The 288,358-nt window shown below is 44.6% G+C and overlaps 1 long non-coding RNA gene and 1 other non-coding gene across 2 annotated transcripts; one reads left to right on the forward strand and one right to left on the reverse strand.

The window, feature by feature from the left end:
- Positions 1–27,360: 27,360 nt before the first annotated feature.
- On the forward strand, positions 27,361–27,435 carry Trnat-ugu. Its single transcript has one exon. It is a non-coding gene; the product is annotated as a tRNA-Thr (tRNA).
- Positions 27,436–45,073: 17,638 nt separating this feature from the next.
- LOC124615556 lies at positions 45,074–185,622 on the reverse strand. The gene is made up of 3 exons (XR_006979800.1): positions 185,511–185,622; positions 121,886–121,947; positions 45,074–45,190 (listed from the first exon to the last, which is right to left on the reverse strand). It is a non-coding gene; the product is annotated as an uncharacterized LOC124615556 (long non-coding RNA).
- Between the last annotated feature and the right edge of the window lie 102,736 nt (positions 185,623–288,358).

Genomic DNA, 288,358 nt, shown 5'->3' on the forward strand with positions numbered 1-288,358 from the left:
AAGTAGTTGTAAGTTCTAGGGGACTGATGACCTCAGATGTTAAGTCCCATAGTGCTCTGAGCCTTTTTCTTTATGGTGAAGTAAACATATTACATGACAAGATGTACCCTCCCCTACATACTTAACAATCATTCCGAAAGTACACATGTAAACTTACATTGGTACGTTTATTTCAAGATGTACCCTCCCCTACATACTTAACAATCATTCCGAAAGTACACATGTAAACTTACATTGGTACGTTTATTTTTTATTTAACCCACCACTACATCCTACAGATTTAGTGATTCTCCGTGCAACGGATGTTGAAGGTCTGTTTACATGTTTTAAAGTGCAGAAAATGCCTTGGTGGTGGCTATCTCTGCCATATGCTACGAATAAATGTTGGAAGGTTCTCCACTGATTATCTTTTCCGAACCGGGAGAGTTACGTATAATACGAATATCAAAAAAGCTTTGCATCACCTCAGTTCCGAGAGTTCCGGAATCTGTACAAAAAATTGGAATAGAGATTAACATAAACATCATATCCGCCCTTTTTATTGCTCATGAAAACCACACATTGCATGTTGTACCACCGAACAGCGAGACCTTCAGAAGTGGTGGTCCAGATTGCTGTACAATACCCAGTAGCACATCCTCTTGCATCGATGCATGCCTGTATCCAACGTGGCATACTATCCACAAGTTCATCAAGGCACTGTTGGTCCAGATTGTCCCACTCCTCAATGGCGATTCGGCGTAGATCCCTCAGAGTGATTGGTGGGGCACGTCATCCATACACAGCCCTTTTCTATCTATCCCAGGCATCTTCGATAGCGTTCATCTCTGGAGAACATGCTAACCACTCTAGTCGAGCGATGTCGTTATCCTGAAGGAAGTCATTCACAAGATGTGCATGATGGGAGCGCGAACTGTCGTCCATGAAGACGAACGCCTCGCTAATATGCAGCCGATATGGTTGCACTATCGATCGGAGGATGGCGCCTTCTATGACCACCAGCAGCGTACGTCGGCCCCACATAATGCCACCCCAAAGCAGCAGGGAACCTCCACCTTGATGCACTCGCTGGATAGTGTGTCTAAGGCGTTCAGCCTGATCGGGTTGCCTCCAAACACCTCTCCCACGACTGTCTGTTTGAAGGCATATGCGACAATCATCAGTGAAGAGAACGAGATGCCAGTCCAGAGCGGTCCATTCGGCATGTTGTTGGGCCCATCTGTACCACGCTGCATGGTGTCATGGTTGCAAAGATGGACCTCGCCATGGACGTCGTGAGTGAAGTTGCGCATCATGCAACCTACTCCACACAGTTTGAGTCGTAACACAAAATCCTGTGGCTGCACGAAAATCATTATTCAACATGTCGACCGAGCGAGGTGGCGCAGTGGTTAGACACTGGACTCGCATTCGGGAGGACGACGGTTCAATCTCACGTCCGGCCATCCTGATTTAGGTTTTCCGTGATTTCCCTAAATCACTCCAGGCAAATGCCGGGATGGTTCCTCTGATAGGGCACGGCTGACTTCCTTCCACATCCTTCCCTAAACCGATGAGACCGATGACCTCACTGTCTGGTCTCCTTCCCCAAACAACCAACCAACCAACCAACATGTCGCGTTGCTGTCAGTGTTCCGTCGAGCCATAATCCGTAGATCCTGGTCACCCACTGCAGTAGCAGCACTTGGCCGGCCTGCGCGAGGCACGTAATCGACAGTTCCTGTCTCTCTGTATCTCCATGCCCGAACAACATCGCTTTGTTTCACTCCGAGACGCCTGCACAATTCCCTTGTTTAGAACTCTCCCAGGCGCAAAGTAGCAACGTGGACGCGATCCATCCGCAGCCGTCTAGACATGGTTGAACTACAGACAACACGAGCCGTGTACCTCCTTCCTGGTGGAATGATTGGAACTTATCGGCTGTCGGACCCCCTCCGTCTAACAGGCCCTGTTCATGCTTGGTTGTTTACGTCTTTGGGCGGGTTTAGTGACATCTCTGGACAGTCAAAAGGACTGTGTCTGTGATGCAATATTCACAGTCAACGTCTGTCTCCAAGAGTTCTGGGAACCGGGGTGTTGCAAAACTTTTTTGATGTGTGTAAATAACAGTCTTCAAGACAACTTTTTAATGTAAATCATGTCACGATCAGCAAAACCATTATAGCAGATTTGAATTCTCGAGCAACTAAATGCAACGCATACAAAAATACAGTGCTCTAGAAAAGGAATAATGCAACTGCCATGCAAAATCTACGACGCAAAATGTACTTACCGTTACAATTGTTGGAAATGCTTCCTGTGAACCTGCAGTGACGATTTGACGAGGTAACTCTTATTCTCGAAAATTGTTCACAAATTTATCATTCAGGATGATCCTTGTGAAACTAGAATTAGCGTTCTGAAGTTAGTACAGCGTCAGGGTATCAGTTCTGTAGAAAGCACTTTTCTTCAAATACGCTAACGTTTTGTCGCGTGAAGTCCAGAAGCATTTATAAATACCGCGATTTTCATTAAACACCTCTTACTGTCTAGTTCTTAACTTGCTGAATTAAAATCTTTCTCAAATTTTCAACTGGGCTCTATGTTGACATGCATTTACAGACACCATTCTGCCAGAAATCAGATGGGGCTTGAAATCCTTACGTAGTCGTTCAGATACAAACTTTCAGTTAACCGAAGTTATTCGATCTCTCTCTCTCTCTCTCTGGAACAGTCAACAAAAGTTGATTGCTGCAAAAGCCCTATTGCGATATTACTTTGGCCTTGCTAAACTTAGCACACGGTTGCAGAAGACCCGAGTATGAAACATTAAAAATGAAACATTAAAGATGATTGGTTACAGAATTCACTCTTTACTGTAACAGTGCCTTTAAAGTTCTATACTTACCGTTACCATTCGAAGCTGGCAGTGGGAAAGTAGAGGAAATAAAATGGAGGAGGAATTGTCTATTTTTGTTTTATTTACATTAGTGTGTACAAAATTGTTAACAACTGATTATATGTTTTTATTCGTTTAAAAATGTATGTGAACTTGTAACGACAGTATAAAACTATGAAAATTGTTCTCAACAAATACGTTTGCACTTTTGGTTCGGTACAGTGTTAACATACATTCAGTAGGAAATAAAGTGACAACGTAAAACATTCATGCGACTTATTACACTGCTACATACCAGAGTAATTGAGAAATATTTACAAAACAAAATAAATGTAGAAGTAGGATTAAGTTTATTATAATTATGCCATATCTTCATAACCTCTAAAAACTCAAAACATTTTACCCTGAAATAGGTCTATAACGACTACTTCAATTTGGCGAAGTAGATTACAGGTACTGCAGATAAGAAATTTTAACGTACAATGGCAGAAAAGAAACAAATGGGCTGAGGTCTGGCGATAGTGATAGACATGATATATATTCGTTGTCAGGTAATGTTTCGCAAAGAAACGGGCTTTCAGTGTTTGCGTAGTGTGTAGAACTCGAGAAATTACGTCACCAACGGCTGTGAAACAGTGGAAGCTGTAATTCAAACTTCTATGAGACGTTGAAATCTCCCATAACAACTGTTGCCGAGAGCGATGCTTTGTCTCTTTTCTTGAATTTGCTTGTTTAAATCCTCGTTTTAGGAAGTGCGCTGTAGCCATCTACAGGACAATTACGAAAGGAGATGACTAAAGAAAACAAACAGAAGAAAGTGACTCTGGAAGCACAGATGGAATGTCGTAAAGTCCGTAAATTAAAATCTGCAGCGTGTACAGGTACGTACTTCAGATCACTGTGGTCTCTGGGGAAGAGGTATGTTAAGAGTGCCGCCAGTCTTCATCGTAGCACTAAGCTTCACATGCAACTGGTGACGCATTAACGGTCGTTTGATGAATGTAATGACTGCTTCTAACACAAAGCTGGTCCACATTGCACAAAATGGAAGGGGACTCTGCAGGCCAGTGAGAGGCACGCTTTTCTCTTCTTTGTTAACTATTTTTTTGTCACTGATTTGTTAGTTAAGAAACAAAAATGTTAGCAACAGCACAGGAGTCGCGGACGCAGCTTCCCTGAGGTAATGTGTGGCCTAGATTGAAAGCAGGCGCCGCTGGTCTCAAGGCATTGCATCAGTCAGTCACTGCGAGAAAAAAAAGTGTCCTCGACACGGAAGCCTGGGTCCTGCGAGACTTCCAGGGCCAGAAGTTTGGGCTGGCCCGCTGGAGCGCCGTTTAGAGCTTGTCCCGGACGGCGATGCGCAGCTCCTCGGTGGCGCGCGCCAGGTCCCTGGCGGCGTCCCTGCGCTGCTGGTCGGCGTCGGGACGCCCGGCGTCGCCGGCCGAAGCGGCGCCGCCCCCGCAGTAGTCCTTGGGCGGCTCCCGAGGGTAGCGCGCGCTCGCGAACTTGGGCCTCGGGATGCGAACCCGCTTCACGTCCGTCAGCCACGACTCCATGGCGATACCTGCGACAACAGTCCTCCCATCAAAAAAATGTTCTGATTATACACTGTTTGACAACTCCCAATGAACAGACACACTGCTGGATAGGAATAATCACAGGACGACACGAAACAGTAAATGCGTAATAGAGGTGGAGTGATTTATCTATAAACAAAAATGGTAGAGATTTCACCACACTGGAAAAAGAGATAACTGACACAAACAACGTTCATGTCTGATACAGTTATCTACATCTACGTGGTTACTCTGCTATTCACAATAAAGTGCCTGGCAGAGGGTTCAATGAACCACTTTCATGCTGTCTCTCTACCGTTCCACTCTCGAACGGCACGCGGGAAAAACGAGCACTTAAATTTTTCTGTGCCAGCCCTGATTTCTCTTATTTTATCGTGATGATCATTTCTCCCTATGTAGGTGCGTGCCAACAGAATCTTTTCGCAATCGGAGGAGAAAACTGCTGATTGAAATTTCGTGAGAAGATCCCGTCGCAACGAAAATCGCCTTTGTTTTCATGATTGCCACTCCAATTCATGTATCATGTCTGTGACACTATCTCCCCTATTTCGCGATAATACAAAACGAGCTGCCGTTCTTTGTACTTTTTCCATGTCATCCGTCAGTCCCACCTGATGCCGATCCCACACCGCACAGCAATACACCAGAATAGGGCGGACAAGCGTGGTGTAAGCAGTCTCTTTAGTAGACCTGTTGCACCTTCTAAGTGTTCTGCCAACGAATCGCAGTCTTTGGTTTGCTCTACCCGCAGTATTTAGGTTATTTGTAATTGCAATCTCTAAGTATTTAGTTGAATTTACAGCCCTCAGATTTGTGTGACTTTTCGCGTAATCGAAATTTAGCTGATTTCTTTTAGTGCTCATGTGAATAATTTCACACTTTTCTTTATTCAGGGTCAATTGCCACTTTTCGCACCATACAGGTATCTTATCTAAACCATTTTGCAAGTCGTTCTGATCATCTGATGACTGTACAAAACGGTAAATGACAGCATCATCTGCAAACAATCTAAGACGGCTACTCAGATTGTCTCCTATGTCGTTAATACAGTTCAGGAACAATAGAGGGCCTATAACACTACCTAGGTGAACACCGGATATTACTTCTTTTATACTCGATGTCTTTCCGTCTATTACTACGAACTGTGACCTTTCTGACAGGAAATCACGAATCCAGTCGCACAACTGAGGCGATACTCCTTAGACACGCAGGTCGGTTAGAAGACACTTGTGAGGAACGGTGTCGAAAGCCTTCTGGATATCTAAAAATATGGAATCACTGTGACATACCCTGTCGTTAGCACTTATTACTTCATGAGTATAAAGAGCTAGTTGTGTTTCACAAGAACGATATTTTCTGAATCCGTGCTGACTATATGTCAATGAATCGTTTTCTTCGAGGTGCTTCATAATGTTCGAATAAGTATATGTTCTAAAGCCCTACTGCAAATCGACGTTAGTGATATAGGCCTGTAATTCGGCGGATTACTCCTACTTCCCTTTTTGGGGTATTGGTGGGACTTGAGCAATTTTCCAGACTTTAGGTACGGATCTTTCTGTGAGCGAATGGTTGTATATAATTGCTAAATATGGAGCTATTTTATCAGCATACTCTGAGAGTAACCTGACTGATAGCCTTTATTAAGACCCATCATAAAGGTCGATATCGGACTTCCAGTGATGTACTTTTTGCACCTGTTACTCATTCTGGCTACCAGACTGTTGATGAGTTCTTGGGAGATATTGCACCAGTCCCCCCTCAACGCGGTTTTCAGTTCTTGCACGGTTCGGAGAGAGGGGTGTTCGTTGAAAAACACGTCTGCCAAGAGCATCCCACGCCTGCTTTATAAGGTTTAGATCTGAGGAGTGAGCAGGCTACTTCATACATTCAGTCCTTCACTTTCCAATGTGTCCTGTGTGGGAGGACACTGTCGTCCATAAACAGCAAGTCGGGACCTATCGTAGCCCTGAACCGACGCACATGATCCAGAATTATCTACTTGCAATACCGCTGCACCTGCGGCGTGTAATGTGTCCCCCTCTCATTGGTGGCCACAATCACTTGCCACAGTGAAGCGGGATTCGTCGCAAAATATCACTCTGGACCATTGTTTCTGACCCAAACTAACATGCTGCCTACACCAACGGACTCCTTCTCGATGGCATGGTTGAAGTGGGATGCAATTGATCGGCTTGATAACATAAAAACCAGCCTGATTTAATCGCCGCGACATTCGTCTGACATGACTCCTTTACTGTAAATTTTCGCATCTGACAAAGCATGTCATGTACTCGATGTTGTACCCAACTGCTTCATTCAAAGTACAACCCTGTACCCAGTCACACAAAGAAACAGAGAGAAGCAAGGCGGGGTTTCAGGAATACAGAAGACATTGTTACGTAATGAATCCCGTGTGAGAAAATATTCTAACACGCGCCCTGCTTTAAAAAGAGCCGCTACTGTACCCTTGGCCAAAAATATTGAGCGCCCTAGAAATGTCGCATATGTCAGACGCATGTAATAGTAAATAAACCCTCTGGTGTAAAAAGTAGTTTGTCAACATCGGAAAAGGTCAAAAACAATGATCCAACTCAAATCCATTAATAAGACATCTAGTGTACTAAAATTTGTCAGTTGAGCGTTTTTCTGTGTACCAATCAGTTCACTACATTGGCTCTTTGTAGACACATGTCAGAAATCTGGTGCTACTTTCCTGTTTACATCTGTGACATCTCTGGCACTGCTGCATTATGCCTAAAAGAAACGAACTTAGTTTAGAACAAAACGATTGCAGACAAAGCTTTTATATGAGCAAGGGAAATCGCCGGTGGAGATTTCGAAAACTGTAAAATGTTCACGCCGATCTGTTCAATATGAGATTGAGCGATGAGCCATGACCGGGTCGCGTGTTAACAGGCCCAAAATCGGGAGCAAGCAAACCACAACACACCATTGGACCGAATGATATTAAGAGAGTCGTTAAGAAGAAAGGAAGAAAACCTGCTGCTGAATTGTTTGCAAGTTTTAACAAAACAATATCTGCTAGCACCACTCGTAGACGACTTCATGAAGCTGGTCTAGAAAGCTGTAAAGCCAGGAAGAAGCTATGGTTCTCTGTCAAGAATAGAGTAGCAAGATATGAGTGGACTCTAAACACCAAACGTTCTCCGAACAAAATTGGTCAAACATCGTGTGATCTGATGAAGCAAACATTCAGGCAGGTTTATCAAGTTGATGCTCTGACAGTACATACCAGTCTGGGCAGAAAACAAAATGTATTAATTTAAAAACTGGTGAAAGAATTCTCTACAATATTTATTCACATTTCAGAGTTTTGGTACACCGTGTGTGACCTATGTCCGTCGCCGGATGAGCGAGGGATACAACCCAGAGTGTGTGGTGCCTATCGTAAATCACTGTGGAGGGAGCATCATGATTTGGGGCTGCATCAGCGCTGCAGCAGTGGGACAAATGGTCGTTTGTGAAGACCGCACGGATTGCACGAAGTACGTAGATGTCGTAGAATCTGTTTTACTACCCTCTTTTTACGATCCTTTTTCGAGATGCAGACATGGACGCCGCTAACTTCCAGCACGATAACGCAACCTGCCATAAACCTGACCGGACAGTGACTTGGCTTCGGGAAAATATCATCGAGCTTCTGGACTAGCTCGTCCAGTCACCAGACTTGAACCCCATAGAGCATTTATGGGGTTTATTGAAGCGCAAGTCAGGCACCACGCAATTAAGTCAAAAGAAGAATTCGCCTGCGCCTTGAATGGAACGCCATAACTTCATAAGATTGTAAAAAGCTAGCGTACTCTCTGCATAAAAGAATTTCTTCTATAATAAGGGCAAAAGGTGGGCCCGCGAAATTTTGATTTTGTGTTACTAATAAATATTATAAACTCGAAAATATTATTTCTGTTTATTTCATTTTCTTATTTTTCACAACACTCAAAGTTACCTAGGATACTCAGTACTTTTGGCCAACCGTGTAGCAAACTTTATTGTCATGTGACAGACGAAAGGCGCGTCGATTGCAGGTAGAGGTATCAAAGAAAGTATTTCTAAATCAAAACGTTAATTTCTTAAAATACTCCACTAAAATCATAACTGTTAGATTTTTCTAAAGCGCGAGCGATCGCGAGTTAAAAAAATTTTTCATCACTGTAGAATTCTCGCAGTTGCGCTCACTCTAAATCTAAATGTGTTCTTCGATGGCCATTACAATAGTTAATAACCGTATTTCCGCAGTCCCGGCGGCAGGAAGGGGGCCTTCAACACAATCGTCTAAGCAGCCACGTGTAGAGCGTTATCATAATGACCACGCTCGTGCACCACGAACAACCTGTCCGTTATTTGGCCATGAAAGCATTAATTTCTGCGTCAAAAGTGCCACAAAATGTAGGGCTATTTCCGAAAACTGTCACTGCCAAGGGGCAGCGTAGTGGTTTACTCGGAAGGATGGGCCTCAATGTCGCTTGGGGATCCATCTGCACAATGCTTCCACTGACAGACAATAAGGCTAATACTACAACTATAATTTTTTTGTAGAAAGGAGAAAAAGGGAGATTAGGGTTTAACATCCCGTCGACTTCCTTAGTGACGCAGCACAAGCTCTGAATGGGAGAAGGAAATCGCCCGTGCTCTTTTCTTAGCTACCATCCCGGCAATTTCCTTCAGGGATTAAAGGAAATCAGGGAACCGTTATCCTTCCGATACGCGTCCACTGTCTTATGAGACGCTACGACGTTCGATATGATTTTGATGCAAACATTCTCATTCTGTTCTTCAGCGGTTCGGCAGTTTATCCATAATAATCGTACATAACTACATACGGCGGTTGACCCCTACACTGGTTGCATAACGCTAACTAGCAAGGAAACTGTTATAAAGTGACGGCAGAGAAACGTACATCTGTGAGCGCTACTCAGTCACCAGATCACTGCAGCACATGAAAGTGAATTATCACGGACTGGTAATAAAAAAGTCTGATTATCGCTAGTAACAACAAAAATTGAAACACATGAAAATTGTATTTACTTCCTCCTCTTTTCGCCCATTTACATTTTTTATTAAGTTTAACGTAAGGTTTAAGAATCTTAAATCAGTGCCAAACTTTAAATTTGTTTAACTCGAAAACAGAATTCTACAGTGTAGCGTTTAAAATTCTCATATACTCATTGCACGATCAAAGGATTACGGGCACATTACAAACCTTTCCATCTGCGTTCCAAAAATAAATATAACATTAAACTGGAATGCGATGTTCCGTAACATCTAAGCATCAATGAACTGAAGTCCTTCAGGCTGATTCTGGACGTTAATAAGTGGCGAAAGGAGCCTTTTGTCCGCGCTGACTAAGAAATAACTCCATATCCAGAAAACACATTTCGCGACAACTTACATTCATTAGTGCTCTGAAAATAGCAGTGCAACCGCGAGCTACACCAAACGATACTTAGAGTTTATTCCTAAGCAATGTGCACTGAGAAATCTTACATCTCTTCTGAAGTATCCCAGAACTTCGGAAAGACCTTTCGAAATTTAGATTACGCAACATTACAGTCGTTAGCGAATTGCGCAGTACTTTGTATTTTGTGGTCATTTTAAACAGTTTTTACACATATTTGTTCTGACTCAGGCATCGCGTTTGATGGGTCACTTTCTGTCTCTCTATTGCTAAGTCATTATTGCATTATAGCAATATAGCGATGATACGTTACTCGGGGGTGGGGGGGGGGGGTGGGGGGGGAGGGGGTTACTTCAAAAATTGTAACAGGACTTTTACATTGAGACAGTAACGTTAGGGGCTCTAATTCCGTCACTGATGCTAATATGTTCCACTTGCAAATTTCCAATTTCCAGAGAGTGTTAATATTAATTAACTGCGTGTCCTTGCTGACCTCATTCTGCAGTCTTACTGAGGGAGTCCATTGTGTGCAGCACTTTTAGCTTCAGAATACAAGCAAAGTTTTTTTTTCTTTTTTTACCTTGATGTGACTTAGTACAGCAGTCTGAATAATAGCCTGCTCTTCCTATGTGAACACTGATTTGTGCTCAAATATTGGGCTGTATGTTGTAGTTTCTGGTGTGTTATTAGCATAGTAAGGGGACGAAATGTGGAGCTGTTATTAAAATTTAATTTTATTTCCTATTTGTAAAGATTGTTGTACTCTTTTCATATGACGCCAGTGGAGAGAAAAGGATTAATTGTACGAAATACTTGGAATGGTATGACGAAACATCGTCCTCCACACATACATCCCAATTCATATGTGACACACTTTTGAAGGCTGACATTAACTTGAAAACATAGCCATTCGAGGTCCTTAAGTGATCTGTAATAGTGAAAAGGTTTCGTAGTGTTAGAAGGGAAAAAAAACATTTAAACTGATTGCACTTTGACAACGTTTCTTGAAGGACGAAATTAAGAACACTTTCCTTGTATTTCTGTTTTTGCGGTGTTAATGTTTATGTCAAATAGTGAAAATTTAAGTGTAGATTGCCTGCAAGTGGAGACTACATTCAGGAATTTATACATCAATTCAAACCTTTTCCGTAACCTTCGAGGGCTTTCTACCGGTCCTAACATACTAAGGGACGAAATTTGGGCACATTACCTTGCCTGTTTTTTTACCAAAGTAAAAATAGAAAATACTAAAATTTATCTTTGTGAGAAATTTAGAACTATAAATGTTGTCTCGGGAACATCTTCCTTGCATCAAAACGCAAAGGAATTATGTATACACAGCAAAGATGATATTAACATGGCTGTCTTCAAAGGACTTCAGGATGAAATGGCGGCAGCTCGGAGGGCTCAGCAGAGAATGCCGTGCTACGAACAGCAAAGTAAGTGGGTACTCACCAGAAAGAGGAGCAGGGCAAGAACGATGCAACACAGGAGCAGTCAATGCATGCAAGAGAACATCTCAAGTGCCACTCGTAGCAGAGAAGGGGCGTTCTTACGAAAATGTAGTCTTCACAGGGATTTAGCAAAAACTTTATTCTCTTCATTACGGTGAGGAAGACGTTCGAGACTGCTTCACTTTGACAGAGTGGTATATTAATGCACGAACCGCTTGTTATTCACTGGAAGTCCATACAGACGCACGCCGAAGGACGATGACAAAGAAACCAGACAGCGAGACATGCAAACCGAAGCGGTGGTGATGATTAGAAACTTCTTGGAGTCTCATGTAGTTCGTTAGCATTTACTGTCTGTGTTAATAAATGGATAAAACGGTCAGTCGCTCTCTGTCTAAAGGCTTCCAGGGACAACAGTAATTTGGTTTGTTATTTATTAATTAAAGCTTGCACCAGAGTTCCATACAATACTTTCATGAGTGACAAGTTTCGAACATATTCGTTCATTCGCAAGCCATTACTTACATCAGAAGATGCAATGTTATTAACAAAACATGAAATACAAGATGTTTAGTTACACAAATAATCATCAAACATTTGAGAGTGAATGAAAAATGATCAAAACTACCCAATCATAAAACTGCTATACGCAACTCGACGGAAACTAAATTAATACATCAGAAATGTATTGAGTTTCGGTTCCTGATACCAGTACAATGTTGAAATTACAAATAATAATTTGATTTTCATTATTTCAATTTTCCGTCCCCGGTAGCTGAGTGGTCAGCGCGACAGAATGTCAATCCTAAGGGCCCGGGTTCGATACCCGGTCGCTCGAAGATTTTCTCCGCTCAGGGACTGGGTGCTGTGTTGTGCTAATCATCATCATTTCGTCCCCATCGACGGGCAAGGCGCCGCAGTGGCGTCAAATCGGAAGACTTGCACCAGGCGAACGGTCTACCCGACGGGAGGCCCTAGCCACACATTTACGTTTTTTTAGTATTTCAAGTAGGCCTAGTTATTGACGGAATTAAAAATTTAAGATGATGTCATAATCCACGCATAAAGACGAATACTCTTACGTTAAAGCTTTAACAAAGTTAGACAGATATCACACTTGTGTGTGTGTGTGTGTGTGTGTGTGTGTGTGTGTGTGTGTGTGTGTGTGGTGTGTGCGCGCGTGTGTGTGAGGTGTGTACAGAGGCAGTGTAACTCACGCAGCGCAAATTACCCAGACTTCACTCCACCAATAATCAAGAGTCCGAGTACTTACTGGCTTCCAATATACTTTAAACATTTAACTCACTTTAGAAAAACTTTCTCGCTGACACCTCGCCCAAAATACTGAAAAATTTTCACTGTTCACTCAGTAAAATTTCAGCGTCAGGCATAGCGTTTTAATTTAACAATTCTCCCATGTTGGATATACCGTCAACACATTTTGCAGACAGTGTCCATATTCTGACTGAATGTACTTACAAAATCATATCATTGTACGACACACAGTTCAGGAGATACGGCGCTAGGAACAGTGAGATGCGTGGGAAACTAGCTTTCCCTGAAACAAAGATGTTTTATACATGAGAGTTCGACTCTTTTAGGACTTAGAGGTGCAGGTTACTGGCCATTACTTGTTCTGACATATATCAAGGTTTATTTTCGTTCCCGTGGGAAAGACTGTGACTAAACACCCCTGTACAAGCAGTTAATAGACAAATGTTATTTGTGCGTGTGGAATGGATATGTAGGGGCTAAAAATATTCTATACCCCGTTCTGAGAATAGTTTCTTGAAATTTTATAAGTTGCTAATTTTTTTCTTTCATACTCTGCCGCATTTATAATAGTTTTACGTATTGTACTCATTTCTGCGCAGTGCGTCTGCGTACTGTGGGGTTTCCCTTTTGCAGGTACTGTGAGAGAAATATTTATCGCTTTCCTAAATTTGTTCTGTCTAGTCGGAGAAAACGAGCAGTCAAAATGTCACGTCCTCCTGCACCCTTCGTAATGTATCACGAAAACAAAGCAAACAAAATAATGATGAAGGAAAAACAAACATAGGGAATCCATCAGTGTAGTGTAAGTGGGGCGAGAACTGGTTAATTTCCAATGATAGCAGGCAGATTTACCGCCACTCACAATCAGCACACACTGTTCAGCATGCTCGATGCCAGACTAAGCGGAAGGAGTCTGGTCGCTGGAAGTTTCCGAGAGTGGGGCAAGATAGTCGCACTCTGCGAGTTTAGACCTCTCGTTTAGACGGCAACGTCCATCTCTCGACATATGTTCGCCCGAGCTTTCAGACAAGATACGTTGGAAACTTCCCTGATGTCAGCACGTTGTAGGTGTCGCCACCTTCGCCAACCTTGTGTGAATGCTCTGAAAAGGTAATCATTTGCATATCACAGCATGTTCTTCCTGTCGGCTAAATTTAAGCGTCTGTAGAACGTCATCTTCGTGGTGTAGCAATTTCAATGGCCAGTAGTGTATTTAAAGCTCTGTGTAAACGCTTTCGACATCTTGTGTCGCAAAATTCTCAGACACGTAGAGGAAGTTCTCGCAAGTCATTAGCATGCAGCAATTATCGGCAAAAATTCCTGTTTGCTAGTAGTACACAGTGTGCACCCCATTCCTTACACGCTGACATGTGTCGCGGGCCCATTCCCAGACGTCTATTTGGACATGAAAGCCGCTAGTGCAACACGGGCTTTAAACCCGCGTTCTGCGGCAGACGCGGCTGCACGACCGCTCCCGGCGAGTTTCCCACGCTCCTGCGGAGATTTACGCCGGCAGCGCGGCCGCCACCAGATAGTGTTTCCCCGTCTTTCGGAGAGGAGGAGGAGAGCGCACAGGTGGTCCCCGCGGCAGCCGCAGACGCCGTGGAAAAAGGAAGGCCTCGGAACCGGTTGCTATGGTAATGGCGCTTTGCCGAGTAATGTCTCTGTTTACGGACGCCCTCCGCCGCGTTTTTTGTGCGTCGTGGGCAGAGCGCCGTTCCCATGGTGCCTCTCCTCGCAGCGTCGGCCTCGGCATCAAGTTCAAGGCGAGGAGAGGCGAGAGAAGATCCTGCAAAAAGCTGGACACACGCTCCTGCTCTAGTGTACACCTTTATAGCCGCTTCTTGGGACTGTGGTGTCACCGCCAGACACCACACTTGCTAGGTGGTAGCCTTTAAATCGGCCGCGGTCCGTTAGTATACGTCGGACCCGCTATCAGTGATTGTAGACCGAGCGCCGCCACACGGCAGGTCTAGTCTAGAGAGACTCCCTAGCACTCGCCCCAGTTGTACAGCCGACTTTGCTAGCGATGGTTCACTGTCTACAAACCCTCTCATTTGCCGAGACGGCAGTTTAGCATAGCCTTCATCTACGTCATTTGCTACGACCTAGCAAGGCGCCATATTCAGTTACTATGTATCCTGAACAGAAAATATTGTGAATCATGTACCGTCAAGAGCGACGTTCATCATTAATGGATTAAAGTTAAGTATCAAACTAATTACGTCCGCTTTCTGAATTCTCATTCCTTGTCATGTTCCAGACCTCACGTCAGTATAATTCTTCCCTCTTCACGCCAGCCTGCGTGAGCTAAAACGCGTGCATTTCGGCCTCCTCTACTAACACGGTGTTGGCTCTTCAGTCAACACAACAGGGACTATAATAAACTTCACCTTTACAGCGTACCTAAGACGGGCTATCAATTAATCCTTTACATGATCATCGATTGATTTTTGTGTTTTTGAAGTAATCGTATTTACAGATATAATGCTAGCATGGAAGTAGAGTTCCACTAATATACGAGTAATACAGTGGTTGAAATACGAGGCGTGGTTTTTTAAGTAAGTACCGTTTTGAAATTAAAAAAAGACGTGCTATGATATCTCAATAATTTTATTTTTACATGAAAGCCTGTACCGTAATCTACTTTTCTATGTAATATCCGTCAATACTGAGGCACTTGTCATAACGTTGTACCAGTTTTTCGATACCTTCCTCATAGAAGTCTGCTGCCTGAATTGTTAACCACTGCATCACCATTTTCTCAAATAAACTAATGATATTGCATTTTATTAATAATCTTTTCTTATTAGATGTTTCTTTTGTCGTGTGCCGAGTTAAACTTGCGTTAATGTCATTGACTGATCTATGCACACTGAATATAAGCCGGCCGAAGTGGCCGTGCGGTTAAAGGCGCTGCAGTCTGGAACCGCAAGACCGCTACGGTCGCAGGTTCGAATCCTGCCTCGGCCATGGATGTTTGTGATGTCCTTAGGTTTAACTAGTTCTAAGTTCTAGGGGACTAATGACCTCAGCAGTTGAGTCCCATAGTGCTCAGAGCCACACTGAATATGACTGGAATAAATTTTGGGTGCACTTGGGACAAGATTTTAATTTAGTAGTTAATGAATGCCTTTTCTGTGCAGTATACTCTTATTGATTTTGTGAAGGCCAACACTAGTATATCGGTTACCAGGGCCACCACTTTCATATTATTAAATCCGCTGCGTGACAGTTATTAATTAGCAGCCAAGTTCATTGGGAATACTCTGTTGGATCTGCATTAGTTGTCCACATTTAGACAGTTTTCCGGAAAGAATGAGTCCGGCTCGGTTATCACTTTGCAGGTGGACTGATAAGATAGAGGATAAGGAGGTCCCCTGCAGGATCGAAGGTGATAGACATGTCAAAAACACTTACAAAAAGAAGAAGCAGGGCAGGTAATAACGTCCATGGCACTAGAGGAAGCTGGAGAGAGAAAAATCTGTGTAGAATGACAAACTAGGATACATGCAAAAAATAAAAGTAAAACTGTTGTGTACATAGTTCCGCGTAGTCAGCGCGTGCACAACTTTCCCACTAGAGTGCGCCCCGCTAAGCACAACAGCGCAGGCGCAGCGCTCGTCCATCTGCGCACTACGAGATGGCGCTGTGTTAGAAACGGACCAAATTCTGCTTCCGCCGATCCGCGTATTAATATGTCACGCAGCCAATGAGATTGCTGCTAACGTAGAACCTTTTCTCCTCGCGGATCACACTCGCGCAGTGATATCTGAACGCTCGAGGTATTATAACGAGTGTACAGACCTCCGATTAGGCAGTCTGCATCAGTCTGCACAAGTCTGCATTAGTCTATAGTCAAGTTTCAGTATGCGCCTAATAAGATTATCATATTCCTGTACATGGCCATGACGATGAATGAATAGACACTTTGTCAAGTATCAGAGATATGTAAGAGTAAGATTAACGTACCAAGACCAAAGGAACTTCATATTGTCAATTGTAAACAGCATCCAGAATCAAGTTAAGTAATTTTTATGCTTTTTATTATTTTAATAAATGTGTGTGAAAATTAATCAAGTTCTGTTTAAAGTTGGTCACCGTCAATCTGCTACTCTAAGCGTGCAAGTGGCATTTCTATCGTCTGACCTAACGGCAGAAGATAAACACGCCACGATAAGACTACGAGACATATTGCTGACACTCGCCTACTTCGTTAGAGCGACAAGTCAAATAATCTGATGGTGTGTGTACCGAAGGTCTTAGAGTACGCACACCACAAAAACCAAGGTTCCATTAAATCAAGAAATCCTGAGGGAATTAAATTTTGAAATACGGCAATAAAAGGATGCGGTGAGTTTTGCTATTTGGCAACCAAAGTAAGTGACTACGGCCAAAGTGAACCAGATACAGCATAAAATGATTTCTAGCAAGAAAAGCATTTCTGAAAAAGCAGATTTTGTCAACATTTAATATTAATTTCAGCGTTACGAAGTCTTTATTTGTCTTAAGTGTAGTATTGCACGCAAGTGAAACTTGGACGATAAGCAGTTCAGACGAGAATTGAATAGGAGGTGTTGAAATGTCATACTACTGAAGAAATTTACAGCACAAGTTGACCAGAAGAAGAGATTAGTCGATTGGCCACATCCCGAGGCATCAAGGAATTACCAGTTCACTAATGGAATTAAGTGTGGAGGGTAAAAATTGTAGATGGAGACCAAGGCTTGAGCGTAGTAGACGTAGGTAGCACTAGTTTTGCAGAGAAGAGGATTACACACGACAGATTAACGTACACAGCCGCACCGAACCAGACTTAGGACTGAAGACAATGCAAGCAGTGTCATTTAAACAGTCATTCTATCCGTGCTCCATATGTGTGTGAGATACAGGCAGAAATCACAGTGTGTGGTAAAACGTTAGGTACCCTCTGCGGCATGTACTTCACAGTGATTTGTAGAATATTTAAGTTCATGTAGATGAAACATGGCAGCGCGGGGTAGCCGCGCCGTTGAGGCGTCTTATCACGGTCTGCGCATCTCCTCCCGTCGGAGGTTCGAGTCCTCCCTCGGGCATGGGTGTGTGTGTCGTCCTTAGCGTAAGTTACTTTAAGTTAGATTACGTAGTGTGTAAGCTTAAGGACCGATGACCTCAGCAGTTTGGTCCCATAAGGCCTTATCACAAATTTCCAAATGTTTCCAGATGAAACAAACATTTCAGCTTGTCGTATAGCGAGTAGCTTCATAAAGCTGAGGGCCAGTAACAGAAAGGTGTGAACAATAATTGTACCATTCCATTTTCTTCAGGAAAACGTTCATTTGTGAGGGGAGAGGTGAGTGGGGGAGGAGGGAGGGGTGGGAGGTGAGATCTGAGGTCAGACATCAGCACAAGCTGAGAAAATTACCGCACAATACCCACAATTTTCAGGCCAGTTGTCTTAAACACATACGTTGTTGCAAACGACGGTTTATCAAAATTAAGAGAATAAATGTACAAAGCAGTGACTAAGGTTGTGGTGTCACCGCCAGACACCACACTTGCTAGGTGGTAGCTTTTAAATCGGCCGCGGTCCGCTAGTATACGACGGACCCGCATGTCGCCACTATCAGTGATAGCAGACCGAGCGCCGCCACACGGCAGGTCTAGAGAGACTCACTAGCACTCGCCCCAGTTGACGGACGACTTAGCTAGCGATGCAACACTGACGAAGCCTCGTTTATTTGCAGAGAAGATAGTTAGAATTGCCTTCAGCTAAGTCAATGGCTACGACCTAGCAAGGCGCCATAGCAATTGATAGTTATCGTATGAAGCATGTGTCATCAAGAACGATGTATACAAATGATGGATTAAAGTTAAGTATTCCAGAAGCTACGTACTTTTCTTTATAGCATTCATTACGTATCCTGTTTCAGACCTCACGCCATCCTGCGTGAGCTTATAGCGTGCATTTCGGCCTTCTCTAGCTATACAACAAAGGTAATAAACAAATTCTCAAGAGTAACAGTAATGTGTGGCCTTCAATTTTCATAATTACGTCTGTGATTTAAACACGCTTACAAAACGTCGAGTATCATGCAAAGTGACGACACCTTTGATAATGGCACATAGATACTGTTTGAGTAAAACAGCCGAGAAAAATTTACAAATTGCCTGTAACGGTTGAGATAAAGTCGAGAATGTATTCCCTGCAGCATAACTGCAAAAGTCTGCCATCTGCGCATGTCCTAGTCCTTGGCAGAGCCGCTTGTTAGAAAATGTTGCCTCACCCTGTGAGTAACAGGACGCACATTTAAGTGCGTAGCTGTCTCTTTCTCACTGGGTCTACATTACATACCTTCTCGGTGGAATACGCGCTAGCGCGGTCGTATCAGCTTTTCTACGCCAGTACCTGTCTGCTGTCGCTGTCAGCTGCTGTCACGGTATCGAACACGCTGTTGACACGTTCGTACGAATGAGATTGCAGCGCCAGAGCATTGAATATGGATGCATCACGACGCACTAACGCCGTAATAACACTGAACTTTCACGTTTCTTCAAAGTCTGTTTCATGTCCGTAATTCAAGAAAATGATGTGGAATCGTAAAAATTCGCAGGAGAGCTTCTGTAAAGTTTGCGACGTAGGAGACGAGGTACTGGCGGAAGTAAAGCTGTGAGGACGGGGCGTGAGTCGTGCTTGGGTAGCTCAGTTGGTAGAGCACATGCCAGCGAAAGGCAAAGGTCCCGAGTTCGAGTTTCGATCCGGCACACAGTTTTAATCTGCCATGAAGTTTCAACTCAATGTCTGTCCACGTGGAACATGCGTGCTCAAGTCTTACAAGCAGAGCCCAGACCCTAGGAAACACAGGTTTCGATGAAGTTCGACGTACACATAGGGGCCCACTTGGAATAAACTACTGTGAAGAAAGGTTTTACGTCGCTACGTTTCCGTTTTAGAAAAAAAAAATGGAGGTCATAGCTCATGCTGCAGAATCGTTTACAAAAGAAGTGGAATCGTTAGTACACTCTACAATGCGGAAATCCAGCAAAGATCTTGCGTTAATTTTTTCTATAGCTATGAGAAAGAAAATGAGTTTGCAACAATAATTTCGACTTGAGACGAAGCCGCGTCAAGCTGCACTCACTTTCCCCGTCAGCGCCAGGTGAGTGCTCGCACATTACGGTCGACTTTCCGTTTTAATGTTACTTTAAGCTTACGACTTACTGCGGCCGCAATACGACGTAATAAGCGGGTAGAGAAACTCATCTGATGTAAATAAATGTCACGTACATGAAGGACACAGAGCAACGCGGTCACATTATCAACTCGGTCAAACCACAAACCCTCCTCTCCCAACAACACAAAAATGTACCTATGTTCAAATGGTTCAAATGGCTCTGAGCACTATGCGACTTAACTTCTGAGGTCATCAGTCGCCTAGAACTTAGAACTAATTAAACCTAACTAACCTAAGGACGTCACACACATCCATGCCCGAGGCAGGATTCGAACCTGCGACCGTAGCGGTCGCTCGGCTCCAGACTGTAGCGCCTAGAACCGCACGGCCACTCCGGCCGGCTGTACCTATGTCTTTGTGTGTACTGGTCACCAGTTTCACATGTAATTTTGGGAGGTTGAATTTACAGTTCCATTCGCATTCCTTCCATTTTCACACACAAATAAATTCTGATAGTTCTCATTTTTGTTTGGGCCAACATACAGATGATGCTTCACAAGAAATAAGAAACTTGTTCGTTTCTTATCTACATTTTATCTGCATTTATACATATCAGTGAAGTTATCTACTTCCACTCAGTTTGTCCCGTTTCGCAAGCATTTCATGGTCTATATGCTAAAAATACAACTGACTTCATCTTAGATACGTAACTTCACCTCTTTATCTCGGATCCTTGTGCACTGAATCTGGCTGCATGCATGTATCTATATATGAATTTATTTGTTTCTTTAAGAGAAACTAATATGCCTTTAAAATAAGGTTTTTTGAAGCGTCCCACAACCTTCCTTCGAGTACATCCTATTGTCTCCATATCTGGTGAGACTGCCACCGGAGTATGAGCTGTTCCGGAACCGTGTCCTATTTTTGGTTAAATTGAAATATTACGGAATAAGATGGAAAGCAGTGGTTTATTTCATATAAAACAGGAGTCAAAATGTTGTCATCCAGCGTTATCTAACAGGGAATTTATTTCAATGTCATTAGGGAGTTGTGAAGTGGGTTCTTTTCCGAAGCTTGTTGACTTATACGGCGTGGCATCATACTTCGGTACAGCTCTGTGCATTCACAAAAAAATATGCTCAGCCCGAGAAAAGTATTCAGAACGAATATGAGGTGGGGAAATGGCGTTGCGGACTGTTGTTGAAGTGCCTCGGGAATCAAACACTGATATTCCCGTATACAGGGCGTTTCACAGTTCCTATTACAGGCTTCTAGGAGCTGTAAAAAAGACTTAGTAAATAAAGCTTTGATAGGGAATCCATCTCCTGAAATGCACTGTTTGGATGCAATATAAGTTCGAATATGGGATCGCTTTCGTATCTCCACTTCACGGTATGTACACAGCTGAGACAATGAGTTCTGACTTGTGTGCTGTAGGAGCACATGGCATGGGTAATGTTTGGAGTATTCATCGTGGGGTCTCTTCTACGCGACGATGGACGGCTTCTTGGAAGTGCGACGCGTCCATATAGCATCGCAGTTAACCCTCCCAGTTGTTAACGTGCCAGTTTCTCGCAGCCGCTGTTGCAATCCGACGAAAGTTGTATGTGACGTCATAATGACAACAGGAATTGATGACGGCGCCCACTTCTCAGTTTGTGTATGCGCACCATAAAGGGAGAGGCCCTAAAGGGATACCATCTTGAGACATTTTATATCCAAACAAAATGTTACCTACCAAGTCCTCTTTACAACTCATACAAGGCTGTAATAGGAATTGTGAAACAGCCTGTACATACTTCCTCGTGGTGTTTGTGGTTAATAATCTGCACTCACTCATAATGAACTGTTACATTCATTTAGCGAACAGTAAATGGAAAAAAATTGCTCTTGGATAACACTTGTTTAAACAATCTTCAGAATAGTGTGCACTCTTCCGTACAGGCTCCAAGAAGAAATAAAAAATGTGATGACAAACCCCTGATTTTAAAATTTGTATTGGAAGGTTTCCTACCACCACACTTCTTCAATTCAGCACAAGAGTTATTCGCAGTAGTTTAGAGTCTTGCATTGTGACATTTTATGTAGTCTGTACACTGCTCTAAGAACTTCATTGTTTACTGTTAAAATTTATAGAGCTCTCTCGTTGTATCTTAAATTTTCTTTCCACCTTTCTGCGAATTACACAGGGTGAGTCATCTAAGGTTACCGCTGGATATATTTCGTAAACCACATCAAATACTGACGAACCGATTCCACAGACCGAACGTGAGGAGAGGGGCTAGTGTAATTGGTTAATACAAACCATACAAAAATGCACGGAAGTATGTTTTTTAACACAAACCTACGTTTTTTTAAATGGAACCACGTTAGTTTTGTTAGCATATCTGAACATATAAACAAATACGTAATCAGTGCCGTTTGTTGCATTGTAAAATGTTAATTACATCCGGAGATATTGTAACCTAAAGTTGACGCTTGAAACCTCCGACGTTCAGTTGCGTGTTGTAACAAACACGGGCCACGGACGGCGAGCAGCATCTGCAGGGACATGTTTACGATGACGACCGTGTTTACGAGTGTGGCTGTAGTGCACTGTTGTGGTTTGGTCTAGCTGTCGCAGTGTCCGCATGTGGCGCTTGCTGCTATTGTTATTCTGCATTCGTCTCCGCACGCAGACCAACTGTAGTACACCGTGTTACCAGACGTCTGAGATAGTGTAGTGTTGTAAGAACTGTGACCATGGTGTATTCGAACTCTGAAAAGGCGGAGATGATATTCATATATGGCGAGTGTCGACGAAATGCAGCTGAAGCCTGCAGGGTGTATGCAGAACGGTACCCGGACAGAGAGCATCCAACGTGCCGCACATTGCAAAACATCTACCGCCAACTGTATGCAACAGGTATGGTCGTAGCACGCAAACGGGCCCGTAACAGGCCCGTCACAGGAGAAGCGGGTGCAGTTGGTGTGTTAGCTGCTGTTGCCATGAACCCACACATGAGTACACGGGACATTGCGAGAGCCGGTGGACTGAGTCAAAGTAGTGTCATGCGCATACTGCATCGTCACCGCTTTCACCCGTTTCATGTGTCGCTACATCAGCAATTACATGGTGATGACTTTAATCATCGAGTGCAATTCTGTCAATGGGCACTAACAGAGAATGCGTTGCAGTTCTACCTGTTTACCGATGAAGCGGGTTTCACAAACCACGGGGCAGTTAATCTACGAAACATGTATTACTGGTCCGTGGACAATCCTCGCTGGCTCAGACAGGTAGAGCGACAGCGTCCGTGGACTGTAAATGTATGATGCGGAATCAATGGCGACCACCTCATTGGTCCTCACTTCATTGCAGGGGCCCAAACAGCTGCAACATACATCGCGTTTCTACAGAATGATCTGCCAACGTTGCTCGAAAATGTCCCACTGGAAACGCGTCGACGTATGTGGTATCAGCATGATGGTGCACCTGCACATTCCGCAATTAACACTAGGCTGACCCTTCACAGGATGTTCGACGGGCGTTTCATAGGACGTGGAGGACGCATAAATTGGCCAGCCCGTTCTGATCTTACACCTCTGGACTTCTTTCTGTGGGATACGTTAAAGGAGAATGTGTACCGTGATGTGCCTACAACCCCAGACGATATGAAACAACATATTGTGGCAGCCTGCGGCGACATTACACCAGATGTACTGCGGCGTGTACGACATTCATTACGCCAGAGATTGCAATTGTGTGCAGCAGATGATGGCCACCACATTGAACATCTATTGGCCTGACATCTCGGGACACACTCTATTCCACCCCGTAATTGAAAACGGAAACCACGTGTGTACGTGTACCTCACCCCTCATGATAATGTACATGTGCGTCAGTGAAAAAGACCAATAAAAAGGTGTTAGCATGTGGACGTAATGTGCTGTTCCAGTCTCTTCTGTATCTAAGGTCCATCACCGTTCCCTTTGGATCCCTACGTAGTTCGGTGCTCTCCGATACACACGATCGGTGCTCAAGCGTCAACTTTAGGTTACAATATCTCCGGATGTAATTAACATTTTACAATGCAACAAACGGCACTGATTACGTATTTGTTTATATGTTCAGATGTGCTAACAAAACTAACGGGGTTCCATTTAAAAAAAGTAGGTTTGTGTTAAAAAACATACTTCCGTGCATTTTTTAATGGTTTGTATTACCCAATTACACTAGCCCCTCTCCTCACGTTCGGTCTGTGGAATCGATTCGTCAGTATTTGATGTGGTTTACGAAATATATCCAGCGGTAATGTTAGGTGACTCATCCTGTATACTAATGCTGGTGTATTAAAATAAGGCGTCCGTGCAACCTATTCCGTAACAAGGTCAGAATAGTGTGTGTGTCATTTTGTGAACTTCACTGACAAGGAACCCGTTGAGTACGAGGTCGCAAAAGGCCAGTGATGTTTGCGGCATTCGACGCTCCACATATTGTCTACCACGAAAGCACAGTATTAGCTGGTAATGGCAACACGAGGCAGGGCTTGCGCTACTCAGCAGTGAGCGTAGCGCGAGGCTACTTAGCGCAGCTAAACTGCTTAGTCGACGAGAAACTCACAAGCGTGCTAGTAGTTTTGATGCGAAGCAGAGCAGTTGCAAACGATAAATAAAGCGCACATTTCATTATGTCTACAACAGTTGCCGAAGCTGAAATTTTGTCAGAAAGGAACCCAAGGAATTTCGGGAGTGAGAAAGAAGTGACAGATGAAATTTCGGGGAGTGAGAAAGAAGTGGCAGGTGAAATATTAGCACTTCTGCAAGATGAGTCAGTGGGATGTGTCGTATACGCTCGACAGTGCGGACGATGTATATGAGGAGCACAATTATTACGGTACGTGCTTAACTGTGAAAGTGATACTGAAACAGGTCTCGCGACTTGTATTTCATCATCCTTCTCGGACAGGGAGCCACAAATATCGTCTGCAGTGAAACGTAGTGACGGGCAATCGTTGTCCAAGGAGTGGGTATTAAACGTAATTACGTATACGGAAGATCATCCGCAGCATTGTAAAAAAATAACTATGAACAGATTTCGAAATAGTCCACAACAATATGACCGTGTAGTGCATAAGAAAAACTACGGATATTCGAGGAAAGAAAAGGCGCACTTGCTACAAAAACTGGTGTTTGCGCGTTTCAAGGATGCTCGATACAATTTACAGGATGTGCATTGTGGTGACCTACTACGTTATGCATATTAAATTGCACGCGACGTAGCTGACGTGATTTTAAGACTAGCAATGGATATTTCCATAACTTTAAACAGTGTTACTCAATTGCAAGAAGTAAGATAACGAAATATCAAACAAATTATCAACCTGACGAAGTACAGCAAACTGCAGAATCGACTATAAAATTTACACACGAGATAAACAAACTTAAGCCTGCCGCTGTGTCCAAGTGGTTCTAGGCGCTTTAGTCCGGAACCGCGCGAGTGCTACGGTCGCAGGTTCGAATCCTGCCTCGGGCATGAATGTGTGTGAAGTCCTTAGGTTAGTTAGGTTTAAGTTCGAAGTTCTAGGGGACTGATGACCTCAGATGTTAAGTCCCGTAGTACTCAAGGCCATTTGAACCATTTTTATAAACAAACTTATCCCATCGTTCAGTAAGGACTTTGTTTTCAACTGCTATCAATCGTGATTTGAAGAGGAAACGCATATAAAAGGAACCCTGGAAATTAGAGGTACGAAGAAAGTTGTATCGTGATTAACAAACATTCGAATACAAGTATGCTGACTGTTGTGGATGGTAAATTGGCTGGAAGGTTATTTATGCTGCGAGAAGTTGGTGCTCTGCCCCCTACGATTATTTCTTGTGTGCGTGCTTTTGCAAGAGCAGTAGAAAATATTCATGTCGCAGCAAGCAAGTGTGGGAAAATGAGCCTATGAGAACTACAACTATGGTATGACTACCGCTTCGCCGGCCGAAGTGGCCGTGCGGTTAAAGGCGCTGCAGTCTGGAACCGCAAGACCGCTACGGTCGCAGGTTCGAATCCTGCCTCGGGCCTCAATGGGTTCCTTGTAAGAGACTGTACCTTACACGCAACGGAAATGCTTGTAAGAGTGAGACAATGTTGTAACACATTACTTATCGCTATCAATGAATTGCGCACATATTCGAAGTAGGAGACACTCTTTTCCTAAGTAGATTGCATAGTCACTAACCGTGGGGACCGGCCGCTGTGGCCGAGCGCTTCTAGGCGCTTCAGTCCGGAACCTCGCTTCTGCTACGGTCGCAGGTTCGAATCCTGCCTCGGGCATGGATGTGTGTGATGTCCTTAGTTTAGTCAGGTTTAAATAGTTCTAAGTTCTAGGGGACTGATGACCTCAGAAGTTTGTTCCATAGTGCTTAGAGCCATTTTGAACCGTGGGGAAATCTTGACACCCATTCCCAGCTCCCGTCCAAATTTTGTATTTGTGGTGTTTTTCTTGGTTTTGCTTAACTTTGTGGACTCATGGTTGATTTTATCTTCGTTCCTCGTCATACTATCTCACGAGCCTCGACGATAAATCTGCCGAAGGAATGGTAAGTCTGTACGAAGTTTATGAAGTCAATACTTTTTCGCATCGGTACGGAGACTATGCTTATACACTGTGGGGGCAGATAGCCGAATGAGCACACTCACACTCATAGCCGCATAACCCCCAGTCGTCACGTGGTGTCGGCCCCCGGGCCCTGAGCAAACGACCTCTCCCGCCGGCCTCGACACGGAAAAGCTCGTTTCTCCGCCTCTGCTGCAGCGTTAGCGGCGTTACCCTGCTGGATAACTCCATTTCTTGGAGCCTCGTATTTCCTCAATTACGCGACGCAGACGAGCGAGAATCTAATTTCACGGAAAATTGCCAGTATCGAAAGATGGAACGCCGGTGCTGCCCGCCGTAAATGGTGTAGTGGATGAGCGCGCTGGATGCGCCCCTCCGTAATTTTCCGGCGAAAGCATAATCCGCCGCTCCTGGGCTTCGCGCCTCGCGGCTATACAGCTCTGTACGCACGGCCAGCACTTTTGACAACTGTCCCTCAAAACGGTCTACTGGCCACCAGTGTCTCTACAGCAAGAGCTACTTCCGCGCGCTCAACAAGGCACCTATATACTTATATGGATATGGTGTCCGTTCTTTCGAACATGTCCGAAAGAACAGACACCATTGATGACCTGCAGCCGTCTAGAACGAAATTAGAATTATATTAATACCTTCAGCTGCTGACGGGTGTTGATATATATCAACGAAGACAGGTGAAAATGTGTGCCCTGACCGGGATTCGAGCCCGGGTTCTCCTCCTTACATGGCAGACGCTCTATCCATCTGAGGCAACGAGGGCATAGAGGATATTGTGACTGCAGGGAATATCTCGCGCGCGCCTCCCGCGAGACTCACACTCGCATTTTCACCTTGTATACCCACACACTACATTCGCAGTGTTCCACCCCAACACACTCATTATTCGTGGAAGACATTCTTACCAAGACCCGTAGTGTTCAGAGAATATGTGTGAAAAGGTCATGGCCGGTGATGCCAGAACTGTATACTTATATGGATATGGTGTCTGTTCTTTCGGACATGCCCTCGGTGGCTCAGATGGATAGAGCGTCTGCCATGTAAGCAGAAGATCCCGGGTTCGAGTCCTGGTCAGGGCACACATTTTCACCTGTCCCCGTTGATATATATCAACGCCCATCAGCATCTGAAGGTATTAATATAATTCTAAGAAGGCACCTATGCTGTCTCAGTTCTCAATAAAAGATCTTAGCCCTCTATCGCTAACACGAAAACAGTGTAGGAGTTATAGACTCTTAATGGTAGCAAGCGAATCCACCATCAACGATGTACGACATGCAGATATATACTGTTCAAATGGTTCAAATGGCTCTGTGCACTATGGGACTTAACATCTATGGTCATCAGTCCCCTAGAACTTAGAACTACTTAAACCTAACTAACCTAAGGACATCACACAACACCCAGTCATCATGAGGCAGAGAAAATCCCTGACCCCGCCGGGAATCGAACCCGGGAACCCGGGCGCGGGAAGCGAGAACGCTACCGCACGACCACGAGCTGCGGACTATAGACTGTAATATGGCTACCCTACCTATGTGTTTTATGCAACCCGCAACGCCTTCAAAAACCACGTGCTATATTTTCATACTCTCTCGCTCATTACGTACAAACTATTAGTTCCACAGGAAATATGAGCTAGACCTTTTCGAACGAAATTTAATGCTCTTAAATTTTTTTACTGGGATACGTTTTCGCTGCAGGCGGCAGTTTTCGAATTATTCAAGAAAAACGTACAAAAATTATCTTCAATCGCGGTTTTCTTCAATAACTCGAAAACTGTGGCCTCCAGCGAAAACGTATCCCAGGACAAGGCCCTGTCCATTTTTTTCTCTAGGACTATGTAGTTTGCATGTAGCGACGGAGAGAACATGAACATCTTGCTCGTGATATTTGAAGGTGGTGTGGGTTTCATAAAAACCAGAGGTAGGGGACAGTTGAATCACCCTGTGTTCAAATTCAAATGTGTTTGAAATCTTATTGGACTTAACTGCTAAGGTCATCAGTCCCTAAGCTTACACACTATTTAACCTAAATTATCCTAAGGACAAACACACACACCCATGCCCCAGCGAGGACTCGAACCTCCGCCGGGATCAGTCGCACAGTCCATGATCGCAGCGCCTTCGACAGCACGGCTAATCCCGCGCGGCACACCCTGTGTACTATACAGATTTGATTTAACACCAGAATATTTATAGACCCGATTAGGGTCTGGCCACTCCAAATGGTCTAGGACCACAGTTACGGGGTGCTCCATAGATATCCTATTTTAGAGGCTGTTTCTTTCACATGAATGAAGATAGAGACTTCGGTCAAAATATAACTTATACATAGTACTACTAAGTTTTTAATTTCAACAGAAATACCAGGGTGTATCTTTTACTTGCCTCAACATTCCGACTGGGACACGTTTTACAACTACCTTTAAGATCAAAGTTTTAATTTTCCTTTCACAAATGTTAAATGTACCCTCCACAGGACATACAACACAGCAGTTTCACAATTTGAAGAACGAAGCGGTAAAAGATATACGTAATCCATTGCAGGCGAGATTTCAGCAGATATAACACATTTTGCAAAATACCGATTTTGACGTCTAGTGAATGTAATTTAAGTAACAGTAACAAACTTAGAATACGTTATTGAAAACCGATCTGAAAATTAGTTTCATGTGACATGTTACGATTGTGTGCTGGGCCCTGCCTCAAACTCCGGTCTTACTTTTAGCAGGCAGTACCTCAAAGATCTCCACAGGTACTTCGAGTCCGCATGTTGTGGTCTCGCGGCCGCGTTCTCGCTTCCCTAGCATGGGGTCCCGGGTTAGATTCCCGGCATGGTCAGGGATTTTCGCCTGCCTCGTGATGACTTGGTGTTTGTGTTTACCTCATCATTTCATCATCATTCATGAAAGTGGCGAGAGTGGGCTGGGCAAAGGTTGGGAATTGGTACGAGCGCTGATCACCGCGCAGTTGAGTGCCACACAAACCAAACATCATCATCATCATCATCATCATGTACTTGGAGTGCACACACGCTTATTCCCATCACTTGCTTCACACGCCAACTCTTTCCATACAATAAGGTCGGCTTTGCAGCAAGATAAGTGTCTAATGTGGTACCAACTGAATTAATTCGTGCAGGTGTCTATGTGGTAGCGCTAAGTACAGCTCCAGAGCTTGGAGAACTGTAGAAAAAGAGGAAACTGACCAACTAATGGTAAGTACGGAACTGTACTTCTCCTAGTGATCAGTGTGAGGCAATGAATACATCTAAAAGAATTAACTACCGATGAGCAAGTCTCATTTTCAAGTCACTTTAAAAATACAGAAAAATAATTTTGAATACCTTTTAGTTTCTTTGTGTGTGAGTAAAATAAGGATTTATCATTCGAGTAGAAAACACTTTAAGATCGCCGCTTAGCCCACAGATTAATTTTATATTTTTCGCTCATTGAAAAAGCAATATTTTTCTTGTTTTTGAGTAAGACGAAATTACGGATAAGTGTGTTCGTGTAATAGGCCGCAAACCTTCAGACAGCAAAAACTCATTCTTCTCCGAATTTATCTTCCTCTCACTCAAGAACAAGAAAAGCAAAATGTAAGAACGAAATTACACCTGATATTACACCGCAGAGCACGACAAGAAAAGAGAAGACAGCAAGCTGCAAAATAACGGGAGATGGCTGAAGTAGAGAGGATATTAGGTGCTAATAGCTTTTCATAAAAAAAAAAGAAACCTATTACGTCGAATGTACACTACTGGCCATTAAAATTGCTACACCAAGAAGAAATGCAGATGATAAACAGGTATTCATTGGACAAATGTATTATACTAGAACTGACATGTGATTACATTTTCATGCAATTTGGGTGCATAGATCCTGAGAAATCAGTACTCAAGACAACCACTTCTGGCCGTAATAACGGCCTTGATACGCCTGGGCATTGAGTCAAACAGAGCTTTGATGACGTGTACAGGTACAGCTGCACATGCAGCTTCAACACGATACTACAGTTCACGAAGAGTAGTGACTGGCGTATTGTGACGAGCCCGTTACTCGGCCACCATTGACCAGACGTTTTCAGTTGGTGAGAGATCCGAAGAATGTGCTGGCCAGGGCAGCAGTCGAACATTTTCTGTATCCAGAAAGGCCCGTACAGGACCTGCAACATGCGGTCGTGCATTATCGTGCTGAAATGTAGGATTTCGCAGGGATCGAATGAAGGGAAGAGCCACTGGTCGTAACAAATCTGAAATGTAACGTCCATTGTTCAAAGTGCCGTCAGTGCGAACAAGAGGTGACCGAGACGTGTAACCAATGGCACCCCATACAATCACGCCAGGTGATATGCCAGTATGGCGAAGACGAATACACGCTTCCAATGTGCGTTCACCGCGATGTCGCCAAACACGGATGCGACCATCACGATGCTGTAAACAGAACCTGGATTCATCCGAAAAACGACGTTTTGCCATTCGTCCACCCAGGATCTTCGTTGAGTACACCATCGCAGGCGCTCCTGTCTGTGATGCAGTGTCAAGGGTAACCGCAGCCATGGTCTCCGAGCTGATAGTCCATGCTGCGGCAAACGTCGTCGAACTGTTCGTGCAGATGGTTGTTGTCTTGCAAACGTCCCCATTTGTTGACTCAGGGATCGAGACGTGGCTGCACGATCCGTTACAGCCATGCTGATAAGATTCCTGATCTCTAGTGCTAGTGATACGAGGCCGTTGGTATCCAGCAGGGAGTTCCGTATTACCCTCCTGAACCCACCGATTCCATATTGTGCTAACAGTCATTGGATCTCGACCAACGAGAGCAGCAATGTCGCGGTACGATAAACCGCAATCGCGATAGCCTACAATCCGACCTTTATCAATGTCGGAAAAGTGATGGTACGCATTTCTCTTCCTTACACGAGGCATCACAACAACGTTTCACCAGGCAACGCCGGCCAACTCCTGTTTATGAGAAATCGGTTGGAAACTTTCCTCATGTCAGCAAGTTGTAGGTGTCGCCACCGGCGCCAACCTTTTGTGAATGCTCTGAAAAGCTAATCATTTGCATATCACAGCATCTTCATCCTGTAGGTTAAATTTCGCGTCTATAGCACGTCATCTTCGTGGTGTAGCGATTTTAATGGCCAGTAGTGTAATTTTGTCTCTTAGTAAATTTGTTCAGGATATGTTTGGACTGTAGCCTTGTTCGGAAGTGAAAACAGACGATAAACAGTTCATTGAAAACATAACACACTGAGGTGACAAAAAACCATGGGATAGCGATGTGCACATATTCAGATGGTGGTTGTATCGCGTACACAAGGTGTAAAAGAACAGTGCATTGGAGGAGCTGTCGTTTGTACTCAAGTAATTCAAGTGAAACAGTTTCCGACGTGATTATGGTCGCAGGACGAGAATTAGCAGACTTTGAACGCCGAATGGCAGTTGGAACTAGACACATGGGGCATTCAGTTTCGGAAATCGTTAGGGAATTCAGTATTCCGAGATCCACAGTGTCAAGTGTGTGCCGAGAATACCAAATTTCCTGCGTTACCTCTCGCCACGAACAACGCAGCTCCCGTTGGCATCTCTAACGACCGAGGGTAGTGGCGTTTTCGATCAGTTGTCAATGCTACCAGACAAGCAACAACATGAAATAATCGCAGAAATCAATGTGAGACGTACTGCGAACGTTTCCGTTGGGACAATACGGCGAAATCTGGCGTTAATGAGCTATGGCAGCAGATTATCGCTGAGAGTGCCTTTGCTAACAGCACATCTCCTCGGTTCATAACAATAACGGCTGGACCATAGACGACTGGAAATCAGTGGTCTGGTCAGATAAACCCCGATTTCGGTTGGCAAGAGCGCATGGTAGGGTTCGAGTGTTGCACAGACTCCACGAAGCCAAGGACGGAAGTTGTCCACAAGGAACTGTGAAAGCTGGTGGTGGCTCCATAATGGTGTGGGCTGTGTTTACACGGAATGGACTGGGTCTCTGATCCAGCTGAACCGATCATTAACTGGAAATATTTTCGGCTACTCGGAGATAATTTTCAGCCATTCATGAACACTAGTGTCCCCAATCAACGATGGAATAGCGACTGCTTTGAAGAACATTTTGGACCGTTCGAGGGAATGATGTGGCCAAGCAGGTAGCTTGACATGAATCATATCGAACTGTTATGGGACATTACTGAGAGCTCAGGTCGTGCACAACATTCTGTGCCGGTCATACTTTTGCAATTATGGACGACTGTAGAGGCAGCATGGTTCATGTTTCTGCAGAGGACCTCCAGCGACCTGTTAAGTCCATCCCACGTCGAGCTGCTGCACTACACCGTTAAAAGGAGATCGGACACAATAATAGATCTCATGACCTTTACCACCTCACTGTAAAAGCTTCTGAAATGTGGCGCTATAGAAGACATAATGAATCTATTTGAGCAGGAAAGAAATGCACACCAGAATATGACTAAAAGAAGTAAGACAAATTCTGTGGCATCAATGAATAGTTGATTTGGTAACAGTGCGCAGTGTGGAACGAGGTGGGGGAGAATAAGAATTGTAGAGGGAGACCAAGAGTTTCTTATAGCAAGCATGTTTAAATGGATGTAGGTTATGGTAATAATCAGTGATGAAGAGGCTTGATTAGCATGGAGAACTGCCTCAAACCAGTCTTGGTATTGAAGGAAACTACAACAGTAAAGCATAAAAATTTATCGCTGGAGGTCGTATTTGTTAAATTTTAGTTTTGAGTACATAAGCGCGGTATAGTTTCAGGAAGGATTTAGGAAACACGAGAGTAACTGATCGCGAAAAAGGAACTGATGCTTTGGTGGTACGCCTGTTAGCACTTGCCTTCTTCAGCAATCGGGAAACGATAGGCGGTTAGTACACACTGAAGAGCCAAAGAAACTAGTACGACTGCCCAACATCGTGTAGCGCCCCCACGGGCACGCAGAAGTGCCGCAACACGACGTGGCATAGATTGAACTAATGTTTGAAAAACTGCTGGAGGGAATGGACATCATGAATCCTGCAAGGCTGCCCATAAATCCGTAAGAGTACTAGGGGTTGGAGATCTCCTCAACTGGATGTGACGAGGCATCCCAGATATCCTCAATAATGTTCATGTCTGGGGAGTTTGGTTGCCATCTGAAGTGTTAAAACTCAGAAAAGTGTTCCTGGAGGCACACTGTAGCAATTCTGGACGTGTGGGGTGTCTTCTCCTGCTGTAATCGCCCAAGTCCGTCGGAATGTACAGTGGACATGAATAGATGCAGGTGATAAGACAGGATTCTTACCTAAGTGCCACCAGCCAGAGTCGTATTTAGACGTATGAAGGGGTGCCACATTACTCCAACTGCACACGCCCCACACCATTACAGAGCCTTCACAAGTTTGAACAGTCCCCTGCTGACATGCAGGGCCCATGGCTTTACGAGGTTGTCCCCACACCGCTGGCCGCTGGTGGCCGAGAGGTTCTAGGCGCTTCAGTCTGGAACGGCGAGATCGCTACGGTCGCAGGTTCGAATCCTGCCTCGGGCATGGATGTGTGTGATGTCCTTAGGTTAGTTAGATTTAAGTAGTTCTAAGTTCTAGGGGACTGATGACCTCAGATGATAAGTCCCATAGTGCTCAGAGCCATTTTAACCATTTTTGTCCCGACACCAGTAGACGTCCATTACGTTTTCGTGTTAGTTTCAGGATGGTTCAAATGGTTCTGAGCACTATGGGACTTAACATCTGAGGTCATCAGTCCCCTAGACTTAGAACTACTTCAACCAAACTAACCTAAGGACATCACACACATCCATGCCCGGGGCAGGATTCGAACCTGCGACCGTAGCAGAAGCGCGGTTCCGGACTGAAGCGCCTAGAACCTACACGTCCATTCGCTCGATACAATCTGAAAAGAAACTCCTCCGACCTTGCAACATATTTCCAGTCACCAACAGTCCAACGTCGATGTTGACGGGCCCAAGCGAGGAGTGAAGCTTTGTGTCGTCCAGTCATCAAGGGTACGCGAGGGTGCCTTCGACTCCGAAAGCCCATATCGATGATGTTTCATTGAATGGTTCGCACGCTGACACTTGTTGATGACCCAGCACTTAAATCTGCAGCAATTTGCCGAAGGGTTGTACCTCTGTCACGATGAACGATTGTCATCAGTCGTCGTTGGTCCCGTCGTTGCAGGATCTTTTCCCGGCCACAGCGATGGCCCAGATTTGATGTCTTACCGAATTTCTGATATTCACGATACACTCGTGAATTGGTCGTACAGGAATATCCCCACTTCATCAGTGCTCGGAGATACTGCGTCCCACCGCTCGTGCGCCGACTATAACACCACGTTCTGGCAGTAACCGATCTAACAACTACGCCAGACACCTGCTGTCTTATATAGGCGTTGCCGACCACAGCGCCGTATTCTGCCTGTTTATATGTCCCCGGCAAAAGTGTTTACTTCCTGCCTGCACTATGCTTCAATCCCACTATCGTGGAACAAGGCTAAGATTATTTTGATACACAAGAAAGGAAGTATTGACGATATTAAAAACTACCGTCCTATCAGCTTGCTCTCAATTTTGTACAAAATTTCCACAAAGATCATGTTAAACTGAATTAGTTCCACCCTAGACTCAGCCCACACAACCTATAGAACAAGCAGGATTCCGAAGCAATTTTAGCACCATTGACGACATTCTGACCGTAGTGAAGTGATAAGCAGAGCGAATGAATACCAACTGCCTCTTGCATTGCCTTTGTTGACTTCGAAAAGGCATTTGACTCCGTTAGCCACGTAGCTGTCCTCCAAGCTTTGAGTGAGCAAGGAGTGGGAGCAGCATACATTGAAGTGCTCAGGAAAATCTACAAGAATTCTTCAGCTTATGTTAACATCGGCGAATCAACTCAAGAATTCCGCATCATGAGGGGTGTCAAGCAAGGCGATCCCATCTCCCCAAACTGTTCTCTGCTATATTGGAAATGGCTATGTCAAAGCTGAGCTGGGAAGGTAAGGGAATTAGAATTAATGGAAGAAGGCTTACCAACTTGAGATTTGCTGATGATATTGCCCTACTGGCCAAAGACTTCGCAGAGCTCCAAAACTTAGTTACAGATCTTGCATCGGAATGTCAGCTGGTTGGCTTGAACATGAACCTTTCCAAAATAAAAGTAATGTCCAACAAATGGGTCCTAGCTGGAGATGTGAAAGTCAAGGACAGTCTACTAGAAGCGGTCAATGAATATGTCAACCTTGGCCAGATTATAAATATGAAGGGAGACATAAGGCCAGAAATATATCGACGCATCAAGCTTGGCTGGCAAGCATTTGGGAAGGATTCAACAGTATTCAGATCAAAAATGCCAGTAAATCTGAAGAAAGCAGTATTTGATCAATGAATTCTTCCTGTGATAACGTATGGCTGCGAGACATGGACACTGAACTCATTTACAAAAGGGAAACTTTTGTGGACTGGCAAGACAGCCAATCCACGAGGACGGGAGGCCGAAGGGCACGCGTTTAAGCTCACGCAGGATGGCGTGAGGTCTGGAAAATGACAAGGTATTTATAGTAGCAAAAATAGTACGTAGCTGCTGGAATACTTAACTTTAATCCATAATTGGTGAACATCGGTCTGACGGTACATGCATCACAAGATAAATAGCAATTGATAATGGCGCCTTGCTAGGTCGTAGCAAATGACGTAGCTGAAGGCTATGTTAACTATCGTCTCGGCAAATGAGAGCGTAATTTGTCAGTGAACCATCGCTAGCAAAGTCGGCTGTACAACTGGGGCGAGTGCTAGGAAGTCTCTCTAGACCTGCCGTGTGGCGGCGCTCGGTCTGCAATCACTGATAGTGGCGACACGCGGGTCCGACGTATACTAACGGGCCGCGGCCGATTTAAAGGCTACCACATAGCAAGTGTGGTGTCTGGCGGTGTCACCACAGAAACTTAGGACAGCACAGAGAGCCATGGATAGGAAAAGGGCAGATGACATCCGGTCTGTGACGAAGGTTAATGACATGTTAGAGGCAGTAGGTTCCTTGAAATGGCAGTGGGCTGGCCACATCGCAAGAAGAAAAGACAACAGATGGACGAAGCAAGTACTGGAGTGGAGTCCGAGAGAGCACCGGAGGCCTAGAGGAAGACCACCAGACAGATGGGACAAAGACATCAAAAAGAGCACTGGTAACACCCACCCTGCAGAGAGCTGCCCAAGACCGTCCCACTTGGAGAAGACTGCTGAAAGCCTACCTGAATCCACGACTCGAAGAGGCCACATCATTTAATGATTGAATTGGCTGCTGCTGCTGATGATGATGATGATATGTCTCTGTATAATACGCATGCCAGTACCACTTTCTTTGGCGCTTCAGTCTGTTATTCGCTGGAGGTTCTATTTGTTAAATTTTAGTTTTGCGTACATAAGCGCGATGTGGTTCCAGGAAGGATTTAGAGAACCACAGTACAAATGCCTATAGAGTAACCGATCGGAGAAAAAGAAACTAATGCTTACACCTGTTAGCTCTTGTGTCGATCAACATTGGAGAAGCGATACGTGGTTAGCGTACTACACAGAGCAGGCAGCGCATTGACGTCAGGTTCCGCGCTGCTGTAAACAGACCGTTCCTTTCGTGGCCCCGCCAGTAGTGAAGCGTCCCCAGCGGCCGCTATCGCTATGGCGCGGTGACCCAGCTCACCGGCCGTCTGAAGCCGCTCTCCGCCTGTTCTCAGGCTGCCGGCGGGGGAGTGTCGGCGGCGGTCGGCGGCGCGTGCTGTCTCGCTGAGCGGTGGGATAAACAAGAGCCCATCTCCCTCCTGGGCCGTTGTTGCAGCGTCTAGCGCCTAGCTATATAGCCAGCCGCGACACGCCGGAGGCACGTGCGCCTCCCATTATTACCGCGCCGTAACGGGTTTCCGGCGCTCCGCTCCGTAGACGTAAAAGGACGTTAAACAGCTCCGGCCGGTCCCGCTAGCCGGCTTGGCTGTGTGGGAGCGGCGAGACCGGAGCCCGCACCGCTGCCTCGCGTCACACCTCCCTCTGCTGTCACTGCCCGGCGTCTACTGGCGGGGTAGCACCGTTCTCTGTCAGCCAGGAAGGCACGAGGTTACTTTACCACCGTATTGCTAATGACTGCGGCCATTCTTCCTCAGATGCTCTCATATTTCACTGATGTAGGCGTATATCTTCCAGATAAGAAACATTTGCTGCACTTTCACGAATTTACGAGGTCTGCTCAAAAAACTCCGGAACACTGTCCGCAAAATTTTTCTATGCTAACCTCTTACGTATTGTGCATAGCCTCCTACAAAATACTCTCATCACAATTGATTCACCGCTCCCAACGCCGTTTCCACTTCCGGAAGCAGTCTCTGTACGCCTCTTGCCGGATCGCGCGAAGCGCCTTTCGTCCTTTCAACGAGGTTTTCAATTTTGGAAATAAAAAAAAAAAAGCCCGCAGGAGACACTATGGGACTTAACAGCCATGGTCATCAGTCCCCTAGAACTTAGAACTACTTAAACCTAACTAACCTAAGGACACCACACAACACCCAGTCATCACGAGGCAGAGAAAATCGCTGACCCCGCCGGGAATCGAACCCGGGAACCCGGGCGCGGGAAGCGAGAACGCTACCGCACGACCACGAGCTGCGGACGGTGCGTTATCGTGGTGCAAGTGCCATCAATTATCTCCCCACATTTCAAGCCGTTTCCTTCTCACATTTTCTCGCAGGCGTTGCAACAAGTCAGGTCCATTATAATTATCCAGGCTGTTCTGCCGTGATCGGTTGGCAAGTTTTATGTCAATTCAAAACGTTTCGTCCGCGTCTGTGGGAGACATCTTCAAGCGGGTCCGTAGCTCGATGAAAGGTCCCATACACCCACTGGCTCGCCACTCACTGCCGCTAAATCCCATGTCAGCGCTCCCGCGCCGCGGCGTGACGTCACGTGTTTTGAAAACGTCAGTGCAATTGGCCGCTGTCCGTTGCCGTCGATCGCCGTTGCCATCACCCAGTAGTGGACGGGTGGTACCCATCTTCTTCAACACCGGCATCTATACACCGTTTAATTTCACGCCTTCCGATTGAAATTATTAGAGTGTTTAGCGATTTCGATTGCCTCCCTGTAGAGCCTTTCGTAATATCCAAAAATTCCATGCAGCTGTGGAGATGTTTATGTGGGTACCACTAAAAGAACTGTTTCAAAACGTTTAGAAGAGCAGGCTGAAGCGCCTAGAACCGCTCGGCCACACCGGCCGGCGCATTTACTGGACCCTGTTGATTTTGTTTTCAGAATCGCGATTTCTGTCTTTTAACATACGAATTCAGTTTTCTTGCTAATTTGGGTTCTGTTTGAATTTCTGCTTTATTCAGGTGACAAGATTTTCATTATTATTATCATCATTATTATTCTAATAATAAAACTATAAAGCATCGTATTTGTACCATCAAAATATTGGCAAAAATTGATTGTAGGTGAAATTTTTGGAAATTTGTGGTAAAGTCCTATGGGACCAAACTACTGAGGTCATTGGTCCCTAGGCTTACACACTACTTAATCTAACTTAAACTAACTTACGCTAAGGACAACACAAACACCCACGCCTGTGGGAGGACTCGAACCCCGACGGGGGGAGCCGCGCGAACCGTGGTAAGATTGCTCATAACAACTGCTTGTATACGGCGATCTCCAAAACCACCAGACGAATTTTCATGGGATGTTCACAGGTAACTTGAGCGTAGCTCGAGGCAACACGCAGGTTTTATTTCATCAAAATCGGATCACGGAAAAGAAAGATATCTCGATTTAATGTTTCAGGAGTCACCTCAGCTTAGCAGTTCGGATGTCAAAATCATTATGGCGTAGTACATCAAAAAATCAGTACATGGGTCTGTTAGTTCTTTTACGTCAGTGAAGGAGTATTTTCGAAAGTACGTCAGTGGCAAAATTAAGCACCGCAATCAGATCTTTACGAGTACAAACTACCGTAGAATTTACTTGGCTAAAAAATACTACTCAACCACGATAATATAGCTCTTGGCCGTTATCGAAAACATGTGTTGACGTCACAGTAAATAAGTACAGTGGCGACAAAGGAAAAGGCGTCGCACTGTCAATGTTTTCAAGTCATTTGTGCCGAACGAAGCGTCCTCACTACTAGCTGCAATAGTATTGTGATCGACTAATATGGATTTACCCATATCGCTTTGTGTATTAATAATTTAACGAAATCTTTTTTTCTTCTTTTGACAGGTATTATTTATATTTCTTCGCTAGGAAAAACGAGTTTTATTAAGTTTGCTTTGCGATTTTAGAGCGTACTGTTACATTTGAATTTCCTTTTCTTTACGAATAAAAATACCTAGAAAACGGTCAAGCTCTTCTCCACACACTAGAAGGGCTAAAAGACAGAGGACTGTGCGGTATCAAGAATCCAATGAGGACTGTGAGCCGGCCGCGATGGCCGTGCGGTTCTGGCGCTGCAGTCCGGAACCGCGGGACTGCTACGGTCGCAGGTTCGAATCCTGCCTCGGGCATGGGTGTGTGTGATGTCCTTAGGTTAATTAGGTTTAAGTAGTTCTAAGTTCTAGGGGACTTATGACCTAAGATGTTGAGTCCCATAGTGCTCAGAGCCATTTGAACCATTTGAGGACTGTGAGGCGAGACTCTCTGCAGATCGACAACATCAGGCTTTAACGCGCTCTTCGGAAAATCTCGAAAACGAGATGCGAAGTGACTCAAGAGAGTCATGGATTACTCCGTTCCTCACTACATGTTGTAAATAAATCGTCCGGCGACAGATACTAATACACATGCAAAGCCAGGGTGGGCCACTAATAATAATAATAAAACAATAACAATTATTATTATTATTATTACAATTATTGTTTCTTCACGTTTGGGCCCTAATGAACCACGCTAATTAAAACAAAGAGCATTTTTCAGTTTTATTTTTGCTTTTGTTTGCGTCCACGTTATTGTCATTCTCTCAGAATGGTCTTTTCTCCTATCGTCACCCCAAGTTGTTCTAATCTTCCTGTTTTTCTGCCAGGCCAACTGTCCACTAGCGAATTATCTGCCAAGCTTTTATTTCTGAGCTATGCATCCTTCACTTCCTTTTTTACTGAACCAATCTATTTTGTTGGTTCAAAATTAGCTTTAATGAGACTTTCATATAATTGCACATCTTGTCTTGTTAGTCTCATTGGTTACTGAATTTCAGTGCGCCTTTAGGTGAATTTTTATTACTATTCTAACCACAAAAACTTCACATAATTGTTTTGTTCACATTCAGTTATCTACACAAAATGAAAGAAATAACTTATTGCTAGCTTAACTATAATTATTTTGTTCCAAGATACGTGTTGTTTCGTTGTAGTATTTACTTTTATGCCTCCTACGTTTCATGCACGTCCATGGATGCTGTGTAGTCGCTTACGGACTGACTTCTACGATAATAATTTTTACTTCACCGCAGGCAACAACTCCTCAGAATGACACTGACATGCCCGCATCTCGTGGTCGTGCGGTAGCGTTCTCGCTTCCCACGCCCGGGTTCCCGGGTTCGATTCCCGGCAGGGTCAGGGATTTTCTCTGCCTCGTGATGGCTGGGTGTTGTGTGATGTCCTTAGGTTAGTTAGGTTTAAGTAGTTCTGAGTTCTAGGGGACTGATGACCATAGATGTTACGTCCCATAGTGCTCAGAGCCATTTGAACCATTTGACACTGACAAACAAAAGAGAACTCCGTAAAGATCTTTGAGCATTATATACGTAATGCACTGACCGAGATGAAATCGAATACCAGAAGAATACAATTAGAATCACCAATTTTTCCAATAATCTGTTTCACGATTTTAAAAAAGAATAGTAGTTTTTGATCTGATACAAGAGCAAGGAATCTGGAAGAAGAGACCAACATCGGAATTATATAAATACACAGACAATATTACGGATACAACAAGGAAAAGAAGAATGTAGTTCTACGAACGTATCTACAGGGTGAATGGAAACAGAATTTCGGAGCTAATTCTTAAAGTCATCAACTCAGGCAGGGGAAAGGAAAAATGGATAAAAAAAGTTGAAGAGGACCTCAGACAAGCACACGTAACAGTAAACGATGTAGAAAATAGAACTGACTTCAGGAACATCATCAAAAAACATAAATTTGACACCCCAACACAGAAGAGACCAGGATGCAAATGGACAGCGGAGCGAAAGTAACAACACAGTGAACACATGAAGAAAATCGTCATAATGGAATTCAAGTTCAAACGTTCTCTTTAAATGGGAATAATCGAAAATAATAATAATAATAATAATAATTTTTGATCTGTAGTTATCTTTCGCCAGTTTGAAAAACATTCGCTTCCCTATATTTAGCCTAAGTTTTAATTAACAACTGGAGATTTTTTTTGATGGAGGAAGGGCATTGTCTAACAGGCATTCTCGATAAGGCTCAAAATGGCTCTGAGCACTATGGGACTTAACTTCTGAGGTCATCAGGCCCCTAGAACTTAGAACTACTTAAACATAACTAACCTAAGAACATCACACACACCCATGCCCGAGGCAGGATTCGAACCTGCGACCGTAGCGGTCGCGCGGTTCCAGACTGTAGCGCCTAGAACTGCTCGGCCACAACGGCCGGCTCTCGATAAGGGATAATAGTTTAAGTAGTGTGCCGAACGACTCAGTGCCATCACTAGGGTAATTGGCGCGTCAGCCGAGCTTCACCTTTGTATACAGAGAAGTCACAACGCAAAATGTTCAAATGAGTGTGAATTTTTAAGAGACCCTAGACTTACACACCACCTAAACTAACTTATGCTAAGAACAAAACACATACAGTGTGTAAACTTTTAGATGGCAGACCTCTCCCTAGTCCTGAATCGCTAGAAGTCGGTAAACGTCGGGAGGCTTCGGTAGGCACGCAGTTTCTACTGCTGCCAACATTACGTAGCTGACTGTGTTGTACAAGGTAGTCATTGTCGTCTGCTTCGTTAATGTTTTGCGCTGTACTGCTCTACGTGTTTTTATTTTGCAGTTGTGCTAAAGATTATCAAAATGAGTGAAGAGGCAGTTGCTTTTTTTTTAACACGTTTGCGAAACGTGTTGCGAATAGTGTTAGTAGTGACGAAATAATAGAACAAAACGTCATGCCTGACGCGGCACTTTTTCACGCATCTCGATGTTTACCACGTCATATCTCCTGAATTATATGTCGTAAAGAGACATAAATTTGCCGGCGCATTTACTGATATATGTGGATACTGTATGCGAAATATATTGCGATTAGAGTTAATAGTAACGAAATAATACATTAAAACGTCATGCCTACTGCGGTAGATTTACGGTATGTACTGAGAAAATGTAATAAGCGACAACCTTTTTCCCCTTTCATTATTTTGTGGGGGTTGTCAGCGAGAAAAATTTTCGTAAAGGTTTGAAATTGTATGTAACGTTTGTTGCTAGTCGCTAAGTGCTCTCATTCTCAAATAGTGGATGCATAAATCTGGGTATTTTCCTGCGGTGGCATCTTATTGTTCATGACGTCATATCTCCTCAAGAATGTGTCTTATTTCTTTTTTTTCGGCTAGGAACCTTCGTGGGCGTACGGAGAACAAATCACCAAAATTTCATCGCAATCGGATGAATGGTTTGGGAATGCACAGAGGGCAGACATACATACATTCATGTTTGTATATAGAGATTGACAGTTACGTTATACTATATCACCTGTTTAAGTTTATTTAAATTTTATAATTAATAGTTTAACATTGCGGGGAATGAAATAAAATGGAAAAAAAATGCGAGCAATGGGAATCAATCCCGAATCCGCTGCATGACAATCCTTTACTTAATCAATTGCGCTACGCATGCTACAGTGACCTAACCCTTGAAACATTGTCCATTACTCTTTTCGGGCGTTCGGAGAACAACACACCAAAGTTTCATTGCAATCGGATGAATGGTTTGTGAGCGCATAGTAGACAAACATACATACATTCATTTTTATATATATATAGATTTTAATGTACATGACGATTTCAGTTTCGTTTATGAACAACATTTAAAGCGAGTTTTACTTCCAAGCCTTTCGTCTGCTTTCGTGTGAGCATGACGCGCAATTTGTAGTGGCAGCACTGCAACTGATAGGCGTGCCTTGTCCCCCCCAACGGCTCATCTCCCCTCGCCTGCCAATGCTTGCTTCCTCCTCTCCCCGCACTCCCCTCACAACTCTGCCGTCAGTGACATTGCACCTCTAACCGCGCGGCCACTCCGCGCGACAGTCACAACCCGAGAAAAATGCAGGATAAACGGTTGGTGGAGGGACTGGCGAACGGCAGTTGACCCTCAACATAAACAAGTTACTGAGCATATATACGTGGAATGACCCGTTACTGTAACACGATTGCCGAAGAAACACTGGAAGCAGTTATATCCATTAATTTATGTGCACGGGGTTATTTAAAATGGTACGACCACATAAAATCAGTGGTAGGAAAGATGCCAGGTTCTTTCATTGGAAGGTTCCTAAGGGAATACAGTCCAATCATGACAGAGGTAACACAGTAAGTAGGCTGTTTAGGTTTTTATGTTGGTAACGCCACGTAGCGCTCTATATGAAAATCACTGGCTGTGCTGTGTGCAGTCCGTGGCTGGTTTGCATTGGTGGAATATTTGCTACTGTAGTGTTGGGCAGTTGGGTGTGAACAGCGCGTAGCGTTTCGCAGTTGGAGGTGAGCCGCCAGCAGTGGTGGATGTGGGGAGAGAGATGACGGGAGTTTTGAGAGCGGATGATCTGGACGTGTATCAATCAGAAAGAGCAAATTTGTAAGACTGGATGTCATGAACTAATATATATATATATATTGCTTTTGAACACTATTAAGGTAAATACATTGTTTGTTCTCTATCATTTAATCTTTCATTTGCTAACTATGCCTATCAGTAGTTAGTCCCTTCAGTAGTTGGAATCTTTTATTTAGTTGGCAGTAGTGGCGCTCGCTGTATTGCAGTAGTTCGAGTAACGAAGATTTTTGTGAGGTAAGTGATTAATGAAAGGTATAGGTTATTGTAAGTCAGGGCCATTCTTTTGTAGGGATTATTAAAAGTCAGACTGCGTTGCGCTAAAAATATTGTGTGTCAATTTAGTGACGATCGGAATAAGTAAAGTGAGAAATGTCTGAGTACTTTCAGTTCTGCTCAGCTGTTTGAAAATCAAATAACGTAAGGGGTTTACCAGCACCGTAATTCAATAATTTTTCTAATGGTAAGGGGACGTTTCATCACATAAAACCCTCGATTTAATATTGCTCCTCACTCTGGCACACTTAGCATGTAGATAGATAGGGGTATTGGGAAGAGCAGCGATTTTCATCGCAAGTAAGCGCGAAGGCGTGACGGCAATTCTTATCGAACTCCAGTGCCAGACGCTAAAACAGAAGAGTTGTGCATGACGGAAGGGCTTACCGTAAAAATTGCGAGGACGTGCTATCCTAGAAGGTTCAACCTGTATATTGCCTAGTTCCACGTATCTCTCGTGAAAAGATATGCAGAATCACAGGTAGGCTTGCCAACAACAGTTATTCCCGCGCGCGGTTCGCGAAAGGGGCCAGAGACAGTGCACACGAAGCGCTCTCTGCCACACACTTATCAAGCTGGTTTGTGGAGTGTATGTTGATAGTTAGATGTACAGATACCTGCAGAAGTCGGCTGTTGGGGATTGCTGTGCGCAGCACGTCGCTGGTCGCACCTGGAGCTGGACGCCGGTGGCGGCGCGGTCTGCGACTAGGAGGCGCTCCTCGTCTCCACCTGCAACAACAGCTCGGCTTATCTGAGGCTCCTGACAGGTGCGCGATACGACACAGCTTGCAGATATCACAACCAAACAAAACCTCGTCATGCCGTGTCACGTTCTCTCGTTGTACTCGACTACGACAACATGCTAGAACTGTACCAGCTGTGCAGTCTAATTAAAACAAGAATTGTGTGTAGTAAGTTCACTGAACACTATACAATAACAATAAAAGATAGTGTTTCTTCCTCATTCCTTGTGGATTGACAGCAAGTCTCGGTGCTATTCGATTAGAATACGGGGTGACAATTATTGAACTATACGATAAAAAATCGTTAACTTCTGAACGGTTTGCGTTAGTTCGTCCAAACCGCACAGTTGGCCGCGGGGCACGATGGGAATTAGTATGCGCATGTACGGTTCTGGCAACGGCCTTGCCGCAGTGGCTACACCGGTTCCCGTGACGTCACCGAAGTTAAGCGCTGTCGGACGTGATCGGCACTTGGATGGGTGACCATCCAGGCCGCCATGCGCTGTTGCCATTTTTAGGGGTGCACTCAGCCTCGTGATGCGAACTGAGGAACTACTCGACCGAATAGTAGCGGCTTCGGTCAAGAATACAATCATAACGACCGGGTGAGCGGTGTGCTGACCCCACGCCCTTCCTATCCGCGTCCCCCCCTCCCCCCGAGGATGACACGGCGGTCGGATGGTCCCGGTAGGCCACTAGTGGCCTTTAGAGAGAGTGCATGTACCGTTCTATTTAGCGACGAAGCACAACAAGCGAAATGGGAGCATTTGTGGGACTGAGAATGCACATTTCGCGATCGAGAAGTCTCTCCACTCTCAACGGGTGACTGTGTGGTGTGAAATTTCCAGTCACGGAATAGTCGGTGCAATATTCCTTGATGGCACGGTGACTTCCGAAAGGTACGTGAAGGATATGGAAGAGGATTTCATCCCCACTGCCCAAAGTGATCCTGATTTCGACAAGGTGAAGTTAGTGCAAGACGGAGCTCGACCCTATCGAAGCAGGAGAGTGATGTTCTCAAATGGTTCAAATGGCTCTGAGCACTATGCGACTTAACTTCTGAGGTCATCAGTCGCCTAGAACTTAGAACTAATTAAACCTAACTAACCTAAGGACATCACACACATCCATGCCCGAGGCAGGATTCGAACCTGCGGTCGCTCGGCTCCAGACTGTATCGTCTAGAACCGCACGGCCACTCCGGCCGGCGTTTGATGTTCTGAAGAAGCACTTCGGGGACCGCATTCTGGCTCTGGGGTACCCAGAGGCCACTGGCATGGATCTCGATTGGCCCCATATTCTCCGGATCCGAACACATTCCACTCCTTTTTGTGGAGCTGTATTAAAGAAAAGGTGTACAGCAATGACCCCAAAACCATATTCGAGCTGTAAACAGCCATTCAGGAGGTCATCGACAGCATCGGCGCTCCGACACTTTGGCGGGTTATGCAGAATTTCGCTATTGATCTGCACCACATCATCGCCAGTGATGACAGGCTTATTGAACGTGTTAATACGTAAATCCGAGTGTCTGTAGTGACGTTTACATTTGAATAAAATGTGTGCACGCCGCGGTCTGTAATTAATTTACGTTTTTTTTCATATAGTTCAATAATTGTCACCATGTAAGTACTTCGTACAGCCCTACTTACCAATATCGTGCTTTGCCTAAAAGTTCAACTACCACGACACGCACCAATACAGAACGGTAGTCATAAATAAAGAAGAGTATGTAGCGTTTTACCAAATACATAGTGAGCCTAGTACAGGTGGATGTGGCCCGGTCCTCTTGGCGAACTCAAAACTTGGTCAGGGTCGTAGCAGTATCGTGTTCACTCTGAAGAAACAGGGGCGGTAGTAACGGCTCACACTCCGGTATTCTAGCAAGCGGAGCGCTGTCGCATGTTTTTTTTTTCTTTATTCTTTTTTGGTTCCTCAGTCTTCTAACTGGTTTGATGCGGCCGGTCATGAATCCCTCTCTTCTGCCAATTTCTTGATCTGAGAGTAAAACTTGCACTCTGTGTGCTCAATCATTTGTTGAGTGTATTCCAATCTCTTTCTTCCCCTGCAGTTTTTATCCGTTAAGCAGCCTATTGTCCCACGGAAGCTATTCCCTGATGTATGAAGACATGTCATATCAATCTGTCTCGTCGTCTTGTGTTTTCCTCATGTCCCTTTCTTCGCGGATTCTGCTGAGCACCTACTTAGTCAACCTAATTTCCAACATCTTTCCAGAGAACCACATTTCAAATGTTTCGATTATCTTCGTTTCTGGTGCTCCACAGTCCGTCCACAGGATGTGTTCCAAACGGACATTCTCCGAAATTTCTTCTTCAGATGATAGTCCACGCTTAACTCTTAGCAAAATACCTTACCCGTATCTTAGTCCCCAATTTTGATATATTTATCGCTTAACTCATTTCTGCTGCTTCTCATTACTCTCGTCTTTCTTCAGTTTCCTCAAGTCCATAGCCCGTTCTCATTAGACTATTTATTTATTTTTTTTATTTTTCGTATGGCAATACAGCGACAATATTTTATATAAGTACAACAATATGTAAACGAAATGTATAAAACAAAACAATGTGTAAATAGTACATGTGTAAAAAACAAGCAATAGCACAAAAGGATAAAGTGCAAACACTCAAGACAAAATAACTACACGTTAAAAGCGTGTAGACAACCTCCAAGATGGTGCACCACGGGCAACGGACTGCGATAGCAGGACGTCAGAAAGTCAACACAAATGCCGGCCTAACTAGATCATTGATCTCTCACGGCCACACACAGCGACAAAGCAAGAAAAAGAAGAATGCTATCACCGAGAAACGCTCCTCTGAGAGCCAACAGACTAAAGATATAGGACCCATCGTCCATGTTCTGCAAATTAATGTAGACGGCCTGACAAGGGATAAATGTGAATACATAAGCAAGCTGGCTATTGATCATTATTCATTCCATGCAACACGTCATGGAATTATTCTTCACTTTCACTGATGATAGCAATGGCGTCAGCATATCTTACCATTGTTATCCTTTTTCTCTGAATTTTGATCCCACTCTTGAACCTAATACTTTCACTCTGAGTTTTGATTCCGCTCTTGAACCTATCTTTTATTTCAGTAATTACTTCTTGGATGTTCAGATTGAACATTAGGAGCGAAAGACTTCGGCTCTCAATCAGAATCGATGGGCCGACTCACTTTACAAACGGGGTACTACAGAGTCTTTGGTTAGTGACTTTGGGTCTCCAAACCACACAATCAAGCACATTAGAGACGAGTGCCCAGGGGAGTTGGAGCGACGTCATGAAAGTTGACGACACAGCTCCTACACTACTGGCCATTAAAATTGCTACACCAGGAAGATGACGTGCTACAGACGCGTAATTTAACCGACAGGAAGAAGATGCTGTGATATGCAAATGATTATCTTTTCAGAGCATTCACACAAGGTTGGCGCCGGTGGCAACACCTACAACGTGCTGACATGAGGAAAGTTTCCAACCGATTTCACGTACACAAACAGCAGTTGACCGGCGTTGCCTCGTGTAAGAAGAAGAAATGCGTACCATCACGTTTTCGACTTTGATAAAGGTCGGATTGTAGCCTATCGCGATTTCGGTTTATCGTATCGCGACATTGCTGCTCGCGTTGATCGAGATCCGATGACTGTTGGCAGAATACGGAATCGGTGGGTTCAGGAGGGGAATACGGAACGCCGTGCTGGATCCCAACGGCCTCGTATCACTAGCAGTCGAGATAACAGGCATCTTATCCGCATGGCTGTAACGGTTCGTGCAGCCACCTCTCGATCCCTGAGTCACCATATGGGGAAGTTTGAAAGACAACAACCATCTGCACGAACAGTTCGACGACGTTTGCAGCAGCATGGGCTACCAGCTCGGAGACCATGGCTGCGGTTACCCTTGACACTGCATCACAGACAGGAGCGCCCGCAATGGTGTACTCAACGACGAACCTGGGTACACGAATGGCAAAACGTCATTTTTTCGGATGAATCCAGGTTCTGTTTACAGCATCATGATGGTCGCATCCGTGTTTGGCGACATCGCGGTGAACGCACATTGGAAACGTGTATTCGTCATCGCCATACTGGCGTATCATAAGGCGTGATGGTATGGAGTCCCATTGGTTACACGTCTTGGCCACCTCTTGTTCGCATTGACAGCACTGTGAACAGTGGACGTTACACATCAGATGTGTTACAGCCCGTGGATCTACCCTTCATTCGATCCCTGCTAAATCCTACATTTCAGCAGGATAATGCACGACCGCATGTTGCAGGTCCTGTCGGGCCTTTTTGGATACAGAAAATGTTCGACTGCTGCCCTGGCCAGCACATTCTCCAGATCGCTCACCAATTGAAAACGTCTGGTCAATGGTGGCTGAGCAACTGGCTTGTCACAATACGCCAGTCACTACTCTTGATGAACTGTGGCATCGTGTTGAAGCTGCATGGGCAGCTGTACCTGTACACGCCATCCAAGCTCTATTTGATTCAATGCCCAGGCGTATCAAGGCCGTTATTACGGCCAGAGGTGGCTGTTCTGGGTACTGACTTCTCAGGATCTATGCATCCAAATCGCGTGAAAATGTAATCACATGTCAGTTCTAGTATAATATATTTGTCAAATGAATACCCGTTTATCATCTGCATTTCTTCTTAGTGTGGCAATTTTAATGGCCAGTAGTGTATATGAATTAGGAACTTAGGTATTGACGGTTTAGTATTATATGTAATTTTGTCTTTCTGTATTCATATCGGGCGGGTATCCGCGTCGGCACAGCCATTTATCATTTCTAGTGCTGGCTGTTCAGCGGCGGTTACGGCGGCGTGAGCCGTTCGGTGAGGCAGGGCCAGGGCAGGGCAGGGCAGGGCGGTGTCAGCGACCTGGAGGCGAGACGTGGCCCTCCCGGCAGGGGCCTCCGTGTGGAAGCGAAGGGCAGGCCAGCCGCGGCCACGGCGGGTCCAGACACGTCTCAGCCGGCGCACACCTGAAACGACGCTCCTCTACGGGTGGTCCAACCCGACCGCTCGCTGCCGCCACGCGTTGCCACGGAGCGAGTCCGCTACGCGGCGTAATTATTACGCGCTCCGAGGACGAAACGTATCCCGTCCACCTGTAATGTTTCTGGCTTTACAGCCATCATATTCTGGTACAAGTGGCTCTTCTTAGAGCAGTTGAGAAGGCAGCAGTGGCAAGATGACGTAATATGGTGTGAGGTACCGATGACAAATGATTTGTTAGGTACTGGTATCGTCAGAAAGACCGTCTAAATTGTGATCCTTCCCCGCGATTGGTTGCTGCATTAGGAAGTTGCGCGCCAAAATAATAATCTCCTGTTATTAATATTAAACAAACTAAATAGCCGCACTTCAAATTAAAGCATCTCTCAAAAGCATGCTATCATTCCATTATTTCGCAAGCATTAATAACCAGCAGAATAATAAACAACTGCCACACGAAATGGCAGACGGGACACTTCGGTCACCTTCGGATCTCGCCTGACTTGGATGGCGGCGAAGTGGTTCGGCTGTAAGATAGGAGCTGGTTCGGAAGTATCGGAGGACAGACACGTTGTCTGCCGCGGTATCAGTTAAGACTTAATTTGCAATGTCTAGTTCGTAAATATGAGAGCTGTAATTGTAGAAATGTGCAGCTCATTAATTTGTTGAAGAACAGGAATTATTTGTGACTCTAAAGTATAATGTAATTATGCAGTTTCTCGTGTTCTGCCACTACAAATGCGAATGGCATCCCGTATAAACAAACTGATTGTTAAACTTCTTGGCAGATTAAAACTGTGTGCCGGACCGAGACTCGAACTCAGGACCTTTGCCTTTCGCGGGCAAGTGCTCTACCATCTGAGCTACCGAAGCACGACTCACGCCCCGTCCTCATAGCTTTACTTATGCCAGTACCTCATCTCCTACCTTCCAAACTTTACAGGAGGTTCGCAGGAGAGCTTCTGTGAAGTTTGGAAGGTAGGAGACGATGTACTGGCAGAAGTAAAGCTGCGAGGACGGGGCGTGAGTCGTGCTTCGGTAGCTCAGTTGGTAGAGCACTTTCCCGCGAAAGACAAAGGTCCTGAGTTCCAGTCTCGGTTCGACACACAGTTTTAATCTGCCAGGAAGTTTAATATCAGTGCACACTCCACTGCTGAGTGAAAATTTCATTCTGGAGCTAATTGTTATATTCCTGATAGGAAATTTAATTATTTCTAAAATAACAGTTCCTCGCTAAGAGTTTCTTGCAGCCTCAATATAACGGATTGAAGATCTACGGTGCTGTTTACTGCGCAAGGGACAACAACTGTAGAAGACTGCAGATTGTTGAACGTTTATTAGAAATTATGCATTCCACTCAGGGTGGGTCGAAGGAAACAGGCACCTCGTGTGTACTGCAGTCTTAGTACAAATGATATCAGCGACACGTCGTCTGTGGTAACGCAGAGGATGTATAAAGGAGGGAAATAATGTCGAGGGAAGGCGTTTATCATACGCACACGTATATATATTACCCTCTCTCTCTCACCCACTCTCTATGTTTTCAAACTTGCCGTAAGCCTTATATACGAGTAGCAAGCTAACCACTTTTGTTTAGATCCACGACGTCGGGTGAATTGGTTAGTAACTACAAGTAACACCCACCCCCGATTCTTTACCTTTTCATCGATCTCAGTGTTCATATCTCTTGACCTATGTGTTGTACACTGATAAAATTTTGTGGGCACATTCGATGGTTTATGTCGATACTGTCTGGCAAATGGGTTGCGATTAGAGTTAGTAATAACGTAGAAATGCAGTAAAAGTTCAAGCCTGATGCTCAAGTTTTACTCCATTAAAAGCGAAAATGTAGAAAGTGAAAAAAGTTTCCTATCATTATTCTGTGGAGTGTGTCAGCGAGGAAAAGTTTCGAAATGGTTTAAAATTATGAGCAGAGTTCGTTGGAAGACGCAAAGCGCTTTCATTCTCAAATCCTGGACGGATATAGTCTGGGTGGTTTGCGCGCCGTGGGCTACACTCCCTGAAAGATATGTATACCGTTTCACTTATTGCGTAAAACCGTTAATATAAGATTATACCGTTTAACGAGTAGATTATGAAAGCATTTTTAAATTCGGTCAATAATTGCGTGAGATACCGAAAATAAAATTTGTATGGCCCCTGGACGGTATTTATAGACCACCTGCATCTGGAACGGGTGCCCGTTTTCAACATTTAGTGACGTAGGTTCTTTGTTGCACTTCTCATTTGGATCTTGGTTGTGTGGCTTAGTATCTGTGGGAAAGTAGCTAATTACAAGTTCAAGTGTCTCCAGCAAGAACCTCAGTCGGTGCTCTTCGTTCGTCTGTTCCCTCATCAGTATCTCTGGAAATGATTTGCTAACGAGAAATCGTCCAGTCGCACTGTGGTTCGGTGCCCAAGTTACTCTGGCTAAGTCGGCTGAGAGATCAGAGACGGGTATTGCAATACCACCTCCAGTATGACCATGCGTACAGGTTGATGAAAGCTTTACTATATGATTGTATTTAAAAAATTCTTGAAGTCTGACCACTGTACTGGTATATCTCCAGCTTTCCACCCGTTCGAGTAAATCGATAGCTATCTTTGGATGTCTGGATAGTAATTGAAAACACGGGCGTTCACTGACACCCAAATGTAAACAAGATTCCATTACTCGGTGTAGAAATACTTAGAGGCAGGCGACCATTCAAACTTGGTAGAACTTTGAAATATAGAGATGTATTGATCGAACATTTCTTTATTAAGTGTTAAGCGTTTCGAAATTTCATCGTCAGACTGAAGATGAAATTTCGAAACTTGTAACGCTTAATAAAGTATCATGCGATCAAGACTTTTCTATATTTCAAAACCGTGTAATCAAGATGGCTTTAAAAAAAATTTTCTTCGCTATAATTGAGTCTAATCAGCACCATTGATTCCACTGAATGTTTCTCCAGCAGGCACCTATGACCTCTACCAACCATCAGAAAGTAACCAGAAAATGTTCCGTCTACTTTAAAAACAAAACTCTAGTGAATCCTTCCACTTTCCACCCACGTAAGGAATTACTCCCACTTGCTCTGCGCACTTGAGTTATAAGTCAGCTGGAGCCTAGGACGCACAATTCTAAACCATGCAAGAAAACAGAAGTTGCTTAACATCTAGCATCCCAGCCACGCAGCGTCCTCTGCCTCGGAAGTGACACAGACCTACGTGGGGCAATGTGAACACACTAACACACTGTACTCGTATCTGGGAGAACAGAGGTTCAAATCACCGTCCGTATTTAGGTTTTAAGTAATTCCTCTATCACTTAAGGCCAGTGCCGAAATGGTTGCTTCCAATCCGAGCTCCTGTTCCGTCTGTAATGGCTCTTTTGTCGACGGGACGTCAAGCCCTAATCGAGAACCAAGTACACAGATCAACAGTGCACGAGCAAAAAAAAAAAAAAAAAAAAAAAATCGTGTTTTCAAATTTTTTCGCTGTGGAATTTTTGTATAAATTATTCACGGTGTTCAGACCGCTTCTGATCGGAGTTTAAAATCTGACTTTTCTTAAAATTACCACCCGCTTCGTCAGATGACTTCCGGGAAAGAAGTCTACTTCCAAGCGATGTCACCCGATCACTGACAAGCTTCAGCGCCTGTGTGAAGGAAGAAAACTTCGCTCCCAGCAGACAGACATATCCCGACGAAGAAGTTGGTGGTAATTTTGAAAAGCTCGAGTTTTAACTCTGATCTGTTGTTTTCTGAACACCGAGAACATTTCATGTAATCACCTCTTTTCCTAAAAAACAATCCCACCATCAAGCGAAATCACTGAACATTAGTGGCTGAGATTTGAGTGATAATCTTTGCTCACAGACCTGATTTGCTGTGGAGACACAATTTGTAATGAAACGGTGCGTAGACGGTGAAATCTTTGGTTTTATAAAGAAGTAATGCAACAGTAAATCGCCATATGTGATTTATTTTTACATGATCCGGTTAGTGTTGCAAAAAAGAAGTTTGTTTCATGCACGTAGGACTCACTTGACGTATAGGATACCAGCATGTCCTTTTGGGCGCCCAGCAAGAACTGGTCGTCTTCCAGATACCGCACGTCAGTATTTAGGAGTAGTATTAAGAAGCGATGTAGAATATCACTGCCACGTAAAATCAATATTAGGGAAAGCGAATAGAAACGTTCTGCCAAAATAAGATGTATCTTTGAAGGAAATCACGTAGAAGATGATAGTGCAACCAATTATGAAATATCGTCCTCCCCGATAACTGAGTGGATGACTCGACAGTTATCGGCCGATCACGTTACTCAATTCGGACTTCAAGATTTTCACACGCCTTCTGGCAGTGCGACTCAAACATGTATTACGGGACATTGTTTCCCACGAACAAACATCCTTAGGCGGCGATCATAATATACAGACGGCCCTCAGTGAATATCGAGATGTGATCGCTGTGGCAACACACTCGCGACTGCCAGGCGCTTTAATCTCCATCGACTTCAAACAAGCGTTTGACCGCGTCAATCATGCATTCCTCAACGCAGTGATGGACCGAATGGCAATTCCCCCGACGTTCACGCAAGTGATTATGCGGCTCCTTCGTGGAGCAACGTCCAGACTTCTCGTCAACGGCAGACTTACAGAACCTATACGGGTTGGATTGAACGCTCAGTACAGCAGGGTTGCCCTTTGTCGACGGTACTTTATGCCATTTCGATGGAACCACTCATTTGCGGATTACGGCGACGTTTGACAGGTATTCCACTCCGGGATCATATGTTCCGCTGCCGAGCTTTCGCGGACGACTTGGCCCTCGTCGTACGTTCAGCGGCTGAAGTACAAGCTGCGATGCAGTGGATTACCCGTTACGGTGCAGGGGCAGGGAGCGCTATGAACGTGGCAAAATCATGCGCCATGAAGATCTGCCGCGGCCTTCCCGCAGACAGCGTAGTTCCATTTCAACTGGTAGACACCATTCGTTGTCTCGGATTGGTGTACACGCGAGACATTCGCCGCACCTCGGCGATCAATTTTCGTGCGCTGCTGCAACGCATCCGGGCCAACATACAAAATCACATACTACGCCCGCTGAATATGTGCCAGAGAGTCACCTTCGTCAATACCCATCTGGCAGCTCGGATACCCCATATAGCACAGATTCTGCCCATCACTGCGACAATGGCGGCCAGGTTACAGGCGGCATTCGGCTATTTCATTTGTTCTGGACACATCTTCAAAGTCCAGTACGAAGCTCTCACCTTACCGAAGCGGGACGGTGGCCTCGATCTGGTTAATGTGAGAGCCAGGACAACGGCACTTTACACCAATACTATGCTCCGGTTATGGAAAAGCCAAAATGCTAGTTTTACTGGAATGTTGACCACCGAGCTCGCGCCTGTTTCGAGACGCCCACCGACGTCTTTGGCACACATCCCACCTCCGATGTCACATATCGGCCGTTTCTTTTTGGAGTACAGCTACATATGCACCGAGCTCCCCAGGACCAGGAAGACGACCACCCGCGACATCTACCGCCTTCTCCGAAAGTCTCCACCCCGCAATCCCGTCGAAACACGTCACCCCCAGGTTTCATGGCCTACAGTTTGGATAACGATCCACCAACCATTTCACACCACTGACACCACCTCTATGTGGTACCTTCTCGTCAACGGCAAGTATACTACAAGACAGAAACTGCATCGCATCGCACTGGTGGACTCACCCCTGTGCCTCAAGTGCAATGTCGAAGATACAGATTTACATCGTTTTGAGTGTGGGCCAGCAGCAGCTGTCTGGACCCTCGTACAGAAGATTGTGGCTATCTACCTCCGAGTACCACCACATCACGTTTCTCCCACTATGATGATATATCCCGACACGACCTACTTTCCATCGGCTAAGTGGCACGCCATCACATGGATCAGTGGCATGGCTGTCGACTACCTCTTCCGAGACGACATCGTCGATCCGGCGGACTTTTGGACACGCCTCCAAGTGTATCACCACACTCTTCGCCGGCATCGACACTATCGGGCCACTTTCGCGAACTATTTACAGAGCATTTTCACCAACCCGCCTCAAAGCTGGAATCTCAACGAACCGTGCCAGCCAAGGCTGGACGATCCCACGTTCCCCTTCAATGGTCAATGATAGAATGCATTTTTGTCTGCTGGCGCGCCAAAGTGGAGCATGACGCGGAAAGTATTCCTATTTTATTTCAGTTCTCTTTTCCCCTCCTCTTCTAAGTTTTTTTTTTCTTCTTACACATGTTTATCCCTTTCACACATAGCTCTCTATCTGCAGCCTATTTGTTTTCTTTCTCTTGTGCTCCAAAAAAAAAAAAAAAAAAAAAAAGGAATAAATAAAAAAAGAAATGCTGCTGATGGTGAGACTGTACACTCATTTATGTTACCAAAAAACATACAAATACAAAAGAAGGCCGTTGCGGAAATATAGCTACCTTTTATGTTTTTACGTTTTCAAAGGATATTGTGTTATTTATGAAGAACGTCGTCTTTTATTTTCATACCCAAGAGGTTTTTATTTGTTTTCTTAAAAAAATTAGTAGAGCACTTAAAAAAAAAAAAGTGGTCAGGGTGACAGATGCCGTCCTACGGACCCGGGTTCGATACCCGGCTGAGTCGGAGATTTTCTCTGCTCAGGGACTGGGTGTTGTGTTGTCTTCATAATCATTCCAACCCCATCCGGCGCGCAGGTCGCCCAATGTCGAGTCGAATGTAACAAAACCTGTACCAAGGCTGCCGGACCTGCCCCGTAAGGGGCCTACCGGCCAATGACGCCAAACGCTCATTTCCATTTATGAAGTATCGCCCAATGTTTGCTTCTTTATCAAACCGGCATCACAATAGACATCGATCAGATTCAGTGACGCGCTGCTAATCATAATCGGTAAAGGCCGTACGAAAGTGTAAAGGATATACTCGGGGAACTTGAATGGGAATCCTTTGAGGAAAGTCGACACAGTTCTCCCGGAATGCTATCGGGTAAATTTACAAACGTGTATTCTATATAAACCATCACGCTGCTACCACCATGTAACTCGGGTACGAGTCATGAGATCAAGGTAAGGTAAGAGATAATTCGACAAGTACAAAGGCATATAGATCGATAGTCCCAGACTCAAGGAATCAGCGTAGATGGAGTTGATGCGGGAATCCTGTACCGCAGCTCATGGCAAGGTCCTAGTGCAGGTGGTTAACCGTTGACTTCCTGCAACCTGTTACAAAGTGTCGAGTGTGTATCTGCGTCGTGTGAATGACTGTGATGAGTGTGTGTAATGTTGGGTTTGTGTTGTGATGGATGAAGGGGTGTGAGAGAGTGAAACCCGGTGTTGGCACATAGCCTGTTCGTCTCTAAAAGCACCAAGGGTGCCACCGGCCTTAACGTCCTCATCCCACTGACGGATCACTATCAATCTAGGACATGGGCGGAAAGACTGCTGATCAGAAACTTTCGCCACTGCCTCTTCTCCCACTGCTGGCCAAATACTGGCAATGAAAATTTTATTGACCACCAGAATTCCGACCAGCTTACCTCCAAGTCGAACGCCACCGTACAAGTACGCGTTAGCAACTAGGAATTGATAGTTTTAAAAATATCGGTAATACAATATATCAATATTTTAAAAGATATCATTATCGGTTCTCGATACACCGAAAACAATTATTGATATGCAGCCATAAATAGTATCGACGCAACGGCCAAAAAAGTGTCGGCTGAACATTGAAAATATACTGCCAGTTTTAGAGCTGTATGTTTAAGTATCGATTTATTATTAGATAATCTGTACGTCAACAAGCTGGCAGCCTGCTTATCCCCCTTAGAGCAAGATCTGAAAGGAAAACGGTGCACGTTCACGCCTGGCGATAAACACTTTGCTAACAATGGTAACTGCATGTAAGTGGCAAGTAAAAAATGTCCGGTAGGTCCGACGTTCGGTTTCGTCACATATCGTCTTTGTCTGGAACACATCATGTCGAGTTCCCTGCTGTTTCATTTCTGCAATCGCCAACAACCTAGCAGTCGTAGTGTCAAAATTGCGTGGTGGAGTTAAACGTTGCAGTTTCTGTCGGTAGCGCCTAGCGCCAATTACTTTATGATAATGTTGATGCTTGGCTTGTGGGGCGCTCAACTGCGCGGTTACCAGAGCCCGTACAAATTCCCAACGTTTGCTCAGCCCAAACTTGCCCAATTCACGAATGACGATGAAGTGATTAGGACAACAGAAACACCCAGTCATCTCGAGGCAGGTAAAAATCCCCGACCCCGCCGGGAATCGAACCCGGGGACCCCGTGCTCGGGAAGCGAGAACGCGACCGCGAGATCACGAGCTGCGGACCCCAATTACTTGAGCATTTTTCCTCACAAGTCTCCACCCACGACAAGGGCCAACCTTGTCATTTCGATTTTTGTTCATCGGTTTCAACAACTGTTTGTGAAGAACGTCTATGTGAAGAAATAGCACACTAGTTGCTTTAAAAATCGCTGTTTCCTCAGATCTGACGTCTTGTTATTCCCTTCACACCGCCACTCTCCAGTGCAATCCTACTTCTTCTTTGTGCCACCTATACATGTTTCACACAGTCAAAGAGAGTGGACGTGGTGAAAGCTCAAAAAGAAGGAAGACTGAATGAGATTTTCACTCTGCATCCGAGTGTGCGCTGATATGAAACTTCCTGGCAGATTAAAACTGTGTGGTAGAGCACTTGCCCGCGAAGGGCGAGTCTCAGTCCGGCACATAGTTTTAATCTGCCAGGAAGTTTCAGAAGGAAGACTCCTTCACACAGTGAAAGTAAAATTATGTTCTAGGGCAATTAAAAAAAACAAACAAAAAAAGGCTTTAAATGTTTATCGAAAATTGCGAAAAAATATAAAATGAAAAATATCGATATTTTATAAACTGCCCTATTTGTGACCTCGGTTACGGAAGCTGGTTAGGAGGCGTTGATATTTTTCCCCCTCTGTCAATACGTTAACGGAATAGGAAAGAAAACAGATAATGCTGACACGATGAGCCCTCCACCATGCACTGTACAGTGGCTTGTAGAGTACATCTATACAGGGTGTTACAAGAAGGTACGGCCAAACTTTCAGGAAACATTCCTCACACACAAATAAAGAAAAGATCCAGAATGAGATTTTCACTCTGCAGCGGAGTGTGCGCTGATATGAAACTTCCTGGCAGATTAAAACTGTGTGCCCGACCGAGACTCGAACTCGAGACCTTTGCCTTTCGCGGGCAAGTGCTCTACCAACTGAGCTACCGAAGCACGACTCACGTCCGGTACTCACAGCTCTACTTCTGCCAGTACCTCGTCTCCTACCTTCCAAACTTTACAGAAGCTCTCCTGCGAACCTTGCAGAACTAGCTCAGTTGGTAGAGCACTTGCCCGCGGAAGGCAAAGGTCCCGAGTTCGAGTCTCGGTCGGGCACACAGTTTTAATCTGCCAGGAAGTTTCATATCAGCGCACACTCCGCTGCAGAGTGAAAATCTCATTCTGGAAACATCCCCCAGGCTGTGGCTAAGCCATGTCTCCGCAATATCCTTTCTTTCAGGAGTGCTAGTTCTGCAAGGTTCGCAGGAGAGCTTCTGTAAAGTTTGGAAGGTAGGAGACGAGGTACTGCCAGAAGTAGAGCTGTGAGTACCGGACGTGAGTCGTGCTTCGGTAGCTCAGTTGGTAGAGCACTTGCCCGCGAAAGGCAAAGGTCCCGAGTTCGAGTCTCGGTCGGGCACACGGTTTTAATCTGCCAGGAAGTTTCATATCAGCGCACACTCCGCTGCAGAGTGAAAATCTCATTCTGGAAACATCCCCCAGGCTGTGGCTAAGCCATGTCTCCGCTATATCCTTTCTTTCAGGAGTGCTAGTTCTGCAAGGTTCGCAGGAGAGCTTCTGTAAAGTTTGGAAGGTAGGAGACGAGGTATTGGCAGAAGTAGAGCTGTGAGTACCGGACGTGAGTCGTGCTTCGGTAGCTCAGTTGGTAGAGCACTTGCCCGCGAAAGGCAAAGGTCCCGAGTTCGAGTCTCGGTCGGGCACACAGTTTTAATCTGCCAGGAAGTTTCATATCAGCGCACACTCCGCTGCAGAGTGAAAATCTCATTCTGTAAACATCCCCCAGGCTGTGGCTAAGCCATGTCTCCGCAATATCCTTTCTTTCAGGAGTGCTAGTTCTGCAAGGTTCGCAGGAGAGCTTCTGTAAAGTTTGGAAGGTAGGAGACGAGGTACTGGCAGAAGTAGAGCTGTGAGTACCGGACGTGAGTCGTGCTTCGGTAGCTCAGTTGGTAGAGCACTTGCCCGCGAAAGGCAAAGGTCCCGAGTTCGAGTCTCGGTCGGGCACACAGTTTTAATCTGCCAGGAAGTTTCAAAGAAAAGATGTTATGTGGACATGTATCCGGAAACGCTTAATTTCCACGTTATAGCTCATTTTAATTTCGTCCACCTACGCTCAATGGAGCACGTTATCATGATTTCACACGGGATACTCTACCTGTGCTGCTAGAACATGTGCCTTTACAAGTACGCCACAACATGTGGTTCATGCGCGTTGGAGCTCCTGCACATTTCAGTGGAGTACGCTCTCAACCGATGGATTGGTAGAGGCGGACCAATTCCATGGCCTCCACGCTCTCCTGACCTCAACCCTCTTGACTTTCATTTATGGGGGCATTTGAAAGCTCTTGTCTACGCAACCCCGGTACCAAATGTAGGGACTCTTCGTGCTCCTATTGTGGACGGCTGTGATACAATACGCCATTCTCCAGGGCTGCATCAGCGCATCAGGGATTCCATGTGACGGAGGGTGGATGCATGTATCCTCGCTAACGGAGGACATTTTGAACATTTCCTGTAACAAAGTGTTTGAAGTCACGCTGGTACGTTCTGTTGCTGTGTGTTTCCATTCCATGATTAATGTGATTTGAAGAGAAGTAATAAAATGAGCTCTAACATGGAAAGTAAGCGTTTCCGGGCACATGTCCACACAACATATTTTCTTTCTTTGTGTGTGAGGAATGTTTCCTGAAAGTTTGGCCGTACCTTTTTGTAACACCCTGTAGATATAGATGCGGCGAGACAGCCCACTCCATCTGGTCTGTAATCTGAGAATGTTGTCGCTGCTCACGTGCGGCGGTCGCGGCAATCAGAGGCACTCTAGAGGAATCGAGGGCGAAGAAAGCTTTCCTTTTGGCGTGGCAGAAGAGCCACTGGCCCGGCTGCTCTTCTGTCTGGCGGCTGTGGCTGCAGCTGCGGTCACGGAGCCAGACGCGTGTAACGGGACGCGTAGCCTGAGTCACGCCAGCCAGCCTCTCTCCACACAACACTCCACTCCCATTCACAACGGGGCTCGCCTCCCAGACACTACGCCAGAGCTGTGCTGGTCTGTTTGGGTGTCCTTACAACAGTCAGTACGGGCACCGCCAACAAGTGGCGGGATGGAAACTCATTGTAGAATGATGCAAGATCAGGGTTTAACGTCCCGTCGACGATGGGTTCATTAGAGACTCGCGGGAAAAATATTAAGAAAACTGATGTATAAATCTCGAAGAAACCATGTTGGTATTTGCCGTTAGCGATTTAGGGAATTCTTTGGAAAGTTAAATCAGCGTGGCCGCGTGCGCATTAGAATCGCCGTCCAGTCGACGAAGTCCAGTGTGTCAAATATGGCACTTTTCGACCGACAACTCGGCTAAAAGGCATGCGAAGTCGCAGACCATGTATGTTCACTAAAATGCATGTTCGGGCAACCACTAAGTACGCTAAGAAACGAGAACATGTAGATGTCCGATCACCTCATGATAACCCACCTATTATTGTCCTAGCCCCTGTCTCAGGGTTTTGGAACTTTTATAATTCCTTGTGAGTGCTACAGCTGTTATATGCTCCATACATACCGTGTCAGCATGTTTTGCGGAGTATCGACACTGTGGTATGGACAAATCAGCAGAGGCCAAACACTGCCTCACAAGCAAACATAGAATTTTTTTGACCAAACGAAATTCTTGTCCGATTTACGAGACGAGATTATGCAACAATTAGTTCCTCCGCGACAACAGCTGGTACGTTAGGAGATGGGCCTTCCTTACTGAGTAGCTACAAAGAAATACAGACACGTAAAAAGGATCAGTAGACCGTTGTTAATTAGAAGTAAAGATACAAATGAGACGTTATTTGGTAAACTAACGGTATGGTATTTCTTTCCTAATCTACATATGTGATAAGATAACGAAATTGCCGGCCGGAGTGGCCGAGCGGTTCTAGGCGCTACAGTCGGGAACCGCACGACCGCTACGGTCGCAGGTTCGAATCCTGCCTCCAGCATGGATGGTGTGATGACCTTAGGTCAGTTAGGTTTAAGTAGTTCTAAGTTCTAGGGGACTGATGTGGCCTCAGCTGTTAAGTGCCGTAGTGCTCAGAGCCATTTGAACCATTAACGAAATTAGCTTTTTTACAAAAAGTAAACAAAAATTCTGTACGACCTGGTTTCACACAGTGGGGAAAAAAGTATTCATAGAAACAAAGAAAATTACAATGTACATGCATATAACGACAATGCCGCCACTTTGAAGGCATTCCTCTTTGTGTATCACTTCTGTTAACCTCTTTGGCATGGAATGAACCAGCATTTGAGTAGTCCCTGACGTAATATTTTCCATTCTTATTGTAGACATTCTTTTAGAGTAGTCTTACTGCTTATTTCTTTTTGTCTGGCCATAGTTTCAAGCGTACTCCAAACGAGTTCAGTTGGATTAAGGTCTTCGCTCTTGAAACTTGAGGATGGTGCAACAACTACAGACGAACAATTTCCGCTGTATGTTGTTGGAAGTGGTAATTTGTGCCTAAGCCCAATCTATCAACATGTTATTGCATTTTTTTCCTTTAGAATATTTAAATTCTAAAATCGAAGCAGGTTACCGTCAGCAAAACAACTTGCCCAGCGCTAGATGTAGCTTTACTGTGTGGTTGTCTTCACAGAAAAATTCCGCCATCATTTACAAATATGTTAAAATTACTTTCACCTCTGTGAACAGAACCTTTTTCCGAAACTTGTGTTCTTGCTTATATGATCTTGAAACTCTCAATTTCTTGTTCTTCTCGCTGGTGGATGGTTTCCTTCTAGATGCACTAGTTCCTTAACATGCAATACTTTAGCGAACAGTCCTCAGTATGATTTCCTTTCAGAACTGATCATTAACATGCGCAGACAATGTAGGCGCTGTCAAATTATGAATTTTTGACCATCCCTATTAACATACACTCCTGGAAATTGAAATAAGAACACCGTGAATTCATTGTCCCAGGAAGGGGAACCTTTATTGACACATTCCTGGGGTCAGATACATCACATGATCACACTGACAGAACCACAGGCACATAGACACAGGCAACAGAGCATGCACAATGTCGGCACTAGTACAGTGTATATCCACCTTTCGCAGCAATGCAGACTGCTATTCTCCCATGGAGACGATCGTAGAGATGCTGGATGTAGTCCTGTGGAACGGCTTGCCATGCCATTTCCACCTGGCGCCTCAGTTGGACCAGCGTTCGTGCTGGACGTGCAGACCGCGTGAGACGACGCTTCATCCAGTCCCAAACATGCTCAATGGGGGACAGATCCGGAGATCTTGCTGGCCAGGGTAGTTGACTTACACCTTCTAGAGCACGTTGGGTGGCACAGGATACATGCGGACGTGCATTGTCCTGTTGGAACAGCAAGTTCCCTTGCCGGTCTAGGAATGGTAGAACGATGGGTTCGATGACGGTTTGGATGTACCGTGCACTATTCAGTGTCCCCTCGACGATCACCAGTGGTGTACGGCCAGTGTAGGAGATCGCTCCCCACACCATGATGCCGGGTGTTGGCCCTGTGTGCCTCGGTCGTATGCAGTCCTGATTGTGGCGCTCACCTGCACGGCGCCAAACACGCATACGACCATCATTGGCACCAAGGCAGAAGCGACTCTCATCGCTGAAGACGACACGTCTCCATTCGTCCCTCCATTCACGCCTGTCGCGACACCACTGGAGGCGGGCTGCACGATGTTGGGGCGTGAGCGGAAGACGGCCTAACGGTGTGCGGGACCGTAGCCCAGCTTCATGGAGACGGTTACGAATGGTCCTCGCCGATACCCCAGGAGCAACAGTGTCCCTAATTTGCTGGGAAGTGGCGGTTCGGTCCCCTACGGCGCTGCGTAGGATCCTACGGTCTTGGCGTGCATCCGTGCGTCGCTGCGGTCCGGTCCCAGGTCGACGGGCACGTGCACCTTCCGCCGACCACTGGCGACAACATCGATGTACTGTGGAGACCTCACGCCCCACGTGTTGAGCAATTCGGCGGTACGTCCACCCGGCCTCCCGCATGCCCACTATACGCCCTCGCTCAAAGTCCGTCAATTGCACATACGGTTCACGTCCACGCTGTCGCGGCATGCTGCCAGTGTTAAAGACTGCGATGGAGCTCCGTATGCCACGGCAAACTGGCTGACACTGACGGCGGCGGTGCACAAATGCTGCGCAGCTAGCGCCATTCGACGGCCAACACCGCGGTTCCTGGTGTGTCCGCTGTGCCGTGCGTGTGATCATTGCTTGTACAGCCCTCTCGCAGTGTCCGGAGCAAGTATGGTGGGTCTGACACACCGGTGTCAATGTGTTCTTTTTTCCATTTCCAGGAGTGTATTTCATTCTCTTTGCGTTTACTTCGCCCTCAACTTTCTCTGTTAAGGAAGAGTATGTGTTTCTCTATGAATAAATCTCGTTATTATGGACTGAGAAGCTGCCTGGCTTCTTCCAATAAAATCAGCTACAGTATGAGATCAAAAGTATCCGGACACCCTCAGAAACATACGTTTCCCATATTAGGTGCATTGAGCTGCCACCTACTGCCAGGTACTCCATGTCAGCGACGTCAGTAGTTATTAGAAATCGTGAGAGAGCAGAGTAGGGCGATCCGTGGAACTCACGGACTTCAAACGTGGTCAGATGATTGGGTGTCACTTGTGTCATACATCTGTACGCGAGAAGTCCACACTCCTAAACATCCCTAGGTCCGCTGTTTCCGATGTGATAGTGAAATGGAAACTTGAAGGGCCACGTACAGCACAAAAGTGTACAAGCGGACCTCGACTGCTACTGACAGAGACCGCCGACAGTTGAAGAGGGTCGTAATGTGTAATAGGCAGACATCTATACAGACCATCACACAGGAATTCCAAACTGCATCGGGATCCACTGCAAGTACTATGAAAGTTAGGCGGGAGGTGAGAAAACTTGGATTCCATGGTCGAGGGGCTGCTCATAAGCCACACATCACGCCGGTAAATGCCAAACGACGCCTCGCTCGATGTAACGAGCGTAAATATTGGACGATTGAACAGTGGAAAAACATTGTGTGGAGTGACGAATCACGGTACACAACGTGGCGATCCGATGGCAGGGTGTGGGTACGGCGAATGCCTGGTGAACGTCATCTGCCAGCGTGTGTAGCGCCAACAGTAAAATTCGGGAGCGGTGGTGTTATGGTGTGGTCGTGTTTTTCATGGAGGGGGCTTGCACCCCTGGTTGTTTTGTGCGGCACTATCACAGCACAGACCTACATTGATGTTTTAAGTACCTTCTTGCTTCCCACTGTTGAAGAGCAATTCGAAGACAACGATTGCATTTTTCAACACGATCGAGCACCTGTTCATAACGTACGGCCTGTGGCGTGGTTGAACGACAATAACATCCCTGTAATGGCCTGCACAGAGTCCTGATCTGAATCCTATAGAACACTTTTCGGATGTTTTGGAACGCAAACTTCGTACCAGGCCTCACTGACCGACATCGATACATCTCCTCAGTGCAGCACTCCGTGAAGTATCGGCTGCCATTCCCCAAGAAACCTTCCAGCACCTGATTGAACGTGTGACTGCGAGAGTGGAAGCTGTAATCAAGGCTAAGGGCGGGCCAGCACCATATTGAATTCCAGTATTACCGATGGAGGGCGCCACGAACTTTCAAGTCATTTTCAGTCAGGTGACCTGATACTTTTGATCACATAGTGTGTTTCTGAAAACGATTTTCCCTTTGCATTTTGGGAGATAACTGTTTGCCTTTCCTCTACAATCGTTTCCTTTGCTTTGCGGCCTCTTTTGCTGTTGCTCGTCATGTATCGCGTAGGAGAACGAACATGCACGAGGTGTACTCGTAGTTTACCACTAAAGGCGTTCTTTGCTGCAAGCGGCTCGTTAGTCGTTTCTACGTTTACATTTCTAATAGTGTACGTATACTTTTTTCTCCACTGTGTCAAGTCAGCTGGCATTGAATTTTTATTTACTTTCTGCAGAAGGCTAATGTACTTCACTCTTTTATATGTACGTATTAGGAAGGAAACTCCATACTGTTAGTTAAGCATTCAATTCGCTGTAAACACAGAGAAATCTTTATATATTATTTTCCTTATATTATTTATAAAAGAAAGCATTAACAACTGTAGGCCAATAAGACTGTAGAATAAGAAGTCTTTGGTGTAGATTCAGAAGCATCTAAGCCAACTTACATTTCAAGGCGGTGGGTTCCCCTGTACTGTTAATAAAATGAAATGAAATAATGTTAGTTTACCAAATAATATCTCTAGTTGCGATCTTAGTTTTTGTAAATGAAAAACACTGTGTGAACTTTTCCCCATGACTGTATGTCGGCTCTTTTTCACTTTGCAACGACAATGGTGACTCACTAGTAACTCTTCACGTAGACATCCTCACAGTCCTTGTACGAACATCTGAATTCTTTCGTATTCTTATCGCGTCATAATGGCGGTCATGGCTGCTTATTACGTACAAAACTCCGGCACCGCTTCATTTGAAATACCAATACAGCATCAGTTACAATAATCGAGCCCAGACGAAGGAGGAAGAAGACATCGAAAGCTCCGCACATCTTTGAGACCCGACGAGGCAAGGAAATTTTATCCAATAACGTCGTTTGCAAGAAACTACATTCCCACCAAAAGGAACAAGACTGTCCGTTGCGTGGCGTACACGGCATTAACCTTCGCTTCCGAACTGCCTACCAAACACGGACTCGTGGGATTTTCCGCTAGCCGTTACCTTCGCGGTTCTTCAGCTTACCAAGGGAGCAGAATAAAAGAAGTATGTTCTTCACACAAGGTAAAATTTAACAGCCCACAGATGCGGAGAATGTGCAACACTGGACGGTCTCGCATTGTGCAACCAACGTCAGAAATTGTTACTGTGATCATAGCGTCATGTACTGTAACTAGGACGATTGGGAAGGTGAGAATGTTATGCAGCAACGTATACGAAAACACATAATGCAGCGTGAACTGTGTTGCAGCCTTCAGAAAACATTCTGTTCAAATGGTTCAAATGGCTCTGAGCACTATGGGACTCAACTGCTGAGGTCATTAGTCCCCTAGAACTTAGAACTAGTTAAACCTAACTAACCTAAGGACATCACACACATCCATGCCCGAGGCAGGATTCGAACCTGCGACCGTAGCGGTCTCGCGGTTCCAGACTGCAGCGCCAGAACCGCGCGGCCACTTCGGCCGGCCATTCTGTTCAATGTCTGGCTTAGTCGCCGACCATACCTATCTATAGTCGACTCACTGCCACTATGCAGTGCACACCATTGCACAGACGTTCTGAGAAGCATCTTGAACTTTACCTCAACAGACCGGCTTATCATGTTTGTCATGTAGACACACATACGAATGCACACACACACACACACACACACACACACACACACACACACACACACACCTCAAGCTACAGTTCAGTGCTCGCCGGAGGATACTTCGTACCAAAATTTGGCGACTTTCTATTTTATTCCATTCTCATTCTTAGCCACAGTAATATTTCTCTATATATGCTCCGTTATGCGCCCCAATCTCTCATTCTCATTACTGTGAGATACACGATGGAGACATCACAATAAACCAGCTCTTTGAATTTAGTCCGGAGGCGTGCTTCGTAGGCTTTACTCGTGCGTTTAAATTCGCTGAGCATATCGTTAACATGGCATTGTGGTTTATACCAACCGAGCAGCGTCTCTGGTACAAATTCTGTTGCCATGCCCATCTGACAAGGATTTCAAACGTTGAAACGATACAGTAGAATTGGCAGGGCAGAATCAGCTAAGCGGTTCTATCTATAGCTGCAACACAATTTCTGAGAAGCATTCTAACCAACTTCAGTCTGGCATCCGCCTTTGCTTCTCCTAACATCACGTGCTCTTATTTAGAATTGTTTTCCATTGTTAACTCAAAATTTATTAAACGATGCGACACATTCTAGATGTTTTAGGGGATAAAATTGTTATCCGATATTACCCAGCTCTCCTTTTTTTATGGGTATTACCCTGTATTTCTCCACATTTAGAGCGAGCTACCATTCACTGCACTAAGTAGTAATGCTGTTTAATAGTTCTGCGTTCTCTTACGGTCATTTAGCAATAGTCCGCCCCCGGTAGCTGAGTGGTCAGTCTGCCGCCGGCAGTGCTGCGAGGCGGTCACGCGCCAGAGCGCTGCGGGCGAGGCGCGCACGGTGTGTTTGTGTTTACTTCGGCCACTGTAAGTGCCGTTTTCCTTCTAGACCACCATGGCGCACAACTATCGGAAGAAGACATTACGTTTCAACTTTTGTTCCGACTTCGCCCGACCCAAGGCCCTGGAGGTAGAACGATTTATACGCGATGAAGTTAAAATACCACCAACGGATCTAATTGGCATCCACTTGTCCATAGTTAGCAGTACCGTCTACGTCAAAATGATCAACGATGCGGCGTGCGACAAGGTGCTTCAAGAGGCAAAACGTGGACTGCGCTTCTGTCATTCCGACGGCAACGTCGGACCCGTTACCGTCGATCACGCAGGTCTCGGCACACGGACGATAAGGATCTTCGAACTGCCGTTCGAACTACCTGCTGACGTCGTCATCGAGGCGCTCCGTCCCTATGGCAACGTTCTGGAACATGTTGCCGAACGATGGGTCCAATTTCAGACCTATCCAGTTTTAAACGGTGTTAGACAGGTCCGCATCGAGTTGCAGAAACACGTGCCTTCCTATCTACGTATCGGAGGCTGCCGTGCCATTATAATGTACGACGGCCAACCTCGGACCTGTTCCGGTTGCGGGAAAGAAGGTCACCTACGGTCTGAATGCATTCAACGACGTGTCGCGCAGCTCCCGTTGTCGGAAGCGTCCGTCACACCCACGATGACCGCCCTACCGGTCACTTACGCAGCGGCTCTTGCCACGTCTACAGTTTCGTCCAGTCCGTCGCCCGGTCCTTCTGGTCGGCACGTCCCACCGTCCCAGTCACCAACGGACGGTACAGACGTCCCACCTGACAATCTTGCCGCCGAACAGGCTCCCGCACCGGACGCTGAGGAGACCAGTACATCTTCACAACACCTGTTTGACAATCTCATTGTACCCACCGACGCCTTCGAACCAGGTCGACGCTCCTCCTTGCCGTCGTCCGACACTGAGGAACACGTGCGCAAACAACGCTCGCCACGTAGGCGCAAACACCGTCGCCGTTCCCCCACGGGCTCTCAGAGCGTTGCCACCCGCGACGACGAAGACGACACCCAAGCAGCCGACATTTCCACGCAGAGGTCGGCGGACAACTTTCACGATGAACAAGACGTTTCGCAGGACGGGACCACTATGGAGGTCGCCACGCACAATGTAACGATCGGTGCGCCGGTTGAGACGCCTGTCTCTTAGCCGACAACTCCAGATCTCTCTCACCACGACGCAATTCCCATGGACATTGGACAGACCCACGGCACAGGAGCATGGGCCGACGACATTGAGGAAGGTACGCCCCCTCCTCCGGATGAGTTACCTCTGCCGGACGAGGCTGCCTGTTAACATCAAAAGCGAGGCATTGCAGCTGATGGGACGGGACTTCCTGTCGGTGCCCTCCTCTTACTTCCCTTGGTGATGGTAGATGCGCGTCCACCACCACTGAAACAAACATACCTGTTTGCCACACTGAACATCAACATGATCGGCACTGCACCCAAGCTGCAACTCCTATGTGACATGCTTCGGGCCTCTGACGTCGACGTCGCCCTTCTTCAGGAAGTACGCGTTGCCACACTACCACCAGTCTACGGCTACGACTCATACACGTCCACATGTGATGAATCAGGGCGTGGAGTGGCTTTCTACATACGCGAAGGAATCCCACTCACGGATACGACAATCCTTCCCTGTGGAAGAGGCATGGCTGTTACCATCTTCGACACGCGCGTCATCAATATCTACGCTCCGTCTGGCTCCACGAACCGTCGGCAGCGGTCCACTTTCTTCGGACATGACGTGGCGCCCCTGTTTTCTGGACGCTATGATCGCCTTATCATGGGAGGCGATTTCAACTGTGTCCTCCATCCGCAGGACCAAGTACCTGGTTATTCGCCATGCCCGGCGCTGCTCACCTTAATCGAAGATTTTCATCTAGTGGACGTTTGGGAGAAAATTCATGGCAATACCCCCGGTTTTACCCATTATACAGCACATTCTGCGAGCAGACTGGACCGGTTTTATGTCTCTGCTCACCTCGGCAATGAAGTCGCCCAAGCTGAACGATGGCCCCTTGCATTTTCGGACCATTGCGCCGTCATTTGCTCCCTGGCTCTGCCACCTCAGTCAGTGTGGCGCAGCAGAGGTTACTGGAAGCTTAATACCTCCCTCCTTAATGATCCACACTGCCGACAATGTATTGTCGCTACATGGGCGTCTTGCGAAAGACGCCTTCCGCAGTACACATCCACGATCCATTGGTGGCTCAAATGTGCCAAACCTGCGATCAGAAAGGCCTTCATACAATGTGGCAAGGAAGCAGCAGCATGGCATCGAGACACCACAAATTTTCACTACACCGTCCTCCGTGAGCTCGATGCGCTCCCTCCATCACCTGACACCCACAGGGAACGACAACGTACTAAAGCTCGTCTCCTCTCTCTTCAACGTGCACGACTGCATGGTGTCGTGGTGCGTTCCCGACGACAAGACCTCCTCCACGACGAAACCCCATCCACAATCCATGCCGCATCCGACCATAGTCGTCGACGTCGGCTTTTCGTCCCCAACATCACGACCTCCGATGGTGTTCACCACACAACACAGGCGGCGGTCGTGTCCGCCTTTGCTGAACATTATCGCCAATTTTATGATGATGAAGCGATGGCGACGCCCATTCCTGATGATCTCCGTCCTTCCCCTGAACGGACCCTCACCGTAGCGGAGTCAACGTCCATGATGTCTGCAATCACCGCAGAAGAGGTGGTAGAAGCGATCAACAAAGGGGCCAAGAACAAATCACCCGGACCAGATGGTCTCCCAGTGGAGTTTTACCGGGCGTTCACCACGTTAATGCTTCCTCGCTGGACGGAAATGATTCAGGAACTCTTTACTCCGTCCTTCCCAATTCCATCTGAATTCGTCACTGGCATTCTTCTACCTGTGCCTAAACCGAAGGGAGGGTCTCATGTCTCTGCGTATCGCCCCCTTACACTACTGAATGCAGACTATAAAATCTATGCACGCCTCTTAGCAGCGCGCATACGCACCGTCTTACCTACGGTCCTTTCTCCTGAGCAGACTGCACGTGGTTGTGGGGCCACCTTACAAACAGCCCTGGGAGAATGCCGTGACCTCATTGCACTGGCGTCGGTTTGTCGCCTTCGTGCAGCACTGGTATCCGTCGATTTCACGAGTGCCTTTGATCGCGTTCGACACCCTTTCCTCCTCATGGTGGCCACACGTATGGGGTTCCCATTGCTTTTTGTCGATGCCATTCGCCGGTTACTCCTTCCCGCGGTCTCGATGGTACAAGTCAATGGGAGGCTTGTAGGACCGATTCCTATACGCCGCTCTGTGCGTCAAGGATGCCCTATGTCTACTTTACTGTATGCCATTGCACTTGAGCCCCTCATCACTGGACTTACCTCTAGACTGCAGGGCCTCACTTTGCGTGACCACACCTTTCACTGTAGGGCTTATGCGGACGATCTCCTCTTTCTCACCTGCTCCTCCACGGAACTCAATGACGCCATCCAATGGATCCAGCAGTATGGACGTCTTTCTGGTAGCATTCTTAATGTCCGTAAATCGACTATGATGCACATTGGGCGCGGCCTCCCGGCTATGGTGCCGACCCCACTCCCAGTTAGTGCCACCCTTCGTTACTTGGGTATCGAATTTACGAGCTCCACACACCGCACAGTGGCCCTGGCTTACCGGCGGCTTTTGCAGTCGATTCGGCACCATGTCCGCGGTCAAGTGCACCGTAACTTAAACCAACTCCAACGTGTGTCCTATGTAAACATTTATGTCGCCCCTAAACTGGTACACGTCGCCCAGATCCTCCCACTGCCGTTACTCCTTGGCCGCCGCATCCAATCAGCCTTTGGATATTTCGTGTCAGCAGGGGCACTTTTCAAAGTCCGCTACAACACTCTAACACTGCCTCCTGCAAAAGGTGGCCTCGGACTCATCAACGTGCGGGCACGCTCTTCTGCACTCTTTGTCCACACTCTGTTGCGGCACTGGCAGGGGCCGGTCCCGTCTTTAACACGCTGTCTCTTAGATATCCTCCGACCAGCTTCTCTCGATCCACCGATCAATGTGGCACCTATTTCTCCATTATTGTACTACGTCGCCAATTGTTTCATAGAACTCAGCTACGTTCGGGCCGATCTTCCAGTCACCCGTCCTCCCCGTACAAAAGATTATTATCGTTTGTTTATGCTGTCCAACCCTTGCGACCCCATGGTGCTACAGCATCCTGACATTAACTGGCGCACGGTTTGGGGGTGTGTGCATGCACCCTTTTTACCGTCGTCTGTGTCTGCACTCTGGTATGTTTTAGTCTATGGGAAATTCCCGACTAATAGTCGACTTTACCGCATAGGACTGGCCACCTCCCCACTCTGCCCTGACTGTCAGCTCGAAGACACCGACGAGCACCGTCTTACGTGCCCCCTGAAACAAAACGTATGGCTCCTCATCCAACGAATCGTGGGCTTTTACCTCCGTGCCCCGCCAACGACGGTAACCCCGGATTTCCTGTTGTTGCCCCAGACATTTCACTACCCTCTTGCTAAGCACCATACCCTAATCTGGTTTCGAGGACAGGCTTTAGAATATCTCTTTCGGAGTGGTCCGCATACAGTCCTTGACTTCTGGTACAAAGTTGTGACCGCGCATAGCACCCTCACCCGAAAACCATCTTACCGACAAACTTTTGCCGGTTATCTCCGCAGCGTCTTTCTTGACCCCCCTCAAAGTTGGGGTGTACCATGCCTACCTGTCACATGATGCAACACCCTTATCCACGTTCTCATGCATCGACGAAAAACAAACACAATTTTATTTATTTATTTATTTTTTTACAAAAAGGAAGAAGACAGAATATGTTATATTTTGTTGTATTTAATGTTTTTCTTTTTTAATATTTTTTTTTTGTTTAACTAACAGTCATTTGTATATTTTTAAATGGTACCTTGAAGAACTCTTGCATAGTGAATATATATGTACCTTTAGTTTGTTCAATACAAATTTTTAAACAAAAAAAAAATGAAAACAGGATATGTTCTAATTTGTTGTATTTCATGTTATTCTAATAATTTGTTTACCTAACACTCCTTTGTATATGTTTAACTGGTACCTTGAAGAACTTTTGCTTTGTAAAAAAAAAAAAAAGTGGTCAGGGCGACAGAATGTCTCTCCTAAGGGCCCGGGTTCGATTCCCGGGTGGGTCGGAAATTTTTCTCCGCTCAGGGACTGGGTGTTGTGTTGTCATAATCATCATAATTTCATCCGCATCGACGACTAAGTCGCCGAAGTGGCGTCAAATCGAAAGACTCGCACCTGGCGAACCGTCTACCCGACGGGAGGCCCTAGTCACACGACATTTACATCTAGCAATAATATTTTCTGGAGACGACAGCAAAGTCCATTCAAAGTACGGTCGTAGCTGAGACATCAACTACGCGTTTTGTCAAAACTAATGGTCGTGCTGTGCTGCCTTTGGGCACACACTATGATTCCCTGGTTAGTACCACACATCGAAAACGCTACAGAGAGACCATCAGGTGAGCTGCGACGCAGATAATGCGTGTGGGGCTGGGTGACGGGCGTAGGTAAACGAATGATCAGCCGCCTGAACAGCGCGCTTCTTCGCTAAGCAACAGGCCAGGAGGTTCGACGAGGCTTGAGATAAGATCGTAGCGGTCTGTTTATGAAATGGCTTACAGAACGATGATAAGCTAACAATGGTGCAATTTGATGCGGATCTTAATGCGGTGATATGACGAAAAGAGACACTCAAGGAAGTGCGTGTGGTGAGACTTATTTTCCACGATCTTTGTTAAGCAAGTAGCTACGAAAGACAGGAAGATTTTGTAGCAGGGAAGACTGGCACTATACCTTCATCGTAAATAAAAGTAATACTATACCTGCAATTGGACGAAAAGCTCCGATATTGTGTGATCACACTACTACTAACCATGAACAATGATAGCAGGCAAGTATCCAGCAAGAAATTTCCGGTACAATTTAAGATGGAGCAAACACACTAATGTTATTGTCGTGTAACCACTCCGCCACAGGCCGTGTATTATGAACAGGTGCTCGCTCGACCGTATTGAAAGATGCCATCGCCATCCCCGAATTGCTCTTCAACTGTGGGAAGCAAGAAGGTACTTAAAACTTCAGTGTAGCCCTGCGCTGTGATAGTGCCACGCAAAAGAACTCCATGAGAAACACGACCATACCATAACACCACCGCCTCCGAATTTTACTGTTGGTACTACAACCGCTGGTGGATGACGTTCACCGGGCATTCGCAGTACCCACACTCTGCCATCCGATCGCCACATTCCGTACCGTGATCGTCACTGCTCAATCGTCCAATGTTTTCGCTCCTTACACCAAGCGAGGTGCCGTTCGGCATTTACTGCCGTGATGTGTGGCTTATGAGCAGCCGCTAGACCATGAAATCCAAGTTTTGTCACCTTCCACCTAACTGACATAGTACTTGAAGTGGATCGTGATGCAGTTTGCAATTCCTGTGTGATGATCTGGATAGATGTCTGCCTATTACACATTACGACCCTCTTCAACTGTAGGCTGTCTCTGTCAATCAACAGACGAGGTCGGCCTGTACGCTGTTGTGCTGTACGTGTCCCTTCACTTTTCCACTTCACTAGCACATCGGAAACAGTGGAGCAAGGGATGTTTAGGAGTGTGGAAATCTCGCGTACAGACGTATTACACAAGTGACACCCAATCACCTGACCCCGTTCGAAGTCCGTGAGTTCCACGGAGCGTCCCATTCTGCTCTTTCACGATGTCTAATGCCTTTTTCGTCGCTGACATGGAGTACCTGGCAGTAGGTCGCAGCACTATGCGCCTAATATAAAAACGTGTGTTTTTGGGGGTCTCCGGGCAGTTTTGATCATGTAGAGTATCAAGGGACTCGTGCGTCCCAATGGTAGAGAGGTTAAATCTGTGACGAAGCAGTATGTAGGTAACGCTGTGTTCCCGGCGTACGGTGGACCCTGGGTACGCTCGCTGTGCTGTGCCGTGTCGTGCCGGCAGTCGGAATCAGATAACGCAGCTCTGGTAGGCGTTCACGTGCTGTGGCTGTGGAGTCGCACGCCGCAGCCGTGGCGCCCACTGCCTGCCTCCCTGGGAGGGCCCTGGAAACGGAACAGGAGGGATCTGATAGCGGCCGGGTCGCTTCTTTCATCGCCGCTCCCCCCCCCCCACCCCCACCCCCCACCCCCCCACCCAGCTCTGCCAGAGCGCCGTAGCCGGACAATGGCCGAGCCCTGTTTGCGCAGGTGGGCGCACAATAGACGGCGGGAATATTCGCCGGGACTGCGATAGCGAGTGAATTGTCGCCGCTGCCTCAGGAGCAACTGCAGAGCAGCAAAAATAGCGCAGCGAAGCTGTAAGCGACAGTGTCTCGGTGATAAGGACATTTTATTCATCAGAAACGCTCCGTTTATTGACAAAAACTTCTCCGAAATACAAGGAAAAAGTATGCGAAGGACACACTACCAATACAAGCTTCTCCTCTAATTGATGCACTGAACACCTGCGACAGATCTCATGGCATATCTCCTAATATCTTTTCGGACCTCCTATCGTAGGGCACAGTGCAGAAGCTCGACTAGGTACGCACTCAACAAGTCGTTGGAACCCCCTGCAGAAATATTGACCCATACTGCCTCTATAGCCGTCAATAATTGCGAAAATGTTGCCTGTGCAGTATTTTGTGCGAGAACTGACGCCTCAATTATGTCCCACTCCCACGGGTTTCATGTCGCGCGATGTGGTGGCCAAATCATTCGCTCGGATTGTCCACAACGTTTTTCAAACCAATAAGGAACAGTTGTGGCCAGGTGACATGGCGCGCTGTCATCTATAAAAGTTCCAGCGTAGTTTGGGAACATAAGGTCCATGAATGGCTGCAGATGGTCTACAAGTAGCTAACATAAGCCTGATCGGGTCAGCGGGACGATAAGACCCAGTCCATTCCATGCAAATACAGCCCACAGTATTATGGAGCCACCACCAGCTTGCATAGTATCTCGTTTCCAATTGAGTCAATGGCTTCGTGGGATCGGCGTCACATCCGAACCCCATCATCAGCTCTTACCAACTAATATTGGAACGCATCTGACGAGGCGACGGTTTTCAATTCGTCCATGCTTCAATCGATATAGTCACGAGCCCAGGGGAGGCTCTGCAGGCAATGTCGTCCCGTTTGCAAAGGCTCTCGCGTCGGTCGGCCGCAGCCATAGCCAATTAACGTCATACTTCTCCTGACTGTCCCCACGGATACGTTCGCCGTGCGTCCCACATTGATTTCTGCGGTTATTACACGCAGTGTTGCTTGTCTGTTAGCAAAGTTCTACGCAAACACCGCTGCACTCGGCCGTCCCCCACTGCGTTATTCGTTGTGAGAGATAAGGCCTGAAATTTAATTCTTGAAACAGTGGAAACCCGAATTTCCTAACAATTTCAGAAAGAACACAGTTACACGTTTCGAGGTCATAAGGGGCGGAGCAGGAGCACGAATTACGGAAGGCATGGGAACGAAATCATTCGTGCCCTTTCGAAAGCAACCACCCCAGCATTTGTCTAGAGTAATTCAGGGCGATTATGTAAACATAAATGTGTATGGGGCCGGATAGGAGTCTGAACATTCGTCCTCACAAATGCGAGGCCAGCGTGCCAACCACTGAGCCCATTTAGAAACTGAAAATTTCTTACTTGATCTGGTACAGTATTTTGATTCTGTGGGCTACCGCAGGCTAGCACGGTCCTTCTGGGGGCGGAATGGTGTTGCCTTCCACTGACCTTTTAACTGACTGGGCTAGCTAGTTAAAGCGGGACCTATAGCTGAACGTGCTTATAACAGCAAAAGAAATATGCCCTTGTTCACAGACGAAGAATATCGTTTCCGACAGGTGGTTCAACCCACCTCGCGGGATATGCCAGTTAGCAACGCGGTAAAATACTTACACGGAAAAAAATACATGTTCATGGGATTTGAGATCCCAGAAAAAGCATTTGAGAATGTAAGATGGTGTAAGTACTATGAAGTTCTGACAAAAGTAGATAAGCTCTGTAGGGAAAGACTGCAAACATTCATTATGTACAACAACCAAGAGGTAACAACGAGAATCTAAGACCAAGAACGAGGTACTCTGATTCAAAAGGATGTAAGAGAGGGATGCAGCCTTAGGCCCCTACTGTTTAATCTGCACATCGAAGAAGCAATGACGCAAATGAAAAAAAAGTTCGAGAGTAAGATTAAAATTCATACTGAAAGGATATCAGTTATAAGATTCGCTGCTAAATTGCTGTCTTCAGTGAGAAACAATTACAAGATCTGTTGAATGGGATGGATTGTCGGATATGAACAGAATATGAAATAAGGATAAACCAAAGAGACAAATCTATAGAGAGGTTGTTGTTGTTGTGGTCTTCAGTCCTGAGACTGGTTTGATGCAGCTCTCCATGCTACTCTATCCTGTGCAAGCTTCTTCATCTCCCAGTACTTACTGAGGTAACAGAAATAAAATGAGAGATAATTTTATCAAAATGGGGAACCACAAAGTGGACGAAGTTAAGAAATTTTGCTACCTTGGAAGCAAAATAATATATGATAGTCGAAGAAAGAAGACAAAAAGCACAGGCAAAGAAGACATGTCTGTCAAAAAAGTCTACTAGTGTTAAACATCAGTCTTAATTGTAGGAATAGATTTCCGAGTATGCCCGTTTGGCACACAGCATTGTATGGTAGTGACTGTGGACTTCGGAAACACCGGAGAAGAAAAGAATAGAAGCATTTTAGATGTGATGCTATAGAATAATACTGAAAATTTGGTGGACTGATAAGATGAGGAATGCGGAGGTTCTCTACAGAATCGACTAATAAAACCACATACGGAATACAATGACAGTAAGAAGGGACAGGATGATAGGACATCTATTAAGACAGCAGGGAGTAACTTCCGTGGTACCAGAGCGAGCTGCAGAGCGTAAAAACTCTAGGCGAAGACAGAGGTTGGAAACCATTCAGCAAATAATTGAGGACGTAGAATACAACTGCTGCTCTGAAATGCAAAGGTTGGAACACTAGAGGAATTCGTGATGTGCAGCATCAAACCAGTCAGAAGACAGATGATTCAAGACCAGTGGCTGATTGGACCTGTGCTAAGATCTAAGAGATCTCAGGCGTGATGTTAGGTTATAAACATTTTGGCATCAATGAAAATAGCTAACTATTCACGGCCAATAGCTCAACAGTCATAAAATTATATCGATCTCCATAGCAGACTTTCGCTGCTTTTCGCGGATGATGCTGTAGTATACAGAGAAGTTGCAGCATTAGAAAATTGCAGCGAAATGCAGGAAGATCAGCAGGGGATAGGCACATGGTTCAGGGAGTGGCAACTGACACTTAACATAGACAAATGTAATGTATTGCGAATACATAGAAAGAAGGATCCTTTATTGTATGATTGTATGATAGCGGAACAAACAATGGTAGCAGTTACTTCTGTAAAATATCTGGGAGTATGCGTATGGAACGATTTGAAGTGGAATGATCATATAAAATTAATTGTTGGTAAGGCGGGTGCCAGGTTGAGATTCATTGGGAGAGTCCTTAGAAAACGTAGTCCAGCAACAAAGGAGGTGGCTTACAAAACACTCGTTCGACCTATACTTGAGTATTGCTCATAAGTGTGGGATCCGTACCGGGTCGAGTTGACAGAGGAGATATGAAAGATCCAAAGAAGAGCGGCGCGTTTCGTGACAGGGTTATTTGGTAAGCGTGACAGCGTTACGGAGATGTTTAGCAAACTCAAGTGGCAGACTCTGCAAGAGAGGCGCTCTGAATCGCGGTGTAGGTTGCTGTCCAGTATTCGAGAGGGTGCGTTTCTGGATGAGGTATCGAATATATTGCTTCCCCCTACTTATACCTCCCGAGGAGACCACGAATGTAAAATTAGAGAGATTCGAGCGCGCACGGAGGCTTTCCGGCAGTCGTTCTTCCCGCGAACCATATGCGACTGGAACAGGAAAGGGAGGTAATGACAGTGGCACGTAAAGTGCCCTCCGCCACACACCGTTGGGTGGCTGCGAAGTATAAATGTAGATGTAGATGTAGCAGTCCAGCTGAGTGATATCAGCGTCAACGGATCTACGAACGTGTGATATTTTTTGTGTAAGGAAGACAGCTATAGAACACAAGGTGAGTCGCAGAACATTCATGACGTGTGCCTGAAATCCAATGCCTGTCACAGACAGCCGGCTGCTGTGACCGAGCGGTTCTAGGCGCTTCAGTCTGGAACCGTGTGAGCGCTACGGTCGCAGGCTCGAATTCTGCCTCGGGCATGGATGTCTGTGATGTCCTTAGGTTAGTTAGGTTTAAGTAGTTCTAAGTTCTAGGAGACTGATGATCTCAGATGTTAAGTCCCATAGTGCTCAGAGCCATTTGAACCATTTTTTTGTCACAGGCAGTCGTCAACGTCACGTTATCGGCAGTAATGTCGAGTGGAGATGTGAACTCCGAACGACAATGCAACACTGCATTTTTCACATCGACAAACATTGTCATAGACGAAACAAGCGAAGTGCCAGATAAAAATCCAAGAACTGTAAGGGGTAGGACCCGAGACCTACGATCCACAGTCTGACCCACCAAGCCACAAGATGATGTAGGTAACAAAGTAACAAAGTACGCTCCCATCAATAAGTTACGCAAGACATAATATGATCACGTATCGCTAGTTACAGGAAAAGTGTATACTATTCTGAGATTCATTCGGAGAACAAGGAAATGTAATTCAACCACGACAGAAGTGGCTTGCTAAGCAATTGTAAGACCGGTTCCTGATTATTGCTCAACGTTCTGCGCTCCTTACCATGTTAGATTAAGAGAGAGAGAGAGAGTTCCAATGAACAGCATGTTTCGTCAGGGACTCGTTTACTCGCGTAGTAAACACGATAGCCCTGCGGAGATCCTTAACAATCTTTAGTGGCAGTCTTGTAAGAGGTGCTGCGTATCTTGGAGAGAGTTATTACTGAAAATACAACTCCATACATTCCTAGAAGAGTCGTTCAACATATTGATCCGAGCCGCATTTGCCTCGAGAAATGACCAGGATATGAAAATCTCACAAGATACGAAAACTATAGGGAGCAGCAGATGCGGAAGTTTATCCATTCTCGTTCTTCCCACGCACCACTGGTGGTTGGAACAGGGAAGGGGGAAAACGATAATGGTACTAGTGGCACACACCATAGGTTGGCATATCATGCATAGATGTAGAAGTAAAACACGACGCCTAAAACACGTTAAGAAATAGGTTAAAAATTGTGCAAACGTTGACAGCGTCAAACCCGACGGGTGGGGAGGAATGACGCAACATTGCTACAGGCAGTTGAAAAGAAGTTAAACGTCGATTGTATCAAGATCATTTTAGAACTGCTGTATCCGAAGTTACAGATACAATCATTAATTAAAACTGTAAATGAATACAGCGAAATGTGCTTGTAATCTGAATTGCAATAGAAGGCTGCGGGAAGCCTGAAGCAGTGATGGAGTATCAGCCGAGCGGCTGTAGAGAGATCAGCCAGTTATGTTGCTAATGCCAGGCAGTTTTCCATAGTCCGCGATCAGAACTTAGCAGTCACCCCTCCCAGCACCAGCGGAGTAATACACTCTCTCTGGACTTTCTGGAGCAAAAAGGCTTCTCAGATAAACAGATCAAAAAAACGTTTTCCATCTCTCAAGTCCGACAGTTCCGGATCCTGTACAGAAAATTGGAATTTAGATCAACATAAACATCATTTACACCCTTTTTATTGGTCATGAAAACTACACATTGCATGTTGTACCACCATACAGCGAGACCTTCAGAGGTGGTGATCCAGGTACCTGTACACACTGGTACCTCTAATACCCAGTAGCACGTCCTCTTGCACTGATGCATGCCTGTATTCGTCGTGGCATACTATCCACAAGTACATCAAGGCACTGTTATTCCAGATTGTCTCACTCCTCAACGGCGATTCGGCGTAGATCCCTCAGAGTGATTGGTGGGTCACGTCGTCCATAAGAAGCCCTTATCAATCTATCCCAGGCATATTAGATATGGTTCATGTTTGGAGAACATGCTGACCACTCTAGTCGAGTGATGTTGTTATCCTGACGGAAGTCATTCACAAGATGTGCGCGATGGAGGCGCGAATTGTCGTCCATTAAGACGAACGCCCCGCCAATATGCTGCCGATATGGTTGCACTATCGGTTGGAGGATGGCATTCACGTATCGTGCACCTGTTATGGAGCCTTCCATGACCACCAGCGGTGTACGTCGGCCTCACATAACGCCACCCCAAAAAAGGAGGGAACCTCAACCTCGCTGCACTCACTGGCACTGTGTCTAAGGCGTTCAGCCTGACCGGGTTGCCTCCAAACACGACTCCGACGATTGTCTGGTTGGAGCATATGCGACACTCATCGGTGAAGAGAACGTGATGCCAATCCTGAGCGGTCCATTTGTCATGTTGTTGGGACCATCTGTACTACGCTGCATGGTGTCGTGGCTGCAAAGATGGATCTCGCCATGGGCGCCGGAAATGAAGTCGCGCATCATGCAACCTAGAGTCGTAACACGACGCTCTGTGGCTGCACGTATAGCATTATTCAACATGGTGGCGTTGCTGTCAGGGTTCCTCCGAGAAACAATCCGTAGGTAGCGGTCATCCACTGCAGTAGTAACCCTTGGGCGGCATGACCGAGGCTTGTCATCCACAGTTCCTGTCTCTTCGTATCTGCTCCGTGTCCGAACAACATCGCTTTGGTTCACTCCGAGACGCCTAGACACTTCCCTTGTCGAGGGCCCTCACTGGCACAACGTAACAATGCGAACACTATCGAACCGCAGTATTGACCGTCTAGAAATGGTTGAACTACAGACAACACGAGCCGTGTACCTCCTTCCTGGTGGAATGACTGGAACTGATCGGCTGTTGGACCCCTTCCGTCTGATAGGCACTGCTCATGCATGGTTGTTTACATCTTTGGGCGGGTTTAGTGACATCTCCGAGCAGTCAAAGGGACTGTGTCTGTGATACAGTATCATAGTCAACGTCTGTCTTCAGGAGTTCTGGGAACCGGGGTGATGCAAACCTTTTTTTGATGTGTGTATTTACTCGTTTGTTTCTCTTTTGACTGTTGAATGTTTTAGAGCAGAAACGGATGTAGTCTCTGAATATTATCAAACTTTGAGATACTCCCTTCCTGAAGATCCACTGTGAACCACACGAGTGTTTATGTTCCACAACAGACCTTGGGTTACAGAGAACAGATACCCCAGTTTTTAAAGAACTCCATTCCAGCACCAAAGAAATTCAGTCCACCTGTGTGAAGCACATATAAATTAGTCAGCTCATTTTAGTTGATTTGGCTAATGTCACAAAAATCTGCACTTGATAATCGCCTAAGGCCTAAATTGCAATCTTGAAATAATAAAAGTGTTACAGTTACTGGCGTAAATATGATGTCTTTCATAAAATTCAACACATCATTCCTCGGATTAATATTCTTGTATCTTGACACGTGCCAACCCTAATATGTAGGGTGACAATTATTCAAATATATGAAATAAAATCATCAAAACTTCTGAACGATTTGCGTTTCGACGTTCAAACTGCACATTTTGATGCATTCGTCAATAAGCAAAATTGGCGCATTTGGGCGAATGAGAATCCGCGTTTCGTGATCGAGAAGTCTCTTCACCATCAACGGGTGACTGTGTGATGCGCAATGGCCAGTCACGGAATGATCAGTGCGATATTCCTTGATCGCAAGGTGACTATGGAACGGTACGTGAAGATTTCTGATGATGATTCAATCCCCATTATCCAAAGCGCTCCTGATTTCAACAATATCTGGTTCATGCAAGACGGAGCTCGACTTCATCGAAGCAGGAGAGTGTCTAATGTCTGGAGCAGCACTTTGGGGACCGCATTCTGTCTCTGGGGTACCCAGAGGCTATCGGCATTGGCCTCGATTGGGCACCATGTTCTCCGGATCTGAACACATGCGACTCGTTTTTGTGGCGCTACACTAAAGACAAGATGTACAGCAGTAACCCCAAAACCACTGCTGAGCTGAAAACAACTGTTCAGGAGGTCATCGACAGCATCGAGATCCGACACTTCAGCGGGTCATGCAGAATTTCGCTATTCGTCTGCGCCACATCATCGCCAATGATGGCAGGCATTCCGAACGTGTCATAACCTAAAATCGAAAATCTGTAGTGACGTTTACATGTTGAATAAAGTGTGTGCGTGCCGCAGGTATTAGTTAATTTATGTTTTTTCATGTAGTTCAATGATGTCTAAGCAGAGCTTGCAAAATTACGTAGCACCTGTGCAATAACCCGTTGTTTTCTCATCCTGAGTGCTGGGTGATTCCATGCCGTTATTCCGAAGAGGACTGTACTGCACAGCAGTCTTCGCTCACGACAGGTATAGACGAGTTCTTCATAATCAGCGACGTGTGACTGTATCCAGTGCCATAAAATTTTTGTCAAAAAAGGCCAGCGAGGAGGAAAAAAAAATCATAAGCATTGTGTTTCAAAGAATTGCGGGATCCGCTGGCTATTCCGGTAGCTCAATAAAGAGGATAAAGATGTGGGGAAACATTGGTACAAGTGATTCTGAAGGCTTCACTACTTCGGGAAGGAGAGGAAGAAAGAAGAATGTGTTATTTTCGAGTAATATTGCTGAATAAGTCGTAAATGCAGTGACAATTTCCACTTGTCCTTTTTTTATCTTACAATGTCAGTAACATAGGAAGCTTTTTTTTTTTTTTTTTTTTTTTTTTTTTGGCCAGCATATGGTCGATCTTGTTTTGCTATGGTAGATCCTTTTGTAGGTATATATTTGTCGAATTATTGAGCATACTAAGATAACCTGATAATACGATCGTTTGCAGACCCGACAGCTTGCAAGGTCTGTGTTTGTGCGTTGGCTTAGGCAGTCGAACTTCACTTTCCATAGCGCGCAGTGGCCGGCCATTCACAACGGAGCCCCCACCGCTGCCGTTGTCCCATTCCCTGCTGTGCACGTAGAAGCCACAATGTTCTCTTCACACACTACAGTCGGAGCTCCAGAGGCTATTCTGAAACGCCGATTTCCCGCAAGAAGGTAGTTTCTTATTACGAGGGTCACTCCAAAAGGAATGCACACTGTTTTTTTTAAAAATCCATCTTTCATTCTACATGTTTGAAAGTTTTAAAGTGTGTAGATACATCCTTTAGGAACAATATTTTCATTTCTCCACATAATGTCCATCCCTCTCAACTGTCTTACGCTATCTTCGAACCAGCGCATGTATACCCGCACGGTAAAATTCTGGACCGATCTTTTGGGGCCACTGTTTGTCAGCGTGCACAAGGGAGTCATCATCTTCAAACCTTGTTCCACGAAGAGAGTCTTTCAGTTTCCCAAAGAGATGATAGTCACATGGAGCCAGGTCAGGACTGTAAGGCGGGTGTTTCAGTGTTGTCCATCCGAGTTTTGTGATCGGTTCCATGGTTTTTTGACTGACATGTGGTGTGCATTGTCGTGCAACAGCAAAACATCCTGCTTTTGCCGATGTGGTCGAACGCGACTCAGTCGAGCTTGAAGGTTCTTCAGTGTCGTCACATATGCATTAGAATTTATGGTGATTCCCCTTGGCATGATGTCCACAAGCAAGAGTCCTTCGGAATGGAAAAACACCGTAGCCATAACTTTTCCAGCAGAAGGTGTGGTTTTGATTTTTTTTTTTTTCTTGAGTGAATTTGCATGATGCCACTCCATTGATTGCCTCTTCGTCTCTGGTGAAAAATGATGGAGCCATGTTTCATCACCTGTCACATTTCTTCCAAGAAATTCATCTCCACCATTCTCGTACTGTTCCAAAAGTTCGCTGCGTACCGTTTTTCTTGTTTCTTTGTGAGCCACTGTCAACATCCTGGGAACCCACCTGGCACAAACCTTTTTTTAACGCCAACACTTTCAGCATTCTGCAAACACACCCTTCCTCTATCCCAACGTAGCGTGACAATTCGTTCACTGTGATGCGTCTGTCAGCAATCACCAATTCGGTAACTCTCTGCACATTGTTGGTTGGTTGGTTGGGGAAGGAGACCAGACAGCGAGGTCATCGGTCTATTCGAATTAGGGAAGGACGGGGAAGGAAGTCGGCCGTGCCCTTTGAAAGGAACCATCCCGACATTTGCCTGGAGCGATTTAGGGAAATCACGGAAAACCTAAATCAGGATGGCCGGACGCGGGATTGAACCGTCGTCCTCCCGAATGCGAGTCCAGTGTCTTACCACTGCGCCACCTCGCTCGGTCTCTGCACATTGTCTGGAGTGTGTGCAGTACGAGGTTGCCGCTGCGAGGACAATCCTCAATATTGCCGTGCCCGCTTTCATCACGTAACCTGCTTGTCCACCGACTAACTGTACTGTGATCGACAGCAGCATCTCCATACACCTATTTCAACCCCTTGTGCATGTTTCCCACTATATCGTTTTCACAGCAAAGGAATTCTAAGATCGCACGTTGCTTCTGATGAACGTCAAGTGTAGCAGCCATCTTGAAGACATGCTGTGACGACACCACTCACGGGAACAAGTTGAACTACGTTTGAAAACAAGAGGGGAGGATGTATCTACACGCTGTAAAACTTTCACACATGCAGAATGAAAACTGTATTTCTACAAAAATAGTGTGCATTTCTTTTGGAGTGACCCTGGTACATGCGTGAGGCAGTGTAGTGCTTATCCATCGCGCATCTTCGTGATGTAGGATGGACCAGAGTACCGGCCGCATACTGAATGTAGCGTGGCTACTACTGAACACCATTTTCTATCAAGGAGGCTGGAAATAAATTCACCATGAGATCCGCCGTGGTAGTTAACCATTGGACTCTCACTTGGAAAGAGTGGAGTTCAGATAACCGTTTCACTACACATTTTTCCAGTTTCGTGGTTTGCCTAATACCCTTTCGTGACAGACAGTTTCCTTCGACAAAGTCACAGCTGATGCTTGCTCACTCTTGTATAGTCCACAAACAATTAATTGCTGAGATTTGGGCCACACTGTCCTATTATAGCCGTCTGGTAATAGTACAGGAGTGCTCAGTGCGGCCGGCCGGAGTGGCCGTGCGGTTCTAGGCGCTACAGTCTGGAACCGAGCGACCGCTACTGTCGCAGGTTCGAATCCTGTCTCGGGCATGGATGTGTCCTTAGGTTAGTTAGGTTTAATTAGTTCTAAGTTCTAGGCGACTGAGGTCTCAGAAGTTACGTCGCATAGTGCTCAAAGCCATTTGAACCATTTGCTCAGTGCGATCACCATTCATTCTTACACGTACTTAGCCCTCCATTTAGAGAAGCACGAACTCTAGCGAATACATAAGAATTGGTAACATGCATAGCACACGCTGTGGTAACACCTCCAGGTTGTCGACGGGTGAGAAACACACCAATACCTGAAAATGTTCCCTATCCAGGAAGCTAAGGAATTAAGCCCAGGGGAACGGGAAGAAAATTCTCCTCCACCAACCGAGCATTCATTTAACATTTGTTTTATGTACTGTTGTACGTTGCGTAGAAGGTGACATGGTACTTCATGGCGCAGAGACTAAACGGTTGTCTTTCTCAAGACGAACGCTGTCCGGTAGCTGCGGGTAGCGTGTCGCGCGGAAATTACTGATACGGGGCACTTGTTTATCTGATCGGTAACACGAATGGTCTTACGAGTCAGCCACCCAGAGCGGCCGATATAGACAGTTGTAAAGGCTATGTCTGACAACAGCATCACAGCCAGGACTAAGTACTGGCTCGCTCGCCCGCCCGGTGGGCCGGGAGGGAAGGAGCGTCTGGTCCCCGACACAAATCCGCCCGGCGGATTCGTGTCGAGGTCCGGTGAACCGGCCAGTCTGTGGATGGTTTTTAGGTGGTTTTCCATCTGCCTCGGCGAATGCGGGCTGGTTCCCCTTATTCCGCCTGAGTTAAGGTCGCCGATTGCTGCGCAAACAAGTTCTCCACGTACGCTTACACCACCATTACTCTACCACGCAAACATAGGGGTTACACTCGTCTGGTGTGAGACGTTCCCTGAGAGGTCGATAGGGGCCGAACCGCACAATAATCCTGGGTTCGGTGTGGGGCGGCGGAGGGGTGAAGTGGGCCGCGATAGTCGTCGTGGGGTTGTGGACCACTGCGGCTGCAGCGGGGATGGAGCCTCTCCGTCGTTTCTAGATCCCGGTTAACAACACACAACCGGTAACAGAAAACAGGGAGACAAGTAAAATGGACCATTTTTCAACAAATATTTCGTTTCAGATATGTGATTATGGGACTTTTTTGTAGTGAGATCAGTGCTATTTCTTCACTCTTTTTAAACGACCCTTGTACGTCCTGCTGAAAATTATTGAATAACGAACAGAAGCCATAATTAATCGGTTTATTATACAACAAGTTACAATTGCAGCAAACAATCACAAGGCGCAATTTCTAATCTCATTATTTCATTAAGATTATAGCCAAAATTCGCTGTACAGTGTCTAATTGCGTAAACCAGTGGTTTTGATTTGTCATTAAGATGGCAGGGTGAACAGAACTACTAAATCTAAGCTCCGTCCAAACAGACCTTGAAGGCCCAACGGTAACGACAGGCCACCGTGTCATCCTCAACCCACAGGCGTCACTGGATGCGGATGTGGAGGGATATGTGGTCCGCACACAGCGCTCCCGGCCGTTCTCAGTTTTCGTGACCGTAGCTTCCCAGTCAAGTAGCCTCTCAGTTTGCCTCACATGGGCTGAGTACACCCCGCTTGCCCAACAGTGCTCGGCAGACCGGACGGTCATCCATCCAAGTGCTGGAACAGTCCGATAGCGCATAACTTCCGTGATCTGAGGAGAACTGGTGTCACCACTGCGGCAAGGCCGATGGGAACAATGGTGAACCGAACACCGTGAAAAAAAACGAAGGCTGTACTGGGGTATTTTTTTAACTATTTTCGTATAAATGATTTGTGGCCTTTGGTGGACTGTTGCAAAGTTATTACATTTCGTTTGGTTTCTTAACGCTTTTAATCTCTGTGTCGCCATTGCACTGAAAATAATCTGGACAGCAGTGCAGATGTCTAATGTATGCACTTTGTCTCTTGGAAACAAACTTGCTCCATTCATTAAGGGGACTTGCAGTTGGCAACAATGATGTGGTGCCTATTTATCTTCGCCCTTCGAGCTTGCATTCAGTACTGTTGATTTTGTCTTTATTTTTTTCCGGTTGTGTTAGTTATGAGTTAGCGGTGACACGAAGCATTACTATGGGTGAGTTTAGTGATAAAGAGTTCGCCGATATCCATCTCCCGTATGGGTTTACTGAATGCAATGGGAGAGCGGTATAACGACCATGTCCTAAGCTGTTCCCGCACAGACGGCAGCAACACTGTATTTCTTTTACATCTGTCTGCGGATTGGTACCTTACTATGTGTTCTACGAGGGCGTGCTGAAAAGCAGAAAACTCTTACAGCTTTTTAAACCAAACAAACTTTATTAACACTAAATCTTTGTTCTTCATGTCTACACATTCGTTCCTAAACATCGTCACCCCGGTGACGAACACATTTCTCCTGCCGAGAGACCGGATTGTTGACACCATCACTGTACAGCGTTTGGCTTTGTTGACGAAGCTAGAACCTCACTCTGCCTGCACCGCTTTATCACTACCAAAGTCCTCGAAGGCGTTCTTTGAGTTCTGGAAACAGATGAAAATCGGATGAGGCCAAATTGGGGCTGTATGGAGGGCGATCGATGACAGTGAACTGAAGGCGTCAGCTTGTTGCACATGTCACAGTTTATGCGCTGTAATTCGGAGCCATCCAGCGAGAGGGCTGTAACGACGCAGACATGAAGATGCATAATAAAGATACTGAATGTTAATATCTCAAAACAAAGCTCTAAGAGTTTTCATATGAATTCAGAGGCATTCTTTTCAGTACGCCCTCACATGTGGCACATGTTGGTGACTGAGTTACTTCACAGAAACAAAAGACAATTGGAGAAACAACTCGAATAAATCATAATTACATTAGTATTGTATAATGAGCCGTCATTATACCGAAATACTCAGAAATCTCTGGACGCTGAGTTCATCTACACCTACATCTACATCCATACTCCGCAAGCCACCTGATGCTGTGTGGCGGAGGGTACTTTAAGTACTTCTACCGGTTCTCCCTTCTATTCCAGTCTCTTATTGTTCGTGGAAAAAAGGATTGTCGGTATGCCTCTGTGTGGGCTCTAATCTCTCTGATTTTATGCTCATGGACTCTTCGCGAGATATACGTAGGAGGGAGCAATATACTGCTTTGACTCCTCGGTGAAGGTACGTTCTCGAAACTTCAACAAAAGCCCGTACCAATCTACTGCGTCTCTCCTGCAAAGTCTTCCACTGGAGTTTATTTATCATCTCCGTAACGCTTTCGCCATTACTAAATGATCCTGTAACGAAGCGCGCTGCTCTTCGTTGGATCTTCTCTATCTCTTCTATCAACTCTATGTGGTACGGATCCCAAACTGGTGAGCAATATTCAAGCAGTGGGCGAACAAGTGTGCTATAACCTACTTCCTTTGTTTTCGGATTGCATTTCCTTAGGATTCTTCCAATGACTCTCAGTCTGGCATCTGCTTTACCAACGATCAACTTTATACGATCATTCCATTTTAAATCACTCCTAATGCCTACTCCCAGATAATTTATGGAATTAACTGCTTCCAGTTGCTGACCTGCTACATTGTAGCTAAATGATAAAGGATCTTTCTTTCTATGTATTCGCAGCACATTACACTTGTCTACATTTAGGTTCAATTGCCATTCGCTGCACCATGCGTCAATTCGTTTGCAGGTCGTCCTGCATTTCAATACAATTTTCCATTGTTACAACCTCTCGATACATCACAACATCATCTGCAAAAAGCCTCAGTGAACTTCCGATGTCATCCACAAGGTCATTTAAGTATATTGTGAATAGCAACGGTCCTATGACACTCCCCTGCGGCACACCTGAAATCACTCTTACTTCGTAAGACTTCTCTCGATTGAGAATGACATGCTGCGTTCTGTTATCTAGGAACTTTTCAATCCAATCACACAATTGGTCTGATAATCCATATGTTCTTACTTTGTTCCTTAAACGACTGTGGGGAACTGTATCGAACGCCTTGCGGAAGTCAAGAAACACGGCATCAACCTGGGAACCCGTGTCTATGGCCCTCTGAGTCTCGTGGATGAATAGCGCGTGCTGGGTTTCACACGATCGTCTTTTTTGGAACCTATGCTGATTCCTACAGAGTAGATTTCTAGTCTCCGGAAAAGTCATGATTCTCGAACATAATACGTGTTCCAAAATTCTGCAACTGATCGACGTTAGAGATATAGGTCTATAGTTCTGCACATCTGTTCGACGTCCCTTCTTAAAAACGGGTATGACCTGTGCCCTTTTCCAATCCTTTGGAACGCTACGCTCTTCTAGAGACCTACTGTACACCACTGCAAGAAGAGGAGCAAGTTCCTTAGCGTACTCTGTGTAAAATCGAACTGGTATCCCATCAGGTCCAGCGGCCTTTTCTCTTTGGAGCGATTTTAATTGTTTTCTATCCCTCTGTCGTCTATTTCGATATCTACCATTTTGTCATCTGTGCGACAATATAGAGAAGGAACTACAGTGCAGTCTTCCTCTGTGAAACAGCTTTGGAAATAGACATTTAGTATTTCGACCTTTAGTCTGTCATCCTCTGTTTCAGTACCATTTTGGTCACAGAGTGTCTGGACATTTTGTTTTGATCCACCTACCGCTTTGACATAAGATCAAAATTTCTTAGGATTTTCACCTTGTATAACTTGAGTGATGTAGGCTATAGGACCTCAGCGGTTGTAAAAACTATCAATTTCTGATAGTATCGCTTCGCTCTCCAAACAGAACTAGACGCAGAATCTCCAGAGTGGTAGCAGCTTAGGATGGTCTGGTACTGTGACGCCCCTACTGCGACTGGCGCCAGACCTGGGGAAGCGGGTCGGCGGCGCCTGGTGCCTTGCACTTCTTCTCCTCCGCGGCTGTTCACCCGCCGACCACCGGCGCGGCGCCACGTGACCCGGTGTGCCAGTTGCCGCACGCACTCACGCCTGTAGCAGACTCGCGATCACGAACACAATCACCAGTAGCAGCAGCTGCAGCACTTACAGTATTAACGACAGCACGGAACCTCGGAGTCACGACGCGCAAAGTCAAGGGCCACAGCCGCTCACTTCCAGTCGCTGCCCAGCTAACGGGCTCGCTGGCCTACAACGACGGCAGCGACACTTAAAAAGCGACGCAAGAGTGAATCGGTTCCGTGTTTACCCGAGACACCTGTAGGTACACGGCAGGAGGAGAGTAGTTACCTAAAAATTACTTGTCAGTTGACAGGTCATGCACTGGATCCGGTTCCCTCCAATCAGAACGATCTACATCACGCCCGAACTTTTTGCCGTTCCCGAACTGCGACAACAAATTATTAGTTCACCTCCAGTTCCTTGTCCGGTTTTCTTTTTTGACAGTTTCGATAGCGGATCCTGGGTCGGGTCTATTTTTCGCATTTCGTCAGACATGACAACCACAAAACAATGTATTCGGCGCCACACATTCAACTACTGTCACAGATATCGACCTACAAGTAGATAAGCTTCATTCGACATCCCATGAAGTCGAACTTTTTGAAGGCAGCAAATCACCATTGCGACTGGATATGTAGAGAAAGCCCAAGAAACTGGTACGCCTTAATATCGTGTAGGGCCCTTGCGAGCTCGCAGAAGTGCCACAACACGACGTGGCATGGACTCGCCTAATGTCTCAAGTAGTGCTGGAGGGAATTCACACCATGAATCCTGCAGGGCTGTCCGTAAATCCGCAAGAGTACGAAGGGGTGGAGATCTCTGAACAGCGGAGTGCAAGAAATCCCATATATGCTCAATAATCTTCATTTCTGGGACGTTTGGTATCCGGTGGAACTGTTTAAACTCAGAAGAGTGTTCCTGGAGCCACTCTGTAGCAGTTCTGGAAGTGTGGGGTGTCGCTGAAACTGTCCAAATCCGTCGGAATGCACAATGGACATGAATGGATGTACATGATCAGACGGGATGCTTATGTATGTGTCACCTGTCACAGGCGTACCTAGACGTATCAGGGGTCCCATATCACGCCAACTGCACACGCCCCACACCATTACAGAGCCTCCACCAGCTCGAACAGTCCCCTGCTGACGTGCAGGGTCCATGGATTCATGAGGTTGTCTCCATACCGTACACGTCCATTCACTCGATACAATTTGAAAGGTGCAGACGGGCCCAGGCGAGGTGGAAATCTTTGTGTCTTGCCGTCGTCAAGGGTACACAAGTGGGTCTTCGGCTCCGAAAGCCCATAGCGATGATCTTTCGTTGAATGATTCGCACGCTGACACTTGTTGATGGCGCAGCACTGAAATCTGCAGCAATTTACGGAAGGGTTGCACTTCTGTCGCACTGAATAATTCTCTTCTGTCGTCCCGTTTTTGCAAGATATTTTTGCGGCCACAGCGATGTCGGAGGCTGATATTTTACTGGATTGCTGATATTCACGGACACTCGTGAAATGGTCGCACGGTAAAGTCCCCACTTCATAGCAACCTCGGAGATGCTGTGTCCCATCGTTCGTGCGCCGACTGTAACACCTCGTTCAAACTCATTTAATTCTCGATAACCTGCATTGTAGCAGTAGTAACCGATCTAAGAACCACGCCAGACACTTCTTGTGTCATAGAGGCCTTACCGACCGCAGCGCCTTGTTCTGCCTGTTTACATATCCGTGTATTTGAATACACATGCCTTTACCAGTTTCTTTGGTGTTTCAGTGAAAAATTATTGTCAGTTGGCACTCCATGTGTTGGCGATGGTTTCCTGCAACACAGCGCTCAGCGTCACGCCCGATCTTCCCCCCCCCCCTCCCCCCCCCCCCTCCCGTTCCCCAACTGCCGCAACAAATGAGCATTTCACCTCCAGTTCCTTGTCCGTGTTTCTGTTTCTGATATGTTTCCATCGTGAACCTCGGGTCTGGCCCTTTTTCTCGCATTTCATCAAACATGATACCAAAAACAGAACACGCTTACAAAAAATGGTTCAAATGGCTCTGAGCACTATGGGACTCAACTGCTGTGGTCATCAGTCCCCTAGAACTTAGAACTACTTAAACCTAACTAACCTAAGGACATTACACACATCCATGCCCAAGGTAGGATTCGAACCTGCGACCGTAGCGGTCGCGCGTTTCCAGATCGTTGCACCTAGAACCGCTCGGCCACTCCGGCCGGCGAACACGCTTACCCTACAATTTATTCCGCACCACACATTCTATGACTATCGTAGTGATCGACCTACAGTAGATACGCCGCATACGGCACTGCATGATGTCGAACTTTTTGAAAGCAGCAAATCACATCAACGACTGGATACGTAGAGAAATAGAAACAGGATTAAGTTGTAACTCTAAGTGGTGCTACAACGTAGCTAGTAAGATACAATTCAAACAGGCAGAAGGGTAGTGGTTTCCAATCTCGACAGCTGGCTTTTTTTATTTCTAAATCTTTAGCAATATCACTATTTGTTTATTCAGCTGATTCGTTTAAATCTGAGTTTTTTGTTTTTTATTCTTTTTTGCGTCATTTTCCTTAATTCTACTGACTTTATTTACTCTTATATTTTTCCTTCCTCTTATTCCCTTTTCGGTTGGAATCTCTCTGTGTTGTCTGTAACAGGTAACGGAGAGGTAACCAACAATGCTCATCAGTTGGTATCTTGTCCGCTGCTCCACCCAGTGCGGGGGTAGGTTCACGTAATCAATGAAAGTGATAAATTATAGTTCGGTTTTAGTGTTGAAAGAAAATTTCCAGTCTTGAGTTTGCCCACAGATGTCAGCTTTAATCAGCGTGAAAAAAGTGAGCCTGGTTAATAGTTCTGCCGAAAATTGTTGACCGCCGTTTTCTCGGATACTTTCTACATCAAAGAGGTCGCTAGTGTTGTTCGATCAAGAAGTGACGGGAGAATCAGTTAACATGGTTATTACTATTCAGGAATAATTGTTGTGTTCAACATTAAAATAATATCTGTAGGACATATATCGTTTAATAAAGAGTGTAAGCTACAGCACAATTTTTTTTTTCACTATGGGTCTTAACTTCTGAGGTCATCAGTCCCCTAGAACTTAGAACTACTTAAACCTAACTAACCTAAGGACTTCACACACATCCATGCCCGAGGCAGGATTCGAACCTACGACCGTAGCGGTTGCGCGGCTCCAGACTGTAGAGCCTAGAATTGCTCGGCCACTTCGGCCGGCTACAGTACTATTGTCTAGATCAAAATTATAAAATAAAAAGTATGTACCTAAACGCGGAATCGAAATTTTTAACCCGCTGTTATTATGATTCAAAACTACCCACTGCAAAACTGTGCAGCGTGGCTGTATTTACGGAATAAAGAATCGTTTGGGCATGTAATTACTGTGTTGCCATTTTGCCACTGACGTCCATATGCTCAAGGGACGAAATCTTCAAAGAGTAACTTTTGTAATAGCAGAGACGTTCTCAAATACGAAAAATAAAACTGTCCTATAGACGGAGAGGGAATATCACCTCCGTCAGCCCTGCGGCGTGCAAAGCTGTGGAGCGTACAACCCAATCTCCGGGTTGCTGACTGTTTTAGCTGAAGGACCTTGTTAACGAGAAGGTCGGCTCATTTTTCCAGCGGCCTCGGCACCGAAAAGTAAAAGAGCAGTACAGCAGGAAGGAGAGCAAGGTCGTGAGAGGAGACGTTTAACAGAAGTAGCCGACACCAGTCTCAGTTACCTCCACTAAGGACGCAGCAACGTGCAGTTCGTCAGGACATTTACCCACTGAGGGACGGTAGAGAGTCAGTGCAATCATCGCGAGACAAGCGAAATATGGAATGGTCATAGTGCTACTGCGCACAAACTAACTGCAAACACGTATTCTCTCGCACACCGTGTGTGGTTTTTATATTTTAGGCACGCATACCGGGTGATCAAAAAGTCAGTATGAATTTGAAAACTTAATAAACCACGGAATAATGTAGATAGAAAGGTAAAAATTGACACACATGCTTGGAATGACATGAGGTTTTATTAGAACCAAAAAAAGTATTGCTAGACGCGTGAAAGATCTCTTGGGCGCGTCGTTTGGTGATGATCGTGTGCTCAGCCGCTACTTTCGTCATGCTTGGCCTCCCAGGTCCCCAGACGTCAGTCCGTGCGATTACTGGCTTTGGGGTTACCTGAAGTCGCAAGTCTATCTTGATCGACCGACATCTCTAGGGATGCTGAAAGACAACATCCGACGCCAATGCCTCACCATAACTCCGGACACACTTTACAGTGCTGTTCACAACATTATTCCTCGACTACAGCTATTGTTGAGGAATGGTGGTGGACATATTGAGCATTTCCTGTAAAGAACATCATCTTTGCTTTGTCTTACTTTGCTATGCTAATTATTGCTATTCTGATCAGATGAAGCGCCATCTGTCGGACATTTTTTGAACGTTTGTATTTTTTTGGTTCTAATGAAACCCCATGTCAATGCAAGCATGTGTGTCAATTTGTACCTCTCCGTCTACATTATTCCGTGATTTATTCACTTTTCAAAATTTATACTGACTTTTTGATCACCCGGTATTTAGTAGTTTATCTTTGGCTATTTTTCTACGAATATTACACAAATTCCTTTTTATATTTAGGTTTTTATGTTATATATAGCCTTCAGGTAAGCTGTTGGTTTGCAGACGAATGAATTTCATTTTCTACAGGTATTTGACTATAATCCTTACATGTCTTCATTCTTGGTAATCGCCTATCCTATTGTTTCCCGGTTGGATTTTTTACACGTTTCAGATATTCAGGATATACTTGTCGCTAGAAAATCGTTTAGCAGAGTACTTACCTGGCGGAAATGCGGGAAAGTTACGTGAAACAAGAGCATGCATCTGGGAAGTTTTTTAAAAAATTAGAGGGCGCAGGATGAATCTTTTACTCCGCAGCGTAGTTGATGGCAGAGTTAGAACTGTGTTCTGGTGTTGACGGCATAGTTAGAACTGTGTGCTGGTGCGCCAAATTTTGATTCGGCTAGAAACCAGGACGCCTAGGCGTTTTACGTCCCGCCGACAAGACCAGTAGCGATTGGCGGCAACACCAACCTTGAAATTGTCGCCTTCCACAGTGGCCAGTGCATGTTTTACTGGAGCGGCACAGTGGCTACGATGCAGACCACACAGGAATTACAGGCTGCACGTAGCTGAGGTGGCTGCGTTTGGCCGGGGATTGTGACATCCGTGTTAATGAAACACGCAGTTTCTACATCTTCATCCACACTCTTGAAACAAGTGAGATGCGTCACTAAGAGGATTTTACACTGCATCATGTGTTAGTATTGCCTACCGTTCCATTCGCATATGAAGCGCGAAACGAATAACTGCTTAATCCCTCGGGTCCCAATAACATAAAAAAAAATTATTTTAAAATTTTTCACAAAATTAACCGTAATCGTCGAAATAAGCAAAGAATACAAGAAAAAATTGGCAAAAATAAAACAATAAATCATTTTTAGATCGTGTTTTCACTTTGTAACCATAGGGACACACGGCTTTCAACCACCCCCATTTCTTGAAGTACATTTGAAAGCAATTTCGCGTTAAAACAAATCATACTCCTAAATAATAAGCAAAAATGGACCTAAAATTTGATAAATTTATACCACTAGTACATTCTGCTCAAACGGTTTCATTTCAAAACCGCTCATAAAAGCAGTAGTACGAACACAAATTCACGTTACAATAACGTAAGATATACTTACTCTCACTGCCGCTGACCTTCTCAATATGGTCACCATAAAAAAATTAAAAAAAAACATTCCACAATCTCGTACAGTTACGCAGCACAATCACCGTGCCGACTGTTTCTTTGAACGCTTTATAAGTGACAACGACAATACATTACATTCGTAAAAGTACTGAAGTATACCCCTAAATGTGTGTTACAATAACAATTGTGGTTTCATGCGAAAGGTACTAGTAAATGGTTCAAATGGCTCTGAGCACTATCGGACTTAACATCTGAGGTCATCCGTCCCCTAGAACTTAAAACTTCTTAAACCTAAGGACATCACCCACACATCCAAGCCCGAGGCAGGATTCGAACCTGTGACCGTAGCGGTCGCGCGGTTCCAGACTGAAGCGCCTAGAATCGCTCGGCCACTGAGGCCGGCGAAATGTACTAGTACTTAAAAAAATTAGTAAAATGGTTGTTTCAGGCAACAACTACTGGATATTTCTACGGTGTCAAGCAAACTACCATGTGCGATACAGAGGTTCAGATGGATCACTTTGCGATAGTGAACCCTTGTCCGCGCAGTTCGGATTTTGCCATGTCTTTTCCTCTGCCGCAGGTGAGACTTAAGTTTGTTTATCGTTCTCAAATAAATTTCAGTGCCAGAGAAAGACAGTTATCAGATTAACCCTATCGCTAACGCAGAAGTTCATACGATGACACATATTGACTTGTCATCCGAATTGGCCACAGTGCTGTTGGTTTCCCCAAAACCGACATAATACAAGGGTACAATCAACAAAAGAAGGAACCACGCATGTGCCATCAAATAGTGGAACTTCCTTTTTGCTTTGAGTGCAGTTGTTCTATTTCTGCCTAGTTTACGAAAGATTAGAAGAACACAGGGTAGCTAGTACCTCCAACCTACCACGGTCGCCGACGAAGGCGAAGCTGGTGATTAGTGCTTAGTATTGACTGAGATCTGCCTATAAACGTTTCCGAGTAAACTTATGAAGCAGTTCCTGTCTCGCGAGACGCACGTAGCCATTCTGACTCGCGCATTCGGCGGTAGCTTGTGACATAGCGGGTGGATTCTGCCCAACAGCTACGTTTTTCCACTCTAAGAATTAACAGATATTTTGTTATTTATTTATTTTTTTTTTTTTTACTTTCCATACGTTTATCTGATGGTATGTAACACTTACTTTAAAGCCGGCCGGAGTGGCCGTGCGGTTCTGGGCGCTGCAGTCTGGAACCGAGCGACCGCTACCGTCGCAGGTTCGAATCCTGCTTCGGGCATGGATGTGTGTGATGTCCTTAGGTTAGTTAGGTTTAATTAGTTCTAAGTTCTAGGCGACTGGTGACCTTAGCAGTTAAGTCGCATAGTGCTCAGAGCCATTTTTGAACTTACTTTAAAATCTCAAGTTCTTATTTAGACTAAATTTCTCTTGAATTAAGTATTCAGATTTTTATTTTGATTGTACTGATTGCATTCATACTATTAGTACAGCTGTACAGTATGTTAATTAAAAATTACAACTACTTAAAGTTAGCGCTATAGTTCGATACGTGAAAGCATAAGTCCACATAATAACCCACACAGACAAAAAACCAACCATTCTTACTTTACGGGAAAGTACTTTAAATTATCTGAAACTAATTATCTTTGGAAATTATCTAACTTGAAGTTCAGAGATACTGCCGATTTCCATCGCACATTTCGTAATAAACACTATTAGATTCAGTTCACCGACTACATGCTTTTGTTTCACGTATTATTCTGTACGAAATGACTTACAGAACTGATTAATTCACTCACTAATTACCGCATGTAATTTACACAGTTTTCAACATGGCACTCATAAATAGAAACAAGGGGGTACACACTGAGTTAGAATACTGTCCTTGTCTTTTTTAAATTTCTGAACAATAACATTTTCTATAAATCAAAATCACAATAGTTCTTGTAGTACCTATTTTTTTAGTCATTAGTCTTCTGACTGGTTTGAGGGGGCCCGCCACGCGAATTCCTCTCCTGTGGCAACCTTTTCATCTCAGAATAGCAATTGCCACCTACGTTCTCAATTATTTGCTAGATGAATTCCTATCTCTGTCTTCCTCTACAGTTTTTACCCTCTACACCTCCCTCTATTACCATAGAAAGTACTCTCTGCTGTTTTAACAGATGTCATATGGGTACATATAAAACAGTATACCCCAGTCTAGTCAACTTTTAAAGCATACTGTAGTTTGCGAAATAACAGTTTGTTCTTGTGTCCGTCTGTAAGTAGTCTGACGCCAAATAAAATCGTCAGTCGCAGTTAGTAAGTTCACAACTAGGAGCTACGTTCGCGTGCATTATCATTGTTGACTCACGCCGCCACTGAGCATGTTATGTAGGCGAAAATACGCACACCGACATCCGCGAAACTCAAGAACTTTTATGTTTAAAAACTTCTGACTGATTACAGTGCGTTCAATTAATGAAAATTTGGATCGGGCTGTGTTATGATTAACAAAAGTGTGGAAATTAATTGTCATCGCAGTGACGTATGGTTGAACACGGTTATACTCATTACAGCAGACTGGCTAAACTGAATTGCTACAGTGTGTGATACTCTAATAGGTAACTACAGTAAAGTGCTTAGTAGAAACCACATCGAATTTATGCAAACGTGAATTGTGTTTTCGGTGCCAGAATAGAACAATTAACTTCAGCACTGAACTTCGGATGTAAGGTACTGTACAGATTAGTCTGTTGCGTGCGCTGATTATTTCCGTTTGTACTTGCTTAGCTGTCAGGCTTATTGAAGCCTGCTAAAGACGAATAAAAGTGAAAGTAAAATTTTTAAGTTTAGTGCGTTATTGAGTGGAAGCTTTCCGACAGTCACTAAGAATTTTGCAGCTTCGTTTCATCTACGGACTAATGCCTCTACGGAGAGGCCTACGAGATAAACATCAACAGGTTACTTACGCTACAAGTTCCGAGCACGGACGAAGGTAACGTGTCGCTAGTACCGAATAGACGCGATCTTCTAGGATGCAGTAGAATAGGAGTGATGAAACCCGTCGCCTTGTAAAGCCATATTTATCAACGTACGCTGCTCCAGTGGATCGTATCAGGTGGACACTGTTCCTTCGACTTTTTCCTCCTGTGTCTAACGGCCCCATACTGATAAGCTCAAACATTATGACCACTCCTCACTGCAAGATAAGCTGCTATCTGTGGCAGATATGACGACACGGTACAGTGTTTGTGCCGGTACAAGTGTATTGAGCGCGCCGTGTAGCACAAATTGTTGAACAGGGGTTTTGCAGCAGACGAACATTTTCCCATTCTAATCCAACGACATTCAGTTATCACTGCAATGATCACGGGATCATTGAGAGTGGACGGTGGTTCAATGAAAACGTGTTGCCTGGTCGGGTCGATGATGTTTCGTATTCCACCAGATCGTTGGTCGTGTCGTTCAGAGAAACTGCTGCCCGAAACCAACCCCGGCACGGTGGCAGGCTGTGGGAGCAGTACTGTGCTATAGGCAACATTCGCGTGGCCTTCCTTGGGACCTGTGGTAGTAATCTACGGCGCCTCAACAGCCGTGGTCTACGTTCACATTACTGCGGACCACCTGGATCCCTTCATGCTTGTTATCTTTCCTGGCAGCGATGGAGTCTCCAGCAGGCTAACTGTTCGTGTCGTAAGTCCATATCGTGCTACAGAGTTTTTAAAAATTTGTCTAACCTGCACCCGGTTAACACATTTCGGACGCTACCGGATGCCATCTATGCGCCGAGAAACAACCGATGGATAACTGACGAGGATTGCGTGATCTGTGCGTAGAAATCCGGTACCACATACCTCCGAAAATCTCCATGACTGTGACAGTGGGTCATCATAATGTTTTGGCTCGTCAGTAAGCGTTAAGCTTACACTTCCCTTCTTCTCCTTTTCCTCCTGTGTGTGTGTGTGTGGGGATCTATATATTCTGCCGATGTTCGTCTACATCTGTATCTCCATCTACATAGATACTTCGCAAGCCACCGTACGGTGCGTGGCGAAGTGTACCTGTACCGCTACTTGTCATTTCGGGAAAAACGTCTGGCTATACCCCTTCGTATTCGCGTGGACTTCCTTGGGACCTGTGGTAGTAATCTATACCCCTTATGTATGCGCTATAATTTCTCGTATCTTATCTTCGTGGTGGCAACGGCCTTGCCGTAGTGGATATACCGGTTCCCGTCAGATTACCTAAGGTAAACGCTGTCGGGCGTGGCCGGAACTTAGATGGGTGACCATTCGGGCCGCCATGCGCTGTTGCCATTTTTCGGGGTGCACTCAGCCTCGTGATGCCGATTGAGGAGCTACTCGGCCGAATAGTAAGGCTCCGGTCAAAGAAAGCCGTCATAACGACGGTGAGAGTGGTATGCTGACCCCACGCCCCTCCTAGCCGCATCCTCATCTGAGGATGACACGGCGGTCGGATTGTACGGATGGGCCACTTGTGGCCTGAAGACGGAGTGCTTTATCTTCGTGGTCCTTACGCACGATGTATGTTGGGAGCAGTAGAATGTTTCGGCATTCAGCTTAAAATGCAATTTCCTCAATAATGTTTCTCGCAAAGAACGTCGCCTTCCCTCCACGGATTCCCATTTGAATTCCCGAAGCATCTCCGTAACACTTACGTGTTGTTCGAACCTACCGGTAACAAATCTAGCAGCCGGCCTCTGAACTGCTTTTACCCGGCCTGGTACGGATCCAAAACACTCGAGCAGCGTCCTATGTGCGCTCTTCTTGACAGATGAACCACTCTTTCCTAAAATTCTCCCAATAAACCGAAGTCGACCATTCGCCACCCCTACCACAGTTCTCGTCTCATATCGCTTTGCTACGTTACGGCCAGATATTTGAACCATTTTTTTTGTTTATTTATAGACGCAATCACATGTTGATGACACAGTCATAACCGGTTTCCGCCATACAATGACCATCTTCAGATTCTAAAGGTGGCATACACTGAACATCGTGTGTTTGACAACATGTGATTGCGTCTATAAATAAACAAAAAAATTTTTACAAAAGAATCAATCACGCACACCATAGAAAAAATGTCTTTTTTTCTAGAAAGACATTTGAACGACTTGACCACGTCAAGCAGGACTCTAGCAGTACTGTATCCGAACGTTAGAGGTTTGATCTTCCTACTTATCCGCATTAACTTACATTTTTGCACACTTAGGGCTAGCTCCCATTCATCATGGCAAAAGGAAACTTTATCTAAGTCGTCTTGTATCTTCCTACTGCACTCGACTTCGACATCTTATCGTACACCACGGCATCACCAGCAAGCGCTGCAGTCATGAACTGTGCGGCTGGTCCCGGCGGAGGTTCGAGTCCTCCCTCGGGCATGGGTGTGTGTGTTTGTCCTTAGGATAATTTAGATTAAGTAGTGTGTAAGCTTAGGGACTGATGACCTTAGCAGTCAAGTCCCATAAGATTTCACACACATCTGAACGTTTTTCACCAGCAAATAACTGCAGATTGCTCAACACGCTGTCCGCCAAATTATTTAATAATATAGAGAAGAACAGCGGTCCTATCACTGATTATAATGATGATATCGACGGATTTTAAATATTATTATTAGTCCATGGATCCTGTCTTGAGTTCTAGTTTACTATAATTAAACGCTCAAAAATGAAACGAAGATCACTGAGTAAAATTTAAAATGACAGCCTACTATTTGTAGCTAGTGTAGTATAATCGGTAACAGAAATAGGGATATTTTGTCGTCCAGTGTGAAGAAGGGATTACGTGGCGCCTGGGGGGCAGATCGGCGGCGGAGGCCAACCCTCCCATCTCCACCCCCCAAACAATCAACGGCGTTGCCTTCAAATCTTCGTTAGTACGAAGAATAACAGACAATTTGTGGCTGTGTCATCACCAGCTAGAATCTCTGACAGCAGGCCGTTGTGGCCGAGCGGTTCTAGGCGCTTCAGTCGGGAACCACGCTGCTGCTACGGTCGCAGGTTCGAATCCTGCCTCGGACATGGCTGTGTCTGATGTCCTTAGGTTAGTTAGGTTTAAGTAGTTCTGTGTATAGGGGACTGATGACCTAAGATGTTCACAGTGCTTAGAGGCATTTGAACCATTTTAATCTCTGACAGGTCGTGTCCTTAAACCACTGGAGGTCGCAGGTCTTCGGCTGGCTGTAGAATCTTTGAGGATGCGGCGAAACGCTAACGTTCATCCACAGACGTACTGCGGGGACGGTTCTTTTAGTAGAAGTTCGTCAGTTTTCCTGACAAGTTACAAAGCAATACCTTCCCTTAGCGAGCTTCGTAGCCGCAGGTCTGCTACATCTTGGTGGTTGGTGTATTCAAATGGTTCAAATGGCTCTGAGCACTATGGGACTTTAACTTCTGAGGTCATCAGTCCCCTAGAACTTAGAACTACTTCAACCTAATAACCTAAGGACATCACACACATCCATGCCCGATGCAGGATTCGAACCTGCGACCGTAGCGGTCGCGCGGTTCCAGACTGTAGCGCCTAGAAACGCTCGACCACTCCGGCCGGCTTGGTGTATTCGATGGTCCGTAGTCTACTGGATTCTGTACTATCTTGTCACTTGTCTTCCCATTTTTTCAGGATATGGATTCTAAAGTGTGCCTGTGAGCCCAAGATCTAGTTGGATTGCTTACGTCTCCGCTCTTCGGCTGTCAACAAATGATTCCCCTGCAGCATGACGCGACGCCCATGTGGCACGAACAGCTGGTTGTCGGTTCGCACCCAGATCGTGGGAATATTCCCGAGGGACGACGGCACAGGCCGCAGTAACTTCTCGTGCGGCAAGCGGCGGAAAAAATTGATCCAAACAAGGCGCATCGTCGTCGGAGACTGCGGGGGAACCAGTTTGCGGCGTTGACGTCGCGCCCGTAAATGGACAGTGGCCGGCGGCCGGCGGGTCGGCCTTGGGTCGCTCAGCTAGCGAGGCGCCGGCCCGGCGTCCGACTGGACAAAGCCAGAGGCAGAGGCAGAGCCAACGGCCGGCCGACTCGCTTTCCCGTGAGATCCGGCGATCGGCCGGCCGATAGTTTGTCAGCGGCGACAAGCAGACCCGGAACCCGCCGCCCGTAAAGGAGAAGCAGAAACTGATGACTCACTGTTGGCAAAGCGGTCCTCGCGCGTCCGCGCTGATGAAAGGCAGCGCCTCGGCCGGCGCTGGCGCTGGCGCGGATGAGTAGTAATTACCCCACCTGCCGCCGTGACTGGCGCGAATTACACAACACCCCGTGTGCTCGCTCGGCGACCGCCATGCTGCCCGCAACTAAGCGTCGCGTTTGTTTTTGTGGTCTTACGTGCGCACTCGCAGTTCCAGGAATAACATTTCGGCTATGACGTCTTTTACAAGCGAAATAAATAAATATTTCAACCAACTGTACGACTCATTATTTCGAAGCATGTTCAGCATTACTGAAACGTGGTTCCGGCGCTCGTCGGAGATTCTGCGACGTCGTGCAAAGCACTAGTAGCGGTGGCGGGTAGAGATGCGCCGTCAGCAGCTCGTGGTCTCGCGGTCGCGTTCTCGCTTCCCGAGCACGGAGTCTCGCGTTCGATTCCCGGCGGGGTCAGGGATTTTCACGTGCCTCGAGATGACTTGGTGTTTGTGTTGTCCCCATCATCTCATCATCATTCATGAAAGTGGCGAGATTGGTCTGGGGAAAGGTTGGGAATTTGTACGGGCGCTGATAACAGCGCATTTGAGCGGCCCACAAACCGATCATCATCACAGTGGCACCGACAACGGTCGTCACACACCGTCACCAGAGTTCGCCCGATAATATCCGCCGATAGCGTGGTCATAGTTCGTCCAGTGTCCTCCGTCTGTTTTTGGCAGGATCAAGCGGATTAGGTTAGGTTATAATCTACTTTACGTATGAAGTATGAAGTATGACTCACTCGGACGAAGCTGCGTTTCGCTGTATCACCATCAATTCGGACGGCTCCCGCAGCTTGCTTCGTTCGTTCCTGAGAGTCGGAAAGCTTGTAGGTAGCTTAGATGTGATTACTGATTTCCATAAATCATTCAACGCAAGGCTATGCGGTTGCCTTCTGGCTGCGTTCACAGGGACACCCAAAATGGTCGTCAGACACCGTCGCCAGATATCTCTCGGTAAAATCGGCCGACAGAGTGGTCATAGCGCGTCCGATCTCCTCCGTCGGTCTTTGGCAGGATCAAGGAGATTAGGTTACATTAGGTTAGAATCTATTGTATGTGTGAAGTAGGTTAGGTTTACCACCAGAAGGAGGTTCTTACTCATTGGTCTGAAGATGACCACAGTAGTGGTCGAAACCGGTCACCGTAATAAATAAATTGTGATCAAGACTGATTTTGATACTAAATATTTGTAACACATTGATCACTGTTCACACCCACAATGTATTCAAAAATAATTAGGTTAGGTTCAAAAATGGCTCTGAGCACTATGGGACTCAACTGCTGAGGTCATTAGTCCCCTAGAACTTAGAACTAGTTAAACCTAACTAACCTAAGGACATCACAAACATCCATGCCCGAGGCAGGATTCGAACCTGCGACCGTAGCGGTCTTGCGGTTCAAGACTGCAGCGCCTTTAACCGCACGGCCACTTCGGCCGGCAATTAGGTTAGGTTTTACTCTCTTAGGGTGGGGTGGATACCACTGTGCCTCTGTGATTGGATACAAGTGCTGCACAGCGGCTTCTACTCTTAAATAGACGCCGAATCCATGTGAATGAGCTTTCCTGTCTCGTAAAGAACATGGATAGTACTGCACACTCTGTCCTCAGTTATAGGGATAACTAAAAAAGCTTTACCAATATATGAGATGACGGGAGAAACGTTCTGTTACATACTCGAGATAACTAGTGGTGACCTTGGAAAGCAAGTTATAAACACTAGTTTCGCTATATTTATTTAAAGTTGTGCAAACGTACGTCAGTTAATCTTCAATGACTGTCATTTAGCACATGAGTGAAAGACAAGTACAAAGTGTAGCATAATATACTTAGAAAACCTAGGGAATTTAAATGTGGAAATACATACCGAACTTGGGTTCCGGGTTCGATTCCCAGCCGGGTTGGGGATTTCCTCTGCCCGAGGACTGGGTGTTTGTGTTGTCCTTATCATTTCAAATGGCTGTGAGCACTATGGGACTTAACTTCTGATGTCATCAGTCCCCTAGAACTTAGAACTACTTAAACCTAACTAACCTAAGGACATCATACACATCCATGCCCGAGGCAGGATTCGAACCTGCGACCGTAGCGGTCGCGCGGTTCCAGACTGTAGCGCCTAGAACCACTCGGCCACTCCGGCCGGCCCTTATTTCATCATCATCATCAATCGTGATAATCGCTAGATTGGACTGCGTAAAAAAATTGGAGTGTGACAAACTTGGGACTTCGTACGGGCGCTGATGACCGCGCAGTTGAGCGCCCCAAAAAACAATCATCATCATCAACAAATCGAACACCACATTTGCAAACCACTTCATATTAACAGAATCACTACCCCACTGGCTTAAAACGCCAGTAAGCAGTAATAATAATTTGTAGACAACTAATGACAACCTAACACAAAAAACATCCAGTACAGTAGCTATAAGCATGTAAGATACGCCATCCTTTTCGCTTAAACTAATCATTTTTTCAGGTTGTAACCTGTGCCTAAAATTTCCAATAAAGATTTTGTCTGTTGGCGGTTTCGAATAAACCTGCGATTTCAGTCCCCAGATTGCGAACTATAACCCGGCTATGATATTTTCATCGTCAGGATGCCACAAATTCACTTTCTTGTACTAAACTTATCAGTGTCTCACGCTCCATATATCGTGTACGAGAACGTCTATTTGACCGAAGAAAACAAATTGATTTGCATTTCACCTATTGTCGTACGAAACCTATACGTTCGGGAGATGAGATCGGCTATATGTGACATCGCACGTAGTGGCATACTGATTTGAAAAGATCGGCCGACGTTGATCGTCGGTGGAATCCACCGATATCGGAGCCTAAGCGCACGCTGGACGCACGGTGCGGCGAAGCAGACGCCATTAGCGGTTTGATATTTTCGCGCGAAGTGGACGTGCTTTGCGGTTTGTGTTTCAAGTAACAATGTATGAAATTCGGATAGTGCCGTTCAACAACGTTGTGTACATTTACATTTGGTCTGTTCAAACAAGTGAATTGCATGGCAAAAGGCACTTCCCATTTTACCAGTTATTAGGGGTTTTTGCCGTTCGCATCTGATGTATATTGCTCAGGGGAGCTTTTCTGGCTGATTCCAAGTATCATACAACGATACGTAGGCCGATCAAAGGAGGCACTAATTTCATATTAAAGTATTTTTAATTATTATCTCTCTTATGCATCCCGGTTAATCAAAAGGATATTCGGTAATTTGGCAATCAATATCATTACACTCAGCTGCAAAGCACTCTAAAGCTTGTAAATTAACAAACTGTCTCGATGGAAACCGAAAATAACTAAAATATTTAGGTAATTAGCGATAAAATGTTGTGATGTAACAACAAAGAGATTTCCATTACGGCCAAATAGCCCAAACAGACTATTTGAAGTATTAATGTGAGCAGTGCCAAAGTAGTCTTCTTTCACAAGATATTAAATGCTGTTGAAGTACACCATTCCATCGAAAACCCTATTGTTCTATGAAGATGAGTATTAATCACATCTCTTTGTGAGCTGCCATTTACAAATAATCTCGTTTCGATATACTGAATCGTTTATGAAATACCACGGTTATTACTAACACCGATTCACGTTGCACAATGACAGAACTGCACACGTCCCTCCGGTAGACATACACGCCAATATCTCATAAACGGAGATAGATAGTTGAAATATTATTCCGATATATTAGCTACATTTCCTACCCAGGAATGTACCACCAGAAGTGAACCCTACTCATAGTCTACATAAGGCGTTTTTACCTCTGCAAACTCTTAAAATTTCGTGTAGTGAATTACTTAAGTTGATGTACCACTGCAACTACACATCCAGTCACATTAACGTGACCAACGACTATGTTTGGCGTTAATGTGCAATGACAGCTCACTGAGGGCATCACTAGAAATGGAGGGTATATAAAGCGTGTGCCGGAGGGGGGGGGGGGGGGCGCGGACAACAGTACAGTCCCTATCGTAATGCAGCATCTTAGTGATTTAGTTGACGTAAAAAATTGCATGATCGGGTAGCTTTCGGGCCAAGGGTGGAAGAATTTCCAAACCGGCAAAGTTTGTAAACTGTTTTCGTGTCACCATGGTTAAACTACACCGTGCATGGCAAAGTGCCGCTAACCAAAATTGGCGCCGAGGCATCTGTGATGTACCAAAGGACATAGATGACACGGTGAACAACGGCTGTGGAGATGTGTACGGGCGAACAGACGCGCAACTGTTCATCTAGCTGTTCCAAGGGGCTAAAGTCACTGTCTCATCAACGACAGTACAGGGAACGGTGCTGCGTATAGGCCTCTGCAGCAGACTCCTGGTTCTTGCGATCATAGCGACTACAGTTTACAGCCGACCGAGGCTCACATTTCACGCCAGTGCCACAACTGGACGTCCACAGAGTGACGACAGGTGGCCTCTTCAGGTGCTTCTCGTTTTATGCTCCACCAGGCAGGTGTACATCACGAAACTTCTGAAAGCAAATACCCTACAACAATCGTCCAGGATGGAGGACATTCACTGGGTGGTCTCGTCATTCTGGAAGGCGCAATGGATCAACACAAGAGTGCATGTATTCTGGGGACCATATCTACCCCTACATGGAGTTTGTTTTTCGTCGCGAGCAATGGCGTTTACCAGCAAGACAATGCAACGTGACACAGAGCTTTCATTGTACGTGCGTAGTTCGAAAAGCACCAGCACGAGTTTATCATACTCTCGTGGCCACCAAACTCCGCAGATTTAAACCCAATCGAGAATCCAGGAGTCCACCTCGTCTGGGCTGTTAGCGCCATAAATCTTCAACATCGAAACTTAGTGTACCACTACGGCACTGGAGTCAGCATGGTTCCACATCTCTCTAGGTACCTACCAGAACCTCACTGACTCTCGTCCTGTATCTCTTGCAGTCGTCGCCGCTGAAAAGTTGGGTGTTCAGGCTTTTGATAGGTGGTCATATTAGTGTGACTGGACAGCGTATGACAAAATAACGAAGAGAAATTCAGGCCGTTATCGAGCAAAGAATCTGCAAAAGAATCAAATTCACTGAAGAGTTTTAAATCGGATGATAAAGTACGAGGCGTGTTTTTTAAGTAAGTACCGCTTTGAAATTTAAAAAAGACGTGCTAAGATATATCAATAATTTTATTTTTACATGAAAGCCTGTACCTTAATCTACGCACTGACGCCATTACTGTCTTTTTCTTCCTTGTTTACGTTGTGTACTGAGTGTTTAAGGTGCCTCCGATAATCGTCAGTCCCGCCGACTGTACGGGCTGTTATAAGAGTTCTTAGTGCTAAAGGCCTAAAAGCGATCGATATTCATCGTGAGATCTGCGCAGTTTACGGAGAAAACATTATGAGTGATGGAATGGTAAGAAAGAGCATTTAAAGATGGCCGCACAAATGTGCATGATGAACAACGGAGTGGGCGTCCTTCGGTCGTTAATGAAAGTTTGGTGCAGGAAGTGGACAATAAGGTGAAAGAGAACAGACGCTTTACGATTTCCTCCTTGCGGGATGACTTTCCTGTTTCTCGTAGTGTTTTGTATGGCTGTTGTGTCTAGACAAGACAGCCTAGACACAATGAGAGGAAGCCGAAAGGCACGCGCTTAAACTCACGCAGGCTGGCGTGAGGTCTGAAACAGGATACGTAATGAATGCTATAAAGAAAAGTACGTAGCTTCTGGAATACTTAACTTTAATCCACATTTGTAGAACATCGCTCTTGATGATACATTAATAGAATCTCAATATCAATTGATACGGCGCCTTGCTAGGTGGTAGCAAATGTAGCTGAAGGCTATGCTAACTATCGTCTCGGCAAATGAGAGCGTAGTTGTCAGTGAACCATTGCTATGAACATCAGCTGTACAACTGGGGCGAGTGCCAGTACGTCTCTCTAGACCTGCCGTGTGGTGGCGCTCGGTCTGCAATTTCTGACAGTGGCGACACGCGGGTCCGGCGTATACTAATGGACCGCGGCCGATTTAAAGGCTACCACCTAGCAAGTGTGGTGTCTGGCAGTGACACCACAATGGAATTGTGACCGAGCACTTGAATCACCGAAAATTGTGCGCACGTTGGGTACCGAAAATGTTGACGGATGTGCACAAAACCAAACGTTTAGACAGTGCATTGACTTTCCTTGAGCGGTACCACAACGACGGTGATGATTTCTTAAGCCAAACTGTTACGGGCGATGAAACATGGGTGGCCTACGTCACACCAGAATCAAAGCAACAGTCCATGGCAGTTGAGCAAGGGCATCGTTTTGCTGCAAGACAATGCCCGTCTGCATGCGGCGAATCAGACCAAAGATCTCATCACACCTTTTCGATGGAAAACTCTAGATCATCCTCCGTACAGCCCCGATCTTGCGCCCAGTGACTTCCATCTATTCGTGCACTTGAAGAAACACCTGGGCGGTCAGCATCTTCAAGACGATGAATGAAGTCAAAACAGTGGTGATGCAGTGGTTAACGAGTCAGGCGGCAGACATCTATGAGGAGGATATTCAAAAACTGGTACAACGTTATGACAAGTGCCTCAATATTGACAGAAATTATGTAGAAAAGTAGATTAAGGTACAGTCTTTCATGTGAAAATAAAATTATTGAGATACAACATTAGCACGTCTTTTTTTAATTTCAAAACGGTACACACCTCGTATTTCATAGCGGCCGACACGTCCGCTCAAGCGCTGCGCCGACAATTCGCGTAGCGCAGCTATGCTGCACACGCAGGACGGAGCAACTGCATTGCACCGCCTCGCGCTGGATCTCTGGAATATTCCAGCTGTCCCGTTGCGCGCCGCGTCCGCGCAATAGTTCACTCACGTGGGACGACGACTTAGGGATGGGTGGAGCGCACGACAAACTGCGCGACGTCCTGCCTTACAGACTACTAGAAGAGTTTATTCACGGATCTGGATTAATTGTGTGGACTGCTGCTCTCAGGTGGAGCAGGCTAATAGAGTAGTGATCGATGTACAGCCAGTGACTTTTCATCCATGTACTAGGCGATCTGGTTGTGGGGTAGAGGGAGATCCAGTTGGAAATATTTCAGGGGTATTTCCAGCTGCGGTACATGTCCGGGAAACCTTTCTCAGAGTCAGAGGATGGGCACTATGTTTAATTTAATCCGGAGACAACACGTCGCAAACAAAAAGACTGCAAGCCTAGTAAATGTGAAACTGCAGTCGATGACTTGCTCATGTGCAGTGTGCCTACGTCACTTATCAACTGCATGCAACGCTTTTCGCCCTAACACTAGAAAATCCGGTTAAGCAAGCGTTACTAGCGTCGCTTTTGCCCGCAAGACAGGGTTAAACTTCTCGCTGTTCTACAGTAAATAATTAAGGCCTATTACGTAATCTATATTAGTAAGCGACTCTTCAGAACACGATCCCAGTTCAAGGTTGCCTATCTATAGTCTTCCAAAGACAACAAAAATTTGATGTCCAGCATTGACCGAATTTAAACATTTTAAAAGCTGTAGTAATCTACTCAGGAAGAAGTATCATTTTATGTTGAAGCTTTAATACAGTAACACAAGTATTACATTAAGAAACTTTGTATATCTCTTGAGCCAGAGTAACTCAGGCGCTAATTACACAGTCTCATCGTGTTTAACAGGTCTAGGTGAAATACAGTTAACTGCTGGATGTTTTAACCGGACACCCGATTCAATTGCGACGTTTATAGAGTCTTTGAAAGAAATTCTAAAGTCAGTAAGTAGCGCTGAAATACGCAGATCATGCAATATTAATTGGAGGCGACTTTAACCTATCGAGTATAGACTTGGACGTCTATGGACTCGTTGCAGTGGGCGATCGACAGTTTTCCGCAAAATGTCTTGAGCAACTAGTTGGACACCCCACACGCAATGGAAATATTTTAGACCTCGTAGCTTCAGACATGCCTGATCTAATCGACTGCGTAAGAGTGAAGACAGGGATTCAAAAATGGTTCAAATGGCTCTGAGCACTATGGGACTCAACTGCTGTGGTCGTCAGTCCCCTAGAACTTAGAACTACTTAAACCTAACTAACCTAAGGACATAACACACATCCATGCCCGACGCAGGATTCGAAACTGCGACCGTAGCAGTCGCACGGTTCGGGACTGCGCGTCTAGAACCGCGAGACCACCGCGGCCGGCGACAGGGATTAGTGATCATGATGTCATCATAGTGTTTACTTTAGTTAATAAATCAATCAAGAAAGCTAGGATAGTTTTTCTGCTAGAAAGAGCATATAGACAGTTATTAGGATCCCTCTTAGAAAATGAACTGACATTTAGTTCAAGTACGATGGACATACAGGAATTATGAGCTAAGTTTAAATGGAATGTTAACATATTCTGGAGAAGTATGTGCCGAGCAAGTGGATTAAGGACGTAAGAGAAGCACCGTGGTTTAACAATTAAATTCGAAAAACGCTCAAGAAGCAAAGGCTATTGCACTCTCGATTCAAAAGAGAAAGCTCAAATTATGACGGCCAAAAGTTAATAGAAATTCTGGCGTTTGTAAAAACTGCCACCGTCATAGCTTAGCAAAAGATCTTGTCGAGAACCAGCGAAAATTCTGGTCATACGTAGAATCGTTAAGTGGCTTCTGTCCAGTCACACGTTGACCAATCTGGCGTAGCAGTAGAAGATTGCAAAATGAAAGCTGAAGTTTTAAATTTCTCATTTAAGGAATCGTTCACGCAGGAGAATCGTACAAACATACCGTCGTTTGACCATCGCACAGACTGCTGTATGGAGGACATAATAATAAGGTCCCTGGTGTAGAGAAACAACTGAATGAGTTGAAAGCAAATATATCGCCAAGTCCTGATGGAATCCCAATTCGTTTTTACGAAATGTACTATGCAGCATAGGTCCTTTATTTAGCTTGCATTTATCGCGAAACTCTCGCGAAAAGTCCCAAGCTACTTTAAAAATGTCGCAGGTTACTCCTATTGTAGGGTAAAGAACAGGGGTTAAAGAACGGACCCGCAAGATTACAGACTACTATCCCTAACATCGGTTTGCTGTAGAATCGTTGAACATAATCTCAGCTGCGCGGGGTAGCCGCGCGGTCCAGGGCACGTTGTCACGGTCCGCGCAGCTTACCCCGTCGGAGGTTCGAGTCCTCCCTCGGGCATGGGTGTGTATGTTGACCTTAGCATAAGTTAGTTTAAGTTGCATTAAGCAGTATGTAAGCTTAGGGACCGATGACCTCAGCAGTTTGGGGGGGGGGGGGGGGTTGGGTTGGGTTGTCTGGGGGAAGAGACCAAACTGCGAGGTCATAGGTCTCATCGGGTTGGGGAAGGACGGGGAAGGAAGTCGGCCGTGCCCTTTCAAAGGAACCATCCCGGCATTTGCCTGGAGCGATTTAGGGAAATCACGGAAAACCTAAATCAGGATGGCCGGACGCAGGATTGAACCGTCGTCCTCCCGAATGCGAGTCCAGTGTGCTAACCACTGCGCCATCTCGCTCGGTAGCAGTTTGGTCCCATAAGATCTTGCCACAAATTTCCAAATTTCCACAATCTCAGTTCTAATATAATAAATTTCCTTGGGAGGGGAGAATCTACTATCCACAAATCAGCATGGTTTTAGAAAGCATCACTCGTGCGAAACTGAGCTCGCCCTTTTCTCACATGATATCCTGCGACTATAACACATCTTAAATGATGCCGCACTGCCGAGTGTTAACGAGTGTATAAGCACACGGAGAGGTTCTCAGATATGTGATTAGCTGGAGGATTTCGTAAGTCACAGATCTCAGTATGTTGTCCTCGACGGCGAGTGTTCATCAGAAACAAGGGTATCTCGAGAAGTGCCCCAGGGAAGCGTGATAGGATCCCTATTGTTTTCTACATGCATTACTCGTAATGATCCGGCAAACAGAGTAAGCAAAAGTCTGCGGCTGTTTACTGATAATGCTTTTGTGTACAGTAAGGTGTCGTCACGGAGTGCCTGTAGGAGGATACGAGATGACGTAGACAAAATTTCTAGTTGGTGTGATGAATGGTAGCTAACTGTAAGCGTAGAAAAATGTAAGTTAATGCAGCTGAGTTGGAAAAACAAACCCATATTGCTCGAGAACGGGATTGGCAGCGTGCTGCTTGACATAGTCAGGACGATTAAACATCTAGGCGTAACGTCGCAAAGCAACATGAAATGGAATGAGCATGACAGGATTTTAGTAAGGAAGGCGAAAGGTCCACTTCGCTTCATTGGGGAATTGTAGGAAAACGTGGCGCACCTGTAAAGGAGACCGCATATAGGCCACTAGTGCGACCCGTTATTGAGCAGTGATATAGTGCTTAGGATACGCACCAGGTCAGATTAAAGGAAAACATAGAAGTAATTGGGCGACGCCCTGTTGGACTTGTTCCAGGTAGATCCAAACAACGCCCAAATATTGCGCGTATGCTTCGGGAACTCAAATGGTAATCACTAAAGAGACGGCGGCGTTCTTTTCGAGGAGCACTACTGAGAAAGTTTAAGAGAATCGGCATTTGAGTCTGAATGAAGAACGATTGTGCTGCCACTAACGCACATTGCGCGTAAGGACCACGAAGATGAGATTAGAGAGATTAGGGCGCATACGGAGGCATACAGACAGTCGTTTTTCCTTCGCCCTATTTGCGAGTGGAACAGGGAAGGAAATTACTAGTAGTGGTACTATCCCCGCAGCATACGGTGGCTTGCGGAGTATGTATGTAGACGTAGACGATGTTCATCCAGTATTTGAGAGTGAGAACGTTTAGCGACTCCCTACAAATTTTATACATCATTTCAAAACATTCTGCAACTCGTTTTTGTTGACACCTTCCACAAAATAATGAAACGAGGAAAAGTTTATGGCTTACTACGTTTACACTGTACGTGCAGTCAGACTTCAGTATCAGAAATGACGTTTCAATTTATTACTTCTTCAAGACATACTGCGGACAGTACCCTATATGGCATTGTATGCACCTGCAAAATTGTATCACTCAGTGACTTATATTTCAGAGAATATGACATTATAAATATGGAGCTGCAAGAAACGGATATTTTATACATAAGAGTTGGGCTCTTTATGGAATCGGAGTTGCAGTTTACTGGTTACCAAAGATTTTGACATCCGCTCGCCGGACTCAAAAATGTACACCGCTAACAGTTCGTAACCCGCCTCCAACTTACTTCTAAAAATTTTCAACGATAATGTCCACAAAAATGTATCACCAATACAATTAAAACGCAACATGTCAAAAAATAAAAAAATACGCTTCAAGTTTCCACCAAACCGATTGAAATATATCGGCATCAATCAAACTTCACTAGTCACATTTATCTAACACTACCTCGAGCTATCTAATGACTCCACTGTTTGACACAGGCCGCTTCTTACAACCCACGTGCCATTCCCTAAAGAGAAGCCTGGCTTACAAACCACGAAAAACTCGCAGAACACTATATCGGCGCGGGGGGGGGGGGGGGGGGGGGAGGTGGGGGGGGGGTGTAGGCACTTCCCAGTTCTCCCCAAGTTTTTCGCAGTGTTTCCCTGGTTACAGCAGATCACTAAATCTCCCAACCTGAAATCAATTATATTGTCGACCCAGTATCTGTCCAGAAAGGTCAGTACTTCAAACATCACCCTCCCCCTACCCCCAAATCAGCCACAGGCACGCTGTCGATTAGCTTGCCCGATTTCACGGGTTCCAAAGTGCTTCGCGAAAATTGTTTCAACAACCCATCTTTCAACCAATAAGACTCAATAGCTAGCTGCATGGAGGCAATTTCACCGACAATTTTCCATCGGAAAACATCATTTCCTACCAGGGCATTTCCTACCAGGGCTTTTAAAAGGTTTGTTTCCATCAGGTGGCGGAGCCTGTCATATTGCGAAGATCACTCTCCCTGGGCTTGGGTAGGTCATTGGTAGATTGTGACGCCTTGAACTAAAGAAAATCCATCTGGTGATGATAGTTTAAAGCGCCAGCAGTTCTCACAGCGAGAAGAAAGTTAACATGTGAGGGATGGTACCTATCATGTTTCAACAACCCATCTTTCAACCAATAAGACTCAATAGCTAGCTGCATGGAGGCAATTTCACCGGCAATTTTCCATCGGAAAACATCATTTCCTACCAGGGCATTTCCTACCAGGTCATTTCCTACCAGGGCATTTCCTACCAGGGCTTTTAAAAGGTTTGTTTCCATCAGGTGGCGGAGCCTGTCATATTGCGAAGATCACTCTCCCTGGGGCAGGCGTCGTATCGCCTCACCCACAGCCTGTTTAGAAGGCTAGTAGACCACCAGCCCATTGTCTTCAGGTTGGAGGAAACGAACACCTCCCTGTCACAGGAAACCAGTTCCAGAGTACACAACAGCCACGTTACGAGCACGCAGATGTGTTGCATTACATTTCAGACACCGGCGTAAGGTCTTCATCACACATTGCACTGATTTAACACCAGAGTGCTGTAGACTTCATTGTTCCGTGTCGCTAAGATGGGACAAGTGTCTCAGAGTACAAACCTAAACAGAAAATACCAAGAACTCATTTTTCAAGATGAAATATAAAAATATGTTTTCGGTATTCTACATATCGCTAGCTTAGAGATCTTGCAGATACATTTAGAGCACTAACATCAAGCACAATGGCACAAAATATGCTTCATATGTTAATCGAATAACATGAAAGTAAAACATAGTGCCAAAGAAAGTACTCTGTGCCATGCTCTTTATAGCAATAGCAGTGCACAACTAAAATATTTCATCAATGTAAGAAGACAACTGACTCCGGATGGTGCTTCGAAATACACGCGTGTACACGTTCAGCGACTCATTGCAGTTGCAGAAGACGTCTTAAAGGAAGCATTAATTGCAACTACGTATCAGCTAGTTAATGGTTTTCTTGTCAAGTTCTGAAATTCTTGCAAAACGCTGTTTCCTTCACATTGTGGCAATCCGGACGTTACTGAAAGCAGGATACTTGTGCTCGATATTGGTAACAGTTTGCTCCTAGCTTGGGTAGGTCATTGGTAGATTGTGACGCCTTGAACTAAAGAAAGTCCATCTGGTGATGATAGTTTAAAGCGCCAGCAGTTCTCACAGCGAGAAGAAAGTTAACATGTGAGGGATGGTACCTAACATTTAATGCTGGGGGCCTAAAATAGCTAAGGCAAAGTCAGCATGCAAATGTTATAAGGCTCACAGGCTGCTGCAAGCCAGCTCCACGACTTATACGCCACTATCTCAGTATCTCAGTTCGTTTTTTGGCGTCACAAGAGTGAGAGTTTCGTTCCAGACCTTCCAGTGCCAGAAATAATCGCTGGCAGGAACCTGAGCGTCAGAATCCAGCAACGCTAGGCACCAGAAAACGCATTCGATCGCGAAATTTTGTAGTACACGAACAGGGAAGCTAAACTAAATGGTGAAAAATATGGACTTCGTGAATTTGTCAAATGACATGACTACGTACAGCAAAGGCAGCACCTGAATAAGATCAAAGTACTGTAGATAATACAGTAACCAGAGAGGAGCAAATATCATTGCATAGTGCTTAGAGCCATTTGAACCATTTGAAGATCGAAGTAAAATAATGCACAACAGCGACGCTACTTCTTTAATTATATACTAATTCGTTCATTCATTTACACTGCATTTGTGAATCAAAACATAACGTTCAAAGTAAATAAATGTCTGGCAGCAGCTACAGGTTGGAAACCGCGCCCTTTCTCACAGTGAACAAGGCATGTTGGCCATGTGAAAACAGTGTTTCGCAAACCTCTTCTTAACTCCACTGTACAGCACTTCGCGCTCGGGCATTAGGCGGCTCCTGTGGGGCCGAGGGAGTGACAAACAACCGACGCACGCGAAAGTTTAAAAGCTGTACTGCCACAAGGTCATAACTGCACAATATCAGGATTATGACCCAAATTTTCACTCAGGATCCACTGCTCGGGGTTGATATCCGCAAGTTATCTTTTTTCTCCTTAAAATATGAGGTCGAGTTTGTTATGTTTCCTTGTGAGAGGGTTATTAAGCTTACGCAGAGAAAGGATGAAGGAAAGCTCGCAAGTTTGTAGCACCCACAGGAGAGCGTCCTGTATATACTGAAAAACCTGAACTGGCACACTTGAAGACAGACGGTGGCTATACCACAAAAGGGTACGAAACAATATTTTGAGAACCTGCATTAAGTGACAAATCTAGAAATATTTTAGAACTACACGAATCGTTCCCGTAGGTCTAGTGATGGCAAGATTACATTATTACACCTCACGGAGAGGTATCTAAGCTATCATTCTTCCTGTGCTCCACTCACCAGTGGAACGGACAAATCCAGTGGCAAGTTCCCTCTGCCACCCACTGACTGTCATTTACAAAGAGTAGATGTAGAGACGCTCTCTAGTATTCGTTCACTGAAGACCACTGATCAAATCCCGGTCCGGTCATCGAAATTTAGCTTTTCTGTGATTTCTCTAAATCACTTAAACCAAATACAGGGATGGTTTTTTGGTAAGTTTCCCGTCGCCCCCAACCGGAATTTGATTTCCTTCTCCAATGCCGTCTGCGGGACGTAAATCCTGATAACCATTTCTGTAATTCTCTCATCGACAACAAGATGTTAAAGCACCATCGTCTTTTCCAACAACGAAAAGATTAACTAATACTATTGAAAACAAGCGCAGACACTGCCTAGTGGCGCCATTAGACTTGCGACGGCTCTTGCAGATCGAGCTGAACACCGCGTTGGCAAATGAGGGCATCGGCTTCACGACCCCACCAGTTGCTCCATCTGCGCTCGAGAGCCCAGCTGGTGCCTAACGATAGTCAGCGCCAGATGAGGCGCAGACCTCACGGAGATGCCCAAAGCAGACGAAGGATGCACTAGAAGATGAGAAAAAGAGGCAACTACCGGATTTAAACAATGTACAGACGGGAAGAATAAACGCCACAAAAGAAGGAGCGAGAAGTAGTCAGCAATCGCAGCTGAGACTGTCGACATCACGCTTCTGCGACGGCGTTCGCCTTCGAGGCAGGCGATATAAACTGTGGCGGCGGAAGGCAAATTCCCCGACAGAATATGAGCGGAAAAGGAAGGAGAAGTTGTGGCGTACCGTTCCCAATTACCAGACTTCGCGCAAATGTCTCGGTTAAGTTCTAGATTTCTCCTTAACGTCTCATAGTTAGGGGGTATGACACACAGTTGATGGTGATCATTCTGGCGGAGAGAAACGTTACTCTCAGCGGCTCTCTTAATGATATTTGAAGGAATCAAGCCATGTTCTGGCACCGTGTTTCACCCCTCCGCACCCCCCCCCCCTCCCTCTCTCCCACCCCCCATCCTGTCTCTCTCTCTCTCTCTCTCTCTCTCTCTCTCTCTCTCTCAACAGATCGCAGACGTGACCCTAACTAGTGACTGAACCGTCGCAGGAAGTTACTTGGCGAAATTTAGAACGTAATGATGCAAAGCAACATTTATATCCCGTTTTGTATGATGAAAGTTTCGAACATCTCTAACAAGGTCAAACAAGATGTAAGTATCGGACGTGTAACAAAAAAATACCTCTAAAGGATTTGGGGACGGTGCCAAGATATCTGCATCTACATGTACACTCCCCAAGCCACTTCGCTATGTGTGATGGAAGACGTACACAAGCACACACTTTTTCATGTTCCATTCAAGAATTGTCAAATATTGGAATTAAAAATTAGTTTTTGGAATCATTCAGCACGATATCCTTCCTGAGCGGCACTACTTCCCTGGTTTGTTGTGTTTTTCATACAGCATGTTATCTTCAACACGAGCTCATGTTATTATTAAAATGTAAATTATGAATTTACATGATGTCTCATGTACCGAAACAAATTACTGTTGCAATCCGGAGACTCAGTAAATTTTAAGAGAGTATCCTGGCGTCAGTTTATTATGTGACACCTTTGGAAATACCCAAGACTTTTGCATCAAGGCTGACCTATATAGGTTGGTTGGTTGGCTGGTTGTTTGGGGAAGGAGACCAGACAGCGTGGTCATCGGTCTCATCGAATTAGGGAAGGATGGGGAAGGAAGTCGGCCGTGCCCTTTCAGAGGAACCATCCCGGCATTTGCCTGGAGTGATTTAGGGAAATCACGGAAAACCTAAATCAGGATAGCCGGACGCGGGATTGAACCGTCGTCCTCCCGAATGCGAGTCCAGTGTTGACCTATATATCCCATACTGATTTTCTGCAGACAGCACCTGTCCAACGAAAAGCCACGTGTATAATGAATGTCTTCCTAGAATTTCTAATGCAACTTCTAACAGCTGACACCGCTCTTTTGTTCCCATCAGGTCGCTCTGCTAGATTTCCGTACTTCCGTCCGCCTGCTTAGCTGGGTGGTAACGTGATCGCTTCTCATGCAAGCGGGCCCGGGTTCGATTCCTGGGCGGGTTGGAGATTTTCTCCGCTCGGGGGCTGGGTGTTGTGTTGTCTTCATCATCATTTCATCCTCATCAAGCCGCCCAGTGTGGCATCGACTGAAATAAGACTTCCACTTGAAGTGTGGAAGGTAGGACACGAGATACTGGCAGAAGTAAAGCTGTGAGGACCGGGCGTGAGTCGTGCTTCGGTAGCTCAGATGGTAGAGCACTTGCCCGCGAAAGGCAAAGGTCCCGAGTTCGAGTCTCGGTCGGGCACACAGTTTTAATCTGCCAGGAAGTTTCAAGACTTCCACTTGGCGGCCGTATTTCCCCGGACGGTGCTTCCCGGCCAACGATGCCCTACGCTCATTTCATTTCTGTACTTACAACTTCTAGACGCCCGTAAAAATTGTCCGGGGTTTTTGAAGAAAAAGAACAGATTTCACAGTCAGCTTATTATCACAGAAAAATTGTTATATACTCACAATCTTTTGTTGTTGGATGTCGAACGTGAAGCAACACGATTACTCGCGGTGCCAGTGGTAGTCTGTGAAAGAAAAAAATGAAACAACGTTAAGTTATTGTTGGACTGGTGATCGCTTGTGAGTATCCTGCCAAACTGAAATGCTATATGTCCCTCTGAGGCTTTGCGTTCTATCTTAACAGAAAGTGAATAACACGTTCTAAGTATACATTCTCGCAGAGATGATTTTGCGATAGTTATACAAAGAATAAAATTAGATTTTTTATATAAATTAGTTGGACAGTTTTGAGCTATTTTAGCTTATGACAACAATTTTATAGGTGACAGAAAACTTACATCTTACAGAATTGAAGGTTATCCACTCCATAATATGAATAAAATGTCTGTAGCACATTGTTTTGATAGTGGCTCAGAAGAGATCTGAAACTCGTTTGCGGATGTCGATAAGCAGATTTCCATTTATAAATAAGGTCTTTGTAGAGGGTCCGTCAAGGATGCAGAAGATGTTGCACCAGATACACCTCGGCTACCTGTGTCTATCATAACGAGATGTAGGACATGAATTTCAGCAGCAGTTTACTACGATCCAGATTTCACGAGTATAAGGTGGTCATCGCGTTGGAGGATGAAACATCTTCAACTGAGCAGCGCAGAAACTTCTCGAATTTTCGAAACTGAGAAATGAGTTAACTTTCATTGCGGCAGAGTTCCGGTTCCCGCTACAAATGACATGTCAGCTTCAAGAAACATGGCAGCCTTTGCCGAAATTAGTAACAATATGAATGGTGCCGTGCAAAAATTGGAGAGTGTGCAATGGAAATGGTGCTCATTAATTAGGATTTGTGTATTGGAAAAAACCTAATCTTGACAAACTTAGAAAGATATCAAAAATTCTACAGACGGTGACAATTGTGTTGCAGTAGATACGAACCCTACAATATTTCAATTTCTTAGCTTTGCTCCACTTGAACGTGTAAATGATGAGCCGGCCGGTGTGGCGGAGCGGTTCTAGGCGCTTCAGTCTGGAACCTCGTGACCGCTACGGTCGCAGGTTCGAATCCTGCCTCGGGCATGGATGTGTGTGATGTCCTTAGGTTAGTTAGGTTTAAGTAGTTCTAAGTTCTAGGGGACTGATGACCTCAGATGTTAAGTCCCATAGTGCTCAGAGCCATTTGTACCATTTTTTGTAAATGATGAGAAATAATTTTCTAACCTGAATTATGTATTATCTGATTCAAGCTGACTCCAGAAAATATAAAACAACATTTGTTTGTCATGAGCAATAAATAAGCCGATAAGAAATGTAATGAATAGGCATTCAAGAAAGATTCATTTTTCTGTCAAGCACAATCAGCATTTTGTTTAAAAGTTTAAATTTACTTTAAAATATAATACAAGACGATGTTAATGCAAATATGCAAATTTTGTTACATTCTGAATTGTGCAACCTACTAAATAAACAGGCATATCGTAAGGTTCCACTATGTTGCCTTTTATTGCCTATTTTAGCTACTTGAAAACCTTTTTGCGTGCGCATTTTAACGATGTATAATGCCTAAACTTCGGATCTCTGTTTACAACACTCACGCTTAGTTGTGTTTTAACGAAGAACACCATGACACAACACAGTGATCAGGAAATTTGCGCCTCCGCTTCTTTTGCTTCCTGGCCAAATTTATGCCATTGAAGTTCTCGTGGACTTGATCCCATGTGGCTACTAGATACTCTAAATTCCATTTATGCAGACTATGGAGTGCAACTCAGCGAAGTGTTGTCCGCCGACAATAAGAAGAACCAGCTGCAATAATACTCGTCAAGGCACTGACTTATACACTCCATTTGAAGAGCACGGAGGTCAATGGCGCTTTTAGATCACAAGGGAAGTAGTCTTGCTGGGACATTTTGTTGTGACTTGGCAAGACAGCCAAGCCACTAGGAGGTGAAGCCGAAAGGCACGCGTTTAAGCTCACGCAGGCTGGCGTGAGGTCTGGAGCAGTTAAAGGATTTGAGTCTAGCAAATAAAGTACGCAGCTGTTGGAATACTTAACTTTAATCCATAATTGGTGAACATCGGTCTGACGGTACATGCATCACGAGATAAATAGCAATTGATAATGGCGCCTTGCTAGGTCGTAGCAAATGACGTAGCTGAAGGCTATGCTAACTATCGTCTCGGCAAATGAGAGCGTAATTTGTCAGTGAACCATCGCTAGCAAAGTCGGCTGTACAACTGGGGCGAGTGCTAGGACGTCTCTCTAGACCTGCCGTGTGGCGGCGCTCGGTCTGCAATCACTGACAGTGGCGACACGCCGGTCCGACGTATACTACCGGACCGCGGCCGATTTAAAGGCTACCACCTAGCAAGTGTGGTGTCTGGCGGTGAGACCACACATTTCACAGCTCTTACGTACCTTGCTTAATTAACGTACCAACTGGGAGAGCACGACCGCAGACAGAGAGAACTGGTCAATTAACCCATCCCCGTGATGCCAGTCTTGGTATTCTAAAACTAACAATGTAACACCTACTGAAAAAAGTTGTCTCATCACAAACTGTCTCCTACTCACACCTCTGGAGAAGCTCCACTGTGTTTCCAGAATTGCTCGTCCAGTCGTATGAGGTCAAGAAGCAGCCAAGAGGGAGGGCAGGAGAGGGGCGAGAGAGAGGGAGAGGAGGGGGGGGGGGGGGAGGAAGCCGTAACATCTGCAAAATCATAATCCGCACAGTCAAGAAGGTGAGCAAGCAAGGTGATGGTGGCATGGCGGGGGCCATCAATGCGAAGATTGGCTATTGTCCAATGAAAGGCTGACACCAAGCCATCCAGAGACCTGGGCCAACTGGAAGCAAGTTGAGTGTCTGTGTAGCAGAGTCCAAGTGCAGACGGAAACGGCACAGATGGGGCAACGTGCTGGAGGCGATCTGGCGTGATTGCCTGCGTGCTCAAGAGAGCACGGAACAGCTGACAGAAAGCAGTATGTTCCCAGTTGAACGCACTGCCGCGGACCAGGACAGAGTTACAGCTAGAGTCCGCGGATATCCGCAGTAACATTTACTTTGCGGTTAAAACTTTGCATGCATGTGGACATCTGTGGGCGGCCGCGGTAACAATTACTCTGTAATTAAAAGTTAAAGATCAGTGTTAATAATACGGTTTCCATCTATTTGCGCATTACAATAATTATTGTTTAAGGCATTATTATTAACTCTTTGCCAGGCACATAAATGTGATTTGCAGAGTATCCATGTAGATGTAGATGTAGATGCAAGAGCTAACGACGGCGACATGCCAGTCTTCCTTATTTTCCGTACAATTGCACATCCCCATTCTACTTCCGCCGTACTAACAGCTGTTTCAGTCGGTTTATGTAAGCTCAACTGGAATAATCAGAGGTAACCTAACGGAATTACCTAAAGCTGCCATATGGCGACATGAAGACTGTTCTACAACATTTCATCTACTGGAATTTTCCCATGAAAGTGCAACTGCTATTTGCTCATCACATGCGACATAAAACATGCTCGGTATAAAATCAGTAATGCTGTCAGTGTTCCTCTGAAAATATTTACAAATACATAATGCAACAGTAGTACAAAGTGTAATACGTGAACATGATATAACACCATGTGGATTAAAGTGCATTTGATAAACTAACTACATGACTAATATTCAACGATATGCAAGATATGGCGACAATTGAAGAGTGGAAATGGAAGACGTTCATAGTGACATTTCTTCACAAAACGCGTTTTCAATGCCATTCTGGTCTCGGTTCTTTATTTCATGTACCCAGACGTGATCCAGGCGCCAAATCATGGAGGACACCTTTCAAATATGCGTCAGCAGATGGCACTTGGTCTTTGTGCCAAGCTGTTCTTTCCTCTGTAGATCAAAAATTCAAAATACATAACACGTGTCTCCTGTTGACCAGAACACTACTACCGAAAAACGTAATGATGCATTTCTATACTTCTAGTATCACAAGCAAAAAAGTAGTGCCTCAGTGTTAACTGCAGTTGAAATAAAAACTTTCTTCCTCCAATTTTGTCGAAAACTAACATTTTTGAGATCGTGGCTGTGGATAAAACGCAAGTTGATTTTTGCAAACGTGCGGCGTTAGATTTTGAACCGACAAGAGCATCTTCAGACAACTGTCCTTGTTTATATTACATTTGTTCTTGTTTACATTAGTTCTTGGAAAAAAAAATAGTTTTTAGCTTTTCTCCAGCATCTAATATAAACAAAATTTGAACAGCCATCTGAAGATGAAGCTGTCGGTTCAAAACCAGTATCGGCGCTGTTCATGTAAGCAACTAGCATTATTAAGAGTGGCTGGTTGCTGCTTCCTTTTCTGCAAGAATCAACTTCTAAAAACGTTTCTTTTTGGCGCTTAGGATCAGTTAGTTTCCTGATGTGGCGCATAGAACGATCTTAATAAAGTCTTTATTTTCTAATTTGTCTCACTATTTTTTGAGGTGATGCAGCGTGCAACATAATTCCGTGGTTTCATAGTATCATCTGGATTTCCTGGATACAAATCAGATTTGTGCAAACTGAGATACATTGTTTTATCATTCTCCTGAAAAATGCCATATTTGGCACTTACACCCAAACCTCCAGGTGAAACTCAGATCGGTACCAAACGTTGTATGTCGATAGAGTATCAACCAAAACTCCTATTTACTTCGTAGTATGTGCTGCTGTCCAGCAGAACGGGCATAAACGTCAATTAAAAATAACACCAGCAATAGGGACCACAGAAAAAGCTAACTGTGAGTAATTAGGTGTAGCTTCCGTGGAGACTTCGGTAGAGCGCTAGATCGTCGTAGCAAGGGTCATGGGTACAAACCTCGATGACGACTTTTTTGTACTGCATTATGCGTGAAAGTGTTATAAGGGACAACATGTTTATGATGTGTAAAAGGGCTGTTTGGCGTTTACACCAGTGTTCTCTTGGCAGTCTGCTTTCGCTTAGTTTCTTTGAAAGCAGTAAACATAGAGAGTACATTTGTAGTTTCACAGAATATTAAAGCATACAGAAAAATAAAGAAACAATTGTATCACATGTAAGGAAGTAATGGTGGTGGTGGTGGTGGTGGTGGTTGTGCTGGTAGTACTAGTAGTAGTAGTAGTAGTAGAAGTAATAGTAATAATAGGCTGATAATAAACATAACAAAACTAATAGTGGTAATAATAAAAAATAATTAGATCAATTACATAGTACATTACGTTCAAAAATTAATGCAAACATGCAGAAACACACACACACACACACACACACACACACACACACACACACACGAAGTGTCATTGATTCAGGAACAAAGGCTTCACAGTAATGGTTGCATACGAAGAAGTGTGTGTAGCAAATTACATATAACAGTTTCACGCGTAAACAGTTTTAAAAAGTTGTCATGAGTGGAGTTTGAACGCGGAATCTTTGGTACGACAACCTCGCGCTCTACCACCTTACCCAGGCGAAATCTACAAATACTTATCAATAAGCTTTTCCTGTGCTTCGTAGTTGTGGTGTTAATTTTAATTATCGTTTACACCCGTTCTACTAGACGACAGGAGTTTCGGTTGATACTCTGTCGACATACAACGTTTTGTACCGAGCTGAGTGTCTGACATATGGGGGTTTAGGTGTTAGAACGTTTCCTCACTTCCACTCTTCAATTATAACACGAATTCATTTCATTTCGTAATGTTCAGGAATGTTTTCCTGGCAATTTCACAAGATCTGTTTAAATAATAACGGTAGATGTCACTCAAGGAACAAACCATGAAAATGAGAGACTGGTGAATTAAAATGTGATCATTATCGGCTTCTTCGTTACACGTCCATGGTTCATGCAAAGTTAACTACGAGGAGCGATTTCAGCAGGCCAGGTCCGAAACAACCGTCAAAACTCGAAACGTACCAACGGGTTAAAATGGTTTACAAAATTTTAATATCCGTGGAAGCCGATAAAAGACTTGCGGGTTCGGACAGCATTTTTCTTATCCGCTTAGACGTCTAGTTACAGCGAGAGCTCGTATTGTAGCCAAATATTTTTGAAATATCCTCTTGATCCGTTTCCTATTTGTATAAAATTACGGTTGCATGTGGTGCATGTATGGTCCGTACTGGCCTTGGTATATGTGCTCATGACTCGACAAAGATGAATAACAACTCTTGATTACCATTTCGCAATCACCGACTGTAAAATGAATATCGAACGACGCAGAAAGAAAGCATATATACACTGAAAAGTAAAAGAAACTGGTATAGGCATGCGTATTCAAATACACAGATATGGAAACAGGCAGAATACGGCGCTCCGGTCGGCACAGCCTATACAAGATAACAAGCAGATCCCGGGATCGAGTCCCGGTCGGGGCATACATTTTCAACTGTCCCCATCGAGGTATAATCAGCATCACCCGTCGGCAGCTGAGGGTTTCAATTAATTATCATTCATTCTAGAGAAGCTGCACGTCATCAATGGTATCTGTTCTTTCGAGAACAGTTACTATCTTCCTATAAGATAACAAGTGACTGGCGCAGTTGTTAGATCGATTGTTGCTGCTACAACGGCAGGTTATCAAGATTTAAGTGAGTTTGAATGTGGTGCTATAGTCGGTGCGTGAGCGATGGGACACAGCATCTCCGATGCAGCGTTGAAGTAGGGATTTTTGCTTGCGACCATCTCACGAGTGTACGGGACCGTGAATATCAGAAATCCGGTAAAATATCAGATCTCCGACATCGCTGCGGGTGGAAAAAGATTGTGCAAGAACGGGACCAACGACAACTGAAGAGAATCGTTCATCGTAACAGAAGCGTGACTCTTCCACAAATTGCTGCATATTTCAGTGCTGGGCCATAAACAAGTGTCAGCGTGCGAACCATTCGACTAAACATCATCGACATGGGCTTTCGCAACCGAAGGCCCACTCGTGCACCCTTGATGACTGAACGACACGAAGCTTTACGCACAGCCTGTCAACACTGACATTTGACTGTTGATGAATGAAAACATGTTGCCTGGTCGGATGAGTCTCGTTTCAAATTGTATCGAGCGGATGGACGTGTACAGCTATGAATCCATGGACCCTGCATGTCAGCAGGGGACTGTTCAAGCTGGTGCAGTTGGAGCGAAATGGGCCCTCTGATAGCTCTAGATGCGACTCTAACATGTGGCAGTTACATAAGCATTGTGTCTGATCACCTGCATCCATTCATGTGCCTTGGGCATTCAGACGGACTTGGTCAATTCCAGCAGGCCAATGCCACACCCTACACCTTCAGAATTGCTGCAGAGTGGCTCCAGGAACTCTCTTCTGAGTTTGAACACTTCCGCTGCCGGCCGAAGTAGCCGTGCGGTTAAAGGCGCTGCAGTCTGGAACCGCAAGACCGCTACGGTCGCAGGTTCGAATCCTGCCTCGGGCATGGATGTTTGTGATGTCCTTAGATTAGTTAGGTTTAACTAGTTCTAAGTTCTAGGGGACTAATGACCTCAGCAGTTGAGTCCCATAGTGCTCAGAGCCATTTGAACCATTTTTGAACACTTCCGCTGGCCACCAAAGTGCCCAGATATGAACGTTATTGATTATATCTGGAATGCCTTGCAACGTGCTGTTCAGAGGAGATCTCCACCCCCCCCCCCCCCCCCCCCCCCGTACTCTTACGGTTTATGCCCTGCAGGATTCATGGTGTCCGTTCCCTCCAGTACTACTCCAGACATTAGTCGAGTCCATGCCACGTCGTATTGCGGCACTTCTGCGGAGGCCCTACACGATATTAGGCAGATGTTCCAGTTTCCTTGGCTCTTCACTGTACATTATTGTTTTGAGGTCGCCGGTTTCACGTGTGCCGAAACGGATACACGGAAGAAAATAGCGTTCTACAATCAAGAAGAGGAGAACTTGTTACGGCTTTTGGAGCGGCGAGCCGCAGGCACCCTTTCAGTCGATCAAAAAGCAGCTGCGCAGCAGAAACGAGGCTGCAGGCGTGAAGAATCGCTTCCTGGCAGGCCGCGTCTTTTTGTGGCGGGGCGCGCCGCCAGCCGTGGCGATCAGGTTGCGGTGGCGGCGGCAGAGGCGGCCGTTCTAGGTCAGTGGACCGGGCAAGTTGGTCAGCGAGCGCACAGCCGCGCCCAACAGCCGACCGCGGCCGCTGGCTGGCTGGCTGGCAACAGCCACTCTCGCGGTTCTGGCCACAGCGGACCACGTGCCGCCAAGCAGGCAGCAGGCGAGGCTACCAAAAATCACGAGGATGGCATGCAGCAAACGTCAAATTGACATCAAGCTCATTAGTCATTACATGCTTGGACAGGTAAATGATTAGCACCTTTGCGAAACTGCACGGAATGGGCAAAAGTACCACAATCTACATTCTGCATATAAAGAAATATTATGCAGTGGGTTCGTTATTAGTGAGAACATTATGTTGTGCCTCGTCTAAGAAGGACAAACACTTACCAGTGTACGTCGAAATTCAACAGCGGCAGGGTCGTGACCTATTGGGACTGCAATTTATTGTTTCGCGATATTGCTGCTTAAGTTCGTCGCATTACGGGAATGTTATGCGAATACACTGTTGTTGGGTTCAAGAGGACCACACTCAACATCATGTAGGGTTATAGGATGTCAATGGTCCTACATGACTAGCGCCCGAGAGGACACACATTCGCTGAGCTGTGCACGATCGTACTGCCATGTGAATTTCTTTAAATCAGGAAGCAGAAAGGTACCCAAACCGACAGTGTGACAATTAAGACTGTTGATAAAATATCGATATTTTTCCATAATATATCAATGTATATTGACGATGCTCACTCCCCGATACATCGATATCAAAAGGGCCGAATCTAGTGCCGATATATGTATATTACATTATATTTCTTTCACAATTTTCGATAAATATTTGACGTTGTTCTTTTGAAATTGTAGTAGAACATAATTTTACTTTCACTGTGGGAAGGAGTGTTACAATTTTTTGAGCTTTCATCACTCCAATCTTTCTCTTTGACTGTCTGAAGTAGATGCGGCACAAAAGAAGTCCAATTGCACTGTGGGATGGCGGTGCGGATAGAACAAGATTTCCGATGTTAAGAAATAACACACAAGTTGCGTTAACAAACAATTTTTAGTGCAAAAATGGTTCAAATGGGTCTGAGCACTATGGGACTTAACATCTGAGGTCATCAGTCCCCTAGAACTTAGAACTACTTAAACCTAACTAACCTAAGGACAGCACACACATCCATGCCCGAGGCAGGATTCGAACCTGCGACCGTAGCTGTCGCGCGGTTCCAGACTGTAGCGCCTAGAACCGCTCGGCCACACTGGCCGGCAATTTTTAATGTAACTAGAGTACTCTGTTGTCTTTACATCGACCTTCTTAAAAAACAATTGCAGGAGATGGTGACCATAAATCTGAATGACAAGATTGATCTTAGCGGTGGGCGGAGACGTGTGAGGGGAAAAGCTGACTTAATCGGCGCTCGGCGCTATCAACAGAAACTACAACACTTGAGCTCCACCACGTGATTTTGAACTACATCTGCTAGGTCACTGGTGTTTGCAGAAATGAAAAAGCACGGAAGTCGACATGAAGTGTTCTGGACAATTCCGACATATGAAGAAACCGAATGACGGACCCATCGGACACATATTGTGCCACTTACAGGCAGTTAACAGTACTAGGGAAGTTGTTATCGCCAAACGCGAACATGCATCGTTTTTCATTCATATCTTAGCCAGGCCGCTACCTCGATGATGTACAAAATGTCTAATAATAAATCAACACTTACAGTTCTAAAACTGGCAGTGTATTTACCGTGTGCAGCCGATACTTTTATAGGCCGCTAAACGGAAACTTTTTCCGTCGAGATATCTATACTTTTTCTCGATAGATTGTGAGCCGCTAACGGTATTTTTTAAGTATCGATATAAGCCGATTCCCGATATTTTTTAAAAATACCAACAGTCCTAGTGGCAATGTCTAGAGCCCTACGGACTGTCATCACGTCCGACAAAGTTGCGGCTTCCCTTGATGTGGCAGTAGACGCATGAGGAGTTACGCTAACAAGGTCAAAAAATGGTTCAAATGGCTCTGAGCACTATGGGACTTAACTTCTGTGGTCATCAGTCCCCTAGAACTTAGAACTACTTAAACCTAACTAACCTAAGGACATCACACACATCCATACCCGAGGCAGGATTCGAACCTGCGATCGTAGCAGTCGCGCGGTTCCGGACTGAGCGCCTTAACCGCGAGACCACCGCGGCCGGCTAACAAGGTCAACACCACGCACAGGAGACGCACCACGTCCTCTTTACATCAGTTTCTGCGTAGAGCATCACGATGGAAGAATCCGCATGTGATGGCTCTGAGGAGAACGAATGTTGCCAGGTAACATTCGTCATCTTCATTCGAACCGTGCATCTGTCATAATGGATGTTGGGTGCCACTGGGTAAACCACACGATCACCTCTGGTCTGCACAGTCATTAATTCAAACAGCAGGCATTACACTTCTGACGCCTTAAGGCCGATGAATGTGTCCTACCTCCGAGATCACCGTGACGTTATCTTTCAACAAGATAACGCAAGATTGCATGTTTCTCGTGCCGTCCTGATCTGCCTCTATACACGGTTTGTTCGCCTGTTGCGTTGGCCAACACGTTTCTTCGCATCTCTCACCCACTTGATACAACTCCTCATAGGTTGCTGAGAGACTGGGACGCCACCAGTCGCCAATGACTAAAACTAATGAAATGCGTCATTCGAGTTGAATGTGTCATCCAGGCTCAGCTCGACTATGTTACTGTTTCTGACTCCCTACAATTTGTATGCTTCGAAATTATTGCTGTCGCTTCTTAACGTAACACTTCTATTTGTTTTATGCCACTCTCAATGAAAATTACTCTGTTTTCACCATACCTTAGTACGTGACAATCAACGCTAAACGGTTTACGCGCATCCTGAAACTAGCGCTACAGTTTTGGTAAACATTTTTGGAATGCAGTGATCAATAAATTGTTATATTTAGATTAAAGTTCAGTCTTGATCACGTTATGTCTGTTTTAATGAGTAACCGGTTTCGGTTTTTTCTATAAAACCATCATCAGACCCATTGGTCCCTTGGGTTGGTAGGTGGAGCTCTCCTTGCTGCTGTGCAGTCAACTGATCAGTTGACTGCACAGCAGCAAGGAGAGCTCCACCTACCAACCCAAGGGACCAATGGGTCTGATGATGGTTTTATAGAAAAAACCGAAACCGGTTACTCATTAAAACAGACATAACGTGATCAAGACTGAACTTTAATCTAAATATAGCGCTACAGTGTCTCGCGTCACGTGGTATACTTCCTCTTGCTGCACATCGCCCCACAAGCTGCTTTCATGCTGCGGTTATTATTGTGGCTCCGATATCGCTAGATCCCTCCGACGAACGGCATCGGCTGCAGGCGGCCGACCGATCTTTCCAAATCAATGTGCCACTAGGTGCGCTGTCGCACTATAGCCGATCTTATCTCCCGAACGTACAGACTTCGGACGACAACCAGTGAAACTGAAATCAGTTTGTTTACTTCGGTAAAATCGACCAACGTACTCGGACACGAAATAAAGAGCGTGACAAACTGATAAATTTAGTCTAAGAAAGAGTGAGATTGTGGCATCCTGAGGATGAAAATAACATAATCGCATTACAGTTCGAAATCTATAGACTGAAACCGTAAATAGACAAAATCTTCACTGGAAATTTTAGTCTTTGATTATAACCTTAAAAAACAATTAATTCAAATGGCTCTAAGCACTATGGGACTTGACTTCTGAGGTCATCAGTCCCCTATAACTTAGAACTACTTAAACCTAACTAACCTAAGGACAGCACACACACCCGTGCCCGAGGCAGGATTCGAACCTGCGACCGTAGCGCCTAGAACCGCTCGGCCACCCCGGCCGGCATAATTAGTTCAAGTGAAGAGTGTGGCATATGTTATATGATTACAGCTACTGTAATGGATGTTTTTTTCTGGTACGTTGTCCTTAGTTTCTGCAAATTATTATTACTTCTGCTTATGCCAGTTGTGTAGTGATTCTGTTAATATTAAGTGGTTAGCAAATGTAGTGTACGGTATGTATTTCCACTTTTAAGTGGTTTAGGTTTTCAGAGTATCTTATGCTACAGTTTATGATCGTTTTTCACTCGTGTGTTAAACAGCAGTCATTGAAGGTTAATTGACGTACTTCTGCACAACTTTAAACAAGTACATAGAAACAGAGTGTTTATAACTTGCCTTTGAAGGTCACTATTAATTCAAATTCAAATTGTTCAGATGGTTCTAAGCACTATGGGACTTAACATCTGACTGGGTGTTGTGTGACGTCCTTAGGTTAGTTAGGTTTCAGTAGTTCTAAGTTCTAGGGGACTGATGACCATAGATGTTAAGTCTCATAGTGCCCCGAGCCAGCCACTTAACATCTGAGGTCATTAGTCCCCTAGACTTAGAACTACTTAAACCTAACTAACGTGAGGACATCATACACATCCAAGCCCGAGGCAGGATTCGAACCTCCGACCGTAGCAGCAGCACGGTTCCGGACTGAAGCGCCTAGAACCGCTCGGCCACAGCGGCTGGCGTCACCACTATCTCGAGTAAGTAACAGAACGTTTCTCCTGTCATGTCATATATTCGTAAAACTGGCCTGGTTATTCCGATAGCTGAGGACAGGATGTATAGTACTCGACACTTTCTTTGCGAGACAGGAACACATGCATTCGGCGTCTCTTTGATAGCAGAAGCCGCTATGCAACACTCACATCCAAGCGCAGAGGCATCGTGGAATACATCCCACCTTAAGAGGGTAAAACCTAACCTACTTCATACATAGAATAGATTCTAACCTAACCTCCCTGATCCTGCCAAAAACCGACGGAGGAGATCGGACGCACTATGACGACGCTATCGGGCGATGTTATCGGGCGACCTCTGGTGACAGTGTCTGACGACCGTTGTCGGTGCCACAGTGAACCCAACCTGAAGGCAACCGCATAGCCTTGCGTGCAACGCTTTCTGGAAGCCAGTAAACACGCGACAAATCACATCTAAGCTATCTAAATGCCTTCCGGTTCTCAAGAACGAACGGAGCAAGCTGCATTTCACAAGATCGGTACTTGTAGCTACCGTGTTGACTCCTGCCGGAACCTTTCGAATTGATGGTGATACAGCGAAACGCAGCTTCGTGCGAGTGAGTCACGGGCTGTGTATATGCACTGAGTCAGCGGCCTGCGAGGTCAGGCAGGACGGGACAAGTTGAGGCCGCGGCAGACTGCGTTTCGACACCAGTTCTCGAGGCCTGCGGTGGAGACACTAGGTCCATGCGCCCGCCATTACAACAAGCTCGACAAGGGTTCAAAACGGAACACTTGCTCCATCGGTAACAGGAGCCACACACTGAAACGAGCACAACGTTGCTTCTGTGGTCTTCCGTCCAAAGACTGGTTTGATGCAGGACTCCACCCTAAGCTATCTTCAGCAAGGCTCTTGTAGTTCTCCATAACTACAAATATTACAACCTACAGCGATTTGAACCTGCTTACTGTACTCATCCCTTTGTCTCCCTCTATAATGTCTGCCCTCGACCTTCCCCTCGCGAGCACGGGGTCCCGGGTTCGATTCCCGGCGGGGTCAGGGATTTTCACCTGCCTCGAGATGACTGGGTGTTTGTGTTGTCCTCATCATTTCATCATCATTCCTGCAAGTGGCGAGATTGGGCTGAGGAATTTGTACGGGCGCTGATAACCGCGCAGTTGAGCGCCCCACAAACCAAATATCATCATCATCAACCCCCCCCCCCCCCCCCCCCCCCCCCGCCGTACCTCAAAAAAAATTTAAGTTTGACGATTCCGCAAAGCTATAGGGTGTGTTCTTCAACCGATCCCGTCTTTCACAGTCAAGTTATGCCATAAATTTCCGTTCTCCCCACGTCGATTCAGTACCTTCTCATTAGTTATTAGATCTACTCAATGTACAGGCTTCTTCTATACCATCACGTTTCAACATCTGTTCCCTTTATTGTCGGAACTACTTAGCGACCAAGTTTCACTTCGCAACGAGGATATTCTCCATACATATACCTTCAGAAAAGACTCACAAACGCCTAAATTTATATTTGATGAAAGTGAATTTCCCTTTTTCGGAAATGGTTTTCTTCCTCTTGCCAGTCTCCAGTCCTCTCTTTCAGCCGTCTACATCTACATCTACATGGTTATTCTGCAATTCACATTTAAGTGCCTGGCATACGGTATATCGAACCATTTTCGTACAACTTCTCTAGCATTCAACTCGCGAATGGCGAGCGGGAAAAAGGAACACCTAAATCTTTCCGTTCGAGCTCTGATTTCTCTTATTTTATTATAATCATTTGATGCCCAAATAGCAAAAGTCGTCTGCTATTTTAATGTGTCACCTCGTAATCGAAATCTCTCACCATCGCCTAATTAATTTGACTACATTCTATTACCCTTGGCTTTGCTATTGTTGATCATTTAATAACCAACCATTCTGTTCGACTGACGTTCCAAGTCCGTTGCCCCCTCTGATAGAATTACAATGTTGTCGACAACATCAAAATTTTCATCTCCTTCTACTTACATCGCTTCCCAATTTCTCTTGGTCACCTTTATTGCTCGTTCAATGTACATTGTTGTATAACATCGAGGACAGAGTTTAAAACCCTGTCTAACTGCCTTCTCAACTATTGGTCCCCTTCCATGCCGTTCCACTCTTCATAACGGCAGTCTGGTCACTATACAAGTTGGAGGTCGCCTTACGCTCCCTGTATTTTATCCCCGGTACCTTCAACATTTCAAGAAATGTATTTCAGCCGACGTTGCCGCCAAAGCCAAATCTATAAATGCAATAATCACAAGTCTAACTTTGTTCAGTGTACAATCAAACTCCACTATAGATGTACTAGTATTGAGCTCCTTAGTGTGTTTCTGATCTTATGACGTCGAGGAGCGTTTCGCAGTGTACGGGCCCACAAGAGTTGACAGATTCGCGCTTGTACTCTGTGAATCTCTTTAATTAGCCTGGCAGAAATTTATTTGTATTGCACCACATGTGACCACGTTTCTTCGCGAATAAATTGTGAGAAGAATACTACTTATACTGCAGTATGCGACATGGTATCAGCCCCACTTAATCTTATCGTATAGCCGTCCGCTGTGGCAGAGCGGTTCTAGGCGCTTCAGTCTGGAACCGCGCGACCGCTACGGTCGGATGTTCGAATCCCGCCTCGGGCATGGATGTGTGAAATGTCCTTAGGTTAGTTAGGTTTAAGTAGTTCTAAGTTCTAGGGGACTGATGACCTCAGATGTTAAGTCCCATAATGCTCAGAGTCATTTGAACCAATCTTACCGTATCAGGAACAATACGCGGGAAATTCAAGAATACCCGCTGAAATAGCTCTGAGCATTATGGGACTTAACATCTGTGGTCATCAGTCCGCTAGAACTTACAAGGGAACCTCCCCATAGCACCCCCCTCAGATTTAGTTATAAGTTGGCACAGTGGATAGGCCATGATAAACTGAACACAGATCAATTGAGAAAACAGGAAGAAGTTGTGTGGAACTGTGAAAAAATAAGCAAAATATACAAACTGAGTAGTCCATGGGCCACATAAGCAACATCATGGAAAAAGTGTGCTTAGAAGCGCGGTGGTCCCGTGGTAGCGTGAGCAGCTGCTGCACGAGAGCTCCTTGGTTCAAGTCTTCCCTCGACTGAAAATTTTACTTTCTTTATTTTTGCATAGTTATTATCTGTCCGTTCGTTCATTGACATCTCTGTTCACTGTAATAAGTTTAGTGTCTGTGTTTTGCGACCGCACTGCAAAACCGTGCGATTAGTAGACGAAAGGACGTGCCTCTCCAATGGGAACAGAAAACATTTGATCGTAAGGTCATAGGTCAACCGATTCCTCCACAGGAAAACACATCTGATATATTCTATACTACACTGGTGACGGCATGTATGTGCGTCACATGACAGGAATATGTTGTCGACCCACCTAACTTGTACACTTGGCGAATGGGTAAAAAGATTCTTCTACCTTGCCCGATTTAGGTTTTCTTGTGGATGTGATAATCACTCCCAAAAAAGTGATGAAAACATAAGAGTTTGTCACATAAACGGAAAATAAAAAATTAAAATTTACACCCGATGGAAGATTTGAACCTAGGACCTCTTTTTTTTTTAAAAAAAAATCTCATTTTGTTCGTTTTCTTTCGTTGTATTTGCTCTGGGCGAACACGCTGAGCTACCGTGCCGGCTGTTACCACGAGACCACGGCGCTCCTGCGTTCCTATTGTCCTTATTGATGCTTATCTTCCCTTGAACTACTCAGTTTGTATATTTTGCTTATTTTTTCACAGTTCTACACAACTTCTTCCTGTTTTCTCAATTGATCTGTGTTCAGTTTTTCAAGGCCTATCCACTGTGCCAACTTATAACTAAATCTGAGGGGGGTGCGATGGGGAGGTTCCCTTGTTAGAACTACTTAAACCTAACTAATGTAAGGACATCACACACATCCATGCCCGAGGCAGGATTCGAACCTGCGACCGTAGCGGTCACGCGGTTCCAGACTGAAGCGCCTAGAACCGAATACCCGCTGAATTCAGGAAGATAACTGGTTTCTGGATATTTAGATTACGTTTCCATGTGATATTTTTTTTAAATTTGCCAAGTCTCTCGTGAGGCAGAGAGCCTGCGGCCATTGGCGCGGCACATTCTTCGTACATCCTCAGTGTCTCCCCTTAGGCCTACCTTAATTACATTCCACACATTTTAGCAGCACTGCCCTACAGGTAGCGTAAGAGTTTTGTAACCGATAATTTGTAAGTAAACTGGCGGCTCCCAGCATGGTACTATTAAATCGAGGTTTGTCATTTGTTGAACGTGCTGGGTACACAATCGCTGCTCTGCTTCAAGACCCCAGACAGTGTTGCTCCTAAGTACAGGGTGATAATTATTGAACTGTATGGAATAAAATCGTCATAACTTCTGAACGGTTTGCGTTAAGCAGTTCAAACTGCACGTTTGGCTGCGGGATATGATAGGAATTATTACGCGCATGGTATGGTTTGATTTAGCGACGAAGTCCACTGTCATTTGGATGGAATCGTCAATAAGCAAAATTGGCGCCCTCAGCGGGCGACTGTGTGGTGTCCAGGCACCGAATAATCGGTGCATTTTTCCTCTATGGCACAGTGACTACCTAACGGTACGTGAAGATTTTAGGATTTCATCCCCATTATCCAAAGTGATGCTGATTTCTACGTGGTTCATGCGAGACGGAGCTCGACCCCATCGAAGCAGGAGAGTGTTTGATGTCCAGAGGGAGCACACTGCGGACCGCATTCTGGCTCTGGGCTACCCAGACGACATTGGTAAGGACCTCTATCGGCCACCATGTTCTCCGGATCTGAACACATGCTATTCCTTTTTGTGGGGCTACAAATGGCTCAAATGGCTCTGAGCACTATGCGACTCAACTGCTGAGGTCATCAGTCGCCTAGAACTTAGAACTAATTAAACCTAACTAACCTAAGGACAGCACACAACACCCAGCCATCACGAGGCAGAGAAAATCCCTGACCCCGCCGGGAATCGAACCCGGGAACCCGGGCGTGGGAAGCGAGAACGCTACCGCACGACCACGAGATGCGGGCGTGGGGCTACACAAAAATAATCAGGTGTACACCAAAAACCCCAAAACCTTCGCTGTGCTGAAAACAACCGTTCAGTAGGTCATCGACAGCATCGATGTTCCGACATTTCAGGGAGTCATGCAAAATTTCGCTTTTCGTCAGCGCCACATCATCGCCAATAATGGCAGGCATATCGAACATGTCATAACCTAAATTCGAATATCTGTAGTGATGTTTACATGTTGAATTAAGTGTATTTCACGCCGTAGTTTAATTAATTTAGGTTTTTTTGTATATAGTTCAATAATTGTCACCCTGCGCTTGCAGGCTTTCAGCGGCTCAAATTGTAACTCCGTTACTCGTGTAGTCAGAGGGTACAACATCTTAACGTTTCGCTGAGTGCGCCACTGTACATACACTATGTGATCAAGAGTATCCGGACAGCCTCAAAAAACACACGTTTTTTATATTAGGTGCATTTTGCTGACACCTACTGCCAGTAATCCATATCAGTGAGCTCAGTGGTTATTAGACATCGTAAGAGAGCAGAATGGGGTGCTCCGCGGAACTCACGGACTTCGAGCGTTGTCACGTGATTATATGTTACTTGTGTCATACATCTGTACGCGAGATTTCAACACTCCTCAACATTCCGAGGTCCACTATTTCCGATGTGATAGTGACGTGCAAACGTGAAGGGACACGTACAACACAAAAGCGTACAGGCTGACCTCGTCTGTTGACTGACAGAGATCGCCGACAGTTGAAGAGGTTCGTAATGTGTAATACGCAGACATCTACACAGACCATCACACGGAAATTCCAAATTACATCAGGATCCACTGCAAGTACTATGACAGTTAGGCGGGAGGTGAGAAAACTTGGATTTCATGGTCGAGCGGCTGCTCATAAGCCACACATCACGGCGGTAAATGCCAATAGACGCCTCGCTTCATGTAAGGAGCGTAAACATTGGACGATTGAACAGTGGAAAAACATTGTGTGGAGTGATGAATCACGGTATACAATGTGGCGATCCGATGGCAGAGTGTGGGTATGGCGAATGCCCGGTGAACGTCATCTGCCAGCGAGTGTAGTGCCAACAGTAAAATCCGGAGGTGGTAGTTTAATGGTGTGGTCGTGTTTTCATGGAGGGGTTTGCATCCCTTTTTGTTTTACGTGGCACTATAACAGCAAAGGCCTACATTTATGTTTTAAGCATCTTCTTGCTCCCCACTGTTGAAGAGCAATTCGGGGATGGCGATTGCATCTTTCAACACGATTGAGCACCTGTTCATAGTGCACGGCCTGTGGCGGAGTGGTTACACGATAATAACATCCCTGTCATGGACTGGCCTGCACAGAGTCCTGACCTCAATCCTGTAGAACATCTTCGGGGTGTTTTGGAACGCCGACTTCGTGCCATGCCCCACCGACCGACATCGATACCTCTCCTCAGTGCAGCATTCCGTGAAGAATGGGCTGCCATTCCCCAAGAAGCCTTCCAGCAGCTGACTGAACGTATGCCTGCGAGTGTGGAAGTTGTCATGCAGGCTAAGAGTGTGCCAACACCATACTGAATTGCAGTACTACCGATAGAGGGCGCCAGGAACTTGGAAGTCACTTTCAGCCGGGTGCACTTTTGAGCAGATAGTGTATGTCTTCATTAATTTATGTACAAGTTTCGTAATGTAAGCCAGCAATGAAAAAAATGACAAGCGTATTCTTGGAAATGTTTATGTCTTTCATGCTAATATGATAAGTGATAAAAACCCCTATGACCAACCGTTTTTACAATGAACTCGTAATACTAAAAGTGCTTTTTAGCGATTTAAAATATATATTTCATATACTGTTTCTATTAATATTATCAAATTTAAATTTCCGAGGCAGTAACATGTGTCCGAAAAATTCTATTACCACCTCTGCTACGTTGGACCTGACGAGGCATTTTGTGAATACCTTAACCAGACTTGAAGAAAATTTCGAATATCTCTGCAACAAGTTACTTCGTCCCTCAGAACTGAATGCGGATGTCTTCGTTAGACTGACATCTGAAAAAAGATGATGGATTGTCGGTTCCAATCAATAACGACTACGTAAGAATCTCTTTGAATCTGAATTATACTTAGACCTCTATCTCAGTGAGTTCTCACGCAACAAAAGAATCCACATAGTTCTGTTATTATGACAGATACGCGCCAAAAAAAAAGTTGGATTAAACTGTTAGCTTGACATGTGACACATGTCCACATCTGGCTATTTCCCCAAGAATTAGCCACATTTCCCGCTTTAAGTCTAATTAATACTATTCACTAAGTCACTATTATAATGAATTGAAATAGTTGTAGCTGGCCGCTGAGGCCCAGCGGTTCTAGGCGCTTCAGTCCGGAACCGCGCTGCTGCTACGGTCGCAGGTTCGAATCTTGCCTGGGGCATGGATATGTGTGATGTCTTTAGGTTAGTTAGGTATCAGTAGTGCAAAGTCTAGGGGACTGATGACCTCAGATGTTAAGTCCCATAGCGCTCAGAGCCATTTGTACCATTTTTTGTAAATGATGAGAAATAATTTTCTAGTGCTTAGAGCCATTCGACTTTTTTTTAATTTTTTTATTTTTTAATGGTTGTATAGCTTTCCTGTATAGCTTACCGCTATCGCTTCATAGCATATGTAGATAAAGCAAAATAATGTTTCATGTTATTGCACTTGTTATCATCGGCGTTTATTTCAGTAAAGGTGGTTAAGACGATTATGGTACGCTTGGACTCCCCCCCCCCCCCCCCGCCCCCTCACTCTCTCTCTCGCCGTGTGTGTGTGTGTGTGTGTGTGTGTGTGTGTGTGTGTCTGTGTGTGTGTGTGTATGTGTGTCATGCATCCCGTGGTATGAGGTCCACTGTTTTCATGGCTGAATTGTTTTTACTTAATTTTTTTATGCTTTCTGGCCTGATAAACTCCCAATCCCGACGATTCACAAACTTTGTTCTCTTTGTTAACGTATTTTAACTGTTCATTTGTGGTATTTTTTGAGGTTGATCATCCGCCGCGGGTATACAATCTGGGACTGCCCGCATCGTTCGTTATCTCGCAAACTGTGGGGGGTAACAAGGCCAAGCAGTTACCGTTTATATAACTCGGAATGCCCGTAGCTCTAGGAGGAGAGTGGAATTTCTAACGCTACCGAACTCTCTGGAACGGTGCAGCGGGACATTCCGTCACCGGGACGGACGAGCCCAACTTTGGGGCGCAGCGTTGTGCGGTGTGTAATGTACGCACAAGTTGGCGCCGGACAGACGGCTCGGCAGTTGCGCCATAGTCTTCGAGGCTGCGGCGAGCAGTGTTACACAGTTCTGCGGTGGCCACAGCCGCCGGCGAGCGGGCGCCGGCCGGGCGCACTGACCGTAAAGTGAAAGTGGAAGTGGAAGTGCGCCGCCGCTGCGGCCCCCACACACGCACTCTGTTCTCAGCCTGACTGCCTGCCAGCCACGCCACGCCCAACTGAAGCGTAGCTAACCCGTGTCGCCAATGATGCCCCTGGCCATTCCTCGTGAATGCCGGACATTTGCCACACTTGCCCCTTCGCCAGGTAGCTTGAGTAGCGATCCCTCAGGTAAGGGACGCCCTTCCTCGTACTTCTTCTTTCCGCTTTCAAACCGCCGTCTCCACATTTTACTCGATACAGCCAGTAAGGGACCTTCTTCTTCGACATCTTGGCGACATACACATCGTCTTTTCCGAAATAGAAATATTTATAACTTTTGGGAAACGAAAGCAATATCGACTATTATGTCGGTTTGTAATTAGTTCTGCCAGGTATAAATACCTCTGTCTGTACGGTAGCTTCTTATCACGCTTACTGAACGCGAGAGAAACAGTCCATCGGCATCTGCATCTACATTTATACTCCGCAAGCCACCCAACGGTGTGTGGCGGAGGGCACTTTACGTGCCACTGTCACTACCTCCCTTTCCTGTTTCAGTCGCGTATGGTTCGCGGGAAGAACGACTGCCGGAAAGCCTCCGTGAGCGCTCGAATCTCTCTAATTTTACATTCGTGATCTCCTCGGGAGGTATAAGTAGGGGGAAGCAATATATTCGATACCTCATCCAGAAACGCACCCTCTCGAATCCTAGACAGCAAGCTACACCGCGATTCAGAGCGCCTCTCTTGCAGAGTCTGCCACTTGAGTTTGCTAAACATCTCCGTAACGCTGTCACGCTTACCAAATAACCCTGTCACGAAACGCGCCGCTCTTCTTTGGATCTTCTCTATCTCCTCTGTCAACTCGACCTGGTACGGATCCCACACTTACGAGCAATACTCAAGTATAGGTCGAACAAGTGTTTTGTAAGCCACCTCCTTTGTTGATGGAGTACATTTTCTAAGGACTCTCCCAATGAATCTCAACCCGCCTTACCAACAATTAATTTTATGTGATCATTCCACTTCAAATCGTTCCGCGCGCATACTCCCAGATATTTTACAGAAGTAACTGCTACCAGTGTTTGTTCCGCTATCATATAATCATACAATAAAGGATCCTTCTTTCTCTGTATTCGCAATACATTACATATGTCTATGTTAAGTGTCAGTTGCCACTCCCTCCACCAAGTGCCTATCCGCTGCAGATCTTTCTGCATTTCGCTGCAGTTGTCTAATGCTGCAACTTCTCTGTATACTGCAGCATCATCCGCGAAAAGCCGCATGGAACTTCCGACACTATCTACTAGGTCATTTATATATATTGTGAAAAGCAACGGTCCCATAACACTCCCCTGTGGCACGCCAGAGGTTACTTTAACGTCTGTAGACGTCTCTCCACTGAGAACAACATGCTGTGTTCTGTTTGCTAAAAACTCTTCAATCCAGCCACACAGCTGGTCTGATATCCGTAGGCTCTTACTTTGTTTATCAGGCGACAGTGCGGAACTGTATCGAACGCCTATTTGTTGCATTGTTTGCATGGGAGCAACAAGAAAGGAACTTTATAAACAGAATGCGAATGTACGCTAATCATAGTTTTGATCACTGCACTTGCGCCTACTTTAATTACTACAACTGCATGCCCAAAAGAAAATAAGGAAAGAAGAAGTGGGAATGTGAATGTTTGAAATGAAGAACGACATACTCCATACTAATTTAGTCTCTAAAATCCGATATTCATTTCGGCGAAACATTAGTTAATAAAGTGTAGCGGGACAATGTTCAAAATATGGCTGAAAATACGTTCACTAAATAGAGATAAGAACATATATGATTGACATGTCATCTAAAGTCGACGTACAATTTTAAAATGTTAGAAATAAGGTAATGAAGTAATACCGATTGCTATGCTTGTAACGCACGTTGTTGTTCTACATTGTTTAGCTCTGATATTTACAGGGTCACAGAGAAATCATCCTAGGTTTTGGAGGGAAAAGCCGTAATTGTAGCCGACCAGTGTGGCCCAGCAGTTCTAGGTGCTTCAGTCTGGAACCGCGCTACCGCTACGGTCGCAGGTTCGAATCGTGCCTCGGGCACGGATGTGTGTAATGTCCTTAGGTTAGTTAGGTTTAAGTAGTTCTAAGTTCTAGAGGACTGATGACCTCAGAAGTTATGTCCCATAGTGCTCAGAGCCATTTGAACCGTAATTGTAATGATCTGCACTACAACGGAAACAAGAAGTACAACTTACGCAAAAATAATGCAATGGGTGTTTCAGCTCACAAGCGACATTGAAGCAGATAGCTCCTGTGACTTAGTATGGGCAGAGGTTATATTCGGCAACCGGAATAAATTAATAACTGGCTCCTTTTACCGACCCCCGGTCTTAGATGAAACAGTTGCTGAACAGTTCAAAGAAAACTTGATTCTCATCACGAGTAGGTACGCTACTTATACAATTATAGTTGTCAGTCACTTCAATCTACCGTCCGCATGTAGACAAAAACACATTTTCAGACCCTATTGTAGATAGAAAACAACTTCCGTAATTGTTCTAAGTGCTTTTTTAAAATTATTTTGAACAATTAGTTCACTAGGCCATTCAAATTGTAAATGGTTACGAAAACACACTTGACCTCTTAGCCGCAAATAATGCTGAGCATCACGACGGACACAGGGATTAGTTGAACACACAGTCGAGCGAGGCTCAATTCCGTAACACAGAAATTCACCAAAACGAAAGGCGAAATACATCTATTTATAAAAGCAGCTAAAAATTCGCCATACGTCTTTCAAAGAGACAGTCTCCAATCCTTCCAAACTATGTAAGTGAAGACCATATGTGGCTACAGTTCAAAGGAATAGTATCAACAGTACTCGAGAGATTCATACCAAATAAATTAATAAGTGACGGAACTGATCCCCCATGGTACACAAAACACGATAGAAAGCTGATGCGGGAGCACCGAAAAAGGCACGTATAATTTAGACGAACGAAGTTTTACTGAGGCTCGAAATTTGGTGCGAATTTCAATGCGAGATGCGTTTAATAGTTTCCACAACGGAAGTCTCTCTAGAAATGTGGCGGAAAATCCAAAGACATTCTGGTCCTATGTTAAGTAAACCAGCGGAAAGGCTCAGTAAGTACCTTCACTGCGCGACAGCGATCAGGAGGAGGAGGGGGAGACAAGGGACGCAACCCTTCGGAGCAGGTAAAATCGTGGCAAATGTCCGCACATCATTCCTCATCAGCTTCCTTAACCAGTCCTGCAGAAACCTAGGCACGGGAAACCTCGATCTAGCCCCCGTCGACATGCTCACCATGCTGTTAACAATCACCCAGTTGATCTAAAATCTAAATCTGCATCTGCACTCCACAACCTACCTTATGGTTTGTAGCGGAGGGTACTTCATGCATCACTGTCACCTAACCCCTTATCTCTTCCACAGAAGCGAATGACGCGCGACGGCTGTTGGCAACCTACCGTGTGAGCTTGAATCTTTCTAATTTAACCTTAATGGTTTTTGTAATACTCTGCAAGATAAAGCAACATATTACGTAAGGTGGTCATGGCATTTTGATTTTTGTATGTCGTCGACGTGCATGTCAGAGAGAGAGCAAGTTACGTTACTAGTAATCAATCTTTTGGTCTTGTCGTGGCACAGTCTTTGCCTCTAAGCAGTCTGATACATTCTTAGTTTAAGTGTGGTGGGTGATGGACGTATTCAACAGCGCTATATTGACTTGTGATGGTATCGGTTAGACGAAGAAAGGTTTATTATAAAGACAGGAAGGATTAATACGATGTAATGAAAGACAAAAAGAATATAAATTTTACGTTTGTTTGTATGGCCATCTTCCGGAGCAGCTGTTAACATCTGTTATTAGAGGTTATCTATCTTGAGCTGACTGCAATGTAATTAAAAAGAATTACACCAGACGCGTTTCGCTTTTATTTACAAGAGCAAAATAGACAGTTAAATTTCTCGGACATCACCATAAAGATTTAAAACGACCAACACACATTTGCCACATACCGAAAACCGACAACAACAGACACAATCATACATGAGTCATAACAACACCGCAATTCTTAAAAGCAGGCAGCACAGATACGTGCTCCACAGACTAAACACAGGACCATTGGATACAGACAATTACAAAAAAGAAATGAATACTATAATACAAATAGTCACAAACAATGGATACAAAGATAACTTAGTAACAAAGCTGAACAATAAAATCAAGAAATAGAAAAGAACAAACACCCGGCTGTCACCACTAGAAGGACAAAATCACACACTAAGAAATACACAAAATACAAGAATAGAAACAGCACAAACTGTGAAAGAAACAGAAAGTAAAAGATGTTACACAATGACATACAACCACAAATGCACACACAGAATATCCAATATTTTCAAAAAACAAGGCATAAAAATAGCACACCAAACCAACAACTCAATTCAGAACTACTTCCCAAAAAGAATAGGAAAAACTGATCTGTATCAGAAATCAGCAATATACCAACAGAAATGCAATACATGTGATGGAAGATACATAGGTCAAACCAAGAGGACATTTGACACCAGATACAAAGATCATGTAAGACCATGGAAGTATACGACAAATCATTCAACTTTTGCAGAACACTTACACCAACACCAACATAAAATTACAATCAGAGACACAGACGTGGATATCATAAGGATAAACAACAACAAAAAAACACCTCACGTTACAAGAAAACTACCACATTCAAAAATCCATTACAGAAAAGAAACAACTCATAAATGATCAGATCAACTTGGCAAACCACACTCTTTAAACTGATTGAACACTTAATATAACATTAAAAGTACAAATACAACCACAGGCTCCATTTACCACTATCATTTTTTCCCAGATCTATCCCATAATCACTGCCCAGGCAATCCCTGTCGTTCTTCCCCCCACCCCTTAAGAAAAAAGAAATAAAAAAAGCACGCCTCTCACGTCTCTATCTACATACAAAACAGTTTCACTAACTCGCTCTCTGTCACTCACAATGTGAGCGAAAACAAACGAATAGGCATAAACACTGTAGCAGTGATGAATGAAAAACAGTTAAGAAAGTCAATTATAAATAGTGCGCTCAGGAAATAACGCAAAATAACCAAAACTGCAGATGTGAAATGAAACCTGTCGACATCAACCACTGCTAGGAAGTGGGGAAGGTGCAGACTATGTAAAGAAACACCGTAAGTAGCTTACAGACTAACTTCATAAAGAAAACGCTGTTTTTAACTTAAAAGAATCAAAAAATAAATGTGCAAACGTATGTATCCAATTTACAGAATACCACAGAAGATGTTTTGTAAATAAAAGCGAATTACGTCTGGTGTAATTCCTTTTAATTACATTGCAATCAGCTCAAGACAGATAACCTCTAATAACAGAATATAAGTTTTGAATATTGTTCTTGGTTTTTTTAAGAGAAGAAGTTTGAGGTAAGACTGCTGCACTGCGCAGCTACTCTGTCGAAGTGATTGTCAGCTAATTAACTTTGTTCACCTGCTCAGAGCTGAGAGAAAGACCGCGTCACTTCCCTGAGACATGCATTTCATATTAACTGATTAAGCTCTTTGGTCTTTATAGAACTTCTCTGTTAATATTGTACCCTCCTTAAATCACTGTTCATTTTGTTAAGCATAGTATTGTTCAGACATAAGTTATCTGTGAAGATCACGCGAAGTTGTCTTTTTGAATGCACACTTCATTCTAAAATCGTTGCCTTAGAATATCATTTCTTAGGAATAGTTACTTTCCCCGTCACACTGTTTCGTCATTACGCATTACCACATGCAAGTTTGGAAATTTTACTTCGAAACAGAAATCTAGCTTAGCCGCTACTTGCTTGCTGCTGTCTGCTATTGTGTTTTCGATAAATCTGCAACAATGCTGTCAAGACGCGAGTAAAGCGGAAAGTTTGATTAGGGACAGATAATTGTTTTACTTCAGTTGCGCATTTAATATAAAGACAAGTTGCATTCAGATCAGTTACAGTTCAGGTCAAATTAGATTATGTTTCGTCAAAGGTTAGCATACGGGTTCAAGTTGGATAACACTTTGTGGGTATGTAGTTTTGGTAATATGTAGATTTTCGTAGAGTGGGAGATAAAGTTAGGCTAAATTTCATACAGAAACAAAGATGCTGGGGAGGTTACAATTAGTGGACTCCTCCAGTATCGCAAGCTCTCGGAATTTTAAGAGTGAAACACACTTCCCTTCTACAGTCCGCCACTGCAACTGGATGAGCATTTCTCTGACGATTTCGTGCTCACTAAACCTGTAAAGAAACGCGCCGTTCCTCTTTTAATCTTCTCCGTTTCCTCTATGAATTCCAGACGGAGTACCAGTACATAGGTACTTTTCGAAAAAGAGTTATGTGAGCCACCTCCTTCGTTAGTTGGCAACGCTTCTTAAGTATCCTTCCAATCTCAGACTGGAATCTACATTTCCTATGGTTAGCGATGCTTGACTGTTTCTCCTTTAAATCACTCTGCACGCATACACCCATACAACCAAAAGCTGTGACTGCTTTAGTGGTCATACAAGAACACATCTTTCCACGTATTTGTGCAAAGTACTCTAAGGTGACATACACTTACGTTTAGTGTCAACTGCAAGCCCGTGAATCGAGACTTTGTGTGCCCCTGCATTTCCCTACAACTTTCTACCATCATTTTCTTCGTCATCCAAAAGCATTTACCATATAATATCTAGCCATACCTAAGTATATAAAGTTTTGTTAAAATGAAACTCCTCCAGCTGTACTTAAGAATTTATATTTATTTGGCTACTAGTTTCGACGTTGCGTCAACGCCATCTTCACGCCTTACATGACACCATACATAAAACAAACAATGTGAGACGTCAGTAGTCTGTGAGCTAGAGTACAAAATAAATATATTATAAACATATTATATATAGGATGAATTCATTAAAAGTAGTTACATTTCGTTCATTTTCACTAATATGCAATTTACCTTGACATTAACAATTTTTATGGTACGACCGAGTACAAATGATGTTAAATATACACGGTTATTTCCGTTATAGATCAATACCAGACATTAGAATACAAATGGGAGTCTATATAAGTCTAGGTGACATGCCATTACTCTTGGAGATAATAGTATAGGTATAAAATAGTAGTAAAACTGTGTTAAAAACGAATAACAATACCCTAAAACTCTTCTTTGTGTGGACATTTTAATTAACAGGAATGAAAATATGCATCTTAGTGAAAATGAACGAAATGTAACTACTTTTAATGAGTTCATCCTATATATAATATGTTTATAATATATTTATTTTGTACACTAGCTCACAGACTACTCATGTCTCACATTGTTTGTTTTATGTATTGTGTTGTTATATACGGCCTGAAGATAGCGTTGACGCAACGTCAAAATTAGTAGCCAAGTAAATATAAAATCTTAAGTACAGCTGAAGGAGTTTCATTTTTAACAAAAATTATACCCGCTGTGTCCCACCTTCATCCAATTTAAGTATGGATGTACGAAGATTAAGTATATAAATGTTCCGTAGCCTCATTTAACGTATATTTTTCTAAAAGCGAAAAAAATACAAAGAAATTGCTTGTGCGACGTACGTTGACATAATTTCTTCTAACTATTACATCGTCCCGTAGACTCCCCTCAGCGTTCATACCCTATGTGCATGGCACTGCTGCAGGTTATTTCCGTGACATGTAGTCATAAATGACCCACCATATTATCAAACGCTGAAATAAAGGTGTTCTACCAACATGAATATTGTGGGGTCATTGTCAGAAACGGACAGGATTTCACCACAGGCGTTTCTAAAGCGACATTCCGCTCTACACAGAGTATCTCTCCCGTTCACTTCTACATTTATGGAACTGAATAGAGCCACAGGAAGCGCCAAGAACAATAACTTCCACTGTTTCAAATACCTTTTGTTTCCATACGGTATTCGCACTACTCTCGGGCCGTGAGAATACTCTTCGGTCGAGTACCTCAACGATGTCATCGCGCAAAAATTCTCACACATTAATTTGAAGGCTTTTATTTTTATTTTATTACATTTCAACAGAAAAACTGCAACACGATATATTGTTCTTTTGTGGAGGTCATCAGTCCCATAGAACTTAGAACTGCTTAAACATAACTAACCTAAGGACATCACACACATCCATTCCCGAGGCAGGATTCGAACCTGCGACCGTAGCGGTCGCGCGGTTCCAGACTGTAGCGCCTAGAATCGCTCGACCACCCCGGCCGGCCATGTTTCGTCAAGGGATTGTTTAGTAATCGCCAAAGCATTAAGGAGACACTCAAGAAAGAGACACTCAAGAAACTCCGCAAGAGAGGAGTTCGTGCATCACAGAGGTTTACTTTTCAAACTCAAGGAACGTACATTTCTAGAACAGCCCAGCAACATATAGTGTACACCGCGCTTTCTGAAAGGAAAAGGCATTGTTAAACCGAAATTACATAAAGTAGACTTATTTATGTGTGCGCAGTGCCCTCAGAATACGAAAGAAGAAGGATCAGCCACAATAAAAACATGACAAACTATCTGTGCGGGATACCATACAGATGGTCCTGAAAAACCATATAATGTAAAATCAAGTGGTTCAATAAACAAAACCTACTGATAATAGCACAGATGTGCCGAAACGTTTCCGGTATGCACTCTGTAGGGGCGTGTGCGCTGATATGAAAGTTCCTGGCAGTTTAAAACTGTGCCGGACCGAGACTCTAACTCGGGACCTTTGCCTTCGCGGGCAAGTGCTCTACCATCTGAGCTACCCAAGCACGACACACGATTCCTCCTCACAGCTTTAATTGCGCCAGTACCTCGTCTCCTACGTTCCAGACGTCACTGAAGCTCTCCTACAGACCTTGCAGAACTAGCACTCTTGAAAGAAAGTACACTGCTGGCCACCGTAAGTGCAACACCCTGAAGGAAGCATCCGAATCAAGTGAAATTTACACCATGGGTTTGCAGCGATGAGATATGCAACTGATTAGAATTTCAGCGCAGACGCACATGACGCGCGCCTGTGGCGCCACCTCATAGCGCCATTTAAGGCTTGGCGACTTCGACGAGTGTACGTTCGGCACGTGTGTTTACCTTGTGGTTGTTTCACAAGACGATCAGTTATGCCTCGTAGACAACATCGAACATCTTTTGATCAAGTATCCGAGTTCGACAGAGGAAGGATAGTGGCTTACCGAGATTGTGGATTATCATACAGAGAAATCGCTAGTCGTGTTGGACGAAACCAAACAACTGTAATGCGGATATGTGACCGTTGGATGCAGGAGGTTACGAAGGACCGACGTGGTCGATCGCATTCTCCTCGGTGCACCACTGCACGTGCTGATAGGCAAATTGTGCGCATGGCAGTGACGGATCGCTCAGTGACATCCCGAACCATAGCACAGCACATTGCGTCTGTAACGCATCATCCAGTGTCTGCGCGTACCATGCGACGCCGTTTACAGCAGAGTGGTCTGTCCGCAAGACGTCCGTTGCTTCGTCTACCATTGACGCAGAACCACAGACGTCTCCGTCGCCAATGGTGTGATGACAGACGGATGTGGACGGCAGAATGGAATGACGTTGTCTTTACTGACGAGGCACGCTTCTGTCTGCATCACCACGACGGTCGGATTCGAGTTTGGAGACACCGTGGAGAGAGGATGCTGGACAGCTGCATTATGCACCGCCACACTGGTCTTGCACCGGGTATTATGGTATGGGGCGGTATTGGATATTACTCTCGCACGCCTCTAGTACGCATTGCCGGTACTTTAAATAGCCGGCGCTACATATCCGAGGTGCTGGAGCCAGTTGTCCTTCCTTACCTTCAGGGCTCGGCCACAGCCATATTTCAACAGGATAATGCGCGACCACACGTGGCACGCATTGTTCAAAGGTTCTTCGTCAATAACCAGATTGAATTGCTTCCCTGGCCGGCTCGCTCTCCTGATCTTTCGCCGATAGAAAACATGTGGTCCATGGTTGCTCAACGAGTGACCCAGATTACAACCCAGCTGCCACACCAGATGATCTTTGGCAACGTGTGGAAGCTGCTTGGGCTGCTGTACCCCAGGAACACATCCAACGTCTCTTTGACTCAATGCCGAGACGTGTGGCAGCGGTGATCTCCAACAATGGCGGCTACTCTGGCTACTGATTCTGGCAGGAACCACATGCCACAGACGTCTGTAAACGTAATCATTTGATACTTGGTCAACATGTTATCTACAAAATAAATCTTGTTGTGCAACCTCTTGTCTTTCTTGGTGTTGCATTTACGGTGGCCAGCAGTGTATATTGCGGGAACATGGCTGAGCCACAGCCTGGGGTATGTCTCCAGAATGAAATTTTCATTCTATAGTGGAGTGTGTGCTGATATGCAACTTCGTGCTTGGGTAGCTCAGATGGCAGAGCATTGCCCGCGGAAGGCAAAGGTCCCCAGTTCGAATCTCGGTCCGGCACAGAGTTTTAATCTGCCAGGAAGTTTCGTGCCGAAACGTATTTGGGTAAAAAAAGAACCGTGATCTGCATAAGAGGCGTAACCTGTATCCTCTTTTTGCAGTATGACCACGACGGAAAGACCACGACGGAAAAAAAGGTCAGTGAAATTAAAGCTCTTCCGGAGGATAGCCAGAAGTCGTTCTTCCCATTACAATAAGCTAATGGAACAGGGGAGGGAGAAATGATGGTGGTATTCCGTGCCACACACAGTTAAGATGGCTAGCGGAGTATGGATATAGATGTAAACACTGATCGTACAGTAGAAAAAGGGTGAGCAAGTGACTGAGAACATGGCGGTACCGGTTTTCACATCCGTCTGCCTCTCCTTCCCATCACGTCACCAGCTCTTGTCGCCTCTTAACAACCTGAGCGTCATCCGACGAGATATAGTCCTCCGCCTTCCACGAATCCGTGAGAAGCGGCCGGTGAATCAGCTGCGGTCGTGACCGGAGCATAACAGTTTGTACCGGAGAGAGGCGCGCCTTTGTTGCGGTAGCGCCTACCCAGCCTTGACACTGACTCTCTAGGAGACCAGGCGCCACCGAACCTTCGTCAGCGCTACTTTCGCTCGGCTCCACTTCTCTTCACGGGCAAATTCAGGTCGGACAACAATCGCCTCAGAGCGAGAGATCAGATAAAAACCCTAAAAGCTACCGTCCCCTCACAGCATCTCTTTGGGTAATGCAGTTTTTGGAGGCTACCACCTTCGTGGATAAGGCTTTCACGCGATGCCTTAGTTCGGCTGCCACTTGTCTAGACTTTCAGGCGTTCCGTTATAGCATAATATCGCCCATACTGCGCCATTTTGAAGCCAGTCAATAAAATGCTTTATGATTTTACGAGGCTTATTCGGAAAGTAATGTCTGATCGTTCTCAAAATGGAAATCACTGTGAAAATAAAAAACGTAAAATTTTAAACAGTTAGCTACACCTTCCAGCTACACTCCTGGAAATTGAAATAAGAACACCGTGAATTCATTGTCCCAGGAAGGGGAAACTTTATTGACACATTCCTGGGGTCAGATACATCACATGATCACACTGACAGAACCACAGGCACATAGACACAGGCAACAGAGCATGCACAATGTCGGCACTAGTACAGTGTATATCCACCTTTCGCAGCAGTGCAGGCTGCTATTCTCCCATGGAGACGATCGTAGAGATGCTGGATGTAGTCCTGTGGAACAGCTTGCCATGCAATTTCCACCTGGCGCCTCAGTTGGACCAGCGTTCGTGCTGGACGTGCAGACCGCGTGAGACGACGCTTCATCCAGTCCCAAACATGCTCAATGGGGGACAGATCCTGAGATCTTGCTGGCCAGGGTAGTTGACTTACACCTTCTAGAGCACGTTGGGTGGCACGGGATACATGGGGACGTGCATTGTCCTGTTGGAACAGCAAGTTCCCTTGCCGGTCTAGGAATGGTAGAACGATGGGTTCGATGACGGTTTGGATGTACCGTGCACTATTCAGTGTCCCCTCGACGATCACCAGTGGTGTACGGCCAGTGTAGGAGATCGCTCCCCACACCATGATGCCGGGTGTTGGCCCTGTGTGCCTCGGTCGTATGCAGTCCTGATTGTGGCGCTCACCTGCACGGCGCCAAACACGCATACGACCATCATTGGCACCAAGGCAGAAGCGACTCTCATCGCTGAAGACGACACGTCTCCATTCGTCCCTCCATTCACGCCTGTCACGACACCACTGGAGGCGGGCTGCACGATGTTGGGGCGTGAGCGGAAGACGGCCTAACGGTGTGCGGGACCGTAGCCCAGCTTCATGGAGACGGTTGCGAATGGTCCTCGCCGATACCCCAGGAGCAACAGTGTCCCTAATTTGCTGGGAAGTGGCGGTGCGGTCCCCTACGGCACTGCGTAGGATCCTACGGTCTTGGCGTGCATCCCTGCGTCGCTGCGGTCCGGTCCCAGGTCGACGGGCACGTGCACCTTCCGCCGACCACTGCCGACAACATCGATGTACTGTGGAGACCTCACGCCCCACGTGTTGAGCAATTCGGCGGCACGTCCACCTGGCCTCCCGCATGCCCACTATACGCCCTCGCTCAAAGTCCGTCAACTGCACATACGGTTCACGTCCACGCTGTCGCGGCATGCTCCCAGTGTTAAAGACTGCGATGGAGCTCCGTATGCCACGGCAAACTGGCTGACGCTGACGGCGGCGGTGCACAAATGCTGCGCAGCTAGCGCCATTCGACGGCCAACACCGCGGTTCCTGGTGTGTCCGCTGTGCCGTGCGTGTGATCATTGCTTGTACAGCCCTCTCGCAGTGTCCGGAGCAAGTATGGTGGGTCTGACACACCGGTGTCAATGTGTTCTTTTTTCCATTTCCAGGAGTGTACTTTTCTACATTGTCGCCATTCCGATTTATGCACTTCCGTAACGTTGTACCAACTTTCCAATACCATCGTCATAGAAGGCAGCCCGCTGTGCTTCCTGCCAGTTCTCTACGATGGTCTACAGCTTGTTGTCTGTGCTAGAAGATTGTCTTCATAGCCAGAGGTTCATGTGAGCAGAGATGAACTCAGGGAGAGTTAATTACGGGCTCTACTGTGCGTGATCAAACACATGCCATCGAAAACGCTGCACGAGCATCTTCATTGGCCCTGCAGAGTGCGGCCGAGAATTGTCATGCAGAAGGAAGCGAAAGACAGTTGTGTTATGTGGGCTGCACGACATCAGGCGAAATCTCACACCACGCCCTCAAACTTGGCCGGAGATACTATAGTTCTAAGCATTTTTAGGTGCTCACTGTGCCCTCAGAGCTGAAAAGAGTGATGTAACGCGATCGATGTGCAGAACAGGCTCTGCCCAACGCATCTGTGCAAAGCTTCATCGGATTTTCACAGTGGTTTCCATTTCGCTCCCCATCGGACCTTACTTTCCGAACAGACCTCGCATTCATATCTATTCTTTTCTCAGCAACTGTGGTACATATTAGGGTTGCAGAATTAGGAAATTTATTTCGCCTTACTGCTTCCAACAGTCTGTCATCTTCAGAACTGTAATAATCGTTTCGCCAAATGTCAAATCTTCTTCACAGAAACGTAGTGCCACCATAGGTCCAAAAATGTACATGTTGTATATCTTAAGTACACACACAGCCTGATAATTTAGAATAAATTAATCACATTTATGTACATATTCAACGACACAGCTACACTAAGTGCCTTACAAAAAGTGACTCCCCAAGTCAACTCACCAGTGGAAAGACCCTTTCCGTTTTAAGTCTGAAATAATTTTTAAAATCTTCAGTCCACACTCGAATCCTCTCTACCACACACAATCTGATTTGACTCCCACACCTTTCCCTCAACCTTGGTATACCACTAACAGCTGCCTGTGACCAGCTTCCAACCCTGAAGAGATTATCGGTCGTGTTATCAGAAACTTCCAAAATATCCACTCGTTACAGCGCCCCTATATCCTACTAAATATTACACTGGCGACCAGCTGAGTATTTTAGCTAATTGCCTCAACAATGGCTCCTAAATATTACACTGGCGACCAGCTCAGTATTTTAGCTAATTGCCTCAATAATGGCTCCAGAATAGTTCAAATGACTCTGAGCACTATGGGACTTAAGTTCTGTGGTCATCACTCCCCTAGGACTTAGAACTACTTAAACCTAACTAACCTAAGGACATCCCACACATCCATGCCCGACGCAGGATTCGAACCTGCGACCGTAGCGATCGCGCGGTTCCAGACTGTAGCGCCTAGAACCGCTCGGCCATCCCGACCGACAATGGATCCAAAGTGCTTCCGCTCGAACACCACTGTTTCATTTCACTCGCACCATACCATTCGTAGCACGTCTAAAATTACTGTTCCAATCCTGGCATCGATTATTTTCGGTATCGGCATTCGGAAAAGTGTTCGGTATTTTTCAGCGGAGCTCTTCGCCATGTATCAGGCCACGCAGTACATCCGGCGACACTGGCTTTTCAGTTGCGTAATTTGCTCTTTCTCAGTACCCTTCACAGCCTCTTTGTGCTGTACACCGTCCATCCCTTGGAGCAATGGGTCCAGGAAATCTTTCACTCGCTCACTGTTGGTTTATGTGGGTCCCTGGCCACGTCGGTCTGACGGGAAACGAGGCCGCTGACGCTGCTGCCAAGACTCCGGTCCTCCTACCTCGGTCCCCTACTTTTTCCGTTCCCTCCGGTAATCTCCGTGTTGCCGTTTGTCAGCAGGTGGTGTCACTTTGGCATGGAAAAGAAGCTCCGGGGAATTTAACCTCTCCCAGAGGCTTGGCCGACCTCCTCTCCGCTCTCTCGCCACGAGGAGATTATTTTAGCTAGGTTGCGTATTGGGTACTCTCTTTTTAAAGTGGTGATGCCCCACCACTTTGTGGTCATCGCCCTCAACCGTTAACGGTTCGCCGTTTTCCGACGGAATGCCCTTTTTTAAAACCACTTACGTTCTCATTTATGTTTGCCCTCTGAGTTTTCGGCCATTTTAGCGAACGACGCACGGAGTAACGACCATGTTTTATTTTTTTTCCGTCGTAGCAATATGACGAAGGACATTTAATCTTTAGTTCAGGACCTCCGTTGTCTCTATGGAGTATTTTAAGGACCTTTCTCCAAGTCTCTGCTTTTAGCTGTCTTTCCTTCCGTCGATTGGGCTTAAGAGTAGTCGCTATTAACTCCTTTTTCGCTTTCGTGTTCTACGGTTCAGACCTGGGCGCGTCTGCGCCCTAAAACAGAACAAACTGTACCAATAAGTATCGCAAGATTTGCCTCTCCCTCTTCCAATATTAATTCCTCGCCTTTCTGCTTCTGGCTTTCCACTTTTCTCATAGATCTGGTTTTCCGTGTTTATCCATCCAGCGGTTTACCCGAGCGTATGACGAATATAATCTCCAGTCGATTTACAAGAGCACCAGCGACATTTTATCAGCGCAATATGTTTCGACCTTAGACCACACTCTTCGAAAATTATGACGACTTTTTTTAAAGGTATCTGAATTAGTTTTCGTAGCTTTTGTGTAGCCGGGTCTATGCGGCTGGAGACCAGCCATATTGCTGCTGCTAGTCCTTCCCCCTGTCAGGGAACTGAAAAATAAGGAAATAAACAGTGTACTGCGATTCACTGATATTGTTGATTTGAGGAAGCTGGTAATAATAAAGAACAGATTGCTGACTTGGCAACACCAGTTTTCACTGCAAAACTGCTATAACTATTCAAAAAATGGTTCAAATGGCTCTGAGCACTATGGGACTGAACATCGGAGGTCATCAGTCCCCTAGAACTTAGAACTATTTAAACCTAAGGACATCACACACATCCATGCCCGAGGCAGGATTCGAACCTGCGACCGTAGCGGTCGCGCGGTTCCAGCTGAAGCCCCTAGAACCGCTCGGCCACACCGGCCGGCTAGAAGTATTCAGTACACCATTTTGGTCACGAATGCGCATAGCACTAAAGTTCGTTTACAACGACGTAGGTTGGAGATGAAGTACGAATTCTGCTAATGCTTTCACATTCGTTCGAATATACCGTAGTGACAGCCAGCGACCACAGTGATAAAGAACAATGAAATGAAATGGATACTAAATTCTTAATTGGAAAGCAGTATAAGAGATGAATCCATCCGGTCGGAAAAATACGATTAACAGCACCTCATCACTGCCAGTTAACGGTCTCTTGACAACAATTTCGTATGAGAATAGAGTGCCTTTAACGAATGCTGATGGCACAGCACAAATCTTTTTAGTACTGATAGACAGCATTTTGCCAGCAGAAATTATTGGCAATTAAAATTCTATGCAATTGAAGTTGTAAACTTTTATGAAGCTGGCGTTTTATGACGTCTTTTCGTTTCATTAACGTCGCACTGCGTATTAGCAAACATTAAATTTTTCTAAACATCGTTAAGACTTCAAAGAGCAAGTTCCATAAGACGTTAGGTGAAAATAAGTTTCACCTGACAGCGTTTTACGTCAGAAATCCATGTCATATTTACGATATTTTTACAGTACCATAAAAAATGATGCCAATACTAAAATGATGTTTTTATTAATAAAAAGCTGTATAATCGTAGTGCGATAAGTAACAAGTTATATCCAACTCAGATGACCAGTACGTCCTTCATTAATTCATCTACTGAGTGAGAGCATTTCTGTGTAAGTGCCTCGTATAGCTTTCTTTTCAGTGGATGTAAATTCATCTACATTAGTGGCTGTAACTTCATCTACATTAACTTGTTCCCTTCTAAGTTCCTATAAATGTTATTCCTATGCATTAAGGAGCCTGCCAAACAACTGAGTGGCAAGCACAAAGTGGTTTTTGTTTCTTGTGCCCTTGTTTCCTTAAATAATTCCCTTCTGGTGCACAGAATGCTAATACTTTCATGAATGCATAAGTTTGAGAGGGTTAATAGCTGTAGATTTCTAAATAACGGGCGAGGTATTTCTTTCTGATGTATGGTGCATGTACTCCATGTGCTGGCTTCAAAAGCTTTAATCTGTGACCCAAAACACTCGCACCTTATCTTACAACCGATGCTAATGCAGTTAGTGTACTCTATTTGTTTTCAAGGGAAGTCGAAATTGTCTATTTGTGATTGTTATACATTTGTTCACTACGTTTATACCTTCTCATGTACTTCTACATCATACTCTGCAAGTCACCTAATGGTGTGTGGAGGATGGTATTGCCCGCATCTCGTGGTCGTGTGGTAGCGTTCTCGCTTCCCACGCCCGGGTTCCCGGGTTCGATTCCCGGCGGGGTCAGGGATTTTCTCTGCCTCGTGATGGCTGGGTGTTGTGTGCTGTCCTTAGGTTAGTTAGGTTTAATTAGTTCTAAGTTCTAGGGGACTTATGACCACAGCAGTTGAGTCCCATAGTGCTCAGAGCCATTTTTTTTTTTTTTGAGGATGGTATTTACTGTACCACTATCTGATCCCTCCAACCCTGTTCCACTCCGGAATAGTGTGTTGGTAAGAATGCGAAACTACAATGTTCGTCTAGGGATACCCCTACGCATCTCGTTAGCTCGGTCATTCAAATCGTTAGATCATCGCTTAATGTAACTGGGAATGCATTAGGGGGAGTTTATGAAGTTTGTCGACAGTTTACAAAATTAGGTACTGCCTTGTACTGTTTCAACTCGAGTGGTATCACGCCACGCCTTAGAAACTGGCTGCGTGTGCCGGCGTCTGCCATCGCCAGCGAGGAGGCGCCGGGTGCGTGGGTTTCACGCGGGAGGTGAGCGAAAGCGAGGCGTCAGGGCGAGACGAGGAGCACCGCTGTGTACAGCTGGGGGCGGCAGGTAGGGGCCGGGGAGGTAGGCGCCCACGCGGAGCCGCGGGGAAAGTGAAGCCGGACCACACCACGCAGAAACCCAGCCGCCCAGTGGAACAGCCCGCCCGCCTGCCTAGGCGCCGGTTTCTACCTACCACTCGCCCGCCCGCTCGCTTTCTACGATTGCTGTTTGTCACGGCAGAGCCGGCCACGCGCCCCACTATTCGCATCTGGAAATACTAGCGGCTAGATTCAGCCTGATTTGTATCGTCGACCGCTTCGCCGGTCTCATGTGGAATTGCCGTTATGAATAGGAAGCATGTTCTAAATCGACGCCTACTACATCCACATCTTTCAGGTCACTGAAGTGCGTGACACACGGTACTTCAGACTGTACCAATTGTGTGAACTCCTTTCGGTTCCATTTACATACTCACCCACTGTGCCAAGCAAGCGCTCAAAGTCGGGTTCACACACGCAACAAAAGTGTCGCCACAACTAGTGGCATATTGCAGTTGCATGTGTGACCTCCCACTTTTTAGTGGAGCAACTTATGGGACGCAGCTTTTGTCACGACGCCACAAAATGTTCAGCTTGGTTGTACTTTGCTGCGCCACTTTCCTACGGTAATTTCCCACCTGCTTCCTGCTTCCATCTATCGTCCACATTAAACAATGCTCAGTCCAAATACGAGGGTCACTCCAAAAGAAATGCACACTATTTTTGTGAAAATACAGTTTTCATTCTGCATGTGTGGAAGTTTTACCCGCTTGTTCGACCTGTGAGTGGCGCCGTCACAGCATGTTTCAAGATGCTGCTACACTTGACGTTCGTCAGAAGCAAGAATTCCTGTGCTGTGAAAACGAGACATTGGGAAACATCCGAAAGAGGTTTAAAAAATGTATGCAGATGCTCCTGTCGATAGCAGTACAGTTATATACTAAGATGGTATCTGTTCTTTCGGGCATGCAAGCAGGAGATTCCGGGTTCGAGTCCCGGTCGGGGCACACATTTCCATCTGCCCCGTTGACGTATGTCGACGCCTATAAGCAGCTAAGGGTGTCCATTTCATTGTAATTGCAGTACAGTTAGCCGGTAGGCAAGCAAGTTACGTGATGAATGCGGGCACGGCAATATTGAGGATTGTCCTCGCAGCGGCAGGCCTCGTACTGCACACACTCCAGACAATGTGCAAAGAGTTAACGAACTGGTGACTGCTGACAGACGCATCACAGTGAACGAATTGTCACGCTACCTTGGGATACGGGAAGGATGTGTTTGCAGAATAATGAAAGTGTTGACGTCAAAAAATGTTTATGCCAGGTCGGTTCCCAGGATGTTGACAGCGGCTAACAAAGAAACAAGAAAAACCGTATGTAGCGAACTTTTGGAACAGTAGGAGAATGGTGAGATGAATTTCTTGGAAGAATTGGGACAGGTGATGAAACATTGCTCCATCATTTTTCACCAGAGACGAAGAGACAATCGAAGGAGTGGCATCATGCAAATTCTCCCAAGAAAAAAAATTCAAAACCACACGTTCTGCTGGAAAAGTTATGGCTACGGTGTTTTTCGATTCCGAAGGACTTTTGCTTCTGGACATCATGCCAAGTGGAACACCATAAATTCTGATGCATATGTGACGACACTGAAGAAACTTCAAGCTCGATTGAGTCGTGTTCGACCACATCGGCAAAAACAGGATGTTTTGCTGTTGCACGACAATGCACGGCCACATATCAAGAAACCATGGAAGCGATCACAAAACTCGGATGGACAACACTGAAACACCCGCCTTACAGTCCTGACCTGGCTCCACGTGACTATCATCTTTTTGCAAAACTGAAAGACTCTCTTCGTGGAACAAGGTTTGAAGATGATGACTCCCTTGTGCACGCTGCCAAACAGTGGCTCCAACACGTTGGTCCAGAATTTTACCGTGCGAGTATACAGGGACTGGTTCCAAGATGGCGTAAGGCAGTTGAGAGGGATGGAAATTATGTGGAGAAATGAAAATATTGTTCCTAAAAGATGTATCTACACACTGTAAAACTTTCAAACGTGTAGAATAAAAGATGGATTTTTAAAAAAATAGTGTGCATTTCTTTTGGAGTGACCCTCGTAATTAATAAGCGAAGTCTTTTACGAAAATTTGACAGGAGCAAAGATTACAATAAACTTTCAAGTTTACTTAGTTTGTCATGTTGAGATGGCTCCAGTTCTTCTTGTCCACGGGTCTGATTCTTGAAGCTGAAAAGCTAACATCAGATCCTCACGGTTGGTTTGGACTAAATAAATTGGAAGACTTTTGGTGCAGAATTGCCGGCCGCGGTGGTCTCGCGGTTCTAGGCGCGCAGTCCGGATCCGCGCGACTGCTACGGTCGCAGGTTCGAATCCTGCCTCGGGCATGGATGTGTGTGATGTCCTTAGGTTAGTTAGGTTTAAGTAGTTCTAAGTTCTAGGGGACTGATGACCACAGCTGTTAAGTCCCATAGTGCTCAGAGCCATTTGAACCATTTTTTTTTTGTTGCAGAATTTATTTTTTTGCCCGCATCTCGTGGTCGTGCGGTAGCGTTCTCGCTTCCCACGCCCGGGTTCCCGGGTTCGATTCCCGGCGGGGTCAGGGATTTTCTCTGCCTCGTGATGGCTGGGTGTTGTGTGCTGTCCTTAGGTTAGTTAGGTTTAAGTAGTTCTAAGTTCTAGGGGACTGATGACCATAGATGTTAAGTCCCATAGTGTTGAGAGCCATTTGAACCATTTTTAGAATTTATTTTTCGCAAATATATTTTCCACTGATATTCTCACATTTTAGTGTATCATGCAGTATTTTGATTTTCCACATTAACAAAGCCGAAATTACATTGTTCGCACCCATTGTACAAAAATGCGTCCGATCACATCAGAGGCAAGCTTACGACTCCTATACTCTGCGAAAATAATAATATTCCACAGAGTTTACAATTTTTCTTAACAAATGAATTTCTAATAGTTTTCGTTACATTATTAATTTCGAATATTATTTCCTAAATGAACCCATAAATAAACATATTAAACAGAACAGGATTGGGTAATTAATAATAGAAATTGTAAGTGTGCACACAATTCGTAATTTCAAATGTTTTTAGAGAAAATTGTTGTGGGTTGGCAGGAGAGCCAACACCGGGATACAAGAGGAAGCCGAAAGGCACGCGTTTTAGCTCACGCAGGTTGGCGTGAGGTCTGGAACAGGACAACGAAATTACAATTTAGAAAAACGGACGTAGCTGGTGGAATACTTAACTTTAATCCAGTAATGGTGAACGTCGGTCTGACGGTACATGCATCACAAGATCAATAGCAACCAATAATGGTGCCTTGCTAGGTCGTAGCAAATGACGTGGCTGAAGGCTATCGTCTCGGCAAATGAGAGCGTATTTTGTCAGTGAACCATCGCTAGCAAAGTCGCCTGTACAACTGGGGCGAGTACTAGGAAGTCTCTCTAGACCTGCCGTGTGGCGGCGCTCGGTCTGCAATCACTGATAGTGGCGACACGTGGGTCCGACGTATACTAACGGACCGCGGCCGATTTAAAGGCTACCACCTAGAAAGTATGGTGTCTGGCGGTGACACCACAAAAATAATCTTAACTGTACATTCAGACCTAATAGTTATCGATTATAACGTCGAAACTAAAATATTTTCTAAACTGATTCCATTTCATAAATCTTAGCTTGAAATATACCATACTTTGTATAAAATTATATGAACGTTTTCAGAAAAGCAAGCCGGCCGCGGTGGTCTCGCGGTTCTAGGCGCGCAGTCCGGAACCGTGCGACTGCTACGGTCGCAGGTTCGAATCCTGCCTCGGGCATGGATGTGTGTGATGCCCTTAGGTTAGGTAGGTTTAAGTAGTTCTAAGTTCTAGGGGACTGATGACCACAGCAGTTGAGTCCCATAGTGCTCAGAGCCAGCCATCTCAGAAAAGCAATTGGGGTAATATTATCCCGTCCAGAATAAGGAAAATAATACTGGTATCGACAACTACTGTTGAGGAAAAGTAATGCTAGAGGAGGATGTCCCGGTACACTACCACCACTGCTCCCTGGCGGTAATACTGCGAAACATGAGCATTCTGTCGCAGTTGTCCTGCAGTAATTGCTGCTGTACTCCATTCGATTTCGGTGTGTTTTTATTTTATTTCTGAAAAAAAAAAAAAAAACGAAAACAGTGGTCGGCAGGTAAACTTCCGCAGCTTCCGGAACTACAAGAACAGCAGCCTATGTTTGATTTTCTGCAGCAGTGTGAGTGGTCTGTGTGTGTGTGTGTGTGTGTGTGTGTGTGTGTGTATGTGTGCGTGCGTGCATTCACAATATTTGCAAACCAATGACGTGACCCACGAAGAAATAAATAAATAAACGTAATATATGTAACCAAAAAAAGCGAGTCATATAAACTTCGTAATTTGTGAGAGCAATCAAGCATTGTATAAATTGTGGCCGGCCGCGGTGGTCTAGCGGTTCTGGCGCTGCAGTCCGGAACCGCGGGACTGCTACGGTCGCAGGTTCGAATCCTGCCTCGGGCATGGGTGTGTGTGATGTCCTTAGGTTAGTTAGGTTTAAGTAGTTCTAAGTTCTAGGGGACTGATGACCACAGATGTTAAGTCCCATAGTGCTCAGAGCCATGTGAACCATTTTTTATAAATTGTGGATTAAATGCAGGAAATAGCTCCAGAGAGTTATGTGGCAGCCATTAAACAAAAAATTAGTTATTCGAAATGAGTATATCACCGAATACAATAATATTCTGAAGTCTTGGAAGAATGGCGTGTCTCAAGATGATATTTACATGCCAGCTGTTGACTAGTTTGCCGTTGCACGCAGCATTTTCGTCTCTGAGTGTTATTTCTTTTATAAATGTGTCTCCCTTGATTTATCCCTGTTCGAAATCTGTTTTCGGGTTCAGCATTTGGGTTTCCTCTCCCTAATATTTAACTCTTGTCACAGCTCTAAAGTCGTAACCTGCACTATAACATTCATACCTGCCCATATGATTTCAAGTGACACCATATTGAAAGCTGTGCAACTACGTAGATTCGTGCCGTCCTGTGTGAGTGGCAGCTCACGACACTACTACAGTAAGCCTAATGCTGTGGCGCCACATTAGGTGTGTGTGTGAACCAAGCTTGATGTTGTCTAGGGTGACACACACACGTATGCAGCACCTGAAGTGTCACAGAATGCATTCAGCGGTGATCGGCGCTGAGTTTGCACTACATTATGATGTTGTGTTGACAATGCCCCAATGCTGCTGCTGTTGTTGTGGTCTTCAGTCCAGAGACTGGTTTGATGCAGCTCTCCATGCTACTCTATCCTATGCAAGCTTTTTCATGTCCGAGTTACTACTACAACCTACATCCTTCTGAATCTGCTTAGTGTATTCATCTCTTGGTCTGCCTCTACGATTTTTACCCTCCACGCTTCACTCCACCCCTATATTGGTGAAGCCTTGATGCCGCAGAACATGTCCTACTAACCGATCCCTTCTTCTAGTCGAGTTGTGACACAAATTCTACTTCTCCCCGATTCTATTCAGTACCTACTCATTAGTTACGTGATCTACCCATCTTATTTTCAGCATTCGTCTGTAGCACCACATTTCGAAACCTTCTATTCTCTTCTTGTCTAAACTATTTATCGTCTATGTTTCACATACATCTATATTCGATGTTAACAAATTTCTCTTCTTCAGAAACATTTTTCTTGCCATTGCTAGTCTACATTTTACATCTTCTCTACTTCGACAATCATCAGTTATTTTGCTCCCCAAATAGCAGAACTCATCTACTACTTTATGTGTCTCATTTCCTAATCTAATTCCCGCAGCATCACCTGATTTAATAGACTGTCCTCGTTTTGCTTTTGTTGATGTTCATCTTATATCCGCCTTTCAAGTCACTGTCCATTCCATTCAACTGCTCTTCCAGGTCCTTCGATGTCTCTGACAGAATTACAATGTCATCGGCAAACCTCAAAGTTTTAATTTCTTCTCCATGGATTTTGATTCCTACTCAAAATTTTTCTTTTGTTTCTTTTACTGCTTGCTCAATATACAGATTGAGTAACATCGGGGATAGGCTACAACCCTGTCTCACTCCCTTCCGAACCGCTGCTTCCCTTTCATGCCCCCCGATTCTTATAACTGCCATCTGAGTCTTGTACAAATTGTAAATACCCTTTCGCTCCCTGTATTTGATCCCTGCCACTTTCATAATTTGAAAGAGAGTATTCCAGCCAAATTGTCGAAAGCTTTCTCTAAGTCTACAAATGCTAGAAGCGTAGGTTTGCCTTTCCTTAATCTATCTTCTAAGGTAAGTCATAGGGTCAGTATTGCCTCACGTGTTCCAACATTTCTACGGAATCCGAACTGATCTTACCCAAGGTCGGCTTCTACCACGTTTTCCATTCTTCTGTAAGGAATACGTGTTAGTATTTTGCAGCCGTGACTTATTAAACTGATAATTTTGACACCTGTCAACACCTGCTTTCTTTGGGATTGGAATTACAAAATTCCCCAATATATCACGAAATTTACCAAAAACACAAACGAAGAGTCAGTCTCACTTCGCTATATTTCCAAGGTTTTTCACAACCACCCTTGGCTTATTCCATTTCGCTGTTCTCCCTTACGATCTATCACAAAACGACTGACGACAACTACATGATGCACTCAGCACTTGAAGCGAACATCAGTCGCATTAAAAAGAAAAATCTTGAAACTGTGGAATAAAAGGAAGCCGAGTCACTGAAAAAGTACCGGAAATGGCAAATGTACTCATCTAGGCAGCTACGGGCACTGACTACAGAAATACGTGAACTCTCTAGGCGCATTCACTGTGCTACCATCACTGCTGCTTGCATCTTGGAAGTCACTACTAGTTTCTTCCGCTGATTTCAAGCCATTTCTCCCAGTCATCCTCCGTAATGCTCGACAGTACTTATCCGTCAGTACATGAGGCCTGTCTGGTTGTGGTTCGGCTGTAGTTGTTCCTTCACTTTAACACTTCACAGTCACATCAGAGTTGAAATGTCCGTGGTGGGTTTGTTATTCAGTTAACATTCCACGTTCCAAGTCTCTCAGCTCTTGTTACCAACCCAGTCTGCTGTTACTGCTTGTCTCCCTATAGTTCAGTGTTCGCCACCTCCTTTGATGCTGGTGTGTCAGCTTCTCTAGCATCTAGTGGTCAAATCCACGCCACCTACGGCTGTCAAGATAGTTTTAATCAGGTAGTGTATATTCAGGACCAGGATATCAGGTAGGGTATATCCAGGACCAGGATACACATCGAGGCGTTCTCTTCGGTAACTTATAGCATATACTATGACGAATACGTGACGTATGAAAGCACTTTTTAAAGTTTTTACTCTGAAGCGCCAAGGAAACTGGTATAGGCATGAGTATTCAAATACAGAGATATGTAAATGGGCAGAATACGGCGCTGCGGTCGGCAACGCCTAAAGAAGACAACAAGTGTCTGGCGCAGTTGTTACATTGGTTACTGCTGCTCAATGACAGGTTATCAAGATTTAAGTGAGTTTGAACGTGGTGTTATAATCGGCGCACAAGCTATGGGACCTAGCATCTTCGAGGTAGCGATGAAGTGGGGATTTTCCCGTACGACGTTTTCACGAGTGTACAGTGAAAATCTCTGCAGGCGGAAGAAGATCCTGCAAGAACAGGATCAAGTGACGACTGAAGAGAGTCGTTCAACGTGACAGAAGTACAACCCTTCTGCAAATTGCTGCAGATTTCAATGCTAGGACATCAACAAGTGTCAGCGTGCGAACCATTCAACGAAACATCATCGATTGGGCTTTTGGAGCCGAAGGCCCACTCGTGTATTCTTGGTGACTGCACGACACAAAGCTTTGCACCTCGTCCCGGCCCGTCAACATCGACATTGGACTGTTCATAACTGGAAAGATGTTACCTTGTCGGACGAGTCTCGTTTCACATTGTTTCGAGCGGATGGACGTGTACGGATATGAATACAACCTCATGAGTCCAACCTGCATGCCAGCAGGGGACTGCTCTAGCTGGTGGAGGCTGTGTAATGATGTGGGGCGTGTGCAGCTGGAGTGGTATGGAAACCCTTTTACGTCTAGATACGACACTGACAGGCGACACGTAGGTAAGCATCCTTTCTGATCACCTGCATCCAATGTCGATTGTGCATTCCGACGGACTTGGGCAATTCCAGCAGAACAATGCGACATCCACACGTTCAAAATTGCTAGAGAGTGGTTCCAGCAACACTCTTCTGAGTTTAAACACTTCCGCTGGTCACGAAACTCCCAAGGCATGAACATTATTGACCGTATCTGGTATGCCTCGGAAAGAGCTGCTCAGAAGAGTCTCCAACCCCTCGTAGTCTTGCGGATTTATGGACAGCCCTACAGGATTTATGGTGTCAGTTCCCTCCAGCACTACTTCAGACATTAATCGAGTTCATGCCACGTCCTGTTGCGGCACTTCTGCGTGCTAACGGGGAGCTTTACACGATATTGGTCAGGTGTACCAATTTTTTTGGCTCGTCATTGTAGTTGCCCAATGAGCAGAGAGAAAGAGAGGGAGGGAGAGAGAGCGAGTGTGTTTGTGGGGACTTTAACAACGTTACGTTGTGGAACTTCATCAAATCGTAACAAGATAACAAGGCCGAAAAGCATTGTCCCAAACACATTACTACTGGAATGCCACCTCAGCCCCTACAGGGTACGCGCCGTAACTCCTACACTTAGTCGGTCTGCTGGTGGACTATTTTGCAAGCTCGAAGCAGCTCCATGCAGTGATTATTTTCACATTCTTGCATTTCAGCCCATCTCCCCACGAACACAACGCCGCAACTCTTCCGCACTCAGTAACAGCATTTCTCTGGAGAAAGCGACTTCCTGTCAAGACTTTCAGACAGGTGCAGGGCAATGACTGGCGTCATGGAAACGTCACCTGGCTCGCCTTCGTTCTGGACGCCTCTTTTCGCCCATAAGCTTGTCGTTTACATCTCTTCAGTGAGTGAAGAGACGAGGTGGTGCCGCAACAGTGGAAAACCACACGAATAAGCGAGAAAGAAAACGCATCTCGGGTTCCGTTACGAGCCGTGACCGCGGTGTAACGTTTACCCGCTTCCTGACCCCGGCTCTGGAAGCAGGCGACACGCCGCGCGCAGCCGGGCGTGAAGTCGGCGTGTCGGGTCTTGACGCGCCCCACTTTTAGCAGAGCTCTGCGTATCTGGGTGCACGGCCTAGCCGCTAACGGCACCAGTAACATCCCCCGCTAACCCCTTCCCAGCAAAAAAGATATTCATTAAGGAATTCAACTGCGTAGATAGAACAGCTTCCAACGTTAAATTGCGTCAATATTTGTACAAAATACTGAAAATCAGATTTCTGTTCCCTCTAGGAACCGTTATGTAGGAAAAACTTCCACTGCGACCGGTTGACGGCATAAGCCGTTTAGTAATATACACACATCAAAAAAAGTCTTGCATCACGTTGGTTCCAGCCGGCCGAAGTGGCCGTGCGGTTAAAGGCGCTGCAGTCTGGAACCGCAAGACCGCTACGGTCGCAGGTTCGAATCCTGCCTCGGGCATGGATGTTTGTGATGTCCTTAGGTTAGTTATGTTTAACTAGTTCTAAGTTCTAGGGTACTAATGACCTCAGCAGTTGAGTCCCATAGTGCTCAGAGCCATTTGAACCAATTTTGAACGTTGGTTCCGAGAGTTCCGGAACCTGTACAGAAAAATAGAATAGAGGTCAACGTAAACATCATTTCCACCACTATACAGCGAGACCTTCAGCGGTGGTGCTCCAGACTGCTGTACAGACTGGTACCTCTAATATCCAGTAGCACGTCCTCTTGCATCGATGCTTGCCCGTATTCGTCGTGGCATACTAGCCGCATGTTCATCAAGGCACTGTTGGTCCATATTGTCCCACTCATCAATGGCGATTCGCCGTGGATCCCTCAGAGGGTTCATGCTGGCCACTCTAGCCGAGCGATGTCGTTATCCTGAAGGAAGTCATTCACAAGATGTGCGCGATGGGGGAGCGAATTGTCGTCCATGAAGATGAATGCATCGCCAATACGCTGCCTATATGGTTGCACTATCGGTCGGAGGATGGAATTCACGTATCGTACAGCCGTTACGGCGCCTTCGATGACCACCATCAACAATTTATTACAAATTTAAGTGTTAAGAACTCTCTACTGAAAGTACTTTTCTGAACGTGTAGCCTTGTACGGAAGTAAAACATTGACAGTGACCATTAAAGACAGGGACGAAATACAAACTTTTTAAATGTGGTGCTACACAAGAATGCTAATGATTAAATGGAAACCAAATCGGAAAGAAATAAAATTACGGAGCAACTTGATTTAAATACATACTAATCAATGTAGTAATCCAAGGAAGTGGGGACAGCAAAAATTATAGGGACCAAAAATCTACTACTGTAAGTAGGTCCACGTTTATGTATGAGTAGGTTGCCGCAGTTATTCAGAGATGAAGAAGCTTATTCAGAATAGGCTAGAGCTCAGAGCTGCAAGAAATCAGTCTTCGGACTGGAAACCACAGCAAGAGCAGAGTATCTATAATCTCAGTTACGACAAGGAGGCATTGAATAGATAATGATAGGTGGCTCGGTCGTTCATCGGAAAATGCCAGACTTCAAATCCAAAGGTCCCGCGTTCGATCCCCGGTCAATTCTAGATTTCTAACTAACATTTATCACTTTTTTCACCTCTCTCAATGTACGACTCCATCCTGGAAAGTAATGCCTCCGAATTAATGAGAAAACTATTAAAAGCTTTTTAAATAAAACAAAGGTTATTAACATACTACATTTTTAACCTTCATTTCTACATATGCATTTCTCAACAGTCACACTGGCGATGAATACATGTTTCCCGACGGAACCACAACCTCACCTCCGCTTGCACGCTCCATCACTATCAAAGTGAAGTCCTCGAAGATGTGTTTAAGTTTTGGAAACAGATGAATCTCGGATGGGGCCAAGTGGAATTATATGGAGGACGATCGGCGACAGTGAAGCCAAGGCGTCGGGTTGTTGCAGGTGCCGCAACGCTCTTGTGTATCTGGCATTGTCGCGTTGGAGGACGCTCCATGTGTGGACGAACTCTTCTGCGGTTAGGAACTCCAATATAGCACGCTGTTTCTCAATCACCAACATGGTTAAGTTACGCAGCGCCATGTTACACGCTGCAATTTGGAGATCTCTAGTGGCAGTGAGCTGCAACTATCGCCAGCGAAACAAGAATGTCGACCGAGTAATATGGATGACTTATAATACCTGAACCGATATTGAGAACAAAATAAAAAATTCGGAGGCATTACTTTTCAGCACGCCTCCATATGTCCATGTGAAAAAAGCCTAGTTGCACCATGTTTCTGAATTCACCTTAAGCTCTAGGTCCTCCTTCGTCCCCCTTCAACTGGGTGAGTCTATTCTAAGGTCGGAGGAAGGCAACGGCACTCTACCGCTATAGGACCATGCATAGGAAAGCTTTGCGTTGCCCAAAAAAATTTTCGAATTGATGACAGCTTCACTTACTGGGTACAAATTGAAGCCCATTTTCAGCCTCCAGATGCTGCAAAAAGCATTGTGGTTCGACACTGATCCAGTCGTGCCCAAGTCGAGTGCTGCATCAGCTCACGATCAAGCTACTTCCGCCTTGCAGGAGCACAATACGTTTCCGCTCATTGTTGAGCGGACTGTTAGAAGTGCCGTTCGCTAGGCTGCCACTGGAGAAGACGCCTGCGGGTCGGCGACCAGCTCTGGTGCGGGCTTCCTGGAGCGCTGCAGCCCCGGACCGTGACACCGGCACCGCTCGTTCCTCCAGGCACCGTTCCAGCCGGCGGCTCCGACCTCACGGCGCGTCTGCGTAAACACAGCCGCGGAGCGCACCACGTGCGCGTTCTGTTCTGTCCACAGCACTGCTGCAAACACGCTGTCTTCCAGAAATACGGCGCCCACAAATAATGCACCGTGTGAAACGAAATTTGGAGGACGTCTACAGCAGTGGACAAGCAATATGTGATTACGTCTTCAAAGAAGCACCGTGCAGCGCCCTCTCCTTTGAGGCAGAACAAACCACCCGTTCCATTATCCAGATTAAGATTTTCAGTGATTCCCTTAAACCAATGTCGGAACTGTTGCTTTGGAAAGGACACTGTGTATTTCCTTCCCAATATGAACATGTACTCCGTCTCTAATCACAATATTCCTTCTCTTTGCCGGCTGGAGTGGCCGAGCGGTTCTAGGCGCTTCAGTCTGGAACCGCGCGACCGCTAAGGTCGCAGGTTCGAATCCTCCTTCGGGCATGGATGCGTGTGATGTCCTTAGGTTAGTTAGGTTTAAGTAGTTCTAGGGGAGTGATGACCTCAGAAGTTAAGTCCCATAGTGCTCAGAGCCATTCCTTCCCTTTGCCAGTATGTTCTGACTGTTTCCCGTAGTTTCGCTTACTAAACAATGTTTCTTTTAAATTATGAATGGATTTAGCACGATTTAGGAGAAACCATTGGCCATTTACTGCACGGCATTACACTGGACATGCAGTAGTAATTGATTTAATAACTGCTAATAAAGGTCTTAGTAAGACATTCTGAAGAGCACGGGCTTCTCGGAAAACTAAATACTGCATTTAATATTAATTTTACATTGTTATCTTTGCACGTATTTGATTATAGAGGAGTTGAGGACCAGTAAACATACTAACATTTGTAAAGCTATGAGGTGCACATTATCACGTAGTTTAGAGATTACTATAGGGAGATAGACGATGGATATGAATCTGTTAAAATATTTGGTGAAAAAGTCTAATATACCTAGGAACTTTGTTTACGCAAGATTAACTGTACGACCTAAGAAACAAATGGTTCAAATGGTTCTGAACACGATGGGACTTAACATCTGAGGTCATCAGTCCCCTAGAACTTAGAACTACTTAAACCTAACTAACCTAAGGACAACACACACATCCATGCCCGAGGCAGGATTCGAACCTGCGACCGTAGTGGTCGCGCTGTTCCAGACTGAAGCGCCTAGAACCGCTCGGCCACTCTGGCCGGCGTACGACCTGAGAGTATGATGTTTTTTAGGAATATATATCCAATATATATACCATAAATGCGAAAGTTTGTGTGTATCTTTGTTACTCCTTCAAGCTGAAGCGGCTGGACGGGTTTGAATGTCATGCGTTATCTGGGCCGCAAGTGCCTTATGCCTCAATAACTCCTAGAGATAACTTTGTTATGGTCCATAAACATGGACAGTGAGTTTCGGCATTAACATTTCTTTATAAATAACTGTTCAAGCTAGTGTGTGTGTGTGTGTGTGTGTGTGTGTGTGTGTGTGTGTGTGATGACAGTTTGAGCATAAAAGTTGATAGTGGCACAGCATGCTTCAAAACATAAAATTTCAGAATAAAATTCAGTCGTAGGGCAAAATATATTTTCATTTCGCCTTACCAGTTTCGACAAATTAATTTGTCATCTTCAGAAGTAAAGCGAAATAAGAATGTATTTGCAACTAACGACCGAATTTTATTCTGAAATATGTATTACAGTTGCTGAAAATTACAGCTTTGAATAAAATCACAAAATAAAGCCTCAAACGCCGCAATGCCAAGGCATTTAAAAATTGGGTGGCAGTGCCTCTTATAAGGAAAATCGCACTCTCTGATACAAGGCGCAGCACAGACAAACCTGCCACAGGAGCAGCACGCAATATTTCGACAAGATGATACGAATATGAAATGGTCTTTGACAATGAAGAACTTGAATTCTTCAAATCTGGCAGCTAACTTATGACCTAGATCAGCATCCTCTAGATGCTGAAACGTTTTGTTGCTGTAGACACTTACAGCGTAACCTGCATTGTCACTATAAATTCACCAAATATTTCGCAATAAGAATGTCCTGAAACCAGTGACTCTCAACTATTTTTACGTTACTAGATTCCTCGTCCTCCTGAATTTTCGTGAATATCTGATATAACACGAAAATAAATGCACTGTATCTCCAATTTTCTCTTTCCCCGTTCTGTCAGACCTCGCTCTACATACACCAGCCTCATTCCCTTGTCCTTCATTTGTTACTTCTCTATACTACCGTCTCCTTCTTTCCTTTCCTTGGGAAGCGGGATTCAGGCCTGTTGTGCATGTAGATGTAGAATATAATATGTATGTTGACGCAGAAGGTGACAAAAGTCTTTGAGACCGAGTGCGTTCTATCACACTGTCAATTACTAACCAAGATAAAATCAAAAACAATGTCTCCACATACGAGACTGGCCCGAATTTTCGACAAGTAGAAAGCAGTACGTTTTGCTGCACTGCAAACGTTCAAAGGAAATTAAAATAACCGTGTGTGTGTCCCAGAGAAGCGTTCTCAATACGCGTACGAATAAGAAGACGGAGTGAGCAGCCTTATCAGATTGTTCCCCGACGATGCTATCGTTATCAGAAAAACATAGTCGCTGGAGGATGTGCAGAACAACTTAGATAACTTTGAGAATCTACGCGTAAACATCCTCCTACCTTTTTCTATGTAGTGCTCTCAACGTCGTCCCAAGCAGCAGGTGAAGTTGCTCCTCTGGGAAACTTCTGGTCTGGAAATGCCCTACTTGTGGAATGCATGGGTAGCAAACTTAGTTAAATAATTCTTATGGGCAGCCATTACGACGCGATAATGACGAACTCTGTCGTAAAATTCAAAATTGCTATGTCTAAAACACGATCTACATACTGCTGAACACCTAGAGCATGATTGACAGTGATAAGGGAACATTTCAAGGTATAAATAAACGATATTGATTGAACTTGGCGGGTATATAGAGAGAACAAAATAATGCAATAAATATTTTTTCGTTTCTGCCAAATTTCACGTTTAAGGGGTAAATCAGACCCCAGAAGGTCTTTTGGCATATAAGGCTTAGAGGGAATACCTTCGAAGACAAGATACATAAAAAAGTGTTTCATACAGAAATTAGAATGTAGTTTACGTTCTTGACAACTGTATAATCAACTTTGGTACTAATTTGAAACTTTGCAAAATTTAATTAATTTTTGAAAATAAAAACTTTTATTAGAACATAAATAAAGAAGTTTTCACGCCATCTCTATCGACGCGTAATAAAGCTTGTTTCTGGAGTACCATGTTTGGAAAATAAACTGTACTACCGGAGTATAATGTCTAAATGTCCATTATTATTCTAATTATTTGTTTTACGTATTTTGCTATTTTTTAAAATTGTTACTTTACGTTTTAAATTTATGTTCTTTTACTTTACAGTTTCACATTCATGTATTTTGTTAGTTGAAAACTAACAATATCATTACAGTAACGATACTCTCTAAATAAATGACTAAAACAACTTTTTTTCACCATACGCATAAAATGAAATAATTTTTTTCACATAATACACACAATGGACATCAAAATATAAAACAAAATTCAGCAGGACATCAAATTGTGACTGGTGATCATCTCAAATCCTGATTTGCACCAGGCATATTTCAGTACATAGGGCAACTTTGGCAAAGAGAATAGGTTACGTACAAGTGACTGCAAGGCTGATTATATTATTTCCCATATGGAGACTGACATCATAAACATTTAGCAGAGTTAAATCTGAAAATATTCTCAAAATGTTCTTCCAGAATCGAAAGCTGTATACGTCCAATAGCTGTACCTGCCCTCAGGTATGACGCTCAAAACTGTTTTCACGTTGGCCACCCTCTTTCCATGGTTTTAAAAGAAATTGATGGAGAGTTTGACGGAGAATTAGAGAAGCTCTATTTGGAGCCCAAATGTTCTTATGGCAGCATCGAAATACGGTAACCGAACGTATGACTGTGTTAAAAGATATTTAACAGAAGTTTTCTTTCCCAGTGCGGGAGGAAAACTTTCATTACTGTTAGATTCTTGGGGTGATCAGTACGAAAGAAACGTTTTGAGAGTCGTACCCGAGGAAAAGGAACTTTTTCACGTGGTGACCCCGAAAAGATCGGCAGAAATCTTTGGACGTATATGTTGGTATATGTCATTCGACGTCGGAAAAAAAATGTGAAAATGTGAAATGATTTTCAGATCCAGTTCTGATGACATCACTCTCCACTTCAGAAATAATATCATCAATCTGCTGTCACTAGTACATAATCAGTTCTCTTTGTGAAGGCTTCCCAATATACTGAAATATGTTTGATACAAATCTATATATTTAGAGCATCTGCCGTCACGCCGGCAGCTGGTGGCCGAGCGGTTCGGGCGCTACAGTCTGGAACCGCGCGACCCCAACGGTCGCAGGTTCGAATCCTGCCTCGGGCATGGATGTGTGTGTTGTTCTTAGGTTAGTTAGGTTTAGGTAGTTCTAAGTTCTAGGGGACTTATGACCTCAGTAGTTGAGTCCCATAGTGCTCAGAGCCATTTGAACCATTTGAATCTGCCGTCACAATTTGCGAGCCCTACTGACCGCTGTGTGTATTACGGGGAGAAATTTCATTTTATGCGCATGTTGTAAAAGAAACGTTGCTTTAAGCATTTCCTTCGAAACTCTCATTTTGTGTCGTAATAATGAGTTATTTTCAATTAAAAGTGTGTGTGTGTGTGTGTGTGTGTGTGTGTGTGTGTGTGAGAGAGAGAGAGAGAGAGAGAGAGAGAGAGAGAGAGACGGAGAGAGAGAGTGGTCTGTGTGAAATTGCGAACTAAAAATTTAATTTAAAACGTAAAACAGCAATAAAAAACAAAACACAAATCATTAGAATAATAATAAACTTCTAGGTATTATAACGAGACATGTTGAGAACACTCCAACAGCACATTGCGTACAGCTTATTTTCCAGAAATGGTATTTAGGAAACCAGCTACATTACACATGGATGTATGTGGCGTGAAAGCTTCTTTAACTTACGTGATAAGAAATATTTTCATTTTGCAGAATTAATGGTGGTGTAGTATTTTGCAAAATTTTAGATTATTAGCAAATTGATTTATACAGTTTTATTGAACGTCTGTTACATTTTAACTTCTATATGAAACATTTTTTATACACCATTGTTTCGAAAATATCCCTGAAAATCTATTAAGTCAAATTACCTTTCATACCTTGTTTTACCCGTTAAAAGTGAAATCGAGCAAAAACGAAAAAATATTTATTGCATTACTTTGACCCTTATACATACCTGTCAAGTTCCGGCAACATCTTCACATGTAAGAATGTTCCCTCCTCTGCCAATACCAAGAGTACATCTTAACACCGATTGCCTTAAATTCGTACCCATCAAGAACCACTAGCAAACTTCGTACACTGGAAGGATTCACATTTGGTCGGTAGCGTCTAAACCACCATTTTATTCTTATTCCTATTGGGTTACTGCTTAGTGTGGTAATGGTAAAGGAGTTTACTGTTAGACTGCCTGTAGTATTCAAAAATGGTTCAAATGGCTCTGAGCACTATGGAACTTAACATCTGAGGTCATCAGTCCCCTTGAACTTAGAGCTACCTAAACCTAACAAACCTAAGGACATCACACACATCCATGCCCATTCGAACCTGCGACCGTAGCGGTCGCGTGGTTCCACACTGAAGCGCCTAGAACCGCTCGGCCACCGCGGCCGGCCTCTAGTTTTCTTTGCGTTAAAAGTGGATTCTGGTAAACAATATTTGCGACACAAAAAGTAGCTGCTTCACGCTGAATGTCGGGTTGTCGGCGTCTGCAATTGCTGTACTGGATACGCTCTCTAGCATTAGTCGGCTCCTCACAGAAGCTGATCACCTAAAGCGAGATACGGCGCGACCATACTCGCTGGCTGCTTGCCTTTGTGTTGCAGTAGTGCCCTGTTTTGTTGCTCACTATTGAAACCCGTAGCGTTGAAATGTAAAAAAAAAAAAAAAAAGAAAAAAAAGAAAAGAGGCAAACGGGGCCAGAAATAAGAGAATCCACTAAAAAATTAAGCCGAATACCCTATACAAAAAAATTACGAGTACCCTTTTTAAGATTTTAAGATGCCGGCATCACCCTTTTAAAAAACACCCTTTTTTCATTTTGAAGTTTTGTGGTCCGGTCACTTTTGTATTGAGATTCCTAAGCTAAGGCTAGATAGCCTGCACGTGAATGCGAACTTGCGAGTAGGAAATATGAGAACAGAACAGTAGTAAAGGGCGCGCACAGAGCCATGTAAACGGCGCTCGATCCGTTGGCACATGGAATAAGGCTGATATTGGTAGAAATTAATGGGCAAATGATTAAGACTTTTCTCGCATTCGACACGAATAAGGTTCAAACTTTCGTCGGGCCCTCAATCTATTCACGCAATTTCTTTGAAATGACATTTCCAATTTATTGAGACACCCATTCCACTTTGGAGCTTGAGATCCATCTGTAATTGCCTCGCTATTGACTGCACTCTAAAACACGAATCGTGCCATTTTCGCTTCCTCTTACTGAGTCAGTCTATCCGACAACATTATTACAGAGCCCAAGACAAACAGCTTTGCTGATGTGCCGGGCAGTTAACTGATAATGCGTTCAGATCTGTATCAGTAGCTCTGATGCTACGCTATCGCCGCCGAAAGATAAGCAGTTCTGCGCACCAGCTTCAGTCGTATGCAGTGGAGAGTAAGCAAACAAGACAGATAAGTCGCGTTACAGACAACTGTAATAGTTTATCGGAGTATTAAGAAAACATTAAACGTATATAATCATCGGCGAAGCTATAATAAGGATAAGCCTAAATTTTTCTACCACAAGAGGCGACATTAAGCGGACTGCGAAAGAATATTTGCCAGACCTAAAACAGGTCTTCAGACAGGTCATAGCAGAAAAAAAAAATTAAATAGAAAAAAATTGAAAAAGTAATTTAATATGGGAAATAAAGACAACGAACAATAAGTATGGTTCAGCTAAAGGCTAAGAATCTGTAGGAAGTCGACAGACAAATGTTTCATGAACTAGCGTTTTCTTTATAATGATTACCGTTTTAGTAATTTTTTGTTTGTACGAAACGTACTGGCAGAGAGAGGGTACTTGATGGCCCGAGCAGTAAGATATCGCGTACTAATAGCAAAATCAATTTGTTGTCTGCCCTCGTAATGCCAATTATTAACAGAGGCACAACGCTAAAATTCTGAAACGGAATACCAAAACATGTAGCCGTGAATGTGTTCTCATTAAATCAATTGGAACGAAGGACGGCACGAGTCAAAACTGCATAATCATTGAAGGTCACCAAAAAAGAAGTAATGATAGGACGGGTAGTAACGAACAAGGAGAAAAAATGAAGGACGTCGGAGCTATCAAAGCTTACGTTTCCACTGTCTAACAGGGAAACGCAGAGACAGGAAACCTAAGAGGTACCTACTCTACCTACTCGTTCATCAAGTCACTGTACAGTGCATGATTGAAAATACTTCATAGCATCATTAGCCACTTGCTGTCATGTTCCACGGGTATACGGAGCGTACTGTAATCTCTTATCTTATTCTCATTAAATGTACTCGAGTTGTACAACGGAAATGGTAGAAGTCCTGCGCAGCCCACGGCGACAACCGATTTTCTGAGTTTATTAAACATTACTTAGAGAACAACGAACTCCTCTTTCCTCCGATTTCCATTCTGGTTTGCTGAAAATGTGTTACACGTTTGCGCGCGTTAAACCGCATAATCACGATTACCTAGCGTGCTTATAAATTTACTAGAAGTCTTCTGTCTATTTGATAATAACACCAGATACTGGAGCACAATTAGGGGAATAGATCTTAGAGATTCTTGTATAGGTTTTCCTAATCAAATGCATCCCAGTCTCCCACAATATTCTGAAGAAATCTTATACTCGCTTCTATCCTAAAAATTTAAAAATGTTCCGTGTTTGTACCGTAACATTTCACTTCTTAGTATTTACCCAAAGGAAGTTAGCACTAGCAACGAACAACATGAGTATGCTTTAGTCTATGTTATTATTCTGTCACATATGTTGATAACATTATTGGTCCTATTATATTCCTTGGGTCACCCAACGGCCGCACTTTCTCACAGACTGATTCTTCTCTGAAGCTGCATTAGTGGCTACATGAGAGATCGATTTGAGCGTAAAAAGGGGGGACAGAAGAGAGAATACGCAGATAAAAAAAATCAGATGATCAATCTACCAAATAAAAATTCCAGCACATAGCAGATATTTTGTTATGTAGATTCAAGTAGCACCCGCTAGGGAACTCCTCAGTACTTTAGGGGTATTCTTCAGATGAAATAAGTATTAACAGTCAACTCGGAAGCCTATGCATACAAAACTTTATTTCTTAAATATGTATTATTTTTCTGTCACATATCTTAACACAATCATTATGAATATAGGTCGCTAAATTATCTTAGCCATGAGGTTCTTACAGGTGTAACCCTCATCCTTTTTTCCTTCAGGTACTGATTCCCAAGGAAACTTAAGCATAAACATTACTCCAACAAATGAAGTATACGCTTTTCTTATAGCTGACAGGACTTCCAGTGTCAAGAAGAGCCCCTCTGTTTGCTTCAACAGATCCCAGTATCTATCACAGTTTATACAGGGTGTGTCAGAAATGGTGGTCAATATTCAGGGATATAGCAGGAATGATCATTCGAAACAAAAAGTCAAGTTAACATGGGATCTAAAACGCATACCTTAAGAGCTATGAGCAATTCTTGATCTTCGACACTGTGAAATGCGTCTCTTCTACTGCAAGCTCTTTGCTTTCCATATTTTGGGAAGTGGTAGTATGGACCAAAACAAGAAAAAAATGTCCATTAAACATGTGCTCGAAAATGCATACCTTAAAAGTTATGAGCACTTGTTCATTAGAAGAGTTGTGTTTCAAAATAGCGAAGATGAACAAGTGCTCATAGCTCTTAAGTTATGCGTTTTAGGGCCCGTGTTTACTGGACCTTTTTTTGGTTTTAATCCATACTATCACTTCCTAAAATATGGAAAGCAAAGAGCTTGCAGTGGAAGAGATTTGTTTCACAGTATCGAAGATCAAGAATTGCTCATAGCTCTTAAGGTATGCGCTTTAGACCCCATGTTTACTTGACTTTTTTTTTGTTTCGAATGATTATTCGTGCCATATCCTTGAATATTGACCATCACTTCTGAAACACCCTGTATATCTAAGACTGGAACAATATGATCGAAAAGTAGGTTAATAGTTGGGAAGCGGTTTAGAGGATGAAGGATAACGTCTTAACCAATAAAATTTATACTTACAACATCTGAATTCAGCTTCTGTTTATTACCACATTCTCCTCTCAATGCCTTGTGCCTACTATATAGCGAACTTGGTGGTTGGTTCCATAACGTGCCACTACCTCTTTGCCTTCTTTCACATATTGTCATAACCCTGAATAATGTGTGACTGAAAAATACAGTTCCGCTTGTGTCTTAGATTTCACGGCTTCACAAGGAAACAATCGTAATAAAGTATGTATAGACTTTCCGAACGACGGCATACTGTTCCTTGAATTCCAGAAAAAAATACTGTTATTGGTCTGAAAAGATCACTCCACACCCCACATTACTGCAGAAGCTTGCCGCAAGTTTCTTGACTATATCATATAGTACGTGTGTATTATAACTATTTACGTTAACTTGCGTTCAGTTTGAATATACGGCGCAAATTCTGTAGGAGCGTAAATGCTCGAAAGAAAATAGAGAAGCGGGAACACTTGTTGCGTACTGACTGTATAGGCTCTCGGAAAATCGATAGTTTTGAAAAAAATACGCCGGCACGCCACGCCACGCGCTTTCCTTGCGTTGCGAGAACCTTTTGACGTCACAGTGTTTCCTAAGAACACCAACCCACTCCGGCCACGTACGTTCCTGTTTCTTTACATCCTGTTTGCTCCAACTAGCGACATTAAAATATTACCGTTCTTAACACTCACTTTTTCCAAGCACTTTCTGCTGCTTTGCATGACATTATACCAAGAACTGGCGTCTTCTTTTGGGTAAATAATGTCCAACTACTTGTGTAGATCACTAGCGTAGTTTATGTACATTCTTAAAATCGACTCCAAGCAGTGCACTAAGTCAAGTTGTGTACGCAAAAGAAGTCAAGCCTGTTGCTTCTCTGGGAGACAGTGATCTTACTGCAAATCTAAAGTGTCATTTCAGGAAACAATGATGGGAACTGTTTACAGAAACTAACCTCCTTGATGGAGTGCAGGTTCAAATATCTTCACCACGTCCTTGCGTTATGGCGATGTTCTCGTCTCCCCACTCGGGATATCTCGTTATTGGATTTGCGATAGAATACAAAGGCGGAATGGGGTAGGAAAGGGGAGTTAGACGTGGAATTTCAGACTTACTGACAGCAGTAGTAAATGTGAATTCATTGACACATGTCATTCACAAGAGTGGTACTCCAACTCGAACGCGTAAAATGCAACAAAAAAGATTTTCAGATACAAAGATATGTCTCTTCTACCACCCACTGAGGCTGCCTGTGAATTTCAGAATTTTTAACAGTACAAACAATACCACAAGTCTTGCTCATTTTCCACTCTTGCAAATTGGCAAACTGCATTTCACGCTAGATGACAGATAATTCGTGATACGTCTTCTCTCTGTTATCTACAACCAGATTTTTGCACTGAGATACAAGAGATATGTTTACACATGCGTGGCAAAGTACTTGTTAGGATGTCGATGTAGATGATGTGACCATTGAGGCTTTTGATATTCAGCTACTGCTGTGCCGACACACAAAATGATATTTTATGTGCACATGCTTCCCTTGTTAAGCGTGAAAAGTGTTCCATTCCGTTGTGTTCTAATCACTTCACTGAAACTTAACATTTGTTGTTTGTCAACAAACAAGATACTTTAATGATTTACGACAACACAGCAATTTGTATTTTGAGAAATATGACGGAACTGCATGTGTTAACATACAGGGTTTAACGTATAAAAGTGCAGATATTTTTATATGTGATACCTTAATATGTGCATATGTCAGTGTGTTAGTTGTTTTTTGACAAAAACGTTACAAACATTACAGGCGAGTGTTTTCTGCACAGTTACAACTGTACCACTTACTGGACTACGCCTATCAATATAGACTAACCATTTTGTGTCCACACTTCAACACCTGACATGATTCTCAGGGGAGAATACGCATTAATGGCTTGCTCTTGCCATATTTACTTGGAATTACTGGCCAACCTAAAAACATACAACTTGTAATAGCTATAATTACGTGTCTGCAAATGACGTAAATATTGATGTAATGGTGTTCAGTATACCGTCCTCTGTCAACAATAGAAATAGGTGCACTTGCACTTGTTAATTCCTCTATATAATTTCAAGCTAATGTTTATCTTTTTACTGTATTACATCTCATACAGGACTCTTGTGAATCTGCTGGTAACAATTATTGTATGTTACACTATATTATTTCCTTGTCGTCTCTTTCTTATGTAGTCCAGATTCGTTAACCTTCCAACATCGACTGTACCTTAATGCAGAGCGTCACGGATAAATGACTCCGATGGATGGCAAAACGCACACACACACGCATTTAAAAATAATATCCCACGATGCCTCTTCCCTCGTGCCCAAGCACAGACGCATGGAGACAAAATCACGTGCGCAAAAAGTAGACTAAGCAAAAAGACGTATACTACGCATGTGCAGTATCGAGTCCACCCATACCTTGCCTCAATATACAAGCACTCCGCTAGAATCTACTTAATCCCTCGACCTTTGTGCTACGTTTAGTAGGTGAATGGCGACAGAAAACAATAAGGTGGCTAAAGGTAAAATTGTATCTAAATAGTACATGTACTAATCTGCGTGAAATACGGAGCGGCAACGACGTCTTTTCTGAAAATTTCTGGAGGATGTCACAGTAAGATTTTAATTTTCTTCTACCATAACAGAACCTTATCTCTAGCAATATACCGTTTGCGTAATGCTATTTATGCAGCCGTAAGGTTGGCAGTAACATTATATTATCTGTTATCTGAGAACTGGCGACTCATATGCCATTATATTTATTACACTTTTCGAAACAAAGCATTTCAGTGATAATTTCCGAAACTGGGAAAAACTTAAGGTATGTTCTTGGTGGTTACCGGTATGCTCAGGTTAGTTAGCACCCATTAAGTCATTAGTATTTTATTTTATGTAAAAAAAAAGATGTCCACACGACTTCACTCAGCCCAGGATCAACCACAACGGAGGTCGTGTTTTGTTGCCAGCCTCTTCAGATATTCTTTCGCAGCAGTATTATATATGACCTATGTTTGGCTGTAGTCATCTATAGATTTCCCTGTGCTTTGTTTGGAAATACAGACATCTCTGCACATAAATCGCCTTAAAGCATAATCACACTTCACTGCACAACGAAAAACCCGTAAATATCGTCCGCTAAACAGACTCCGACCAAATCCGGGAAGCAAAGCGGTATGACGCCCGCACTCTATTTCGAACAAATCAGACGTGAGTATTTTCGCTGTCCGAAATGTGGAGCGCATACGCAACGGCGAACGGATTTCAGGCAACTTGTGCAAGCTCTGCTGGCGCCGTATACGACGCCACAGCTGGCGGCCTGACTTGACCTACCTCAGTGCTCGGAGTCAAGGAGCGCAGCACGGAGCCCGGAGCACAGCACAGGCCGCTGTCGCTGTCGTCGCCAGTCTGAGTGTCTGACCATGAACTGCCCGGCGCGCAACCCGCGCCTCGCTTTTGTGGGCTGGCGCTGGTGCAGTGTTGCCAGCCTGGCCCCGCGGCCGCACATTATGTCATCCAGCATCAGCGCCTCTGCGCCCGCTGGCTTTTAAATCTCGCGCCGCTGTCCACAGGTCCCGTGGGAATAGCGCGAGCCACTTCACGCACGCACTCGCTAACGCACACGCACGTACCTGTGTAGTCCTCGCATTAGCAGTTCTGTAGAGCTCTGTGGCCGGCGACTAGAGTCATCAACCGCATATCCGGGGATCATCCGCATTATAGCAATTTTCTTTTAATCCGGCTACCTTATTGCCCGACGACATCTATCGTAATTCGTCGATGATCACTATTATATATACGAGGGCTGTTCGGGAAGTAAGGTCCGATGGGATGCGAAATGAAAACCACAGTGAAAATCAAAAACTTTTTATTCGCAAAAATGGTTCTAATGACTCTGAGCACTGTGGGATTTAACATCAGAGGTCATCAGTCTCCTAGACTTAGAACTACTAAAACCTAACCAACCTAACGATATCACACACATCCATGACCGAGGCAGGATTCGAAGCTGCGACCGTAGCAGCAGCGCGGTTCCGCACTGAAGCGCCTAGAACACCTTGGCCACAGCGGTCGGCTATTCGCTACAGTTAACCACACCTTCCAACTACCTCTCTATATAGTTGCCGCCAATTCTCTACGCTGGTCTGCTTTTTGTTGTTTGTGCCAAAATGTTGTCTTCGTCGCCAGCGGTTCGTGTGAGCAGAGATGAACAACGGAAGTAGCCAATTAATGGCTATATTGTGGATGACGCTGCAGGAGTGTCTTCATTGCCCCTGCAGAATGCGGCTGAAAATTGTCTTGAAGAATGAAACGCATGACGTTTATGTTATGTCGGCCGCATAGCTTCAGGCGAAATTGCTCACGAGATCCACTTACTTGGCAAGAGACACTGTTGTTTGAGGCATTTCTACATGACCACTTTGCGCTCTGAACTGAAAAGAGCGTCGTGCAGCATTCGACGGGCACACTAAAGACACTCTCCAACACATCTGTGCAAAGTTCCATCGGATTTTAACAGTGGTTTCCATTTCGTAGCTAATCGGACCTTACTTTCTGAATACACCTCGTATTAATCTCACAAAGTGCAGGGTGTCGTCCACAGCTCGTGGTCGTGCGGTAGCGTTCTCGCTTCCCGCGCCCGGGTTCACGGGTTCGATTCCCGGCGGGGTCAGGGATTTTCTCTGCCTCGTGATGACTGGGTGTTGTGTGATGTCCTTAGGTTAGTTAGGTTTAAGTTGTTCTAAGTTCTAGGGAACTGATGACCATTGATGTTAAGTCCCATAGTGCTCAGAGCCATTTTTTTTGCAGGGTGTCCCACATTAAACCGGCATGCCTCACGTACCAGTTAGTCATCTCTAATCCAATTACTTGTGAAATGGCAACACTGTTACGAAAGTTGGCTACACTGCATTTTATCAGAAAGCTGGGCACAGATCTGCGTTCATGTGTCATTTGTTGTGAGAAGCTCGTATTGTAGGGCTGTTACAGAAATGCGGCAGTTTGCAGTAGAACAACGAATTGATATTGTAGAGTGTTACATAAAGACACGCTCCATCAAGTAATGTAAAGAAACGTTTCAAGTGAAGTATCCTGGTAGGAAAGTCCCCACGACCAGCACTATTCAAGAACTGTATAAGAAATGGAGGGCTGCAGGATATGTTCAGAATATGCAGAGCAATAGGTGGCCAACAGTGAGGAGCGCTGAAACTATGGATAGAATTCTCATGGCCATGAAGAGAAGTCCCCCGCAATTCGGTATGGAAGCTATCGCAGCAGGTTTGTGTGTCTCGTACGCTGTGTCATGGTGCCATCGTGCACAAAAAGATGTGAAATTAGTGCGTCTGTTGTCTGAGTGTGGTGCAAGAGCTGAAATTTGAGGTTCATTATGGTCTCTCTCTCTCTCTCTCTCTCTCTCTCTCTCTCTTGAGTTGTTTAGTAAGTTCCGACTATCCCTGACCCTATGAACCAAAGCACGTCAAATTCCTACTGTCCTGCACTTTCTTCCGTAGACTTTCCAGCTTGAAACACATCGCTGATGTGATGCTGTCGATCCGTCTCATCCTTTGACATCCTCTTCTTCTAGTACCTTCGATCTTCTCCAGTATTACCGATACGACAGAAGACCTGGTTGCCCATTTGTTTGAAGCTCGAGAGATTTTTCTTTAAACACATGGCTGTTTTGTGCATGTTAGGCAATTATTATCATGCAGATGGCAGTTCATCATTAATGTAGGTGGACGATATTTTCAACGACGTCTCTAAAACCGTGTTCATCAGACGATAGTTTAACCACCGTCTCTGGACGTCACTAGCGTCAAAATCTTAATGGACCCCTAAGACATGGAAACGGTACACCTGTGACATTTTTCTCATATATTTTTTTATGTTTCTTTTTACCTCATCTGAACACTCTGAAATTTTGCATACGTATTTTTTTCACCCTTTATATACAGCGATTGGTCAAAAGTAAATAAAAAATAGTGGTAAATAAAAATAACAGCTTCCTAGCCTCTGGCTTAGGCAGGTTAACCTGTCACCGCAACCTGATTTCACTTTTACACTCTTTCATTCCGCCAACTTAAAACTAGATTGACATCTTCCACCCTAACGTATATTTTAGGCTATACTAACGATCAGTCTGTGACCGCAGCGTAGATTCCGCCTTTGAGATGAAAACATTAATAATGTTGTAACAAAGGTAGTACAAAAGTGTTGCGTATATCAATAACAGAAATGTCCCTCAGTGGCAGAAGTAGAAAATAAACAAAAAGCCGTACACGCAACGAGAGTAACTCGTGTCATTTCCTCAACACAACCAAGATTCGTATTTCAAACGAAATCATTAATAATAAAATTTCGACAAAATTGGTCGACATGCAGAAACGTCAGTATGTGGCAAAAGCAATACGTGAAGGAAAAGCCGTGTAAAAAATACAATTAATTCGTATGTTGGCGGAAGGGAGACTTATGTAGTCAACAGCTGTTTTTGGCTATCACATACTGTCATCCCATTGGTATGTAGTCAACAGCTGTTACTGGATACCACATACTGTTATCTTGACGCGGAAACGCATTGAGAACGTCTGCTGTGTACCACCAAAAGATACAACGCGCAAAGTAAAGTTTAAGCTCCAATGATTGACCGTACTTGTATGGCGAACTGTACCTGGTGTGTAAAACCAGGATACAATATGGAATATTCAGACAAAGCTATATGCCATCAAATAAAAGAGTTTCTCACTAATTTGAGCATCACAAAATTCCTCTACGCAAAGGCTTTGTAGTCATGAGGTCTATGGTTTCTAATTTCCACTCTGTTCTCTTTCGGAAACGCTCATCCATAAGCTTCATTCCACTTGTATCCTCACTTCCAGATGGTCCTTCACATTCAAAACAAAATCAATCCATACGCTGTCAGCAATGTATTCAAGAGGGTCGACCCGAAGATCACTGTTGATGAGGATGAAAACATGATTCCTTAATCGCAGATCCGAAAAGCCATCTGCGACATGATTCGCCTTGTCCAGATACTCTCAGTATCCCCAAAACCTACTAATTACATTTCCTACAGTGCCTTACTTAACGTCGTAGACCACGTCCACCCATCAGGCCCCACTCCACGTTTACTATTTTCAAAAATGCCTTACCTACAGTGACCAACTGAACGAATGGTATAAAAAGCGGTTCAAAAAGTTTCGATCAAATTTCCCAGGAAAGGAAATGTACACAGCAGACGTTCTCAATGCGTTTGCGCGTCAAATTGGAGGTAGCCAGTGGGATGACAGTATGTGGTAGACAGTAACGGCTGTTGACTACATACGAGTTGGATGACAGTCACTTTCATGTGTTAGGTTATCGTTAGGCACTTCATAATAGACTTTTAGGACAAGTACTATCAATACTTCTGCAAAAATGTTGGAACTACTTGAATCTTCCCAGCTTCAAGATAAGGAGCAGTTCCGACATCAGACAAAGCTGTTTGTCGATAGTCGAATTCACTAAAATAAAAACAAAACAGTGACAATCTAGACAGGAATAAAAGATTATCTCGCCACTGGAGACTTCAACGACTGGGTGCAACACGAACTCTTACTCTAAGCTGCAGAAACTTGTCACGTAAAAACAATACACCAGCAGCCTGAAAAACGTGAACGTGAAAGTTACCGTATGTAACTAAGGTTTCACGATCGGCAATTTAAATTTCTGTGGAAAATGAAATATTTGCCGTAGAAAGTGACAAAGACCTCATGACTCAAGGAAATATTTTCTATGGCACTACCGCAATTTCATGCCAGATGCTAAACCGCAAAAATATGCAAAAAGAAGATGCAGAAGAAGAAGGAGAGCGTTCCACAAGCAGAAACGCTGCGCATGATACTTCACCACATTCAGGTGTAGTCAACTGACATCTTGGAGACTTACATACAGTTTTACACTTTAAAAATATTTAAAAGGGAATTTTTTTGGTGCGCCCGCAGGGCGTATTAAGTCGGAGAACGACAGAAACATTGTATCATCATTGTGGTATCAATTGCAAATGCAAAAATTGCCAAAACGAGCACGTCGTGATGTAAATATAACGAGTTAATAACGTGTCAATTGCAGCAGCCCTTATCTTGATGTCTGGCAACAACTTTTATTTATTCACGAACGTTCCTTCGGCTTCTTTAATTGTACCCACTTGAATACTGATCGTCATTATAGCATATAAAATAACAGCAGTACAGAGGACTGACACTAAAAGAAAACAACATGCTAGGACAGACAAAGTTCTGGGTTTGAATCACGCAGTTTTAATCAGCCATGCACTTTCAATTTACCTGTGTATGAAATCTATATTTATGATAAGCTTTATATGTGTAAATCTCGTAACTATTCCGTTACCTGACACCACCGTCAGTCTTAAGATTATTTTATCTGCGATTGTTAGACTTTGATGGCACCTTAGAATGGTTTAAGAAGCCGAAAATGGGTTCATGAAGAAACAGAAAAATAAAAAATGCCTTTTTTTGCCTTAGTGATTTCTAACACGTTCTTAAGTTTCCAGTATAATGGATAAATGAACACTTGTTATTGAACTTAAAAAAAAACAATAAAGATCAGCGAATCATTAGAAGTAAGACGTCATACGGTCTGGCATTGCTAGACAGACACCTGAACTAATAGGATAAGAATTTTTTGTTCCTCACACATGCACGAATAAAACAGAAAACTGTCATCAATCCAATCTCTGAGGAATTACCTGACGTTATAATCTAACACTTATTTCTGCGGCCACGAAGCGACAACGTAGATGAACATAAATAACGAACGAAAACTAACGCCTTATTGATTCGATTGAATTTTTGCCATGTGTGCTTCAGTTTTACATGTTCATAATACCTTTCGTTTTTGCTTTATAAACGGAGCTATTAGATCATCCGAAACGAGAAACTATCAAACTCCTTGACTACACCGGTCTGTCGGAACTGTGATGACGTTAATTACTATGAGCAAAATCTTTCCAGATTTACGTATAGGAGAAGAAAATAACTGAATCGTTTGAAATGTGATGTTACAGAAGAATATTGAAGATTAGGTGGAAAGGTCGGATAACGACTGAAGAGATGCTGAAGGTGCACTGTATGTAGGATGCAGCAGTTATTTAGAGGTGAGGAGACTTGTACAGGGTTGACTAACGTGGAGAGCTGCATCAAACTTGTTTTCTTAATAAAGGCTAGAAATGTGTTTTACATTTTAAACAAAATGTTTTCTTAATTCTTTTTGCCTTACTAATTTCATAATGAAACAGCACGACAACAGTGACAAAACTATCGGGAGATCTAAACTAAAATCATCACTAAAATCATAATCTTCATCAGCATCATTTCTCACAGCAGCACGTAAGGCTAAACTTGGCATTGGCTAGCTGGAGACGTTTACTGTGCTCCAACGAGTCGCGATATCACCTTTTCTTCAAATGGCGCAAAGTGTTGCCGGCACGGTAGCTCAGCGTGTTTGATCAGAGGGTTAGCTGAGTGAATGGATCAACGATGACCCTGAACAAACTTCGTGGTACGTCCGCCACGAGCAAATAGAACGACCGATAACGAAGAAAATGAGATTAAAAAAAGTGTCGAGTGCAGCGAAGACTACCCAAAGAGGCGTTTAACTCGTAATGTGTGGAAAGTATAGTTCAGGTGAGAAGTGAGTCTGTAATTTTTGGGGTATTTTTCATACAATAATTTGGGCTCAGTTATTAAGGTTGTAGTGGTCGAAATTTTAAGGCCCAACAGGTGATAGTGGGTCCATAACAGGCTATATTAAGATAGGGAACCAATGGTCGGAAATACATATTTATTGTGTTATGGGCATACACAGCACACGCCGCATAAAAACAGCGTAGCTCACTGTTATTGTTTAAAGTGACGACCAGCTGTCTCAATGCATGCTTGGCAATGGAGCATGAAGTTCTGCCGCATTCTCTCTCAAAGATCCATGATGCCTCCTGTACCAGGAGACAGACAACTTGAACCCCAGCAAGCAGTTCTTCATCCGTTTCTCCGGGGGTTTCGTACAACAACGTCTTGACATAACCCCAGAGGAAAAAGTTCAAAGATGTGAGATTCGGCGATCGCGCTGGCCATGGGGCAAGACTTCCATTTCCAGATTATGGTACGCGTTGTTGAAGTGCTCGCGGACATTAACATCGAACTGGGGTTGTGCTTTATCGTGTTGAAACTACATCTTTGCATGGTCAACAAGGGACACAGTCTCCAAGAACTATGGGAGCACAATTTACAGGAACACCAGGTAACGTGGACCAGTCAAACTCGGACAATGTACGCCAATACGTTGGGACTGAAGATCACAACAACAACAACGTTGCTAGAGAATCTTTGTTGGTGGCCACCGATGTGGGTGGCGTGGGGATTGTCCTCATTCCAAACATGGCTGCTGCTGCTGTTGAAAACACCATCCACGAACAATACAAATCGTGTGAAGTTTGGTACTACAGCACTGCGCTGTATAATCCATTGACAGAAGAGAATGCGGGAATCAAAATCGGTTCTTCCCAGCGCATACACACGTTCTTTATGATAGGAGTCTCATACTTGTTCCAACAGTATTCTCCACACTGTATACTACGAAGCGTTCGTTTCGAGGGTAAGTTGACGGGTGCTTATTGCTGGGTGGCTGGCCACATCATCTGACACTGTCTCCTCAAAGTGTGGTCTTGAGACATGTCTGTGGTAGAAACCTTGGACGGTTCTCTGTTGCGTGAAAGACGCTGTCTCTCATAAGTTAGTGTCCGAGTTCCAGCTAGGAAGATTCATGATGCAAAGTGTTCTGTGTACATTAGTGCTGCTTTACGGGTACTAAATCCTGCGTCGCCATAGATTAAATGCATGTCTGCCAATTCTCTTGACTAGTAACGTTCCACCTTTGACTTCCTCCTCATCGTGGATACATCACAAGTTGTCTGATGCAATGGACAGCTGGCGCCAGGGATAGCGGTGTGCGTGCGGCACACGTTAATGCCACGGCACGATTCATGCGGTCGTCGTATGACACACGTGAAATGAGCTAAGTTGTGTACAGTATGTTTGTTTGGTGGTCAGCTGTGTACGCTCTTTATTGTCCGCTGCCAGTTCCAGTATACAACAGCCACCCGGGATCTTTGTGAGAGTCATGCAGACCTGCATGCACCGCTGTAATACATACATCGAGACTGCCGGTCACTGCGTTGAACATTTACCGTGTACTGTATTGCTGTTGGGCGGTGTACGCTGTGGACGTTCATAACACAACAAAAATGTGCATTTCCGATCCTTGGTCCCATATTTCAATATAATCCGTTGAAGACCCACTTCCACCAGTTTCAGTTTGACACAGTATATATGCCACGCGATTCTGCATCTCGCCAATCATGTTATTTATAGATTAAAAACAGTCTTGATCGCTCACCTGGAATAACTGTTCAGCTGTGAGCAGTTATTTCAGCGTAGAGGGTTGGCGCAACTTGCACCACGGAGTCCACCCACAGTTCTGGGGTCTGAAGATAGTTCTTAAAAAGAATCGAAACCTGTGACTCCAATAAAAATAAAAAGTTGCGATCAAGACTATTTTTAATCTTTAAATTTTAATTTTAAAGATCACTGACAATGTTTTCAAAAATTTTATAATCATGTTATAGTTTACCATCACTGTTAAACACTTTTGTACCGCCCATAAGTCCGTAATTCTCATGGTCATCTTATATATAAAAACAAAAAGACCATGTAACATCTGTAGGAAAAAAAATTTCATTTTACCGCTATTTCTCAGACATTCGTCAGTGACATTTTTACATCCATGATCGTTGTATCTATGCTTTTTATTATAGAGGGTCATTTTTCCACTGTGTACGGTCGCTAGGGATTGATCGATGAGAGGACACGGAACAAAAAAGGTCTAATGAACTAAAGTCCGGAAGTGCATGGTTTCCATGCTAGAGACAGTTTATTCAATTATACATTTTTACAGAAACTGTGGTCTAATACGCGCTGCGCCATGAAGCCACGATTACAGTATGCATGGTTTCCCACTCGAGGCTGGTACTGTTCCTCATGCCCTAGCGCCCTCTCCTGCCATATTAATTGATAACGTTGTGTCCGATTCACTTCTCTTGCTGATTCACCTTGCAGTGGATTTCATACAGTGTTGTACACAATGGTTCCGTATTCGATTCGAGAACTTGCCGACGTGGTGTTTACTTACGGAAAGGGAAACTGCAGTGGGCGGCGGGCAGCAAGGTTGAATCAGGAGACCTGTCCCCGCCGACAACAACCACAGCATTCAATGTTTGCAACAGTGTTTCGACGTTTTTCTGAGGCAGGGTCGTTTCAGGGAGCAGGAAATCATGAAGGACGTACCCGAAATGTTCGGACACCAGACTTGGAGGAAAGTGTGATTAACACTGTGGGCGGTGACCGCAGTGTCGGTACCAGGCAGTTGGCCCTCCAGTACAGGGTAAGCCAGACGACCATGTGGAACATTCTCCATGACAATTGTTACTGCCCTTATCACTTACAGCGTGTCCAGGGCTTACTAGCGACAGATATTTCACATCGCGAGCAGTTTTGTCACTGGTTTCTTCACCAGGCAACCACAATTCGCGGATTTGTGTCGTCTCGTCCATCCACAGATGAGGCCAACTTTACGCAGAGTCGTACCTTCAACATTCATAACAGTCCTGTGTGGAATAGTGTGCAGAACTCCCATGGTATGGTGACAGCGAATCATCATCATAGCTGCAGCTAGAATGTGGGCCGGGATAGCTGGCGGCCGTATTTTGGGACCAGTCTTCCTTCCACGTCGCCTAACAGGCCGGAACTATCGGCGTTTGTTGCGGGTGACTTTGCCTCTTTTCTGAAAGAAGTGCCATTGATGATTCGAAGGGGTATGTGGCTGCTACATGATGGCGCTCCACCCCGCTTCGCCGTTAACGTCCGGAGGCACCTCAATCGTCTCTTCCCTGGACGATGGATCGGACGACGGGGTCCAGTTGCATGGCCTGCTCGTTCATCAGCACTCAACCCGTATGATGTTTGGTTATGGGGCCATCTCAAAAGTACTGTTTATTCAGAGCACATTCCAGATGTGGAGACAATGGAGCAGCTTATTCATGATGTCTTTGTTCGAATTCAACATGGCCGATGTGAACGTGTGAGACAGAACATGCTACTGCGCGTACATAGATGCACTGAGGCACATGGTTCAAATGGTTCAAATGGCTCTGAGCACTATGGGACTCAATTTCTGAGGTCATCAGTCCCCTAGAACTACTTAAACTTAACTAACCTAAGGACATCACACACATCCATGCCCGAGGCAGGATTCGAACCTGCGACCGTAGCTGTCTCGCGGTTCCAGACGGTAGCGCCTAGAACCACACAACCACTCCGGCCGGCGAGGCACATGGAAACCATTTTCAACGCATACTGTAACTGTGGCTGCATGGTACAGTGCGTGTTAGATGGCACTCTTTGTAACAAAGTATGACTTAATAAATGGGCTCTAGCATGGAAACCATAGATTTCCGGACATAAGTTCGTTTTTTGTTCCGTATCCTCTGATCGATCAATCCCTAGCGTTTGTACATGGTGGAAAAAAAAACACCCTATATAGGCGCAGAACGCACTGCTTTCCTCCTACTTTTCTTTGTTTTTTTGTACGTATTACAAGTCATGTAGGTTCCTTCTGCGCAAATCCGCTCCATTTGCAATTCTTCGCAAGTAAGTATGCTACAGTCACGAGAGGTTCTTTTGAGAACTGTCAAGCGTCGTTACTAAATGAAGTGTTTTTCATTAATGTCGGATGTTGTTCGTGTAATCGATGAATGCCATCAGATTCTAATTCATTACGTCAATAAATCAAATCTGTATTAACGGCTATAGACAATACACGTATGCAGTATGTATATTGCCTCTGATGCTGGGAGAAAACTATAAGTAAAGCGGTTGCAAAGTGATTTCTACGTTGCTTGAAAGTTTTTTTCATTCAATAAGAGTCCAGTGCCTCTTATAGTGACTGATTCAGAAATTATTAATAGAAAAAACGTTAATCCTACGAATTAAATGTATATTCATAATGTGAGATTCAATTCCTGGGCTACTTCACTGTGCAAACTTCATGTCACTAGTTAAGAGCAGATATCCTGTGTCCTGTCCATTTGTGATCTCCATCTCCTCCTCTAAAATCTTATTCAGCTTCAGAGCTATCTTCCCCGCACTTCCTCTCGGCAAGAGAACACACGCAAACGCTAAAGGGCTTTTATAGCAGGCGTTATTTGCCTTAGAAAACGGGATATCGCCCATTTCACATTAACGGCTCACGTCCTGTGGCATCATCCAGCCTTGATCTGATAACGTGTCCCTCCCACTCAACAGCACAGTAAAACATTCCGGCGTACGATAGCGTGGATGTCCCGGAGGAGGAGATCTGTCTTCGGTTCATCGGCTACTTGCCTGCATGCCGCAGAGTACTGAAGCTTCGATGACCAGCTTGCAGTCCTCAGGTCCATTATAAGGTTACCATCAGCTAATGGACTGGGATGTTTATTGCATCATTCTGGGTGATTAAATGTTGCCCTGTCTTCTGCACCTTCGTGATGGGAGTGTTATGGACACTCCATTCTTCCAAGATGACGTAAAGAAGCTCAACCACTGCTGTAAAAGTCGCCGTGGGCGCCTTTCTGTAGTTGGTTATAGCAGCTCCAGGTTGCAGTGACCTTCGGTGTGACAATCAGCATCGCGCTTTCTGAACTGAAGTGAAATTGGCCCGTAACGTATGCACATAAAAAAAAGTTTTGCGTCACCTCGGTTCCGAGAGTTCCGGAACCTGTATAGAACAATGGAATGGAGACCAACTTAAACATCATTTCCGCCGTTTTTATTGCTCATGAAAACCACACACACAGCGAGACCTTCAGAGGTGTTGGTCCAGATTGCTGTACACACCGGTACCTCTAATACCCAGTAGCACGTCCTCTTGTATTGATGCATGCCTGTATTCGTCGTGGCATACTATCCACAAGTTCATCAAGGCACTTTTCGTCCAGATTATCCGACTCCTCAACGGCGATTCGGTGTCGATCCCTCAGAGTGGGTGGTGGGTCACGTCGTCCATAAACAGCCCTTTTCAATCTATCCCAGGCATATTCGATGAGGTTCATGTCTGGAGAACATACTGGCCACCCTAGTCAAGCGACGTCCTTATCCTGAAGGAAGTCATTCACAAGCTGCGCACGGTGGCGGCGCGAATTGTCGATCATGAAGACGAATGCCTCGCCAATATGCTGCCGATATGGTTGCACTATCGGTCGGAGGATGGCATTCACGTATCGTACAGCCGTTGCGGCGCCTTCCATGACCACCAGCGTCGTACATTGGCCCCACATAATGCCACCTTAAAACAGCAGGGAACCTCCACCTTGCTGCACTCGCTGGACAGTGTGTCCAAGGCGTTCAGCCTGACCGGGTTGCCTCCGAACACGTCTCTGACGATTGTCTGGTTGAAGGCATATGCGACACTCATCGGTGAAGAGAACGTGATGCCAATCTGAGCGGTCCATTCGACATATTGTTGGGCCGATCTGTACCGCACTGCATGATGTCGTGGTTAGAAAGATAGACTTTGCAATGGACTTCGGGAGTAAGTTGCACGTCGTGCAGCCTATTGCGCACAGTTTGAGTCGTAACACGACGTTCTTTGTCTGCACGAAATTCATTATTCAGCATGATGGCGTTGCTGTCAGCGTTCCTCCCAGCCATAAACCTTAGGTAGCGGTCATCCACTGCAGTAGTAACCCATGGGCTGCCTGAGCGAGGTATTCATCGACAGCTCCTGTCTCTCTGTATCTTCTCCATGTCCGAAAAACATCTCTTTGGTTCACTCCAAGACACCTGGACACTTCCCTTGTTGAGAGCCCTTCCTGGTATAAAAAATAATGTGAATTCGATCGAACCGCGGTATTGACCGTGTAGCCATGGTTGAACTACAGACAACACGAGGAGCCGTGTACCTCCTTTCCGGTGGAATGACTGGAACTGATCGGTTGTCGGACCCCCTGCGTCCAATAGGCGCTGCTCATGCATGGTTGTTTACATGTCTGGGTGGGTTTAGTGACATCTCTGAACAGTCAAAGGGATTGTGTCTGATACAATATTCACAGTCAACGCCTATCTTCAGGATTTGTGGGAACCGGGGTGATGCAAAACTTTTTTTTTTTATGTGTGTATTTCGATCATCAGATCCCTCCAACCAGTATAAAGTATTTCTAAATTCCAAAACTCTTGACATCTACATATTGGTTCAGTGGTATGTTTATTTCAAATTGCCCAGAACAGATATGCCATTTGATAGTCGTCCGGAAAAGGATACGAACATTCTCCCACTAAGCAATGAACTGCTATAAGTAGAGACAGAAAATGCTCTGTTGAAGGTGTAGAATCGGTCGAAACATTTCTGTTAACTTCCTACCTCTTCCCCCCTCCTATCCCACTCCCACTCACACACACACGCACACACACACACACACACACACACACACACACACACACACACTGTTAAACAGTACTCTAAACGGTTATTCAATGAGATGAACTCAATTTAATGAATCCATGCTTCATACAATTTGCAGATATCTGATATATTTTAGGGGGTAACCGAAGGTACGTTCAAAATTGGAATAAACGGGAAAATAGCACAGGGAATAACAAATTTCAAATACTTGGGATGCGGTATATTACATGAAGACGAAACTGACCCTCAGCACATAGAAAGGCCTATGAAGTTATACAAGATAGTGAAGTCTAACTTAATGAATGGAACACATCGTCGAGTCTTGCAAAGAGGAGGAGGGGAGAGACATTTTACAGTCACTGTCACTCCCAGTTGTAACGCATGAAAACGAAACCAAGATTTAAAAAATAAATAAATAAATAATGTTCCCACTGCACGGAAACGACAACAGAACTCGTCCCACACATGAAGAACCACCTCTTGTGGTTACTGAATCTATTGCAGCTGTCAGACGGGTCCCCGGAGTTGTTGCTACAGGTGGTGGGGAACAGCCCCCCCCCCCCCCCCGCCCCAAAAAAAAAAAAATTCACATGGTGCGAGATCATATCTCAGTGGCCACAGCGAAAGAGACAGGTCTTCCTATGCATGAGTGAGGAAAGTATTGATTAAAAAATGTGGTCGTTTGTGCTCCTGAGAGCCCTCTAGCGGTGTTGATCGAAATTTCAGACCCTTTTCTTTCCAACGGGTGCAGATTATTGTTATGAAATTTTTGTTTCATGTAATAATAATTAAATGAATTGGGTCCATCGTTTCGAATAACGCATTGTAATGAGCATTATTATTATTATTATTATTATTGTTATTATATTTTCCTACTCAGAACACCACATTATAAAACTGTACGTAACAGCTTTGTACGAGGAAAAACGTTCATCTGTACAGCCAAGGCAGATGAAACAACCCGTAGAACCAAAACATCTACACTTTGAATAGCGCATTCATCACTTTTTGTGTACGCCATCCGCAATACACCGTTCGCATACTAGAAGACGTTGCGCAATTCCCTTTCACACCGTGTGCCTCGATGTTGATACATCCGCAGCATTTCAAGTTCTCCTTATGTCGCTTCACTATAGGCGTTATCTTGTCCACTGTCTTCCATGTTGTACACGGAAATATCCGGAGGTGAATCCCCAGGGGCGTACCAGTAGGTGCATCAGGCTTCGATTTCAGCCCTAAGACCTCTCGCAGTCTAAACCTTTTTTTTTTTTTTTTTTTTTTCATGAGTCTACTGACTGGTTTGAAGCGGCCCGCCACGAATTCCTTTCCTGTGCTAACCTCTTCATCTCAGAGTACCACTTGCAATCTACGTCCTCAATTATTTGCTTGACGTATTCCAATCTCTGTCTTCCTCTACAGTTTTTGCCCTCTACAGCTCCCTCTAGTACCATGGAAGTCATTCCCTCATGTCTTAGCAGATGTCCTATCATCCTGCCCTTCTCCTTATCAGTGTTTTCCACATATTCCTTTCCTCTCCGATTCTGCGTAGAACCTCCTCATTCCTTACCTTATCAGTCCACCTAATTTTCAACATTCGTCTATAGCACCACATCTCAAATGCTTCGATTCTCTTCTGTTTCGGTTTTCCCACAGTCCATGTTTCACTACCATACAAAGCTGTACTCCAGACGTACATCGTCAGAAATTTCATCCTCAAATTAAGGCCCGTATTTGATATTAGTAGACTTCTCTTGGCCAGAAATGCCTTTTTTCCATAGCGAGTCTGCTTTTGATGTCCTCCTTGCTCCGTCCGTCATTGGTTATTTTACTGCCTAGGTAGCAGAATTCCCTAACTTCATTGACTTCGTGACCATCAATCCTGATGTTAAGTTTCTCGCTGTTCTCATTTCTACTACTTCTCATTACCTTCGTCTTTCTCCGATTTACTCTCAAACCATACTGTGTACTCATTAGACTGTTCATTCCGTTCAGCAGATCATTTAATTCTTCTTCACTTTCACTCAGGATAGCAATGTCATCAGCGAATCGTATCATTGATATCCTTTCACCTTGTATTTTAATTCCACTCGTGAACCTTTCTTTTATTTCCATCATTGCTTCCTCGATGTACAAATTGAAGAGTAGGGGCGAAAGGCTACAGCCTTGTCTTACACCCTTCTTAATACGAGCACTTCGTTCTTGATCGTCCACTCTTATTATTCCCTCTTGTTTGTTGTACATATTGTATATGACCCGTCTCTCCCTGTAGCTTACCCCTACTTTCATCAGAATCTCGAACAGCTTGCACCATTTTATATTGTCGAACGCTTTTTCCAGGTCGACAAATCCTATGAAAGTGTCATGATTTTTCTTTAGCCTTGCTTCCATTATTAGCCGTAACGTCAGAATTGCCTCTCTCGTCCCTTTACTTTTCCTAAAGCCAAACTGATCGTCACCTAGCGCATTCTCAATTTTCTTTTCCATTCTTCTGTATATTATTCTTGTAAGCAGCTTCGATGCATGAGCTGTTAAGCTGATTGTGCGATAATTCTCGCACTTGTCAGCTCTTGCCGTCTTCGGAATTGTGTGGATGATGCTTTTCCGAAAGTCAGATGGTATGTCGCCAGACTCATATATTCTACACACCAGCGTGAATAGTCGTTTTGTTGCCACTTCCCCCAATGATTTTAGAAATTCTGATGGAATGTTATCTATCCCTTCTGCCTTATGTCACCGTAAGTCCTCCAAAGCTCTTTTAAATTCCGATTCTAATACTGGATCCCCTATCTCTTCTAAATCGACTCCTGTTTCTTCTTCTATCACATCAGACAAATCTTCACCCTCATAGAGGCTTTCAATGTATTCTTTCCATCTATCTACTCTCTCCTCTGCATTTAACAGTGGAATTCCCGTTGCACTCTTAATGTTACCACCGTTGCTTTTAATGTCACCAAAGGTTGTTTTGACTTACCTGTATGCAGAGTCTGTCCTTCCGACAATCATATCTTTTTCGATGTCTTCACATTTTTCCTGCAGCCATTTCGTCTTAGCTTCCCTGCACTTTCTATTTATTTCATTCCTCAGCGACTTGTATTTCTGTATTCCTGATTTTCCCGGAACATGTTTGTACTTCCTCCGTTCATCAACCAACTGAAGTATTTCTTCTGTTACCCATGGTTTCTTCGCAGCTACCTTCTTTGTACCTATGTTTTCCTTCCCAACTTCTGTGATGGCCCTTTTTAGAGATGTCCATTGCTCTTCAACTGTACTGCCTACTGCGCTATTCCTTATTGCTATATCTATAGCGTTAGAGAACTTCAAACGTATCTCGTCATTCCTTAGTTCTTCCGTATCCCACTTCTTTGCGTATTGATTCTTCCTGACTAATGTCTTGAACTTCAGCCTACTCTTCATCACTACTATATTGTGATCTGAGTCTATATCTGCTCCTGGGTACGCCTTACAATCCAGTATCTGATTTCGGAATCTCTGTATGACCATGATGTAATCTAATTGAAATCTTCCCGTATCTCCCGGCCTTTTCCAAGTATATCTCCTCCTCTTGTGATTCTTGAACAGGGTATTCGCTATTACTAGCTGAAACTTGTTACAGAACTCAATTAGTCTTTCTCTTCTTTCATTCCTCGTCCCAAGCCCATGTTCTCCTGTAACCTTTTCTTCTACTCTTTCCCCTACAGCGGCATTCCAGTCACCCATGACTGTTAGATTTTCGTCCCCCTTTACATACTGCATTACCCTTTCAATATCCTCATACACTTTCTCTATCTGTTCATCTTCAGCTTGCGACGTCGGCATGTATACCTGAACTATCGTTGTCGGTGTTGGTCTGCTGTCGATTCTGATTAGAACAACCCGGTCACTGAACTGTTCACAGTAACACACCCTCTGCCCTACCTTCCTATTCATAACGAATCCTACACCTGTTATACCATTTTCTGCTGCTGTTGATATTACCCGATACTCATCTGACCAGAAATCCTTGTCTTCCCTCCACTTCACTTCACTGACCCCTACTATATCTAGATTGAGCCTTTGCATTTCCCTTTTCAGATTTTCTAGTTTCCCTACCACGTTCAAGCTTCTGACATTCCACCCCCCGACTCGTAGAACGTTATAGTTTCGTTGATTATTCAATCTTTTTCTCATGGTAACCTCCCCCTTGGCAGTCCCCTCCCGGAGATCCGAATGGGGGACTATTCCGGAATATTTTCCCAATGGAGAGATCATCATGACATTTCTTCAATTACAGGCCACATGTCCTGTGGATACACGTTACGTGTCTTTAATGCAGTGGTTTCCATTGCTTTCTGCATCCTCATGTCGTTGATCATTGCTGATTCTTCCGCCTTTAGGGGCAATTATGCCGGAAGTCTTCGGCCGCCAATGCTGATTATTTATCAAAATTTAGGCAGTGGCGTGGATCGAACCCGGACCCGAAGACGTTTTGACTATGAATCAAAGACGCTACCCCTAGACCTATAGAGATAAAATAAGTCAATAGCCCCTGAATGGTGTTATGCCTCCTGCGACGACATCCTCTTCTGTGCCAACCCTTTCATCTCAAAGTGTCACTTGCACCCTACGATTATTGTTTTAACGTATTCCAATCTCTGTCCTCCTGTTTTCACCCGCTACCGTACCATACAAGTTAGTCCTTAATGTCTTAACACATGCCGTATCTTCCTAACTCTTCCTCTAGCCGAAGTTTTCTACATTTGGCTTTCCTTACATATTATACGGTGAGCCTCCTTATTTCGTATCTCATCATTACACTTAATTTCAGCATCCTTCTATAACTAAATATCTCAAACGTTTCTGCTTTCTTCTACTGCACATTCCATGATTCACTTTCAAAAATTACTGCGTTCCACATGAACATTCTCGAAAATGTCTTCCTAAATTAAGGCCAATGCTTAATGCTAATCGATTGCTTTTGACTAGAAAAGTCCTCTTTGCTGTACTAATCCCCTTCTTGTGTCCTCACTACTTCGCCCTTGAATGGCTTTATAGGTAGCCTACTACGTAGTTTCCATTTCCGATGTTAAGTTTATCGCCCATCACATTTCTCCTACTTCTCGTTACTTACACATCAATTACTTTTAATCAGTGTTCTTCACTTACTGCACTTTCCGTCCCACTCAATAAGGGACTTCTATAGTTATTTTTCCGTTTCTTCTTTTCACCTTTGGCAGCGGTACCTTGATTGATGAGCAAGGTACTATTCTCATTAGAGGATACATCATGCAAACTGGAGTTGTCATAAGCTTTATGTTGTAATGGGAAGCGTCTTGTCCATAATCCATACCGCATGAACAAAGTTCTGTTGACTGTTGCTGTCTATATTAATGTGGAGGAACACGATCAGTCAGCCACAACAGCCAAGTAACTAGAAGTGCCTGCCTGCCTGTAGATACTTAAGAATGAACGACTGCATAAATCCAGGTCGTGGCAAAGCACATGTCGGACAGAAATTCGTCTGAAGAATCGTAATGTAACGCACGTACAACGGAGAGTACTGTTCGGCAACCTGGGACTCCTACCAAGTTGGACGGTAAAGGTAGAGGGGATTTAAAGAGGAGGTGCTCACTTTGTCGCACTCATTTGACAGATATTGCAAAAATAAAGGGTCATAAGCAGTATCCCATCGTAACCAACATTACATTTACACTATCAAAAAAATTTTAAGTTGATCTATTTTGAAAATCAGTGTGTTAGTTTACATACCATCCTACAGGCCAGACTAAGTCGATATTTTCACTTGAACCTACGATTTTCAAAGTTAAATTTTTGTTTGTACTGGAACTTTATGAGAACGCTAAGTACGGCGAAAGTAGAACAAATGATTACTAAAAAAACATTTGTTCTTGGGACAGTGCAACAAAAAAGTTGAAGATGGCTTTTACATATCACATACCAGTATGTCTCACATTCTATGAAGTTTACTTGGACACGTTCTACTAGCTACACTTGATGTAGTAACGAGAAGAATTACTGAGGAATGTGGAAATGTTTCAAAACAATGCCTATGAAGTATAGGAAAAAACTATTACTCGCTCAAGGTATTCATGGAACGGAGAACATGGTGATTTGATTTTAATGAAACAGACGTATTACTCCTTGTTGAACAGAGCGCCGCCCCACTTGATTGCTCACTGCGTGCTGTACTATCAGCCCAAGGTCTGTAATATTTTTCTCCAGGTTCAGAAAGCTTCTCGTTATACGACAGCTTCAGACAGATGTGCGACATGAACGTTCCGGCGCTCGAAACTGCATATTACTTTATTGGGACATTATACATGCCGTCAGCTATGAAACGCTTAACGTAGAGTGTGTCACACAAGTGTTCAGTGTGCTTCTGTGGGAGGCGATACGAAAAGCTTCGATGCACCGCCGATGGTCTGACTGAAAAAAAAATTCTGGGGTCCACGCTCCAAATAAATCTTTAAACATATTGCTTTGTCGCTTGATTAACATGAAGCTAAAGTACGGGCTCATTCAGAGAGGTAATGACATTCCATTTTATCTTTTCATAACTGGGATTCACAGTCATGTAAAATTTTTTGAAAGACATTCCATTTCGTCTGTTGACTGTACTAACTGTACTTTAACAGCGGTCAAAGATGACCACTCAACTACTTCTTTTAACTTCTTACGGATGTAAAATCCCATGTTTGTAATTTAACTGATACATATTGCTGGTGGGTTTTACCAAAAATGAGCATTAGCGGCCATGCATTTGTAGCGTTTCGCCTCCAGAAATCGGCAACAGCATATCTATCCGCAAAAGTCTAGTCAGGACCTGTAGTTGAAGAGCTACGAACGTGAATAATTATTGGAGGGCTCAGATATTGTCCAGCATATCAGCATTGCCAAAATATTCTCTTCTGTGTAAAGGCGATTTAATGGATATTGCGCGAGAAGCGAATGAGAAGAATAGGAGGAGAAAAATGCAGTTTCACGGCGTTGCTTGTATCAGTAATACTCCCAGCCAGTTTTTTTTTCCTCCCCTTCACGGACGAGGATTTTTCAAATTACCTTTTGCTGTAAGACACAAGTCATGCCGCTTACTTTCATCATGCCGCATAATCAGGGACCTTCTGCGAGTAATTACCGCCGGATGAAAGGCCGGAATATTCGGCCAAAGCTTTATTAAGGCTTTGTCTTGGCGACAGCAGCCAAATGAACTATCGGAGCAAAGCGCTTTCCGCTTAATTAAATATTCCTCGTAATCGGCGCTCAGCTTGCAGTCTCCGCTCGGAATCACGTTGAGAATAGAGGGGAAAAGGGGGGAGGGGCGAATCGACACGCCGAACAGAAAAAGACGACTCCCAGAATTTCAGTGCTTTGGCAGAAAATTATCGGGATCACAGTGGTACAGATAGCGCTGGCTGCACTTAGCGAACATTGTTAGTGTCTGTTGTCAACAGCTGCTGTCACCGAGAAACTGTTGCGCGATCCCTAACACCTGCATCGAGGGAAGTGGCTCAACAGTAAAACGTGAGACGATTACGGCTCTGATTCTCGTCCAACTACCCAGACTTACAATATCCGTAGTTACCCTAATTTGCAAGTAACGGAGTGGTTGTTTTTGAAAAGGATGCAGCGAATCACGTAGTTGTCTTTCCTCCTTAATGTTAAAACGTACTAGAGTGAGAAACTTTCCCAGAGAGCAAGAAAATTACATGCAGATGCGGCTCCAGTTAGGAGGGCGGGAAGGGTGACCCCAGTGTGTTGCTATCCGCCGGCCGGTGTGGCCGTGCGGTTCTAAGCGCGTCAGTTTGGAACCGCGTGACCGCTACGGTCGCAGGTTCGAATCCTGCCTCGGGCATGGATGTGTGTGATGTCCTTAGGTTAGTTAGGTTTAAGTAGTTCTAAGTTCTAGGGGACTGATGACCTCAGTAGTTAAGTCCCATAGTGCTCAGAGCCATTTGAACCATTTTTTTTTTGTTGCTATCTCTCGTCCCTCTTCCCAGAAGCTGTTGTCCTCACTTCTAACACGTCACAGGTAGCTACTATTGTAATTAAAACAATAACAAATTACATAAAAAGAGTACAGTCCGTGGAGCACATGCCGCATCTGGCCTAATAGCCTGACTGCAGGTGTCTTTGCCACGGCACTAGGAGGGGAGGGTGCCGAGCCCATCGCCCCAGCTGCGTTTTAACTCCGGCAAAGATCCCCATTACCAATTTTGTTGGGTACGGCGTTGTAGTCAACGGTAAGAAGAGGTAGACTAAAGAGTGGTGCGGCAACTGTCGTCGTAGGAAAGCTGGACAGGAGTAGAAATGATTAGCGAACAAGATAACACATCAAACAGAAAGTTTACTTAGCTTGTGTGTCTCCAAATGTACGAGGACTCATTAGACTCATTACAAATAAGGAAACAAAAACTAGAGTCCTGTTATTACAACAGCCAATCAGTCAGCAGCAGCCAGCCGAGACAGAAACCACAACAGGGAAGTAACCGATTTTGTGACTATCACGAGTTTATAAACAGGGGCGAATTGTTTAATTTCATATGTGTACTTTGACAGATTACTTTCTTGAGCTTCTGCGTGTTAATTTAATATCTAATAGACACAGTTGTCGCGTTTTCGTTAGCGTCTGAAAGTAAACCGATTTTGTGACATATTACAAGTTCCTGATCAGCAGCGAGTTACTTAGTCTCACCTGAGTACTTCGGTAGTTCGGTTTTGGAATCTCTGCGTATTAATGTAATTTATTATACACTTTTCTTGCATTTTCGTCAGGGTCTACAGTAGAGTACCACAGCACGTGTCGATAGTCCGTCTGTCTTAGAAGTGTGGTTTTCCACGGTCTTTAGAATTGATAGGGGCTGTGACTGTTGTGTGCAGATACGAGCCGACTTGGTGACACTTCGCTCTCAGCTCCAGGTTGTGATGGCTTCGGCTTCACTGCTTGGAGCTGCATTATTATGGGCTGGCCTTGACCCAATGGACGTCCAGCACATCCCAGTCCTCTTATCAGTCCTCAGTGGTGGCCAGCCCAGTTACTGCTCACATTGAGGTTGACCCCTCACCTGTAGTCGAATGGGTGGTCGCGTCAGGCATGGCAGGTGGTGAAAGACTTCCCAGGGGGCTGCACATAAGGCCTCTCTGGTTAGCCTGACAAACAGGTTCCAGGTGCTGTATGTGGCTGACACTGTCACTCAGATAGATTCAGTTGCCTGTCCTGTTTCAGCGAAAAGCTCTCAGCCTGCAAGATCCGGGAAATCACAGAGAGTGTGATTATTGGTAGTTGGGAACTCCAATGTTACGCACGTTATGGGACCCATTAGGGACACTGCTGCCAAGAAAGGGAAGAAAGTCAATGTTCACTTCATGTGCATACTGGGTGGAGTCATTCCAGATGTAGAACAAGTCCTTCTGTATTCCATGAAGAGCACAGGGTGCAGCCAACTGCAGGTGGTGGCTCACATCGTTACCAATTATGTGTGTCGCTTTGCATCTGAAGAGATCCTCCCTGGTTTCGAGCGGCTAACGGAAGTGGTATTGGCTGCCAATCTTGCTTGCGAGATGAAAACAGAGTTCACCGTTTGTAACATAGTCGACAAGACTGTTTATAGACCTCTGGTACAAAGCCGAGTAGAGGGTCTGAATCAGAGGCTCAGACGGTTCTGCGACCATGTAGGCTGCAGATTCCTCTACTTGAGCCATAGTGTGGTTGGGTTTCTGGTTTCGCTGAATAGGTCAGGAGTCCACTACATGCAGGAGGCGGCTACATGGCTATCAGGGGCTGTGTGGCGTGGACTGGGCTGTTTTTTAGGTTATTGGGTCTGAGGAAAACACAACAAGGGCTTCAGTCCAAAGGATGCAGACCGAACACAGGAAGAACGTAAATACAGAAACCATCGGTATAATGGTTGTAAATGGGCATAGCAGTGTTGGGAATGTACCAGTGCTCCAAGTGGTAATGTAAGTACTGATGCTCAAATCGTTGTAGGCACTGAAAGCTGGCTAAGTCAAAAGAAATCGTTGCGTCATGCATCCTGTGAACTCAAAATGCCTTCAACGACAGTGTGCAAAGACCTGCGGTAGAAGCTGTCTACGGAACCGTTCAAATTTGAGCAGTGGAGAAGCTCAAAGACGACAACAAAGACAAGCGTTCTGAGTTTTGTTCGCAATTGCAACATTTGAATGAGGATGGGGGTGGCGTTGTTGATCGCTTAATTTTTAGCGACGAAGCCACTTTTCACACTAATCGGAAAGTGAACAGGCATGAATCTGCGCTACAAAGCATCAACACGAATTTGAGCGTGATGCGGCAGCCACGAGTGGTGTACTGGAACAGTACAGCACTCGTGGCTGCCGCATCGCGGTCGCGAAGTGGGGCCGAGGCAGTTCCAGATACGTTTTTACAGTCTGACGATAATTTATGGATTTGTAGTCTTAGCTTGCCGATATCCACTATGGGCAAACGGTAGTTACTTTTATTCTGAAGAAAGTTGGGTTATCCCGACTGAAACCTAGGTAAATCTAAGTAATCTGTGCAGCTTTGACAACTTCATAATTTACACAGTATAAAATCTAACCGAGCACTCACCTATAAAGGTATTCCGCTAAGCACAACGATTATGAACACAGATATCTGCGAACTATGTCTATACGAGTCTGTAAATGTGGGCAATGCCGTTTCATTCAGTCGTTTTCGCGAGCCTTCGGGAAGACAGTCTCTCCCATTATGTTTGTGTTCTTCCTTAGTGGGGGACGGGGGTGGGGTTTTCCTTTCCGTCTCCCTTTATGCAGCTTCATGTTTTTTGTCAGTTCTGCCTGTTCACTCACGAACCGTGTCGTAATTTGCTGTTGACGGCCTGTGGTTGTGCTCCTTTACTTGGCTGAAATGTTATGTTATAGTGCTTTATATATATATATATATATATATATATATATATATATATATATATATATATATGTGTGTGTGTGTGTGGCCGCAAGCCAATATGCGTGGCAAACACTGACTCAATGCACAAACAAGTATCGTGCTTTTAATATAATTTCTAATGTCTACAATCACCTGAAAAACATCTGCTCTCTCAGTGTACATGTTGCTTTTTGCTCCGAAAGTTATCTGTGAAATCTGGAAATTGATATATGTAATAATATAAGCGATTCTACTAAAAAATATTTCTTTGGGGGAGGAGGCGGGTCATTGCCGCTACGACATGTCCCAAAATGTCGTATGGCATAGATGGCTAGGAGACACGGGGGGTTGTTCAGCTGCCCGTATCGTCCGCGCGTACTGGTTGTTTTCCGCGCTATCTGTGAGAGCAGTGTCCTAGCTAACTACAAACTGTAATTATAATGCAGTAACTACATGAAATGTGTCATTTGAAACGATGTAACCATCTTCAAGTATTCGTAACAGGTGGATAATGAGATGTTAAAATTAGCAGATCAATAAACAGTTTTACTGAACTTTATTTTTATTCCGAAAAAAGGACACACAGTTCTTATACATAATACGCCTAAGTGTGTTATGTTTGGAAAGAGTGAGACATGCAAAGAGCTACATGACGCTTTGGATACCACCAAGATTTCTCTTGTGGCTCTTACTGACAGGCGAAAGTAGCAAAATGGTTCAGATGGCTCTGAGCACTATGGGACTTCTAAGGTCATCAGTCCCCTAGAACTTAGAACTACTTAAACCTAACTAACCTAAGGACATCACACACATGCATGCCCGAGGCAGGATTCGTACCTGCGACCGTAGCGGTCGCGCGGTTCCAGACTGTAGCGCCTAGAACCGCTCGGCCACTTCGGCCGGCGCGAAAGTAGCATGGACGCAACACATGGACGCAACACAGAGCAGCAAGATGCAAGGAGCAGTATCTGAGTGAATACAGAATTCGAAATACAGAATTCGAATACAGAATTCGAAAGCTGAATGTCAGTAAAATGAAGAGATCCTTCCCTGTGGTGTCTACATGGTTACCAATAGAGGGGAGGAATCACGGTGGTAGGTATCCGAAGTTTCACACATTTCACGAACTAGACGTGGATGCAGTCCGCCTCGAAATATCGCTCCAAGAGTCCTACTCTGGTTCCGACACGGAAGTGTTAACATTGCCAGGCTTTCGCGAGGAACCCATTTCAAACCAACCGGTGTGTTCACATGACGAGAGTCGCAGCTCCCATACATCTGAGGGGACAAAAGTCATGGGATACCTCCTAACATCGCGTCGGACTTAATTTTTCTCGGCGTACTGCGGCAACTCGACGTAGCATGGATTCAACTAGTTTTTGGACGTCCCCTGCAGTATTACTGAGCCGTGCTGCCCCTACAGAGATACACAACTGCGAGAGTGTTGCCAGTGTAGGATTTTGTGCACGAAGTGACCTCGGGATCACGTCCCATAAATGTTTGGTGGGATTCACGTCGGGCGATATTTTTGTCAGCCCATTCGTTCGAGCTGTCTAGAATGTTCTTCAAACCAATCGCGAACAATTGTGGTTCAGTGATATGGCGCATTGTCATCCATAAAAACACGAAGTCCATGAATGGCTGTAGGTCTCCAAGTAGCCAAAAATAGCCATTTCCAGTCAATGATCGGCTGAGTTGAACCAGAGGACCCCATCCATTCCATGTAAACACAGCCCGCACCATTATGAAGCCACCAACAGCTTGCAATGTGCCTTACTGACAACTTGGGTCCATGGCTCGTGTGGACTGAGCCACACTCGAACCCTACCGTCATCGTTTACCAACTGAAATCGGGATTCATCTGGCAGGTTGCGGTTTCCTAGTCGTCTAGGGTCCAATCGATGTGGCCATGTGACCAGAAGATGCGTTGCGGGCGATGTCGTGCTGTTAGCAAAGGTACTCGCGTCGGTCGCTCTGCTGGTTTAGTCCATCATAGCCAGGTTTCGCCGCAATGTCCTCACGGATACGTTCGTCGTACGTCCTACAATTATTTCTGCGGTTATTTCATGCAGTGGTGCTTGACTGTTAGCAGTGGTAACTCAATGCAAACGCCGCTACTATCGGCCATTACGCATTACTGCGTTGTCCGTGGTGAGAGGTAATGCCTGAAATTTGGTGTTTCCGGCACACATTCGACACTGTGGATCTCGCAACATTGAATTTCCGGACGATTTCCGGAATGGAATGTCCCATGGGTGTAGCTCCAACTGACATTCCGCGTTCCAGGTCTGTTAATTCCCAAAGTGCGGCCATAAGCCGCGTCGGAATTATCACATCAATCATGTGAGTAGAAATGATAGCTCCGCCAATGCGCTGTCCTTTTATACCATGTGTAAGCGATCACTTTTGTCACCTCACAGTAGTTCCGTTATAAGGGGTCCTTACGTTCGGCCGCTTTTTATAGTTTGTCTAGCGGCGTGGGTTTCATGCAACTGATCATCAGCCGGCAGTTTTCATTTAATCTTAACCTGACCTCATTCGGATGTACAGTTCAGAACCACACCGGTGCAAGCATAATCAGCCGTGAAAAAGCACAAAGCCCGGGTTATGTGGTACTGTCTTTAGCCTAGCTCCCAGAGACACGTATTACGTGCAACATCGGTAAATTCACATACAATGAAACTTCAAGGTAGTGTAGCATCATTGCCGTGCAGTCGTAAGGGAAGCCTAGGATCTTTCACCGACATAGGACTAGCGGTTTCTCTTTCCGTGTGGGACATGGCAGACGTCAAACATCAGGCGCTGCAGATGAAATGAAATGCAAAGTGCGCTTTCGCTTATCCCACAGCAGCGGTGAGAGCCTTTCACTGTCATAAGACATGAGAACACAAGCTCAGACTCGCTCGTAGGGACGTCTACTGTCTTAGCGGCAGCTGCTGGAGAAAGCATAACATGGGATTGGTTTTCTCATTACGTAGCCTGGGAGTACGCTTGCCTACGTCCGGCTTTAGCAACGGAAAAAGGCAATATTTTTGCTGCAGTGAATCGAATAGGAATCGTATTTAGTACTGGAAAAAGAGGACATATTAATTTTAGCATAATCACTTCTAGAGGGTAAGATTAAAGCTAAAAAAACTGTCACCAACCTCGATCAACACCTCAATGCTTTATGGAGCACAATCCTATTCGAGGTGTTTTGGCCATTGTCTTCCTCTAACCTTTGAACTGACTTCCTAGCCAGTTATAGGCACCCATGCAGTTTAATCGTGAAGTCTGATACACGGTGCTGCTTGGTATTCCCCACATTAACAACTAATGTCAGAGGTGAAAGAATCGACGTATGACAGCGAAAACGTCAAACATCTGAAAACTGAAACCCAGATTTTTAGTGTGACAATTTTAAGCGTATTTAAAGAATAATAATTAATTCGCCTGTGTCAGTTACCACTTTTACTTCGGTAAAATTTTCCTGATCGTGATAGACAAAGGGATGTCCTCTTTTCAGGTTCCCTTTTCAGTAGGGTTCCGACAGAAGTGAAAAACATTAAGAGAAATCATAGATTTTGAAGTCTGATTGCAGCTGTCAGCAACTACTAAGGTGGGAAACCGCGAAGTGAATCATATTGTAACAGTTCGCTAAAAGGACGATGTGGCTGCAAATATATTTTATTTTTACTTGCCTTTGAACTATCGCCACTTCCATAAATGTCATTTCCTCGTGAGATCCGACGACTGTTGTTGACAAGCATCTGTTCGATGTCAGCTATTCGTTCAAATGGTTCAAATGACTCTAAGCATTATAGGACTTAACATCTGAGTTCATCAGTCCCCTAGACTTAGAACTAGTTAAACTTAACTAACCTAAGGACATCACACACATCCATGCCCGAGGCGGGATTCGAACCTGCGACCGTAGCAACAACGCGGTTCCGGAATGAAGCGCCTAGAACCGCTCGGTCACAGAGGCCGGACAGACATTGGTCCGTTATACCTTGGTTAAATACAGAGTTTTGAAAATTTCAGTACGACCCGACAACTTTCAAGCCGATTTAGTAGTCCAGATAATCTTAAAGTGGCTTTTCCTAACTGATAACTACACTGAAGAGCGAAAGAAACTGGTACGCTTGCCTAATATCGCGTAGGGGCCCCGAGTGGACACAGAAGTGCCGCAACACGACGTGGCATGGACTCGACTAACGTCTGAAGTAGTGCTGCAGGGAACTGACGCCATGAATCCTCCAGGGCTGCCCATGAATCCGTAAGAGTACGAGAGGGCGGAGATCTCTTCTGAACAGCGCATTCCGAGGCATCTCAGATATGTTCAATAATGTTCACGTTTGGGGAGTTTGGAGCCAGCAGAAGTGTTTAAACATTGTCCTGCGGGAATTGCCCAAGTCCGTCGGAATGCACAATGGACAGGAATGGATGAAGGTGATCAGACAGGATTCTATACGTACGTTTCACCTGTCAGACTCGTATCCAGACGTATCAGGGATCCCATATCACTCCAACTGTACAAGCCCCACAACTTACAGAGCCTCCACCAGCTTGAACAGTCTTCTTCTCACACGCAGTGTCCATGGATTCATGACGCTGTCTCCATACCCGTACACGTCCATCCGCTCGATGCGATCTGACAAGAGACTCGTCCGACAGGCAGTTTGTTTGCAGTCATCAACAGTCCAATGTCGGTGCTGTTGGACCTAGGCGAGGCGTAAAGCTTTGTGGCGTGCAGTCATTAAGGGTACACGAGTGGGCGTTCGGCTCCGAACGCTCATATCGATGATGTTTCGTTGACACTTGTTGATGGACTAGGAGTGAAATCTGCCGCAGATTGCGGATGGGTTGAACTTCTGTCACGTTGAGCAATTCTCTTCAGTCGTCGTTGGTCCCTTTCTTGGAGGATCTCCTCCTGTCGCAGCGACGTCATAGATTTGATGTTTTACCGGATTCCTGATATTCACGGTATTTTCATGAACTGGTCGTACGGGAAAATCCCAACTTCATCGCTACGTCGGAGATGCTGTGTCCCATCGCTCACGCGTCGATTATAGCACCACGTTCAGACTCACTTAAACCTTGATAACCTGCCATTGTAGCAGCTGTAAGCGATCTAACAACTACACCAGACACTTGTCTTATATAGGCGTTGCCGACCGTAGCGCCGTATTTTGCCTGTTTACAAATCTCTGTATTTGAATAGGTATGCCTACACCAGTTTCTTCAGCGCTTCAGTGTAACTTCGCTGCCCAAGGGACATACCACCTTAATTGTCCGTTTTTTTCCAAACCTCTGCCATTAAAACAGGAACTGCAGTTCCATTTGCTGATACGACTAAGTCCGTTGCTGAATGGTAAGATTCAGGTCTGATATGTAATCTAGGGTAGTTTCTCTTACTTGTTTGGTAAACCCGCTTAACAGCATCGTGTCCGTCATTGGGCTCTCTGGAGTCAACAGTTACTGCGGTATAACTCCAGCAGAATGTACGAGGGTTGCGTGTCCCTGACTACTGCGCGATAACGATTGCAACAAACATCTGTTCGTCGTAACACAGAGGCAAACACTCCGCTGTGTAAGCCTCTGCGTTTGGTGTTACCCCATTGCAGTCTCCGTCCTACGGAATGTAAATCACGCCCCGTCGAGTACAGCCGCTTACGGGAATTACGGCACGTTTGTACTGCAGCGTCGCAACTCGCACTCCGGCTTTCGCTCCGTTAAACACCGAAGCGAACACAAGTGAGCGCGCATTCGCAAACAGAGCGCAGGGGATTCGCTGATGCGCGCCAACATTGGCTTGTACCTTATTTACAGTGGAGTGAACGGAAGAGAATGCCAGGGAACGATCATCGGAGGATACCCTGTGTATTGTTTTTTGGTGCTAAAGCCATCACGGTAAATCTGCTTAACTCACGAGCAGATTCCGAACAACGTATTACAGTCGCGATGGAGGACAGAAATGTACTACTTGGTGCAGATAAGGAAGAATTCAGGTGCCTCAGTTTGTACGTAAAAGTGAAATGCGTGCAGTAGTACACTCGACACTGAATGTCTGCTCCATCTTCCCTTAGCATTGTGCCAAAACCTTCTACATACGTCGCTTTGGCCCTTTTCGCTGGCTTCTCTCACTATAGTCGAGGAGGAAAATTAAAAGCAGAATACTCATTACCGACGACCAACGTAACCTTGAGAATGGCTAGCATTTACACTCTGGTTATTATCAGCTGGAGATACTTACGTTACTGACTGTTTTAATAGCTGCTTCGTGTAAGGTAGCTGCTGATGTCTGCAGTGGCAAACGCAGGGCCCTTCAAGGATTCTGTTAAAGCACGCATCATCTCAATAAAATGCGATTAATGAAATCTGGAATATAAATATGGTCTGTCACATAGACTACTTAATAAAATCTCCCGTGCAGTTCGTGAGAAGGCGGATAGCGTGATCCTGGGTAGACTATATTTATTTATCACTAGCTTAGAGCCCACTGCTGCACTCGCGTAGACTGTATGACCTACTTAGACTTTTTTGTTGTTGTTTTTATTTAATCGAATTTTTATGTTGTTCACAAATTGCAACATCTTCTCACACTAATTAACGTCATATAAGCATGGTCTTTTCCGAATGTACTTCTTTCCAAAAGGGACTATGGTAGCTGGAGTCCAAAGTTTTTATTAATTATGCCTTTTGCGTTCTTTTAGAGATATTTCCTTAGCAACTTTCATCTCCTAACACATATTTCTTTACATCAAACCGAGAAGTGAAATACCAATTTTGATAAATTGAGCTTTAAATTTTTTTTAATATAACGAAATTTTTCTTAAAAATCTTCACTCCCTCTTGCACTCCCTTTGGGATTGAATTTCCAGAAACACTCAAACACCCACTTTTTATGTGAAATCAAATTTAAATTATCATACATTTACCTTTAAAAATGCTTTCATAATGAAATATGTTCATAAAAAATATCATACACTACTTCACCCCCTTAGATTTCCCAGAACACTGAAACACTTGTTTTTTTTTTATTTCTAACTGAAAAGTAAAATACCAATGTTCATAGATGCAGCTTTAAAAATACTCTAGTAGGTTTTTTAATTATGATCTATTTTCTAAAAAAAGCCTTCACCCACTATTTCACCCCCATAGGGTTAAATTTCCAAAAATTCGGAAACATGTATTTCTTTAATCAAAATATCCACGGGTATGCTGCCGGTCTATAGTGTCCAACGGGCACAATATTTCGGCGATCAAACATGTCGCCATCATCAGGTGAACTGACGGACTGAGCTCCTGTGAACGTGCCGGCACGGAGATCCTTACGCTATGGCTGCTCAGAGGGAACTGGGTTCGGTCGCGGCGGCGGCCGATTTAAATACCCTCCGCCCGCGGCGCGCTCCCTCCGCCGTCCGCGCCCAGCGCCACGGTCGCGCGGTGGAACAGATTGCGACGGCGTCTGAGATGACGTCGGTGTGATGGCTCTGTCCGCCGTGGTCGTCACAACTATACGTCTGCTCGATTTACTCTTGATTAACCCGATCGCTGGTTCCCAAGCCTTGCTAAGATTATAGCCACAGTCACGGTTTATGAGGTCGTCATTGGTGCGAATTTCGATGGCCTCTCTAACAACGCTGTCCCAGTATCTCGACGTCTGTACCAGAATCCTCGTGGGGTCATACTCCATGGCGTGATTTTCCGACAAACAATGTTCAGCGACCGCCGACTTGCTCGGATACATCAGTCGAGTGTGCCTCTGGAGCTCACGGCATCGATCCTCGACGGTACGCATCGTCTGACCAATATACGACTTGCCACATTGACACGGAATCTGGTACACGCCGACCTTCCTCAAACCGAGGTCATCTTTGGCGCTCCCCACCAGTGCACGAGTTTTATTTGGAGGACAAAACACAGTTCCGACCCGGTGTTTCTTCAGAATGCGGGCGATTTTTCCCGAGAGTGCGCCTGTGTATGGAATAAATGCAGTGCCTACCTCCTCCCTCGTGACTTCATCCATCTCAACAGGTTGTGCTGCAGTGGTTGGGCGGAGAGCACGTTGAATCTGCCACTCTGAGTACCCATTTTTTCGAAATACAGTTCTCAGATGTTCCAATTCCTGGGGTAGACTCTCTGCGTCAGAGATAGTGCGCGCCCTAACTCTAGTACATAGGGCGCGCACTATCTCTGACGCAGAGAGTCTACCCCAGGAATTGGAACATCTGAGAACTGTATTTCGAAAAAATGGGTACTCAGAGTGGCAGATTCAACGTGCTCTCCGCCCAACCACTGCAGCACAACCTGTTGAGATGGATGAAGTCACGAGGGAGGAGGTAGGCACTGCATTTATTCCATACACAGGCGCACTCTCGGGAAAAATCGCCTGCATTCTGAAGAAACACCGGGTCGGAACTGTGTTTTGTCCTCCAAATAAAACTCGTGCACTGGTGGGGAGCGCCAAAGATGACCTCGGTTTGAGGAAGGCCGGCGTGTACCAGATTCCGTGTCAATGTGGCAAGTCGTATATTGGTCAGACGATGCGTACCGTCGAGGATCGATGCCGTGAGCTCCAGAGGCACACTCGACTGATGTATCCGAGCAAGTCGGCGGTCGCTGAACATTGTTTGTCGGAAAATCACGCCATGGAGTATGACCCCACGAGGATTCTGGTACAGACGTCGAGATACTGGGACAGCGTTGTTAGAGAGGCCATCGAAATTCGCACCAATGACGACCTCATAAACCGTGACTGTGGCTATAATCTTAGCAAGGCTTGGGAACCAGCGATCGGGTTAATCAAGAGTAAATCGAGCAGACGTATAGTTGTGACGACCACGGCGAATAGAGCCATCACACCGACGTCATCTCAGACGCCGTCGCAATCTGTTCCACCGCGCGACCGTGGCGCTGGGCGCGGACGGCGGAGGGAGCGCGCCGCGGGCGAAGGTTTTTAAATCGGCCGCCGCCGCGACCGGACCCAGTTCCCTCTGAGCAGCCATAGCGTACGGATCTCCGTGCCGGCACGTTCACAGGAGCTCAGTCCGTCAGTTCACCTGATGATGGCGACATGTTTGATCGCCGAAATATTGTGCCCGTTGGACACTATAGACCGGCAGCATACCCGTGGATATTTTGATTATCAAATACGCCGGGAGAAACTCAAGAATCACATGTATTTCTTTATTTCTGACCGAGAAACCAAATACCAATTTTCGTAGTTCTAGCTTCAAATTTGTCTTAATAGCGACATTTTTCAAAAGAACCTTTATCCCCTATTTCACCATCTTATAGTTGTATTTTCGAAAAATGCCTTCTTAAATGACACAGTATATCGTAAACGACGCCTACAGTATAATATCTACGCCTTCTCCAAATTTCAAGTTTCTATCCTTAGTTGTTTGGGCTGGGCGCTGATTGAGTGAGTGAGTGAGTCAGTCAGTACATAGCCTTTTATGTATAGAGATTAAAAATCTCTAACATAATTCTGATATGTGAGCTGTGTAATTACGCATAACATGATCAAAATCACAGAGAACTACTGGTTCCTGTGTGTATTTTTAATTTTAATCAGCATAATACATACACAGTCCTACTTGTTTACCTTCAAGGATATTTACTGTGATTTTCCTTTTTAATAAAAAGAAGTGCGATGCCTATGCATGTTCACTCCATTCCCACCTGATGAAAGAGTCTAATGAATTTATCGTCTTTCCCAGGCCCCAAGTAATACCTTTCGCACTTCCACAATTTTCTGCCAATCACATTTTGTTTTCTTTGCCACGCTTACTGTGGGTCTTTCCTATCCCACAAGCAGTACAATATCTACGTTCTTCTACCAGCACCATTACATTCTCTTCAGAGAACTCCATCACTCGCATAAAGCATTTCGCAAATTGTGAAGCCTCGATTTCAACCACTTGTACATTATTTTCGACAAAGCTACACCCTGCAAATAGCGAAATACTCTTTGCAAAACAGTTCTGCAGCTACTGAAGAGCATAAAATCTTCGACATAATTTATATGACCAATATTTGTAACAAGATTGTCTAGATTCTACAGTAATAACATCCATCGAAAGCCAGCCTACTGTGCCTGTCACAGCTCTTTTTGTGCTCTAAATATCCTCATCCACGGGTCATTATCACCCGAATGACGCTATTTTATGTCCTACATGTCCATTGGATGGAGGGAGACTGTCCATCGTATCATTCTTATGTATGAGACAGAGCAACACATAATTGGGCAGTATAGTATAGCGCTGTGCTCAAATGCACCCAGCCACATATTTTATAATTGCAGTGCATTTTCTCTATTTTCTGCATGTCTGTGCATGTGTCATGGATGTCTCCCATTAACCTGATCCAGTCCTCTCCCTGGTGGATCCACCTTCAGACATAGAACATATATCTAGATGTAACGCATGGTGGATCCACCTTCGAGCCCTATCCCAGATGTAATGCTTTGTGGATCCATTTCTAGACACTGTTCTGGATATAACGTGGATCCACATTTGGACCAATAACACATATTCTGATATAACGCATGGTGAATCCACCTTTGAGCCCTATCGTGAATCTAACATTTGGTGGATCCACTTTCGAGCACTATCCCAGATGCAATGCACTGAGGATCCACCCTAACACTGTTCAGGATAAAACGTGTGGTGGACCCACATTTGGACATAGAACACATATAGAGAAGTAATGCTCTATCCTGGACATAAAGTGAGGTGGATGAAATGCACTGTGGATCCACCTTCAGACACTGTTCTGGATATAGTGTGTGGTGTATCCATCTTCGAACTCTATGCTGGATGCAGTGTACTATGCAATTGACTCCTAAACATCACTCCAGATATAACACACCGCAGATCCACACTCGAACACCAACTCAGGTCTACTCTGGGTCATAGAGCCATCCACGACAGATGCACAGACACAGACATACAGAAAATAGAGCAGATGCACTACAACTGTAGAATGTATGATTGGATGCGTTCGAGTACAGTGCTCTACTATAAGATCTGATTAATGTGTTTTTCTATCTTGTGCATAAGAATGACACACGTGAAAGACTGTCTCCCTCCATCCAACAGACAACTAGCACACAAAACAGCGTTATTGGGTGATCATGTGCCATCACAGATCTTTAGAGTATAAGAAGAGATGTGATAGACACAGGGGGACGCCTTGAATGGTTGTTATTACTGGAGAATCTCGACTAATTCATTACAAGTATAGGTAATATAAATTATATTAAAGATGTTATGCTCTTTAGCAGGATGAGTTTAAACATACTTACACCCACTGAAGAAACATTTTGCAAAGCGTATTTAACTACTTTCAGGGCTGCAACATTGTCGAAAATAGTGTACAAGAGGTTGAAATCGAGACTTCGCGATTGGTCACATGCATGCAGAGTCTCAGTGTGTATGTCTGTAGAGCTGTCGGTAGTGGATGGTTGCCGTTTGCACACCTAACTTGCTAACTGTCCATCTATAAATGACGCTGCTGGGGAGACGCACGGCATAGGTAGACAAAGAGAAGGAAACTCTTATGGTCCAAAATGCTACCTGCAATTGATACATTGTCAACTAACGAATAACTTATTAGTGGGGTAATAAAAATAAATACTCAAAAGCTATAGTCTGTAGATATCCTGGCAGGGTTGTGGGTGTGTATCAGAACCAGAAGGTATAAACAGAAATAACGAAACACATCTTGTAAGCAATAAGAGCATATACTTATGGAAAAAGAATCTAAGCAGCAACAGAAATCAGTCCTGTACACATGTCAACTCCATGTTGCAAATCCTTACACAATGGAGTGGAACTCAAATGAACATGTAGAACTGATTCCTGACTTTGAGCTTCCATCAAGTGCAGCACAATATGAGTCTGCAGACACGCTCTCTGATGGGCTGGAGCAGTACACAGAATTCTTTCCAGATTTGGAATTTCCCATACTCCATCATCTGCACCGCTATTGATTCTCATATAGGTACAAAGTGACAGTTACTATATTTTTTATGATCATCCTATCCAAAATGCATGCATGTGGATCATCAGGAAAAGGGAAAGTAAGAATTTTTAGTGGGTTGATGTATGAGACATAAAAATATTCTCATTGAAAATCAAACAACAGATGGGTATGTCAGCAGTATGACCATATGCATATGGAAAACTGTCCAAAAAATAAAAAAAAAGACATAAAATCGGCAGAATTCGAGGAAAACCTAGTATAATCATGAAAAATTGCTGTGAAATACGTAAAATTTGGGAGGAAATACGATGAAATATGTAAAATCGCGAAAACCTAGCAAAATTATGGAACTGATTGAGAATACATAATATTAGAGAAAATACAGACAGACAGAAATCAACAAAAATTACATGTTCTGGATGAGAGTAGATAGTTGCTACATACACAAACCTTAATAATAGAAAGAGGAGCCATTCTAGAGACGTATTGTTAAGGCAAAACGGCCACGTTATTCCACACATGAGTGACAATACCTAACATTGGACCATATCATCAATGTGCAACAGAAAGGTTACTGGGGACGAAGGTGGACTGTGATACGACTGTCATATCTCCTCCAACTACTTATTGTGGTGTTTATTTCCTCTTAAGATGTCCCTGTTTCTTCATATGCATTTTCAACCGCTGAAGATCATTTAAAGGACTGTTGTGCACATATCATAATTTCTGAACTGTAATCAGGCTTGAACTTCATAAACAGCAGGTGTCATACAACCCCAGAAACTTATGTAGTGTTTGTGTTACAAAGAATCGATGTTTTCTTTGGTGTTCAAGATAGCTGTTTTATGACATTACAGTTCGTCACCATAGTTTATCGGAGAGAAACTTGCAAGAAGAATATCTTATATGCGCTGGGAATGTATTTCTTACATTGGAATATTAATAGCAGTGCGGTTCTAGGCGCTGCAGTCTGGAACCGCGAGGCCGCTATGGTCGCAGGTTCGAATCCTGCCTCGGGCATGGATGTGTGTGATGTCCTTAGGTTAGTTACGTTTAACTAGTCCTAAGTTCTAGTGGACTAATGACCTCAGAAGTTGAGTCCCATAGTGCTCAGAGCTATTTGAACCATATTAATAGCGTTGCATTCCACATGACTAATAGATAGGAAACCACACAGCTCTAACATTATAGCGTATTTAAGTGCAATACCGATTAGCCCTTGGAGTGTGTTTATGTTCCTTGATCGTTTTTCCCTTTCCAGTACGTTCATGGTATGAACACCAAAAACTGGAACAATACCTCAGAATTGTCAGCACAAGTTATTTACATAAAATTTTTCACACTCCTTTTCTAAATCACTGAGAGATGTTCTTCATGAGGTACTGCAAACCCCGTGTGTGTACAATTGCTTGACAGTTATCCTGTTTACAGAGTTAGCACAGCATGGTGTGTAATTTCACATGTCTGAAACACACTGCTGATATGCATTTGTCTGTTTTCTCATACGAAGCATTTTCCATAGTTGACGACCTATTTATAGGATTGATGTGAGCATAGTATAATTTCTGAACCACACGATTCTCGCCGAAAGTGCTCTCTCGAAATTTCAATGTAAACCTCTCCGTGATGCACAACCCCTCGCTTGTAACGTCTGCCACTGTCCGTTGTTTACCATTTCTGTAATGCTCTCGCGCCAACTATACGATCCCTTGATGAAAGGCGCCGCTCTTCGTAGGATCTTCTCCAACTCTTGTATCAGTCCTACCTGGTGAGGATCCCATATTGATGAACAATACTCAAGAATAGATCGAACAAGCGCATATAAGCAGTTACAGTTCCTTAAGATTCTTCTATGAATCTCAGTTTAGTGTCTCCTTTTCCTACTACTCGTCTTACATGGTCGTTACACTTATGGTCGCGCTGGATGGTTACTCCTAGATAATTCACGGTAGATTATGTTTCCAGAAATTTGTCACCAGTAGTGGCTTTCTTTTTCTACGTATGCGCAATTTGTTACATTTATTTACGTTCAGGATCAACTGCCCTGACCTGCACCATTCATCGTTCCTCTGCAAATTTTTCTGCAACTCGACACTGTCTTCTGGCGTTGCTGCTTTGTTATAGAAAACTACAACGTCTGCGAACAGTCTTAAAGAGCTTTCTGCTAGATCATTTATATACATTGTAAACAGTGGCGATCCTATCACACTTTGTCCTTGTCCTCCGGAAATTACCTTCATATCTGTAGCTTTTCTACCTTTAAGAGATCTCGTCCGATGTTCGATAAGCTCGCATTTTTCTCCCCAAACAGTAGTGGAGGACGGAGCCAGATGACAGTCAAGGAAAATGCCATCACTCTGAACGCCACTGTCCACAGCGCTATGGATCTCTTGGAGGAACACAGCTAGCTAAGTTTCGCAAGATCTCTGTTTGTGAAATCCATGTTGATTATTGTAGAGAAGATTTTCGTTCTCCAGAAACGTCATATCTCTCGAGCATAAAATATGTGCCACAATTCTACAAAAGATTGACGTCAACGCTATAGGTCTATAATAGTGTGCATATGTCCTGCGGGTCTTCTTGAAAACGGGAATGACCTGCGCTTTAATCCAATCGCTAGGTAGCCTTCGTTGCTCCAGCGATCTTCGATAAACTGCTGCTAGAAGGGGGAGAATTTCTTTCGCAAAATCTTTGTAGAACCTTATAAATATCCCATCTGTTCCTTTTGTCGTTCCACTACTAAGCGATTGTAGTTGCTTTTCTGTTCCGTGGTAGGTTTTCTCAGTATTTGTCATTTCGACTTTCGTACGTTGACTGAAAGGATGGGACTGTGTTACGATCTTGTGAGGTGAAACGATTTCGGAAAACAGAATTCAGATTTTGGCCCTCTCTCTGTTATCTTGTGTTTCGGTGCCAGTGTGATCCCTGAGAGAATGAACAGATGATTTTGAACCGCTTACTGATTTGACATAAGATCAAAACCTCTTTGGGTTACTTTCTAAGTCATTGAAAGCTTCTCTCATTATTCTCTTTACGCTCATTTTCACTTCGTTCAGGTTTTGTTTGTTGGCTTCTCTTGAATCTGAGATGAGGCTTTCATTGACTACGGAGCAGTTTTGTAAGATGGCTATTAAACCACAATGGGTCTTTCTCATCCCTTAAAGCCTTGCTCGGAACATATTTTCTGGGGCATATTGGAGGTTGCTTACGAATTTTTTGCATTTTTGCTCCACGTCTTCGTCCTTATCACTGTTGTTTGATTCTGACCACTAAGATATTCTGCAGTTTGCATCCTGTCACTACATCTGCATCACCCTCCGTAAGCCACATAACGGTGTGCGGCGGAGGGTACTTTTGGTATCACTAACTTGAGCCCGGTCTCACTCGCGAATAGTGCATGCGAAGAATGATTGTCGGTCATTACGTGAGACGTATGTAGCGGGAAGTAACACGTTGTCCAACTTTTCCCGGAAAATACTCTTTCGAAATTTCAATAACGAATCTCTCCGCCGGCCAGTGTATCCGAGTGGTTCTAGGTGCTTCAGTCCGGAACCGCGCGAACGCTACGGTCGCAGATTCGAATCCTGCCTCGGGCATGGATGTGTGTGATGTCCTTAGGTTAGTTGGGTTTAAGTAGTTCTAAGTTCTAGGGGACTGATGACCTCAGAAGTTAAGTCCCATAGTGCTCAGAGTCATTTGAAGCCATTTTAATCTCTCCGTGATGCACAACGCCTCTCTTATAACGTCTGCCAAGACGTTTGTTGAACATATGCCGACTAAAAGATCCCGTGACGAAATGTGCCGCTCTTCGTTGGACCTTCTCTATCTCTTCTATCAGTCCTGTCTGATAGGGATCCCAGATAGATGAACAATGCTCAAGAACGGGTGGAACAAGCACCTTATGAACCACTTCCTTCGTGGATGAGTTACATTTCTGAAGGTTTTTCCTATGAATCTGTGTCTGGTATCTGTTTTTCCCACTATTTGTTTTATATTGTCATTCCACTTAAGGCCGCTCCGGATAGTTACTCGTAAATATTTTACCGCAGATATTGTTTCCAGTGGTTTGTCATCAATAGTGTAGCTATACTATAGTGAATTTCTGTTTGTGAGTAGGCATAATATGATTACATTTACTTATCTTCAGGGTCAACTGCCAGAACCTGCGCCATTCATTAATTCTCTGGAGGTAATTCTATAAATCGTTACTATCTTCTGGCGTTGCTCCTTTGTTACAGTCAATACAGGCAATAGCATCTTCTGAGAACAGCCTTAGATAACATCCGACGCTTTCTACTAGATCATACAGTAACGGCCCTATCACACTTCCTTAGGGTACAGCGGAAATTACCTTTACATCTTTTTGAACATTCCTTGCGGAACCCGTAATCATAGTTGCTGTCACAGCCTTATGATCACTGACGCCTTCCTCTGCGCTACTTAATTCGTTGAAATCAGGTCTGCTTCTTGGTGGGATGTGTAATGCGTTATCTTCACGAGTTGGTTCGTTAAGGATCTTCTCGAAGTAATTCTCGGACAAAACATTTAGAATAATGTTACACGAATTATTGTCTCACGTTCCTTAGACTTTCCTGCACTTTTCACAGAACAGCTACATTTTCCTAATACACACGATTTCAGTGTTTTCGTCTTGCCAGAAGCAGACAGTTTACTTGTGCTCTGTTTCTCCTCTCGCGCATACCATACAACCGACAGAGAAACTCTTGCAAATTCTGAAATTTTCCATATCGGTAGCGACGGTTTTCTGTAAAACCCTCTCAAGGACATTAAGGACAACCCCTTTTTCGCTGCTTTTTAAAGTTTTGCCGTGCCTACGTTCTACAGTAGAACGCGGAGCAACTTCACAGATTTGCGTAGTGAATACGAGCGACAAGACTACGTGAACACGTCTGGTCAGAAAGAGAAAGCGACTGACCGATGAAATTTCAACCAAGAACAACACGAGTTAAACCTTTAATACGGCGATAGAGGAAAACAGTGGCGAGTTTCAGTGCTTTAGCTTGTCTCGTTGTGTCATTCACGCTATAATAACGAAACAGATGGCTGCCTACACAAGTCACATCTGGTTCACGTGCACTGCACGTGATTACGAATCGCTGAGCGTGCTGAGCAAGCGTTTGTTTGTTTTAGCGTTAAACTAACGACGAACAGAGCGTAGGTAGACAAACCGCGGACGCCAGTGGGGACGAGGAATGATTACCAGGAGAGCTACTACCGGCAGTTTCGCGTGGCGCTACGCCAGTCCAGCGCACTGGCGCCAGAGTGAAGCTTGCTGGACGTAATTGCCGGAACTGAGGCGAACCGCTAGGCGTGGATGCTCTTTTTTCGGCAGTGGGTACCGGGAAACAGAAGAACAGTAGCCGTTTCCGCCTTTTGGCTGTATAGGAGATTCACCTCCAACATCCCGAGAAGAGGGGTTTCACGCCGGCAATCGTACAGTGAGTGTCTGTAGGAGGAAAAATTGCGGGAACTTGGAAACGCCATTCATAAACTGAGATTTTACATTTTCTTGTTGTATTAGTAATTAACGAACACTATCAAACTGCTCTAAGTCTTGCCTACAAGCGGGCAAACAATATAAAATGCTGGAAACCGTATAAAAACTAGATAGCTGAAATTGAGGTAACTAACAGGCGTCATCAGCGATGCGAAAATGCATATCAAAGTCCAAAGAGCGGAAAGACCAAATCTAACGTATGGTTCAGAATCTATATCTAAATGACTACTCTGCAATTAACACTTTGTAAGGTGGCTATAATTTCGCAGCTCACGAGAACTCATCCACATTCTTTGTCGTTATCTACAAACACAGTTAGGTATTATGTGATAGGTTGTACATCGTATATGTGAATATACAGGGCGAGTCACCTAACATTACCGCTGGATATGTTTTGTAAACCACATCAAATACTGACGAATCGATTCCACAGACCGAACGTGAGGAGAGAGGCTAGTGTAACTGGTTAATACAAACCATAAAAAAATGCACGGAAGTATGTTTTTTAACACAAACCTACGTTTTTTTTTAAATGGAACCCCGTTAGTTTTGTTAGCACATCTGAACATATAAAGAAATACGTAATCAGTCCCGTTTGTTGCATTGTAAAATGTTAATTACATCCGGAGATATTGTAACCTAAAGTTGACGCTTGAGTACTCCTCCGCTGTTCGATCGTGTGTATCGGAGAGCACCGAACTACGTAGGGATCCAAAGGGAACGGTGATGGACCTTAGATACAGAAGAGACTGGAACAGCACATTACGTCCACATGCTAACACCTTTTTATTGGTCTTTTTCACTGACGCACATGTACATTACCATGAGGGGTGAGGTACACGTACACACGTGGTTTCCGTTTTCAATTACGGAGTGGAATAGAGTGTGTGCCGACATGTCAGGCCAATAGATGTTCAATGTGGTGGCCATCATTTGCTGCACACAATTGCAATCTCTGGCGTAATGAATGTCGTACACGCCGCAGTACATCTGGTGTAATGTCGCCGCAGGCTGCCACAATACGTTTTTGCATACCCTCTGGGGTTGTAGGCACTTCACGGTACACATTCTCCTTTAACGTACCCCACAGAAAGAAGTCCAGAGGTGTAAGATCAAGAGAACGGGCTGGCCAATTTATGCGTCCTCCACGTCCTATGAAACGCCCGTCGAACATCCTGTGAAGGGTCAGCCTAGTGTTAATTGCGGAGTGTGCAGGTGCACCATCATGCTGATACCACATACGTCGACGCGTTTCCAGTGGGACATTTTCGAGCAACGTTGGCAGATCATTCTGTAGAAACGCGATGTATGTTGCAGCTCTTTGGGCCCCTGCAATGGAGTGAGGACCAATGAGGTGGTCGCCAATGATTCCGCACCATACATTTACAGTCCACGGTCGCTGTCGCTCTACCTGTCTGAGCCAGCGAGGATTGTCCACGGACCAGTAATGCATGTTCCGTAGATTCACTGCCCGGTGGTTTGTGAAACCCGCTTCATCGGTAAACAGGTAGAACTGCAACGCATTCTCTGTTAATGTCCATTGACAGAATTGCACTCGATGATTAAAGTCATCACCATGTAATTGCTGATGTAGCGACACATGAAACGGGTGAAAGCGGTGACGACGCAGTATGCGCATGACACTACTTTGGCTCAGTCCACCGGCTCTCGCAATGTCCCGTGTACTCATGTGTGGGTTCATAGCAACAGCAGCTAACACACCAACCGCACCCGCTTCTCCTGTGACGGGCCTGTTACGGACCCGTTTGTGTGCTACGACCATACCTGTTGCATACAGTTGGCGGTAGATGTTTTGCAATGTGCGGCACGTTGGATGCTCTCCGTCCGGGTACCGTTCTGCATACACCCTGCAGGCTTCAGCTGCATTTCGTCGACACTCGCCATAGATGAGTATCATCTCCGCCTTTTCAGAGTTCGAATACACCGTGGTCACAGTTCCTACAACACTACACTATCACAGACGTCTGGTAACACGGTGTACTACAGTTGGTCTGCGTGCGGAGACGAATGAAGAATAACAATAGCAGCAAGCGCTACATGCGGACACTGCTATAGCTAGACCAAACCACAACAGTGCACTACAGACACACTCGTAAACACGGTCGTCATCGTAAAATGTCCCTGCAGATGCTGCTCGCCGACCGTAGCCCGTGTTTGTTACAACACGCAACTGAACGTCGGAGGTTTCAAGCGTCAACTTTAGGTTACAATATCTCCGGATGTAATTAACATTTTACAATGCAACAAACGGCACTGATTACCTTTTTGTTTATATGTTCAGATGTGCTAACAAAACTAACGTGCTTCCATTAAAAAAAACGTAGGTTTGTGTTAAAAAACATACTTCCGTGCATTTTTGTATGGTTTGTATTAAACAATTACACTAGCCCCTTTCCTAACGTTCGGTCTGTGGAATCGGTTCGTCAGTATTTGATGTGGTTTACGAAATATATCCAGCGGTAACGTTAGGTGACTCATCCTGTATAAAGGAGACTGACATTGTTACGTACGTAATGAATTATTTCCTGTACTAGTAGAGGTTGGAACGCCACTGGAGATGAAACGGCAGGCAGAACTCAAGCTCTGGGTGGAAGGCCTGCACAGGTGTTGGTCCTGCTTAAACACAGGATGTAGCTAGACGGACGTCGCGGCACCTGAGCTCTGGAGCACAGTACGGTGACGGCCGGCCGCTATTGTAGTAGGGGCCGGAAGGATAACCGGATAATACTTCCGAACGCTGCAAATCTTGGACGCTGGTGAGAGGAACGAAGAAGCGGCACCTCGGAAACCACGCAGGCTGGGTTATTTCCAAGTATTTTTACTCAGAAGCGTATCATTGTACGAGTATAGGTTTTTCTTCGCAAACTTCCCGCGCTGGACGACAAAAGACTAAAATATAGTTAGTCGGCGTTCGGAAGAATCTGTAGAGAGGGAGAATATTCCGTGGTTTCGGCAATATGATTCGTTTTCGAAATTACGATAGTGGGGAGCCGAGCCTTGCTGGGAAGCCAGCGGAGGAGAGACGAGGTCTTCCGTTGTGAGCGCCCGTGTGTGACGGTCGCTCGATATGTCAGCTTTTGTTGATACAGACGGACTTGCTGTCCTTTCTCTCAGGAGAGTTTATAGTTAGAACAGTTAGGCACTGTACTGTTGCGAACCGATACGATTCTGGACTTCACCTCCGGGTTGGAAGCCGTTGTTGAGTACGCAGCGTTCAGTAACTGAGAGCACTTCCTCTCCCTATACTTATGTTGAGACGTTATCTGAACTCCGTCCCTGTGGCTGGGAGTTCGCGTTTCTCGTCTGCAGAACACAGAGAGGAGAAGGCAGTATTAGAGTATATTAGTCAGAGGACCGCCTTCTGCCGTCCAAGTGTTTGAAAGAGTTTTCGTTTTTGTGGTTGGAGTTCTTCCATCGATGCAGACGTGAACGAGAACCAGCAAGCCGACGCACCAGACGCAGTACATACAGTGATATCGCAAATTACTTCGGCTTATTAGGGCTATAAAGCTAAATAGCTGTGATCACGTTAGTTTATTTCCACCGAGGTTTCACACCACCGTAGATCATCTTTTAACGTAGTGTGTTTTAGTGTTTGTTACGTAGATGATGTCAATCATCTTCGGCCAAATCTTCATTTTAGCGTTTATTATTTTCCGTTGCGCACATTCATTTTACACCCGCCTGGAGTAGCATCTTGGAACTTAAGGTCTTAAGCGTTTGGTAAATGGTTCATAAAATCACGTTCAAACTATTTCTCTCCACTCTCGATTAGCACGTGTAACTAATGAACACACAAATCTTTTCGTGAGAACTCTAATTTCTCTCATTTTATTACGATGATTATTTCTCGGTATGTAGGTGGTTGTCAACAATATATTTTCGCATTCGAAGAAGAAATATAATGATTGAAATTTTGTGTAAAGATCTCGCCGCAACGAAAAATGCCTTTGTTTTAATTATCGCCATCGCAACTCGTGCATCATATAGGTGACACTATCTCTTCTGTTCCGCAATAATACAAATCGCGTGCAACCGCTCAGTCGGCCGGAGTGGCCGAGCGGTTCTAGGCCCTGCAATCTGCAACCGGGCGACCGCTACAGTCACAGGTTCGAATCCTGCCTCGGGCATGGAAGTGTGTGATGTCCTTAGGTTAGTTATGTTTAAGTAGTTCTAAATTCTAGGAACCTGATGACCTCAGTCCCATAGTACTCAGAGCCATTTGAACCATTTTTTGCAACCGCTCATTGGAGCATCCATGCTCGTCGCTACCAGCGATGATAAATTATAAGAATTATAAACGTTTTTCTACTGGAGCCGCTTTGGTGTGACTAAACCGACGATTACAAAACTGTAAGAAATATTTAAATTAAACAATAACTGCTGCCTATAGACTTGTCTGTTGTTCAGCACCGAGTAAAATAAAGAATAAATTGAATTTGGATAATTTCGTCTAACAGCACAAGTCGTGTCGGTAATAAATTGATAGTGACATAATAATTCTACAAATGCGAAAATATTCAAAAAAACTGACCAAACCTGGAAATCGGAGTTATTAATTTGTTTATGACACGCACAATCTTTCACACACTGTTACCGATTTGAGCTCATAAGTAATATTATGAAAATTATATAGAAAGAAACAATATACAAAGAGAGAGACGTAACCTGGAGAGCACACAGCAAATGGAATTCCAACTCAGCGTGCCAGCGCAATACAAGCCGTGATTAAACTGCATCTCACGAAGCGCTGGCACGTTGCGTATTAGTGCTGCCTTGTGTGTTAGTAATTAAGGGAATACAGCTCTCTGGTAATTAATCTGCTCGTATTGTGATCATCTCTGACGAGACCTTACACATGAACAACGCTGTGGGGCCGCAGAATCGCTTGGGCATTTCCATTATGACCAGTTTTCCGTGTGTGAGCTATATGCGTGAAACTGGGGCTACGTTCTACTGCCTGAGTGCCAGGGCTCATCTGAAACCTAATATGCCTGTAGTTGGAAGGAAGCGTTAAGAACGTGGTTAACACTATTTTCTCATTAACTCACTGAAAATGTTTTCCAGATAAAGTAGTATTATATTTTGGCACAGAATAAAATCTGGTAATTAAGGGAGGCAGGATTGGGTTACGATTGTGGAAGGGGCCCGAATCAATTACTATTGGTTTCCTTTGCAATTTCACTCATTTATTTTAATAATTCTTGAAAACAAGCCAATGTGGTCGCAATCAGACTTTTAAGGCACGCAACCACAATCACGGCTGAAGGCCTCTATCGCAAAAAATGGCAATTATTTAAAATTTAACAAATACATAAAATACAGACAGCCCATAATTTTGAAGACAGGCCAAAGTGGTCGCAATCAGAATTTTAAGGCAAGTAACCACTATCACGGCTGAGGCAATTCTTAAAAAAATTAAGAAACATAAATAAAAAACAGACAGCAAAGAATTTTGGAAAACAAGCCAATGTGGTCGCAATCAGAATTTTAAAGCAAGTAACCACAATCACGGCTGAAGGCCCCTAGCGCCAAAATAGCGATTATAACAAAATTTAACAAATATACTGCCAAACGGCGAATGGCACAGCAAAAGTTAATTTAAAAAGACACATATCACCAAAAAGTTGAGACAAATGATAATAACTTAATAATACGATAATAAAATAAAACAAAAGGGCCAGTGACAGACGGTGCTACAGCAATCGAGCTCTGAGTAGGTCACACCAAAAAACACTTTCGCGAGCGAAGAGAAAGGCAGCCAAAGTTGCATTCAGATCACAAGATGGTAACTCGGACTAGTGGCAGTCTAACGAGCGAGTAATGATAATCTTGGTGAGGCTACCTGACATCCAACAAAACAAATGCAAGATGTAAAATTACGCCGAAGTCGGAACCGGCGGTCTTGGCTCCGCCTGCAGAATACTGTGCTTAGAGCGCCCGGAACAAAAAGTAATGACTGCCACTAAGGTAGAAGAACGCCACACAACCTACAATCAAGAAACTGTCAAACTTACACGCCTCAACGGACAGCCACGGCAAGGCGAGGAAATGTAAACTGCCGTTACATACACTAACCCCCAGCGCAGGTGACTGGTGTGTTTAGCGGCCACAAGACAGAAAAATATCAATGGTTGAACTTAACAATATAAGAAACTGAAAATAGTAAATAGTAATTAGAAGCTCAGGAAGGCTAATCAGATCCGCCTTCCCCAGGTACTCCACTCGCTGCTTTTCGCCTCGGCGACACTAAGAGCAGCAGTACGAACACCAGTCACTGGAGAATCGCGAGATTTCACAATGGTGGAGGTTTCTCTAGGTGACTTGCAATGCACTCAACTTAAACTTGCAGGATCCGGTTTCAACGAGGTCGTGCACCCTCGTGACCACTGCCCTTCGATCCGGCAGTCCATACACGCCGCCAGCAGTCCCAGCGTGTTGTCGCTCTGCGCGGACCTCGCTGCTCCTGCGTCCCCAACCGACTGGCCACTCTCACCACATGGAAGAAGCACGAGGTCGCACCAAAGATAGGGCAGCAGAACTACATATCGATAAGCGCCGCTGCTGCCACTACCGGACAGGCAACGCTTACGAAACCGAGTGGCGCCAGTGAACACAAGAAGAAGACAAACAACGCAACCATGCCAACTAAACGATACGGTCTGGCAGAAACGTACACACGGCCTCAACGCGAGCCGCAGCACGACTCAAAGAAACACATTTAATTTCTAATATGTACGACAGTCATCACTCACGCCAGTGAACACGAGAAGAAGACAAACAACGCAACCATGCCAACTAAACGATACGGTCTGGCAGAAACGCACACACGGCACCAACGCTAGCCGTAGCACGGCTCAAAGAATCACATTTAATTTCTAATATGTATGACAGTCATCACTCACCCTCACTCCTCATCCTTCATCCCCGCATCCCCAGCCCCCAACTGCCCCTTGACCCCCCCCCCCCCTTGCCCCCAAGAGCTACCCCTCATCCGAACATATGGTATGCTTTGTACAACTGCTTCAGGAGTCACAAATGAAGAAAATGGTGCAAAGTGTAGACCGCTACATAAAACTTATCGAAAACGATGAATTAACATGCTTAAGAAAGAAGATTGGTAACTCCTCTGCGATATAGGCCGGAAAGCATTAGAATTATTGGTTAGCGCAATTCCTGTTATTCGAACTGTCGAACAAATGCTGTTTTATTATGGATGGTTCCCTAAGTAATCACGTATTTAAAATAATAGAAAATAGAAGTATCATTTCTCTTTAAAAATTTGGATAAGTGCATAAGCAAAGACAGAATTTGGGAAGTTTCTATCATCTGAGGAACGGTCAACTTAAATTGATCATTTGGTGGTAGAACACGCCGGACGTTAATGCACCAGAATTCGACAAGCTGAACATCAAAATAGTTTCCCTTCCACTCAGTCTCCTAAACACCCCCCTGGGTAACATTTTAGCACGAAGAAATACATGGCCGGCCGCGGTGGTCTCGCTGTTCTAGGCGCGCAGTCCGGAACCGCGCGACTGCTACGGTCGCAGGTTCGAATCCTGCCTGGGGCATGGATGTGTGTGATTTCCTTAGGTTAGTTAGGTTTAAGTAGTTCTAAGTTCTAGGGGACTGATGACCACAGCTGTTAAGTCCCATAGTGCTCAGAGCCATTTGAACCATTTTTTTAGAAATACATGAAATGGTGCTGGACAAAATGAATAGAGCTCAAAGTTATTTGAGACAAAATTTTTATTTTGCGCAAATTTTTTTCCTATTTTTTAATAAATTTACCAAGTCACTCACGTAGATTAGTAAAATAGCATGAAGGTTTGGATTTTCATTACAGATTTATCAGGTCGAAAGTCTGATAACCACCTTTTGCAATGACCGCTGCGAGACATGCAGGAAGAGAGTAATAAGGTTCTCGAAGTTACCCAGAGGGATGTAGAGCTATGCCCTCCCCAGCGTCATGGCGAACTGCGTTAGGTTTGTCGGTTGAGGATCCATGTCGCGAACAGCCCCATCGAGCTGGTCTCACAGGTTCTCGACTGGTTTTAATTCTGGGATGTTTGTGGTCAGTGGCACACTGTGCCTGGTATGACACGTTGCATTGTCATACTGGTAGATGGCATCGTGCCAAGGTAACACAAACAGCAAGTAGGGGTGGACGTGGGCTCCAAGGACAGATGCATGCTTGTCCTGATCCATTGTGCCTTCAGAATAACGAGGTCACCCAAGGAATGCCGTCTGGCCTGGACGCTTCCGGCAATTGTTGCGCGGTGTTTCCCTTCAGACATTTCACGCCATCTGTCCGATGAAGCATAAAACGTGATTCACCTGAAAAGGCCATCTGTCACCATTCGGTGCACGCCCAGTTGCTTTATTGGCGTACAAATTACAGCCTTTGTCGCAGATGAACAGCTGTTAGCATGGGTGCGTGAACCAGGTGCCAGCTGCGGAGGCCCATATGCAGCAACCTTCGCTAAATGGTCGTTGAAGAGAGAGTATTTGTAGCGCCTTTGTTCATCTGGGCGGTGAGCTGCTCAACAGCTCCACGTCTGTTCCCTCACATACGAGGGGCGTTTGAAAAGTCCGTGCAAAAATATAAACTACTTACGTGTTTGGGGTAAACCTTTTTTATTTTTCGACATAGTCTCCTTTGAGACTTACACACTTCTTCCAACGCTGTTCTAATTTGTTGATCCCTTCCGAATAATAGGAATTGTCCAAAATAGTTATTAGTTGCTGCAATCACCTCCTCATTTGAATAAAATCTTTGTCCCGCCAGCCATTTCTTCAAATTGGAGAACAAATAGTAGTCCGAGGGAGTCTGGAGAATAGGGGGGATGTGTAACGAGTTGGAACTCTATTTTCATTAATTTTGCGACCACAACTACTGAGGTGTGTGCTGGTGCATTGTCGTGATGGAAAAGGACATTTTTCCTGTCCAGTCGCCGGCGTTTTCCTTGCAGCTCGGTTTTCAAACGGTCCAATAACGATGAATAATATGCACCTGTAATAGTTTTACCCTTCTCCAGATTCCAGATAGTCGATGAGGATTGTCCCTTGCGAATCCCAAAAGACAGTCGCCATAACCTTTCCGGCCGAAGGAATGGGCGTTGGTGCAGATCCTCCCTTGATAACCCGTTGTTTAGATTGTTCTTTGGTCTCAGGAGTATAGTAATGTATTCAAGTTTCATCCACAGTGACGAAACGACGCTTAAAGTCTTGCGGATTCTTCCTGAACAGCTGCAAACCATCCTTGCAACACTTCACACGATTCCGTTTTTGGTCAAGCGTGAGCAATCGCGGAACGCATCTTGTGGATTGCTTTCTCATGTCCAAATGTTTATGCAAAATATTATGTACCCGTTCATTTGAGATGCCCACACCACTAGCAATCTCACGCACCTTAACTCTTCTGTCATCCATCACCATATCGTGGATTTTATCAATGATTTGTGGAGTCGTAACCTCCACAGGGAGTCCAGAACGTTCAGCACCACTTGTGCCCATATGGCCACTCCGCAAATTTTGAAACCACTTATAAACTGTTGTAATCGAAGGTGCAGAGTCACCGTAATGTTTATCAAGCTTCTCTTTAGTCTCCTGAGGCGTTTTGCCTTTCATAAAGTAATATGTAATCACCACACGAAATACTTTTTCGTCCACTTTTTTGACAATCACTCGACTTCCTTGATTCACACGAATGCCAAACACAAAGAAAGAGACCAATATCGCTGAAACTTGGTGTGCGTTCTTTCCAAAGATGTTACTAACTAAACATGACCTCGATACGCGCCGGTGGTGCCATCCATCGGACTTTGCACGGACTTTTGAAACGCCCTTCTTACATCTCCACAGCCGTCGTCCAGCCCTGTCTTGAACGGCCCGTGGTGCACCACAGTTGCTTCGGCGTTGGTCTTCGATAGCACCATTTTATCACGCACGGTATACTTTAATCGCGACGGCAGTCGAACAGTTCACGAACTTAGTCATTTCGGAAGTGTTTTGACCCTTGGCCCGAAAGAGAATAATCATGCCCTTTTCGACGTCAGACAAATCGCTCTATATGTTGAATTCCGACAATGACTGCTCTGTTATCAGCGTCCCCAAGACACGCTTTATATGCCTTCCGCTGGAGCACAATAGGGTGACGGCCGGCCGCTATTGTAGTAGGGCCGAAAGGATAACCGGATAATACTTCCGAACTCTGCAAATCTTGGACGCATGTGAGAGGAACGAAGAAGTGGCACTTCCGAAACCACGCAGGCTGGGTTATTTCCAAGGATTTTTACTCAGAAGTGTACCATTGTACGAGTATAGGATTTTCCTCGCAAACTTTCCGCGCTTGACGACAAAAGACTAAAATATAGTTGGTCGGCGTTCGGAAGAATCTGTAGAGAGGGAGAATATTCCGTGGTTTCAGGAATATGATTCGTTTTTCGGAATTGCGAGGTTGAGGGGCCGAGCCTTGCTGGGAGGCCAACAGTGGAGGGACGAGGTCTTCCGTTGTGAGCGCCCATGTGTGACGGTCGCTCGATATCAGTCAGCTTTTGTTGGTATAGACGGACTTGCTGTCTTTGCTGTCAGAAGAGTTTATAGTTAGAACAGTTAGGCACTGTACTGTTGCGAACCTATATGATTCTGGACTTCACCTCCGGGTTGGAAGTCGTTGAGTACCTAGCGTTCAGTAATTGAGAGCGCTTCCTCTCCCCATACCTACATTGAGATGTTATCTGAACTCCGTCCCTGTGGCTGGGACTTCGCGTTTCTCGTCTGTAGAACACAGAGAGGAGAAAACAGTACTAGAGTATATTAGTCAGATCCTAGTGTTTGAAAGAGTTTATTTGTGGCTGGAGTTCTTCCATCGTCGCAGACGAGTACGAGAACCATCACTTCGACGCACTGGACGCAGTAAATACGGTGATATCGCAAATTGCTTTGGCTTATTAGGGCTGTAAAAGCTAAACAGCTGTGATCACGTTAGTTTATTTCCACTGAGTTTCCACACCACCGCAGATCATCTTTGAAAGTAGTGTCTTTTGGTGTTAGGTACGTGGATGATGTCAGTCATTTCGCATTATTGATATTAGATCGCGCAGTCACAATAAGGGGCAGAATTGGGCAATTGATTAGTAATTTTACTTAGGAAATGTAAACTTTGTACACTCCTGGAAATTGAAATAAGAACACCGTGAATTCATTGTCCCAGGAAGGGGAAACTTTATTGACACATTCCTGGGGTCAGATACATCACATGATCACACTGACAGAACCACAGGCACATAGACACAGGCAACAGAGCATGCACAATGTCGGCACTAGTACAGTGTATATCCACCTTTCGCAGCAATGCAGGCTGCTATTCTCCCATGGAGACGATCGTAGAGATGCTGGATGTAGTCCTGTGGAACGGCTTGCCATGCCATTTCCACCTGGCGCCTCAGTTGGACCAGCGTTCGTGCTGGACGTGCAGACCGCGTGAGACGACGCTTCATCCAGTCCCAAACATGCTCAATGGGGGACAGATCCGGAGATCTTGCTGGCCAGGGTAGTTGACTTACACCTTCTAGAGCACGTTGGGTGGCACGGGATACATGCGGACGTGCATTGTCCTGTTGGAACAGCAAGTTCCCTTGCCGGTCTAGGAATGGTAGAACGATGGGTTCGATGACGGTTTGGATGTACCGTGCACTATTCAGTGTCCCCTCGACGATCACCAGTGGTGTACGGCCAGTGTAGGAGATCGCTCCCCACACCATGATGCCGGGTGTTGGCCCTGTGTGCCTCGGTCATACGCAGTCCTGATTGTGGCGCTCACCTGCACGGCGCCAAACACGCATACGACCATCATTGGCACCAAGGCAGAAGCGACTCTCATCGCTGAAGACGACACGTCTCCATTCGTCCCTCCATTCACGCCTGTCGCGACACCACTGGAGGCGGGCTGCACGATGTTGGGGCGTGAGCGGAAGACGGCCTAACGGTGTGCGGGACCGTAGCCCAGCTTCATGGAGACGGTTGCGAATGGTCCTCGCCGATACCCCAGGAGCAACAGTGTCCCTAATTTGCTGGGAAGTGGCGGTGCGGTCCCCTACGGCACTGCGTAGGATCCTACGGTCTTGGCGTGCATCCGTGCGTCGCTGCGGTCCGGTCCCAGGTCGACGGGCACGTGCACCTTCCGCCGACCACTGGCGACAACATCGATGTACTGTGGAGACCTCACGCCCCACGTGTTGAGCAATTCGGCGGTACGTCCACCCGGCCTCCCGCATGCCCACTATACGCCCTCGCTCAAAGTCCGTCAACTGCACATACGGTTCACGTCCACGCTGTCGCGGCATGCTAGCAGTGTTAAAGACTGCGATGGAGCTCCGTATGCCACGGCAAACTGGCTGACACTGACGGCGGCGGTGCACAAATGCTGCGCAGCTAGCGCCATTCGACGGCCAACACCGCGGTTCCTGGTGTGTCCGCTGTGCCGTGCGTGTGATCATTGCTTGTACAGCCCTCTCGCAGTGTCCGGAGCAAGTATGGTGGGTCTGACACACCGGTGTCAATGTGTTCTTTTTTCCATTTCCAGGAGTGTAGTATAAAGGTATTTTTAACCTACAGTTAATATACAAGCAGGAACAACATTTATCGTTTAGTAGGATTATTTGCCTTCATCATTCATTTACCTTTACATCATAATTTATAGAATTAAGAGATCTTAAGATCTGGGTTCCCCCCATGAACCATGGACCTTGCCGTTGGTGGGGAGGCTTGCGTGCCTCAGCGATACAGATAGCCGTACCGTAGGTACAACCACAACGGAGGGGTATCTGTTGAGAGGCCAGACAAACGTGTGGTTCCTGAAGAGGGGCAGCAGCCTTTTCAGTAGTTGCAAGGGCAACAGTCTGGATGATTGACTGATCTGGCCTTGTAACAATAACCAAAACGGCCTTGCTGTGCTGGTACTGCGAACGGCTGAAAGCAAGGGGAAACTACGGCCGTAATTTTTCCCGAGGGCATGCAGCTTTACTGTATGATTAAATGATGATGGCGTCCTCTTGGGTAAAATATTCCGGAGGTAAAATAGTCCCCCATTCGGATCTCCGGGCGGGGACTACTCAAGAGGATGTCGTTATCAGGAGAAAGAAAACTTGCGTTCTACGGATCGGAGCGTGGAATGTCAGATCCCTTAATCGGGCAGGTAGGTTAGAAAATTTAAAAAGGGAAATGGATAGGTTAAAGTTAGATATTGTGGGAATTAGTGAAGTTCGGTGGCAGGAGGAACAAGACTTCTGGTCAGGTGACTACAGGGTTATAAACACAAAGTCAAATAGGGGTAATGCAGGAGTAGGTTTAATAATGAATAGGAAAATAGGAATTCGTGTAAGCTACTACAAACAGCATAGTGAACGCATTATTGTGGCCAAGATAGATACGAAGCCCACACCTACTACAGTAGTACAAGTTTATATGCCAACTAGCTCTGCAGATGACGAAGAAATTGAAGAAATGTATGATGAAATAAAAGAAATTATACAGATAGTGAAGGGAGACGAAAATTTAATAGTCATGGGTGACTGGAATTCGAGTGTAGGAAAAGGGAGAGAAGGAAACGTAGTAGGTGAATATGGATTGGGGCTAAGAAATGAAAGAGGAAGCCGCCTGATAGAATTTTGCACAGAGCACAACTTAATCATAGCTAACACTTGGTTTAAGAATCATGATAGAAGGTTGTATACATGGATGAACCCTGGAGATACTAAAAGGTATCAGATAGATTATATAATGGTAAGACAGAGATTTAGGAACCAGGTTTTAAATTGTAAGACATTTCCAGGGGCAGATGTGGACTCTGACCACAATCTATTGGTTATGACCTGTAGATTAAAACTGAAGAAACTGCAAAAAGGTGGAAATTTAAGAAGATGGGACCTGGATAAACTGAAAGAACCAGAGGTTGTACAGAGTTTCAGGGAGAGCATAAGGGAACAATTGAAAGGAATGGGGGAAAGAAATACAGTAGAAGAAGAATGGGTAGCTCTGAGGGACGAAGTAGTGAAGGCAGCAGACGATCAAGTAGGTAAAAAGAAGAAGGTTAGTAGAAATCCTTGGGTAACAGAAGAAATATTGAATTTAATTGATGAAAGGAGAAAATATAAAAATGCAGTAAATGAAGCAGGCAAAAAGGAATACAAACGTCTCAAAAATGAGATCGACAGGAAGTGCAAAATGGCTAAGCAGGGATGCCTAGAGGACAAATGTAAGGATGTAGATGCCTATCTCACTAGGGGTAAGATAGATACCGCCTACAGGAAAATTAAAGAGACCTTTGGAGATAAGAGAACGACTTGTATGAATATCAAGAGCTCAGATGGAAACCCAGTTCTAAGGAAAGAAGGGAAAGCAGAAAGGTGGAAGGAGTATATAGAGGGTCTATACAAGGGCGATGCACTTGAGGACAATATTATGGAAATGGAAGAGGATGTAGATGAAGATGAAATGGGAGATACGATACTGCGTGAAGAGTTTGACAGAGCACTGAAGGACCTGAGTCGAAACAAGGCCCCCGGAGTAGACAACATTCCATTGGAACTACTGACGGCCTTGGGAGAGCCAGTCCTGACAAAACTCTACCATCTGGTGAGCAAGATGTATGAAACAGGCGAAATACCCTCAGACTTCAAGAAGAATATAATAATTCCAGTACCAAAGAAAGCAGGTGTTGACAGATGTGAAAATTACCGAACAATCAGTTTAATAAGCCACAGCTGCAAAGTACTAACACGAATTCTTTACAGACGAATGGAAAAACTAGTAGAAGCTGACCTCGGGGAAGATCAGTTTGGATTCCGTAGAAATACTGTAACACGTGAGGCAATACTGACCTTACGACTTATCTTAGAAGAAAGATTAAGGAAAGGCAAACCTACGTTTCTAGCATTTGTAGACTTAGAGAAAGCTTTTGACAATGTTGACTGGAATACTCTCTTTCAAATTCTAAAGGTGGCAGGGGTAAAATACAGGGAGCGAAAGGCTATTTACAACTTGTACAGAAACCAGATGGCAGTTATAAGAGTTGAGGGACATGAAAGGGAAGCAGTGGTTGGGAAGGGAGTAAGACAGGGTTGTAGCCTCTCCCCGATGTTATTCAATCTCTATATTGAGCAAGCAGTAAAGGAAACAAAAGAAAAATTTGGAGTAGGTATTAAAATCCATGGAGAAGAAATAAAAACTTTGAGGTTCGCCGATGACATTGTAATTCTGTCAGAGACAGCAAAGGACTTGGAAGATCAGTTGAACGGAATGGATGGTGTCTTGAAGGGAGGATATAAGATGAACATCAACAAAAGCAAAACGAGGATAATGGAATGTAGTCGAGTTAAGTCGGGTGATGCTGAGGGTATTAGATTAGGAAATGAGACTCTTAAAGTAGTAAAGGAGTTTTGTTATTTGGGGAGCAAAATAACTGATGATGGACGAAGTAGAGAGGATATAAAATGTAGACTAGCAATGGCAAGGAAAGCGTTTCTGAAGAAGAGAAATTTGTTAACATCGAGTATAGATTTAAGTGTCAGGAAGTTATTTCTGAAAGTATTTGCATGGGGTGTAGCCATGTATGGAAGTGAAACATGGGCGGTAAATAGTTTGGACAAGAAGAGAATAGAAGCTTTTGAAATGTGGTGCTACAGAAGAATGCTGAAGATTAGATGGGTAGATCACATAACTAATGAGGGAGTATTGAATAGGATTGGGGAGAAGAGAAGTTTGTGGCACAACTTGACCAGAAGAAGGGATCGGTTGGTAGGACATGTTCTGAGGAATCAAGGGATCACCAATTTAGTATTGGAGGGCAGCGTGGAGGGTAAAAATCATAGGGGGAGACCAAGAGATGAATACACTAAGCAGATTCAGAAGGATGTAGGTTGCAGTAGGTACTGGGAGATGATGAAGCTTGCACAGGATAGAGTAGCATGGAGAGCTGCATCAAACCAGTCTCAGGACTGAAGACCACAACAACAACAACAACAAGATCTGGTTCACGGGGTAGTCAGACAGGGCCAAATCTTCATTTTAGCGTTTATTAATTTCCGTTGCGCACATTCATTTTACACCCGCCTGGAGTAGCCTCTTGGAAACAATTAACGATTAATCATTAAGGGAGACTGCAACCAGCAAGAAATAAATGTAAAAAAACTTTTGTTTAATGGCCATGACCGATTCTGCACTATTATGCTCATCTTCAGACGAGAACAGTTGCTTTAGTACTCTGTGAATATCGTCAGTAGCATGTCACCTGTTCTTGCACTTCGAAAGAATATTTACGTAATTAGTATCATTTTATGTGCCGTATGGGTGAGTTGCATATGTAAAACATGTTATTGTCCATGTAACTGAAGTCATAGAAACTGGATAAGTTGTGTACACAAATATTTGTTCTACTGTACGATGTTTTGTTCCTCTTTGGTACATATGAAAGTTTGGTGTGAACCACGGAATGATGAAATGTAAACACGAGCACTTCCTAACAGTTCTAACATCGGGCATGTGCTTTACAAGCAATGTATTTCTTTAAAAGAAAAGATTACCAACCAAACATAGATGTTACTGACTACTTTACAGAGATTTCAGTTACCTTTGGTCCAGAGTAAAATATGCATGGTAGGTGCCACAACTCAAACGCAGAAATAGTACTGTATCCACAGAAAGAAGTCTGAGTGCTACAAAATAAAATGACTTACACAGACGTTTCTGCGGGTCGACTTGAGGCGAGATAAGGAGCAGACAAGTGATTTCTGGGATTAAATGGCAATGAATCTTTCGCATATCAACAAAGAAGCTTCAAAGTGTATTATAGAAACTGAGGCAGTATTCAAATGTTCTATACATATGTATTTTCGCTTGTAAAGATTCGTCCAAGCCCCATTTAAACGACATTTTGAGCGTTGGATATTCTGTCAACAATTGCTGAGTTTCCCTGCATACGATTTTACGCTTGAACCATAGCACATTGTTCATGGTACTAAATACTTGGAGCGCTCACCTGAGTTACTGAAACTTTCTAATCAAACGCATGGTTGTCCGCCTTTTCTCCTGGCGTTAGAGTCTAACTCACAACGCACTGCATCAGTAATTCAAGTCTTCTGCCATTTCCGAGAACCAGTCCTCCTTGTATTTTTTGCACTGTTTGCTCTCAAGTCTCCGGTGAAGTACGGCTCCCGCTTCCCAGGCCTGCCTGCTTTCATCGGTTTCGCCCATCCACTTGTCGTCGCGGTCTCCTGATCCTGAAGAAAGCGTGCGACCTCTGCCAAGAACAGCCGGTTTCCGCCAAGTTCTATGTTATTCCGAGCGCTTCCGTATTGCCCTGCGGCCGTACCTAACATGCTTCTCAGAACGAAAGTGTTCGAAAGCTAGGAGGCTTGCTGACAAATACAACAACGGTAAACTTTTTAAAATGCTATCCACGTACTTCTCTCGGGTGAATTCTTTCTTTCGTTTCAGCTAACGAAGTTATTGTACAGAAGCGGATACACGTTTATGAGCGCTTTATTTTAACTTCAGTGCTGGTTGGGAATTTCTTTGACATCAGTGATACAAGAGCCGAAACTGAGATAATGGAGTTTAAAGATTCACACCTTACACCACAATCTCATGTTAGATTTTAGATCGATATAAGTCTTCTTCTTTCCAATAATTTAACGGTTTAGCTACTGTAATATGCACGATGATCGTAGTAAAAAATGTAGAATGTTGTTAACCAAGGACCACTGTATAAAAACCAAAATTTAGCCATTTTTTCTGCTCTTTAGTTATGCGAAAATTACTCCAGACTGTTCTCTGTTGTCTTCAGTAGTCCTCTAAATGTTCCCTTCACGGACACATTCATAATTCTGTTTGGAGATGAGATTTTTTAATTTCAGAATACTATGAGTTGTCCCATAGTATATATGGCGAGTTACCAGTCGTAATCCTTTTTCCACCGATACGAATTGTAAGTAAGTTCTCACAAAACGACGCTCTTGTGACAATAGTTTTAATGATACAGATTTTGGCAAACGTGCCGCTTTTCTTCGAATCTAACTGTATGAATTGCTGCTGCTGTTAGTACGGTACATCTGAAAGAGACGAATTCAATTGCACTTCACTCGCCGAAATTCGATAAGAAGTTTCAGGAAGTACTGAGATCTCTTGCTGCATTAAGATGGAGAGATCGTTCGGCACGGCTTGAGAGTTCTGTATGGTATCATGAACTTCCTTCTGTATAAAGCACACTGTTATTTCTGCGTGACTATTATTCGAATTTCGGAAACTGAAATAGTATTAAATTAGCGTACTTCATATCTACATTACTAACAAATGACGCTAAAACCGATATCTATGTAACTAATACTGCTCTAACAAGAGCCTACAATTGAAACAAAGAAGCTTTTATTATTATTTATCTGGGTCAAAACGGAAGTACGATATCTTTGAGTTTAACTTAGGTGATTTGCCCTGTGGTTCTGATAATTACCTAGGAAGTACAAAGGCAACAACCACATAAGTATAATATCATTATACTTTTGTCTGTAGCGTTCTGGAACAAAAGTAACGAATCGTTTCGTGACTCTACAAAAGAGTTTGTCACGTGTTTCTCTCGCACTCCACATACTTTATCGGCAATTATAAACAGGTGATACGAGTATTTTTCTAGCGAAAGTACTCAGCACACGTTTAGCCAACAATAAAATATAGCTTTTTGATCACCTATAATGAAAATATCATAAAAATTCATATTAGATTGCCTTTACAGTGGCCTGTTATGCACAGGACACGAGTTGTACAAACAGAGGTATATTGCTTAACTTTCTAATGTTCTTCTTGCGTACGTTGAAAGAAATAATCCTGAAATACTGATAATTTTCTACTGCTAGTTGGCTGTTCAGCACAAACTGCAGAAGGTTTTTTTAGCTTAGACAGTTCAAGCTTGCCGCATTTTAGGAAAGTCCGATTTCTTTTTTTTTTCTTTTTTTTCAGGTAAGTTACATGTCTTAAGACCGGGTACACCATGAACCCCCACTGTAGCACAAGTGCGAGAGAAATCAAAACAAAATGGCACAGACCTTTGAAAAATGGAATAACGTGCAAAAATTCGATTTTGACAGCAGCGAAAATGTTGCACCTGTGTCACGCTAATCAAAATGGCTAAGGAAGTCATCTAGATTGGCTAAATACAGCTGCAGTATTTCTTCTGCTGTCGAAAATGATACTTCGTGTCGTCAGTGAGCCCCACCATTTGGTTTTGTCTCATCCAGAACTGCAGGCATACGCTAACAAGCCGAAACATTGTGCCCGCTGCTCACCGAAAGTCTGAAGTCTGCCTCATGGCATAGCGGGCACGTGGCGCGGTAAAGAAAGGCTATAAGAGTAAGCAGACCAGAGACGCATGGAAAATCATTCTAGCTACGATACGGGCCGCCAATGGGGAAATGCTCCAGCAGCTGTGACAAAGAGCAAACGGCAAAGTTTGATTGTTACCGCCGTGAGCGTCTATGTAAAGTGGTTGAATGACGATGAAACCACAAATAGGTGACATGGTGTAGAACTCCACGCCTCATTACAGTACGAGGAGATTGGAAGCTTGGCCGCTTTGTAAAACAAGATAGGCAGTGACAGTGGCAGATCTGACAACAGAGTATAGTACTGATGCATGCACAAGTGTTTCGTATCACGTCGTTCAGTGTGCGGTTTTCAAGGTGGGACTCTATCGCAAGATGATCCCTATACCTTAACATATTCACCTAACGCTGACGTAAAATAGAAATGCAGATGGGTATAGGATAAATTATATTGAACCGTGGATCAAGGGAAATGTGTCGCTTGGTCTGAGGAATCACATTTCTTGTTGCACGAGGCCGATGGCTATATCTGTATGCGCTGTCATCAACGCCAATGGCTGCTCCAGGCATCTACCGTGCCACGAATATATATAATGAAAAAACTGCTCATGTAACTATAATGTCTTTCATTGGACTCCAAGCGAATTTGGTGCCAAGATTTCAACGTGTGTGCACTATCACGCTTCTCCAAACACTGTAGTACGATTTTGGCCTTGCGACACGAGCGAGGTACCGGGGCTAGCAGTGTATTTAACACTAAATTCTTCTAGAATCTTCATATGGAAATGATGCTTTAAGCCCCCCCCCCCCCCCCATTTCCTAACGTCGACTTTTGGTGTTTCACATGGATTAAGAAGAAACGTGAATTGACTGTAATGTACCCTGCAAGTGGAGTAGGAAAGAGTTTGGCACCTGCAATAATTTAATTTGATAGAAATTAATTAGATAAAGGAAAGTTTGATTAACGTGGTGAGAAATGAAAGGGTTGCTCTACCGATCAACAGAATGAAAATTCTGTCCAAAATAACAATTTGATTTATTGTGACTAAACTCAAAATAAGAAACAAAATACATGAAACATTTACAATACGTCAAATTGGATACTCAAATAAATGCTGTGAAGGTGAAGTTGTCCATAAACTAGATTGTGACATTTATGACCAAGTGGTATGCGGAGCCAACTCCTTGCAACTCTCTTAAGAGAAACACCCAGCCAACCCCACATTAATTGCTGCTACTGTAGTGAGAACTCAGACAATGAACACCCAAGACAGAACCACGTTAGAAAAGACGGGAACATGCGCGCTCTGCTGAGCTCTGATTGTCACATAGCTAAATTCCCTAATCTGCCGGCGCTGCGGACATACATTGCCATGCTGTCTTCTTAAATGCAAGGACACGATCTGGCATACCGGAGGCGATGGCTGGTTGCTTCGACGTCCCGTCGTGGTGATGATAATGTCGCGAGTATAGCCCGAAACAAATCATCCTGGTCTGGTCTCTCCAGGCTAACGACTTCCTAGCAACACAAATGCGCCTCTGAGGGAGACGAAGAAGGCTCGCTACACAATCACTGACGGTACAGTGATTGATATTAACAAGCGAAGTGACATAGTAACTCCGATACAGTCAACTTTAGCCAGAACTATTCAAGACGGACGCAGAATGCTCAATTGCCAAGTGTACTCGGAAAGTTGCGTTGAAGTCGAAACTTCAGCAACTTCGTCAAATAGTTACAATTAAATGAAAATATATTAGACAGCCAACGGAAGGCAGGCTGTCCAGAGCAGCGAGAGTTCAGTCTTGTAACCTACTCCGACCGAAAGTGGAGAGCCGACTCTCACAAGAGCACCCGTACAACCCGATCACAGAACATTCCCGCCCCCACGACAGTGGCCGTGGTTAAAACGTGCCAATGAGCAACTCATAAAACCAGCGGAAAATTCCACTTTATTGCGGAAGCACTACTATTCCACCAATGGAGATACTTGGCGCCAATTTCTGCGCCGATTTTCCTACGTCACAGAGCTATCCCCTGAGCAAGTCAATCGCGGGAATTTGCCCTCCAAGACTGCCTGGGAACCCAAGTCATTCCCACGCCTCGCTGGTAGCCCGTCAGAAAGTGTTTTCAGTACGTTTCTGCGAAGTAACGGAATCTCTACCCCCAGCCGCTCCTGTAGGCCCCTGTCGACGTGTCGCCCCCTCTCTTATGGCAATGTCGGCGTCTGGAAAGCATCCATTCGACTCCCTCACATCCGTCGGCATAATCCTTTCAAGATCAGCAGAACCCACCTGTCACCAGACCACTAGGGTGACGAGAGACGCTGTGTGGGAAGTCCGCATGTGAAGCAATAGCAACTTTTCACCACATGCAATTAGAGAGGAAAATCGAATTACTCAGAGTAAGATATAAATATGAGAGGGGGAAGTCACTGTGTGCACCTAAAGGCATGCCACCTCTCAGACAGACAGTTATCCTGCTGGAAGATGCCATCGCCGTTGGGGAACAAATAAAGCATGGCAGGGTGCAGATTGTCCATAATAATGTTCACGTAGTCCACAGCTGTCATGGTGGCTTGGATTACTACCACAGGTCCCATGGAAGCCTAGCTGAGTGTCGCCCATAGCATGATGTTGCCCCCACCAACTTGCGCTCGTGCCACGGTGCGTGTCTCGAGAAGCCGATCACGTTGATGATAGTGCATACGGATATAACTATCGGCCTGGTGCAACAAGAAATGTGATTTCTCCGACCAGGCGACACGTTTTCCTTGATCCGCGATACAATCTCGAATATTATAATTACATAATATATAACTACTTACGTAACTATAATTTTTCGAGGTTGTGACTGAAGCTTAATAATTACAAAATTGTTAAGTGAGAAACGAACATCGTGAAACTATGTTTGTGTGTGATTGACGTTTCATTGCCATATTCCAGCGCACGTGCCTGATCTTAATCCAAGGACCGCACCTCTACGATTACGTTGTCCTGGACAATTGATAGTCGTTATCGGAAAACATTAGTTATGTTTGTGTTAATTTATGTGCCTTGGAAGTGAAGGTGTATAAAACGTAAGTGCAAATCATCACAGCTCAGAAATGACTAAAAAGTCATTGTGAAACGATGGTATAACCGTAACCATCTGCCCCAGTCCGACATCCTGACTTAGAATTTTCGTGATTAGTGCAAAATCGCTCAAGTCCAATGCCGGTATGACTTCTTTGAAAAGGACAGGGCCGATTTTCTTCGCTATTTTCCCTCAGTTCAAACTTGTTCTCCGTTTCTAACAACCTCGTCTTTGACGGAGCGTTATACGCTAAACCTCCTTCTGTCCTTGCAAAAATTGGAGACGAAACCACTGGTTTAAAATACGTTCCGCATAAAAAGCTTAATGCTGCGCTGTAAAGCGTATTTTATTTAGCTCTGAAAAGTTATTCACTACCCGTCAAGTGAAACTCTGGAAGTGACATTTATTTCGAAGTTTGGTTGAAGTAAAATGATATAAACATCTAACGCGTATGAAATTAATAAAAAGCATGCGAATACATACTTACAGAGCCAAGCAAACACAGTTTTTTTGTTTTTTGTTTTGAAGTTCTTTTGCAGTGAGTGAATGTCGTTTCTTACGCAAGGGTGATTATATCCAGAAAATGGACTTAATAGTGCTGAATAGCGTCAACCACAATAAACTGTGGATTTTAGGCACCTAAACGGCTAGCTGTGGAGACCGTAAAGTCGGTAGGACTGCTTTCACGTGATCTTTGGAGAGGTGGTGTTGCAGTTCTCCTGTTGGGTGAATTACAGACTGTTTTTAATTAGTTGAACAACACTCACATATGACGAAGCATTTTAAACCAGTGTGTTAATCTCCAGGTATTGCAGGGACAGCCGGCCACTGTGACCGAGCGGTTCTAGGTGCTTGCCGCGCGGGATTAGCCGAGCGATCTCAGGCGCTGCAGTCATGGACTGTGCGGCTGGTCCCGGCGGAGGTTCGAGCCCTTCCTGGGGCATGGGTGTGTGTGTTTGTCCTTAGGATAATTTAGGTTAAGTAGTGTGTAAGCTTAGGGACTGATGACCTTGGCAGTTAAGTCCCATAAGATTTCACACACATTTGAACATTTTTCCAGCAGCGATAGCACCTCCCTGTTTCGCGCTGTCCGCTTCCACCATGCAGCAGCGCTGATGAGTCGCTCCTGGTGTACGGCTTATTCTTCGCGTTATTCTGTCCCTGTTAATAAATATCGAGAAACGAAAATCGCACTAGAACAATTTGGGGCCGCCCTATCGAATGGGGACTTAAAATTCCGCCTCAAAAATCGCTTTCTTCTTAACTGGAAACAAATGAAGCTTTCCGTCAATGCCGGACATCACATGAAAGATGTGATGAGCACTATTCGTTTGAGCAGCTACATACTGCGAACACGAAATTGCAAACATCTGCCCGAAACTGTAAGGACTGATGGAACGAAGTTACGTGCGTTGATGATATCACATTCCACAATGACGCCGCCTGCTAAACAACATACATGCAAGAGTAATAACAAAAGAGAACAGGCTGCTTTGGGAAATGAGATCAGTACGTCAATTTTAATGGAGGGATATATTCGGGAGAGTAAGAGGCATCGGTAGGCCTGCTGAGATACACGCACATCTGCAGTTCGCAAAATGCTTTTCGGTATGTGGCGAAGGGTACCTCTGTTACGACTAGCGTTCTCCCCTTCGTCTGTCCCGTTGGAGAAAGGCGCGTGGGAAGAACGATTGCTTGTAAACTTCCGTGTGACATATTTCGCGAGACGTATGTAGGGGGGAAGTAACATGTTGCTCGTCTCTTCTTCGACTGTACGAGCTTGGAATTTCAACAGAAAGTCTATCGGTGATTACACAACTCCTCTCCTTACCAACTGCCGCTAGAGTTTGTTGAGCGCTTCTGCAATGCTCTCGCGCCAGCTAAATGGTCCCGTGACGAAATGTTCCGCTCTTCGTAGGATCTTCTCTATTTCTTGTTAATCTTACTTGGTAAGGGCCCAACAGTGATGAATAATACTAAACAATCGGTGTTACAAGCATTTAGTAAGACACTTCTTTCATGGCTGAATTATATTTCCTTAATACTCTTCCAATGGATCCCAGCTTGGCGTTTTTTCTGCAGTTAGTTTTATATGGCAATTCCATTTCGTCAGTTCGAAAGGTTACTCTTAGATTTTTAACAGCTGTTACTGTTTCTAGTGAATTTTCAACAACAGCACAGTCAACCATTAGTGGAGACAACTGTCATGCCGGATAAATTCTGTGACCGTCTGAGACCGCTTGCAAACGATCCAGTTCTGCCCTAAGAGTTGACAGCTTCAAAAAGTTGCTGTGACACGCAGAAAGACTTTTAGGCTATCATTGACTCGTGAAAAGATTGGCAACTGACCCACTACGTAAATAAGTGTAATGCAGTTCGCGTAGATAGCTGAAACGCTCGGATATTGTCTGATACGCGATCGACAGTTCATCACTGATGTCAGTACCTTTCTTCAAGCGTCTAGAAGAAATTGATTTACCGTGAGACGACCGCATAAATTTAGACCCAGGGGTAACGCGGAAGCCGAACTCAGATTGAATAGAAGAATTTTGAAGCAGGATAAGTCTCACAGGAAGGAGGTCGTTTGCAAAATTCTAATTCGAGGTATTTTTCAGCAGTCTACTGGCAGTAGGCCTCAGAACCTTATCAGGTTGGATTAACGGAAGGGATGGAAAAGATATGCACTATTCGTCACACGTTTCTTTAGTCAGCATCAGAATCTCTATAATAACGATATCACCCGGGCCTAGCTGCAGGTTGCCTATCTAAATCCTTGCAGGCTCAACAAGAAATTCAATTTTCAGTATCTGATATAAATTATTGACCGAATTTAAACATTAAAAATGTTGTCATAGTCTATTCATTAAAAAGTGCAATTTTAAGTTAAAGATTTAACTCAATAAGACAAGTAGTAAAGTTAGAAACTGTCCATGAGGCAAGATTACTCAAGGCGTGCAGATTACTCAGACTACACTCATCCACTATCTGAGAATGAGAGCACTTAGTTACTTGCAAGAAACTTTACAGACAATGTTAGATCATTTTTTCGCTGACACCGTGACAAAACGATCGCTTATTACATTATCGTTATTCATGCAGAAATACCTCCGAACTGACGAAGTGGAATTACATATAAAACTAACTGTAGAAAAAGCAGATGTCAAGCTGAAGTCCATTGGAAGAATATTAAGGAAATGTAATATTAATAGTTACCACTGAATGCACACGCTGAATTATAGTATTTTACGTCACATAGTTCTGGGGGTATAACGTTTTAAACATTGTGATGCGTGAAAAACGAGCTTTTCTTAAAAAGGAGAGCAAATAATCCAGACTGTACTCATCCAGTGTTTGATAATCAGAGCATTTAGCGACTCCCAACACACTTCAAACATAATCTGAACATGTTTTGTACGTAGCAATTTCACTCTTTAAAGAACAGTTGCGGGGGAGAGCCTTATTCGAAACATTCGAACAAACCCATCTACTAAAATGAATCAAGAAACATATTATGTCCTCTAGAATTTATCTCGCGTGATGACAGCGCTAAAATTAGACAAATTTTATCTCACACAGAAGGTACCAAAAATTGTTCTTTCCACGTACCATTCGCGAATGGAATAAGAAGTAAGAAGGGGTGAAATGATAATTGTTCTTTGCTATACACAATAAGAGGGTAAGTTGTACGTAACAGTGCCGGCCGCGGTGGTCTAGCGGTTCTGGCGCTGCAGTCCGGAACCGTGGGACTGCTACGGTCGCAGGTTCGAATCCTGCCTCGGGCATGGGTGTGTGTGACGTCCTTAGGTTAGTTAGGTTTAAGTAGTTCTAAGTTCTAGGGGACTTATGACCTAAGATGTTGAGTCCCATAGTGCTCAGAGCCATTTGAACCATTTTTTTGTACGTAACAGTACTGGCAGTCTCTGCGTCGTCGTGTTTCTTCCGATTCTTACTCATCATACGTTTGAGACGCTCACACTAAGTTAAGCCATATGGTAATACGGATTGAATACAGTGCACTAAAGGCCCATACTGCTGCAGCTCAATGTTCCGTAGTGTCGGGATGATGAGAGCCGGTAGTGCACTCAACGAGTCTCATATGACCGGCAGCCTGTTCAGTCCCAGCTGCTTGACAAGGTTGAGAGCTTGTGTGATGTTCACTGCTACTGCTGTTTACTCTATGTTGACTTTTAATTCTTGCTTAGGATGCATAACGCTGAATAACGCTCACACTGAAGATCCAAAACATCATGGCAACTGCCCACTGCAAGGTTAAATGTCGCCTGGCGGCTCTGCGTGCGCGTGACGCGGTAAGGAGAGTGTACAGTGTTAAAGCGGACCGTTTACCAATTGCGGAAAAGGTCGAAATCGTGTTGATGTATGGCTATTGAGATCAAAATGCTCAATGGGCGCGTGCTATGTATGCCGCTCGGCATCCTGGAGGACATCATCCAAGTGCCCGGACCGTTCCCCGGATGGTTACGTTATTTAAGGAAACAGGAAGTGTTTAGCCACATGTGAAACGTCAACCACGGCCTGCAACAAATGATGATGCTCAAGTAGGTGTTTTAGCTGCTGTCGTGGCTAATCCGCACATCAGTAGCAGACAAACTGCGCGACAATCGGGAATCTCAAAACCGTCGGTGTTGAGAATGCTACATCAACGTCGATTGCACTCGTACCATATTTCTATGCACCAGGCGACGACTTCGAAGGTCGTGTACAGTTCCGCCACTGGGCACAAGAGAAATTACGGGACGATGACAGATTTTTTGCACGCGTTCTATTTAGCGACGAAGCGACATTCACCAAAAGTGGTAACGCAAACCGGCATAATATGCACTATTGGGCAACGGAAAATCCACGATGGCTGCGACAAGTAGACTATCAGGGACCTTGGCGGGTTAATGTATGGTGCGGCATTATGGGAGGAAGGATAATTGGCCCCAATTTTATCGATGGCAATCTAAATGGTGCAATGTATGCTGATTTCCTACGTAATGTTCTACCGATGTTACTACAAGATGTTTCACTGCATGACAGAATGGAGATGTCCTTCCGACATGATGGATGTCCGGCACATAGCTCGCGTGCGGTTGAAGCGGTATTGAATAGCATATTTCATTACAGGTGGATTGGTCGTCGAAGCTTGGCCCGCACGTTCACCGGATCTGACGTCCACAAATTTCTTTCTGTGGGGAAAGTTGAAGGATATTTTCTATCGTGATCCATCGACAACCCCTGACAGCATGCGTCAGCGCATTGTCAGTGCATGTGCGCGAATTTTACGGAAGGCGAACTACTAGCTGTTGAGAGGAACGTCGTTACACGTTTTGACAAATGCATTGAGGTTGACGGACATCATTTTGAGCATTTATTGCATTAATGTGGTATTTACAGGTAATCACGCTGTAACAACATGCGTTCTCAGAAATGATAAGTTCACAAAGGTACATGTATCTCATGGAACAACCGAAATAAAATGTTCAAACGTACCTACGTTCTGTATTTTAATTAAAAAAACCTACCTGTTGCCAACTGTTCGTGTAAAATTGTGAGCCATGTGTTTGTGACTATTACAGCGCCATGTATCACAAAGCGAAAAAAGTGGTCCAACTAAAACATTCATATTTCTTTACGTACTACACCAATATGTAATAAAAATGGGGGTTCCTATTTAAAAAAAAACGCAGTAGATATCCGTTTGACCTATGGCAGCGCCATCTAGCGGGCCAACCATGGCGCCATCTGGTTTCCCCCTTCAAGCTAGACAAGTTTCGTTCTTTGTAGTTTTTTTCGTTTGACGCTTCTCTCGTGAGATATTTGGCCCGGTCACGATCAATGGACCACCCTGTATAAGCGAAGGAGAGAAGAACGTGGAATCATTCTAGCGACAATATGGGAAGTAAATAAGCAAATCAAGTGACATAAGCGGCTTCAACAACGAACAGAAGCTTATGGCCCGGTCCTGGAAACGGTGATCTAGGAAAGGGCGAAGCTGGTCGACTGTTCGCGTGCCGATGTGAACCTCTATGGGAAGTGGTTGAAGGACGGTGAAACCAAAGAAGGCGACAACGTGTTGGACGTCCACGTCTCGTCACAGAATGTGGAGGTCAGAGGCTTGCCTGATCTGAAAAGCGGGTCAGGCGGCAATCTGTGGCAGAGCTGGTGAAAGAGTGCAATGCTGGTGTAGGCACAAGTGTTTCTGAGCACGTTCTTCAGCACATACTGTGGAACACGGGGTTCCGTAGCAGATGAAACCTACGTGTCACCAAGTTGATCCAACAACATAGTCAGTTACGACTGTGGTGGGCAAGGGATCATCGAGATTCGACCGTGGCTCTGGTCAGATGAAGCACGTCACCTGCTACACCAAGTCCACGGACGTGTCCGGGTATTCAGTTACCCAGGCGAACGGCTGTTCGAGCATGAACTTCACCACTTAAGCAGGCAGTTGGGGACAGTATTAAGCTGTGGAGGACATTCACCTGGTCTTCCAGGGGTCCTGCGGTAATAATCGAAAGCACTATAGCAACTTTGGAGGGTGCACGTGAACATTACAGCGGACCCTATTGCTTGAAATCCTCCACAATGGCGATGGCACCTTCCAGCAGATACCTGTCAGTATCACAAGGTCAGAATCGTGCTATAGTGCTTTGAGGAGTGTTACAGAGAAATCACGTTCATGTTTTTGCTACCAGCTTCGTCAACCTATTTGGGACGCTATCTGGTGCCATGTTCGCACACACACGCCACCTGTCCAGAATTAACGGGCACTGCGTGAACTGTGCGTAGGCATCTGGTACATATCTTCAGAAACCTACCAAGGACTTGTCGAAATCAAGGCACGCACAAACGTTGATATATTGCATTCCTAGAGTGCAGCATCACGGTATTAAACGGGTGGTCATAATGTTTTGGTTCATTAGAGTATATTTATAACTTTCCCCCTACCCCCCTACCCCACCCCCTACAACTGATTCTTTACAAAATCGAGCTGCCATGTACAAAACAACTTCAGATTACGTTTGAAGTGTGTTGGAAGTCGCTAGGTGCTCTTCTCGTTATCAGACAGTGCACCAGTATAATCTGGATAATCTGCATTCTCTTTTAATGAAAGCTAGATTTTCACGCATCTCATTATTTACGACACCGTATCTCCTGAACTAGATTTTCCAAAATTATGTAATTTTACAGGTTCATTCAGTTGTATATATGGATGTCGTCTACAAAAGTGTTGTGAATATAGTTAGTAAAGAATGAGTAATAAGTTAAAATGTCGTGTGTGTGTGTGTGTGTGTGTGTGTGTGTGTGTGTGTGTGTGTGTGTGTGTGTGTGAATTCCTAAGGGACGAAACTGCTTAGATCATCGGTCCCGAGACTTACACGCTACTTAAACTAACTTACGCTAAGAACAACACACACACCCAAGCCCGAGGGAGGACTCGAACCTCCGGCGGGAGGGGACGCTTAGTCCGTGATATGACGCCTCAAACCGCGCGGCCACTCCGCGTTGTAGGTGGGCTCAGGGGTTTAGTAAAGGTTTGAAATTATGTGTTAAGTTTATTGGAAGCCCGTAACTACTCTCATTCTCAAAAACTGAATGTAGTAATTAATGAGAATATGGAATGAAATGATAACGTACACTCAGTGCAAGGTAAATTAGGTGGAGACTTCGGTTCATTAGTAGGATACTAGAGGAAAAGCAGCCAGTCTACAAACATTGCCCAACTCAGTGAGACTCGTACCAAATAGCAATAACAGGTGTACAGAACGTATATGTGGAAGGCATGAGTAAATGTTAATTTGATTCACGGGAGATTGTCACGGAAATGCTTAAAGACGGCCGACGCTTGGGGAAGGACGTCATCCATCCAGTGAATGCGTGCATACGAAGTGTCATGAACAGGTATTGAGGAATCTCTTAATGTACTACAACGCACGGCTCATGCAAGGAGCGCGAAGACAAGATCAGACCAATTAAAGTGCGCACACAGCATTCATTATTCCGACGTTCCAGATGAATGAAGCGGGAAGAAACCCTGATACTTGCCTTATTTGCAGCTCCGAATGCAACCTCCAGGACTTCATGCCAACAGTTCCTTGCAAGTGATGCAATTCACATGGCCCGCTTCTGGGATACTAAAAGAGTCACGTTTTTTCATGTATAGCACGACTCGTTTTGGGAATTTATTCCCATTTTAAAGATCTGTGGGAGTTTTACATTAGTACTGTATGTTTATTTGTTCATGAGACCCAGAAAATATTAGATACAGGCTCCCAGGTAGATGCTATTATTCTTGACTTTCGGAAGGCGTTCGATACAGTTCCGCACTGTCGCCTGATAAACAAAGTAAGAGCCTACGGAATATCAGACCAGCTGTGTGGCTGGATTGAAGAGTTTTTAGCAAACAGAACACAGCATGTTGTTATCAATGGAGAGACGTCTACAGACGTTAAAGTAACCTCTGGCGTGCCACGGGGGAGTGTTATGGGACCATTGCTTTTCACAATATATATAAATGACCTAGTAGATAGTGTCGGAAGTTCCATGCGGCTTTTCGCGGATGATGCTGTAGTATACAGAGAAGTTGCAGCATTAGAAAATTGTAGCGAAATGCAGGAAGATCTGCAGCGGATAGGCACTTGGTGCAGGGAGTGGCAACTGATCCTTAACATAGACAAATGTAATGTATTGCGAATACATAGAAAGAAGGATCCTTTATTGTATGATTATATGATAGCGGAACAAACACTGGTAGCAGTTACTTCTGTAAAATATCTGGGAGTATGCGTGCGGAACGATTTGAAGTGGAATGATCATATAAAATTAATTGTTGGTAAGGCGGGTACCAGGTTGAGATTCACTGGGAGAGTGCTTAGAAAATGTAGTCCATCAACAAAGGAGGTGGCTTACAAAACACTCGTTCGACCTATACCTGAGTATTGCTCATCAGTGTGGGATCCGTACCAGATCGGGTTGACGGAGGAGATAGAGAAGATCCAAAGAAGAGCGGCGCGTTTCGTCACAGGGTTATTTGGTAACCGTGATAGCGTTACGGAGATGTTTAATAAACTCAAGTGGCAGACTCTGCAAGAGAGGCGCTCTGCATCGCGGTGTAGCTTGCTCGCCAGGTTTCGAGAGGGTGCGTTTCTGGATGAGGTATCGAATATATTGCTTCCCCCTACTTATACCTCCCGAGGAGATCACGAATGTAAAATTAGAGAGATTAGAGCGCGCACGGAGGCTTTCAGACAGTCGTTCTTCCCGCGAACCATACGCGACTGGAACAGGAAATGGAGGTAATGACAGTGGCACGTAAAGTGCCCTCCGCCACACACCGTTGGGCGGCTTGCGGAGTATAAATGTAGATGTAGATGTCTGCGTGTGCGTTATCTTGCGACTAATAGCTTGTTCGTCCAGCTCTGGAGCGCAGCACAGCAGCGATTGTGCATGGCATGAATTCCAAAATTCCTTGGTAGATTTCCACAGGTATGTGGGGCCCGATTTCTATGCACTGGTCAGGCAATTACCGTCTCAAATGTGTTAAATCAAGATCAGATCATGAGATTTCGAGTGCCAACACATCAACATGAGATTATAATCATGCCGTCAAACGACAATGGCACGATACTTCCCTTGTGACACGGACAGTTATGCTGCGCCGTCGGCGAAGACATCAAGCTTAAAATAATGTAAACACAACAATTTTCACGTAGGCGGATGCTGTCATAGTGCCTTCGATTGCTACCATTGGTCCCATGGAAGCCAAGATGAATGTTTGCCACACCATAATGCTATATCCAACGGCCTGCGCCGAGGAGCCATTCACCTGCATGACATTCTATCCGAACATGATCATGAACTTGGTGTAACAAGAAATGAAATTCCTCCGACTGGACGACTCATTCCCACTGATGCACAGTCTAACCTGGATGATCTCGTGTCCACTGGAATCGTAATTGACAATGTCGTTAGGTTGGTTCGTTGGTTGATTTAGGGGAGGAGACCAAAAGCGAGGTCATCAGTCCCATCGGATTAGCGAAGGATGGGGAAGGAAGTAGGCCGTGGCCTTTCAGAGGAACCATCCCGGCATTTGTCTGAAGCAAATTAAGGAAATCAAGGAAATCCTAAATGAGGGGGCCAGACGCGGGTTTGAACCGTCGTCCTTCTGGATACGAATCCAGTTAGGTCAACTTGGGTGTACGTAGGGGATCGTTTGCTACGGAGTACCATGATCAGTAGTGACCGGTGAACGGTGTGCTCCGAAACAGTTGTGCCTTCACTAGCATTGTATTCTGTTGTCAGATCACATTTCGCCGCCGGTCGTGCTTTGTAAGGCTAATAAGACCCCGACCTCCACGTTCTGTGGAGTAAGGCGGACATCGAATACGTTGTAATCTACTGGTTATTTCCCGTCTTCCAACCACTTCCCATCGAAGTTAACAAAAGTAGCAACGAACAGCTGGTAAGCTTAGCCGTTCCGAGATGCACGTTTCTAGGCGCCGGCCCGTAACAAACAGACCATTGTCAAGGTCGTTAACTTCAGTGGGTTTTTCCATTCGCGGCTCCTTATTGTCGCAAGATAATTTTGCAATCGTTTTTGGTCCGCCTCTCGACTATATATATATATATATATATATATATATATATATATATATATATATAGGGCTATTACAAATGATTGAAGCGATTTCATAAATTCACTGTAGCTCCATTCATTGACATATGGTCACGACACCCTACAGATACGTAGAAAAACTCATAAAGTTTTGTTCGGCTGAAGCCGCACTTCAGGTTTCTGCCGCCAGAGCGCTCGAGAGCGCAGTGAGACAAAATGGCGACAGGAGACGAGAAAGTGTATGTCGTGCTTGAAATGAACTCACTTCAGTCAGTCATAACAGTGCAATGACACTTCAGGACGAAGTTCAACAAAGATCTACCAACTGCTAACTCCATTCGGCGATGGTATGCGCAGTTTAAAGCTCCTGGATGCCTCTGTAAGGGGAAATCAACGGGTCGGCCTGCAGTGAGCGAAGAAACGGTTGAATGCGTGCGGGCAAGTTTCACGCGTAGGAAAATCTTACGGAAAAGGCTAAAGCAGAAGCCTTACCGTTTCGAACTCATTGATGGGGAAATGCTGCGCCGAGTGTGGGAGGAACTTGATTATCGGCTTGATGTCTGCCGAATCACTAAAGGGGCACATATCGAACATTTGTGAATGCCTAAAAAAACTTTTTGAGATTTTGTATGTGTGTGCAAAGCATTGTGAAAATATCTCAAATAATAAAGTTATTGTAGAGCTGTGAAATCGCTTCAATCATTTGTAATAACCCTGTATATTTAGATAAGGGGAACCAGCCAGCATTCGCCGAAAACCTCCTGTAAACTATCCACAGACTGGCCGGCTCACCGTACCTCGACACAAGTCCGCCGGGCGGATTAGTGCCAGGGACTAGGCACGCCTTCCCAGTCCGGAAAGCCGTGCATCAGACCGCACGGCCAACCGGGCGGGCCTGCATAAACCAATCTTCTTAGATGACCCCATGGCCAGAAATCGTATGGGTTGAGATCGGTGAACGAGCAGGCCATGCAACTGGACCGCCGCGTCCGATCCATCGACCAGGGAAGACATGATTGAGACGCGTCCGTACGTTAACGGGGAAGTGAGCTGGAGCACCATCATGTAGCGGCCATATAGCCCTTCTAATCATCAATGGCACTTCTTCCAGCAGGGGAGGCAAAGTCACCCGCATGAAACGCCCATAGTTCCGGCCTGTTAGGCGACGTGGAAAGAAAACTGGTCCCAAAATACATTGGCCAGTTACCATGGCCCAAACATTCTGGCTGCACCCATGCTGATGATTTGCTGTCACCATACCACGGGGATGCTGCATACTATCCGACAGATAACTGTTATGAAAGCTGAAGATACCACTCCGCGTAAAGGTGGCTTCAGCTGTGAACAGGAAGGATGACACAAATCACGGAATCGTGGCTGCTTGGTGAAGAAACCAGTGACAAAACTGCTCCCATTGAGGAAAATCTGTCGCTAGTACGGCCTGCACTCACTGTCAGTGATAAGGACAGTAACAATCCTCATGGAGAATGGTCCACACGGTCGTCTGGCTCACGCTGAACTTGCGGGCCAATTGCCTCTTATTGACACGGCGGTAGCCTTCCACAGTGTTAGTCACGTTTTCCTCCACGTCTGGTGTCCGAACATTTCCGGTACGTCCTTCATGATTTCCCGTTTCCTGAAACGACCGTCTCACACTAACGGCGAAACACTGTTGCAAACTATTATTTTAATTTTAAAAACCAACAGCCTCAGTTGCAAAGTTTACATAGATTTACCTAGTTTTCAGCCGGGATAACCCAACCTTCTTCAGAATAAAAGTAACTACCGTTTGTCCATAGTGGACATCGTCAATCTAAAGCTACAAATCCATAAATTATCGTCAAACTGTAAAAACGTATCTGAAACTGCGTCGGCCCCACTTCGCGACCGCGATGCGGCAGCCACGAGTGCTGTACTGGAACTGACCGTAGCGTCATGAGGCCCGCCTAGGCGGAAACAAAACCTTACGCCTGCGCATAAGCTGTGTGATGGGTACTTGTTAGGACAAGACGTGAACCTAACTCCTGACCTTGAATTTACTAGTAAAGTAAAATAAAAGAAAGGTACAGCTATGGACAAACGGTAGTTACTTTTATTGAAGAAGGTTGGGTTATCCCGACTGAAACATAGGTAAATCTAGGTAAACTTTAAACTGAGGCTGTTGGTTTTTAAAATTAAAATAATATTTATACAGTTGCTGACAGGGCCGTGATATGTTGAAAATATTTAACTGCTGCAAACATTGAATGCTCTCGTTGTTATCTGCAGGGATAGGTCTCCTGGTACTACCTTTAAGTAAACACCATGTCGATTCGAATGCGGAACCATCGGGAGCAGACCGTTGTGGCCGAGCGGTTCTAGGCGCTTCGGTCCGGAACCGCGCTGCTGCTACGGTCGCACGTCCGAATCCTGCCTCAGGCATGGATGTATGTGATGTCCTTTGGTTAGTTAGGTTTAAGTAGTTCTAAGTTCTAGGGGACTGATGACCTCTGATATTAAGTCCCATAGTGCTTAGAACAATTTGAACCATTTGAACCATCGGGTACAACGCCGTATCACTACAAGGGGAGTCAGCAGGTAAGTGAACATGACGTATGAGGAACAGTACCATCTTCAAAAAAACAAACATGTGTGAAATCTTATGGGACTTAACTGCTTAGGTCATCAGTCCCTAAGCTTACACACTACTTAACCTAAATTATCCTAAGGACAAACACACACACCCATGCCTGAGGGAGGACTCGAACCTCCGCTGGGACCAGCCGCACAGTCCATGACTGCAGCGCCATGAGACCGCTCGGCTAATCCCGCGCGGCAGTACCATCCTCCAGGAGTAAACCATGCATACTGTAAATGTGACTGCATTGTACAGCGCGTATTAGATCGCAGTCTCTGTAACAATTTATGATTGAATAAATGGTGTCTAGCATGTAAACCATGAATTTCCGGACATAAGCTCTGTAGACCTTTTTTGTTCCACATCCACTGATTAATCAATCACTTGAGTTTACACGGTGGAGAAAAAGACCCCCTATAAGTACTTTCTGACATGCACTTCACAGTGGTTTGCAGATTATGGATCTGCACGCACAAATAATTAGTGGATCAAACCATTCCGCAGCTCGCAGGAGCGATGTAATTAAACACGGAACCGCTGACAGAACGGGCAGGAGGGGTCGGATGGCACAGTGGGCGCGCACGGTGTCCAGTTGGCACAGGCTGTGACGTTCTGCGGTGCCGTCACGCGCCGCCAGCAGCAGGTCACGCGCTTTGACCCGACCGCGGGCTCACCTGGGAAGCTGACCCAGCAGCCGCCGCTGCCGCCGCCTGCGCCCGCTCGCCGTTATACCGCAACGGCTCTGCGGGGACACCAGTCTGCGTTGCGGCACAGAGTTCAAAGCGCCGCTCGACAAAGGCAACTCGTGTCCCAGCCACAGCGCCAGCACCGGCGCGTTTACGTCCAGGAAAGACAGACACGGAGAGGGCAGCAACGTAGGCTCGGGTGACCTCGCCAGTGGAGCGCTGTCATGCGCCAAACTATCAGGGTTGAACGATCGTAAGAAAATGCGGGAATACTTGGACCTACACTACTGGCCATTAAAATTGCTACAACACGAAGATGACGTGCTACAGACGCCAAATTTAACTGACAAGAAGAAGATGCTGTGATTAGCTTCTCAGAGCATTCACACAAGGTTGGCGCAGGTGGCGACACCTACAACGTGCTGACATGAGAAAGTTTACCAATCGATTTCTCATACACAAATACCAGCTCACCGGCGTTGCCAGTTGAAACGTTGTTGTGATGCCTCGTGTAAGGAGGAGAAATGCGTACCATCACGTTACATTTTAGATGTGTTACGACCCGTGGCTCTACGCGTCATTCTATCCATGCGAAGCCCTACATTTCAGCAGGACAATGCACGACCGCATGTTGCAGGTCCTGTACGGGCCTTTCTGGGCACAGAAAATGTTCGACTGCTGCCCTGGCCAGCACATTCTCCAGATCTCTCACCTATTGAAAACGTCTGGTCAATGGTGGCAGAGCAACTGGCTCGTCACAATACCCCAGTCACCACTCTTGATGAACTGTGGTGTCGTGTTGAAGCCGCATGGGCAGCTGTACCTGTAGACGCCATCCAAGCTCTGTTTGACTCAATGCCCAGGCGTATCAAGGCCGTTATTACGGCCGGAGGTCATTGTTCTGGGTACTGATTTCTCAGGATCTATGCACCCAAATTGCGTGAAAATGTAATCACATGTCAGTTCTAGTAAAATACATTTGTCCAATGAATCCCCGTTTATCATCTGCATTTTTTCTTGGTGTAGCAGTTATAAGTAGTGTAACTTAGATATAAAACATCAACTTCAAGTCTTCCAACAATATCCACTGCATCAAGTGCATGGCAATATGACTGTAAAGGGTGTCCCAGGACACATGGTCAGTATTCAGGGATATGACAAGAACGCTCATTTGTAGCAAAAAACTACATATGGACATATTATTCCGAATGGTTTCCGAAGTAGAACACATTTAATGTACATTTCCATTTTGGTTAGTGGCTCGCACGTACGTGTCTCATCCATTCAAACTCTGACCCAGCACACCTTATTCATTTCAGTTCTGGATGTATTTGGCCACGTGGATTGCAATGTACTTCGAACATGACGAAGCCCCTACACATTTTAACAGACTTGTGTGGGAACATCGCAGCAGCATTTACTCCAATCTCTGGATTCTTCGTGATAGTACAATTAACTGGCCACCGAAATCACCAGACTTTATACCATTAGATTTTTGTTTTTTGGACTGTATGAATTACAAAGCAAAAGCGAATACGCGAAATTAACTATTTGGTCGTATCATGGGCACTGCTCCCATCATTAGGAGACGCGCAAAACCATTCAGACAAGCAGCACAATATGTTCTCCCAAGAGTACACAATTTGTAAAGTTGTGGTAAGGTCTTATGGGACCAAACTGATGAGGTCATCGGTCCCTGTCCGCTCCCGGTAGCTGAGTGGTGCTGGCACGCTAGCTCAGCGCGTTAGGTCAGAGAGTTAGCTGCCCTCTGTAATAAAAAAAACTGAGTTAATCGATCAACAAAGAACTTAAACTGATATCTTACGACGTCTGACCCGAGCAGATGCAACGAACAAAAGAGCGAACAAAATGAGATTTATAAAAAGATGAATAAAATAAAAATTTTAAAAAAGTGGTCAGCCCGACAGAATGTCAGTCCTAAGAGCCCGGGTTCGATTCCCGGCTGGGTCGGAGATTTTCTCCGCTCAGGGACTGAGTGTTGTGTTGTCCTAATCATCTTTTCATCCCCATCGACGCGCAAGTCGCCGAAGTGGTGTTAAATCGAGAGACTAGTACCCGACGAACCGTCTACCCGACGGGAGGCCCGAGCCACACGACATTTACATTTTACATCGGTCCCTAAGCTTACACACTACCTAATCTAACTAATCTAAAGTTGACGGTGGAGCATTCGAACATTTACTGTCAACTGCAGATCAGCTTTAACATGACCGCCGACCGCGGCGGCCGTGCGGTTCTAAGCGCTTCAGTCCGGAACCCCGCGACTGCTACGGTCGCAGGTTCGAATCCTGCCTCGGGCATGGATGTGTGTGATGTCCTTAGATTAGTTAGGTTTAAGTAGTTCTAAGTTCTAGGGGACTGATGACCTCAGATGTTAAGTCCCATAGTGCTCAGAGCCATTTGAATCATTTTTTAATATGACCGCACGGTAATGCTTAGACCTGAAAGTGTTAAAAATAAATATTTTTCAGTTGGTACCTTCTAAAACGCGTGCTGTAGTGCTTAGTAACTGTTGTACACGTGTAAACCTGACACGGTATTTAATAATACAAAATGACTCTGAGCACTATGGGACTTAACTTCTGAAGTCATCAGTCCCCTGGAACCTAGAACTACTTAAACCTAACTAACCTAAGGACACACATCCATGCCCGAGGCAGGATTCGAACCTGCCACCGTGGCGGCCGCGCGATTCCAGACTGTAACGCCTAGAACCGCTCGGCCATCTCGGCCGGCTATTTAATAATACAGGAAATAACAATGCACAGCACATGTGTTCTATAGCAGATATATCTGTACGAGGTTTTTTTTGTCTGAAATGATTGTTCTTGTCATATCATTCCTATTGGGACATCCTGTATATGCAGTACAAAGATAACTGAGATGAATATGAAGACATCGAGAGTGAAATTTTCACCCTGCAGCATTGTTTGCGCTGATAAAAACCTTCCTGGCCGATTGAAACTGTGTGCCGCACAGAGATTCTAACTCGGGACTTTTGCCTTTCGCGGGCTATTCCTGCAAGCCATGCAGGAGAACCTCTGTGAATTTTGGATGGTTGGAGATGAGATACTGGAGGAAGCAAGGCTATGAGGACGGGTGGTCAGTCGCGCTGGGAAAGGTCAGTCGATAGAGCACTTGCCTCGAAAGGCTGAAGTCGCAACTTTGTGTCTCGGTGTGGCGCACAGTTTTCATCTGTCAGATAGTTTCATGTAGACGTCTACTTTACAAGTCTCCAGAGGTTAGAAGCAGTGTATTTTTACATTAGGAACTTACTGCATTGTTTGAACAATATTTACATTCTTTGTTTTGAGTTCTGTCATCCAGTCAGTATTTTCGACGTCAGTAACAGTTGGGATGAAAGCCCATGAACGTATCCACAAAGCTAATGTAAGTGAGAAACTTTTCGCAAGTACGCTCACAAAGGTCAGTTGATGTTTGTAACGAAGTGCTTGGGGATGATACTAACAATCGAAACTGGTTGCAATAGAAAAGATTTTCTTGCCAGATGACGGTGGCACGACAAGATTTTCGACAAATATTCGCGAGCTATGGGGCAACGTTCACTGAAAATATCATTAGTTTTAGTTCCTAAGCTGTCGGAGAATTGCGTGAAGTGTGTCGGGTCGGTACCCGGTGAAGAAGCCGGCGCCAGCGTACCTCGTACTCACACGGTCAGGCAGGGTCGATAGGAGTTTCCGTTCCTTAGCAACAGGGGCAAAGTTTGCGGCGTTCGATTCCAGTCGGCTAGTAGGGCAACCGGTACACACATATACACAGCAGTGGTGCTCGTAAAGGCGTAAAAGTCGAAGGATTTCGAGTGCTCTGGCAGTCGACCCATCGATCGCCGGAGTCCCCACGCGTCGGACGACACGCAGCCACGGCAACAGACGACGGCGGGCGTCGCAGGATGTCGTGCGGGCCCGTGCCGGGCGCCGCGCCGGCCGGAGCGTCGCAAGGCGTCGCGACGCCGGGGGACGCCGCCAGAGGCCGGGTGGCCGCGCTGCTGCCGCACGCCTGGCGCAAGGTAACGCCCGCCTCTGGTGCAGTTCGCCTATCCAGTTACCTCCAGCTCGGCACCGCACGCAGGTCGTCTCAAACACGTAGGGCTGAAATCAAACGAACGCTACCGCACTCTAAACTCTATATTCTGAATTAAGAATCCAGTGGTGGGGATGACACATAACCTAGTGTCCATCCGGGATGTGTTGGCATATGAGGGCAATCGTACAGTTTTAATTATCACCTCGAAAAGATTATTTTTTGTGGAATTCCAGCGTTGCGTAGCTGGAAGAACCAGCAACTTTATTTAAACTTACAGTTTCGTCAACGGATGATCCAGAGTAGTTAGTTGCATCAGGGATGCAGATTATTCTATCTAAACAGTTGACAACATTTAGAAATGAATAAATGTGGTACGAATTTATTTCATTAATCACGTTAGAACGACTCAGCTAGTGGTTCGAAAATGAACAAAAACATTCAACGCTAGTCATCACTAGCTGAAGTGTGAACGCAACTAATAAAAACATTTTTTCGTTTGTTTGCAGGTATATGTCCGTAGCCCTATTAGACATTCAGTTCCGCACGCCACAGTTGCCTAACAGGCCATTTGAGGAATGTGTTCAAATTCAAATGTGTGTGAATTATTATGGGACTTAACTGCTAAGGTCGTCAGTCCCTAAGCTTACACACTACTTAACCGAAATTATCCTCAGGACAAACACACACACCCATGCCCGAGGGAGGACTCGAACCGCCGCCGGGATCAGCCGCACTGTCTATGACTGCAGCGCCATAGACCGTTCGGCTAATCCCGCGCGGCCGCCATTAGAGGAGGGATAAGTGGAATTGCGCTGCTTCACTTTGTTTTGGCGCCTCTAGTGGCGTGCTGGGGCACTGTGGCGCGGATAATTGAATGTCTACCAAGGTTTCAGACATGTATCTCAAAACTAACGAAAAAATGATGAGGCAACTTTGTTTTTGCGAGGTGATAATTAATTTTGTTTGACTACACCTCTCATTTGCTGGACATTACAGCTATTGTAATTACTTGTGGCCATATTGGCTACGTTTGGAAACCGTGACTGTATGAAATAAATACTTATTTCTGTTTTCTGCTACCAGTCAATTTTATTTGTTTTGTTTGTTTTAACATGTTGCAGTGCGATTCGAGCATTTTCCGCTCATCTTCGGGAGTTTATGCATAGAGAAAATAGTTACTTAAAAATAAAATGCCTTAAACTAGATTAACATAAGACTTTTTGTTTATTGTTCACTACTGGTGTGGCTGTTGGGGAATTTGGAGCGTGGGGAACAGTGATTGGCCAGAAAGTGATGTCCGGTGATGTTTTCTGGTGGTGTGGGGCGGTGCCTCGTTGTTTATTACGATTGACAGCCTGCGTGAGATGTAGATAGCTTTGAGTTAGTTGTTATTGTGCGAAAATCGTGTAATTTTTTATTTTTTATTTTATTTATTTCTTTTTTTTGCAGTTGTTCATTTACGATTATGGCGTCCCAAAGCTTCGTTTGCATCGTTGGTACACTGTCGGATTGTTTTGAGACATTACACTGTCCCACTGTTTATTTTTGCACTGTTTATCGATGTACACTGAAGAGCCAAAGAAAACTGGTACACCTGCCTAATATCGTGTAAGCTCCCGCGAGCATGGAGAAGTGCCACAACAAGACCTGGCACGGACTCGACTAAAGTCTGAAGTAGTGCTGAAGGGAAGTGACATCATGAACCCTGCGGGGCTGTCCATAAATCTGTAAGAGTACGATGGGGTGGAGATCTATTCTGAAAAGCACGTTGCAAGTCATCCCAGATATGCTCAATAATCTTCATGTATGGGGAGCTTGGTGCCATATCGTTGAATGGTTCGCACGCTGACACTTGTTGATGGCCCAGCATTGAAATCTGCAGAAATTTGCGGAAGGGTCGCACTTCTGTCACGCTGAACGATTCTCCTCAGTCGTCGTTGGTCCCGCTCTTGCAGGATCTTTTTCCGGCCGCAGCGATGTCGGAGATATGATGTTTTGCCGGATTTCTGATATTCGCGGTACACCCGTGAAACAGTCGTACGGGAAAATCCCCAACTCATCGTTACCTCAGGGATACTGTGTCCCTGCCGTCCGTTGTGGCCGAGTGGTTCAAGGCGCTTCAGTCCGGAAACGCGCGACTGCTATGGTCACAGGTTCGAATCCCGTCTCGGACATGGATGTGTGTGATGTCCTTAGGGTGTTAGGTTTAAGTAGTTCTAAGATCTAGGGGACTGATGACCTCAGTTGCCACCGTAGCAGTAGTAACCGATCTAACAACTACGCCAGACACTTGTTGTCTTGTATAGGCGCAGCCGACCGCAGCGCCGTATTCTACCTGCTCACATATCTCTGCATTTGAATACACATGCCTATACCGGTTTCTTTGGCGCTTCATGGTAAATCACAGTTGAAATTTTTTCTACGTACATGTAAACATTATAGACTTAATACAATATGCAAGCTTGCAGCTCGTGAATGAGTATTGATTATCGTATTTTACAATCATCTTCGCGGTGCAGACAGTCTGATAGTCGTTTTCTCCACATTGGCACATCTTACATCTATTAGAAACGGCTCGAGTCTACTGAAAGATTTTGAGTTCTTGACTTCGGTCATTCCATTAAAAATTTATCTCCATATTTTGTACTATGAATGAGAATTTCCAATTCTTCCATGACATATGTGGTGTCACCGCCAGACACCACACTTGCTAGGTGGTAGCCCTTAAATCGGCCGCGGTCCGGTAGTATACGTCGGACCCGCGTGTCGCCACTGTCAGTGATTGCAAACCGATCGCCGCCACACGGCAGGTCTAGAGAGATTTCCTAGCACTCGACCCAGTTGTACAGCCGACTTTGCTAGCGATGGTTCACTGACAAATTACGCTCTCATTTGCCGAGACGATAGTTAGCATAGCCTTCAGCTACGTCATTTGCTACGACCTAGCAATGCGCCATTATCATTTGCTATTTATCTTGTGATGCATGTACCGTCAGACCGATGTTCACCAATTATGGATTAAAGTTAAGTATTCCAGCAGCTACGTACTTTTCTTGCTAGTATAACTCCTTTAACTGTTCCAGACCTCACGCCAGCCTGCGTGGGCTTAAACGCATGCCTTTCGGCTACCCGTCACTGTGGATTGGCTGTCTTGCCAGTCCACAACAACATACATTCTTTTGCTTTAAACATTATGTGCAATATTTTGATATTTCCTTTTGTTTTCAAAGGTTGGCCTATGTCTGTAACATAAAAATTAGCTTCAGCGCCACCAGCAGTCTAAGTAGGAAGCTAATTCATAATACAAAACCGACAAATACAAATCTTGATGTAGTTGACATTTACAAATCACCTCCAACCAATGGAACAAATATTATAAAGGGTGAACATTAACAAAACCGACAAACTACAGGGACAGGTTCATGACAGGAAATGATGGAAAAAAGTCCTATGAATATGTGTCCGGAAATGCATCGTTGCCACGGCAGTGGCGCTGACGAATGACATTACCTCGGACCACGTGCCGTGTGTTCCTTGTCTTTTACGGTGATGAGGATAGTACAGGTTACCATGCAGGATACTCATAATCGTACTTTGGCTTAAGCCATGTTTGCCGGACACTTGACCAAAGCTTGTACTAGCGTTCGTCGCAGTATACTGTACAACCCGGTCCTCCAGATCTAGTGTACGCACAATCCGCCGCCTCACGGCACGTTCGTCTGTCTGAAAGGGCCAATGATCACATAAATACCCAAAAAGGGCGTGAAATGCGTGTGATGTGGTTGGTGTCTGTGACGGTACTTGTTTTGGTATAGCCGTACTGCGTCTCGACCGTTTCCGTCTGCTTGGCCGCACACAAACACCATCTCGGCTTGTTCTTGAAATGAACACCGGATCATTCTGCTGCTTGCAGTACGCTGCGTCAATAAGATAGGTTGCAACAGACAAGGAACTCACGGCACGTGGTCAGAGGAACTGTTTATTCGTCAGTGCCGTGCCAACGATGCATTTCCGGACACATGTTCGTAGACCCCATTTTCTTCCGTTACCAATCAGAAATCCGTCCCTGCAGTTTGTCGGTTTTATTAATGTTTAACCTGTGTTGGCCAAATCGGCAGAAACTTTAGAATTCCATTTAAAGAACATTTATACTGCTAGAGACTGTGTAAATGTAATAAATCAGCGGTAGCAACAACACACATAATACGCTCAGGTCGCCCTTTGAAAATCGAAGACAATCTCGAAATTTTGCACAAAATCGGAAAAAGCAAAAGAATGGATATCACAACAGAAATGAAAATTTTCATTCATAATACAAAATATAGAGATAAATTCTTAGTGAAGTAGGCGAATTCAAAAACTTTCCAATATCTTAAGCCAGTTCTAATTCAATATATTTAAGATGTGCCAGTGTGGAGAAAACTTCTACTGGACTGTCAGTATCGCGAATACAGATGTAAAATGCGATAGTCGATGCTCATTCACACGCTGCAAGGTCCCATATTGTATTAAGTGTATAATGTTTCCATGTACGTAGAAAAATTTCTGCAGTGAATTATATTAATAAATAGTGCAGATGTGTATTGCCTGAAAACAGCACCGTCAGTGCACCAATGCTCCAACGAAACTTTGGGACACCAAAAGCATCAATGAACTAGTGTCAAAAAAATGGATCATATGATTTTCGCATCATAACACCTGATGCAAAACTACCTACATCCCATTAGGCTATGGCTTCACAGGACGGTAATTACTGGTCAACGACTGGAGCTCTCACACCGAATGCCGCAATAGCCACTCAAGTAGCGATGAATGAACAAAAAGTCCTCTGTTAATGTAATTTAAGGCATTTTATTTTTAAGCAACAATTTTCTGTATGCGTAAAAGCCTGAAGATGGACATAACATGCTCGAAACTCGTTGCTATATGTTACGTCAAACAAAACAAATAAAAGTGACTGGTAGCAGAAAATAGAAGCAAGTAAGAGCCATTGCAGTTCGTGAGAGACTATGTTTATTTTATTTTAAAAAACGTTACTGTCTTTTGGTCTGTATGTAGTCAGAGGAACGTCTGCGATTTACATACAGCCTACATGCGAAAAAATCTGATTTTATCTCCTGTTATTACTTCGTGATATTCACAGTCCAGATTATTTCATGCGTGTATTCTGTGAAGATGACTGGGGAATAATCCGTGATTAAATATCATGCAGATCAGGGAACTAATAACATTTTTATTCGTTTTAACTGCTGTATTTACCGCACTGAACTATACAATCATGAAACTGTTTCAGTCACGACTATAAACCGAGAAGGCTCTATACCTTTCACGTAAAACTCTAACAGCACTACCTCAAACGGTACAAATGACTCTGGGCACTATGGGACTTAATTTCTAAGGCCATCAGTCCCCTAGAACATAGAACTACTTAAAAGTAACTAACCTAAGGACACCACACACATCCATGTCCGAGGCAGGTTTCGAAGCTGCGACCGTAGCGGTCGCGTGGCTCCAGACTGAAGCGCCTAGAACCGCTCGGCCACACCGGCCGGCAGCACTACCTCAAATTTGAAAATGTGATCGACCGTGAACACATGAACTAAGAGGTGTCACAGAAGAATGGCGTGATCAGGTCAATATTTTGAGGAAAATTTTGTGTTAATGGTAACTTTTTAACATACGAGTGTAATGGAATCTGGTCGAGCAGAACCTGTATATTATAGGGAAAGCGATGGTTTCTGTACATATATACAGGATGTTCATTTTAACTGAAGACACTGGAATATCTCTAAAACTACACATCGAATCAAAAAAAGTTATGATCCCAATTTGTTTGTCTCGGCGGTGGCCACACCACCTCGTGCGTGGGAGGCGAGGAGCAACTATGAAATCTTCAATGGTAACCCCCTTTTTATTGTAGATTACAATTCTATGGAAAAATCTACATGGGTTTTGTGTGAAGTATTTTCTTCGTTTCACCACAGATGACGCTGTACTAGGAGGTTTCATAATTTACGACATACTACTCAATAGCCCTTGAATATCAAGGCCTCATTTGTTTACAGGTTTCTAGACATCGATACGAGTTTATCCAGTGAGAATTTAAACCCCATAAGGACATTACGTACTATTCTCAATGAGCTCCACTTCGTGCTGTAATCACGGACGTTCGATATACGATTAATGAGAGAATCGATATTATTTACGTTTTTGGTGAAGCTCGTTAAGAACGCTAGAGCAGTTTGCAGCATGTACGGAGTTTGGTATCCTGGAAGAAGACTGTGGTGTCACCGCCAGACACCACACTTGCTAGGTGGTAGCCTTTAAATCGGCCGCGGTCCGTTAGTATACGTCGGAACCGCGTGTCGCCACTATTAGTGATTGCAGACCGAGCGCCGCCACACGGCAGGTCTAGAGAGACTTCCTAGCACTCGCCCCAGTTGTACAGCCGACTTTGCTAGCGATGGTTCACTGACAAATTACGCTCTCATTTGCCGAGACGATAGTTAGCATAGCCTTCAGCTACGTCATTTGCTACGACCTAGCAAGGCGCCATTACCAGTTACTATTGATGCTGTAAAACATGTACCGTCAAGAGCGATGTTCACCATTTATGGATTAAAGTTAAGTATTCCAGCAGCTACGTACGTTTTTTGTTAGTGTCATTTCCTTGACCTGTTCCAGACCTCACGCCAGCCTGCGTGAGCTAAAACGCGTGCCTTTCGGCTTCTTTCATAGTTGGTTGGCTGTCTTGCCAATCCACAACAAAGACAACCTTCTGTAAGAAACTGGCAACGAGTTGCGAACTTATTCTCTGAATCGGGAGACGTCGCCCCGAGAAAACATAACCGAAGAAGAACTGCCACTCGGGAAAGTTCAGAGGTCGCTGCAGGCTATCAGATCTACTTGCCGCTGATCCCCATGTAAGTTCCCGTCAATTGATTCGGGAATTTCGCATAGGACTGTTTTTAAAATATTGAAGCGTAATAAATTCCATCCATATCACATTAGTCTATATCAAGCCCTTCATGAGAATGATTTCCAGAATCGTGTTGCATTTTGGCAATGGGCTCTAGAACAAAAGAAACCCAAAATGGTACTTTTCAAACATTTTATTTTGTGATGTGGCGACATTAACCAATCATGCACAGGTGAACCTACATAATTGCGCATTATTGTTCAGTGTAAAAGCAAGATAATTACGGGAAGTTGAGCATCAAAGGCAGTGGAGCGTGAATGTTCGGTGTGGAATGCTGGGATTACGTATCGCTGGACCGTACTTCGTTGAAGGTAAACTGGGTGGTCGGTAATACGAAAAGGTTTTATACCAAGAACTTCCAGCGTTGGATGAAAATGTGTTACTTGTAGAACGGGGTGCCATCTGATATGAACAAGACGGTTGCCTATCTCATTACTCAGCTATAGCTTGAGAAATACTAAACAGAGATTAGCCTGATCGTTGGGTAGGACCCTGAGCCCCTGTCCCTTGAAGTGCTCGCTCCCCTGATCTGGCGACTCTAGACTTTTTCTTAAGGACAAAGCCAATAAAGTCAACGTGTGTGAAAACCAATTTGCTGTCTTATTTGTCCATCATCACATCACCTGTCACCCCTAGCGGATAAATATACGGCAACTTTTATACTCAAAATTGAATGTCCTTTCCTTTTCCGTAGGAGAGAATACACCATCCCATTAAAAAAAAACTGATTTGACCCTGAAAGAGGATCGAGAATGGCATTTTGAGGACGAGTTACGGTCACTCTCTCTTGTCCCCCTTTCGAATACAGCGAATTTTGAATGAAAACATTTTTGACCTTTCCCTTCGTTTCGGAACAACATTGCCATGACCTTAAAAATGCCTCACCCTGAAATGAACTCAGAAAATGAGAGGGCTGGTAGAGTGGGTCATAACAACCATATTTCATGTAGCAACCCATGTCCGGATACCTTAGCGTACGGCACTAGACGTCGTTGAACAGCGTCGCGTGCCGCCAACACTGTAGACACGCCATCCGAGCCGTCATGGTAGCCGGATTTCTTTAAGTGGGGATACTTAAAAGATAAAGTGTACCAGCAAGTGCCAACAAGCCCTGAAGACATGGCCGACCGCATCAGGAACGCCTGTGGTGACATTCCTGCAGATATGCTTTTTTCATGTGGTTGGTCATTTTAAAAGCGATTCAGTAAGTGTATCGAAGTTGGCGGTTCTACGTTTGAACACTGTCTCTAATTCGAAAAGCAGAACAGCGTTCGCTTTGAGTCACGGCCACAGTGGCGCGTTGAACAATCCCCTGTTCGATAAGAGGCAAGAATACAACATACGGAATGGGGTTTCCAATTAGAAGTTATGAAATACTGGCCTGTCCAAACATAGTAGCATGGAGGTGGATTCGTAAGTGGCATTTGATATTCAAGGGCCATTGAGTAAGTATGTCGTAAATTACGAAACCTCCTAGTACAGCGTCATCTGTGGTGAAACGAAGAAAATACTTCACACAAAACCCATGTAGATTTTTCCATTGAATTGTAATCTACAATAAAAAGGGAGTTACCATCGAAGATTTCATAGTTGCCCCTCGCCTCCCACGCACGAGGTGGGATGGCCACCGCCGAGACAAACAAATTAGAATCATAACTTTTTTTGATTCGATGTGTAGTTTTAGAGATATTGCAGTGCCTTCAGTTAAAATGAACATCCTGTATACATGCACAGAAACCATCGCTTTCCCTGTAATATACAGGTTCTGCTCGACCAGATTCCATTACACTCGTATGTTAAAAAGTTACCATTAACACAAAATTTTCCTCAAAATATTAACCTGATCACGCCTTTCTTCTGTGACACCTCTTACGTCATGTGTTCACGGTCGATCACATTTTCAAATTTGAGGTAGTGCTGCCGGCCGGCGTGGCCGAGCGGTTCTAGGCGCTTTAGTCCGGAACCGAGCGACCGCTACGGTCGCAGGTTAGAATCCTGCCTCGGGCATGGATGTGTGTGATGTCCTTAGGTTAGTTAGTTTTAAGGAGTTCTAAGTTCTAGGGGACTGATGACCCTAGATGTTAAGTCCCATAGTGCTCAGAGCCATTTGAACCATTTTTGAAACAAATGAGTATCGTTGTGGGAACATAAATAACAGATCAACAAACGAGCTTTACGTAAACAAATGAATTTCCTTCACTGAATAACAATAACAAAACAAAAATAGAGATAAAGTAGTTACACTGTGTGTAAATCATTTGCTATCTTATTTGTCCATTATCATATCACCTATCACCCCTAGCGGATAAATGTACTGATACTTTAATACTCGAAATTAAATGCACTTTCCATATCCGCAGAAGAAAACACGCCATCACATTTTTTTAAAAGTAATATGATTCTGAAAAAACATTGAGAATGGCATTTTAAGGATGAGTTTCGTTCATTCTCCTATGTCCCTTTATGAATACTGCAAAGTTTCTATGAAAACATTTTCGATTTTCCCCTTCGCCACGTTAAGTGAATCAACGTTATGTTGCATATTATGGTTTTGGAAAGTGAAATAAACGTATATGGAAGATAGAAACTGCGGATAAGAGAAGCATAGAAATTAATGAATTCCAGAGAAAGTAACGTAATAAGAAAGTATAAAGCAAGATGCATTGGATTCGAATGGACCATCTCTTTAACATAAACCAACCATCGCACATGTATGATAAATGTTTAAAAATATTCCCGTCAAGACACTGAGTATGTGTCCGGCCTGAAATCCTGTTAGACTGTAATCGTGACCTAATAAACAGTGACCTTCATTATCATACAAGAGCCTTTGGTAAATTATTAAATACAATCCAGGATGTTATTTTATCTGTTAAATACGATGACATCCGCTTTAAAGAGTTTCGTAATACGTACAATGTCATAGTAGCGATGGGAACAAAACCTCAAAACAACAGGTTCAGTCGCTTATTGGGAAACAATCGGCTGATTCAGTTGTAGTTTTACGTATTGATTGAATTATTCATTCGTACTTTTGAGTGAAACCAGTCTGTAAGTGCAACCGAATGAAAACAATTCATTCAGTCGGTTTTAGCTTTACATATTTACATATACCGGTAGGCGGACTATTCGTTTATTGTTTTGAATGGAACAAGTCTGTGGAAGCCACCGGATGGAAACAGTGGCCGCAGTCTGCGTACTGAGTTCTGAGCCGAAACATTCGGTCATTGCGCCATTGTTAAATTATTATTGTTGTCGGAAATCGATTATCGAGTGTCGTCACTATATTCTTGCTCTTTCGATATTTGCTTGTTACTGAGTGTCACTAAGTGGCTTTTAGTTCATTTTCTCGTCCTTATTTATAAACAGGCGTTTTCTTAACACTGAAATGAATCAGACTGACGACACAGTGGCTTGGGAATGGAAGAATATGACTGGATAAAAATAGATCCTTAAGATAAATTTAATACGTTATACAGTATCTGCAAGAACGATTCACATTTTGAAACTACCCTGGTGTCCAAAATTAAAGCAAGGTTGCGTTCCTTGCTACAAAACAGTGCAATAAAGAATACAGAACGTAAACAACTGCGACATGCATAACGGTAGACAAATATTTTCTTCGTTTTTTCCAACTTAACGGAATTCCGACAAGTGGCTAATGTGCTCAGTATGGGATGTGACCACCTCTGGCAGGAATACAGGCCTGACAAATCACAGCTGTGAATGATGCCATAAATCTCATATAGAGGCAGTAACGCCCATTCTTCCTGCAGCACTGCTCGCAAATCTTAGTGACTGGTAGATAGTGAAATCATGCAAACCATGTCTCTAGTGCATCCTAGACATGCTCTGTAAAATGGAAATCGAGAGAGCGAGCTGGCCACGCTATGGGTGCAATATCTTCCGTTTCCAGGAAAACATCAACAGCCTGCGCTCTATGGGGTCGCGCATTATCGTCCAGCAATTCGAAGTTTGGGCCCACTGCACCTGTCAACATCCGCACGTGAGGTCCCAAAATCTCGCCACCATATCTGACAGCAGTTAAACCTTGCCGATTGAACCGTGCAATTTCGTGATAGCTGTTCGAATGGTCAACATAATTCCTGCCCGCACCGTTAGGGATCACCCTTGATATCAGTCTCTTTCTACAATGGTTCGGTCCCGAAATCGTGTTCCATGTTCCCTCCAGATGTGAAACGTCGAGAGTCATTCTCCAGACCAAATCTGGACTCATCTGTGAAAAGAACATTGTCCCACTGTTCGACGGTCCAGATGGCATGTTTATGGCTCCACGCTAGACCTTCCCTTCTGTGAAGAAGTGTAAGAGGTACAGTCGTGTACAAAAGTATCCGAACGACCTGAATTGCATCTCGCCTGATTCGAAAGCAACCCACATAACGCAGCTGTCTAGGAGCTCCTCTAATCGCTCATCGGTACAGTCGTATGACTATTGAAAATGGTTCCAAAAAGTCACCACTAGAAAACACTGCTCTGTATCGCAACAATTCAAGATGTAAAGTAACACCAAGGTACTACAAATATCAGGGAACACCTTATCACAGATAAGACTGTTCTTAAGGCTTGTAAGCCCACATTTATTACAATAAATGACATACCTGAAATGTTACCACACTCATTATTACGTCAGATAGGTAATTCACGTAGTAAGTTCTTCATATTCATGATTTCCTCTTCAAAGTAACATACCGTACTTATTATTTAACACAAAATGACATTAAAAATTTAAGTTATTCCCGAGCAGCTAATTGAGAATATGTATGAATTTCAAATGACACGACGAGCCGTCTCGTTCTGCATCTGGATTCAAACCCAGGTCATGCAGGCTAAGCAAAGACTTCGTGACTGCCTGATGTGCCACATCAAGGTAACCTGTGTTTTAGAATTTCATTATCATGTTCTTTAAACCATTTAACGACATCGGGTCTCTCCTCAGACAGTTCAGGGGCGATACTCTCTCAATGCGCCACTATAATTTCTGCCGTTCACATAAAACAGTTTACTAACGGTGTACCGTCTCTGTTCTCGATAGCCTCACTGTTCACTCACGATGTGGCTTGTCAGATGACGGTATGGATGTCATACCATCATACAAACAGTGTACAGCGCCAAATTTGCACCTTGCGAACAAAATCGGAACTTTTTTTTCTAGGGAAAATTGCTTCCATATTAATGCAGTAGTATATCTACCAAGTTCCACTGTCATACAATAATCACTGTCCACAATGGACCTCAATGAGTAGCTGCACTTTAATTATAACCATCTTGTACCTGGGTAGCAGCCTCTAAGGTGTAGTGCACAACTGACGTATTTGGTGGGTCCGTACAGGTCTCAACCGTATGGCACAAGTCCAGAAAGTCACAGCCTAGCTTGTCACAGAACCTTCGCAGTCTATGGTTCAAACGTTCCACTCGACACAAAACGAAGCGGTCACGATATTTTCTGGGGACAATGCTGCAGATTTTGAGCTTCACTGAAACTCGTGGGCAAGGCTGGTATTCAGAGCTTTCTCTGCCAGTCGCTGGAATGATCCAAGTATGACCTCGGAGCGCAGACGATAAGCATCGTTTGTGCCAACATGCGCCACAATCTGCAGTTGGTTATGTAGTGTTGGCAGAAGAGCCAACATTGTGTTTCTAGAGGAGGCCGAAATGCACACGTTTAATTACACGCTGACTGGCGCGAGGTCTGGAACAGTTAAAGGAATTAAGTAGTTGATATAATACTTAACTTTAATCCACAATTATAGAACATCGCTCTTGATGATACATGCTTCACATAATAAATATTAATTAAATACGGCGCCTTGCTAGGTCGTAGCAAATGTAGCTGAAGGCTATGCTAACTATCGTCTCGGCAAATGAGAGCGTAATTGTCAGTGAACCATTGCTATGAACGTCGGCTGTACAACTGGGGCGAGTGCCAGGACGTCTCTCTAGACCTGCCGTGTGGTGGCGCTCGGTCTGCAATTACTGACAGTGGCGACACGCGGGTCCGGCGTATACTAATGGACCGCGGCCGATTTAAAGGCTGCCACCTAGCAAGTGTGGTGTCTGGCGGTGACACCACAGGCTGCCGAAATAGGCTCTTCAACATGTTGAATGAGTGCCCCAGGCGTACGCAGTGAGCACACGTGGTGTTCCTTCCCATCATTCGCTGCCATTCCCTAACGGATAGCATTATTTTCCGTACATCTGACCTGTAGAATATTGGTAGGTCTCTACTCTTTTGTGCTTGCCTCCCCTTGACACGAGGCTCAACACTTTTTCTAACAGGTGAAGCAAGTCTCACTAGCTCACTTTCGGTTTCCGCGAAAGACTGCACCTTGAACTCGTAGGTTTGGCGGATAGGTGTAACGTCATAAGTTTTTGCTGGTCTCTTTCTCCCCTGTAGAGTACCTCTTATGTGCCACTGACTCGCCATTCACCGTCCTCTGGATGAGTAGTGACAGATGCTGTATTTGCAGCAGAAAAGACATTAGCCACTGAGAGGATAGTATTTACGTACCTTTAGTACCTTTGATACATGATTCTTGGTAGCCCTCCCAACACAACCATTCACAATAGTCATGGCGATTTATAGCTGCTTATGAGCAGCAATTAAATCATACTGTGCCTGAAAACAGCATACACAGTGGGGCTTAGTTAAGCCTGGTGCAATAGCTTATATAACAGTACATAAATAACTTTAAGCTTGCTTATTAGCTTCGATTTGAGAATATGATATGCTGTAAGTATTACCAGTAGCCTTGTGGAAAGGAAGTGATTAACAGCGAAAACGATATATCTGTTATGACAACAGAAAAACTTGGTACGAAATTTGCTGTTTCTTTGAAATGTTTTTCGGATTATGGTCGATAACAAACTCGACAATAGCGTTACTTTACGCCAAATGAAGACGAAATATACTCCTAGTAGAAGAGAAAACTAATACGACACGATATGTTGTTTATTTACGGTAACTGTTAATTACAAACGCTTATTTACTACGAAACCCGTTGGAAGGGAGAGACAGAGCTTCAATAAATTAAAATTAAAAAGTAATTGTTCATTTATTAAACATTAATTTGTGATGTAACCCTAGTTATTGACATTTAAAACCCACAAAAATACACATTTAATACCAAAGTACCAAAAATTTTAATTTAAGTAAATAACAACATATATTTTGAAAATATTTAATTTTAAGAGTATGTTTTGCATTCACCTCTCACTGAAATAACATATGTATTTGTCTCTAAATAAAGTTGGCAACCCCGGTCATGGTTAACGTACAACAGGAAAGACTTAAAAGTACGTAAACGAAATCACTCAAACGTGCCCTGGAGGCCTGGTGATGGCGTTCATACAGCTGCCGCAAGTGTCAGAGACTTTAGCCACGCCCACGCCGGACGGGCTGCAAAGCGAAGCGCTTCGCTTCGCCCAAGTGCGCGACGCAGAGCAACGCAGAAATGAACTGGAAATAAAGAAATATTTTGTGCGATGTAGGCTGCTGAATGTTTTTTAGGAAGTAAAACAGATTGCACTTTCAGTACTTCCAAAATCAGATAAATCATTCGTATAGCTGACATGGACGCAGACTAGTTTTGTTCAGTTGTTTCATTCAACTGCAAAAGAACCACTGAACGACCAAAAAATCGACTGGCCAATAGGATGTTAAAGCCAGTCGGCTATCCGATCACTAGACTACCTCCATGTCACTTTTCATCCCCAACTAATATACCTACGATGGGGAGAAGTGTGTGTGTGTGTGTGTGTGTGTGTGTGTGTGTGTGTGTGTGTGTGTGCGCGCGCGCGTGCGCGCGCGCCCGCTTGTGTGTATTGTAAGTGATGTTTTTATTTTTATATACGTCTGCCTTGGAGAAAAAAATGTACATAGACGTCTATGACACGTTATTCGTACTGTCGGAAATTCGTCGAAACATATACACTTACTACTTTGCGTAGTCAAAACTGACACTTCGCACTTTGACTAATGGGAGCGACTATAAGTGTAGTAATTAGTAGTATAATCTTGAAACTTAATGACTTATTTCAGAGATTTCTTTGTTAGAATTGTCGATGCATTGTTAATTCTGTGCTGTAATTAATCTTGATCACGAAAATCACATTACTGCTGATGTAGCTGTAATGTAAATAAAATTCTCATTCTTACTTTATTTTGTCCGGTGAGCACATCTACTAAATGTCATTTAAATGGTGGATCATATCTGGCTATTTCCATTTAACTCATAAAAAAAAGTCTGGGCTTGATAACTTCTTTCTTCACATCAGAGCTGCTTCCCTGTAAATTTTCAAAATGTTTTGAGGAAAATAATGTTCAAAGGGGACAATAATTAAAGCAAATTTAATGATTACAAGGAACTTTTATTTTAAATGTTTCGCAACAGCGATATATATTTTTTCTGATGGATTGCGAATTTTATTGAACCAACAGTAGACTAGTCACAGAACTTCCCCTCAAAAATTATTTCACACTACAAAACTTTTACTCTCAGTTTGATTCGGAACGTTTACTTACCTGGGCTCGCATGAAAACCTTTACTGCTCAGAGTATCCAGTCACAACATGTCTGGACATAAAAATTTAATCTTGGCGTCATTCTGAAATTGCACAACTCCTACTCAGCGAGCACCATTTAACTTTCTACGTGATCACATTCATAAATATCTTTTACTTTGTTTCTCAGATTTAGCGTAACACACGACATTAATAGTATTTTCTATAGAGCGTAAACACAAAGCAAAAACTAGCACAGATAAATTCATCGTGAACGTAGACATACATTACTAGACTGGCAATATCGTATACAGTATCACTGAAGCCAACAGTAAGACGGCGAGCGCAAAAGAGGTAAACAGCTTTTTATTTACTGATAAAACACTCGTAAGAAATGGAAATAAACTGATACAACTACTTTACCTTTAATGTGTTAACATAATGGTCAATACATGCCTCGTGTTTTCATACAGCAGACGGAAGATGTAAGGAAAGGAATATGCAAGCATAACTAGAAACATTTTAAGTGTTTTTGCTTTTGTACCGTATGTAAGCCTAAATAATTGCATTACAGTTTGTCTTAACTGAAATACCGGTAGTATTTTAATCTAGTATTAACGTAACGGACGGAGCTTAATATCCGTTTCGAAAGTGCTTCTATAAGTAGAACACGCTATTTGTCGTTGACACCAAGTGTCTGTATTCATTTGAGTGTTCTCACGAAAACTGCAGTCTGCTCTAAACTTGTATATATTTAACCTGGTTCTCTTCCCATAATACGATTATAAATCGAAATTTGTAAAAACAACTAGTACGCAAATGTTTGCTCAAGTGCAGGAACTCTTTAAACCATATCGTAAAGCTTACAACGCCATTTCATTCCAGAAAACCATGTTATTACCACACACAACCTTCACGACACCGCCATCTTACCTTACCAAGCGACGTCTTTGTCAGTCTAGTAATATATGTATGTGATCGTAAACCTAACCATTAACTGCTGGCAAATTTACTCTCTGGGCAAGAAGACAGAGATGAAATACATCTGTGGCGTAAGCATTCAGATACGAAGAACAGAATTTCTGTAGCCACAGGACGTTGCATCTAAATTCACTGGACTATGGTGCAATGTAAAGTTTCCTCTAAGCGCTCTCCAGATTCTGGATAAATTCTAGAGTCCGATTCCAGTCATTGGCTTTAAGCAATGACGTCATACCGTAGGCAAGGACGCTACATAGGTGCAGTCTTTGAAAGCAGAGACTGATGTTCGTGAACAAAGTATTAAATTACAGCCACAATCTACTCGATTATGTACTTAGCCACGAATTCTATCGAAACCAATTGAACATAACGAAAATAAATAAGAACAAAACAAAACAGAAATTTACATGGACGACAAAAATTACTCTCGTCCTTTATGCGAGTAAGGAAAGCATAGAGAACCTTTAGATTCCATTACAGAATAGCGCGAAGTGAAGTCGAAAAATTATAAAATAGCGTTACTTTATAACAATAATTATAGAATATAACAGGACTACCACGGAAAAATTGGAGTTCTGGGAGGGAAGAAACTAGAATATAGCATAACGGGAAAAATGAAATAAATAATAACGTATATGAAACAGAAGCATGAAATACTAGAGAAACAAACAAAAAAGAAAAGCCAGGACACCAGTAATGGAAATTCACCAAAAGTAACAAATATTTGAATTGATAACTAGAATTGACCTATATACTTTTTTTGTAAATGAAGACGCCTCCATTTGACTGTATTGTTGTTTATTTAATTACGAGCTAGGTGTCGGCCTTTTATGCCAATTTCAAGTGATTGAGTTTATGTCATTAACATACGGTATATTGGAGGACGTCAAGCTCAAAATATAAGATAAACTAAGAAAAATATTGGCTCCCCACGAAATATCAGATGTAAAATCATCATATTGTAAAAAAATCAGTAAATAATAGTAGGAGTACGTCATATTTAGTAAACACAGGTCTGATACCAAAGTAAACCTTTTTCTAGTAAGTAATATGCACTCCCACTACTATTTACTGATCTTTTTACAAGGTGGTGATTTTACATCTGTCATTTCGTGGGGAAACAATATTCTTCTTAATTAATGGCCAATTTTAGCTTGATGTCCTGCAGTATACGCTGAGACAAAACTCAGTCACTTGAAAATGGCATAAAAGGCCGAAACCTAGATCGTAATTAAATAAACAACAATACAGTCACATGGCGGTGTGTTCATTTAAACACTATTGTCTTACTGTTGCTCAGTAACATCAAAAACGGTTTATTGATCTATATACGTTTGTTCTACTTACCGATTACAAAATACGTTACTTTTCGCAGCAGTTCAGAGAGCAATTACAATTTCAGAAGTCAGCTAACATCTCAGCGCACACACCTGCTGCAAAAATGAACTATGTAAAAACCATGCAATGCTTGGAATCAGTATCTAGAATTGACCTCTATATAGCTTAATTCTAGTTTGTTATTCCAATATTTGTCATTTTTTCGCAGTAGTTTAGAGACCAATTATAACTGCAGAAACCCTGTTACTTTCCAATGTACGTACCTGCCAGAAAAACTATCTACATAATGAACCATGGAATTGCTGAAATCGATAACTACAACTAAGCTCTCAACAACCTCTGGTTCTAGTTACCGATTCTAGCCATTCGATACTTCATAATTTCTGCAGTAAGTGTGTGAACTCGGCTTTTGTAGCATTTCTAGAGTTCTTATTGATCTCTGAACTACTGTGAAATAGTTACAAATATTGTAGGAACCGATTCCAAGTTTTATTCTTTTTCATAGTAACGAAGAAAGTAATACCAAATGCAGAAATCCTATAACACTTAGGTGCACACACTTGTTGCAAAATAACGAATCATGGAATTGTTGCAAACGGTGGCCGGAATTAACTTACACAGGTCAGTTCTAGCTACCGATTCAAATATTTGTTACTTTTTCGCAGTATTCCAGAGAGCAATTATAAATGCAGCAATCCTATCACTATTAAGTCCACATGCCGGCGGGGAAAACAATCTAAATAACGAATTATGCAGTGATTGGAATCGGTAACTACACTAATGGTCATAAATTAAGTATAATGCTGATACATGGTAAAACAACGCTATGGTGGTCGGTTTGTGGGTTTATATCACCTCGAGGTATGACCATGCGGTGTATTTGACCTGCGGTCGTCTCACGGTGGCGCTGGCGATAGTCCATATACGCAGAGGTGTGTTGGTGCGTGTCAGAGTACGGTGCAGTGAGTAAGTGTGCAGACGTTTCCAGACGTGATAATGGTGACTGTGTGTTGAAAATGACTCAAAGAACATATATTGATCGCGTTATGAGGGGTAGAATATTAGGATGACTGGAGGCTGGTCAAACACAGCAGATCGCAGCATGGGCCCTCCGTGTGCCACAAAGTGTGATTTCAAGATTATGGCAACGATTCCAGCAGACAGGAAACGTGTCCAGGCACTACACTACGGGACATTCACAGTGTACAACACCACAAGAAGACCGATATCTCAGCATCAGTGCCCGCAGACGGCTACGGAAAACTACAGGTAGCCTTGCTCGGGACCTTACCGCAGCCACTGGAACAGTTGTGTCCAGGCACACAGTCTACAGACGACTGAACAGACATGGTTTATTCGCCAGGAGACCTGCAAGGTGCATTCCACTGACCCCTGGTCACAGGAGAGCCCTTAAAGCCTGGTGTCAAGAACACAATACATGGACATTGGAACAGTGGTCCCAGGTTATGTTCACGGACGAGTCCAGGTATAGTCTGAAAAGTGACTCTCGCCGGGTTTACATCTGGCGTAAACCAAGAAACAGATACTAACCCCTTTATGTCCTTGAAAGGGACCTGTATGGAGGTCGTGGTTTGATGGTGTGGGGTGGGATAATGATTGGTGCACGTACACCCCTTCATGTCTTTGACAGAGGATGTGCATTGGGGCGTCATTTTGCACCAGTATGTCCGCCTCTTCAGGGATGCAGTGTGTCCCACCTTCCTCCTGTTGGATGATAACGCACGGCCCCACTGATCTGCCATTGTGGAGGAGTACCTTGAAACAGAAGATATCAGGCAAATGGAGTGGCCTGCCTGTTCTCCAGACCTAAACCCCATTGAACACGTCTGGGATGCTCTCGGTCGACGTATCGCTACATCTCTTCAAATCCCTGCGACACTTCAGGAGCACTGGTGCAAGAATGGGAGGCTATACCCCAGCAGCTGCTCGATCACCTGATCCTGAGTGTGCCAACCCGTTTTGAGGCCTGTGTACGTGTGCATGGTGATTATATCCCATATTGATGCCGGGGTACATGCGCAGGGAACAAGGGCGTTTTGTAGCACATGTGTTTCGGGACGGTTTTCTCAACTTATCACCAATACCGTGGACTTACAGATCTGTGTCGTGTGTGTTCCTTGTGTGCCTATGCTATTAGCGCCAGTTTTGTGTAATGCCACGTTGTGTGGCACCATGTTTTGCAGTTATCCTTAATTTATGAGCATGAGTGTAGATTTGACCTATGTAGCTTAATTCTAGTTACCGATTCCAATATTTGTTATTTTTTGTGAATTTTCGTTACTTGGTACTGGCTTTTCTTTCAGGATTCCTGTGTCGGTTCCTCCACATTTCATGTAATGTTATTATTTATTTCATTTTCCCGTTGTTGTGTTACATTTTAGTTTCTACCCGTCCAAAATCCCTACTTTCCAGCGGTAGTCGCGTTAAATTCAATAATTATTTTTAAAAATAATGCTATTTCACAATATTACGAGTTCACCATGCGCTGTAAAGGATTTAAAGGTTCTCTATGCTTTCCATGCTTGCATAAATTAAGACAATATTTTATTTTAGCATATGTTTTTATCTTTTCTGTTCCTATTTATTTTCGTTACCTTCAGTTCTTTTCGATACAGTTCATGGCTTAGCAATTAATCACGTGAATCATAACTATAATTGCATTGTACGCTACATTTGTTTATGAATAGGATCAGTTGCTTTCAAAGATTGCCCCCATAAAGACTAAAAAAGAAGGGAATTATCATTACTTCACAAATTTGAAGCCATCTTACACAACCCAAAACATTAGGCTCACCTGGGGTTCCATATATAGATGGGTCCTCGTCGGACACTATGAAAGGGTGGGTGTATATATAGATGGGTCCTCGTCGGACACTACGAAAGGGTGGGTGTAGAAACAAGTAAAAAATTTATTTAATATAATTACGTAGTTATAAAACTCCATGCAAATCAG

Source organism: Schistocerca americana, chromosome 5 (genome assembly GCF_021461395.2).
Source record: "Schistocerca americana isolate TAMUIC-IGC-003095 chromosome 5, iqSchAmer2.1, whole genome shotgun sequence".
Lineage (NCBI taxonomy): Eukaryota > Metazoa > Arthropoda > Insecta > Orthoptera > Acrididae > Schistocerca > Schistocerca americana.